Source organism: Nilaparvata lugens, chromosome 9 (assembly GCF_014356525.2).
Source record: "Nilaparvata lugens isolate BPH chromosome 9, ASM1435652v1, whole genome shotgun sequence".
NCBI classification, from domain to species: Eukaryota; Metazoa; Arthropoda; class Insecta; order Hemiptera; family Delphacidae; genus Nilaparvata; species Nilaparvata lugens.
The window spans coordinates 22683448-22971805 of NC_052512.1; the positions used below are offsets into that span (position 1 = coordinate 22683448).

Sequence of the window (288358 nt, forward strand, 5' to 3'; positions counted from 1 at the left end):
TCCTTTTCATCCTTCAACCCTGAAACTTATTTAGCTCTACTAGGGGCAAAATTCTAGCCGGTGTGCTCCCCCTGTTATCTCAGTTATTATTGAAGATATCGACTCAAATTTTTTTTTAATGAAAGAGGAGGAAAAAATGAAGCGCGCTAGCCTATTTTTATACGATATAGTTCGACTTTAATATTAGAAATAGCTGTTTCAAAGCTAACCATATTTTGAAGAAATGACGATTCTAAATATATTATTATCTCAACTATTTTTGAAGGTATCAACTCAGTTTTTTTCTGATGAAAGAAGAAGGAAAAATAGGTGTTGCTTCTATGAATTTTATTTTGAAAGACTAATTAAAACATTAAAAAAAAACAGTTTGAATTTCTGAAGTGAGACTCAACAATGAAGAATGAGGTTATGTAAACAATGAAGAATGAACTGTGATTAATGAAGCCAATAGCACAGCTGATTCATATATGGCCGAATTAAAGATTTCAAAACAAGCGATTGCTCGAATTGCGATTGTTTGCATCAATTTAACTTCTTCGAAAGTGATTGAAGAGGTAACTGCAGGCAAGCATGGACATTGGAATACAATATAATTGATTAATCGATGATTAAATAAAAATTAGATATTATTCTGGGGAGTTTTTCATTAAATTAACATTTAGTTTCTAAAGCTGACCCTGAAACAGAACAGAAATTGGTAATTTTTGGTTTATGTGACTAACAATTGTATCTCACAATATTGTATTGCACAATAAATTGTATCTCAACTATTTTTGAAGATATCAATCAATTTTTTTTAAATTGAAGAGGAAGAAAAAATAGGTGTCGGTAATATATATTTTATCCTAAAATACTAATTTAAACATTAAAAAAACAATTAGGTTCTGGTCAATTTATGTCAGGTTCAAGTCATTTACATTTGTAGTAATTAAGATGATTGAATAGAACAATTGAACATTGAGATAGGATTCAAGAGTTAAGATAAAGAGATTTTTCAAAAGTAGAGACTCTTGGATTATGGAAAGAACTATAATGTTAAGAACTAGGAGTTGAAGAAGTGGTGAACAATGTACAAACCTTTACTTTTGATCACATTTTCTTATGACAATGATAAATTTTAATTGAAAGAACTTGTTATATATATATATATTTGAACTACCGCCTATACAGAGTAGCCAACATAAAATATTGCACAGAAATGAAGAAAACACTGATTCAATTTATTACCAACAACATTTATTATACATGAATATGATATGATTATTACAAACATTTGCATTATAATCTAAATTATTATCTATTGTACACACTACAACATTCAAAAAGATCAGACAGGCATTGAATTTGAAACACAAAGACAGACACATTCATAAGGCGCTGTTCATCTGTTCTAGTATTTTCTATTCTGTATCGTATTCGATTTAACAATATAAAGTGTTCAATAAAGATCATTGAAATAACTCTACTGAGGGTTCTTATTCTTTCAAAAATACACAACAGAACTCTTGAATCAAGTCAAATAATTACTAACCTGAACAAGTATGACCAAAGCTTACTGAGCCTGGGCCAAGACCAAATCTCTCCTAAACTAAGCTTTTTCTAACCTGAGATTTTCCTAACCTAAGCTTTTCCTAAAATTAGCTTCACCTAACTTGAGTTTTTCCTAACCTAAAGCTTTTCCTAACCTAAGCTTTCACTAACCAAAGCTTTCCCTAACCAAAGCTTTTCCTAACATAATCTTTACCTAACCTTAGCTTCTCCTAACCTTAGCTTCTTCTAACCTAAGCTTTCCCTAACACTTGACTTTTTCCTAACCTAAGCTTATCCTAACCTAAGCTTCTCCTAACCTTTGCTTCTCCTAACCTAAGTTTCTCCTAACTCAAAGCTTTCCCTAACCTAAAGCTTTTCCTAACCTAAGCTTTCACTAACCAAAGCTTTACCTAACGTTAGCTTCTCCTAACCTAAGTTATACCTAACCCAGGCTTTACCTAACCTTAACTTTTCCCAAACTAAGCTTTTCCTAACCTGAGCTTTTTCCCAACCTAAGCTTTTCCTAACCTTAGCTTCTCCTAACCAAAGTTCCTCCTAACTCAATGGTTTTCCTCAACTAAGCCTTCACTAACCAAAGCTTTTCCCAACCCAAGCTTTTACAAACCAAAGCTTTCCCTAACTAAAGCTTTTCCTAACCTAAGCTTCCTCTGACCTAATCTTTTCCCAACCCAACAGTTTCCTAACCTAATTTTCTCCTAACCCAAGCTTCTCCTAACCTAAGTTTCTCCTAACTCAAAGCTTTCACTAACCAAAGCTTTCCCTAATCAAAGCTTTTCCTAACCTAAAGCTTCTCCTAACCTAAGCTTTCCCCAATTTTAACTTTTCCTAACCAAAGCTTTTCCCTACCCATGCTTTCCCCAACCCATGCTTTTCCCAACCTGAGCTTTCCCTAACCTAAGCTTCTCCTAACCTAAGCTTCTCCTAACCTTAGCTTCACCTAACCTAAGTTTCTCCTAACTCAAAGCTTTTCCTCACCTAAGCTTTCACCCAACCTAAGCTTTTCCTAACCTTAGCTTCTCCTAACCTAAGTTCCTCCTAACTCAAAGGTTTTCCTCAACTAAGCCTTCACTAACCAAAGCTTTCCCCAACCAAAGCTTTTCCCAACCTAAGCTTTTACAAACCAAAGCTTTCCCTAACTGAAGCTTTTCCTAACCTAAGCTTCCTCTAACCTAGTCTTTTCCCAACCCAACAGTTTCCTAACCTAAGTTTCTCCTAACCAAAGCTTCCCCTAACCAAAGCTTTTCCTAACCTAAGCTTTACCTAACCTTAGATTCTCATAACCTAAGCTTCTCCTAACCTAAGCTTTCCCCAATTTTAGCTTTTCCTAACAAAAGCTTTTCCCAACCCATGCTTTTCCCAACCTAAGCTTTTCCTAACCTAAGCTTTTCCTAACCTTAGCTTCACCTAACCTAAGTTTCTCCTAACTCAAAGCTTTTCCTCACCTAAGCTTTCACTAACCTAAGCTTTTCCTAACCTAAGCTTTACTCAACCTTAGATTCTCCCAACCTTAGCTTCTCCTAACCTAAGCTTTCCTAACCAAAGCTTTTCCCAACCTTAGCTTATTCCTCACCCAAGCTTTTCTCAACCTAATCTTTTCCTAACCAAAGCTTTTCCTAACTTCAGCTTCTCCTAACCTGAGCTTTTCCTAACCTTATCTTTTCCTTACATAGGCTTTCCCTAACCTTAGATTTTCCCAACCTTAGCTTTTCCTAACCAATTTTTCCCCAACCTAAGCTTTCCCTAACTTGTGCTTTTTTCAACCTAAGCATTTCCTAATCGAAGCTTTCCCCAACCAAAGCTTTTCCCAACCTGAGCTTTCACAAACCAAAGCCTTCCCTAACCAAAGCTTTTTCTAACCTAATTTTTTCTCAACCCAACAGTTTCCTAACCTAAGTTTCTCCTAACCTAAGCTTTTCCCAATCTAAGATTTTCTCAACCTAAGTGTTTCTAAGCTAAGACTTTCTAACCAAATCCTTTCTATGCAAAATCTCTCCAACCTAACCTCCCCTAACAAAAACTCTCCTAACCTAACCTTTTTCAACCCAAACCTTTGTAACCTGAGTTTTTTATTATCCCCAACCTAACAAAGCCCAACTCAAACTAACAAATGCAGTCCAGCCCATTGAGCTTCCCTCTAACCGAGCATTTTCCAACCTAATATAACAAAGCCTCACCAGATAAAGACTAAGCAACCCTCAGACTTGCTCAGTCTTCATCACTTAAGGTTTGATAGTCACATCAAACTTTGGTAGGTAGGGTTTCATCAATATCGTTAGATACAGGAGAAAATGTGGTCAGCAGTAATGGTTAGCTCCATTTAAAAATATTCTCAACATTTTTCAGGCAAACAACCGGCACATTTTTGATATTTTCCAGATTTCCTATCGACTTCATCAATAGCCTTAAATACAGGAGAGAATGTGGTCAGCAGTAATGGTTAGCTCTTTGATGGAATTAGAATATTTTTTTTCAGATTTGATACATTTGTAGTTCTAATTCAAAATGATTTCTTCCCAAAATTGGAATTTTTTTTGAAAAAATTGAAGATAGTGAAAATTATAACTGGACCCGTTTTAAGCATGAGTTAGCCTATGGTACTTTTCTGTAAGTTGTACAATTCTGAATGATTGAATAAATAAATAAACTTTAATCATTAATACCTAAATGAGACTTCACAAATTTAGTACCCATTGAGGTTACCAATTTTTTCAAAAAAAAAGTATTCCAATTATGGGAAAAAATGTAGATCAAATTATAATTTAAATATATCAAATTGAAGTTTGTAAAACAATAGCAATAAAAAAACAATAAAATAAATATTGAACTCTTGAATCATTAATCGAACAAGTTGAAATCGGAATCTTTCTCATCGAGCAATTTCAAAAACCGATGACAACTCTATTTAGCATGCTTCAAATTTGTTACCTTTGGAGAATAGAGCAGCAACTCTATAACTCTACAACTCTATGGTGCTAGTAAAAACATGATAGGATTATAGGTTGGACAAAATTCAAAATTTGCTGTTAATATTAATAACATTAAATTTCATTGATTAGAATTGTTATTCAGTTACCGACACGTATTTTCTCTTCTTCTTTCATTAAAAAAATTGAGTCCTATAATATCTTTAATAATAGTTGATACAAATCATTATAATTTAGTATCGTCCTTTCTTCAGAATAAGGTTAGTTTTAAAACAGCTATTTCTAATATTAAAATTAAATCAAATGGTATAAAAATATGCTAGCGCGCTTTATTTTGTCTTCCTCTTTCATTTAAAAAAAAATTGAGTCGATATCTTCAATAATAACTGAGATAACAGGGGGAGCACACCGGCTAGAGCTTAGCCCTACTAGGATATCAGGGATGATATCATACATCCAATTCTGTCGTTGAATTGGAAATTTGAGAAAGTTGCAATTTTACACGATTTGGCAACACTGTAATTTCTTCACACTCTTTGACAAAATAGTACACAGTTCAAAATTACCGCCTCACTAAGTATCCACCAACCCCCACCACAACCTATTCCTCCACCTTCATCCCTTACCACAAATAACCTTGTCATCTGAGTAAATTTCCATAGTCTGATGATGACCATCAACAGGTCGAAACGATCACTCACTTCACTTCACGTCACTACATTTTCACTTCAAAAGTGTTTTTTAAAATTCAAGTTTAATTTTAACAGTGAAAAAGTATGGATATGCAACAGAGTAGAAATTATTAGTTCACAGGAGCTTGCTTTCTTGTGTGCTCACACATAATCAGCTGTAAGTTACTGTTGGGAAGTAGAAAGTTTCCAAACTAACAAAAAGAAAAGCTAGAGCTACTTGATTATTAAAATTTTACTAGAATTAAAAATTCAATTCTAATAATAATTGTCATTGAAATAAAATGGATTACTGACAATGATTTTATGCACGATATTTAGATGAAAACGGTAGGGGACATGAAATGTGTGCGCAGTGGCCAGCCAGCTAGATTGCGTCATCGCCACCAACCGAGGTTTTTAACACCTATTGGCAATTTATGAAACTTATTTATTAAAAACAGATGATTGGATATTATGAAATGACGTCAGCTACACCGGAAATTTAGCACAAACATGCGCGTGACACCTACCGTCTTCTTCTATATACCGTGATTTTATGTTTCAATAATTTTCTGACGTCATCAAGGAAACAGCTGACCATAGAACTCTCACATTATAGCGAAAAGCTCGAAAATAATCTGATGGAAATTGTAACAGATGAGTTCAACGTTGCCTAATTGATCAATGTTGTCCACAGTTGACTATAAATGAGTATTAATTAATAACTTTATAATACACCTGATGATCTTCTTCAATTTCCATCCGACTATTTCCGTGCGGTTAACTATAATTACTTCAATAATATACTTACAAATCGTTAGTTTAGGTTTGTTACAACAAATTTGATGTGTTTGTTAGGCTTCTAGATAGTAGATTCGGTAGTTGCAATTAGTTCGGGCCAACTCTACACCCGCTTGCAAGTTTTTCTAAATTTTGTTGAAAGTTATACGGATCATTATACTCCATAGAAAATTACTTTTGACTTGGAGGAATATGCGGCGCAGAGAAATTAAGGGAGATCAGCTACTTACAGTGATGAATAGAGTCATAGGTAGAAGCGCAGTTGCCAATATGTTGATTAGAATCAGTCGACTGAATGTTTTCAGAGAGGAAACTCCGTTAGTTTAACATGGGCGCTTGAATACTCACTAGAAATTAGAGAATGCTAGCCAGTTCAGAACGGAAACTTCGCCGTAGTTGTATCCCTACCGCTGTATGCCTTCTCTGCTGCACAGGTCCCTCCCAAGTCAAAAGTAATTTTTTACGGAGTATAGTTACTATAGTGAGGTCCACGTTATAATGACAGTGGAGAAAGATAGAATCCTCTGTCATGTCAATGCCTTCAATGGAGGATAGCTGATACAGGTTTATTAATGCAATATTAACGATTCATTTTCTTTTAAAATACCTAATCAATTATATTTTTTTTAACCAAGAAATGATATTTTTCAATAATTTCATAATGAATTTTTATAATAAATCAATGTGGAATATTTTGTTAATTAATTATCAATTCTGCATTGTTTTATGCAAAAACGGCACTTGTATCGGTAGTGCAAATGCTCCAACTGAGTATCTGGTTTTCACCAATTCCAGCAAGAAAGGCATCAGTCCTGGACTGATGCCTTTTTTGTAGAAATCGGTTGATGAGCTTCGATATTACCCCGCTGCATCGCTAGTGGGTTCACTGCATTTCTGACCGTTTGGGAGGATTTTATAACCTAAAAACTTTACCATTGTTGTGTTTATGCTTTGATCGTGTTACATTAATAATTCCTCTGTGAATTATTGTTGTTTATTAAAATAGTAAACATGTCGGAAAGTACAACAAAAAATAAAAATCATCTAGTTTCGCGGATGTTATTGGATTAACAGATTCCAATAAGTTTGAATACATCAGACATTACTTTCCTATTCGCGGTCACTCTTTCCTTCCATGTGACCGCGATTTTGGCGTGATAAAGAAGTCACTGAATAAGCATGATCGTATATACTCATTACATCAGATCATGGAGATTATTTTACAAAGTAGTGTCAAACAAAATTTCATTGTGAAAGAGGTATCTGCAGATGAGATAAAAATACTCTTTCAGTTGAAACAAGCAGTAGAGATATCCCACGAAACCAAAAAGCTCAATTCTCGATTGCCAATTTTCACTCATTTGAATATAGTAGTTCAAAAAAAGGGAATATCGTAGCAAAGAAGTTCATCAATGGTGAACCAAATACATTTCGATTAAGTTTAGCTGGGGCTGCATGTACTGAAATTGCTCCGATTATGGCCTACCCTGAAGGAAAAGTAAATTTAAAAGCAGCTAAATTGAATGATATAAAAAATTTATGAACTACATTGATCACACTCACAAGGAGTTTTATGACGAAATTTTGATGTGGCCCACAACAGCTGGCATTGATGATGACATGAGTGTTGATGAAAACTAAAAATGAATAAAATTGCATTTTTTTTCTTTAATTTCATGTATTGTTTATTATAAGGTTCAATTAAAACAATTTTAACTGTATTTAAATAATTGTATTTATTACTCAGAGTGAACCTATCTCAAAAATTTACATCACAATTAAAAATTTATGCAAAAAGGGCATCAGTCCAAAATTTGAAATTCAATTTTATGAAACCCCAAATTATATATATATCTATGTTTCTCATTGGAAACCATTACAAGGATAATGATGAACAATTACATGCATAAATTGGAGGTTATGTTTCTTATTTGTCTTGGAAATCAGTTTTTTCAAGATTGCCAAAAATTTGATTTTTGGACTGATGCCCTTTTTGCATAAAGCGATTATTACTATATTTAATTATATTTTACAATATTAAATCTTTCAATAAGCCACTGCAATATTTCATCTCAAAGAATTTTTTGTTCAATTTTCACCCTAATAGCCATTTCTCTTTCATTTTTTTCAAAATAGATTTCCTTAAAATCATTAGAACTAAGTTACTATGACAATCAAATAATGTTGAAAGTTCATCTATTTCAAATTGTCTTCACTATCAATAGTATCCAATATCTAATCTAAACACCCTCTTTGCAATGAATCTCTCTCTTGCTGAGCAAGAAAATAGTTGAATATGTCCTAATAGGAATGAACATAACTGTACATTGTTATTTTGCCAATGTCTGCAAACTCCCATATAAGAGCCATTAGAATTCTATTTCTTCCCAGCAGAGCAGAAACTCATTGTCAGCAATGTGCTGCATAATTGAACGAGAGTTAGCGAGTTCTCACTTTTGACTTATTGAAGGCCAAAGTCGTTGTCCTTCGGTTTGTATGTTCTACATTAACTTTAGTAAGATTTGATCAAGTAGCTACAAATTTTGAACACGTATTCTTCGAACCATTTTACAGGTCAACTTCCTTGGACAACAAAATTGACTCACTTCTTCGTCCTTTTCAGGATATAAAAATAACATTGATGGTGTATAAGAAAAAATATATGAATTATTTTATCATTAAGTCAGCTGAAGAATTAATTCATTGCATGTTCTTACTAGGGTTTATCCATTCAATCATTCATAACATCAGCTGAAGCTATTTGGGAGCTATCACACGCGCTGACACATGATTTCAGCTGGTTAATATATATATATATATATAGCCTATATAACATAATTTACAACTTTTACATCAAAAAAAAATGATATAGGTTGATTATATTGATGTGCGGTTTTCGCCATTTATTTTCTTCGCAATTTGAGTATTTGAAAGTGATCATTAACAAGCAGTTCGTAATGAGAAAAAACATTGAATAGTATTTATTTTATCTTGGAACTTCGTATCGAAATAATGTATCACATCAAAACCTTCTCATTTAAAAAATGAATTTGGATTCATTTATGAGGGCCAGAGATGTTGTAGCGACAGAGTAATATTTTTTGAAGAGTAATTTTTCATTTCAAATAGGATCCCCAATGAAACCTACTGTCAAATTATTCTTGTAAGAGAAATATTTAGCTGTTTTCATAATTTTTCATCAACTCTGTATAAAATTAAAAGTTGCGAATTTCAAAGATTTCAATACAACAGTTCTTGAGCGAGTTCTCCAACCCAGGGGGTCACTAGTATACTATAGGCTACTCAGCTTACTCACTCCACTAAAGATTGATATAGCCGCCATTATCTAGTACCTCAAAACATCCATTGAATGAGTTATTGAACCGATTCCAAGTTGTTGTATTTGAACACTATAGGAGCCAAGCTATAGTCCAGACAAAATTACTTTTGACTTGGAGGGACTTGCGCAGCAGAGAAAGTTAGTGATACAGCGGCGCGATGTCGCCGTTCTAAATCGGCCAGCGTGCACTAATTTCTAGTGAGTGTTCAAGTGCTCATGATACACAAAACGAAGTTTCCTGTCAGAAAGCACTGAGTCTAATCGACAAATTGGCAATGGCAACACGCTTCTACCTATAGAAGCTTCTACCTATATAGCTTCTACCTATTCATCACCGTAATTGGCTGATTTCCCTCCATTTCTCTCCGCTGCATATTCCTCCGTCAAAATTTTTTATGGAGTATGTATAATGATCCATATCACTTTCAACAAAATTTAGCAAAACTTGCGAGTGTTGAGTTGGCCCGAACTAATCGTAACTACCGAATCTAGAAGCCTAACAAAAACGTTATATTTGTTGTAACAAACCTAAACTAACTATTTGTAACAATTTAATTGTAATCAAAAAGTAATTTTGTACGGACTATACATTATAAGACAATTCAGCAGGGCAGTACGCTCTCCTATTGAGTTGGCGTTCAGCAATCAGCTGACAATGAACCAACGGGAGAGCTTCCTGCCCTGAAGACCACCTTATGTGGCTTGGCCCTAATACTTCATTGTAACATACTTCACCTTCCGACAAATGCACATTTCACAAACTTCTGAGCGTCAGCACAACTCATTAGTGAGTTTCACTTGAAACATTCAGAATTGGTTCAATGGATAGGATTGATGTTATTTATTAGCAATATTGTAAGTGCAAGTAAATATCTCTTTAGTGAGAACTAACATTATCCCTTCAATGATGAAATTCAAACAATTAAAATTGTTTGAATTAAATTAAAACAATGCGGACAGGAAATATCAAGGAAGAAATAACAACAGTATGCATTTAATTTAACTGAACATCTATTTATTTAATCAATGTTTTATATATGTATTTGTAAAAATGACATCTCTATATAAAAAATTATCATTAATTATGATTATTTATCATCTATTTATCATACCTACAATAATAATCAATAACAAAAAGTAAAAATACAAACATTCACTTCAATATATAATAATTTAATCCATGAATTCTTCAACAGAGTTTATAGTATTTTCTATGTTTTTTTTATTAAATATATATAATATATTTCAATATAATATACCATAATAATAATAATATTAAGTTTCTTGGAGACCCAAAAAATTTCTTGAAACCAAAACAAGACTTAGAAATTGATAGATAACAGGTTATGATGATATAGGCGTGTATTCTCAATAGTTGAACTGACTTAATCCAGGGTTAAACAAAAGTAGGATTTTCATATGGTGTTACAATCTGAGTTTGAATCACCATTCACCAGGTTCAAACCTGCGTAAATCAGACGAACAATTCTGTTCAAATCGCTATTGAGCATACAAGCCATAGTATCAGAAAACAAAAGTATCCTCTTTTTACGGCACAAAAAATATATAGAATACAACCAACGTCAAACAAAAACAGGAATTCGTTTACAAGGTACAGCCAGAAAATAGTTTTACGCAAAATTTTCATAAAATTATGAAAATAGTTTAATGTGTAATGTGCGGTAATGGTTTCTTAACTTTGGCAATATTTTTCAGGAGGAATTTCTGTTCATTATTTGACAAAAATATACACTTTTGATTCTCAATATTAGAATTCTAAATTAAATATCAGTTCTAAATAAAATTGATGTGCACAATTTTCACTCACTTTTGAAATCCAAATATCTCAGCACAGAGATTGTGTTGGTTGGAAGAAAATTTGAAAGAGATTGAATTTTCAACTTTACTTGATTGTCAAAAATAGTAGTTTGATGATTTTGAGACCCATTTTGGAAAAAATGAAAAAAGAGATGGCTATTAATATATGAAAATTGAACAAATCATCCTTGAGAAGGAAAAAATAGATGAATTTTCCAAAAATTGGTAAATGGAACATGCTTTGGGAACGTTAACTGATAATAATAATTTATTCCACAATTTCATGGAAATTTGAAAGTTGTGGATTATGAGAAAAGTGTTTTAGTTTTATGAAGCAATGAGAATCATAAGGGAACTTTTCTCTTTATAACTTGGAGGTATAGAAAAATGTATGACTTTCATGTTGAACATTTATCTGAGAGATTATTAAAATCTCTAAAAATTGAAATGTCATTTTTTTATGGATAAGAAACAAAATGTATGGAGTTAAATAAGCTTTTCACAGAATTTGATGTTGGAAATACCACAAAAATTCTTAATAATAAGTATTATAGGTATTAAACCCCACTAACTATTACCTGGAAAATGATTTTTATAATATTCGTCATAACTACATAAATATGAATAAATGAATGAATGTATTTATTCACTACATTAAGATGAAGATTTATTATTTTTTGGAAGCCAACCATTTATTTTGAACAATTAATACAGAATATAATAAATTGGAGTATAATATATATATTGGAACAGCATTAGAAAATCATTTAATATAATATAAAAATAAGATCACTACATGGAATATACTATGTGTATTAATTATATATTGAATAACACTAATACATATTATTACTGACCCCTTTAGGAGATAGGTTTTGTGTTTCTATCATAATGTTTTGTTTGAAAAGATTATGTCAACCAAAATAACTATAAAAACAAAGAGTTTTGTCTTTTTTTGTTCATTATACATATTTTTGTTTCCATAAGTAGTATTGATTAAAGGAAATAAACATTTCTGAGCAAATGTTGAGAAAATTGTCCTCATTCACAAAAAACACAATCAAACTTATAGACAAGCAACCACACATTAATAATTTATAATACTAGTAAACATTTCAATTTTTATTTCCTTCTTTCTCATTTAAGACCTTTATTATTGCTTTGTAATATCTACTGTATAGTATTGGCTTGTTTGTCGTTAAAAATAGGATTTTGAAATAGAGATTTGAGACTACATATTATATTATGGTCTTCTGGCCACTCGTATATAATGTATATTATAAAAATTACTACAGATTTTGTTGACAATTTTAACATTTTACTTGTGGATTACACACTGTAGTGAATTATTTAAAAAACATATAGTTGCTCAATTTACTTTTAAGTTAGGTTTCTTGTGAAAAAATATATCATATATATGTATAAGAACATTCATACTTGTTGATTAAAATGTGTGAAAAAAATACATTTAGTTAGTAAATAGGTACGCAAAATTGAAAAAATATATGCTTCAGTACACCATCTATATTATAAATACACATTTAAAATGGGAATAATCAATGGTTTGTTTTCAAAAAACACAAGTCTAACAGTTTTAATTAATCACTAGGGAACTTAGAATAGTCTTAGGCCTGAACCAACCTACACATATATAACAGGTGGAGCAAATAAATTTATTCTTACAATAAAATTGTCCTGGAATCCAATTATATGCTACTAATTATTACCGATATGAGATACCATTCAAAGAAATTTTCCTGGGATCCACAATAATATTCTACTAATTATTACTGTATATATATGAGATAACTTTCAAAGGAATAAACTCTTGGCTCTAGTGATCTGTTAATAGATATACTGGTATTGCTTTTTATCAACAAGGTATAGATAAAATACTTTTTCTTGGAAACAAAATAGATTAATTTCTTCAATAGAAAATGTGTCAACAACTTAATACCAAACAAATACTGCTGCTTTCTGTAATTGTCACCATCATTTCCAAAAACCATGACAATAACCGATTATTTGCATAAACGTTTGTGATTTTACTTTATATAATATATCATATATGTAATAGAATACATTAATATCTATCAGTCAAAAAACACTATATACTTTTATCAGCCAAATCTTTCCAAGCATTTTACTCCATATGATTAGATCCATGTTGTGTTTCCATAAATAGATATTTTTGAAGGAAATTAGTATTTGAGTAGTAATAATTAATGAATAAACATAATTAAGAATCCTTCAAGAACAATACATCTACTGAAGAGTTATTAACTGAGATATTATGTTTATGTTTATATTATGTTCAAACCAGCCCAAAATTCTCTAATAGATACTTATATTATAAAAACTATGTTTTCTTTGAATTAATGTTCCAAACTCAACATTTGCTAGTGGAGTATAACTAAAACATATTTTCTTTCTCTGTCTTACACATGTTTATCAATGGTACCTAATAATAATTCAATTTACACTCAAGAAGTGTTTTGAGAGCATTGTGATAATAAATGAATAATAATACAACACAACAACTAAATAAATCTATATAAATAATTATAAGAAGTGATATCTACAGTACTATATAATTAGAATAACAAAACTATTGTTCTTAATAAATTGAATTTATAGGTATAAGCATCATTATTAGTGATATAATGATGAAAGTATTCCATGGAATACAAACTATTACTTAAATATTTGGACAAATAATCATTGTAGATGATTGAATTGTCATGAATAATTCATCTAATTAACATACAGAATTGTTCTATATAACTGATTATATAATATAAACACTTGAAGATACAACCATTAAGAATAGAATGTTTCACTAGTTATTGGAACACATAGATCTAAGATTTAAATATAAGTAACAATACTATAAAATAATAATATATTATAAACTCCGGTCAAACTTTCACAATATATTGAAGCAAATCAAACTTTTCATTCTATTTTTAAGGAAGTTTAATTTGAAGTTTAATGAAGGAGTCAATAGTGGTTCCACCACTATAATACCTCCACTGAATTTGAATAGAATTGGCTTCTACAAGTTGGAGAATTAGAAAACCAGAATTTGATGAAACAAAACGAAGTAGAAAGTAACAAAATGGAGACGTGACAAATTTTAGGGAGCTTAAACAATTTTGGTAACTTCTTCTTGGTAATAACATTATTATTTATTATTAATAGAAATATTAAATTAACAAGGTCCAAAAATAATAATCTAAAATGTCAATATCCCTGCCACCAAACAAATTGAAATTGGAAAATGAAATTGAATGGGAAAGTTTGATAAGCTTCAATATGTATCTATCTTATACACAAACGAAATTTGAAAACTATACACAACACTAAACTGAATAATACAAATTAATACATTCTTCACTAATAGAAACTAAAAAAGTAATTTACACACTGAAAAAAAAATTATAAAAAGAAAAAATATACATCTATCAATAACCGGGACATACCACCAGTAGGATTACTTACTAAAAATTATATACGTATTTTCAAGGAAACTGATAATATTATCACTAACCAAAAAAAACTATAAATTGAATAACAAATGGGAATTATCCAAGTGAATACAATGAATTAAACTTGGAAAGCTAGATGAAAGTATCAAATATATAAATATATATAGAGAATATATATAAACATTAGTTATGAATATATATATGAAACAGAACAGAATTTTTTTAGAAGAATTTAGATACCAGCATAATACACACCGCATGTTACATATTTACCTACATCAATACATATATATCCTTACAATACAATCCATCTATTACAAATACATAATATAAATTTGATAACTATAATTGATACAAATTTGATAAGTTGGTTTATGAAATATGTCTTCAATAATGTTTATTCTACAGGATTTCACACTTCTGAAGATTGCAGAATGCTCTGCAATGCTCTGTGGATCAACATTACAAGAAATTGAAGGTACAGTAGTTAATGAAATTGAGGTTTTCGAGTTTTCAGTGATCTGTCAATGGAACTAGAAATTTTATTGATATTAACTTCAAAATTTGATTATTTTATCCGTCAACCATAAATTCAATACTTCTCAAAACAATTTGTTAGCAAGAGATTGCAAACAGTATTTTTATGAATACATGATTATCTGGAATATTTTTATGAGTTTTTGTTTGGAATATTTAGGAAACACATGCCTCAATCCTGTTATTCAATTGTAGTCATTTATTATCTAGTACAAAATATGTACTTCTGTACCTCATTCTGTATACTTTTACCAGATTAGTACAGTTGTACTAGATTCATAACTCACAATGCCTGCCACATCTCATTACAACCATTCTCCTTCTTATTGAGCACTCATAACATATTGAAAATAACTCGCCTTGCCTATATATCATATATATTATACTTATATAACAGTACATTACATATCTGAATAGTGTTTTCATCTCCTTTTTTGCTAATAATAAAGATATAATATTCTTTTTTTTGAATAATAATTATTGTAGCTATCTGCTAGAGTTTCTCATAGTAGTTTATGTATGCGATTCACAGTAGCTACTAATTCTACCCAGATTTCCTTTTTGGTTTCACTCATACTGTTTGAAGCTTAATAAAATAGAAGATTGACACAATATTATTGACTTTTCATCTCATTTATGTATATTCAATATATGTTTTTCTTCCTTATTATTAACAAAGGATGCCTTTTCTGATACAGTATATGTTATTATACTAATAATTAAGAAAACATACTGTATTCTATATTGTGCATTATAATGTAGCGTAAATCTTTAGCAGGGAGAATTTGGCCTAATATTTTTAGTTTAAAACCGTTGTAAAAATAACGTTAATTGTTAATTTCATTACACAATAAGCATCTCACGTGGACTATTAAAATGTAGGTAGTACAAAATTATTCAAATATAACAATAACTACTATCAGCCCTACATAATATGACCTACAGTAAATGGAAAAGTTTCAACCAAGAAATATTGGAAGATAATATTTTATTACCGTACTTCAGTTGCCTAGATTTTAAATAGAATTATGAAAGATAAACTGGTTTTAATTATACTTGCAGACAGCATATAGATATATAAACACACATTTATAAACGAACTATTAATGAAAAATCATGTATTACTTTCATGCACATTGAATACCTATATTTACACACCTGATAGCTTTTGAATAAATTGAGGGAAGAATTATTCAAGCAAGAAATTCTCAGATAAAACATCTAGAAAATTCAGTGTTGCTTGAGTTAGCTTACTATCAATAAGTTCAGAAAATTATGAAGAAATTTGTCATGCATAAATATATTGCTTATTGAATTTTTTACAAATGTTGAGTAAGAATATTGTTTGAAACCCCAAATACATTCTGACTTATTTATTTTATGCAATAAATTGTATAGTACACAATTTTGTCAACATATTAGAGTATTTTTAATGTAAAATACACCTCAAATCTACAAACTTTAAACATTTCCTATTGCTTTAGATATTAACAGACAAACTTTAAATTGTTTTATTTTATATTCATTATAAAAAAGAATGCAAACTTAATAACAGTATAGTGATTTAGTACTAAATAGTTAGTGAAATACACAAATAAATGATAAATGAAGTGTTTAACTTTTTATCTCATATATCTTTTTATCAGCATCATTTAAATCTTAGGGAGACTTTTTGCATTACTTATTCAATAATGAAAAACCTGTGCATTAAACTATGGATTTCAAAAAAGTAAATTGTTTTGTGATTATGCACTCTAATGAATTTTTGTCATAAAATTTGAATTAATTTTGCACTGCAATATTGTATTTTGTAATTCAGAAACAGATGTTAATTTGGTGTATTTGGAGCTTTTATAAATTGTGCATCAATATTACACACTTATATAATTATTGCAGCAGTAACTACAAAAATTTACAAATGTACAAATTCTACATACCTTTGCGCACCAAACTGTGGTATTTGAGCAGTTGATACATTTTTTTCATATATTTTTTTTGTTTTAAGATATCCAATTGTAAAAAACTACAAACAACATAATAAATAGTATGATAGTAAAATACACACCAATTTGATAATAATAAAAATCAATGGAGTTATCTTTCTCAACAGATTTATTCATTGAAATATGATGATTCATTTATCTATTTAACTATATTTCTAGTAATAAAGTGCACGTATACTCTATAATCTACTTGTAATGATGATTCACACACAGCAAATTAACTAAATATTTCACAAAACATTTTACTTCAAATGTTGAAACACTAAAAATATTAGGTATTCTTCTTGAGTATTTTGTCTTTTATCGGCAATTATGTATATAAATATATATATATATATGTTTATTTATATGAGTGAATATGTATATATAGTATCATCAGAAAACATCTAAGTTTTATAATATATTTATATATAACTTGTATGTTGGATAGAACTATTTTCAACTATACTTAAATATTGCATTTTTGAGATGAAACATTGGAAATCATAGAGAGAAATTATAGATTTCTGGGAATCCATGTGGATGGATAGGGATTACAAAAATAGAAACAAAAAAATGAAATCAAGAAGAAATAATATTCTAAGAGTTCATGTAAAGTGGATTATTTATTTTAATGCCTGATTCATTTCATTAATTAGAATATTGAAATACAGACTTTTCAAATTGGAATACTTGGAAATGTTTCACTACATTTTTAAATGGTGTTTAGTTTCAATAGTAAGTCTTTTTCATATATTTGCTTTCAGTATTTTTTTTTTTGGTTTTTGACTGATTTATTAATACAATATTAACAACAACATTAAAGACGACACCTATATTGCAAAATGCATTCAACTGTCAATGCCAGAATACATTTATTCTGAGAGAAAAAAATAATTGGAAAACATGTTTAAATTACTTGAAAATATCTGGTAAACATGTCTCTGTTACTTAAAAAGGGGCATATCATTGGTGTTGTTGAATCGAGAATGTTGAGAATCATGTATAGTTACTTCCCAGAAATGCTTGCCACATTATTATGAACAAAGATTGATTAATAAAAGATGAATACTCTTCATCAGTCAATGAATTGTAGTCTTATATTGTTGTGATGTCATGGCATCCACAACTCATGAATTCAATGTCAACATAAAACTATAATCAGCTGATTTTTATTCAACCTCCTATAATCTAATCTTGATTCTATGGTACCTATTTTGAAGACTATCTGTATTTCTATTCAAATCCAATAATATTTGGAAATTGTTGAACATCTTATACATTCTCTTTCCCAAAGTAAAAAGTATTTATAACTAAACGTATCCTTCAAATTGGCTCCTTAGCAACAAATAAAAATGAGAAAAATTAACTTATTTCTATATCACAATATAAAAAATATTGTACACCAATAGTTCTTTGAAACACAATACATTCACTATATAACATTAGACACCTATGAGAGTTCCTTCCATCAATATAGATATACTTATTAACAATAAAAAATGGGATATGTATGAATATATTATTATAATTATTATGTTTTAATTAATTTACTGATTATTCAATTAATTAAGTCTCATCTACAGCCCTATCATAGCAGTCTAGGTTATTTATAGAAAACTGTCTAATTTCCATTGAATTCAAACGTCTATCAAGAAATTATTCTATAGCTAGCTGAGATTCTAACATGGTTCCATACAAAGTTCTGCTTTTCAATTGATGAATAGCATTGTTTCTTATAAGAGTGTTCACATATGTGTGAACACCTATATAAGAACCAATGCTATTCTTCTTCTGAACCCAGCAATCACTGGAAAGCAAGGATTGAATTTTAGATTTCAAAGATCTACACCTGTTGATCGTAATGGGAAAAAATGCAATATTTCATGAATAAACTACACACTTTTTATCTTATTATTAGAAAAATTGTGTGTGAATACCATAAATCGATACAAGGAGTTTTCAATTTTTCCTACTATAGAAATAATTCAAGACTACTGCATATTATAGCATACAAATTATTTTGTTATTTGAGTAGCCTAATATAAGAAAAAGATTGTATTTGTTCACATTAACCTTTCTTCATTGATTAATTAGTAAAGGACACATGCTGTCATGCCTATATATATATATATATATATACATCAATAACTGCACCCAAAGTGTATGAAAATTAAAATTTGCAGATTAATTAGGCTTGTTGTTGAATGGAGAGTTCTACAGCATGTGTCATGCTAGATAAATATTTATTTTGATGGCAGTTTTAGTAATCACAGCCTGTGATAAAAACAATAAAAATTAGAGGCCTTTGAAAAAAAAACTAAATAAAAAACTTCTTTAACTACTACCATTTTCAATAATTGCTTTAAAATTATTCAACTATCATTTGGAAGTGGATGGGAAGAGTATAAAAAACGGAAAATTAGCTGTAGAATAAACTAAACTTGCAGGAAAATTGGAAATTCTCTACTTATATTTTGTATCAACATAGATATAGAAAATAAAATTTTTCCTGAATACCCATATAATAACTCATATAGGTGGGATATGCTAAAAATAAGATGTACATCTACTGTAATAAACCAAACATAACTAGAATGGAAATTTGAAACAAACTATTTCCCCCTCAGAGATTTATTTCAATCAAATGCTGTTGTGATCATTATTCATATTATATTTATATCTACACAATATATATATATATACTATCAGTCAGCATAATTTTCATAATATAATTTATATCATATAGATTGGAAAAATAAGACTGTTGGGTAGATTATTTGTTATCATAAAGCCTTGACAGCATATTGTATTATTTGATAGTTCCTTGATCCTATATACTAGACGAAAACTATTATAATGATGAATTTGAAATTTGTGAGACAATATTGAAATTTTTCCAAAAGATGATAGTGAATTCTAAAATCAAGAATGCTAGAAATCGTTTTTAGAATCTGAATGGAATTTTGAGACTATAAATTATCCGAGTGTAGAAAAAAGTCTGAATCACTTAAGAAACTCAAAATCCATCACAAATGGTTGACTTTTGAGATAAAATTGGCAATTACTTCCAAATTGATCAAATAATAAAAAATAATAGATACATTCGATATTATCTTGATCTGTATCTTTTTGTTTCAAATTCATCAAATAAAAATAGTACAAACAAAATATGGTACTGAACCAACACATTTAATGAGCAAATAAACACAACTAAAAATGATAAAATATATATCCATAAATAAACAAAAAACTCTATTTTACCAAATATATTAATATACATGTAAACTTCACAAAAATATTGTTTTTGAAGAGAAGAACCTAAATCTATGAAAGTGAGTCTGAACACAATATTACTTCTCAATTCTTTCTCACTGCACTAATCATGAAAATAGTATACAAAAATAATTATTAATAATGTATCAACCAATATATAGTCCATTATAAATGAATTATAATAATAAAAACAACTAAAACATCAACATAATAAAAAATCAACATAAAAATATATTATGAATCATCCAGTCCAACCAGCTCAAATATGAGAAAAATAATCGGTGCGTACACTTGATATTTGTCAAAAATCAATAATAAAACTTGATTTTATCATCTACTTTTTGTCTTTTAAGATAGATTTGTCTCTAGATTAGTGTATAGTTTCCTAATGCAATAGAAGCCCAAAACAATTTAGCTCCTATCTTGAAACATCAAGATATTGAATCATTGACAACTTCAAGAGAAAATAATAATGAAACACGCACATCCACACCGGTATTGTAGTGTAGTAAAATAATCAATAGAATTCAAGTGAATCTTCGACTTGTTACAAATTCAGTTTGTCCCCTAAACTATAAAATATACGTGACAATATTTTTTGAAAGAATAGGACTTTTTGTCCAATTAAAAAAAATCGACTGTAGTCAAATCAAGACCCCTTCTAAGCAGTTACAACCCTCTTTTCACAGCTTCCATGCTATCTCACATATATGTAAATAAATAATTACCTACAAATTTAAGTATGGCCTAATTTTAAAGTAAGGTCAACAGTGTTGATGTATTGAGAGAACAATAGTCATGGGTAAAAGTAAAATCAAAGAACTGCAGCTAATTGCAATATGACTGCTATGATCAACAAAATTATGACTCTTCTGCTAAGTTTAAATGATTAAACTTCTTCTGCTAAGTTTAAATCATCAATTTACGCAACAAGAATAATTAATTAGTGTAATTAGAATAACATGAGATTTAAACATAGTTGTCATTCTGTTCAGCGTAATTTAAAACTTAACAGATTATTTATATTTTAATTGAAGCAGGAATAATAATTACTTTGAGGTTATGTTGGCAGTTACAGGTCATTGAGGTAGGAGGGGGGCCCTGACTTGAAATATATGTGCGAGGTTTTTGCTACATGGACTGCACTCTAGTGGCAAAAAATTGAAATAAGGAAAGATTTCAGTCCAAATATCAGTGTTTACTGAAAGTTTTGCTGAGTAGAGAGTGAGGGAGGAGAATAGCTGGAGGAATAGTATTAAAACAACACTTTTTTCAAGGTAAGCACTGTCCGAAGAAAAACTATTCACGGTATTCTACTACTTTTACTACCCATATGCAGTTCTATGGAAAAAACCAAAGACTACTGTGTAGAACTAGTGCTCAACTCTTGTAACAAGGTTAAAAAACACACAAATAGTGCTGAAATAAGATAATGAGTAGAAGAGCAAATAATGCTACATTAAATGTACAATAAATTTTTCAACCAAGTTGAATACAAATACTGGACTATAAAATAGTAAAGTGTCATTCCAAGGTGAAAATTTTAAAAACAGTAGATAGTGCTAAAAATGAATTTGTATCTTTAGTTCCTTGATAAACCAAGGTGACTAAGGTCATGTATTCAAACCAAGGTGATTATTCTCGAAGAAAGATGCTAGTAATTAATGTAGGATTCCTCTACTAATGGAAAACAGAGAGTATTCAAAAAAATTATATTCTAGAACTAGAAGAAGGTCTGGTGTCATACAGACCCATATTTTCGAAGTTCTTTACAGGGTTCAACAAAAGTTTAGAACCAGTATAACAACTATAGTATTCTAGAAATTAAGAACTCTAATGTTTTCAGATTTAGAAAGGGTTTGGTTTATAAATTTAATCCTAGAACCCGTAGAAAATCTCTGCCGAGATTATTAAAGTATCTTGGCAAACAAAACGATCCCCCTTCACTCTCCATACCACCAGCAAGATACTCTAGCAAACAATATGTATAATAATCTAGATATCTAGATGACAATAGAAAATAATCTAGCAAATAATGCGTACAGCCTGTAGTGCAGGCATATTGCAAACAGGGCAAGCCGAGTCTGTTGACTGCGAGATGCGCTCCCCGCAATCCATACAGAACAAGTTGTGTCCACAGGGAACGAGCACAGCCGTCACCTCCTTATCACCGCAAACAATGCAATCCCGTTTGCCGGTCACAGACTCCGTTGGCGAAGTGCTTTGAGGTGGAGAAGGTCTTGCAGTTTGAGGGAACGACCAGATACTGGATGGCGCGGTGGCTGTGTCGAAAGATGGTGATTCCCCAATACCTTCATCGCGTTCCATCGACGTTCCCCAGATGGAGCCAAGGTCACCCAAGTTTGTCGCAGTCCCACCTCCGCAAGCACTAGATGCCGACGAAGCAGAACTACATCCGGAACTGTTGGTGAACGCTGACGACACATCTGTTATGGCATTGGAGGTTGTATTGTTGTCATTGGTAGTGAGAAGGTTATCCATGTAGTTGAACAAGCTGCCAAGTCCTGTCTTGTAGAGGTCGTTGAGGACGTTGGGCGGTGTGTTGGACAGGAAGTTGTCGGAGCCGCCGAACAGTGGGTCGGTGGAGGTGGTCCCAGTTCGGGCAGCAATGTGCGACTCGATTTCTCGTTTTGCAGCTTCAACACTTTCTGGCAGACCGGTGACGTCAAATACGGGTTCCTTGTCACGTGACGGGGTCACGATGTAGGTGTGGGTGAGGTGTTGGATGCGCTTGATGGTTGCGCCTTTGGGTCCGACCACCAAGCCGACAACTCGGTACGGAACGCGGACCTGTATGGTGACATGACCTGGGACGTTGGCCGGGGGTCCCGGGGGCGACAAGCCGGTACCAGTTGGGTTGTTCTTGCGAGAAGCGCGGATCTGCGAGAAGTGTTCGGCTGCGCTGAGGATTTCGCGCTTTGCTTTGGCTACGTCCTCCTTGCGACCGGTGACTACGAAAACTGGCTCCTCGCCGCGCACGGGGGTCTTGATGTAGGTGTTGGTTTTGGCACGCAGGGCTTTGATTTTGCAGCCTGCAACACAGAAAACGAAAGACAATTGTTCAGATTGCAGTTGTAGAGATGAGTAGGAACCTACACCACTGAAGGGAATGAACCCTATTGATAAGGAACAAATAATATGGAAGAAACAGACACATATTTGCTGGGCTTGGAGCAATATATCAATAACCACTAATTATCACACGTATTCTACAAAAAAAAAATGAATAAACTGATAAAGAATAATACTAATTCAGCTATAGAATGCGTAAGAGGAGAAAAGGAGAAAGAGAGAGTGAGAGAGAGAGAGAGAAAGAGAGAGAGAGAGAGAGAGAGAGAGAGATTGATTTGCTGCCTTTATTAAAAAGAGAGAGAGATTTATTAAGTACTTTATTCATGTAGATTACAATATATACTGGCTTTTACACTTATATACAATAGCTTACAATACAGCAAAATTATAGATGAATTTACATAATATAGACTAAGAAAATGATTTTTGAACTGCATATGATATGAAAAAAGCAATTGGTAATTGCTATAGATAATATTGTTATGCATCTACATAAATTGGCGGAGCTTTGGACATATCAATGTCCATTCTTTTGGAAAGAATATTCAAAATATCCTTCCCACTAACTCTCTACCAAAAGAGAGAGATTTTATGCCTTTGTTAGGGCGGGGTTAGGACTACATGTCCTCTCTGGCTTTCTGAAGTGAGAGAGAGATTGATTGAGTACTTTATTTATATAGATTTCAATATATACTGACATATACAGCCAGCTTACTAAAATTGAACAATAATGATGGGATGATTATTATGGAAAAATATCTGGTGGATGGATGTGATAATATATCCTGCAAAATCGAGAACAAATGAAGAAGAAAAGAATGAGAAAAAGAGAATGAGGAGGAGGAGAAGGAGAAAGAAGAACAAGTAGTAAACGAAATAAAGTGGAATGATTGATGTGAATAGGAACAGAAACAAAGGCAAGAAAGCTGTGAGAGTTCTATTTTTGAAACCGCATTCAAGTTCCAGAAAATTCACATTTTAGGCGTACACTGTTCCAAGCACTGAGCTGATAACTAACTGGAGGTACACTGATTCAGACAGCAGCGGTTCCCTTCATTTCAGCGTAACCCATGCTCCGCAAGAATCCAATTAAAAACTTGACAAACTGAAAACTTGAATAATTTTTGAATAATAATTGACCTACAGCCATCCTCGGTAAATTAAGAATCTATATGCAAAATTTCAACTTGATCAGTTGAGTGGTTCAGAAGTGATGATGCGTCATTCGTGTTTTCCTATCCCGTACATGTATTAACTATTTCTTACCCCTAATATATTATAAATGGCATTTCCCAACTAATACAAAGTTCCACATCTTATTGACAAAGTCTACAGTCTCAAACAAGTGAGAAACATGTAGGAGGGTTCACTTCCATAATCACATTTATCATAAAAATAGAATCAGTGCAATAAAACCAATACTGATAAAGGAATCTCACAAGTTTGCACACATTTTTTTAGAGGGAAATTTCTTGCTGCGAATCTTAACAATTGGTACTACTGAGGGCGAATTCACCCCTCGTAACTAGATACGCCCCTACTTATAAACTGGAGAGTTTTGCTTCTTCTTCTTCGTCTTCTTCTTCTTCAGTTGTGAATTCTGAACTCAGTTTCATTTTCATCCCCTCTTGCAATATCTTTTATTTATTTAGAATGCAATATTCGGACGGACCAACGTCAAAACAAGGGGTGAGAATACGTTAAAAACGAGACGTAAGCACTTGAGGAAGGGGTTTATTAGAGGGTGAAGAAGAAAGCACTCACGAATGGGGTTTATGCTTGTAGAGCTGAGGTGTGGAAGGTGTGTAGTACTCTAAGAAAGGTTAGTAAGGTTGGAATTAACGGTTCAAGATACCTTAACATTATACAAGCATTGAATCTTTCAAGGTGCATAAGATTTTAATTGAAATTACTTGATACACCCTGCGAATCGAACAGTCTAACTCTTCATAGATATTCTGGGAAAGATTAGGTACTTAATCCATATTCCATAAGAAGCAGCAACTGAAGAATAGTTTGAATGAGGAGGAATAGGAATATGAGAGAAGAAGAATAAGGAGAGGAAAAACAAGAAGAAGAAGAGAAGAAGAAGAAGAAGAAGAAGAAGAAGAAGAAGAGAAGAAGAAGAAGAAGAAGAAGAAGAAGAAGAAGAAGAAGAAGAAGAAGACGAAGAAGAAGAAGAAGAAGAAGAAGAAGAAGAAGAAGAAGGAAGAAGAAGAAGAAGAAGAAGAAGAAGAGAAGAAGAAGAAGAAGAAGGAAGAAGAAGAAGAGAAGAAGAAGAAGAGAGAAGAAGAAGAAGGAAGAAGAAGAAGAAGAAGAAGAAGAAGAAGAAGAAGAAGAAGAAGAAGAAGAAGAAGAAGAAGAAGAAGGAGAAGAGTAAGCAAGTACAGATTAGTTTCAACTCATGAAAATTCTAATTTCTCACGTTTGCAATTATCTTGTCAATATAATTTTGCAAGAGAAGGGTGGAAAAAAGTGAGTTTATGAGAGGAGGAGGAGGAGGAGGAGGAGAATAAGAAAGAGAAAGGATTTTGGTGGAGTTTGAAACGAATAATTTAAAAGCTTGGAATACTGATGGAAAAATTGAATACTCGACTCATGGAAAATTCAAAATTAGAGTAAAAAACGAGGACACAAAGAGGAGGCTGCTGAAGAAGCAGACAATGAAGAAGAAGAAGAATAAGAGAAACTAAACGACTGACTGACATTGATTTCGGCAAGAAGCAGTGAAGTTCCAAGCGATTGAACAGTAAGTATTTCTTATGAATAGCATCAAAGCTTTTCATTCAATCAACACTGCCAGTATGAAGTGAATCCCACAATAATATTCCAAGCGATTGAACTGGAAATAATTGCAAATAGTTGGCGCATGCGCAAATAACAGGTTAGGCACATGATTTTTGGCGGTAAATGACACAAAGGTTAGCCAACCCCTGCTGGGGTTTTAGATTTTTTAATAGCTTACGAAATTAGATAGGAAGGAAGTAGCTAGGGATATTGTTTCATTCAGTTTTGTATTTCCCATCTACTGTTATTCTGTTTGTATCTTTCTCTCTGTTCTTGAAGAATGAAAATAAAAATAATGTATTCTTTCTTTATCACGCGGAGTTAGGAGAGGTTTCTTCTTCCTTCCAAGACTATTGATCAACTGATATTAGGGCTCTATAAATACCTTCAAAGCCTTTATAGTGCCTTAACTGACATAATGCACAGATCAGTGAGTAATTATTGATTGATTCTAATTACTCTGGAACGACCAGAGGAATTGAAAAAAAATTACAATATACATGTTCAAAAATGAAATAAATTATAACCTTTCACAAAAACATTATCACAATACGCAATTTCAAATAATTTATAATTCAACAAAATAGCATGATGAAAAAATATCTAAATAACAGATGTACACTGTAGAAAGTAAATAAAGAAAACAATAAAATTTATTGTTTATTGATTGATTCATACAATAAGTAAATCATCGAAATGATAGGGAGAGGAAAAATAAGGTAACCTTGTGTTATTCCTCTCCCAAATTTAGATAAGGTTATCTAAACTTAACTTTAGGTTATCTTTATTATTGAACTCTCCTGAAAGAATCAATTGTAATCTTTATCTGTGCACTAGAGCAGAAATAATTGGAACGCAAAGTTTGAGTGATTGAGTTTCATAATTTAATGCAAAGGATGATGATGATGATGAGAGATGAATGATAAAGATTCAGGTGGGTTCCAAAACAACGGGTAGTGATTTTGTAGCTTTTAGCTGTCTGTTTTAGAGTAGCAGACATCAAACAGTCAGTCAGCCTTCCAATTTGTATACGGAGTACAAATATAGCACCTCTCTCTGTCCGTTTCATCTTCTTCCTTCATTTATCTTCCTTCCATACTGCTTACTATGAATTACTTACTATCAATATTACTCTTACTAAAAACATTCCTTCAAATTATTACATCCTCTCCTCCTTTACCTTTTCCATATAATATCTATTCCTTCATAAACGTCTCTCCTACATCTTTTTCCTGCTTTCCTTCTACGTCATTCTTCTCCTTTTTATCTGCCTACCTTGTTGATCTTCTTCTTTTCTACTTCTTCTTGTTCTCGTTCTTGTTGTTGTAGCAGTTCTATCGAAACCACCGTCTATCATTATACTGTTTTTGGGACAGAAGTATTCATTAATGCCCCTCTGGTCATTCCTCAATTCTTTTGTAGTTTAGCGCTCTACAACAGCAAAAAATGGGACCGCAACGTGTATTTTCAGTTTTTTTCTTGTTCTTTGTTTTTCGATCCTTCTCTCCGAGAACCGTTCTCTTTTAGTTGTAGGACCTTCTGCAGTTTCTTCTTCATCTTATGCTACTGTTTCTTGTTTCTCTGTTATTTATTTCTACTCTGTTGCTATTTCTCCCACTTCTTATTCTGCTAATTCTTCTTCTTCATCCCCTCGTTTTCCCAATCCTGCTAATTCTTCTTCTTCATCCCCTCGTTTTCCCAATCTTGTTGATTTCACCTTCTTCTGCTAGTTCTCCTCCGGCTCCCCTCTTCCTTTCCAATGTTGTTTCCTATTCTTCATTTTCTTCATGTATCATCTTGTTTCTTTTTCCTTCCAACGCCTTCTCACACTGCTTCAATTTCCTCTTCTTCTTCACCTTCTCTTCCTTCACTTTCACATCTCTCACTCAAGTTTCCGCTCTATCTCTTTGTAATCTTTACTCATTTTCTAAATGTATCATCTTCTTCTGCTTCTTTTTCCTTCCATTTCCTTCAGATACTGCTTTTATTTCCTCTTCTCCCTCCTTTATCTTCTTCTTCACCTTCTCTTCCTTCACTTTCACATCTCTCACTCAAGTTTCCGCTCTATCTCTTCGTAATCTTTACTCATTTTCTAAATGTATCATCTTCTTCTGCTCCTTTTCCTTCCATTTCCTTCTGATACTGCTTCTATTTCCTCTTCTCCCTCCTTTATCTTCATCTTCACCTTCTCTTCCTTCACTTTCACATCTCTCACTGGGGTTTCTACTCTATCTCTATGTAATATTTTCCTACTTCTTCCCTTTCTTCTTCTTTTCCTTCTTCTTTTTCTCCTACTCTTATCTTCAAAGGACAGCGCAAAAGTATCTCCTGTTTCGGTGCTGTGGAGACCTCCCATATTATTTTTTACAGCATTTTGAAGGACTACAGCAATCAGTGAGTGGTCTAATGTTTTTCTTTTGGGCAGAATCTCTTCTGTGGATTTATTGTTTCCCATCTCCAGCATCACTATACTGAGATTTCAGCTTTGGTTGAACAGGGAGCTTTGATGTAGTTTATTAGTAACTAGCGGGATACCCGTGCTCCGTAAGGGTCTATTCTGAAACTTGACTAACTGAAAACTTGACGTAATGAAAGTTTGAAGAATTGAAAATTGGCCTATAGTCAAGAATCTATAGGAAAAATTACAAGCTAATCAGTCCAGTAGTTCAGACGTGATGATGCGTCAATAGTTATTTGTGCAACTAGTGCGCAAAGTGCCACTTTGCTGCACCGAAAGAAACGTTTACGCCCGAGCCGTAGGCGAGGGCGGAATGGTTTTTTGAGTGCAGCAGAGGAACTTTGCGCACGTATTTCACATTAAGTTTTTCCTACAGTTACCATTGAATATGAAAAGTGGGTAATTATGGGTAAAATTGCCTGAAATCCATCAAATGTTTTTCTGTGTAATTTTATTATTGATAAAAACCTTAATCCTAAAATCCTAAAGTCCTCGTTGTCCTTGGTTATAATATATAATGAATAATAATTAGCGCGTTGTGCTTGGTTGCACCTCTGCTCACTATAGCAGCCACAGCAGTCACTGTTACCAACTTCATTTTGATTTTGCTGCACTGTTGCTCCATATAACCTACTAAGTATTTTGCGTTGCCATGTTGCAAATCTGGAGTGCAGAAAAATTTTTCCCGCACTAGAGCGGAAAAGTGATTCTTTGCGTTCTGTAATCAGTGCAGCAATGGCCACTTTTCAACGTAACTGTAGGAAATAGTATATTTCGCACCTAGAGCAGAAATGAAATTTTTCCAGCTCGAAATCGGTTTTCAAGTCCGAGGCCGTAGGCCGAGGACTAGAAAAGATTGAGAGCTGGAAAAACATTTTTGCCCGTGGTGCGAACGATATTTTTCGCCACACTACAGGTATTGCTGACAAAATAAATAAAGAATACAAAATAAAGAATACTCGTTAAGCTATCGTACCTATCTCTTGATTTTAGTGGTAGAAGATTTGCAGTCAGGATTTCAGATTCTTTTAAAATTTCACTTGGAATACCACAGTCATCTTCAAGCATTTTTAAAAATTCGGAATGCACTAATCAACAATAAATAATTGAATAAAACTGGTTGCGAAGCGAATTAGTTTGATTCGAAACTGGAACTAAAATCATGGCGACTTCAGCTTATTATGAAAGTGGACACTCGCCCGATCTAGCGGATGACTTATTAATAATAATTAGCGCGTTGTTTCCAGCCATAAGCGGCTGGAAAGAGACAACTTTCTGGCCTAGACCGGAAAAGAAACCCTTTTCTGACGTCGTCTGCAAACAAGGTCTTTCAGATCTACGTAGGGACTGGAAAATAGCTGCTTTCTGTGCAGTGTGGCGAAAACATAATTTTCCTATCCCGTTCAATAAGCCAGTTCTTTACTTATTAAAGTATAGATGAAAAGTGGACCTCAATATACCATGTTTCATTTTCTTCAGGCTAAGATCTGAAAAATATCTAGGAGGAAACAATAATTATGTGGGAATAAATTGGAAATTGCATTTGTTCAAATGCTGATTAATAAATAATTATTATTAAACGAGAATTCCAATTACATCATTTAATTGGGATTTTCGTTTAATAAGAATTAATAGACTAATTATGTGTAATGAACAGAAATCGATTCTTTGATAACCGTTAGCAATTCGTTGGTTATAAAAGAATTGATTTCAGTTCATTATACATGATTATTGTTTCCTTCTTGATATTTTTTCAGATCTTAGCCTGAAGAAAATGAAACATGTTATGTTGAGGTCAACTTATACAGGATTTCATGTGGTTTAGACTAATGTGTTCAATCCAAATTAATGACTGGATGAACTCAATTTTAATTTTGCAAAATTTGCACTAAAACGTTTCATATTATATAAGAAACATTTTACAGCAAATTTAATTTTTATTTCTTCCGCCAACTTCTCATATTATCTAGCTTTGATTCTTCTGGGAGTATCCCAGTCATGTGTGGATGGCAAGGATATTATTTTATATCCTTTTCAGAGAATCAACAATTTGTTGAAACACCACCGATTTATGAAGTTACATCACAATATTATAAAATTATCGTTATTCTAAATTGTATTCAATCTTTATTGTCATTAATTAATTTTTTATACTTTGTAAAATTCGTTGAATAATTAGCAACACCGTCATTTGATATAAATTAGTGTATAATCCAGTAAATATTGTAACATACATAAAGAACTCTAATCTAATCTTTTTCTCTCTCTCTTAATTTAACTCTCGCTCTATCTCTCTGTTTCTTTCCTCCTCCTTCTTGTCCTGTCAGTCTTTATTGCTCTCTCACTCGTGATTCAACTCGTGTGTTATCTGTCTCTCTCACTCACTCTCTCTTTCTCTCTCTCTCTCTCTCGCTTGAAAATTAAAACTTTCAGTGTCCTTTGTCTCATGTCAAGGAATTTCATGAATATTCAATGACATCTGAACAGTGAGGGTATTCCATAGCATTCGAACTGGGGCTGGATGTATGGAGACTACACAAAGAACAAAGAAGAATAGGGGGCTGGAAGAATGGAGAAGAAAAAAGAAGGGAAGAGAGAGTAGAAAAAATTGAAGAGAAGAAAAAATGGAGGTCGTTTAGGTAAGTTTCAAGAACAAAGAGGTTCCTCAGGATTGGAGTTGAATTTCATCTACTGGTAGACGACGTCTTGCCTCCCAATAATTCAAGTGGAAGTTCTTTGGCCTTGGAATTTCATAATATCACACAATGAATCCTTTATTGAGCTGTATTCTATGTTTTCGAAATAAGTACCTAGTATTTCTATTTTCAACAAAACTAGGCTCATTAATGACTAACAGGTAACGCGCAAGGGTCTATTTTAAAACTTGACAAACTGAAAACTTGACGAAGTGAAATTTAGAAGAATTTAAAATAGGCCTATAACAATCTTCAGTCAATTAAGAATGTATATGTAAAATTTCAAGTAAATCAGTCCAGTATCCGCATGGGTCTATTTTAAAACTTGACGTAATGGAATCTTGAAGAATTGAAAATAAGCCTATAACAATCCTCGGTTAATTAAGAATCTATATGCAAAATGTCAAGTAAATCAGTCCAGTAGTTCAGGCGTGATGATGCGATAAACATAATTTTCCTATCCCGTACGTGTATAAGCCAGTTCTTTCCTTTATTATAGTATAGATTTTCGAAATGTGTAGTAATTGTATTTCAACAAAGCTGGGTTTATTAATGACGGAAAAATTCAATCAAGTATTTCAAGACTCAAGCTCAGTAGATACTCTACAGATTGAACTTTTAGGCTATGGAAAACTATTTTTCTTTCTATACTCATATCATTTTTTTAATCTGTATTTTACTCAAATTTAGTTTAATATAATATTAATTTTCATGATTTAGTTTATTGATTTAAAATTCAGCGAATTACGCCAGGCCCTCACAAACACAGGCTTAAGCCTACATGTGAGTCTCTCATAAGGTAAGGGTGTATGTAAATGTACTGTAACTGTACTGTATTATTTGTAAATTGTGAGAATAAATTGATTTGATTATAAGTTATAACAATAAATTAAGGCCCGGCTGCACAACAGTCGCTTAAATTTTAATTTCACGAGAACCAATCAGAGAAGGCTTTTTCGAAAAATAGCCTTCTATGATTGGTCCTCGTGGAATTAATAACGATTATAATTTAACCGGCTTTTGTGCAACCGGCACTAAGAATACTAACAACTTAGAGTTAGGTATGATTAATTAGATTGAGGATTTAAGATTTTTATGAACATTCCATTTCCAATGCATCACGAGAAAAACAAATTCATCTTAGAGAGATATGAAGTATTGAAAGTTTGTGATTTGAAATCAGGTCTTATCGCTGGGATAACTCACTGAAGGATATTAAAACGGTTAAATTTATCCTTAGAAACCTGCGTTGGGCGCCCAACTTGGGCGCTGCGCGAAAAACGCGCGTTTCTCGAACAAGTATTCGTCCAGTACGATGATCAAGAGGAGAACGCGATGTGTTCCATTATTGTGGGCAGGTGCTAGACTGCTAGGCCAATTTCTTGCGCGCAACCGGAATCGCGAACATCTTGCGTACTGCTCGCGTTCCGTTTGTGTGTCGCGCAGAACGTAAGTCTGTACGAATCTTAATAATTTTAATTAAGAGAGGTAGAATATGAGATATTCTAGATATTTGTACTGGTAAAACACAACTGAGACCAAAATATTGGTTTATTTTCTTTCTGCTGCCGTTTAGTCGTTCTTTTCCACCACTCACATCTCCTCCCCCCCACCTCCTCCCATACCTCTGTCATCTCTCTCCTCCACGATTCTTTGTTATTGAGTAGGTTGTGCTGTCAGAGCAGAAATAACAAAAGGGAACCCACAATGATAATGAGAGGTAAAAGAACGGGGAACCAGTAGAATCTTTTCTCTGATCTTTCGCTCAATTCTTCTTTTGCTTCTTTTTGTTTCCAGTTCCACGATTCTCAAGGTCACTGCGATCTGTCCTCTCAACAAAGGATCTTCAGACGACTATAAGAATTCAGGTGGATACTGGAATTATTGTGGTGAACGAGGAGGAGGAGGAGGAGGAGGAGTGAGAAAAGGAGGAAGAGCTGGAGAAAAGGGTGGAGGAGGCGGCGAAGGAGGAAGAGGTAGAGGAGGAGAAGGTCGAGAAGGAGAAGGAGGAGGCGGTGGAGAATGAGGTGGAAAAGGAGGTAGAGAAGAAGAAGGAGAAAGTGGAGGTGGAAGAGGAGGAGGAGGTCCAGGAGGAGAAGTAGGTGGAGAAGAAGAACAAGGAGGAGGAAGTTGAGGTGGAAGAGGAGGAGGAGGAGAAGAAGAAGAGGGAGAAGAAGAAGAAGGAGGAGGTCCAAGTGGAGGAGAAGGAGGAGGTCCAGGAGGAGGAGAGGGAGGAGGTCCAGGAGGAGGAGGAGAAGGAAGTGGAGCAAAAGAAGAAGAAGGAGGAAGAAGTGGAGGTGCAAGAGGAGGAGGAGAAGAAAAAGAAGAAGAAGAAGAAGTAGAAGAAGAAGAAGAAGAAGGTGGAGGTGAAGGAGGAGTAGGAGAAGGAGGAGGTGGGGGATGAAGAGGAGGAGGAGGAGGAGGAGGAGAAGGGAGAGGAGGAGGAGCAGGAGGAGGAGGAGGAGGAGGAACTGGAGAAGATGCAATTGTAGGGAGAGGAGAAGAAAGAATTGGATGGGTGGAAAGTGGCAAGGGGCAGGGAGGAAAATGTTTTCAGAATAAGTCATATATATATATATATATATATAATATATATATATATATAATATATATATATATATATATATATGTATGTATGTATGTAGATCCACAGTGTTTATTGGTCCTAATTTCTTTGATCTACGTAGATTACACTGTAATACCAATAATAAAGCAATACCGTAATCAATACAAGTATGAATATTATTGAATTATGTGAATGGAATTCGAATGGCGATAGTATGATATTGTTTGATTAACTACATGACTAAATAACTAACTATTAACTACACAACTACTTGTTTGACTAACTACATATTTTTTGATTAACTACATGACACATTTTAGTAACCTAAGAAAAATATCCTAAATACTTCACGTTTCTGAAGGCATAGACAGAAGATGAATGACGATGAACAAAAGGGAGGAAAGCAGAAAACTGGCAGACCAATATAAGATGAGGAATAAGGATAACAATAAAATAATAAGGACAAATCATAACAAAAAGGAACATTCTTGTATTAGGTTAAAATTGTGCAATTGTTTCTTTCAAATTTGTAAACATTGAAATGGAAAGAAGATTCAGGAGGAGGATAGTGTGGAGCAGGAGGGAAAAAAATTAAGAGATGATAATGAAGAAGAAGAAGAAGAAGAAGAAAGAAGAAGAAGAAGAAGAAGAAGAAGAAGAGAAGAAGAAGAAGAAGAAGAAGAAGAAGAAGAAGAAGAAGAAGAAGAAGAAGAAGAAGAAGAAGAAGAAGAAACCACTGGCCACAGTGAGTGAGAGATGTAAATATAGTAGTGAATTTGGGCAGTGGGCCAAAGCGGAGAGAGGTTCTTAACACCAAGGTGTGGGCAACGATAATAATACTCATAGACAAACCAGACAACAAGAAGACGTAGAAGAAGAAGATAAAGAGAAAAAGGAAGAAGAAACTACCACACAAAGAGACAAGTCCTTATGATTCATCTCTGTATAGCTAGCCATATCATTGAGAACTACTTTTCAGATTAGATCCTTCTTATCAATAACTTACTATCCTTTTGAATGAAAAAGACTAAGAAATTGTCAAAAAACCACTGATATATTGATACTTAGAAAAACCGGTTTCGGTTGTTACACCATTGTCAATCTCGGTTAAACTAAAACTAAATACAAGAGCAGCAGAATTTATACTAGAAGGCGAGTACTGCTATTAAAATTTTTTTATCATGGCGATTCTGTTGCTTAAGCCGCCATATTTTCACACCGTTGAGTGGGAGGAGACTGTCTAGCTAGGCCAATGGCAGGCGTTCATGCCCTCGACCAATAGCAGTACTCGCCTACTAGTATAAATTCTGCTGCTCTTGTATTTAGTTTTAGTTTAACAGAGATTGACAATGGTGTAATAACCGAAACCGGTCTTTCTAATTATCAATAAATCAGTGGTTTTTTGACAATTTCTTAGTCTTTTTCATTCAATATGAATAATTACCACAATATCAACTTCTCAACTACACAAAAAGTGTTACTATCCTTTTCTCCTACTAATAGTTTGGAGTACTACTTTTTCTTCCACATCGTCCTTTTCATGTTATTCTCCTTGCATTCTCTCTCATTGCCAAATTCTTAATCATAAGCATTACAAGAATAAATCCTATTAACTTTGCCCATAATTGTTGAAAATCACTTTCTCCTTCTTTTTCTCATTACCTCTTCCATCTTCTGCTTTTAGTTCTCCTTCTGCTGTTCTCTCATTTCTACGACCGTTTTCCTCCCTTTGTTTTCCCATCAGAAACCCTGTTGTGTGATGATGGGAAGGATATTACTTTATATCCTTTTTAGAGAATCGACAATTATTTGTTGAAAGAGTGCATGCCAATTGACGGAATCCCAAACGACCGAAACGCTATAAATTATTTTCCCAAACGGCCGAAAACTACTTTTTCCCCAAATGGCAGAATTGAAACTGGAACTTTCTCATTCAGCCGAATCCCAAATGACAGAAAACTTTTAAGAATTTTCCCAATCGACAGAAAACGTTGTTTGTTGCATTGAGCCAAAAGTGTTGAGAGTCCCCAACGACCGAAAGTGATAGGTTTCCCAAACGACAGAAAGTTTCTCTAGTTTGTCGCAAATGACAGAAAGCGTTCTGCCAATTGGGAAAAAAGTAGTTTTCGGCCGTTTGGGAGAATATAGCGTCTCGGTCGTTTGGGATTCTGTCAATTGGGACCCTACAGTTGAAACACCGCCGATTTATGAAATTAAAACAAAATTATATTATTGTTATTATAATTGCATTCTCTTCTAACTTCATTTCTCATTGATTAATTTTTCATACTTTGTGAAATTCGTTGAATAATATTAGCGATACCTTCGTCATTTTATGTAAATTAGTGTATAAGACAGTAACATACATAAATTAAGAACTCTAATGTAATCTAATTTTCCTTCTGCCTTCAGTAATGTCAATCTATTTAATATGATTTACCAATAAATGAAATTGATATCTTCAGACTGCGCCGATTTATGAAGATACAAAACAATATTACATTATAGTTTTTGAAATTACATTTCACATTTAATATCATTAAATAATTCTTCAGTTGATGCTTTGTGAAATTAATCGAATAGTAACCTTCGTCTAGAAAGTTAGTATGAACTAGTGTCAGGGATATACACCTTATATCGTCGAATATTATGAATAAACAAATCTTTTTGAATTATAATCTATACTATAATAAAGGAAAGAACTGCCTTATACACATATAAGATAGGAAAATTATGTTTGACGCATCAATCACGTTTGAACTACTGGACTGATTAACTTGAAATTTAACATATAAATTCTTAATTAACTGAGGATGGTTATAGGCCTATTTCAAACTCTTCAAGACTTCATTACGTCAAGTTTTAAAATATACCCTTACGGAGCACGGGTTACCTGCTGGTCTCTATTACTGACTGATCTCTCAACAATGCAAAACCTATTTATATCTTGGGAAAGCAGCCTTTTTTGGCTGCTTATGATGCCCTCGTAAGCTCTAGGCTTGTGCGAGGGTAATGAGAGAGATGATGCTGTCTAGTGGCGACCTTGATTCTGGAAATAAGTTCTCATCTGGAGTTAGTTGAAGAAGGAGAGAAAGAGAATGGAGGAGCAGAAGTCGAAGTCTATTTTTTAGTCTCTCGGTATCATCACTTATTTTTAACCGCCCCCTAAACTCAAAGTTTGTCAACTAAGATTCGTTGAAAGACAATTTCTGGACAAACTGATTTTATTTACAACCACAAGAATATAACTAGTGACCCCTGGGGTTCGAGAGCTCGCTCAAGAACTGTAATGTAATTTTTGGACCCCGCAACTTTTAATTGTACAGAGTTGAAATGAATAAATGGAAAAACCGTAGTAATCTCATGCAATGAGTTCTTCAGCTGACTAAATTATAAATCAAAACCTTTTTTTTTAAATGCACTTTCAATGTTATTTTTATATCCTGAAAAAAGACAAAGGAGTGAGTCAATTTTCAACGAACTTGACCTGTAGAAAGGTTCGAAGAATACGTGTTCAAAATTTGAACTGATTGATCAATTCTTTCTAAAGTTATTGTTGAACATACAAAAAATCGGACAACGACTTCAGTAAGTCAAAAGTGAGAACTGGCTTACGTTCTTTTAACTATCCAATCTCTTTTGGTAAGGTAACACCATTCAAAATATGTTTCACTTTGGAATTACCTTCATTTTATTGGATTCCTCTTCTGGGAGGTTGAATCTGTCCAATATTGGAATTTTCGGACTAATAAGCAAAGTCCTAAAACGAAACCGAAAATTTTATCAGTATAACGGGTTTCAAGGCAAAATAAGAAAGTTTCCAACAATTTCCTGCCTGTTCTATGATAACAAGTCTTGTAAGACTCGCTTCAAACTGTCAGGATTCCTTATGATTTATTCAGTGCTTCCAATATTCAACCAATGCTGTCACTGACAGCTGTTATCTTGTAAGTGGCAGGGAAGCATATAATCAGAGAAACGTTTCCAATACTCATTTTACATTTTGCAGTTGAGTAAATTATGTCATTTTAAACTTATTTTGCTTACAACTTACGTGTCTTGATAGAAGTTCACTCTGAATATTAACAAAAGTTTAAAGTCTAAAAAAGCGAAAACCTGGATTCAAAAAGCCAAATGTGATTCTGACAACATAAAACCATAGAGAAACAATAGCGTAAGTAGATATCCCATGGTATAGGGAATTTATGTCGCAGCTTTTACTGTTATATCAAGCCGATCACTGTCGATTATTGTCAATTATTACTGTTTTGTTGGGGTGAGAGTGTATGAACGGCACAATTTGAGAGACTACCAGCGTCACACAGCTTCATAGGAAAGAACTACGTGAACTATCGGCTTGGGATAACAGTAAAAGTTGCGACATAATTTCCCTATACCATGGGATATCTACTTATGCTATTGTTTCTCTATGATAAAACATATCTAAAGAAGAGAATTTTCCAAATAAATTTATGTTCATATCTGAATTCAGGAGAGAAAAAGTACAAGGAGTTTCCTTAGTTTTTCTCTCCGGATCAGTGCTTCCTTGTAGAAAATTATAAAGAAATAAATTTAAAAAAAGAATGCAATATATTCCAATTCAGAAGTTAAAAAAAACAGCTACCACTCCGTACATAGTATCAAGTTTTGTGTAAGTGTGTGTGTGTGTGTGTGTGTTGTGTGTGTGTGTGTATATGAATGTGTGCAAGAATAATTTTAAATTGACATATTGATTCATTTCAATATAATACCATATTCAATTATTATGTTCTTCATGATATAATATTTAAATTTGTATATGAATATTTTATAAAATATATTCAAGTGTCCCCACACAGGGTAGCCTATAGGGAAAACATATTAGAAATTAGAAAACAATATTGTATTTGCTTTTTGGAATGCATTTGATTGTTTAATTATTTAACACTTTTATCAGAGATATTGTGGAACTTCTCTAAAAATAAAAATGTTATAGTGGAATTCGACAACATCTTTTTTCTTTTTCCTTTGTTTAATTATTTTTTTTTTTTAATAAAGAATATTCTTATTTCTTATCCGTATTATTGACTTTTATCTGAATTGGGCAGAGGAATATTTAATATCTTAAATATTGATCTAAATTGGGAAGAGGAATAACAAAACCTTGTTCTACTCCTCCCTATCATTATTAATGTACTTAGAACTTGTAGTAATATTGTAATCTATACTAAAAGAAAGAACTGGCTTTTACACGTACGGGATAGGAAAATCGTGTTAGACGCATCATCACATCTGAACTACTGAACTGATAAACTTGAAATTTTGCATATAGATTCTTAATCAAACGAGGATAGTTATGGGCCTATTTTCAATTCTCCAAGATTTCATTACGTCATGTTTTCAGTTTGTCAAGTTTTAAAATGAACTCTTACGGAACACGGGTTTTACCGTAAGAATAGAAGAATGGAGAGTAACTATCAATTGTAATGAATTTTGCAAAATATGGACAAAGCAATACATAACTATTACATTTATGTTAAGAAAATAGATTCTCTTTTTCTACGGTAGGAACTAGAGAACTACCGAACGTATAAAGATGAGTAGCAATGCAATTCGAATTACGATAATTGAGTACTGTGTTGTTGTATCATGAATTGATGGAGTTTGAAAATAGATTCCATTTTCTAAGGTACAGACTGGAGAAATATTGAACGATAGGAAGATAAAATGCAATTTTAATTACGATAATAGAATATTGTGTTGTATCTACATGGAATATTGACGGAGTATGAAAATAAATTCTATTTTTCATTGTACAGAGTGGAGAACTATTGAACGATACGAAGATGAAATGCAACTACGATGATAGAATATTAGTTTTCCTAGAATCTTCTTCTACTTCTTTTTTTTTTCTTTTTCTTCTCCTTCTTCTTCTTAGCCTAGTTTTTCCTTCAAGGTGCAATAAATAAATAGATATTGTGTTGTATCATATCAACATAAATCGACGGAGTTTGATAACGTCCATTCTTTGGAAATGTAAACCAAAAATAACCTCACCATTAACAATACATTTATGATTATTATTAAACTGAAATCCAAATTGAATGCTGTAAATGATAAATTAGGATGCGGATAAAAATATAGGCAAAAAATATAGATTGAGATTCGAATATGCATTTGGAATTGGGTCCACTTCCAAACGCCATAATTCCTTATTAATTGAAATGATGTTTTATTCTAAACTAGCATGTAACCCGTGCTCCGCAAAGAAACATTTTAAAACTAGACTTAGTGGAATCTTGAAGAGTTTGAAATAGGCCTATAACCATCCTCGGTTAATTAAGAATCTATATGCAAAATTTCAAGTTAATCAGTCCAGTAGTTCAGACGTGATGATGCGTCAATCATAAGTTTCCCTACTTGTATGAGCCCGTTCTTTCCTTTATTATAGAATAGATAGGCACAAGGGAATGTAAAATACATCAATGATCACACATTAACCAATGATGTCATTACAGAATAACGTGTGTAGGCCTATATATGTAATCACCCAACGCGTTTATCATTGAAGAAAGATTTCTGTTGGTAGAAAAAATTTAAGGTCAGCTGCCCAAAGTCCAGACAACAAAGAGACGTGCTCAGCCTCCAGTGAAACTTCTCCAGAGCAAGAAGGAGAAGAAGAAAAGAGGAGAGAGAAGAAGAAGAAGGAGAAGCAGATCTTGTTCAGTATTGAATTCACTTTCCGGTTCTTTTGTCTCCTGAATGAGATTCTGGTTTGGCGCGAAAACTCAAATTTGTGAAAAAATAATGGTGTAGGCTAGAGATAGGAGAAGGAGAAGGAAAAGACGAGGAAGAAGAAGAAGAAGGTGAAAGAAAAGATAATGAGGGAGTAGGAGATTGATAGCTATTAATTTGTTGTTCACGAGATAGACCAGTAGAGGGAGAAGACTAGATATATTAAGGAACAAAGTAATGAGATTAATTATTCATGCATTATTTATTTTAGAGAATAAGCACATGATTGAAATTATTGGGAGAGGAAGAATAAGGATACTATAGTGAGGTCCACGTTATAATGACAGTATTTGATCAACTTTGGTTTTGCTATCCTTGTCTATCATTCGACAAAGCCGGTGATACTCTCCTTTTCTAGGTCCACAACGATGCCATTTATGTTTTTGACAGTGTAGAAATATAATTAATTAATGCAGAGAATCGGCATCGCTATTCTCCTATCTTTATCTACTGCCATTATAACTTGGACCTCACTATAGGGCCATTCACTGCCGAATTTAGGTAAAGCATATTTATTAAACGATAGCCTGATGTAATATCAGTACATTAGTGAGAATACGATTAATTAAATCAATACTGAATAATTATTTGCAGATTAAGATGTAAAAAAATAGATACTAGAGTAAAAATAGTACAAAAGGATAATATAGTATATATACAATAAATATTGTATAATATATTCAATTGTAGTGAAAACTGTTTTGAGCTTAATGCGTGTAATGTAGTCTTCCTTGTTTTTGTAATAATAGAAGAAATAATAAATATGTAGCACTATACTACTAAGAAGAGAAGGTGATGAAGGGAGAAGTAGAGGATAAAAAAGTAGTGGAGGGAAGTAAGCTAAGTTTTTATAAATAAAACAAAAAAGACGTTTTCAATATTGGCAAAATCTTTAGGGGTTCATTATCCCTTTCCTATTCTGGACACTTGTTCCAAAATTGATACACAATGTACCACCACTATACAACCCCTATTATCAGTTTACAAACTTTTCAATTAGATGAGGAACAAGAAAAAGAAGAAGATGGAAATGGAAAAGAAGAGGGTGAAAAAGAAGAAGAAAAAGAAGGTGGAGAAGAAGATGATGATGATGATGATGATGATGAAGAAGAAGAAGAAGAAGAAGAAGAAGGAGGAGGAGGAGGAGGAGGAGAAGAAGAAGAAGAAGAAGAAGAAGAAGAGGATGAGGTAAAAGAAAAAGAAGGAGGAGGAAAAAGGAGAAGAAGAAGGAGGAGGAGGAGGAGGAGAAGAAGAAGAAAAAGAAATACTGTAGTAGATTGAATGCGGGTAAGGCCTCTTTCACACGATAGGAGACGTGCACCTTGAACACTGAAGGAAGTGAGAAATACTTTGCTACTTGACGAGTACAATACTTAATACAATACAAGTAGCAAATACTTTGCTACTTTAAAATTTGACGTGATTCAATTTTCTTGTATCACGTATTTACTCACGACACATGCGTTCTTGTTTTTAAGTAACACCCTTGTAGAAAGTAGCACCCACCTGAAAACAACAGAAAACAAGTATATTAGTTACAAGAAAATAAGATCAAAAAGTATATAGAAAAAAATAAGCCGTACTAGTGATTGATAATGGTGTATCGACCAAAACTAGTTTCTCAATAAATGTATGATCTCAATTTCTCAAAAATGTGTGACTGCAAAAATTCCCTTCTCTGGAGGTGATGAGGTTACAAAAAAGAGAGAGAAATAAGAACACACAGGAATTGAGAGAAGAAGAAGAAGAAGAAGAAAAAAAAGAAGAAGATAAAAGGAAAAAGGGAAAGAAAGAAGAATATGATGAGGAAGAGGAGGTAAAGCAGCAGCAGCAGATGAAGAAGAGGACAACAGAAGTAGACGAAGAAAAAGATAGACGAGAGAAGATTAGGAGGAAAAAGCTGGGCAATAAAAAAATGAGAATAAGTAATAGACGAGAGAAGCAGATTAGAAAAGTAAAGGATTGTCTAAAAAGTAGAAAGAAAGAAGAACCTGGAGGCCTTAAATAATCAATTTTTCTTTTCCCACATTCATCTGTTTGCACGTGGAAATAAAAAAAAATACTTTGGGCTTGGTGAAATTTTCAACGATCACATATGGGAAAAATGCATTATAAAAAAAGCTCTATACATCTTTTGTGCCTGGAGGGGAAAGGATAAAGAGAATAAGAAGGAACAGTAAAAGAATAAGTGAAATGAAGTATGGAAGACCAGATATTTTGGAAAACAGATGAAACTATGACTGAGCTTTTCACAGGGATCTATCTGCAAAAGGGTACATGCTACTCTGATGATTGGGGGTGCAAAAAGGGTTGCCTCGCTTTCACTACGTTTGGGGGTGGTTTCAAAGGCCTCCTATTCCACTGTATCCCTCCCCCTCCACAGAAAAGGTCGATGACTGCCTTATTGATCTGCCTCTACTACTACGACTACTACAACTCTCTCTCACCCTGGTTTTCTCTCTTCTTTTCCGCTCTCCCTGAATTTCGCTCCTCCTACCCTTGATTTTCTCTCTTATTTCCATGAGGTGACGAAATTTCTGATTTCATTTCCGGACTCCCGAATAATCTACATCCAAAAGATGACCAATTCCTCTTAGTTATTATTGTCTTCTCTACACCATCTTCCTTCTCTTTCTCCCTCTCGTTCTGCTCTTCTACCCTCTCACTTTCACACATTCTTGCTCTGTTTCTTTCTTAGCCTCTCTTCTGTTAGTGTTGATTATCGGGATATTTTGGAAATCTTTACCGTCCTGTCTGTGGCAATTAATTATTGATTTGATTGATGTTTATCATGCATGTCCTAGTTAGTAACCAGCCTCTTGTCTCCTCTCGACTATCTTTATTTTTTTCTCTCTCTCTCTCCTTTCTGTAAAATTATTAAATTCTTCATTTCTTATAATAACTGAAAAATCATTTTAACAATATTGAGTTCCATACTACAGTGGAATTGATGTATCATGAGAATTATTGGAAGTGAGTTAGGCCTAGCGTATTGTATTCAGATTATTGATCTCCAGACTCACTAGAAATGACAGGACAAGCATATAATATTTTTAATAAAACACGTAGATAATATCAGATTTTGCAAACGTCAGCTTTCTTCAATCTTTTCTCAACTATAGGAAACAATGTATGGAAATATGGAACTATGAACAATCTCTGAAAGCTTCAACAAATTTTGCAGTCCATTGTTCAAGCAGAACTGAATGGAACAGTTATGAGAAATATAATAAATTATCACCCTATTGAAATATATACTTGAATAAATTTATATATGTACTAAAGTAGGTATATATGATATACTCAAGTGATTGAAATCTACTTGAAGGGTTTCTCTTTATAAGCTTTGTTAAAAATATCTATACTCGTATTCTTGTATGAGATTGTTTATTCTATGACTTTGTATTATATACAATACCATAGCCACCTCTAGTACAAGGCCCCGGCCTACGATATTGCAACGTCGCAGGGTAGGCCTAGAATCTAATAGATGATTGGTGAAAAAGATCAGCTGATATTTTTTAAAATCTTTTTCACCAATCATGTATTATATTCTAGGCCTACACTGCGACGTTGCCATATTGTAGGCCGGGGCCTTGTATTAGAGGTGGCTATGACAATACATAATAATATAGTATATTATCTATACTATAAAAAAGGAAAGAACTCGCTTATACACACGTAAGGGATAGGAAAATTATGTTTGACGAATCATCACGTCTAAACTACTGGACTGATTAACTTGAAATTTTGCATAAAGAATCTTAATTAACCGAGGCTGGTTATAGGCCTATTTTCAATTTACCAAGATTTCATTACGTCAAGATTTCAGTTTGTAAAGTTTCAAAATAGACCCTTGTGAAGCACGGGTTACCTGCTAGTTTTGTAGGAAAAAAATCACTGTAGGAAATAATTATTAGTTGTGTTAATTATTAGGAGATTATTGTTTAATTATTATCATTCAGTGTAGGAAATTACTAGTTGAATTTTCTATTTAGTTATAAATTATGTTATCAAGTAATAGATGAATATAGTTGATGAATTTTATCAGGAAAAGTTGATATAGTGTGATCCACTCAAGTCAACATTCCTTGTAAATAATATCAATGAATCAAATTCAATCAATGCTGACATTTTAAAGTGACTCTGACATTAGACTGTGCCCAGACTAGTCTATTATCATTCTATTTCTTTTTCTCTCTCACTTTCCCCTCTTCTTCGGTGTCCTCTCACTTCAATTGCAGACAATGTAACCTGTCGTTGAGTAATACTCAAACACTTCTTCACTGGTTTACTTTCGTCTTCTTCTTCTTCATCGTCTCCTCCTCTTCTTCTTCTTCTTTCTCTCTGAAGGAATCGTTGGCTCATTATTGTTACCTTGGCCTTCACTTTAAACTATATACTGTACTACACTAGTATAGAAGCAGGGCTTTTATAGTAGAATTAAAGCAATTCGACAGGTGCACGGTCACAAATCTAAATAGACCATTACTCCAAAACACTTTTTGCTGAATATAGAGATTAGATTTATCTATCTCTTTATTTCTACCCTATTAATAAACACTATTTGCTAGAGATAGAGATTAAGATTCCTCTATCTATTTATATCTTTCATCTTAACCAACATCCATATTTCTTTATTACATTTAATTGAAGAAACTTGGGTTATTATCAAAAAAATCCACTCTATTTCAATAAAAATAATTATTTCACAGGAGCATGCACAGTAGCTTACAGCCGATGATGTGTGAGCACACACGAAAGTAAAGTGAATTTTTCAATAATATCTCAAGTCTCTTCAATTATGGAAGAGTTCCACAACACCAATATTCATTCTACAAACTTAATCAAGATTGGATTTCATTATCTGGGTAGATGCTGGCTTATACAATAATTCATAATGAATGACAATATTCAATAAATTTTACAATATTACAAATACAATTTGAGGGATTGTTGTGACGTATGTGGATGAAATGCAATCGGTTAACGATAATAATGATATTTCACGAAAATCAAAATATCTCATCCACGGAATTCACAAGCTGACCTAAAGCCAAACTGCATCTTATAAACACGACCTAAAGGATGAAGAAACCTTGATTGATTGATTGATTGATTGATTGATTGAGTACTTTATTTATGTAGATTACAATATATACTGGCTTATACACTTGTATACAATAGCTTACAATACAGCAAAGTTATAGATGAATTTACATAATATTTGTAATATAATAACTATAGATAATAATCATATTGTTATGCATCTACATAAATTGGCGGAGCTTTGGACATATCAATGTCCATTCTTTGGGAAGAAAGGGTTTAAAAGGTGAAAGGGTAGGTTAGGGTTTTGCATTTTATGGCGCAATGCTTGTATTATCCAAATGTTTTGATAGTTATGAAGCAGAAAGCTTGCAACACTGATTTGTTATTTAAATGTGTTTGGCTATACATCACCGTATGATTCTCGGGAATGCGATATTTTTCCTACCTTATTTCCACGCATAATCATTGTAAATGATTTAATAAAAACAGACGAAAGCGGAAACTCAAATTACAATGACACAAAACTATTGTTTAATGTATTTGGCAAAATCATCTGATTCATATTTATTTATTTTGTTAGGAAGAAAATGGTTCAACAGCTAGATTGACTCAATAATGTTGTTATTTATTTATTTACGACAATATGGGAGTATACGCGAAAATCCCAAAAATTGCTCCCCAATAAAAAAAAATACAATAATCACTTTACAAAGAAATTGAATATCTGAGGTAGCCTATCTATCTATCAATCTTTCTGTGTTATTGTAAAGGTGACTGATCAATCACAAATGAATTATACTTTTTAACAAATGTATACAGTTAAAAAACGTCAGAAATAAATTAATACAATAACAGAAAATATCAGTCATAAAATCAATTCATCTTTGAAGTTATGTAATAATGTTTTTGTTCTAATTAACAAAATTTCTAACAAAAACACACACACACACACACACACACACACACACACACACACACATACATACATACATATATAGGCTCTGGGTCTTGGTAAAGCTTGTAATTTTTGTCCAATATAACAATAATTACAGTGAATGTTTTGCAAAATAGTTTTGAAAAATTCATAATTTCATAGGGATCAAAAATCATTTCGTTGCTATAGATACCTCGTTGTCCCCTCCTACTAATGTTAAATATAGTTACTTCCGAACAATTGGTGCCCCCCTCTCGTTTTAAATGTTAGGTTTCCTCCTCTCAGGTCCCCCCTCAAATAGGTTGGATTGTCAACCGCTTACATCCTTTATGGGTTATTCAACCTTTCTCACAAACACTCCTAACTCTTCACACTTTTCTCTCGCTCTTTCACTCTCAGTATACACTGTAATCTGCATTAATGAAGCACTCAATCAATTAATCTCTCTCTCTCTCATTTATATGAAATTTAATAATATACAGGTCTGGAATCTAGTATTTACAAAGAAAATCATCGTGCGTTATTAGTAATAGTTTGAATTATAGAATTAGAAGTTTAAAACTATCAAACCAAACAAAAAGGAGAAGGAGGAGGGAGAAAAGGAGGAAAGAGAGGGAGAAAGAGGTGGAGTAAAATGATGCGGAGAAAGTGGTGATGGAGAAGATGATGCAAGAGGACGAGGTGGAGAACGAGAAGAAAGAGGGGAAGGATGAGGAGAAGAAGTAGAAAAAAAGAGGTGGAATAGAAGTGAGAAGAGGTGTAAAGGAAAATGTTTCAAACGAAACATTTTCCAAGTTCAATAGATTAGCACATCATTCCCACGCACAGGCATATCATGCTCTTTCTATTTCGAAGTGGACTCTGCAACATTTAATGCTCCACCCAATATAAACACTCACTATTCAACTATCAACAACTATTTAGTCAGCAGACTCGCTTCACTCGCTTTAAAGCGATACAGGGAGTAAACGACTCAAATCACCAAACATTTATAAACAGGCAAGATTTTGAGTTATTCATTCCAGTCTAATCACTCAGTCCAATATAAACACTCACTAATTAACTACCAACACTAATTTAGTCAGCAGACTCGCTTCACTCGCTTTAAAGCAATACAGGCAGTAAACGACTCCAATCCCCAAAAATTGAAAAACATACAAGATTTTGAGTTAATCACTCAAGTCTAATCACTCAGTCCAATACAATATAAACACTCACTATTCAACTATCAACAACAATTTAGTCAGCAGACTCGCTTCAGTCGCTTTAAATCGATACAGCGAGTAAACGACTCAAATCACCAAAAATTTATAAACAGACATAAGATTTTGAGTTATTCACTCCAGTCTATTAGTAGTCCTTAAAAAATAACATCAATCATTCCGCTTCATTCAATGCACGATGTTTCAATTAAATCTCACCAAGGAAAATGGGCAGAAAAGGATGAGGAAAATTAAATGAAGGATAAGAAGAAGAGAAGGAAATTGATTGATTGAGTAGCTGACTTTATTTAAAACCTAGGAGGACGAATTTAGGGCGCAGCCGGCCCTCTCTTACACCTGACCCTGGAATGTCAAAAAAATAAAAATAAGGAGTGTCCTTTCTTTGTTGTAAGATAAAAGAGAATTACTCACTGTAACAGAGGAACTCAATTCAAACTTTATTACTTTTATTTTCACAAGAAAACACTGAATGGGAGAGGAAAACACCAAGGATAGTCCTTTTACTATTTCTCTCTCAAATTTAGATAATATTTTAAAAGTCCGAAATGAGGTTATGATTCCACTTCTCTGAAATTTAGTCCTTAACCTATCATCGTCTATATTGTAATAAAGGAAAGAACTGGCTTATACCATGGAGAAACAATAGCGTAAGTAGATATCCCTTGGTATAGGACATTTATGTCGCAACTTTTACTGTTATCTCAAGCCGATTACTGTCGATTATTGTCAATTTTACTGTTTTGTTGGGGTGAGAGTGTATGAACGGCTCAATTTGAGAGACTACTAGCGTCACACAGCTGCATAGGAAAGAACTACGTGAACTATCGGTTTGGGATAGCAGTAAAAGTTGCGACATAAACGCCCTATACCATGAAATATCTACTTATGCTATCGTTTCTGTATGCTTATACACACGTGGGGGATAGAAAATTCACGAATGACGCATCATCACGTCTGAACTGCTGGAATAATTAACTTGAAATGTTGCATAAAGATTCTTTATTTACCAAGGATGTTTATAGGCCTATTTTCAATTCCTCTAGATTTTACGTCAAGCATTCAGTTGAACCCTTGCGGAGCACGGGTTACCTGCTAGTATAGAATAAAATCTATTTCAATAATATTTACAATTAGCAATTTATTTAATAATCATCGACACTATTATAATAAGGAATGCTGACAGTGTATCTTCTAATAGATACACAAGAGCTATTGTGTATCACAAAACCACGTGGGCGTATCAAGGAATGCACCTTTAGTGTATCGACCGGAAGCAACGGGACGGTTCTATGTCTTAAGAATGATTTTACTTGGAAGATGAAACTTCTTCATCTTGTAGAGGAACACAAAGAAAATGGTCGGTCACACGGTAGGAAGAGAAAGAGAGAGAGTGAGAGAGAGGAAGATAGTTAGGATTGGTGGAGTGAGGGAAGAAGGAGAGAGGGTGAGAAATTAGAGTTCTTCATTTATGTGGAATCTACATTGTAGATCATTAGAATAAATGTTAATGAATAGCGCCAGTTCATGACTACTTATACAATAATTACACTCATATCCTATTATATTAAGCGAGCAATTTCTGTATAATATCTTTATATCTGGTTATTTATGTTCAACGGATCTCAAAAACGGCTCTAACGATTTACACGAAATTTGGAACATAGTAGGTTTATGATATAAAAATTCGATTGCACTAGGTCTCATCCTTGGGAAAACTGAACAACATTGAAAGGATAATTCATCCTTGGCTGAAACAGCTGTGGATAGTAAATAAGTGAGTGAGCGAGTGTGTATGTGAAAAATCAAAATATCGCATCCCCGAAATTCATAAGATGACATAAAATAGACAGCTGTGAAATATAAACACGATCATTTTAGAGAATAGTGTTCTGTTTATGAATAAATAAAAATAACGAGCGAAGATCGGTGTCCCGATATTATTCTACTATCAAGTATTGATATTAAATTGTTGATCTAATATCCTACTATCAATTGCTGATATTTAATATTTGTTCACAAAAGAATGGTAGATAATATTTCATTTGTATCATTCATGATTGAAAAATACCACATCAGTCATAATACATCTAATCTTTCACAATTACTCTGGTTGGTCAAAAGGCTCAAATCCCCAAAAGACAAAAGGGATATCTTCAAAATCCCTTAATACAAATATTTCAATGTTTTCAATGCATTTACTACTAGTACGAACTGGAGAATAAACGGATCGAATTATTAATATGAATGCAATTCAAATAAGATGACATAATATTGAATTGTATGAGCTTAATTTGAACTGATAAAAGTATGTATGATAAAACGTTTTCTTTTTCTGGAAAAGTCTGTCAAAGAATATCATATCTTATCATATCGAAAGAGCAAGAGATTAATAATAATTATTATTAAACGAAAATCAAAATTAAATGCTGTAGATAAAGTTTAGTTTAATAGATATTATTCATTGATTAGCATTTGAATAAATTGAATTTATCATCAATTTCCATCTGTAGCGAGAGATTAAATTTCATTATCTAAGTTTATTAATACTCGCTTCCATCGTAGTAATGAAATAATGATATAATGAAATATTATCATCTGTAGCGAGAGTTTTAATTTCATTATCTAAGTTTATTAATACGCCAGCTTGTATACTTAGATACAGTCGCTTAGAATAAAGAAAAGTACTGTATTGACAAATGATGAAATTAATTGTGATTGATTTAATTTCATTTAGAAGTTTTTTTTTAATTCAAAAATGACATTTGTGTGTTTTGAAATATAAATTGAGTGTTTAATTATTGATGAATGGTAAGTGACACATAACCTAGCTACATTATTTGGACTGTTGTATAAATTAAAATTGGAACCGTTTTGGGCTTATAAGCCTGTGGTACTTTCCTGTGAGTCGTGTAATTCTGAATGATTAAATAAATGAATGATTAAATGATGAAATACTTAACTAGCCTACTGAAGAACGAATAATTATGAATCAAACGGATAGCAATATGAATCAAAGTAACCTAAAATTGTGGTATCAACATAAAACAGTGTACTTTGAAGTGATAACGGTCCATTATTGGAAAACTTCTTCTATGAGAATCCTTATCACAGCACCCTATCAAAAGAGAGAGAAAGGTAGAGGGAGAGAAAATGGAAAGGGGAGGAAGGATGGGAAGAGCGAGAGAGAACAAAGGAGACCGCGTCCTGCATAACAATTATTATTGAAAAGGGAGATCATTGAATGAAAGTGTATAGTATACTACACTACATCATCCTAGAGTAGACTAATAGAGATGAAGAAGAAGAAGAAGAAGAGGAAGGAGAGGAGAGCGGAAATGACGTAATGCTGTAGGTTAGCCTCCAAAATCATGCGGCTGGCTCCTGTACGTGTGTATGTGTGTGTGTGAGGGAGAGAGAATGATTGAACATGAGAGTAAAAACCTTCACCGCAGTCTAGCTAGAGTGAAACGGAAACTTTTGGCGGGAAGCTCTGTGATTGGTGGTCGGCTGACATATATTGCGTTGTTGATAACATAGAATAACCACGTGGTGAAGGAGAGCTACAAAGAGAATGGAAAGTAGGAGGAGAAAAAAGAAGAAGAAGAAAAGGTGGAAGATGAAGGTGAAGGAGAATGATCAAGTAGTAAAAGTCTATTCAATATTATTAGACAACAGCTGTCTAGCGTATTACAGTATTTCGGAGACTAAGTACATAATATTATACTAGTACAAGTATATAAGGGGAATTAAGTACATACATATATCATCTGAGAGGAAAGTCCTTGAACTCATGAGATTCTTTGTTCAGTGTTATTGGTATATAAACTTCAAAATACTGTATTACAATCAGATTTACTTCAAACTGTCAGCATTGTTTAAATGGATAGGATTGATAGTATCTATGAGAGCTGCTGAAAGTATGTGAATCACCATACAAGTGATTCTGTTTGGAAGTTTAAGCTCACTCTAAATTAATACAGTGTACATCATCAATTGTATTTTCCTTTAATTTTTAAGCTCAATCAATTTTGATCTTTAATTTTCCTTCAATTTTTGAATTGAATTTTCCTTCGATTTTGAGCTCACTGTACATTAATAAATACAGTGTACATCATGAAAACTGTATTTTCTTATAATTTATCTAATATAATATGTATTTTTTCGTTTAGTTTTGCAGATGATGCCTACACATGCCCTTATTTTGAAGTGATGCTGTGTTATTTTTTTCCTTATTTCTTCTCTATTAGGCCCTATATTAAAATTTCTCAAATAAGTATGCTATGTGTCAATTACAGTACTTCTATGGTAACTTCCACACTAATTTACTGATAATAAAAGTTGACAATATTTATTGACGTTTTTTCAGTTCTCGCATGATATTGTGACACCTTAGCTCACTATTCAATGGATTTTGAAAAAAAAGATTATGTATTTGTAGTAAAAATAGGAATTACATGTGACTAATGGAGTAAATGAAAGGGCTTGAAAGCATGGACTTGGTCATGATAAAAAGAGAAGGTAAAGAAGGTGAGAGACAGAAAGGAGTAATCAAATCTAAAATTATCACCAATATTGAGAAGGAAACAATGGAGAAGATACTAAATGAGAGAAGGAAGCAGGTAGTAAATAAATTTATGTGAATGACAGAAAATTTAACATCTCAATAATGTCAGAGGAGGAAAGGGGAAACAGGAGGAGGATGAGGAGGAGGAGGAGGAGGAGGAGGAGGAGGAGGAGGAGGTGGAGGACTAAAAGGAGGAGAAAAACAAGAACAGGAATATGAGGAAAAACGAAGAGTTCAGTTCATTAAACTCATTATTGGTTCATACCAAAGTGGAATATTTCTATTCACTTTATTTTGCATCACCTGTCTAAACTCATAACTTACTTTTTGTTTGTGCAACTAATTTTCTCTCTATTTTTCTCTCTTTTTCCTTCTCACTCTTCTAATTCTACCTCCCATCTACTTATTTCGATCAGTGCTCCTCATCCCTGAATTATATTCCAAGGCATATTTATGTGAGGGCACGCGCCCTTATAAGCTCTCAAAGCTCAGTCCTTTTTTCCCCATCTCTAGCTTCTTCTTCTTCTTCTTCTTCTAATAATTCTCCTTTCTTCGCCTTCTTCACACTTTTCAGGGCCTAATCCCTTGTTCACACACCGAGGTGGTGTTGGGGATAATACTCTAATTTATTTTATTATGTGTGTTAGAGGTGACACTATCCTTTGTATAGTTATCAACCCAAACATTGACACCTCAGATACGTTCCATATTGTCACAACAGCATGATAAGATGAAAACAGCAGTCCAAAATAATTAGAAAACTTAATAGAAGAATCTTCCCCATCTACTTATGTGGACTTGCATGCTAATCTAGTTCATGGTTATACTTCAAAATATACTATCTTCTATACTATAATAAAGGAAAGAACTGGATTATACACGTATACAGGTGTAGAGTATAGGAAAATCATGTTTGACGCATCATCACATCTGAACTACTGGACTGATCAACTTAAAACCTTGCATATAGATTCTCAATTAACCGAGGATGGTTATAGGCCTATTTTCAATTCTTCAAGATTTCATCAAGTCAAGTTTTCAGTTTGTTAAGTTTTAAAATAGACCCTTGCGGAGCACGGGTTACCTGCTAGTACTGAATAAGGACTGCAGACAATTGAACAATAAAAAGTTAGAATGTGATTTCAAATAGCTATGATAAAATATTGCTTTGTTTCCACATAGAACTTTAAAACGTGTAAATATTCATTCATCGCGAACGAATATCGACAGAATAAGAGGATATTCATTCAAAGTCGTAATAAGAATGGGAGTGTGAGATAGACACTAATTCACAGAATTCACTAATAACAATATAGCCAACTACTCAATGAATTCAACAGAGTATGAAAAGATAAACAATTGAACCATCCGAAACTGAGGCATGCAGAAGCAGTCGGAGAGAGAGATAGAGAAATTGTGGAAATGACAGGTTGAAAATTACGTTACAACCTGCATATTGTTTTACGATCATTGACGTTGAGCGTAGTAACGTTGCACTCCCAAGTATATATATATTATGTATTCCACCCCGTATATGAATCCGACGTCTAGGGGTTGTTTCGGTTGCTATGGCAACCACAGGGGTGGGTGAACTACTGCAGTGCGTATACGACAGAAAGGGGTGGTAAAATTCCCTTCCCTGTTTAGTTACCCCCCATGCAAAGTTGTGTAGTGATGAGAGGGGCTGCAAGGTTAGGGGTTCTTCGAACCAGGAGTGGATTAGGTGGGGAGAGGGGTACTTCCACACCCTCACTGTGTAAGTGCATGCATATCAGAAGAGGATATTTCCGAAATTTCGTGGAAAGGTGTTCTGTTTTAGGGTCTGCTGCCTTAACAACCCTCTATAAAAGTATACAGTGTATCGTAAAAAGGTAGTGAGAGAGAGAGAGAGAGAGAGAGAGAGAGAGAGAGAGAGAGGAGAGAGAGAGAGAGAGAGAGAGAGAGAGAGAGAGAGAGAGAGAGTCAGAGAGATATTAGATTGGATATATCTATTCGTATAGATTACCAAAAGAATACACTCATCAACTTAGAAAGAATGTAATAATAATAATAATAAAGGAATCAAAATACCCTAAAATAATATATACTACAGTAATCACTCTAGATAACAATATCAATTAATTATAAATAGTTACTGAACAATTTGAAGATAAAGTGCAATTTAGAATAATATTGGGATGTTTTTAAATAAATATCGGTGTTTTAACTCTTTATAATATCTGCTACGTTAAATTATAGAATAAACGTTCACATGCATGGTTTCTTTATGAATTGGAGATTTTATTGTTCCAAATATAATAGAGTTAAATCCTATTTTCTTTGAGCTGTGTACCTCATGTATAATAATATTGTGTTGTGGTACTGAATCCAATCATGTACTTTGAACAGATAACATCCAATTCTTAGAAAAGTATCTATATATAAAAGCGAAATGGCACTCACTCACTGACTGACTGACTGACTGACTGACTGACTCACTCACTCACTCACTCGCATAACTAAAAATCTACCGGACCAAAAACGTTCAAATTTGGAAGGTATGTTAAGTTGGCCCTTTAGAGGCGCACTAAGAAATCTTTTGGCAATATTTCAACTCTAAGGGTTATTTTTAAGGGTTTAAAATTCGTCTTTTAGCATGTATATTCTTCTTCTCCCAATCTCTTAATTATAATTGAAATTTCCATATCATATATCATATGTTACTATAGAACTATAATCTAGATAGAGTACCTCTTCGAAACAGTTGTTAACTGGCAACTAAATTAATAATTTTGTCAGGTTGGAATTAAGTTGAGTTGACTTTGTTAGGTTGGCACCAAGTTGAAGATTTAAATGCATTTATCGCGGAAAAATTGATTGGGCACTGCTACTTCAATCCTGAGAATGTTATAATACTAGCAGTGAGGCTCGCTTCGCTCGCCATATCCGTTTGGCCAGCCGTTTAGTCTGGACCCCCGACTGGATTGTCCTAACATTATGATAAAAATGCCCAAATGAAAAATGCAGGCGAGCGAAGCGAGCCTGCTGATCTCATTCTTGGACGATCCAGTCGGGGGTCCAGGGGGCGGAGCCTGACGGCTAGTATTATATACTAGCAGGTAACCCATGCTCGGCAAGGGTATATTTTAAAACTTGACAAACTGAAAACTTGACGTGATGGAATCTTGGAGAATTGAAAACACAGCCTATAATCATCCCCGGTTAATTATGAATCTATATGCTAAATTTCAAGTTAATCAGTACAGTAGTTCAGACGTGATGATGCGTCAAACATAATATTTTCCTATCCTGTACGTGTATAAGCCAGTTCTTTTCTTTATTATAGTATAGATTATAAATAATAATATCCTTTCCATTCAACTCTTAACCATAATATGATAATGGGTGAAGTGATGATACAAAAATGAGCCTAGTTTTAGGTGGGCTCCGAATCAACGGGAAGTGAATTTGAAGCTCGTCAGTTTCGTAACTTTGTCAATTTGCCAATCCCGTTAATTAATCTGTTATTCAGTCAGTGACTGACGTACGGTCAGAGTAAAGCGCCTCAAACTGTGGTCACCCTTCCAACGGGAGTACTGATGTAACGTCGCTTGATTGATTCACAAGGAGCGATTAGAATCGATCAATCAAATTCCACTTGTCAAACTTATCAATAAAAATGAAATACGAGACCACTTTTCAACAGCTAAAAACATAACTGAACTAATTGATTGGTTGATTCTATAATGCGATCGACTTTGAACAGTCAGCATTTATTATACGTAACATAGATGCTTCCCATTTAGCCTATGCTGACATTTTTAAGGGGACCTCAATATGGATAACCTTCAGGTCATGTTGTGACTATTAATATGTTGAGTAGAAAAAATTACTAATAGGCCTACTTCGTGACCTCTTGTTAACCAGTGACCCATCTAATTGTTCTTTTACTATTTTGAAAGTCCAGATAAACTTCCAGGTTAGACTTCTTTATAATAATGTAGATTGCAATATACAGAGTGGCCTATAAGTCAGTTGACGCTAGCAATTTTTAAGGTCAGCTGTTGTTACAAACCAAGCCACATTTGTTTAAGTTTGTTTCCACAGTTTAGTTTGAAGTTATGTTTGTTGGTTGTTCCTGATAGTGTATTCACTGTTATTCGATAAACAATTAATATAACGTTAACAACAGAGAACAGTGTGTCAACTGAACTGACTTAAGGGCCACACTGTATAATGGTGGATTACATAAAAATCAGAAAACAAACTTATCGTTTCAAATTTTTTTCACAATATGTCCCGGAATTAACCGAAGTAAAGTGTATTTTTTATTAGAAAATGGCTTCAACACGCCTTAACGTGTTGTGAAAAAATATATATAACTGAAAAGGGTACTTTGATTTCTAATCTACATGAAATACAAGAAGTATATCTGAACAAGAAAGTTAATATGCGAGCTTTTACACTAATTCACAATAAATAACAATATTCAATATATTATATATGAACTTTCAATGAATTCCAAGTATGACAAGAGAACTATTGTACAATATGAAGATTATATGAAATTTCAATTACGATAATATTATACTGTAAAACCAGTTACACACACATCGATTTTTGTTCGTACGAATTTTCAACGTCCTTATACATTCTATAAGATAAAACAATTGATGTTTATAAAGTTCCGTTCAATCTGGGGCCCGTTTCACAAAGGTACAAGTAGGTTACAAGTCTTGTTGCCAACCATGGTTTTGGAGAACAGCTGATCACTAGCATTTCACAAAATCAGAATTGTAAACTTGTAGTTACAATGAATTTCTACAAGTTTACAAGTGATTTGCTTGTTACGAACAAGTGTTTCACAAAGATTTTTATTGTAGCCAACAATTTTTGTCGAAATTACTTGTTCGTAACTATGAAATTTCTACCGAAGTGGAAAGCTATGTAAAGGATTTACAAGTGATCATTAAAATGATTTTAAATATTCAATAAATATTTCTAATAATCAAAAATACCCTATATTCCTCTAAAATTCATTATTTTGGAAATATATGCATCAGGAAATTGAATTTAATAAATTTCCAAAATAGTTATTGATGTGTTACCTCATAGGTTATGTGTACTATAGTATATATACACAGTATATATAGTATACATTATATATAGTACATTTACTATATATATACAGAGTACATATACTGTGTAGGTTACAAATTCAGCAATAAATGAAGTAGACTGTATAAAAAACATTATATTGCTTTCAAATATTTTCAAAGTGATTATTGAAAAGTACAAGTAACCTTTATAAAGGATGAAAAAAGGAAATCAACATGAAAATAGGTTGTTTACTATTGAAGTACTTGTAGACTTGTAAAATTGTAAACTTGTAGATCATAAATTTTTGTGAAACGTGAGTACTTGTAAACTTGTAACTACAAGTACTTGTTCGTAACCATGGTTGGTAACAATACTTGTACCTTTGTGAAATGGGCCCCTGATAGAATTGAATATGTAGTATTCTTAAGTTTTGTTTTTTTTTCAAAGACTTGCAATTTTTGTAAATGAGTGTAATACTTTCTTCAACATCATCAAATTTGAATAGTATGAGTACTTGAAACAGAATAAGTGAACTGCACCTCACTGCCAACACACAAGGTTTCCAACATAAGGCAGTGCCAAATATTACATAGATAATACTGTAAAAATAGTTAATTCATAAGGACGGCAAAATATCGTACGAACAAAAATTGATGTGTATAAAATTCATAAGGAGGGCAAAATATCATATGAACAAAAATCGATGTGTGTGTAACTGGCTCAAGAATGTATACCACCTACATAAATCGGCGGACCTTCAACGGACAACAAAACTGTCCATTCTTGGAAAATATTTTAAAAGAATCAAAATCAAATATAATATAATAAATAATCAAACAATATCAAAACATAGTGGCCTATCCTTCAGATTAGCACACTGCCAAGAAGGAGAAAAAGATGGCGAATGAGAAGAAGGAGAAGAAGAAGCTGAAGAGCAGGTGGGGTGGAATAGCAGAGACAAAGAATTGAGCGAGATCACCGGACATGCCCAAAAGGGAAGAAGAAGAAGATAAGGATGAGGAGGAGAAGGAGTTATGTAGAGAAGAAGGAGCAGGTGGGGACAAAGGTAAAACACCGGACATACCATCATCATTATAAGCCGCATGGCCACAAAAATAGAACTGCTTCTTCTAACTTCTTCTCCTCCTTTGCGTTGGCCGACGCATGGCTAGAGGTGAGTGGAAGTGCTTCACAGAAACAGGTTTCGTGGTCTGCCACCACGGGGACTGACCTATGACAACGTTTTGCCCTAGTGTGTCGGCGACCGGCGAGAAAGAGTGATGGAGTGTGAGAGCGAGTGAGTGAGAAAGAGCGAAGATTGACTGAGAGTGATAGTGAAGTGAGTGTGCTAAGAAGTAGAGTGCAGTAGAGCACTGAAGAGTGAGAGTGACTTTGGCAAGAGAGAAAGAAAGAAGATGAGAACAGTTAGTGCTGATGTAGCAGAAAAGAGAGAGAATCAAGAGAAGAGGATGAGGAGGAGCAGGGGATGAATAGGTTGAGGAGGACAAGTAATATAAGTAGAAGGAGGAGGAGGAGGAGGAGGAGGAAGAGGATAAGAATGAGGAAGAGAAGGAATAGGATGGAAATGAGAAGTGGGAATAGGAAAGAAAAGATGAAAAAATATCGCTAAACAGGTCAAGGACAGGTTGAAACTAGAATATGACAGAATGTAGAAGATTAAATAATGATTAGAATAGAATATTTATTTCGCCTAAATTTACAATACATGAGACAAAATGTAAATTATAATAAATCCTAATGTTTTGGCGCAGCCAGCAAAGTTAGATTTGCGCGCTAGCTGTGAGTTCGTAGATTTCATTCAGATTAGATTTATTTATTCACGTAGATTTTACTTCACAATTTATGCTAGTAAAGTTGAATTTAATTTATTTTCTTATGTTGGTTACATACCAATAATAACTAACAATATTTGTATTCAATTCAATGAATTCCACAAGGTATAAACTGGATGATTATTGATCGGAATGAGAATGAAAATTTGAAATTAAGATGATACAATAGAAATTTGTGTTGCTTCTAAATAAATCGTCTGATTTTGAACGGATACCCAAATATTATCTTTCCAACTATAGAAGGAATTGATGAAGAAGAGAAAGAAATATAGATTAAATTAGATCAATTTAAGTGATGTAGATTACAACAAATTCTAATTCCTATGCCAGTTCCTGATGAGAACAATAAAAAAATAGTTATCTATTTAAGGAACGATACGAAGTATGTAAGTCTGAGAGAGAGAGAGAGATATGCTGAGATAAATTAATTTCCTCATTTATGATGGCTGGCTAATTCTGTAACATTGCTAAAACTATTCTACAAATTTTACCAAGTATGGTGAAAAGAAAGAGTGAATGAGTAGGAGATAGAAATAAAGAGAGAAATGTGTGAGAAAAGTAAACAGCAGAAAGCCATCGATATTGTTTGCTTTTCATCAAAGCCTGTCTTTGCAATAATCCATTTCATATCAACCAACCAATCAATTACAATATCCATAGATATCTGTCTAATGATACGTTGCCCTATTATCGTTCATTATGATATTCTTTTTCTCTCCTTATGAATTGATAAGCCAGAATAAATCCATGGGAAAAGATTTCACTGTACAAACAAAAGTTTTGTGCTCGACTATTAACAGTCCTAAAAACATCAATGCTTTCCTTACAGTTTACAGTGAATCTCACTTTAGTTTGGCAACAAACATTGATGTTTTATTATTTCGATATTTTCGACTACCATAGTAATTGAACAGTATTGAATTTAACAATATTGAATCAGAAGGGAGGACTGGAATTCGCTAATAAGTTCAAGCAATGCCGTGGATTCCTGGGTTTATTTACATTCCCACAGTAATAATTTCGCTCGAAATTCTATGTCTGTTTGATTCTCTTCATGGAACATATAACTTTATAACACTATTATTAGATTGACACAGAGCAGCGTAAAACATCATAATATCATGTGATTTTTAAAAACATAAAGTAGCCTTTTATAAAACCATTTCAAACTTTGAAATGTTTTGAATAAAAGATTTACTTCATGTTTTTATGTTGTTTTTAATAATTTTTAATAAAGTAGCCCATACAAGTTACGTGATTCTATGTGATTTTTATATAATATGTTGGTATTTTTTGACTGCAAGTGAGGAATTTCATATTCAACATGTTATGCTACTTGAGGTTTTTTTGCAGGGCTTACACCAAAGTTATTAACAAAATGTTAATAACTTAATCCTTATAGATTCTATTGGATTGAACGGAACTTTACAAACACATATGTTCATCACGTGTATGATAAGATATGTTCAATCAATAGAATCTATAAGGATCAATTATTAACATTTTGTTATTAACTTTGGTGTAAACGCAGCTTTACTGGTGATATTTTTTCATTTTGTTGTATACAAGTTTTTTGATTTGTATACTATCAAGTGAAAAGGTTTTCTCATGATTTTTTCCCGATCATCACTTTTTGGGATTTAAGGTGTTCATATTTTTAGAACAGATTAACTTTGAGTTTTTTGTCATTTTTTGAAAATGGGATAATTTAAAAATTGATATTTTGTTTATGTATTCAATCAACAATGCAATGAAGAATTTATCCTACAAATTTCATGAATTTATTTCTTATAGAGTTGAAACTGATATGCCCCGAAAATTTAAACTTTAGGGGTTTATATCTCAATAAGTAATGATCGGAAAAAAATACCCTGAGAAAACTTTTTTATTTTGAAAAATTGATTTGATAGTATCAAATCGAAAAACTTTGAAAAATATCACTTTGTCAAAACAGCAGCTGGGGAATACTGCGATTTTCGTATTTGAATAATTTTGAACAAGATTTTTTTACGGTATTGAAGAATTATATTTTCAATATGAATCAGCAGCTGTACATTTGAACGTAATCACCTTGGTGAACCATGATCACGGGGACCCTAGAGTCTCCTCCAATAAACGCATTTCGAACACGTGGTCCATGTCTTCAGAAGACAGGTGTGTTATCACCTGCTTGAACTACACCTGCCATCCTGCCATCCCGTATCATCGAGCACTACGCTGTATCATTTATCAGCCACTTGGGTATCATTCAGCACACCTCCGTATCAGGTTATTTACCTTGCTGGAGGAAAGAAGAACAAAGAACAGTCGCTTCTCACGACCTTCGATGATCAAGTTCTAGATGCAAGTTCACTACGCTCGGTGAAGGACGTTTGACTGGCAATTCAGACAAAGAACAGTCAAATTTTGATCTTGGAGCAGGTCAAGTCTAAATCTTACAATCGAATTTTTTATAGGAGGTTCAGAAGTTTCGAACACTTTTCCGATTCTTTCACTTTTCTGCGAGTATACCAGTATAACAGCGTAACAGTGAAGAAAAAACATAAAAAAAGGAGGAGGAAGAAGAAGAAGAAGAAGAAGAAGAGGAGGAGGAGGAGGAAAAACAAGAAGAGAAGGAGAGAAAGAAGAACAAGAAGAAGAATAGGAAGAAGTACAACAACAAGAGGAAGAAGAAGAATCAGAACAAGAAGAAGAGGAGGAATAAGAAGAAAAGCAGAAGAAGAAGTAGAAGAAGAAGAAGCAAGAGAGTAAAAGAAAAAGAAGAAGATGGAACATAATAAAAGGAGAAAGAAGAAGAAGAAGAGGAGGAGGAGGAGTGTAACAGCGAAGGAAGAGGCAGCGTAACAGTGAAGAAGGAACATAATAAAAGGATGAGGAAGAAGAAGAGGAGGAGGAGTGTAACAGCGAAGGAGGAGGCAGCGAAGCAGAAACATGATAAAAGGAGTAGGAAGGAGAAAAAGAAGAAGAGGAGGAGGAGGAGGAGGATAGGAGAACACAGAAGAACAATCTGTCCAATGAATATTGAGAACAAAGATGATCTCATGCTAGAGATCACTGTACTTGAACAATTGAATACTCAATATACTTCAAGTATTACAATTTCATTCTCAGTAAACTTATTGTATTATAAATACCGGTAAATCGAGTTAATTCTCATGCTGCGTTAAATATAAACAAGAAGCGAATTGTTTCGATTTTTATTTGAATTAACATGACTCTTGAAATCAATTCCAACATTCAGTTATGTTTCACAACATCATAATTATTAATTCTATCTAGTTTTGAATATTTCTGATTTATTAGCTCAAGCCATCTTAATTCAAAATGTATAGTTTATTTTGGACTAAAATCTTATAGAAATTGCACACATGAAACTCTAACCTCATCTTGGACTGTGTCATCACCTATAAATTTGGAAGGAAAATAGCTCAAGGACTACCTTATTATTTATTTTATCAACCCATGTTATTACATCAGTGACATTTGTATCGTAAATAAATAAATAGTTCCATCCCGATCATTCAAGTAGTTTTTGAATCCATATGAAACCTTCAAACACACACTCTTATGTATTCATATAGATGAAGCCCCAAGAGAGACACAATTATTTATTAGGTTGGCACAAACAATACAATGTACTTCTTCAATTTCCCAATTTAGTAATTTATTTTATAAATGTTATAACAGCCGATTACAGTGGTGGAATAGCTTCAATTTTCAAGAATCAGTAGCTCATTTCTGTCCAGCAAAGCAGAAATGCATTGAAAAGCCAGGCTTTATTCAACACGGATGCATAATGTGACCTATTGATTGCAAAACTGGCCTGGCAGTTGAATATAGAAGTGGATTTCATTTGGAGAGAGGGTTCAGAGGAAGAGTTCAACATTGGACCAGTCCATACATGAGTTCAGACCAAGTGAGATGCACATCAACAGTGAACATTGGTTGAATGACAATCGTTATGAGGGATGCTGCTGATGAGACAGTATTGAGAGGATGACAATAGGAGTTTCCATAGTGCAGCTATTTTGGGAGATGAATACATGACATCTAGAACATCAGAGCATGGGAAGCAGATATGAACCTTCTCTGAAACGAAGAGGTCTATCTGTTAGGGATGGGTATCGATACATCGATGTTTAGAAACATCGATGTTCCAACATCAATCATCGATGTTTACTATTCGATGTTTTTCACTTATCGATGGTTTTACCTAGACATCGGTCATTCGATGTTTTTCCCAACAAAAAGGAATTTTTCAATCAGGCTCTCTGTATTTTTATGTGAGACTGTTGGATACTCTTGAAGATTTACATAACTGTGGCCCTTGTCAAGGTTAGATACCTATTTATAATTGAATAAGAGGTCGGATTTTTCATTTCTTAGGAAGAAAGAGTTTTTCTTATTACAAGTGCTATCCTCAACATACGTTTAATACCAATTATTAATCTAGCTCTGGAATAGAGGTCCTCGTATTGTATGAAGTGTAGATAGCCATAAAAAACACCTCTATTCATTCTCATTTCCTTAATAAAACTATCAGGTATTGAATGAATACGATTATGAGTAACAATGATTGCTAAAATTAGCTTAGGATGAAATCCCAAGACAGAATCTTCGAGGATATCCCGAGAGGTTTCTGACTCAACTATTATTGGATTTTCTTTTTTATATTCGATTAAATATCAATCTCCGTTGATAACGTAGAGTCTGATTACCTACAACTACAAACAATTTATTAACTGACAGTTTCGTTGCTGCCAATCAATAATATTCCTTTATTGTTAACTACTTTTTAAAAGCTCTGTCCCTTTCTTTTACATGTACATAAAAAAGGAAATTGATTCCACTATCTGAGTTACTCTAAGGATATAATAGTCTTCCGTAAAATGTACGGCAACACGTCGATGTTTAAAAACATCGATGTTTACTGTCTACTATCTAATATCTGTATCTAATATCTACTATCTAATATCTACTATCTACTATCTGTAGATATTACCTGCTCTATGCCATTCCTCCGTCACACACTTCCAAAGCTAATCAATACGGTTCATTAGATTAGATAAGAGTTCTTCATTTATGTATGTTACAATAATTTACTGGCTTATACACTAATTTACATTGAATGACGGTATTGCTAATAATTCAACGAATTTTACAAAGTATAAAAAACTAATCAATGAGAATAAAGATTGAATGCAATAAGAAAAACGATAATATAATATTGTGATGTAACTTCATAAATCGGCGGTCAAATAATTGTCAATTCTCTGAAAAGGGTATAAAATAATATCATTCCCACCAACACACGACCGGGAGTCTTCATATAATTTATCTTGATAGCGAGACGATCTCTGACTAAACAATGATATCTTTGAATAAGATTTAAGAAGATTTCATCAAGTTTTAGAACGGTTCTCTCAGGCTTGACTTGAGTCAACACTTCCCAAGAATATATTCATAACTACTGACCAAGGTTGATTGGTAAGTGTTCCTGACTATATAATTTTGAGGAATTTAAGGATAAGTTATAGGAGAGCATTGAAGCTAAAAATTCATGAGTACAATGGTAGTTGAATTGAAATTAGTGCAGAAAGTAGAGAAAGAAAAACAAAAGGTAATGATAACTAAAATGGGCTAAGATAATTTTAAAGTGGTTTTTGTGTACTTGAGAAGTTGATGTTGCGGTAATTATTCGTTATTCTTATTCTTACTCATAAGACAATTTCTTAGTTGTTTCATTTTATTTTAAAGTTACCTGAAAAAGCAGAGAAAATAATCAATAAATGAAGATTGAATTACTAAAATCGTGGTAACAGTGTAAATTTCTGAGTGACAATAACAGCAAAACGCCAGGAAATAGAAGAATAAGAATCACTTAAACGGCATAAGAGATTTTCTAAATGCTACAGATGAAAATTACTGAGATATTGTATTCATTCAAATATGCTAATGAATTGATAATTATTATTAAACGAAAATCCAAATCAAATGCTGTAAACAACCCCGAAGACTTCTGCTACTGCAAATATTGACAACAGGGTAAACAGCTAGGTGAAAATTAGATGAGTGCTAATATTCAAAAATTATTTGCAAGCCCGGGAATCGAACTTGGTACCTCCTAATTGCCAGTCAGGCAATTCTTACATTTACCATTGAATTTTCTAAATGCAATGTAAAGTGTTTTCTAAACGCAAACAAGACCGGCCTCCTACAATTGAAACCAACCACATAACTTGTAGTAACAGAAACCCTTTATTTATGTGGACACCAATATGGAAAAGTGAGAAAAATCCAGAAAACTAAGAATTTAATAAGTAAGGACATTGATCAGTAAACTTGTACTCACAAAGTGGAAGAAGGAGGAGAAGAAAAAGAAGAAGAAGAAGAGGAAGAAGGTCACAATACCGAGACAAAGCAATGTCAAGGTCAACGGAAGAAAAGGAGAGAAGAACGGAACTGGAAGAGACTGAAAGAGGAGGCAGAGATGGAGGAGGAGGATGAAGAAGAAGAGGGGAGAAGAAGGGAAGTAGATAAGATGTGATCTCCTAGAAGTTGGCAAGCAGAGGAAATCGAACGGATATTGTGGGAAACTAGTGGAAGGATATTTGGTTTGATTTAGTTGTTTCTTCTCCTTCTTCATCCTCATCTTCATCTTCTTCCACTACTTTTTTCCCTTCCCATCATCGTCACCAACTCTTCAATCCTTCCAACTTTTTTCTTTGCAAAACAAAAATGATTGAACAATATTATTAGAATCTTCCACTTGACTGTCCCCCAAATTGAAAGTAAAATACAATTTCCTATCGTTCAATAATTCTTCACTTTAATACTAGATGTGATTCATTTAATAGTTAGAGGCCTATTGTTAGATATTATGGATTAGTGTATGAGACAGTATATTATATTGTAATTTATTGTAACCTACATGTATAATGAATAAATGAATTTTAATCTCAAGATTTTAAGTGTGTTATATGATTTATATGTGTTACTATTACTATAGTATTTGGATAAATAGATGGCTTCTATCATGCAAATGTCATCTCTTCATCAAACTATAATGAATAGCTGAAATAATAACTAAACAAATATTTGATTAATAAACTCAAATTATGATAATTATTTAGAATGTATTATAACACTCACCAGATAACCCTTTATCATATAAATGACTGCATTCAAAAAGGAGACTAACCTGCAAGCAGAAAAAAGAAAAATTTTAGTTAAAATGATTACTGTACTTGAAAAATAAACAACAGTGAATCGATGGTGACAAAAAATTCTAAATCGAAATTACAAATCACTATTAACCTGTGTCACCGATTAAAAGCAAGTTTGGTTAAAACATTTTTTGGAAATAATCTACAAACACATTAAAATGACACTCACTCACTCTCTCGAAAACAGGACTAAAAATTAACTGAGCCAGAACTGCCAAGCATTCTCAGTGGCCGTCTAGATGTGCATCAAGAACAAATTTGAAAAAATGCCCTAAAAGTAAGCCCGTTTTTACAGCTTTTTCAAGAATTTATTCACAGTAAATGTGGAAATTTGGAACACAGGTTCAACTAAGGTGAAGAGAAATTTTAAATGCTGTCCCATATCCTGCTACATCTATATCTATATCTTACCATATCTATCTGTTCCATCGGGAGTCCAATATAGACCGATAATGCAGGCAGGTATAATATCACATCTCCGAAAATCATACGGTGACGTATAGCCAAACTATATAACATAAACGTGCTTTGAGATGCAAGCTTTCTGCTTCTTAATTATCAAAACATTTGAACAATACAATCATTTTGCCATTTAAAAGCAAAAACCCCAACCTCCTAATCTACCCTTTTACCTTTCAAACCCTCAAGGTTTCTTCATCTTTTAGGTCGTGTTTATATTTTACAGTTTGGCTATAAGTCAGCTCGTGAATTTTGGGGATGAGATATTTTGATTTTTGATAATGCAAGTGAAGCAAGATAGTTGACCGAGCGAAGTGAGGTCTAAGATTCAAGTCGACGGTTTGGCATTAATTTGCCTTAATGTTTAAATGTTTGAATGTTTAAATTTTTATATGTTGCGCATTTACGGCGAAACGCGGTAATAGATGTTCCTTTTTTAATTGCGCGTCGACGTATATACACGGTTTTTGGAAATTCTGCATTTCAAGGATAATATAAAAGGAAAAAGGAGCCTCCTTCATACGCCAATATTAGAGTAAAAATCAGACTATAGAATTATTCATCATAAATCAGCTAACAAGTGATTACACAGATGTGTGGAGAAGCCAGTCTATTGCTGTATTTCCATAAGATCTGTAGTTTCAATCAGGTACTTGTGGATGAGAATACTGCGTGAGGTCTACTGTTCACAGAACTACTAGTTAGTACATAGTGTTTTTTGATAAGGCCCTGAGAAACAGTCCGTTCGTTTTTTAACTGGAAGTGAAGTTTTGGTTGATTTTCCACCAATATCACCTTATGTCGTTGGAAGTTTTAGAGAACAGATGTTCCAACACTGTAAAGTGCATCTGTCCTACGAATATAGTAACTGAAGTCGACATAGATATAGTGTTCTGATTATATTGCGTTTTAAAGTCCAGAACCGCCGGTTATGTATATGGATATCCATGGTAAGTATATATATGTCTATATATTTCAAGGGAATGTAGTAAGATTTATTTCAAGCTGTCAGCATTCCTGGCAAATAACAGCTATGCTTCCCATTTAAACAACGCTGACAGTTTGAAGCAAAATTCGTTGTAGAGGGTATGTATGTATATAATATACAGGTCATGTAAAAAAGTGCACATATGTCGGGGGAAACGGGGCTGGTAGCATTTTGGAACAGACCTCCAATTATTTTGAAAAGGAAGTGGTCCATATGGTGTAAATATAAACTCAAGGTGTACTTGAAAATACACCTTGATATTCAGTCGACCGCTCAACGATTATTATCAGTCACGTGCTATCACATAAAGACATAATTATATATTTCTAGCCGTCAGGCTCGCCTCGCTCGCCATATTCGTCTAGTTATATATTATTTATTGAAAATACAGTACTATTTTGAAAAGTAACAGTTCTATAGTTATTTTTGTACATCATGTTTTACGTTTTTCCGAGGATATGCTGATTCTAATTTATTATTTCCATTTTATTCAATAAATTGTCACATTACATCACATATTACATATTTAACTGGTGACTTTTCAATTACAAAATCCACTCTATCGAGTCTATTTCTATCTTGGAGATATCAACTCTAAGCTTATGCATGGGTAGTAAAGATTAGATTAGATGTTCTTGAATCTCCTTTCCCATGAAATGACTGTTATCTGTTCAAACTCCGCCAATTAATGTAGATACAACACAACTATCATGTCTAGAATTACATTTATTAATTAAATTCATCAATAATTTTTCAGTTCATACTTTGTGAAGTTCGTTGTTCATTAGTTGGCTGAAACGTAGATTAGATTAAAGCTTTTTATCTATGCAAGTTACAACATATTCTGGCTTGTACACTAATCTATACTATAATAAAGGAAAGCTACAGAATAGGAAAATGATGTTTAACGCATCATCACGTCTGAACTACTGGGCTTATTAACTTGAAATTCTGCATTTATAGATTCTCAATTAACCGAGGATGCTTATTGGCTTATTTTAAATTTTTCAAGATTTTATTGAGTCAAGTTTTCAGTTTGTCAAGTTTTAAAATAGACCCTTGTGGAGCACGGGTTACCTGCTAGTGCACAATAAATGACAGTAAAGCTAATTATTGAAATAAGTTTACAAAGTATGAAAACTATTAATAAGAATGAGGATTGAATATCGATAATATAATATTGTAATGTAACTACATAGATCAGTGGTGTTTCAACAAAAAATTCTGAAAAGGATATAAGATAATATCCTTCCCATCTACACACGACCAAATTGTTAGTTTATATGAATCAGTGTATAAAAGAGGATTCATATTCTAATGATACATGCATTTAATTAAATGCATAGATGAATAAATCTAATCTATTTCTGTACAAGGGTTTTAAGAATTTCATTGAAAGTTGTTCTAATAGTTCAATGAACTTACATATTCTAAAACCTTTATTTGAAGAAATTTCATTTATAGGTTTACGACTGGACCATGTCCCTATTAAATTGTAAACACTCCACTGAACTTGAACCTGGAGAAAAGCTATCCTCTATTATTGAAATTCCATTCATAGATTTCTGTACAAAAGTGCTGTATTCTATTCTGAAATTCTATTCATGGTCGGTTCCATTAAAATTTAGTCGAAACTGCTATTGAAAGGCTCCGTTTGTATGGATTTCCAGAAAAAGGACCTTTTTCAGGTAGAAAAACCTTCAATAACAGGCAGGTCAGAACCAGAATGAAGGGCTTTCTTCTCTACAATCTTCTTCTTCTTCCTTCTCTCTCATTGTTCTCCTTCTTCTTCTCTTTCTATGTCTTGCTTTCTATTATTGAGCAGCAAGGGTGACTGAAAGTTCTGTCGGTTTCTTGGAAAAATACGGACTGGAGATTTCGCAGGCCTTTGTTGGAGAAAACGTTGAAACGGAGGCGAATTGGGAACGAAAAGGGAACAGTGATGATTTGGAGGATGAAAGGGAGGAAAAAGCGCAGAAAGAAAGTGAAGAAGAGAAGAGATGAAGATAAGGACGGAAAATCAGGAATTGAAGGAGGTAGGCTAAAGAAAAATATTAGATTATTCATGTTTTATATAAGTTACAATATTTGCCATGCTAGATGACAATAATCTAGCTAGTTATTCGGAGAGTATTTTCCACAATATGAAGTGATCACATCAACAAAATTGGAATCAAGAAATAAGCAACATTTTATCAACTAAACATTTCAATCTTTTTTATGTGATTAACTAAAGTGGTTTTTTGACAACATCTCAAGTCTCTTCAATAAACTATGGAAAGGTCCATCAATTCACTCTACAAACTTAATTGAAGAATTATTTTTGATTAGAAGATGGAATGTTATGTTATGATACTATTATGTATAATGTAACTACATGAATTAGCAGTGTTTATTTGAATTTATCAACAAATATATTGATAAAGGGAATAATATAACATAATATTCTTCCCAAGGGTTAACACATGACCATGTGGTGAGAGGGGAAGGAGAAGATACCAGAGTGGAGGAGATAATAATTCTAGGATTGAAATTTGAGTGGAGAGAAAAATGTTGAAACTAGAGGTGAAGAGGGAAAAAGGATGAGAAGTAAAAGAAGACCATAGGAGGTGGATTAGGAGAAAAATAAGAAATAAAAAGAACAATAAGGGGTAGGAATACAAAGAAGAAAGAACAATAGTGGAGACTCGAAATCCAAATGTGTCCTGCCATTGTTTAGTTCCAATAATCAGTGAGGATAGAATATAATTCATTCTATACTCTCTGGCTATAATACAATACTACTGCTTTTAACAAAAAGTGTACTATTTTCAGATATACAAGTTGTCACATTATGACACAGTCAGTTAACACCTAAAGACTACCAATAATATTTCTGAAATAATTAAGTGAATTGTTACCAGAATTACTGAGAACTTCCAAAATAATTTAATCCACAGAGAAGAAATTCCTTCTACTTTGTGTTTAATCACAAAGAGTCCATAGGAATGAACTTGCCATTTAATCATGTTATGAATAAGGTTGTTATGTGTGAGTAATGAGAAAGAGAGAGTGAGCTATTATTGCGTAATGGTTCAGGAAGACTCCATTTTTGGATTCACATGAGAAGAAGAAGAAAGAGTTTAATTAAGCCTGAATTTATACAGTACTCATAACAACTAGTTTTCGCTAACTGACTGATGAATGAAAAGAACATAAAGGAGGTGTTGTTGGAGAAGGATTAGAAGAATAAAATGATGAAGAGGATTAAAAAGTAGAATAAAAGGAGTAAAAAAGTAGTAATAAATAAATTTAAATATATAAATTTAATTATAAATAATATAATTGAAAGAATAAGACTTTGATATTGTCAATATCACTTTTATTTATTCGAAAATTAATTTATAATTCAGAACCAGGTTTCATGGTAAAACCTACCACATCTTCAGCTGAAGATGTGGTAGGTTTTACCATGAAACCTGGTTCTGAATTATAAATTAATTTTCGAATAAATAAAAGTGATATTGACAATATCAAAGTCTTATTCTTTCAATTATGGAAAAATATCACAACATCTCATACCATACAATCAAATCATTATAAATAATATATTAGTAGTAAAAATTGGAATAGAAGAGCAATAAAGTTGAGAATAACTCCAATAAAACTTGGCACTAATGTAGCCTGGTTTTGTTTTAATAATATTTTTTTTATCTACAGATGGAAATATAATGGAAGTTGCATTTGTTCAAACGCTAATCAATGAATAATTATTATTAAACGAAAATCCCAATTAAATGCTGTAAATCAGCCCGAAGACTTCTGCTACTGCAAAAATTGACAACAGGGTAAACAGCTATAAAGAAATTCATCTATTGCTCGAATTTGATCATTTGTTAATTGGAATGGTAATTCATTTAAACCTTTCTTTTCTTATTTTATAACTTACTTCTTCTAAGTGTCAGATTAAGTCTTGTTTAATACATAAAATTTCGATTATTTTTGTATAGAAACCGCTCATCGAATTTCCATATAGCTGTTTACCCTGTGGTCAATATTTGCAGTAGCAGAAGTCTTCGGGGTGTTTCACAGCATTTAATTGGGATTTTCGTTTAATAGTAATTATAATATTTAATTTGCTTACCAATATTGATCAATGAGAAGAAGAAGATGGAGTAAGAGAAGAAGAGGAGTGCGGATATTAGAGGGGACAGAAGAGTACTTAAAAACAGAAAATCTATCGAGAGACGATGGATGATTTTAGTCAATCCAATGATGATTTTTCCCCGACCAGATTCCGTTATAGGGCTGCTAATGACGAATTGATAGAAGGAGATACGTATAGAGTGAGAAAGAGAATTTAGGAACGAAAAGGGAAGAAAGAAAAACCTTGAAAGCAAAAAACGGAGGAGCCTTCCGGCCATATGGGTAGCGTATGTTTTGAACACTGCAGCAGACAACAAAAACACCAAAGCGCTCCAATGCTACAAGATACAATTTAAAAGAAAAAAGTTTTTATACTCCACATTTCCAGTGTATGGAGACCGATTACACAAAGAACAGCACATTGGGATAGGATGCCAGCTATACAATCGTATATTTTCGATCTATAATGGTTTATAGTATTATTATAATAGTCCAAGTTGGGTGGTAGATGTAATTTTCGTTATTAATTTCGAGAGAAATTGTCATGTTCTTTCAGTAAAGTGCTCTAATGAAGAATAATAAACATCTATTTCATATTATTTTTGTGATTGTGTTTAGTCTGAGTGTCTGATAAAGTATACTAATAAATAAGGATTCCAAAATTACAGTTATATAGTGGTTAATTTAGATTCGAAATTATCTACGTATTGGCACAAATATGAGCCTGCATAGTACATTGAAATCAACTTATATATATAAGAATCTAATCTAACTTGTACCAAAAACACCACGGCTTAAATAAGAAGAAAAAATCTCAACTGGCAGAAATAGAATACCATTGTTTCTTATGTGAGTATTCACACATGGAGAGACTGCTCATCTGCCAACACTCCAGTAAAAACCAATAGTATGATTTTCTCTTCAGGAGAAACAGATACTGCTAATGAAATATTGGAAGGGAAAAACGTTTTAATGATGTTATCAACATAATTTTGCAAAGTCATTCCGTTCTAATTCAAGCTTCAACAAGATGAAAAAATAATTATTATTGATGCTAAAACCACAACTTATATACTGACATTCACTTTCAGCAGTCAGCATTCTCAATACATTACATCAATGCTTCCTACTCAAATAACGCTGACAGTTCTAAGGAAATCTCATTAGATTGGTGCTTGTATATCTTATCACTAACAGGAAACTCTGGGCTTACTGCTTCATATCATTATATTATGATATTTTGCTCAACTGGAATAAACTTCAAAGGAATCTGAATTATTACTTGTAGTTGATACTGTTAGAAGGAGAAGGATTGTAGAAAGAGGAAAAGGAGGAGGAGGAAATGGAGGAGGATGTGGTGGACAAAAGGAATGGTGAGTGAGAAGAAGAGAAAAGAAGAGGAGGGGGACTGGATGAAGGAGAAGGAAGAAGAGAAGCAAGGTGAAGAAGAAGAAGACGTAGAAGTAGAAGAAGTACAAGAAAATTATGATTATGAACAGTAAAACGTTGCGATCTATGTGGAAAATGTTAAAACAAGAGTAGGCTGTTCAATCACCTTGTATTTTATCATTCTATCTATTTATATTTTCCCTGAGAAGAATGGCCTCCGTTTCTCTCGGTACCGTATAGTCTAATACTAAATCAAACAGACATGAAATATCTTTGTTTTAATCTGAATTCCTCCATGATTCCATCCACAAATTATTCTATTCTATTTTCTATAATAATTAATGATATGGCATGTTCTTATTCATTAGATAAGAATTCATGATTCAAGTAGATTATAATATATTACATGTATGTATTGTATAAACTTTTCTTTTCTATTGTATTTCTGTTTCTTTCTCAATCATTCTTAGTTGAGGATGACATAGTATCCATCAATGTATAAATAAATAAATTACAATGTATTCCAATTCTGAAGTTAAATCAATAAAACTATAGTTCATCCGATAATCTGTCCTTCCTGGTGTTCCAGCTACGCCACCGAGGAAAGGATTATCGAGATTCTACTGTATAGGAAATATTCGATCAACCATCACTTTACTCTTCACTCATACAATAATTATATCATCAAAATGATAGGTAGAGAAAAATAAGGTAACCTTGTGATATTCATCTCCCAAATTTAGATAAGGTTGAAAACAAAGTCTGAAATTGGTCAAGTCTTGTAGTTCTTCACTTCACAACATTTTCAGTCCTAAATTATTTTCACGAATTAGATTTTTAGATTTAGGTGCTTTAAAACCAAGCATAAAACTTGAATAGAAATAAAAATCTCAGTACCCTTTTTTAATTAATTTATCACAACTTGTTTCAACATTGATGCCATTGTCAAATGATATGAAGTAAATCAATTATTAATACTGCTGGAAGATTCTTATTTTTGATCATGTTAAGCTGCGTTTACACCAAAGCTATTAACAAAATGTTAATAACTTAATCCCTATAGATTCTATTGGATTGAACATAACTTATCATACACATGATGATCATATGTGTTTGTCAAGTTTCGTTCAATCTAAAAGAATCTATAATTATGGATTAAGTTATTAACATTTTGTTAATAACTTTGGTGTAAACGCGGCTTAAGTGTATTCAAATTTAAATTCAAAATTTACAGTCCTAGTTCATAAAATCATATGAATACACTTAAGCCGCGTTTACACCAAAGCTATTAACAAAATGTTAATAACTTAATCCCTATAGATTCTATTGGATTGAACATAACTTATCATACACATGATGATCATATGTGTTTGTCAAGTTTCGTTCAATCTAAAAGAATCTATATGGATTAAGTTATTAACATTTTGTTAATAACTTTGGTGTAAACGCGGCTTAAGTGTATTCATATGATTTTATGAACTAGGACTGTAAATTTTGAATTTAAATTTGCATCATTCTATCAAAAAATGAGTTATTGGTGTCTAATTGAATTAAGTTTATTATTTTATCTCTGTTTAATTTTGCCGCCTCATAAATATGAAATTCTTCTTTAACATCAAGTTTTATGTTGAAACATTTTGTGATAAATTAATTCAAAAAAGGGTTCTGAGATTTTTATTTTTATTTCTATTTATATTACAAGTAGCCCTAAAAGAGACAATATAACTTAAACCTCACTTGTACGTAGATAAGGAATGAATAAAAGAAAGATGGATAATGAGAATGATAAAGATGATAGAGAAAGTACGACCTTGACTCTCATGGATTTGACCGTGTCTGTACACGAAGAACAATGAAATCTACAATAAGATCCAATTCAAACAGTCAGTAATCCTCATGAAATAAAATCAACGCTGCCTATTGAACTAATGCTGACAGATTATATGGCGAATCGCACCTTGGCATTGAACTGGAATAAAATCGAGAGATTGGTCAGTATTGCTTTAATGGGAAGCATGGATGTTATTCTATGAGGACTACTGACAGTTCTGAAGTGGATCTCATTGTGGAAGACATTGACATTGAACCAGTCTTTACTCGCCAAGAGATCCGCAGCCAATGATTGCATAATACTTGTAACTAACTACTGTTTACTTTCACTGTGAGATTGTTACTTCAATATAGAGAGTGAGAATACGAAGAAGAGGGAGGAGAAGGAGGATGGAGAAGGAGAAGAAGAGAAGGACAAGAAGTAGGAGTAGGATGGAAAAGGAGAAGAAGAGAAGGACAAGAAGGAGGATGGAAAAGGAGAAGAAGAGAAGGACAAGAAGTAGGAGGATGGAAAAGGAGAAGAAGAGGAGGACAAGAAGGAGGATGGAAAAGGAGAAGAAGAGAAGGACAAGAAGTAGGAGGATGGAAAAGGAGAAGAAGAGGAGGACAAGAAGGAGGATGGAAAAGGAGAGAAGAGGAGGACAAGAAGGAGGATGGAAAAGGAGAAGAAGAGAAGGACAAGAAGTAGGAGGATGGAAAAGGAGAAGAAGAAGAGGACAAGAAGGAGGATGGAAAAGGAGAAGAAGAGAAGGACAAGAAGTAGGAGGATGGAAAAGGAGAAGAAGAGGAGGACAAGAAGGAGGATGGAAAAGGAGAAGAAGAGAAGGACAAGAAGTAGGAGGATGGAAAAGGAGAAGAAGAGGAGGACAAGAAGGAGGATGGAAAAGGAGAAGAAGAGGAGGACAAGAAGGAGGATGGAAAAGGAGAAGAAGAGAAGGACAAGAAGTAGGAGGATGGAAAAGGAGAAGAAGAAGAGGACAAGAAGGAGGATGGAAAAGGAGAAGAAGAGAAGGACAAGAAGTAGGAGGATGGAAAAGGAGAAGAAGAGGAGGACAAGAAGGAGGATGGAAAAGGAGAAGAAGAGAAGGACAAGAAGTAGGAGGATGGAAAAGGAGAAGAAGAGGAGGACAAGAAAGAGGATGGAAAAGGAGAAGAAGAGGAGGGCAAGAAGAAGAATGAGAAGGTATAAAAAATGAAAGCACCTCTAGTCACGATTTTCCCGGACAGTTCACTTCTTCAAAGATTTTCTTTTTTCCCAGAAAACTTAATAATTCAAACAAATTCGTCAATCATTTATCTATCGGTATTCGTCTACAATGTGAATAAATATTGTAATGTGACAACATACTAATATTCTAGATTATACAAAAATACGAGGGTTTGTCGATTAGTAAATAATATTAAGCACCGTATTTTACTTTGAGGTTCTCCGAAACCTGTAAACACAGCGTGATAAATACCTTAGAACTCTGTCCTAGACCAACCACTTTATCAAGCGATTCGGTATTTTTTCAGAAAATTCTTTGTTATTTTTTGTAACCCAGGTTAACAAGTTAAAAAGCCTTCAAACTTTACACAAGATAAGATAAGGTTCTTTTACATGCTTCAGTTCATACCTTGTAGAACCCCCTAAGATGTTAGTTATATTGTCAGTTATTAACAGTGTGAGTATACATTGCCAGTATACATTGTGATCTCCATGAATAATTAAATAAATCTAATCCAATGTGTGTAAAGAGCGAAAAACAAATCAAACAATGAAACTGATAACATTTTTCGACAAGTAGAAAGAGATTCAAGCCACTAGCAATTACTGTCAATAGCTTTTAATCCTGATATAAATCCATTTTTTACAGTGGAAAGCAACATGTGTAAAATGTAGTGAATTTTCCAAGCTATATGAGTTGTATTCATATTCTGACTATTCTTTAGAAATCAAAATATTTATCTAAACCTGCAAATCAAAATGATTCAACTCACATTATTATCCTCCTACTTATGCACAAATTTCGACATTATGTGAACATCTCTCTTAGAAAAAAAGAAAATATTTCCTCAAATTCATATTGGTAACAACATTGGTAGCTATTAAGCATATATCTTCACATCAATAAACTGTGTGCAATATTCTCTTTCAGTATCTGTAAAGTAATCTTTTCGAAATGAGATTTCGAAATATATAATATTCGAATAATTATTCATTTATACTGGCTTATAAACTACTCAACCATAATAATTATGAATATTATACGATAAATTAATTAATATACTAATGATTATACAAACTATGAACTAAATAATATTATTGAACGATATGAGGATGAAATTTGATTTGAATCACAATTGTAATTTGTACCTAATAAATATTGTGTTGGCATCTACATAAATCGGCAGACTTAATTGTCCTTGAAAAGGAGATATCCAATAGATAATTGACGTACCCTCGGTACTCACTTTTGAAGGGTGGACTCAGCTTGAACCTAGTTCCACCAACTGCCAGTTATCAGCTTCACATCAACCTCAGCAAAACTGGAAACAACTTCCGAAATTGGGTCTCACTAAATACGGTTCTCCCTCTCAATCATTTATCTCTTTCTTATTCACTCCACCTTCCTCTCTCATACCCAGTCTTTCTCTCCTTATCATTCCCTTTTGCTCTCTTATTTTGGAGCACCTGGCGCTTCTTACAACAGCTGCCTGCCGTCTATGTTTATTATCTAAAATGAGATTCACTACCATCTGTCAGCATTGGTGAAATGAGAAGAGTCTGTTTTATCTATAAGGAATACTGACAGTTTCAAGTGAGACTCACTCTATAGAATTTTTGTCATGATCCTTGTTTTTTTTTAATCCAAAATTCCGCCCTGTTTTCATTTCCAGTCTCCAGTTGGATGAATTTTAGTCAATCTCAGTTTTGGATCCCTGCTTTACCATGTATATGTCGAATGCTGGGTGGAAATAGAACGACTTTGGTTCATGAAGGAGTTTTAACACATTGGCAAACTGCAATGTCCCAAAACAGCCACAGCCACATAGTGTTCTTCCCTGCCCAGCAGAGCAAGAGTAATGCTATAAGGAAGCAGGACTTCAAGAATCATAGATTTTTAGTTTTATGTGGACTTTGCCCCTTTCCCTCCACCATATTTTTTATTATCTTCCTTTTCCATATTCGTCTCCATTTCTTTCATTTCCTTTCTCCTCTCTTCCTCACCTTTTCCTGCCCATCAGAGCAAGAATTTAATGGGAAGCAGGACTTTATCAGATTTATAGTTTTATGTGGATTTTCCCTCCACCATCTTTTCTATTCTCTTCCTTTCCATCTCTTTCACTTTCTTCTCCTAAAGTTTCCTTCCAATATAATCTAATATTTTATTAAACCTTCAGCAATATAGCCTGGTATTATCAGTCGGATTACAAGCAATAAATATTATCAGAGATAAGAAAGCACTATAGTGAAATTCAAACTTTCAGATTTTATTGAACTGTGATATTTATAAGGAATGCTGACGATATAAAATGAATCGCACTATAGATAATAGATTCATTTTGAAATGATAACAAATTGGAAACAGCCTGGAAAATATCCAATTATTATAGAACGCTTTTTCAGGTGTGCTCGACAAACTTCTGTAGCCTATACTTTCAATATTGATATAGTAATATATCAATTATAAATATTGCGTAGTTTTATAATATTATTTCAGTTAATGTGGCAAGTTTGCTATTCAAATTTGATAGATTTTTAGAAATGAAACAGTTAAAATAATTGCGAAATATGAATAGGAGATAGGAGTATACACACATTTTTCAAGCAGCACTTGAGATGTAGGTAGATTTAATTTTTTTACATTCAGAAATTTAAGCCAAACGTTTTTTTGATCTTGAAGGGAATATCTATCTTATGTCTAAGAGGAGAAGATGGGCTAACAAATACTACTACCTTGATTCTTTTGAGAGATGGAAGTAATCAATCATTCTTATTGTGTATGTATGTACCCATGTGTTGTACATACATTGTACACATGTACACAGTGTGAACACTTCCATAAAAAGCAAATAATGTGTGAATAGCCCCATAATGCTATTTTCTGTCAAATACAGTTAGCCCCAGTGTGAACACCCCCATGAGAAACAATGCATCTTACCTTGTCTGCCAACAATTTCGGCCACATGTTCTGAGCTTGGTACAGGCACGCACTCCGTCATATTCTGGCTCTTCTTGCTCCTGGACTCTTCAGGCACCACGAAATTGCTCGGCATCATACTAGCTGACACGTCGTTCTCCACGAAATTGTTCGACATCATAGTTGACGAGACGTCGTTATCAACGACATTGTTAGAATTTGAAGCTGGATCGTTCAAACCGATCATAGAGAGTTCAAACGCGAGTTGCAAGGCGCGTTGTTCTTCAAAAGTGTTTGAATTTAACGCGTTTTGAACTACGTTGCGACTGGAAAGAGAACCGCTAGAAACCGTATCAGACATATCGCAAAAAATACTTCCTGGCATCTTAATATCGTTGGAACTTAGGATAGTGTCTAACATATTATTAGACAATAAATCGGTTCTAATTTGTTCTAGAATTCAAGAACGTCTAAACTGACAAAAGTTCGAAACTTCAAAAACTGGTGTACAAACACTAGCCTATGCCGTTTTGTTGACAATAGTAGGCTGCCTACCTACAACTCACAAACCTCCAAGCTTCAACTAAAGATAGTCTCTAATCGCAACTGATTGTAGATAGTCAAATCACTCCACCAACAAGATCAAACCTGGTCTGATCAAACTCAATGTTACACGTTTTGGTGAATACTATCACGATACTATAACTGTATCAACTTTGGTACAAAAATAGTGGCACTAACTTTTTGCTGAGTAGAAAACGAAGTACAGTAATTCACTAATTTTATGGCGAAATTGTTGTTTTTTGAACTAACAAATCGTAGAAAAATGAGTCAAATTTTGTCACAGTTTTACTAAGGGTGTCTTGTGGATTGTGTTGTGTGTCAGAACAACACACAACTAGGGGTGAGTTGGTAGAAAAATGGCTGTTTTTGCAAAAATTGTTTTGTCGTAAAGGTTAGTTGGGAAGAAGCGTCACAAAAACGAACCTAACTAGTCCTTTCTAACTATGTGTCTGTGTTTTATGATGTTTCGTAGTATGGATCACAATTTCTATCAGATATTTCACTCCATGAAACACATTCACTACTCACTCAAAGATGGTAACACTTTCGGTTCTTCCAAGCTTTTGTTCTTCACTCCACGGTGTCTAAAGAACAACTGAACAGAACACCAACATCTATTTCTGGGCTGTAGAACATGCGGTTAGCGCCACTTTTGAAGGTCGGCCTGTGATTGGTTGGCAGTTTCCCCCACCACTCGCCGGCCGGCAACGATCGTCCGCTGGTACAGTGATAGTGTCACATTGGCAGCATTGCTTGAGCGGGAAGCATTCAAATCATCAATGAGGAATGCTGATGGTTTTGAGTGAATCTTACAGCTGTGTAGACTAAATAGATATAAACAGTAAATGTTACCGTGACTGGAAGACAGTGTGGCTGCGATTGGAAAACTAAATTATTTTTTGTCCTAATACATGGATTCATATGAGAAAACTAAAGAAACTGATTTCCAAGATTTCTATTGATATTAAATTAAATTTAACGTAAATTAGATTTTAAAATAGATGAATAAATTGTCTTTTCCTTGCTTATATTTATACACCAATAAAGAATAATATGATTATTAATGATTTATTCAATACTTCAAAATTATCATTATTCATTTTTTATGACATAAAGAAACGTTATTTTCACTTGGAAAAGATATTAGGCCTCTAATATCACCCTGACAGTCGTTGAGCAAGTGTTTAATAATTGCAATATCCTTTTGTATAATATTATCTTGGAAATAATATCATGTTGTCCTGGAAAATGGGGAAATTTGGAACGGAAGGGAAAAATTTTCCTTGTTACGCTAAACTTATTCCCTCCGGATGCTTCCTGGGGGAGTGAATGATATGAAATTTACCTCCTATCAGGGGAAATTCCCTTCTGTGATTCTATTTTTCCTTCAAGATGCTGTAGATGAGGATGAATATTATGAAATTTTCCTTGGAGCAAGGCAGTATTTTCCATTATACACTATACACGAGACTAGGGTGCAAAGAATAATTTAGAGGTGTGCAGAAATTTACGTAAGGAAATTGTTTTTAAATAACGGAATTCAATTTATTTTCAAACCAATTAACTTAATGCATTTACAAAGGGCCCAAAGTCCCAAACCCAAACTATATAAGCGGAGTGGACGTGCAGAATTTTCTCTGCTCGTTTACAGAATGCATAGCACAGTGAAAAGATTTTCTATTTTTCCTTTGTAATGCATATCCTCTTGTGGGGAGCACTATACGAGCGGCATAGACGCGCACATAAGATGCCATGCCATCATAGATAAACGAATACTTTTTATATAGTAAAATATATTATATAAAATAGTAATTATATTTTATTGACCGAGCGAAGTGAGGTCTAAGATTCAAGTCGACATTGTTTAAATGTTTATATGTTGCGCATTAACGGCGAAACGCAGTAATAGATTTTCATGAAAATTGACATGTATATTCCTTTTTTAATTGCGCGTCGACGTATATACAAGGTTTTTGGAAATTTTGCATTTCAAGGATAATATTAAAGGAAAAAGTAGCCTCCTTAATACGCCAATATTAGAGTAAAAATCAGACTATAGAATTATTCATCATAAATTAGCTGACAAGTGATTACACAAATGTGTGGAGAAGCCAGTCTATTGCTGTATTTCCATAAGGTCTATAGTTTCAATCAGGTACTTGTGGATGAGAATACTGCGTGAGGTCTACTGTTCACAGAACTACTAGTTTGCTATTAGATATTCGATCAACTCTGATGCCATGCATTCTGTTGACGCGCGGAATAAATTTTTCTCGTATAGTTTGGACATTCAGATTCCTTTATTCAAGTGTTTAACAATACAAAATTCAACTTCCGTTCTAGTGTTAAAAATAACTACCAGTAAGAGTAAAAAAACATTATGTATAATATACAGACTGAAGAGTTTTACAATAAAATTGAGCAAAGAAATATGATGAAATATGCGAATATTGAGGTATTACTGTAATGTTTTCATATGAAACGGTGAAGTTTGGACCTTTAGATGTCCATTCTCAAAAAAGGGTAACGAGGATACTCTTCAGTCAGCACTTGTATCGTGAATAAAGAAGGTTGGAAATTCTAGTGAAATATGAAATATTATGCCTAAGCGTAGAAAATAAATCATGAAGTAAACGTAAAAACAATAAACCATTGAGAGTTAAGTTAATTGACAGAATAAAGTGAATAATGATAAAGATTGAAGATTCGTATATTTGAATCGCTAAAAATGTGAATAAGGATGTGAAAGTATTAAACAGAAGAGAGGGATGTAGGAAATAATTCTAAGATCCACTCCACGAAGATTTGGAACTGAGAACTAATTATTATTATTAAATGCTGTAATTCACCCCGAAGACTTCTGCTACTGCAAATATTGACAACAGGGTAAACAGCTTGATGGAAATTCGATGAGCGCTACTATTCAACAATTAATTTTTGTCTTCGGGTTGAATTACAGCATTTAATTTGGATTTTCGTTTAATAATAATAATTAATTCATTAGCATTTGAATAATTGCAATATCTCTGTAATTTCCATCTGTAGAACTAAGAACTATAATAACCAACTCAGAAAGTATAATAATTTAAAGGTCATGGATCTCATGTAGAAAAACCGTTTAGAGTTTAGGGAAAGCACCCCGTACCCCATCAGTTGGAGTGCACTATTGTATACAGAGCAGTAGAAATGCAAAAATCTCCAACCCTATTTAAAAAGAAGACTAATTCACGTGAATTTATTCAGAAAACAAGATTCTACTAAAACCTGGCTGAATAGGATGACACAGTAATTATAATATTCCCACACAGGTTTACTGTACATCATTATACAGAGTGAGTCATATGTATGGGAACCGTTCAATAAATTGGAGACTGTTTTGGATATAATACTGTAACTCTCAGGAAAAGTTATTGGTCAAATACTCCACCTTTTGACGTACAACTGAATTTCAACCCCTCATAAGGGGGTAACTTAGAGGTTGTAACTAGAATATTTTAAATTTAAGCACACATTGTGTGGCACATCACTTTAAAGGCCTTTTTAAAACAAGAAATATAACATCAATTAAAGTGTTCTATGATACTTGTACCAAAAATGGCGGCTGATTGAAGTTTAAGTTTTTAAGGAAATGAGGGGTTGTAACTCAAATATTTTAAATATTACCACCCATTGTGTTGTACATCATATTTAAGGCCTTTCTAAAAACAAGAAAGTTGATATCAATAAAAATGTTCTATGATTCTTTTATCCAAAATTGCGGCTGATTGAAGCTTTAGTTTTTAAAGAAATATTGATAAAGTTCAATCAGCCGCCATTTTGGATAAAAGTATCATAGCACATTTTTATTGATGTCATCTTTCTCGTTTTAAAAAGGCCTTTGAAATGATGTACTACACAATGAGTGTTTACATTTAAAATATTCGAGTTACAACCCCTAAGTCACCCCCTTATAAGGGGTTAAAATTCAGTTGTAGGTCAAAAGGTAGAGTATTTTACCAATAACTAATCCTCTAATTCTGAAAGTTACAGTATATCTACAACAGTCTCCAACTTATTGTAGGATTCCTATACATGTGACTCACTCTGTATAATATGTAGTACACATAATTATGTGTATGATAATATTTATGCAATAGATACAATAAATTTCTATTCGTATATGGAGTAGTTGTTACCCGAGTAGTATACACGTAGTTCATATGGTACAAAATACAGGCTAATATAGTCAGATTGACTAGTAACCTTAAAAATAGCATCAATGCTTCTCATTGAAATAATGTTAATCAGTTTGAAGTGAATATTACTCTATGATCACCACAGTTTTTTTTATTGGTAAAAATTAGTATTTCCCTTTAGATTGAAGAGATTTTCTGGGCCTTTATACAAAATGCACTATGTAAAATGACCTCAAATCAATTCGTTTTGCCGTGCTACCAATTTCTCCTAAATAGGTTGGATAGCATTTCACACCTATTAACCCACAGGAAGTTATCGGCTCCAAAATGGTAGATTCTTGATAAACTATGAATGGATCTATCGCCTATGAATGAGAAATCCAGTTTTCAGAGCAAACCAACTAATAATCTTCAGAAGAATTTTGGCAATATACAACACAAATCCACAAAAATAATACCTTACACACTTAAGCATCTAACATCATTACAGGCTAAATACTTATCCATTTATATAGTTGAAAAAACAATGGCTATAGGCTTGTAAACACACAAAACAATTTTAGACAAAATTAGAACACCATAAAACTGTTCAAAACTCAATTTAAAACATTAAAAATTCACTTAAACAGAAGAATATTCAGAGAACACAAAACCAGAACACATAGCCAGCCACCATTTTTTAGAGAGAGCCTAACAAGTACAAAGCAAAGCCCCACCTCAAAATCAGTGTCAACGTCATGAACACATCACCGATATTGAATTCCAAAAAAATTATAAATTACAAGTTTAGAATTTACATTTTACATTTGTTCTCAATAAAACTTTATTTCGAAACTGTTATTTTAAATTTATATATATCCTCTATATTTATAATGATCTATTTATCTGTTAAGTGTTAATTCTGTTACTCAGTTTCGGTGATACCATGGAATTATTTACGATAAATTCTCAGTTAAAAAGTTGTCCGCATATCGATTACTCTGATATTTACTATCAAGTTTTATAGATCTCGAATTGAAGATTCGATTTTAATCGAGAAAAAATGTAATATTACAGTTTTAACTACAATATTGTTTGCCAAACGTTGAAAACTATCAAAACCCATTAAAGGGATTTGCAATTAGCTATAGTAATGGCAATCTCAGCCATTATAATATTATATTGAAAGAAACCTCGTTGAATTTCAAAAAATATTGTGTTCAAATTCAAGTTATTCAAATCAATGTTTGAAAGAGTAATATCGATAAATTGCTTTTATAGTACAGCATTTGCTAGAATATAACAATGAGATGAAAGAAAACCAAATCAAAGAGCATTTGAATTACTGTAGACGTGTAGACACAACATCATGAACATAAAAAACCGTTGATATAGAGACTACAAAGCCGTGTGAAAGAGCTATTGTGTATAATTAGCACAGACTGCTAATTAATAAACAGAAAATTGATCACAACACCAGGTCAGGTGTACCTGGAAATCTATATGAGATAGAGCGCTCTACCTGATCTCAGATTGTAAAGCACAAAAATACGCCCGGAGGGATTTTCACTTAAACATTTCTATGATTAAATTGTGATAGAGAACATTATCGTATTGATCTTCTAAATCCAGTTACATGTACATCGATTTTCGTAAAATTGATTTTTATACCGTTCCTATGAATTCTAAGAATTCTATGAATTGTTTATACAGGTTCATCACAGGCCAGGTTGGTCTGAGCTATTCATGACTTTTTTCAGTATGCATTATCAACTCAGCAGTTCTAATACACAGACATCACTACTTGGAATGCCATAACATTTTCTATTCTTTCAATTCCTATTATTACCATGGATCGATTCAGATCAGCACAATGTTTATACTGTATGTTCATAATAGATTTTTCTGATTGTAAAAAGAAATAGTCAATAATTGCTGGGAATTTAAAGTGATATTCAACGATTTGAACCTGATAAATTGGATTGTTGAATGACAATTGAAATTCAGTGAATTTTACTGTACAACATTCCTTTTCCTCCTATTTTATTGGGTGATAAGTGGAGATGATTTATGATTTCATATTTGGATTCATCTTTTCATAGTTCAATATTTTTTTGGAAAACTAGAACTTTTAAAATTAAAAATGTTTTTGTATAAACTTCTCAGGTGTTCAAAAACTTCTTAAAACCTTTGCCTGCCCCTTTGTGAGGCACGAGTATTATTATCTTAGTACGTACTATATAATAATATGATAATGGAAATCTATATTAAAAACACCTATAACTCCCTTGTTTTCGGGTATTTTTGAAAATGGGACTTACGCTTTAAAGAATTTGGGTCGCTGAATCCAAATCCGAAATCAGAAATCTTCTATCTATATTTTTAAGGAAGTTAGACTTTGAGAAAAAGTGATGAGTCATATACTTTGAGCAAACGTCGGCGGAGTTGTTAGATCTGTCGGCTTATTCGTAAGATCCCCATGTGAAAGTACAGGAGAGCTGCAAAATATGAAATATGATCTTCCGTAATATGATATTCCAGGAGCGAGGTCTCTGCCGTGTGAAACTGGCCGGTCAGGCCAGCTCAAAAGAGCTATTGTGTTGGAGAACTGTATTGCTGACTGCTAATTAATAAACAGAAAATTGATCACAACACCAGGTCAGGTGTACCTGGAAATCTATATGAGATAGAGCGCTCTACCTGATCTCAGATTGTAAAGCACAAAAATACGCCCGGAGGGATTTTGAATTATACATCTCAATGGTAACAATCGGAAGATATTGTTGATCAAAAAATAAAATTCATCAAAATTGATTTTTTTCTTCAAATTTCACTCATTTTTGAAAAATCATAACTCAGTACTCATTAGAGATAGAGAGTTCTGAATGATCTCATTGTATTCAGAATTTCATCATCTAGAAAAAAGGCGAAGCAACTTTTTCTGTCCGATCACGAGATTTGGCAGAAATAGCTGAAAACTGGAAAATGAGCCGAAAATACGAGGTTTTTGGGCTATTCTGTATCTAGCACAAGGAAATTTTGCATGAAGAAATCGGTTCTGGACTTCTCTTATGTACCCAAATAATATATCAAAAAATCAGAACTACAATATAAGTTGCAAGCACACTCCCTTTTTTATGTCTATATTGACTGGACTATTTGGTAATGAGAGAGTTTGAATCCGGGATTTCTATGCTGCTACGCAAGCACTCTATCCACTATACCACGGGTCACTCCTCTATTAGACTAAAGTATGATTAAAAAACATGTTATTTTGTTGTTGTAATGATAATTTAACTTCACTTCCAACACTATCCTTTTATATCATCAAAAAGGACGAAGAAGTTGGTTAATTTCGTAGACAAATGAACTAGTTTCTGTAGAATGGTTCCAAGAATAAGTTAGTTAGTGTTCAAATTTGAAGTCATTCGAAATATATAGCCGAACATACACAAAAACCAAAAACGGATAAGACCCAAGCCTCAATTCAAAAGTATTATTTTGTAATGATAATTTATTACAATTTTTCTATATGCACTTGCAATGTATCCTCAAGGCTGTGCAAAGGCTAAAAATAAACTTTCACTTGTGATATTTTCCGAAGTTTTTCGATTTGTAAATCATCAAGCTATCAAAATGAAAAAGTTTTCTCAGGAGAACATTTTTTTCTGAGCATTACTTTTTGAGATATGAGCGCCTACAGTTTAAATTTTTGGGACAGAACATTTCAAATTTGGTAAGAGATAAATCCATGAGATTTAGAGGATGAATTCTTCATGGTATTGTTGATTTAGTAAAACAGAAATTGTTCAGAAAATATCAATTTTTAAGATTCAATATACTAGAAATAACCAAAAATAACTTCTAGTTGAGTTATTTTTGGTAAATAGAATAACTTTTCCAAAAATTGATATTTTCTGAAAATTTTTATTTCACTAGATCAACAATACCATGAAGAATCTATCCTATGAATATTGAATGAAAAAGACTAAGAAATTGTCAAATCTTATCCTATAAATCTCATGGATTTATATCGTACCGAATTTGAAATGTTCTGTCCCAAAAATTCAAACTTCAGTCGCTCATATCTTAAAAAGTAATGATCGGAAAGAAATGTTTTCCTGAGAAAACTCTTTCATTTTGATAGCTTGATGATATACAAATGATACAAATCGAAAAACTTCGAAAAATATCACGAGTAGAAATTTTATTTTTAGCCTTTGCACAACTAGAGCTGCCTAATGCTCCCAAGAATATATAAGTGTTCAAAATTTAAAGTGGATTACTCAAAACGTTCGTCAGTTACAGTAATAAGAAAATCAAGTCTGATCTGGAGCTTCTTTCCCCTCGTTCAATTTATTTTTCAATGGTTGATACAATTATAGTGGAATCCCCTTCAAATTGTAGGTATTTATTTATACATATTTTTAAGTTAATTTGGAAGCATTGACGTAATTAATGAAGCAAGCTCTCAGTATGAAGTGAATCACTTTAGCATGAAATTATGAGAATAGATCTCTACAGTTTCAAGTGGATTCCGAAGCACCGGGAAGTCATTTCAAAAGTCAGTGACTATTCCCTTCAATTTCTCAGACTGAAGCAGGAATTACACATATTAGTGGCAGTGAACAGTGAATATATAGTCTAATTCCCACGATTTCTAATTGGACTATAACCACCCAGTCCCGCCGAGTTAGTATGAATAATACCATTAAAACTTATGGAAATTAAATTGTCATTGTGTGCGAATCAAGCTTTAGTCGACTTACAATCTTCACTATATATAATAATAATAATAATAATAATAATAATAATAATTCAATATCCTATCATATTAAGCGAGCAATTTCTGTAAATGGTTCATCTGGTTATGTATGTCCAACGGATCTCGAAAACGGCTCTAACGATTTTCACGAAATTTGCAACATAGTGGGTTTATGATATAAAAATTCGATTGCACTAGGTCTCATCCCTGGGAAAACTCGCTGAAGGACATGAAAAGGATAATTCATCCTTGGAAAAACAAGGTATGTATGTCCAACGGATCTCGAAAACGGCTCTAATGATTTTCACGAAATTTGTAACATAGTGGTTTATGATATAAAAATTCGATTGCACTAGGTCTCATCCCTGGGAAAACTCGCTGAAGGACATGAAAAGGATAATTCATCCTTGGAAAAACAAGGTATGTATGTCCAACGGATCTCGAAAACGGCTCTAATGATTTTCACGAAATTTGTAACATAGTGGGTTTATGATATAAAACTTCGATTGCACTAGGTCTCATCCCTGGGAAAACTAGCTGAAGGACATGAAAAGGATAATTCATCCTTGGAAAAACAGATGATAATTTCGTCGTCTGTCGATTACAGAAGATGCGTGTGCCTGTGTGGGAGATCAGCTGTATAGTCAATCAGCTTACCGTATCTCACGAGAAATATGATCTAGAAATTTTCATAGACTTGATCAAAATAATCTGATTTGTTAACCCTTCCACTACCAAGCGGGGTAATTGGACTACCCCAACCCACATTTTCCCCATTTTTTTGTAGATAATGTTGTTGTATTTCATTGAAACCTTAGTACTTGTTAAAAACATATCACTTTAGTTGTTTTTTCTCATAAAATCATTTCATTCCTCTTATTTTTCAATTATTAGCAGATTTATCCTTGGGGTAACTCTATTACCCCGCTTGGTATTCCATGTCATGCAATTTTTGGTATATTCCATCCATTATCGGAATGCATAGATATAAATTTAATGTCCAATTATCATTTTTTCGCCAAACCTGATTCATAATGATCACTTGAAATCTAAATTTGAAAAAAATGCTTCTCTATAGCCATAATTTAATTATTTGACAACATTTCCCCTACATCTATTTGATAGAATGCTCAATTTTTTTGTCCTGTCAGTTTTTGATTGAAAACATATTTTTCAACAAAAGAAATTTTATTTTTAATTATATTAAAAGCTTTTGTAATGCATTTCATAGATGAATTAATGGAAAAAATATAGAATAAAGATATAAAACAGAAATCTTGTTGGGGTGACCCAGTTACCCCAGTTGGTATTCCGTGTATGTGAAGAAGGTTGGTAGTCCAAGGGTTAACATGACATGGTATATCATAATATTCAAAGTTGATTCATTACTTTACAGTTTAAGTGATTAGTGACTGTTATTTTGTTATTCAATTTGGTTTGTAAACAATATAAGTTAGAACTTTTCTGTTTTCAAATATTTGGACTGAAAGTTTGACCTGAATTCAAATGTATGGAACATAACCTTCTTCTTGGACCATTTATAGTGTATAAATCAAAATTCGGGGAAGAAACAGTTTTGGGCTGCGCCTGTTAGTCCTTCCCCAATCATTTTGAAGAATTGTGTTCTTTTTATCAATAAATAAATAACTAGCAAAGCTCGGTGCCTCGATATTATTTTTTAATTTGAAAATAAGTTACCGAAAACCAATTACAAATACATAATTTGAAAATAAGTTACCGAAAACCAATTACAAATACATTGACAAACTATTTGTCTCCTTTAACACTGGAACACGATCACCTTATGTAACTAACTATATTTCAGCAGAATATAATATTATGTACTATGTACAGTTTGTAAAGCTACATATTATTTAGTTCTATGACAGGGGTGCATATATTTCCGATTTTGAAAAAAGCAGTTATAGTTGAATTCACTTCAACAGTCAGCATTCCTTATGAATAACATAGATGCTCTAAATTCGAACAAAACTGACAATTTAAAGTGAATCTCACTACAGGAACATACTACAATACATATATGTATGTTCAACAAGTACATGTATAGTTACACGAGTAGAAAAAAATGGACCAGCTTTGTTAGTTGACGGGAAAAGGAAGGAAACCGAATATAAGAATAAAAGAACAAAAGAAGACGAACAAAAGGGACGACGGCCAGGTGAAGGAAGAAGGATGGAAGAAAGGGGACGGCAAAATAGTGTGAGAACGGGAATATATGGAAGAGATTTGTTTGGTACCTGAGAAATGGATTTCTACTACCTTTTCAGAAAAGATTTTGTAGGGCACAACCACCTTTCAGCTGTTCCAACATCTGCTGTTTGAGAGTAGAGAGCGAAGAACAAGTAGTTGAAGTCGAAGAAAAGGAAGAAGTAGAAGTCTAAGAAAAGGAAGAAGTAGAAGTCTAAGAAAAGGAAGAAGTAGAAGTCTAAGAAAAGGAAGAAGTAGAAGTCTAAGAAAAGGAAGAAGTAGAAGTCTAAGAAGAAAAAGAAGAATAATAAGTGAAATGGACGGTTATAATGATAAAACTTCGCCGACTATGTGATTAGAACATTAGATACAACACAATATTACAACATTGTATTTCAAGGTCAATTTGGGTCAATTTGACCCAACATTAATTTTATTAATGTTGAGACAGAAATAACAAGTTGATATTAAATAATGTATTTTCATATGATTATTTATTCCTTTTACATTATTTTTTGGTTGAAATAATTTGATTTTAATTATATTTTACTTTAGAAATAGGATTATTCAAGTCGAATTGAATTATATTTATTATTGTTTGAAATGTTTTAAGTAAAAGTGTACTTCAGGTTTTTATATTGTTTTTAATAAAATAGCCCATGCAAGTGAAGTAATTTTAAGAAAATATTGTAATGCATCTACATAAATTGACGGAGCTTTGAACATTTCAATGTCCATTCTTCGGAAAGAATATTCAAAATATCCTTCCCAGTAACTCTCTACCTTACTCACTTGCTGATACCATAGAAAAACAATAGCGTAAGTAGATATCCCATGGTATAGGGCGTTTATGTCGCAACTTTTACTGTTATCCCAAGCCGATTACTGTCGATTATTGTTGATTTTTACTGTTTTGACCGGGTAAGAGTGTATGAACGGCACAATATGAGAGACTACCAGCGTCATAAAACTTCACGGGAAAGAACTACGTGGGCTTTCGGCTTGAGATAACAGTAAAAGTTGCGACATAAACGCCCTATACCATGGGATATCTACTTATGCTATTGTTTCTCTATGCTGATACTCTGTAATCCCTTTAGATTATCCTTTTTAGTCCATACTACTTCTCGTACCTTTTTTAAATAAAAATCTCTAGGTCCTATGGTTTTTCTCATCCAATCATACCTCATATCATACAAACTTATCTTTTCACATATCCTGATTCCTTTTATACTCTCCAGAATTGTAGGAATTTTCCTACTATGAACAATGGTTAATCATAGTTGGAGAACCTGTCACTTCTCCTATTTTAGAACACGAACTCCCCACCATGTAGCCCGTTACTTTGTATTGTGTTTGTACGGTACTTTGCATGTATTTCGTGCGCTTTCTTTATTGAATAAATTTGAATTATTTCGAATTATTTTAACTATTTGAATTATTTATTTATTCAGATTCATAAATTTGAATTATCTATTTTATCTATCATCACTAAGATATTCTCGTTTTCAATAAAATAAATCTATAAAAAGGGAGTAATGGAATCTAAACAATACTGTATCAATATGAAACGAAATTTCAATAAGAGAACAATATCATGTTTTTAATTGGATAAGGATACTAAAGAGTTCCTTCCTCATTAAATGTCAAGAGTTTTAAGTTGATAAAGTTCAAGCCCACGTGTTCTAAGTTCAAAAGTTTTAGACCACGTGCTTTTAGATTTACTCAAGTACTAAAGGAAAAGTGACGAAGAAAATTCAATTTTAAGCTATTGATGTGTATAATATTAAGCAACATGATGTGTGTAATATCAACAGGAATTGAAACAAATACATCGACTTTTTTAGTAGATCAAGTATTTTGAACATAGAAAACAGAGTAAAATCTACAAAAAATTGAGAAAATAAAATTTTTATTGTTCCTTCTCAGCACCTGCTCAGCTCTAGAGGAACAGCTGACTCTCAGTATGCATCTGCCTCTGAAAAAACTTGTTCCAAACTTTTTCTTCTTCTTCTTCCTCTTCTTCTCGTTTTTCTTCTTTCTACTACTTCGTCTTATCACCTTTGTCCACCTTTTACCTTACAATCTTTCTTCTGTGAGTCACATTTCTTTTGTCAACCACCATCAGCTGGCCCAATTCACATTTTGAGGATGTAATCTCTACAAGATATAAATAAGATGATGAAAAAGCATTGGGACTTACCGAAAATCAGCAACTCCTTCTTTTCTTCTTCTTGTTCTGCTCCTTCAGCTTATCTCAGCTGCTAGCTTTATTCTTTGTGTGTATACCTGTTTTTTCTCCTACCTTATCTTATGTTTTCCCTTTTTTCTCTTTTCAATTTGATGGCTGACGCGTGCCCCCATTCGTTCTTCTTTTTTTCTTCTTTTTCTTCTTCTTCTCCTCCTCCTTCTTCTTCTTGACTCCTTCTTCTTCTTGTACTTTCAGGTCTTCTCCTTCTTCATTTGGCTTATCTTCTTCTTTTCCATTTTCACAAAAAATTCACAATTACAAGAAGTTTCTTACACGGTTATAGAGTTTGGAGTACCTACGGTATTTGCCGATAATCAGAAGAAATAAGAATATCTAATCAACCCAGCAACTGCTGCAGTCTAGTGGCTGAAGTCGCTTGCAACTGTCGACCAATCAGAAGAGAGAGTGGGCGGAGCCTGAAGGCATGTTGTAACGGGAGGATCTCAATTCCTCTCGTTTTCGGTTCATCTAGAGCCTATTTTGTTTATTCCGAGAGGAACCGAATTACAACAATTCGGACGTTTTCTTACAGTTTTTGGTAGCCTGGCGAGAAATACTTTAAAACATTAGACTACTTGATGTACACTATTCTATTGTAGGAATAAAATTTGGATCTTCTTCCTCTGAACCCTCCATTTTTTTAATAATTTTTGTCAACAATAAAAGATTGTAAATAAAGATATGATTTATATGAGTTGTGTGTATTTTTGGGTTCAAAGTTTTATAAAATAACTTGATTAATTCAGTATGAAGTGATAATTAAGTGTTATATTTAAATATAGTTTGGTGTTTTAATTTCTATAAATTCAAAATGTTTAGCTTGTATATATTTTTGGACGAAAATTGAACTTGAACGTTTTACAGTAGAAACATAACCTATTTTTCGACATTTTATTAATTTATCAAAATTTGGGAATGGAATAGATTTGGGCCAAGCCTGTTGTTCCTTCCTAATCATATTTATATGATTTGTGATTCTGTCCACGAATAAATAAATAAATTGTTGAAGGTATGATCACATTGTATGCACGTATGCACAAATGAACGTGTGTGAACACACGAACGCGTGCAGACGAGAAACGAAATCTGGAAATAGAAATACATTGTGACTTGTCTGTCGCTGACACTGAACTCGACTATAGTGCGGTCCACGTTATAATGACAGTATTCGATCAACTTTGGTTTTGCTATTCCTGTCTATCATTCGACAAAGCCGGTGGTACTATCCTTTTCTAGGTTCACAACAATGCCAATTATGTTTTTGAGAGTGTAGAAATATAATTAATGAATGCGGAGAAACGGCATCGCTATTCTTTTATCTTCATCCACTGACATTATAACGTGGACCTCACTATAGCAACGTTACGTTGGCCTACACGTGTTTCTGTGATTATTTTCAGATGTTGTTTGTATATGCAAGCGTGGTCACACTTGCGCAAACGTGCATACAATAGCCTTAGTGAAGTGGTAGAACTGTCTAAACTTAGCCACATCATCAAATAAATGAGTCTTTAAAAATAATGATAAAAGGTGATTGCTTCACTAATGTGAATGTAATACCAGCTACCAGCAATTCAATGAAATGAAGAAGTCATTCTTGAATTCGTTGTAATAGGTAGTCATGACAACCGCCAAATCGATGTTCAATCTTGAAATAAAAATCCTTGTGTCAGCTGACATGATGGGATCGGCCTACTTGTTATCGGCAATCCAATCATGACCTCCTCATCCAAACAGATCCACCGAGTATTGAATTGAATTGAAAAAAATATTTATTCATAACAATGTACATCAGGAACAGCGTCAATATAACTAGTAGTTCTGTGAACAGTAAACCTCGCGCAGTTATAACGACGTCCCAAACCACTGATACACTAACTATTTATTTGATCAGATCATGCTTACACAAGATTTAATCTACCTAGCGATATTATCATATAACGCTTACCGGAATTTAGCGCGAGAAAACCAGAAGACATCTAGGCGCCCAGACGAGCTGTTATAAATTCTTTGCATCCTATTCAATAGTGCATAAAAATTGCATTCAATGAGGCATGCAATTTATAGTCTACACAGCTGCTAATTTTTTACCAAGTTACACTGAGATTTTGAATTGCATGCGTCATAGCATGCAATTTATAGTCAACTCGACAGCTGATTTATGATGAATAATTCCAAAGTTAGTAGACAGAAGGTTGGTCACTCATCTATAGTATTTTCGTTGAAATGCTATTGGAGTGGGGGAACTGCAGCCGTGACGTAGGCTGTAGTAGGCAGAATATCGCATTCTTGAAAATCATATGGTGTCGTATAGTCAAATTATATAACACAAACATTTTCTGACATGCAAGCTTTCTGTTTCTGCTTTACAATAATTATTAAAACATATGAATAATACAAGCATTTTGCCATATAAAAGCAAAAACCCCACCTCCTAACCTTCCCTTTCAAACCCTTAAGGTTTCTTCATCTTCTAGGTCGTGTTTATATTTTGTAGTTTGGCTATACATCAGCTTGTGAATTTCGGGGATGAGATATTTTGATTCTCGTAGAACATGTGCTCGATACCAGCATGTGTTCAGTGCATTTACAATGAATGAAATTTATCGGATTTATCGGGATCGGTTTATCGGTTTATTGCGATGCATTGGTTTATCAAGATTTTTTAAGGGTTAATTTGAAATTATAATAGTATAACATTGTCTACTAACGCTTTTCCAGCTTATTAACTTTTTCGTATCACGTTTTTAGATTCATGAAAAACTTTCAACTTCATTTTATTCATAAAAGTTGAATGAACTTGAAATATTTAACATCATTAGAATCGGTGATTCATTCGCTATAAGTATGGAGAATTTTAAAGTTCTAGGTCAATCTTGAGGAGATTAAACGACGATATATTTGAGATACAGAGAATAAACTGTATGCTCAGTGTGGTTACTCTAGAACATTTTTACTACACGTGACGTCACGCTGGCGTTCCCCCCACCACTTTGAATCATACACCTGTGAGTGATCAACCTTTTGTCTACTAACGTTGGAATAATTCTATAGTCTGATTTTCAATCTAATATTGACGTATGAAGGAGGCTCCTTTTTCCTTTTATATTATCCTTGAAATGCAAAATTTCCAAAAAAACTTGTATATAGTCCACGTCGACGCGCAATTTAAAAAGGAACATACCTGTCAAATATCATGAAAATCTATTACCGCGTTTCGCCGTAAATGCGCAACATATAAACATTCAAACATTAAGAGAAATGCCAAACCGTCGACTTGAATCTTAGACCTCACTTCGCTCGGTCAATAAGAACAAACATAACATAAAAAGTGGTAGAAAACAGTCTTCTCCTATAATAGAAATAGCAAAAATCTGGCTGGGTACACTCATACAACTTTCCTTGCTCATTGAACTGTAGGCCTTATTCTTAAACGAGAGGAATTTAGGGGAATAACTTAATGACGATTGGCGGCTACTCATTTAAAACGAATTGATCAAACTATTGTATAATATTGTTTTCAGAGTACATTTTCCTTTGTGTAAATTGTGAAATTTGATGATTTTTAAAAAGTCGTCAAATAGCTGTTGTACAGGTAAAATATCTCGAATATGATTGTGTTCTTTTGAATAAACTGCTCTTCCTACCTACTGTACCTCATGCACGAGGAGGTTACATAGTCCATTTCTCAAGGATGGGGTGGGCCCCTATTAGTTACCTAAGAAGGAGACTCATGCCAGTTGATAGAGCTGATAAATAACTATACAGGGTATGAATTTGAAAAAAATCGGTCAAGTATCTTCGAGAAAATTGTGATAGAAATTTAACAAAATCCATTTTTCAAGAATATTACGGAGCTCCTGCAATTTTCCCAGAGATGAGACTTATGTCAGTTGATAGGGTTTATCAATGGCTATCCAGGGTATAAATTTGAAGAAATTCGTTGGAGCCGTTTTCGAGAAAACCGTGAAAAACATGTTTTTTTAGTCATTTTCCGCCATCTTGAATTTAATTTTTTTGAATTTATTATTGTCGGATCCTCATGGTAAAAGGACCTTAAGCTTAAAATTTCAAGTCATTCGGTTAATTAGGAATGGAGTTATCGTGTTCACAGACATACACACACACACCAACACCCAAAAATCATGTCTTTGGACTCAGGGGGCCTTGAAACGTATAGAAAACTTGAAATCAGGGTACCTACCTTAATTTCTTCGGAAAGCAATACTTTCCTTACCTATGGTAATACGGCAAGGAAAGTAAAATAGTTATTTGTGCAACTAGTGCGCAAAGTGACAGTTTGCCTCACCGAAAGAAACGTTACTATTGAATATGAGAAGAGGTTGATTATGGGTAAAATGGTGGCTGAAATCCATCAAATGTTTGTGTGTGTGATACTGCTATCAATAACAACTTAATTCATTTAAAAATTAATAATCCAATTAAAGTTGAAAATTCTCAGCCACATTTCTCATTTTTATTCATTCAAGAATCAGAAAAAATACAGATAGAACAAAAAATTCGCATTCAAAATATATGCCAACAGCTGATTGGGATGGCTGCAAGATGGCTGAACCGACAAGCACGCGACCTAGCGGGAAGAATCGTACCTAAGTTTGATTCATCCAGCTGAAAAGTACTAAAACAGGATTCAGAAATTTAGACTTTTGCTCAAATCACCGAGAAAAATGCTCAAAGTAAACTGAAAAATATTTATACAATAATATTTAATAACATAGACAACAGAGAATATTTATTGTAGTATTCTTATGTTTTTTATTATTTTTATTTATATGGATATTGTACGGTAATCATTTAACCTCAAAATTCGAATTTTGTAATGGATATTTGCTACTTTTCTCATTGCTTGCAGTTGAAATAATAATTATCAATAAAAAATAACTATTATTTATTATTAAATGATGATTATTTAATTATGATTAAGATGAACATTATTCTTGTTTTGGATTTCTAGATTGGGATTTTATCATAAATGTAGGGTAGCCATTGAAATGATTCTTATCTAAATCTAACCACAGTCACTGTTACCAACTTAATTTTTGTTTTCGTGCACTAATCCTCCATATAGCCCACCAACTATTTTGTGTTGCCATGTTGCAAATCTGGAGTACGCAAAGTAATAGTTTGCGCACTAGAGCGGAAAAGTGATTCTTTGCGTTCTGTAATCAGTGCAGGAATGGTCACTTTTCAAGGTAACTGTAGGAAAAGTAATGAACAACAGTCATAAACCTATAGTGTGATCTGTAAACTCTTGTGGGGAATATAAAGACAATAATATTAAATAAATACTCCTTGAGTTTTATACTCAATTTTTTGATTGCTTCCATTGACTGTGATATTCTAAAGGCAGCATTGTGAAGTATTTCCTTCCCATGTAGTGCGTCTTTTTCTCAAAAAATTCTAACCTGTGTCTTTCCGTATCTGACAACAGACAAGTGAGATTCAAGTTGTAAAGTCAACATCAGATTATACAGAGTGTTTACGAACTCCCTACAAATACTCTAGGGTAGAAAACATATCTAAATATCATATTTATATTGTCCGGAAGTCTTCAGTTACTCACACAGCGGCCATTTTGCTTTTTTCACTTATTATTTTTTTTTCTAAATAATGGTTAAACCTACAACGAAATTAGAACTTTGCACGATCATTTATAACAACTAGACAAAGCTAGAAAAGGATTATGATAATTTTTCAAATTCATGAAACAAAATGGCAGCCATTAAAAATTTTGTTTCTTAAATAACTCAAAAATAGTTGGTTTTACAAGAAAATACAAGAATAACTTTTTTTAGTAAATTTAATTGCCTATCGATTGGCACCAGATTTTTTTAAGATTGGACCAATATTAACTGAGATATGACAGTCTTAGTGATAGGTTACCACTGAAAGTTTGTTGCAGTGCAAACCAAGACATGAGTTGCCTCAATGATACAACAATCTCAATTTACATTGCAAGTTAATTGTAAGCGATTTTAGGTAATTTGAAACAATAAAATAACGTTACATAAACCTCTAAAGGTGGGTCACCAATCACTGAATCTGCCATATATTAGTTAATATTGGTCCAATTTTAAAAAAATCTGGTACCAATCGATAGGCAATTAAATTTACTAAAAAAGTTATTCCTGTATTTTTTTTGTAAAACCAACTGTTTTCGAGTTATTTAAGAAACAAAATTTCAAATGGCTGCCATTTTGTTTTATGAATTTGAAAAAATATCATAATTTCTTTCTAGCTTTGTCTAGTTGTTATAAATGATCGTGCAAAGTTTCAATTTCGTATGTTCAACCATTATTTAGAAAAAATAATAAGTGAAAAAAGCAAAATGGCCGCTGTGTGAATAACTGAAGACTTCCGGACAATTTAGATATGTTTTTCACCCAGGAACAATGCCCTAGAGTATTTGGTAAGCAGTTCGTATACACCCTGTATATATATATATATATATATATATATATAATATATATATATATATCAATGGTTTGCTAAGTGTCTGTCATATAGCAGATAGCACCATCCTTTTCCAACTTCGCAAATTCCTTGTAGACAATAATATAGTTTACATATATATCTACATATTATTATGTAGATAGTTGACCGAGCGAAGTGAGGTCTAAGATTCAAGTCGACGGTTTGGCATTTCTCTTAATGTTTAAATGTTGCGCATTTACGGCGAAACGCGGTGATAGATTTTCATGAAATTTGACAGGTATGTTCCTTTTTTAATTGCGCGTCGACGTATGTACAAGGTTTTTGAAAATTTTGGATTTCAAGGATAATATAAAAGGAAAAAGGAGCCTCCTTCATACGCAAATATTAGAGTAAAAATCAGACTGTAGAATTATTCATCATAAATCACCTGACAAGTGATTACACAGATGTGTGGAGAAGCCACACTGTATTTCCTGTATTGCTGTATTTCCAAGGTCTATAGTTTTAATCAGGTACTTGTGGATGAGAATACTGCGTGAGGTCTACTGTTCACAGAACTACTAGTTATTTGTGTAACTACACTAGTGTTCACCAAAAGAGGCTACTATAATGTATTGAATAAAAATAATTACTTTCTCTTAATGTGTTTATTTTCATGATAAAAAGTTTGAGCCTATTTAAGAATTAATAAAGTACATCATTATTAAATCAATTAAATATATATCTAATTTTAATAAAATAAAGTATTGCACTCAGTTAAATAACATAATATAACAATAGTTTAATGAAAACTGGCAAACAGTGATTTAAATAAATAATTTAATCTACTTTTTAAATTAATATTGAAATTAATAGCATTAAGTTAAATCACATTCATCTTTATTCATATTCAAGTTCTATGATCAATCAATCAGCAACTAAAATTGACATTCAAGGCCTTAGAAAACTACAACAATATTATAATAATTATCAAGTTTTCAACTTGCAAGTAAAATAACTTTATTCTTAATACTTTTCAAGTCCCAGTGAATTTCAACTATCCTGAGCAAACAAAATGAATATTGGTTTTTATGTGAGTGATAACGCGCAGGTCTAATAATCAAAACAACCAGAGTTCGAATTTCGACCGGGGCAAAAGTTTTTGACCACAGCACAATCACATGGATACGGCCACCCCGTTTCGATAAGCCGTCGGTCCCGACTACCTAAAAGTAGTCGTCATCTCTCATCATCCCTATCATGATCATACTAAAATCGGCTAAGAGTATAGCTTTTTATTGCATCGTTTATATAGTTTTTTGTTTATGGAGCATTCATACATTCGCAGTACGGTATGCTAATGTGAGAGCTAATTAATTGAATTAATGAAACTCTCTTCCATAAGATGCAATGATTTGATCGCAGCATAGCTGGAATTTGTTGGCAAGGGCCGAACGACAATAATATTCAATTTTTTTAATCAGTATTTTCAGTAGTATTAAAACTCAAAATATTCATCTAAATTTATACAGTACATACCTTAGAAGAACAATAGCATTCAATTCTCGTGTTTTTTAATCAGTATTTTCAGTAGTATTAAAACTCAAAATATTCATCTAAATTTATACAGTACTTAGCTTAGAAGATTGTGCTTGTATAGAGTTGTGCGAATCTAAATTTTGATACATTAGTATACATGATTATTATTTATTATGAGATTCACTCAATACATGGGGATCATTTATATTTTATAAGGAATTATTATATAGTGAGGTGCACGTTATAATGGCAATGGAGAAAGATAGGAGAACAACGTTGCCGATCCTCGGTCTTGTCAATGTCTTCTATAGACGGTAGCTGATATAGTTTTATTGATGTAATATTAACTGTTCATTCTCGTTTAAAATAATCAATTATATTTTATTAAGCAAGAAATTATATTTTTCAAAAATTTAATAATGAATTTCATTTATTTATTTATCACATTGTGTACAAATACTTAACATGAGGAAAGGCACAACAGGCACATGCCCAAAACTGTCCCATTTCCAATTTATACTATAATGTCCAAATCAAAATGTTGGTTATGTCACTTTCACTTTTCAAAATACAATTTACGCTCTTCATTACTCAGATAAACGAGCAAATTTTGAATCAAATAGATACTATTAGAGTCTAAAATCAAAAATCTAGAACAGTAACTTATTAATTATTCAAAAAGTCTAAATTTTTAATGAAACTGGAAATTTTTAGACTAAAAATTTTACACTGTATTTGTGATGTTTTTTCATAATTATTAAGATGAAATATTTTGTTAATTATTAATTCTACATTGTTAAAAGACGATCTGGCGACAGAGCAAAGCGAGAAAGAGGTAGCGCTATCCGCTTTTTTGAATGATAGACAAGGATAGCAATACCATTGCTAATCAACCACTGCCATTATAACGTGGACCTATAGTTCGATGAAGTGAGTCCAACTATAGAATTCCTCATAAGACCCAATGCTTCTCATTCAACTAATTCTCACAATTTGAGTGAATCCCACAACAGTATATATTATACAATAATAGACACATAATGTTCCCATTAAGTTGGATTTTAGTCTTCTAATAAAATTCATAACAATAGCTTATAGAATAGTCTTATGGCTTTTTAATGAGAAACTCATTCTACCCTGGTGATTCACTTCAAACCGTCAGCATTCAACCAGTGCTAACAGTTTGGAGTGAATATCACTGTAGGTGATGTAAGGTACATGCTTATTGAAAGTACTTCTTGAACAACTGATGAAATACATTCTTTAAAACATCAATATAAAAGTACTTTAACTAAGTTTATTAAACTAATTCATTTATCAAGAGACACCCAAGCAATTCTAAAGCTGGGTTTTCGTTTGTGCGTAAATGTCGACCACGACAGGGTGAGGATCTCAGATTGGGTAGATTTCAATTTGTCTAAATAGTTTATGTTTTAATCAGGGGGATTGAGTTTATACTTTTTATAGTTTTAAATGGTAATATATTGATACTATAAAGCTGCGTTTACACCGGAGTTGGTAACACAAGTTTTTAACATTTTTGTTATCAACTGATGTTAATTACAAAAGTTAATAACATCATGTTGAGTTGCGTTTACACCGGAGTTGATAACATGAGTTATTAATAAACAGTTGTCAACTTGACTGAATCGACAAAAAATTCTCTTGAAAAAAGTTGATAACTCGTGTTTTCAACAGAAAATTCCTTGTTATTAACAAGATTTATGTTATCCATCGAGAGTCGGTAACTTTTGTTAATAACAGGTTACTATCTTCCCCGCAACCCCCTCGCCCAGCATACCTACCCTACAACTACAGCTGTTCCCTAATAACTACAGCTGCAGACAAAACACTTGACAAAGTTATTAACTTTTGTTGATAAGAAAACTAGCAGCGAAAAGAAAATGTTATTATGTTGACAACTTTTGTTTTAAGCTCTGGTGTAAACGCATTATAATTCATTTACATTAGATCAGATGATGAAGATCATTATTTTAATGATCACAAACATGTTTCAATTCAAATTTGAAGACAATTTTTTGCTTTTTATTCCGGCTGTTATATTATCATATGAATAGTCTCGTTAAATGAAATCATATGGAAGTCAATTATATTGATAACAAGATCTTGTTAATAATAAGGAATTTTCTGTTAGAAACATGAGTTATTAACTTTTGTCACGAGAAATTTTTGACGATTCAGTCACGTTAATAACTTTTTGTTAATAACTCGTGTTATTAAAACTCCGGTGTAAACGCAGCTTTAGAAATGTTTTTATTCTTGAATAATAAACACAAATAATGAAAAGTTATTTGATCAGCTGTTTTAGCACACTTGAAATTTGGACAATATGAATGTCAACAATGTTTGTCGTCGTCGACTACGGAAGTTTACGTACAACCGAAAATGCATATTCAGTAGGCTACATTTAGGGCCGGTTTCCGAGCTCGGGGTCTTCAAACAGCTGGAGTCAGAAAACTGGCTTTCCGAAACGGGGCGTAGTCGTAGTTTTCATGATAACCTTTATTTTATCATTTCTGTAATTTGAAACGGGTTTCCTTGACGAAATGAAACATTTCTAAATAATTAAAAATGGCTGAAACTTTTCTCTTTATTTTGTGTTCGATTTTCTAGTTTTTAGAAATTTTTATTTAAACGTGTACTACGACTACGCCCCGTTTCGGAAAGCCAATTTTCTGACTCCAGCTGTTTAAAGTCTTGAACTTAGCTAAATCCAAAGCTCGGGCATAAAAAATAAATGTAGCTACAATGAAAAAGTTTATAATTCAAAGCTTACAGATGTAATATAAAGCTATAGAAAAACTTACAATATTAATATAAATTTAAATGCAAATTTGACTAAATTTTTGTTTCAAAACCGAAGTAAAAATATTTGTTGGTCCAAAGGTGTTTGTTTATATAAAGCCCTGCTTCACAATGAGATTTCTGAAAAAGATTTCTTATAGGGGTGATTATTTTTTAGCAAAGCCGACACTGCTCCTTACGAGCAGAGATCCCGGGTTCAAACCCTCTCATAACCAAAAGTTTTTTAACCAGGTCACTCCCGTGTTGTCGATGGGCACGTTACTGTCAATCCCCGGCTGAAGTATGGACAGTCGTAAGTCCCATTGACAGCTTAAATTATACAGAGTGAGTTATATGTATGGGTACCCCTAAATAAATTAAAGACTGTTGTAGATATAATTCTGTAACTTTCAGGATAAGTTATTGGTCAAATATGCTACCTTTTGACGAACAAATGAATTTCAACCTCTCATAAGGGGATGACTTAGGGGTTGTAACTCGAATATTTTAAATGTAAACACCCATTGTGTGGTACATCATTTAGAGGCCTTTTTAAAACTAGAAAGATAACATAGATAGAAATGTTCTATGATACTTGTATCCAAAATGGCGGCTGATTGAAGTTTTAGTTTTCAAAGAAATAATTGATAAAGTTCAATCAGCCGCCATTATGGATGAAAGTATCATAGAACATTTTTATTGATGTCATCTTTCTTGTTTGAAAGACCTTTAAAAATACCACACAATGGGTGTTTACATTCAAAATATTCGAGTTGCAACTCCTAAGTCACCCCCTGATGAGGGGATGAAATTCAGTTGTACGTCAAAAGGTGGAGTATTTGACCAATAAGTTATCCTGAAAGTTACAGTATTATATCTTCAACAGTCTCTAACTTATTGAAGGGTTCCCATACATATGACTCACTCTGTATATTCAGGCGAGGTAGGACCTTCCCGCAAGGGGCTCACCACCAACAAAAGCCATACGAATTTACTTTTTTCTACAACTGCGCGTAATACAAGAATTTACATACTCAATTCTCCTCGTAATAGTACTTTACGTAACAAGTCCGGTAACGATAATTTACCGCATACGTATGATTGTTTCTGCTCGAAACGTAGTTGAGGGCTGAATTATCATACGAATGCCGTAAATAGGTTACCGTACAATATTTTTTGTCATACTTATCTGAGAAAGAATAATATTGCTGAGAAACAGAAACCAAAACCTGCTGCTGCTCGAGCTACTGCATTCTATAAACATGACCTAGCCCATAGTTCATAACAGACAGACCCTTCGAGCTCAAATAAAATAATAAAGGCCTAAATTATAAAATTTCAGAAGAGTTCTCATAACTTGGAACTCCTTAAATGAGTTCTTCAATTATTTGAGTTGGTATATTAATTACTCAGATGTTATTAGGATTCAATAGAGTCCTAACATACTCGAGAACATATATGATCTCTTTACAGTATAGTCTGCTGTAAAGAAAATCACATGTTTTCTTGTTCTGCGAACAGCTGTTTACCGGCTTGATTTAATGCATGGAAAACAGCTGCAATTGAGTAAGTATGACAAAATACAACTTATTTCTGAGGAGAATCTACTTTTTCGCTCGCTAAACATCTGCGCATGCGCAGTAGATTTTCTTTACGCTCGCTAATCAGCTGATGATAAGCAGCTCGCCAAAATTCGGTGAAATCTTAACCTAAAAATTTGGTAATTGTACCGGACTACCGGTTCTGCAGCCATAATGGATATCAGTGTAGACGAATTATTATTAACTCCGCCAGATTTAAGTAATTTAACAGGTTTGTGCAGTTGAAGAAAAAAATTTGTATGTAATTCGCGCGTAATGCTTCTTTATCGCTCTTGCAAAATTATCACGCTCCGCTTCGCGTCGTGTGATAACAAACTGTTTTGCGCGAGCAATAAAGTCGCGCATTACGCACTTAATACATAAATAGCTATTTTAATGCTCTTTACTACCCTTAACAGGGATGAGGGTTCAATAATATTTTCTTCAACTCCCCCATCTATACACTTTTTTGAGCATTCATTGCCTGGTCTAATAGAATAATTCCAAGTAATAGTATGATTTCCAGTCCTATGAATAAATGGACGGGAATAGTTGAGCATGAGACCCAGTTGCACAAAAGCCAGGTGAATTTTAACCGTGATTAATATCACGACAACCAATAAAACAATGCCTTTTTGATAAGACGGCTTCTCTGATTGGTTCTCCTGGAATTAATCATGATTAAAATTCAACCGGTTTTTGTGCAACCGGCACAAGAGTTGAAAATTATTGGAAATCAACTCGATTACTGACAGTGAGATACACTTCAATTCCTTATGAATGCCAACAAATCAATTAAAAAAAAATCGCTGACATTTAGAAGTACATCTAACAATAGTAAGTTTACAGGAATAAATCTGCGTTTACACCAAAGTTAAACAAAAAGTTAATAACTTAATCCTTATAGATTCTATTAGACTGAACATAACTTATCAATATCGGGGGACCGAGCTTCGCTCTGGAGTACAAAAGCATAGAAATTTTATAGCAAAAGAGGAAATGATAATATATTCATCGTTTATAAAATGATATACTATGTTTGCTAAAATATTTGTTAATATACCATGTCCTATTCTACATAACGCTGCATTTAAACCAAAGTTATTAACAAAATATTTTTTTTCCATCCTTATAGATTCTATCAGATTGAACATAGTTTATCATGCACATGATGTGCATATTTTATGTGTTTGTCAAGCTCCGTTGAATCTAATAGAATCTATAAGGACGTAGAAATAAACATTTTGTTAATAACTTTGGTGTAAACGCAGCTTAATAGCATCTAGTTACTATTTTGGAGTAAACATGTAGCTCAACTGAATAATAATGAAGTTTTCACTTGACAATTACTCTACTATCCAAAAAAGGACTGTTATTCAAACAATATGAACACTGAAAATGGTCATTGCTAATACTATGTCTCATCATTATAAAAACAAAATAGACATGTGTCATCAGCGAAAGGCTTTCAACGAAAAGTTGTTGAGGTTAGGTTTTGTGTTTTAAATTTTTTCCACTATCTGAGGTTAAATTATTTTCAACTTTAATATTATTTAAATTTGTAATTCTCTAGTGGTTAAACCTTATATAAAATAATTTGTAATTTTTCAGTTGCTTATTTATTGTTATTGGTGGTTTATTTTATGTTAAACTTGCTTGAAGCATTTTCTGATGACACAAAACTCTGTATAGACATGTTCAACAGACATACAGAATCGTTAGAAGCCGGCCTTTGCATTAGTGTTCACATAACTTTCAACTTTCGACAGTAAAAACAGAAATTATTTTTTGAGAAATATGTTATGCATTATCAAAATTTGGGAATAAAATAGTTTTGGGCCATGCCTGTTGTTTTTCCGATCATATTCATATTAATTGTTATAATTATATCCAAAAATAAATAAATATACATAATTCATTGACAATTTCAGTTTACCAATGTGTGAACACTCCCATAAGAACTAATGATATTTATTCCATGAATTCATTGGAAATCAGGGCTTGAGTTGATGAACTCAAGCCACAACAATATTGTGCAAATTTAAATGATCTGATTGATAGAAACATTCTTAAATGCTTTGAGCAGTCATTACAGTGCATTGTGAGTATTACTTCAGACAGTCAGCATTTCTTGAATTGAAAGCGTTATAGCCATCTATAAAATATTATACTGAGGCCCGGTTGAACAAAAGTCGGTTAAATTTTAAACGTGACTAATTCTACGAGAGCCAATCAGAGAAGCCGTCTTTTCAAAAACGCCTTCTGATTGGTACTCGTGGAATTAATCACGATTGAAATTCAACCGGCTTTTGTGCAACCGACACTGACAGTTTGAAGCAAATTTCACTCGAGAACATCCTTTTAATTTTTTTAATACAGTTATTTTGATTATAATATTATAACAGATTTCATCTGCGAGAAATTCATAGCATCAAGTTGGTTGAAAGATTATCATAAAAAATTTAATATAATTTTTAGAAAATTGACAGGCAATAATAAATAAATATATATATATATATATATATATATATATATTATATATATATATATATATATATTGATATCCATTCTTAACAAATCCTATAATTTATTAATAACAAGATTTTCATACACACAATTTTTTTATTAATTGGGTACCATAGTGAAAATAACTTTAAATTATTGTGAGCATTTCTTGCTAATAACACTTAAGCTGCGTTTACACCGGAGTTAATAATACGAGTTATTAACTTGACTGAATCGTCAAAAATCTCTCTTAACATAAGTTAATAGCTCGTGTTTACAACAAAATTCTCGTAACAAAAAATTCCTGGTTAAAGAAAATGTTATCAACATATATGTTAATGAATTTTGTTATTTAATAACACAAATCAGTTGATAACGGAAATTTTGAAAACTTTTGTTATCAACTCCGGTGTAAACACAGCTTAAGGGCCGGTTTCCGAGGTCAAGATTTAGCTAAGTTCTAGACTTAACAGCTGGAGTCAGAAAATTGGCTCTCCGAAACGGGGCGTAGTGGTAGTACACGTTTAAATTGAATTTCGAAAAACTAGAGAATTGAACACAAAATAAAATAAAGAGAAAATAATGTAAAGTTTCAGCTACTTTGAATTATTTAGGAATGTATCATTTCGTCAAGGAAAAACGTTTCCAATATTATAGAAATGAGAAAATAAAGATTATCATAAAAAAACGACTATGCCCCGTTTCGGAAAGCCAATTTTTTGACTCCAGCTGTTCAAAGTCTAGAGCTTACCCAAATCCCGAGCTTGGAAACCGGCCCTGAAAGTTAGCATTTCTTGTTAAAAACACTAATACTCCATATACAACAAATGCTGACAATTTAAGAGAATCTCACTATAGTGGAATCACTATGCACAACTGAAAAATACCAGGCACCTCAATATTTTCAACATTCATATTTAAAGCATCCATATTAAACCAATAACATAATCAATTAGAATAGATTTGTTAGCATTTCTGAAAGCCACAGTTTCGAAACAAGTATCACTACAGATGGCTCAGTCAGGGGAAAAAGCATTAGGGTAGTTTCACACAGATTCGGTTCGTTTCGTTTTCGGCAAATTCCGATAAGTGTGAAAATAGAAACCGCATAGAACCGAAAACCATTTGACTCTAATAAATTCCATCAGGTTCAAATTCGTTTCTAGCGAAGGGCTACTTTTATACGCATTCGGTTCGGTTCGTTTTCGGCAAATTCCGATAAGTGTGAAACGGTGATTCAGTTTGAATTCGGTTCCGAATAGCAACCGCATAGCACCGAACGCCCCCTCGAAACGAATAGGTTTTATCATATTCATATTCGTTGCTAGGAAACCGGAAATAAAAGTCTATTGTACAAAAAAAGGTCTAGAAAGACTTAAATATAAGTCTTTTACACACGCTCGCTTTTTTTGTTTTTATTTTAACCTGATATCGTGATTATCTGTTCAAAAATCTTCCATGTCAAAATCATATGGCCAATTCATTTCTTAGTTAGTTCACTGGAGCATTTTTTCTCAATAAATAGTTTTCTAAAAAAATTATGAAGATAAATTAAAACTCTGGGGGAATTTTAATTTTTTTCCATGAAAATTACATGATTTTATTAATGGAGAGAAGAGATTATCGTTAAGTACCATGTGTCAAAATTGAAACAAATTTTTAATTCAAAAAATTATCACTCTGGACGTCCAAAATTAATATAATCAAAAATAAACTATTCAAATAGTTCATAATTTATAATTAAATTGAAAATTTTGTTGTTAAAGAAATCACATCTTACTATTATTTCAACACCAGCTTTTTTATATTTTATTACCAGCATGAATTATAAAAATCCAAACACAGCTGTGTTTGAGAAGAAAATACCTAATTAGAACCGTACGAATTGAAACCTGATAATGTATGAAAGCCTCATTCGTTTTCGGCAACGAACCGAACCGAACAGAATGAAACCGAATGTGTGTGAAGCTAGTCTTATGGGGAACGACCTCATCTGAACCATGCTCATTCTCTCCAAACTGTCAGAATTCCTCATAAATAGCATCAATGCATCCAATTGAATATATGCTGACAGTTAAAAGTGAATCTCATCATAGTTTAAAGCAGTCTCTTGAAATTATTATCAATATATTAAAAACGTGATTACAAACATACAATTTCATCAACGCCAAACCTTAGAAAACATTGATATCAATATTATGAACATCAATATTTGAGAAAAGTTACAAATACCTACTGTAGTTACTACAGATAAAATCTGTCACCAACAGTAATAGTGTCTTGAACGTAGATTAGTATGACATCAATATAATACACATTTATGCTATTTTTCAGAATCTATGTACTTACAAATATTGATACCTTGCAAGTCAGTATTTAAAATACAGATTTCCAATTGATCACTTCTATACAATATCAAAGATACAATATGGCACCAGTAGATATCCCATGATATAGGGAGGGCTTTTATGTTCCAATTTTCAATGCTAACTCAAGCCGATAATCCAAGTAGTTCTTTTTGGTGAAACTATGTGACGCTGGTAGTTTTTCATACTTTGCCGTTCTTACACTCCCACCCGGCAAAAAGGTAATAATAGACAGTAGTCGGCTTGAGTTAACAAAAATCGGCTTGAAATTTGGAGCATAAACGACCTATACCACGAGATATCTTCTTATGCTATCTTTTCTCTATGACAATATCCTAAACATTGATGTTTGAAATATAAAAATTCTACCAAAGATGGATCTCTTGAACAATGACTAAAATTCTATACAACATCTATCAATAACTGGCCAGTTGATACTTGTAACATAGATGCCCGGTTTCAACAAGCTCGGTCAACACATTTGAACATGGTTACGCATTACACGCATGCACTGCAAGTATATCAATAGTAGCTATTTCCATAGAAATCATGTTTTCCAATGCACTCGACACTGGTTAAAACGGACACAACCGAAGTTGTCTTATGCCGCATCTGCATGTTAGCCCAATGTCGACCAGCGCCAGTGCGTGGATGGGTGGTTTGCCAGCGCTGGCCTTCATTGTCCACTGGTGACATTGCAGGCTGGGCCAGCGACTGGGCCAACATGTATGTAGATGCGACATCAAGCAAATTACCTCCACACAAGACACATAAAACTTCGATATTTTAGGAAACATCGATATCTCACCAATCAATATCCTGCTCTCGTTAATTCTCTATGTGCCCGTTGCACAAAAGATGATTAAATTTTAATAGTGATTAATTACACGAGAACCAATCTGAGAAGACACTTTTGAAAATACGGCTTCTCTGATTGGTTCTCGTGTGTTATTAATCACGATAAAAATTTAATCAGATTTTGTACAACCGACACTAACTTTTATATTTCAATATCGATAATACACCAATTATCGATCTCCCCGTAGGCTACTTCACCCAGTATAGATGATACCTGTTTAGTCGATACTTGAAAAATCAACAGCAGTACATTTTCTCTTGTCCATCAATAAGAATAACCTTCACACAATATATGAAACTTCGATTTTTTTCAAACATCGATCTCACCAATAATATTATATTTATACTATCGATATATTATCAATATCAATAGTTCCCCAAGTATCGATATTTGACCAGTCGACACACGTCAATCATCTGGAGACGTTTCGTGATTCGCTGGCACAAGGCGATGTGTCTGATCCTCTTCTTCGTCCTTCTCCTCCACCTACTGCTTCACCTCTCCCTTCTCCTTCGATGTACAGTGCATCCTGACTGACCCTGTATAAAGGTGCCGAACTTAGTAGAACATTGGCTGCATCTTCTCTACCTAATTCCTCCAGTTTATTGATCAGATAGCCTGTGCAACAATAAAGCGATGATTATTTTTTTTCGGTCCTTATGTAATAAGTAATATTATGTGAATATTTCCTAATTTAGTTGGGAATACAGAGTGGTGCAGATGGAAAGCATGTTTTTTGAACCGTGAGTACTCGGCGACGGGAGGGGGTGTGTTGACCTGGAACAAATGTTGGCAGACGGTTCATACTATGCCATCTCAGTTCGTCAGTCGCTTGGAGCGTTGGAACGTACAAAATCTGTGTTTGCTGTCGAGAAACAATGGATCTGTAGTGACAGGGCAACAGTACACTTTTCCGTCAATATTCTGACTCGATCTACATTTTCCGAAGTACGAACTGAACGGGGAAGACCAGGTGGTTTCTTTTTCAGCACATAACCAGTACTTACTTCTAAGCGCTGCAACCTATCGGAGTACAGTAATTCGATCAGGCACTGCACCTCGACGTCCAACTCAATATTGACAGAAAAGATGTTGCACTGGGACTACAGATTCATTGTTTCCTAAAAACTGCTCGACAGCGAACACACGATGTTGTATGTTCCTATGCTCCATAGCAACTGAAATGGCATAGTATGAACCGTCTGCCAACATTTGTTCCAGGTAAATACCCCCTCCCATCGACGAGTACTAGCGATTCGAAAAACATACATTTCCTCTACACCACTCTGTGTTAATGTGTAATATTTCTTGTCTTTTCTTCCGTTAGGGTTACTCTTGAATATAAATCTGAGTTTCAAGTTTTTATTGGGCCAGTTAAACATAGAAGTTACATATAGCCAAGTCACAATTCACATCAAAGAAACTTACAATACACTGCACAGATACAATACATACAATAGACAATAATAAATAAAACAGATCAGTTAAAGCGAATTTACAATTAGATCAGATAATTTAGTCTCCTGTACTTGGGTATCAATTGACAAAAAAAGCATTATATTAAATTGACTAGGGTGTTGTGATCAGCAGTAATGAATTCCTCTACTGAGTAAAATAATTGATTCACAATGAACCAGGAACTACGTACTTGGAGAAAACGTTTATTTGGCAAGGATCTAACTTGAGTTGGTAGCAAGTTATGGAATTTGTAGCCTATCACAGGGTATCTCGACTTGGACTTTTCAAGTCTGCATCTTGGTATATATATATATATATATATATATATATATATATATATATATATACTAGCCGTCAGGCTCGCTTCGCTCGCCATATCCGTCTAGCCAGGGGGCTCCGCCCCCTGGACCCCCGACTGGATCATCCAAGAATGAGATCAGCAGGCTCGCTTCGCTCGCCTGCATTTTTCATTTGGGCATTTCTATCATATATTAGGATAATCCAGTCGGGGGTCCAGACTAAACGGCTGGCTAAACGGATATGGCGAGCGAAGCGAGCCTGACTGCTAGTAATATAATATTCCCAGGATTGAAGTAGCAGTGCTTAATCAATTTTTCCGCGATAAATGCATTTAAATCTTCAACTTGGTGCCAACCTAACAAAGTCAACTCAACTCAATGCCAACCTGACAAAATTATTAATTTAGTTGCCAGTTAACAACTGTTTCGAAGAGGTACTCTATCTAGATTATAGTTCTATAGTAACATATGATATGAAAATTTCAATTATAATTAAGAGATTGGGAGAAGAAGAATATACATGCTAAAAGACGAACTTTAAACCCTTAAAAACAACCCTTAGAGTTAAAATATTGCCAAAAGATTTCTTAGTGCACCTCTAAAGGGCTAACTGAACATACCTACCAAATTTGAACGTTTTTGGTCCGGTAGATTTTTAGTTATGCGAGTGAGTGAGTGAGTGAGTGAGTGAGTGCCATTTCGCTTTTATATATATAGATACTCTCACGGTTTCTTGTGAAGTGACTGTGAATGTCATTGCTCTTTGGTAGCCTATCCTGCATCTGATGTATATCCTTCAAACATTGATAGATGAACTCATTAATGGCGGATAGTACATTATATACTGAGTACACTTTTTAAAATGTTCTATTCAAGACTTGTTAATCAAATCAAATCAAATCAAATCAAAATTGTTTATTGTCATTACAAAACAAATTGTATAACAAGGTCAGGTACATTTACAATTCATAACATTCTTCATTCATCAATGCATGAATAAGTATGGTAACGTTTTGTAACACTAACAATAATAATAGTAATAACAAATCAACAATATAAAAACAGGACAACAACAATAATATTCTATATGTTTATAGATGTGTTATCAAGTGTCAAACATTCTACAAACTCATTAACACTATAGACACAAAGCTCACACAACATATCTTTCACACATTTTTTAAAACTGCTCATATTTAATTCTCTGACTTCCGTTGGCAACAAGTTATAAATTTTCTTACCAAATTAATAAAAACTGTTCAGATTTAGTTGTAAGTTACATTAACTTCTATGCAACAATGTCTTCTGGCGTGTTCCATAATTGTGAATGTAATTATTTGTCTGCATTTCATGCATGTAACTTTTTACATACAACAGACACTCAAGAATAAAAAGAGATGGAACCGTTAGTATTCTTAGCTCTCTGATCAAAGGTTTACAATGAGTTCTACAGTGGACATTAAAAATAGCTCTCACAGCTCTTTTTTTTAAAATCATGAGCTTTTTCATTTCAGACGAGTGTCCCCAAACCACTATGCCATATGACAAATGACTTTGAATGTGTGCATAGTAAATTGACAGCAATACATCAACATTGACAAAAGGTCTAAATTTCCTGATGAGAAATACACCCCTAGCAACTTTTTTACTTATATTTTCAATGTGTATGCCCCATTTCATGTTTGACTCTAACGTCACACCCAAAAACTTCACCTCCCCATTTTCTGAATAATTAGCCAAGGAAAAATTCATCGTTTGGGTTTTGTTGCTGTTCAGACTAAGTGAGTTGGCTGCTGTCCAGTCTTTTATAACAGTATTTGCATCATTTATAAAACGTTCAACTGAATTTAAACATTTATTATTTACCTGAATTGCCAAGTCATCAGCATACATGTATGTGTTCACTCTATCGTCTCCTATCGCTAATGGTAAGTCATTAACATATATTATAAACAATGTGGGTCCTAATATGGATCCCTGAGGTACCCCTGATTTGAGAGGCAGATATGCTGAAAAGGACCCATTAAAATAAACCGATTGGTACCTCCCTGACAAATATTCTTTAAAAAGTTGTAATGCAAACCGATCAAAGCCATAGTATTTCAATTTATATAACAATATATCATGGGATATTGTGTCGAATGCTCTACTCATATCATACCAGCTCCCCATGACCTTTTCTCTACTATCTAAAGCATCCACACAAGCTTTCACAAAATTACGAATTGCAGTATTGGTTCCTCTTTTGGATCTGAAACCATATTGTTTATCTGAAAAGAGCTGTTCACCCTCAAAATATTTAACTAATCGAGTATTCAGCAATATTTCAAAAACCTTAGCAATAATTGGTATGATTGACACTGGTCGATAGTTACTACAATCAGATTTAGTACCTCTCTTATACAGTGGAATAACTTTTGACAATTTCAAGCACACAGGAATTACACCCTCTTTCACACATTGATTGAATAAATATGACAATACCTCCACTATATAAGGTGCAGCAAGTTTTAAAAGAGCAGAATTCAAACAATACACATCCAAACTCATACTATTACTGAGAGAAAAATGGCGTTATAGACCTCTTCAACACTGAAATGGCCAACTGAGAAAACAGAGTTGATATTATTCTGTCTAGCATGAACAAATTTATTCAAATAATATGGCATATCATGTCTTGATTGTTGGATATTTTGTTTTGTTGACTCTACATTATCAAGGAAGCATTTATTAAATTTATCACTTGTGAGATCAGTTACCTGTGGTACCGATGTTCTATCGTTAACATTCAAATTCTCTTTTATAACTGACCAAATAGCATGTGATTTATTTTTAGTCTGCAATACTTTATTACAATAATACTCACGCTTAGCATGAAATACCATGTATTTATACCTGGATCTCAATATCTTATACAATTCACAATGGTAAGCCAGACCCGTGTACTTGTGAAGACTATACATATTCAAACATTCCTCTTTGAGAGCTGATAAATTATCAGTGTACAATCTAGACTTTGGGGTTTTCTTCAATTTGGAGGACTTGACCGTTTTTAGAGGAAAAACTGTATCAACTATACTTAGGAATTTGTTCAAAAAGTACTCAAATTTCTCACTAATATTGCCTGTTGCATATACATCCAACCAATTAACTTTGCTCAGTAGAAGAGTGAAATACTTTTTATTACAACTATTATTAATCGGACGAATGATTCGAGAAACATTATCACTTTGCTTCAAGTCATTTCCACCAGACAACGTGAATAAGCCAAGCAATGAGTGATGATCTGATACTAAGGTCGGTATAACAGACACAGACTTAATTCTATCTTTATGTATGGAAGTAGCCATATTGTCTATACATGTTCCTCTGTCAATACATATCCTGCTTGGTCTTGTCACATCAAATACAGTTAAATTAAGATTGAAGCTATTTAATAAGTTGACAAAAATAGATCTATGTACATCATTCACCAGTAAATCAACATTAAAATCTCCATTGAGAATAATGGATGCATTTGACTTATTTTTCTGTGATACTACATTCAAAACATCGTGAAGCGTCTCAATGAAATAATCAAAATTACACCTATCTGGTACTCTATACACCTCAAGACAAATCACATTCCATTTCGAAACAAGAACCCCAGAAACTTCACATTTACTGGCTATTGACATTTCCTTCAAGTAAGTAAGCTCACAGTATTCTAGATCATCTCTTACATAAATAGCCGTACCACCCCTCCGTTCTATAGGTCTACTGTATGCACTAGCTAAAAAAAAAAAAAAAAAAAAAAAAAAAAAAAAGAATAAAAGAATAATCTATAGTCAGTCAAACCAACCTCAATTATCTCACAAGCTTTCAACCAGTGTTCACAAATACCTAAAACGCTGACATTATGCTCTCTAATCAAATCACCCAACTCATCAGTTTTGTTCATGACACCCTGCACATTCCAATGAAACATTGCAAAATCAAACTGCAAAACCTGTGATTCCTGTTGTAAAATCTGACAAAGCATTTATTGGAACGGTTCCACTTGTTACTCGTTCCGCTACTACGTAGACATCATGTCTGTCTGTCTGCGCGCTGTGTCTTTTGTGCGTCTGCACTGACCAGTGACGTCACAGTCGGTTCTTCGACACTGCCTTAGTCAAGCTGGTTTTCTATACTTCTATTCGTACTTTTTCGTCGGATTATTTGCCGTTGCAATTTTAATATTTTTACTATTCGATTTTTTGGAATTTAATCTTGTCTTTAGGCATCTTACTTTCTAGTTATTTGCTACTTTTTCACCATACGTTTGTAAACGTGTTGTTCGTGGCTGTCATTTCCGCCTTCCCTTTTTGTTGCTAGCGCCTTTTGCTTTTTGCTGTTTGTCTTTCAATGGAGGTCGTCGGTGTGTGCATATCGCGCCCGGTCTAAACCTTTCATCTGAATTCATCGGACCCACGAAACGTTTTTAAAGTGTGAATTATTCTTAAAATTAATTCGTTTGTTCTATTCTTCAAGTGTGATTCAATTATTCATCGAGTTCTTCACTCAGTTACTCTGTTAAACTTTGATAAACCTTGTCAAAAATTGCAACCTCGTGTGAGCATTCATCGCTACTTATTTGATCTACAGAATGTTTTTAAAGTGTGAATTATTCTTCAAATTAATTCGTTTGTTCTACTCTTCAAGTGTGATTCAATTATTCATCGATTGCTTCGCATTTTTGCTCTGATAAACTTTGCTAAGTTCACGACCTCGTGTGAGTGTTCATCGCTAGTCATTGGATCTACAGAACATTTTTTAAAGTGTGAATTATTCTACAAATTAATTCATTTATTCTATTCTTCAATTGTGATTAAATTATTCATCGATTGCTTGCATATTGCTTTGATAAACTTTGTCAAAAATTACAACCTCGTGTAGGCTTCAATTGCCATTTTTCTACAATTGGCTTCACCTCGTGAAACTCAAACTTTCAAGTTCATCATCTCTACCGTTTGGAAATCAATCCAAAAATTCCACAACTTGAAGATCGGATTATTCGTTTGGAATTCTACTTACTCCTGCCTACATTTCCACTGGGGGATTCACCTGCTGTGGTAGACGGTTCCATGCTTGTCATCGCATGGCCAGATCACTTCATCGCTTGCTGATGTCCTGTTCCTGCGGGTATTGCGGAGTCATTGCCTGTCTGCCTGGCTGCATCTCCTCTTCAAAATTTTATTCAGTTATGTAAATCGTTCTATTCAATTTTTATTTACGTATGCATCATTATTGTTTGATTAATGTCTATCTTGACATTTGATTCTGAGGCCACTGACGCCTACTTATTGTTTGATTAATGTCTATCTTGACATTCAATTCACTGAGGCCACTGATGCCTACTTATTGTTTGGTTAATGTCTATCTTGACATTCAATTCACTAAGGCCATCGACGCCTATTAATTCATTGGATTTGACAGCTACCCTTGGCTTTACAAGTGATTCACTAAGGCCACTGACGCCTACTAATTCATTGTATTTAACAGCTACCCTTGGCTTTACAAGTGATTTTCTGAGGCCACTGACGCCTATATAATTGTATTCAATAGTAGCAATTATTCTTTGGATTTGACAGCTACCCTTAGCTTTACAAGTGATTTTCTGAGGCCACTGACGCCTATATAATTGTATTCAATAGTAGCAACTATTAATTTATTGGATTTGACAGCTACCCTTGGCTTTACAAGTGATTTTCTGAGGCCACTGTTGCCTATTAATCGTTCTAATTGATGTCTGTCCTGACATTCAATTCATTGAAGGCCCATGTCGCCTATATTCAACCTGGACAATCCTCACATTGTATTTATTAGCTACCCTTAGCTCTTAAGTGATATTTTAAGGCCAGTGACGCCTATTAATTGTTTGGTCGAAGTCTATCTTGACATTCAAATCACTGAAGGCCTATGCCGCATATATTTTTTATGTATGTTACTTGCTGAGCATTTTTTACAGCTTATTGTCATTTTTTAATCATTAATATTGTACCTTACAGCAATAACCTTCATTATAGCACTCAATTTATATTCATTTCAGGTATCATTAATACTATCTTTTCAATTATTGTCAGGCTTCAATGGTCATTAATGTCATTGACCTAATTTCATTTAAATTTTGTATTTCTCTACATTATTTCACATGTTGTAATTTTCCCAAGATATTTGACTCATTGTTTTTGTATGTGGCCATCTGCCTATCATTATTTAAAGATTCAAAGACTTAAAGACTTAAATATATTTAACTTAATCTACTCACAATTGTTCTTGTATGTGGCCATCTGCCTATTATTATTTTATTGATCCCAAGATATTTGACACAATTGTTTTTGTATGTGGCCATCTGCCTATTATTATTTTATTGATCCCAAAATATTTGACACAATTGTTTTTGTATGTGGCCATCTGCCTATTATTATCTTATTATTATTAAATCTTATCTTGTTGATTCATTTAGTCTTTTATTGGTGTACTTACCACACTTCAAGCTATCAGTATTTTTATGCACAGAATTCAAAGATTTATTTGTAGGTATTTATACCAACTATCATTCACAGTCCACTGCCCTGCCCTTGGATTCTGTCATAAAAATTGGTCCTCCGGCCCGTTCATTTTTTGATCTAGTGTTACCTAGGATAATTGTTAATTTTTATTACCCATTTCTTGGTCCATTGAACCTTAGGGTTTCAGTGACCGTGTGCCTAATAGTCTAGCTTGACGCCAATGATTAGGTCCCACTCTAGAGTATATTTTATTCCATTGTACCTTTGTATTATTAGAAAGTCCTACTCCACCCTCTAGGTTTTCTAATAATTGCGAAGTATTGCTACGACGCGGACTAGCTACAGCCGGGTATGGGTCGGGGTCGGTGACCGTATTGACTGGTGGAGATACTGGACCTACACTTCTCCCCCTGTCCTGATTCTTTACCCTCTGTCTTTGACGGGAGGTATTTAATTTGGAGGGAAGAGTGTGTGCCCGTGCCGTTGTTGGCCGATTCGGCCCTCGGCTCTTGGAATTCAGGTTGGGTGTTAGGGAGAATTGAGGTAACCTTAACCAAGGATACGGATCCGGATATCAGATCCCACAAATAATTATATTTGTAAAGGTAGTACGCAATCTGAACCAACTGCGAGTTGACGGCGAGCAAAGCTGTACCTGCAAGCCCGGAATAAAGGTTGTAGGTGGAGGAACTCGGGATGGAGTTTAACAAGGAATGATATAGAATTTTTGTTACGGTTTTCGCAATCTGAGACTGCGGGCTGTCGGTGTGCAGACTGAATCTGCGCACCCGGGATTAGATCAATATGATTGGAGGGGCGTAAGAGGTATAAGGTACAGGATATGGTATACCGAGTTTGAGGTATAGGGAATATTTTATCGGGCTTGGGAAATGGAGATTCGTTAATAGGATTGTTCCTTCCTGTAACTAATGGGGTTTTGTTCAATAACTCGCGATCTGTGAATCGCGATATAGTTCTCAGCAAGCTGAACCTGCTAGCTAAAGGTAGTATATCTATTTCAATTTTATGATAACTAAAGCTCAAAGGATGAGGTTTCGGGTGTCGGATTTCTGAATCGCGAGCCTGCAGCTGCGAAAGGATTTTCAGCAATTCTGAAACTGCTAAACAGGATTTCCGCGCTAGTCTGATGACAGCGCGCCGGTTATTAAGAGCCAATCTGTAACTGCCCTTAAGGGTATGGGAATCACTCTCAATCGTCCGAAACGCTTTTAAATTAATAGTCAGTATGTCGACTATTATGAGAGGATAGGGAAAGGTTTACAAGGATTCTCCTAAGCTTCTCGCTGGTCTGAGAACCGCGACAGGGTCGATCTCTAATCTGTGACTGAGATCCTGCTCTACATAAGGTTTCCTACACCTCTCGCTGGTCTGAGGACCGCGACGGGAACGATCTCGAGTCTGGAACTGAGATCTCGCACTATACAGGGTAGGAAAAATTAAGAGGAAGGAGGAGAGAGGATGCCGCAGTCTGGGAACTTCGGCAAGGACGTTCTCAAACTGTACCTGAGAGCTAGAAGGATTATAGAATAGGGAAGGTGAAGAGAAAGTAAGAGAAAGGATGCCGCAGTCTGGGGACTTCGGCGAGGACGTTCTCAAGCTGTACCTGAGAGCAGGAAGCGTCGCAGTCTGTGACTTCGACAAGGACGTTCTCAAGCTGTACCTGAGAGCAGGAAGCGTTGCAGTCTGTGACTTCAACAAGGACGTTCTCAAGCTGTACCTGAGAGCAGGAAGCGTCGCAGTCTGTGACTTCGACAAGGACGTTCTCAAGCTGCACCTGAGAGTGGGAAGCGTCGCAGTCTGTGACTTCGACAAGGACGTTCTCAAGCTGCACCTGAGAGCAGGAAGCGTCGCAGTCTGTGACTTCGACAAGGACGTTCTCAAGCTGTACCTGAGAGCAGGAAGCGTCGCAGTCTGTGACTTCGACAAGGACGTTCTCAAGCTGCACCTGAGAGTGGGAAGCGTCGCAGTCTGTGACTTCGACAAGGACGTTCTCAAGCTGCACCTGAGAGCAGGAAGCGTCGCAGTCTGTGACTTCGACAAGGACGTTCTCAAGCTGCACCTGAGAGCAGGAAGCGTCGCAGTCTGTGACTTCGACAAGGACGTTCTCAAGCTGCACCTGAGAGCAGGAGGCGTTGCAGTCTGTGACTTCAACAAGGACGTTCTCAAGCTGCACCTGAGAGCAGGAAGGATTTTAGAATAGGGAAAGTGAAGAGAAAGTAAGAGAAAGGATGCCGCAGTCTGGGGACTTCGGCGAGGACGTTCTCAAGCTGTACCTGAGAGCTAGAAGGATTATAGAATAGGAAAGTGAAGAGAAAGTAAGAGAAAGGATGCCGCAGTCTGGGGACTTCGGCGAGGACGTTCTCAAGCTGTACCTGAGAGCTAGAAGGATTATAGAATAGGAAAAGTGAAGAGAAAGTAAGAGAAAGGATGCCGCAGTCTGGGGACTTCGGCGAGGACGTTCTCAAGCTGTACCTGAGAGCTAGAAGGATTATAGAATAGGAAAAGTTAAGAGAGAGAAAGAGAAAGGATGTCGCAGTCTAGAAACTTCGACGAGGAAGTCCTCAAGCTGTACCTGAGAGCTAGAAGGATTATAGAATAGGAAAAGTTAAGAGAGAGAAAGAGAAAGGATGTCGCAGTCTAGAAACTTCGACGAGGAAGTCCTCAAGCTGTACCTGAGAGCTAGAAGGATTATAGAATAGGAAAAGTTAAGAGAGAGAAAGAGAAAGGATGTCGCAGTCTAGAAACTTCGACGAGGACGAGCTCAAGCTGCACCTGAGTTCTCTAGGAAAAGGATTGGGCTTTCCCTACTTGGAATTACAGCAAGTCAGAAACTGCTAAGCGAATTTAAAATACAGGGCCACTCTATAGTATGAAAATTAATAAGGGAAATACACCCCTAAAAACTGAGATTACCTTATTACAGAAGAGGAAATGCACACAAGTGACCAGTCCTAACATACAGTTACCTGAATCACTGCAGAATTAAATACGGAGAATAGCAAACAAATTCCCGCACTAAACTTAAACGTCGTGAAGCGACAGAGTCGAGACTTAAGAATTAAGCCCTCAAAAATAATTTGCATAAAAGCCTAGCTAAATTTCCCCACTCAACTGTTTGTAGCTCAAACTTGAGATCCCTTACAGGTTTCAAAACCAAGAATAATTCGTTCACCCCCAGTGATACGAATTCGGGAAAAAATAGCTGACAAGAAAGAAAAACCCACAAGGGAATTCTAACTCTGAGTGTTCGGAACTCGACCTACAATATTCTACGTTAACACAAGATAGAATAATAATTAGTGTCGGTAACGTCGTAAGGAGAGGAGATTCGCGACCCGATCTCACGCTCAACCACCGAACAACTGACTCTCTCCCAGGTCTCCTTGAAGCCACACCGGGTCGCTGAAAGTTAGGAGGCCGGGGGAAAAGGGGCTTGCTGACCAATGGGAGCCTGAAAAGACGATCACGCCACTAGTCATGTGACAGGGTTTGAATCCACTAGTGCTGATGATAAGGGTGCAGCTAATGACGACACTGATACTAATTACTACACTAATTCAGGCCGGTAAACAATATTTCTATTCCAGAAATTTCATGAAGAGCGATACTGGCCCGACTCGGTAGCCGCTTATCGTTTAGATGATACGAATGCTGCTAATGTAATACAAAATACGAGGACGCTCAGAGTGGTAAACAAAATCTGGAAATTTCTGGTTATTATGAACCTGTTGCTGCTGATTTAAAGGGGTTGACGGCGATAGTGATAATGTATACACAACTACAAATCTAACAAAATATATCTGGCAGACGAACCTATTCCTATTCTAAAATAGAATAATTTCGCTAATTTTATGGTGGACGACGGCTCTCTATCCGTCACAAAAATTCACTTTGTGACAGTATGTTTATATTGTTTAATATTAAGCATTCACACACTTGTTTCAAATTTTCAGTACTGGCTGCAACTCAAAGCACGCTGCGACGTGTATGCACCAGCTATCAACTATCTTGTACCCTGAGAGACTGAACCGCACTGAACTGGTCACAGACGGCTATTGCGCATTGAGAAAACAGCACACGGCAAAACTACACCGCCTTGCGAGCTCGCTACTTGACTCGCCGCACAGCAAGCTTGATACAACTTGCCTCAAACGCACAGGCGTGCCTCTCTGCGTACTGGACCAGCGCCCAAAGTTGCTTATTGGCGCAGCAATCGCATTGCTACAGTGCAGCATCATTTCATTCACTCAGGTTTTTCTGTTAGTTTTTAAGCATGTCTGATCATGAGGAAGATTCACTTCCTGAGCCTTCTGCTCTTTTCAATGCAAGAGACAATTTACACCAGGAAATAGATTGGTTCATAACCAGCTATAACGATTATGTTGTGGACACTGAAGCCACTTATTATCAATTATTGACTGTAAAAAACGAACTAGGTCACTTAGAATTAAGTATAATAAGATTCATGAACAACTATGGAATGCAGAGTTGCAAGCACAGGACACTTCAACTCATTTTGAGATACTCAATAAGTTTATCTCCATTACCTCTAAGGCAAACGCTGCATTAACTGCTTTTGAAAGCAGACAACGCATCAATGAGGCCACTGCTGGTGCTTCCCAGCGGCCAACATCTCAAAACGCACCTTTGGCAAATTTTCAGTTGCCTCAGATTCCGCTTCCACGCTTCAATGGGGAGCTTTCAAAATGGCAAGCATTCTCAAGTGCTTTTACTAATATTATTGGTAATCAAGATAATATTAATGATTCATTGAAATTTTTCTATCTTCGTCAATCACTCAGTGGTGAAGCTCTTGCTAGAGTGGAACACATTGAAGCTGACGAAAATGGTTTTCAGCTTGCATGGAACCTCTTAAGGGAGAGGTATGACAACAAGAGATTAATTGCTGCCAGGCACGTCACTGCAATTGAATCTCCACCTACCATAAAGCGTAACTGTCCGCAATCATTACGGGCATTCATTGACTTTTGCAAGTCCCACATTACCGCGCTCGAAGCGCTTCAACTTGGAGTCCAAATCAAGGACTTATTGTACATGCACAAAATGTTGTTGCAGTTGGATACTGCTACTGTTCGAGAATGGGAAAAGAGTGTTGGTATACACAACATTCCCACCATTGATAAATTTTGGAATTTTTTGGAATCTCAATGCAAAATCATGGAAGCTGTTGCTTCAAGCTCAGCTAACCATCATCAAGGAAATGTACAGCAAAGTACATCCAACTCGGTTGGTGCTCATAGCAAGCCGAAGTTCAATCAAAATCAATCGAATGTTCAAGCTAGGATGCAGGTTACTACCTCTTCTATGTCACCTTGTAGTTTTTGTAATTCTGTTGGTCATTTTCCAAATCGTTGTAATGAATTATTGAAGTTGCAGGTTACTGATCGTTGGAATGCTGTTCGTGACAAAAGGTTATGTTATAATTGCCTCAAGCCTTTCGCACCCAATCATGTTTGTTCGGACAAATCGTGTACACTTTGTGGCAAGAGTCACCACACTGTTCTTCATAGGTCGTATCCTCAATCACGAGACACTCAGCCTACTTCTAAGGATAAGGTAACTTCAAATGTTATTCATTCTCAATCCTTTGCTCCCTCCAAGGGTAAGAATGCTGTTTTGAATTCCATCATGGTTCAGAATGCGGAAACAACTAAGCAAGCTGTTTCTCATGCAGAACAGCCTCAGAAGAACTCTCAAGTCACAATGAGCTCCACCTCGTCACTGTGTTCGCAACAGCAATCAACTGTCGCCTTGTTACCTACTGCCGAAGTTTTGGTTCAATCTTCTAGTGGGGAATTTATTAAAGCAACTGCGCTTTTAGACACTTGCTCTGATTGTAATTTGATGTCAACTAGGTTGGCTGAAAAATTGTCAATTGTTACCTTGTATTCTGACACTTTGATTCATAGTGTAGGTGAGAATAAGACCAAATCATCTATTTCTCATTCAGTTTGCTTGTCTTCATCTGATCGTTTGTGGTCGGTTGAAGAAAATTGTATTGTAGTTGATAGCATATCATCTAATGTTCCTAGTGTGAACATTGATCTTTCTAAAATTTCAATTCCTGTTGAACTCAAATTAGCGGATCCATCGTTTGATCAATCTAAACCTGTAGATTTGTTACTTGGTGCTAGCATATTCGCATCTGTACTTCAACCTGGTAAATTGTATTTAGCACAAAACGCTCCCATTCTTCAGAAAACCAGTCTAGGTTGGGTCATATTTGGTTCTTGTAAAGCTATTCGTCCTATTGCTGCACCTCGTTCGTGCCTCCCTGCTTCGCCTGTGGCCGCTCCCCGTAGGGTCATGTCGAATTTTCTAACTTCAAATGATGTCTCTCATCAGTTAGAGAAATCAGTTCAGGAAATCAGTTCTCATTCAGTTCAGGTATTAGCTACTACTTCGTCTCGTAATGATGTTATTTCAGGTATAATCAATAGTTGCTCCACCTATCACAAAATCGTTCGTACAACAGCGTATGTTCTACGGTTCATTCATAATTGTAAAAGACAAAATTCAGTCACTCCGCGCTTTGGTCAATTAACTATCTCTGAAATTTCAGAAGCTGAAAATTGTATCTTCAAATCTATTCAAGAAGAAGCTTTCTCTGCTGAACTTAAAGCATTGCGTCAAAATCAGGAGCTATTGCCTAATAGTTCTATTAAAGCCTTGTCACCATTCATTCACTCAGATTCTCTGCTCAGAGTTGGTGGACGTTTGCAAAATGCAAATGCTTCCTTTGATTACAAACATCAAATATTGTTGCCTAGCAATCACAAATTCACTCGTGCATTGATTGTTGCTCACCATCATCGTCTAAGTCATGCCGGGGTGCAGGCCACCATGGCCAGTGTAAGACAACGATTTTGGTTTCCCTCCACCCGTCGCACCATCAAAAGTGTATTGCGGCATTGCATATTGTGTTTTCGCTTTTCGGCTCTTCGTTCTGAGCAAATCATGGGTAGTTTACCAGCAGCCCGCGTTCAGGCTAATTTTCCCTTTTATAATTGTGGTTTGGATTACGCCGGTCCTATTTCCATCCGTGTAGGCAGCCCCAAATCTCGTACTTTTTCTAAAGCATACTTGTCGCTGTTTGTGCTGGTAACTCGTGCCGTTCATATTGAAACTGTCTCGGAACTTACTTCCAAGGCATTTATTGCCGCTCTGATTCGTTTTTCTGCTCGTCGTGGCATTCCGCATTCCATTTTTTCGGACAACGCCACAACTTTCGTTGGTGCCAACAATGAGCTACGTGAGCTCCACGAATTTTTGTCTTCTGATCGTCTCAAATCAGATATTCATGACACTAAGTCTGTACTCAACATCCAATGGCACTTCATTCCCCCTCGGGCTCCGCACTTTGGTGGACTCTGGGAGAATGCGGTAAAAAACTTCAAACGCATATTCCGTGTAGTCACATTCAACAAGGTATTTAACTTTGAAGAAACCTGTACTCTTGCTGCTCAGGTCGAGGCCATCTTGAATTCGCGCCCTCTTGTTCCCTTGTCGGAAGATCCACATGATCTTGCTTACTTATCTCCAGGTCATTTCTTGATTGGACGTCCACTTACGTCATTACCCTTCTTGCCGCCTAACACCAAACACATTGATCATCATTCACGTTGGTATCAACTTGCTGTTTCTATCCAGGAGCTTTGGGATAGGTGGTCTCGTGAATATTTAACCACTCTTCAGAAAAAAGGCAAATGGTTAAACAGTTGTGAAAATTTGAAGGTCGGTACGGTTGTCATCTTGAAGGATCCTGGTTCCGCGCAGTCCACTTGGAAGCTGGCGCGCATTACTGAAGTTCATCCCGGTAAGGACGACAAGGTTCGTGTTGTCACTGTTCTCACTCCCTCTGGCACTTTTAAGAGAGCTATTTCGAGTTTAGCACCTCTTCCCATTGATGAGGATTCTAGTTAATCCCCTTGCTCTTATGGTTCATGTTGTATTTTCAGGTTTCATTGTTTTTTCCCCTGGTTCTCACATGGGGCCCAGTTTTCAATTTCCAATTGCCTTGCCAGATTTTACATATTTCTTACTTTTTCTTATTGTGCCATACCCCCGTATGACACAAGGGGCCCAGTTTATGTAAAATCTGACAAAGCATTTATTGGAACGGTTCCACTTGTTACTCGTTCCGCTACTACGTAGACATCATGTCTGTCTGTCTGCGCGCTGTGTCTTTTGAGCGTCTGCGCTGACCAGTGACGTCACAGTCAGTTCTTCGACACTGCCTTAGTCAAGCTGGTTTTCTATACTTCTATTCGTACTTTTTCGTCGGATTATTTGCCGTTGCAATTTTAATATTTTTACTATTCGATTTTTTGGAATTTAATCTTGTCTTTAAGCATCTTACTTTCTAGTTATTTGCTACTTTTTCACCATACGTTTGTAAACGTGTTGTTCGTGGCTGTCATTTCCGCCTTCCCTTTTTGTTGCTAGCGCCTTTTGCTTTTTGCTGTTTGTCTTTCAATGGAGGTCGTCGGTGTGTGCATATCGCGCCCGGTCTAAACCTTTCATCTGAATTCATCGGACCCACGAAACGTTTTTAAAGTGTGAATTATTCTTCAAATTAATTCGTTTGTTCTATTCTTCAAGTGTGATTCAATTATTCATCGAGTTCTTCACTCAGTTACTCTGTTAAACTTTGATAAACCTTGTCAAAAATTGCAACCTCGTGTGAGCATTCATCGCTACTTATTTGATCTACAGAATGTTTTTAAAGTGTGAATTATTCTTCAAATTAATTCGTTTGTTCTACTCTTCAAGTGTGATTCAATTATTCATCGATTGCTTCGCATTTTTGCTCTGATAAACTTTGCTAAGTTCACGACCTCATGTGAGCGTTCATCGCTAGTCATTGGATCTACAGAACGTTTTTTAAAGTGTGAATTATTCTACAAATTAATTCATTTATTCTATTCTTCAATTGTGATTAAATTATTCATCGATTGCTTGCATATTGCTTTGATAAACTTTGTCAAAAATTACAACCTCGTGTAGGCTTCAATTGCCATTTTTCTACAATTGGCTTCACCTCGTGAAACTCAAACTTTCAAGTTCATCATCTCTACCGTTTGGAAATCAATCCAAAAATTCCACAACTTGAAGATCGGATTATTCGTTTGGAATTCTACTTACTCCTGCCTACATTTCCACTGGGGGATTCACCTGCTGTGGTAGACGGTTCCATGCTTGTCATCGCATGGCCAGATCACTTCATCGCTTGCTGATGTCCTGTTCCTGCGGGTATTGCGGAGTCATTGCCTGTCTGCCTGGCTGCATCTCCTCTTCAAAATTTTATTCAGGTTATGTAAATCGTTCTATTCAATTTTTATTTACGTATGCATCATTATTGTTTGATTAATGTCTATCTTGACATTTGATTCTGAGGCCACTGACGCCTACTTATTGTTTGATTAATGTCTATCTTGACATTCAATTCACTGAGGCCACTGACGCCTACTTATTGTTTGGTTAATGTCTATCTTGACATTCAATTCACTAAGGCCATCGACGCCTATTAATTCATTGGATTTGACAGCTACCCTTGGCTTTACAAGTGATTCACTAAGGCCACCGACGCCTACTAATTCATTGTATTTAACAGCTACCCTTGGCTTTACAAGTGATTTTCTGAGGCCACTGACGCCTATATAATTGTATTCAATAGTAGCAATTATTCTTTGGATTTGACAGTTACCCTTGGCTTTACAAGTGATTTTCTGAGGCCACTGACGCCTATATAATTGTATTCAATAGTAGCAATTATTCTTTGGATTTGACAGCTACCCTTGGCTTTACAAGTGATTTTCTGAGGCCACTGACGCCTATATAATTGTATTCAATAGTAGCAACTATTAATTTATTGGATTTGACAGCTACCCTTGGCTTTACAAGTGATTTTCTGAGGCCACTGTCGCCTATTAATCGTTCTAATTGATGTCTGTCCTGACATTCAATTCATTGAAGGCCCATGTCGCCTATATTCAACCTGGACAATCCTCACATTGTATTTATTAGCTACCCTTAGCTCTTAAGTGATATTTTAAGGCCAGGGACGCCTATTAATTGTTTGGTCGAAGTCTATCTTGACATTCAAATCACTGAAGGCCTATGCCGCATATATTTTTTATGTATGTTACTTGCTGAGCATTTTTTACAGCTTATTGTCATTTTTTAATCATTAATATTGTACCTTACAGCAATAACCTTCATTATAGCACTCAATTTATATCCATTTCAGGTATCATTAATACTATCTTTTCAATTATTGTCAGGCTTCAATGGTCATTAATGTCATTGACCTAATTTCATTTAAATTTTGTATTTCTCTACATTATTTCACATGTTGTAATTTTCCCAAGATATTTGACTCATTGTTTTTGTATGTGGCCATCTGCCTATCATTATTTAAAGATTCAAAGACTTAAAGACTTAAAGATATTTAACTTAATCTACTCACAATTGTTCTTGTATGTGGCCATCTGCCTATTATTATTTTATTGATCCCAAGATATTTGACACAATTGTTTTTGTATGTGGCCATCTGCCTATTATTATTTTATTGATACCAAAATATTTGACACAATTGTTTTTGTATGTGGCCATCTGCCTATTATTATCTTATTATTATTAAATCTTATCTTGTTGATTCATTTAGTCTTTTATTGGCATACTTACCACACTTCAAGCTATCAGTATTTTTATGCACAGAATTCAAAGATTTATTTGTAGGTATTTATACCAACTATCATTCACAGTCCACTGCCCTGCCCTTGGATTCTGTCACCTGTGATTTGGTCTGCCTGTTCCGCATCACCAACAATGATTTGGGATTCAGAGCACGACAATCCTACAGAACTCGATCCACTCCTAAAAAAGAGTTAGTGTAATAGTTGAGGGGGATTGAGTCAGATGTTTTTTCTTCTTGAGCTAGCTCACACACCACGTCCATGATCCTGTCACTCACGTATCTTCTCCCCAAAGAATTCAAATGGAAGCCCTGCGATGTGTGGAATCTCCTACCCAAGTTGCTGATATCCACGAAAGTGACATTTCTAAAACGTTTACACAAGTTTGAGTTTTCCTTGTTTGCCCTCCGAATTTCCTTGTTGACTACAGACCATCGTGGAAGATCATGCCTGTGAGGCACAGAAAACACAATCACTTTGCCAGCTCTCCGGTCTTGCAGATCACGCAGTTTACTTCTCAGAGCAGAATGCAGCTCTTCTCTCTCATTGCAGGCTAAGTTATTTGAGCCAGCCAAGTAGACATTTACATCGTTGTCGTTCAGTTGACCAGACTCCTCCACAGCATCCCTGAAGCGAGCTCCTGGTTTGATCATGGCCGTGAAGTTATTATTGTCACCCTTGTAGCTCCTGTGAACATCCCTGCCTTGGCTGTCAGCATATAAACGAACATTACACGACATCTTTCTTCGTGATTGCTTTACAGCAGAAGGTGTTGAATTTTCTTTTTGAATACTAGTTTTCTTCCGAACATCTTCCCTGGCAGGTTGCATGTCATGCGAATCATTACTCTCGAATATGGAAAATCTGTTCTTAGTCGGTATTGTCAGGTTAGAGTCACACTTCTTTGGTTTGGCAGTGTGTCTGGATAAAACAAACTCGGTCCCGGAATTAAAGTTTGTCGATTTATTTGTGGAAGAAAGTTTCTCACAGTCAGTTCGGAGTAGATCGATTATTGTATCCTTGTCTTGTACTTCTTTTTTCAATACAAGCAGACTCATTTTAAACTCTTCAATTTCCATCTTCAAAGATTTGATTTCACCCTCCGCCACCTCTTCACATTGCAATGACTCCTCAAAATCAATTCGTCTCTTGTTCTTCTCTGACTCAATGGATTTTACTAATAATTTATTTTCTTCAAGTATATTAGCTACAGAAACCTGTAAGTCGTTGTTCACCTTAATAGCGGAATCATACTTATTGAGTAATGATGTGACTTCAGGCACCAAATCGATTATCACGTCACTCGAATATTTGCAACAAATCACAGAAAGGATACCGTGAATATTCACCGCAATCTCCGCTACTTCCTGGTGGATCAGGTCATTTTTAATATTATTTAGACTTTGCTGTGCTGAATAATTCGCTTTCTCAAACTCGCTTCGCGTTCTAGTCATTTTTATTTCTTATAAGTCTTAGTGAAAAATGAGAATGGGAATTTAGAAAGGGCGTGGAAATGCCTAGAGAGCTATCAAGGCAGGAAGTGATAGGGTAGCTCCTGTAAGAAGGAAAATGGATTAAGAATAGGAGTTTCACTAATATTAGAGCAGCCAATGATAATTATTATTATTCCGAAGTATTGCACTACGTTGTCACTAAACCAAAAGAAGAATGAAAGTGATGCACTTGAAGAGCTATGAAATTGAATTTGGCGCGGCTTATAGACTGCTCTTATGGTTTCACAGCTGTTTTCAAATAGCACAGTTAAACAATAATAACAAACAATGATAACAGCAGACTCTGTCAAACAATTCCAATCAAGCAGGCTATGCACACTTTGACAAGAAGTATCATAGCTAAGGACGCCTTTCAGTTGCTAAGGACGACCACTTTGACAAGTGAAAAATCGTCGAAGATTAGATAGAGACTTCTCTTTTTTCTCACATTCTCACATTCGCATTCGCAGGTTTCTCCAATGGCAAGGTAATGCTGAAGGAGACTGAGGGATCGAAAGCGGTACGTATTTACTTCATTGAGGACCTTGCTAGGTTTGTCGAAAAAGAATAAGTCCCAATTGAATTATCAGTGAAGTGACAAGAGAAACAAATCACTGTGAAGAAGTTAAATAGTTAACTTATGGATTACCTATTCCTAGATGGAGATAATATATATTTTTTTCTTTTTTGGTTTTATAACACTATATTATTGTATTTTATTTCAAACATCAAGAAGATTTTTTTTTACTGATCTTTGTAAATAATTTCATATTATAATTATTTTTAGAACTTAAGAGAAATTATGACTTTTCAGTAGGCTACGTATAATGAATATAATAATCATCATCTTGTTTGATTATTCACTGAATTCTTACAACCTATCGTAATTATATGGTGACAGTATAAGCTTATTTTTATTCACTATGTCAATATGAAATTGGGAATACTCCCAACAGTCTTTTTCCTTTCGCCTAGTGAAATATTCGGTAGTAGATAAAGCAATATACAGAAATAGGAATTATTCAGAAATAGAATTCCTGGTTTTCATTCTCAATTGAGGTGGTTCAACTTGCTTATCTTATCGAGTTCATATCTTTGGTGAGACAGAGGCGATAGTTCATCAAGAGGCGACTATCTAAGTGCTTTTCCTTGATCCGTTGTGTTGCCTCTTATCTCTAGATAAAGAGCCAATCGGCATTTTCAATTATTTTAGCGTATAATTTCTCATTTCAAAATTCTACCTAACTTTGAATAAAGATAACTTTATTATTAATCGAATTAGATACAATTGAGGCATTGTAAAATTTGCAATTTGTAAACAGAATATATTTTACTTTTTATTATTTATTTTTTATTTAGAACTGGCACTCTACTTTACAAAAGTTGTATGCTCCTCGTTCGTATGTTTGACTGTTCAATTTTAGGAAACTGCTTTTGCTTGTTACTCTTTATTCACTTAAAAAAGCATAAATTAAAGTATATGTCTCTGAGTTGTTTTTCACAAAAAAAGTTTAAAACTTTTATAGATGAAACTTCATGAATTTAATTCTATTTAATATATCTTACTCTTCAATTATTTTTTTTCTAGTTTACTCATTTAATTCGATCAAATTCCAAGTATTCAGGTTAATCAATCCTTTTTGTATAATTGTGTGCTATTGTTAATTTGTTGACCAGTTGGGTGGGTGGCCTGTGCGCAGTCGACGGAGTTTCAATCGGATGATTGATGACGATCATTTATCATGTTTTAACCACATATGTTTAGAGCTTGAATCAACACATGAATTTGTGAATTTCTTTTCTACGGAGGGAGGGGGGGAGAGGCTAAAGTTTTTTCAATGTAACATTCGTAGCTTTTCCAAAAATGTAGATGAACTTTTGGTCTATCTAGATAGTTTGCCAACTTTGGATTTCATAATACTAACAGAATGCTGGTTGAGAGAAGGTGAGGAGGGAATACCTTTAGAGGGATTTGACTATGTAATTACTGACAGACGACGAAACAGAGCCGACGGTGTTATAGTTTACTACAATGAAAGATTATCAGTGAGTGCCGTACAAACTTCTATTGCTGATGTGTATGGCTTAAAATTGGAATTTTCTTTCAAAAATCAAAATTATTGTCTTTTGGCTTTCTACCGGACTTTCGACTGCGATATTCAATTATTTTTAGACTCAATGGACGATTAACCAATTCAATAGACCCACAACAATTATTTGGAGTGGTGACTTCAACTTTGACTTATTAGGAAATACTTTGAACACTGACACTTACTTAAACACATTGATAGGAGCAGGACTTTTTCAGTGCATTGACAAACCAACAAGAGTAACTGAAAACACAAAATCTTGTATAGACCATTTTTTTATACGGTATAATGATATGGTAAATGTGCGATCAGCTGTTTTGCAATCGCACTTGACAGATCACTACAGCATAGGACTCACTATTGATTTTGACAATTTTACACAGACTGACATGACTGACACTATCACACACCACTACATTGATCGCGCTCTCTTAGCCGCCAACCTGAGTCGAATCAACTACAATAGCATCACACAAGCACATGACGTCAACCAATGTTCCGCTGATTTTTCCTATTTATTTTCTGAGGCAATCTCCAGTTCTAAAAAATCATTAAAAAATATTTCCACTAGATATAAGAAGCTCAAACCCTGGATCACTCGAGATCTAATTGTGTTGATTCGTGAAAGAGACAAGATGAGCAAAAAAGTAAAAAACCAACCATTTAACTTAGAGCTGAAGCGAAATTTTTGTGTCTTCAGACAACAAGTTACAAATAAACTTAAGAATTCAAAACGGATGTACTATCGTAATAAATTGAACCAGTGCCAAAATGATCCTAAATTGTTTTGGAAGCTGATAAACGAGTTAGGAGGAAGAAATGTGAAAAAGGATAGCTTTCCATTGGATAAATTTTTGTCCAATTCACCACATACACCTATCACTGTCTGCAGAGATGTAGCAAATGATTTCAACATTTTTTTTGCTGCAGTAGGAGAGAATCTAGCTCGTTCGATCGATTCAGGTGGTGCTCTGATAGTGAATGATACTGACTATGTTGTAGACACAGAATTTGCATTTCATCCTGTTTCTGAGCGGGACGTGTTAAGGTGTGTGACCGCACTAAGAGGTGGTTCGGCGCCTGGTTACGACCGGATCTCGGCCTGCCTTCTTAAAGATAATATCCATATAATCCTTGAACCTCTCCTTCATATAATAAATCTGAGTTTGACAAACGGAGTTTTTCCTGATATCTATAAGATTGCCAAAGTTTTTCCACTTTATAAAACAGGCTGTTTTTCAGATAAAAATAATTACAGACCGATTTCTCTACTGATAGTTTTCTCCAAAATTCTAGAGAAAATTGCCAAGGAGCAACTTGTTGCTTACTTAACATTGAATAACACTATTACAGACCGGCAATATGGCTTTAGGAGTGACAGATGTGTTTCTGATGTGATGTTTGATGTGAACAAAGCTTTGCATAGTGCTGTGTCAGGTGATATGAAGGCTTTGATGATATTTCTTGATCTCAAAAAAGCCTTCGATAGTGTTGACAGAGATAAGTTGATTGATAATTGAGAGCAATAGGAATTGTGGGTAAGGCAATTGACTGGTTTTCCAGCTACCTTACAAACAGACAGCAATATGTATCTATATGTGGGGCAGAGGGAGAGAAGCTACCAATCAATTTTGGGGTTGTTCAGGGAAGTACCCTGGGCCCAATACTTTTTTCAATTTATATTAATAATATCTCTCGGTTAACTTTGAATGGCGAAATTTTCCTTTTCGCTGATGATACTTTAATACTTGTTCAGGGAAGCACTTGGCTTGAAACCAAAAACAGAGCTTTATCTGATCTACTTATTGTTAAAAAATGGCTTGATCAAAATATATTATCACTAAATATATCTAAAACCAAGTTCATGCCAATTGCATTAACCCATACAACTGATTACAATCTAGAGGATCTTAAAATTCATAATTGTAATGACTTTTTAAATAATTCGTGCAGATGTCAAAGTATTGAACAAGTATTCTCATATAAGTATCTGGGCGTCATTTTTGATTCCAGACTTAAGTGAATACAACATATTGACTTCCAATTGAAAACCTTACGTAAATATATATTTGCATTCAGGCAGCTTGGAGAAATTCTCAATTTTAACGAACTTAAAGTAGCTTATTTTGCCTTTGTACAGTCTCGCCTCTCATATGGCATCTTAGCATGGGGAGCAGCCTACCGCACCCATCTAAGAAGACTAGAAATTATTCAAAAAGCAATCCTTAAAGCTGGCTTTCGTAAATGTCGAAGATACCCCTCATCTTTATTATTTCAGGAAATTAGAGTTCTACCCTTGAAAAAATTATACATAAAGGATTTATTCACTCATGTTTATAAACATTTTGGTTCAATTTTAATACCATCTCTACATTCTCACAACACGAGATATGCAGCCACAGTTGGGATCAGATCTATCCAGCTGACAAGATCCTTTTCAACAACAAATTGCTTCTTCCTATCTCAAGTAATATATCGTAACTATAAAAGATTATTTCCGCAAAATAACATTTTTTCAGCAGTAAGTCTTCCAATTTTCAAAAAAAGATTGAAATATTGGTTGTTTGAAATAAGTGAGGAGGAAACTGTGGCTCTGGTCTTGGCGGGCGGCGGACTCACCTGACTGCAAAATTAACATGACTTTTACTGACTCTATACCAATACTGACTGACTCTATACGATACAGACTGGCTATATACGATACAGACGGACTTTACAATACAGAATGACTTTCTGCGATACAAAAATTATGACATTCATTTGAATGAAATTACCCTCATAAATTGAATTAATTTTGCCCCTCTTTCTTCTCCCCCTTCATAAGGATTCACTATACCTACTTGAAATTTCAACTCGAGTCTACGCACAGGCCACAGTGCCCATGTAGACTCATTCCATAACCTATAATATGGAAACTTAATTTAAGTACATAATTATTCGTATTTTATATTTTATATTATTCATCATTTGTGTACTTACTGTATTTTTGGAATAAAGAATATTCTTGATTGATTGATTGATCACTTTAATCTACGGTTCTCTCACTCCAATACTTCGGTTTGATTACAAGTTCAAGCAATGGAACTGTCTAACCTCTAGCCCTTTCACGAAAAAGAAGAAACTAAAAATCAACCATAACTTCCTTATACTCACAGCTCCAGCAGAATTAGGTGATGTAAGTGACACTCACACATACAGGAACTCAACACACCTAATAAAATATTATTTGAACGTGAGTAAACACTGGTATTATTTGAAAATTTGAAGAGCTACAGAATCACGTCTAGTCACACCGAGCGCTCGGCTCAAAATGTTCTATGTTTCAAGACTTGCTAATGGCATCATATAGCCGAAACATGTTGTGAACAGACAATTTTAAAAAGGGTACTTAGATTTCTATTTTTATGTATATGTAATATTTCTTCTACGTTTAGAATCTTCTACGTTTCTTCTACGTTTAGTATCTAGATTTGAAAATCTGCTTTGTGAAAATATTTTAGGAGTGGAAGTTTTGTGAAGTGAAGAACTACTGGACTTGACCTATTTTGGACTATGTGTAACCTTATTATAAATTTAGGAGAAGAATAGCACAAGGTTTCCTTATTTTTCCTCTCCCTATCATTTTGATGATGTAATTGAATAAGAAAGAAAAAAGGTACAATACTACTCACCAATACTACATCCCTGAGCACCCATAACATCCAAGAGAGCAGCAGTGGGACTGAGTGTGGTGGCCTGCGCCTCTAGTTGCGGCAGATGGGAGCCCAGCCGCGAATTCAGAGCCAGCAGACACCAGTCTGCGCCCATCGGATTCGGCGGATCCAAGATGGCGGCCAGGGATTGACGAGACACCGAGCTGAGCACTGAGACAGGCAGTTTGTCGGCTAGCTGCAGAACACGTTCAACCTGCACAGTCGAGCAATTCACATTAGATCCCATTAGGTTGAATGGGAAACATTGGTAACAGTTTGTTATTATTTATAGGGACTTTGCATCTACAGTAGCATAACCAAAAGCAATCTTGATAGAATACTACTTCATCATCATCATCCATCATGGACTAGGCTTCTAAAGCCTGTTCCGGTGTCCACCGCTTCCTCGGTCGTCCGACGTCTCTTTTCCCATCCAACTGCAACTTCCAAGCTTGTAGTGGAAGACGAGTTGGTGGCATACGACGCAGGTGATTTGTCCACTTCAATCTGTATTTTTTATGATTTCTGTTAATGGTTGCACATTACAGTCACTTCGAATTGTTTCATTTCTTATGTGGTCTCGTCTTGAGTATCCTTGAATGCTGCGCAGAAACCTCATCTCTTATGCCTGAATTCGTGAGTCATCATTCTTGGATTTTGTCCATACCTCACTACCGTATGTCATTAAAGGGATGGCCATTGTCCTATAGAACTTAATATCTGTCTCTTTTCTGGCCTTAGCCTTTAATGTTCAGTGAATGACTCCACAAATTGAGTTAAACTTTGCTATTTTCTGAGGTGTATCACATTCTCTGTATAGGATACATCACAGCCGAGATATTTAAAGTTGCTCACCTGTTCCATCATTATATTATTCAGAACTATTTTGGAACGCAAGGGCCACTTGCCCCGAAATGCCATTACTTTTGATTTCTGAGCTGAGATAATCATATTGAAATATGGACTTACAGCTTGAAGTTCATGGCTTGACATCTGTAGCTTATCCTCATTTTCCTGAACTCTGTAGCTTATCCTAATTTTCCTGAACTCTGTAGCTTATCCTCATTTTCCTGAACTCTGTAGCTTATCCTCATTTTCCTGAACTCTGTAGCTTATCCTCATTTTCCTGAACTCTGTAGCTTATCCTCATTTTCCCGAACTCTGTAGCTTATCCTCATTTTCCTGAACTATCACTGTATCGTCAGCAAACATGAGAGAGTTGAGGAAGACTCCCTGCCCAATTTTAACATCTGAGTCTACTCTTTGTCGCCAATTGCTCATCAGCTCGTCAATATAGAATACTAATTATACAAGCGATAAGGTCTCTCACCAACAGAAAAAGAATATCAATATCTTATCATCTTATCAACAGAAAAATAATAATAATGAATCTGAAAATAATGAGCTTCGTAGAATTAGTTTTCTCTCAGCTTGATATTCTCACAATTTATGGCCAGTACATATTCCATGTTATTACACAAGTAAGGAATTTTTCTGTAAAATAATTAAGAAACGAGATTTATGGCTATATAAATAATACTAGATTAGTAAGAATTACTGTCTTACTACCTGTAAGAGAAACAGGTTGGAATTTTTCAAGAAATAGAGAAATTATAAATACTATAAAATACATTATTAGTAGAAAATACTTTACAAAACTGTCTTTAGAATAACAATTATTCTGATCTTGAATAGAATATTATGTTTCTTGAAGAATTGAGCCTAGAACTTGAGGAATATTTTGTAGCATTGCCCTGAACTCCCTACAAGAGTTTACTGTCTGAAGGTTTATGACTGTTCTTTAGTATTGTTTGATTTTTGTAATGTGCGAGTGACACAAAACCTAGCTACATCTGGACTGTTTCATAAATTAAATTTAGCACCGTTCTGGGCTTGAGCATAAAATACTTTTCTGAAAGTTGTGTAATTCTGAATCATTGCATACATTCGTAAATAAATGTATTGTTCATTTGTATGAATAATGGCAATTTTCTCACGTATCTGTACATTATTATTAAATACAAGCGAAATGTTTCAATTCATTAATACGGAATGGTGTAATATTGAAGTAAATATTAAAATTTATTTATCGATATTCTAATCAAGTCTCCTAATTTTTTTTTTTTTTTAATAACAAAAATGCATATTATTATTACGGCTTGTTTGACATAACTTCAAAATATTAAACAACTTATGAACATTTCATGAAATAGAAAGTTATATGTAGGCTAATATGCAATGCAAATTTATGTATGTTCAAATTCAAATTATTATATGTAATAGTAAAATAAATAAGTACGCCTTTTATTGGTGGGGAGTCCCTTGCGGGAAGTACCACCTCACCTGAATATACATAGTCTGTATAATAAGTAACCTGACTGACTTCAGGAAATTTTTCATGGCCAAAATATGTACAATTTTCAACAAAAAGAAGTCCGGTGGTGCCATATCCGGGCTGTAAGGAGGATGTGGCAACGTTACCCTCGACTGTTTGGACAACTGCTCGGTGACGAGCAGGCAGGTGTACGACGGAGCATTGTCGTGATGGAGGATCAACGAATCGGCAATCCCCGGATGGACTCGATGAACCCGGGCAGTTAGTCGACGGAGCACCTCTCAGTAGTACTGGCCGTTCACAAAGAGTTTGTGCCACCCGGCCAAACTGTAAACGTACTACAGAGAGGTTCTCCGTCGACTAACCGCCCGGGTTCATCGAGTCCATCCGGGGATTGCCGATTCGTTGATCCTCCATCACGACAATGCTCCGTCGTACACCTGCCTGCTCGTCACCGAGCAGTTGTCCAAACAGTCGAGGGTAACGTTGCCACATCCTCCTTACAGCCCGGATATGGCACCACCGGACTTCTTTTTGTTCCCCAAGATCAGGAGACAACTTAAGGGGACGCGGTTCGGGACTCTGGAAAACGTTCAACGTGCTACGACGAGGGCTCTAGACAGCATAGAGGTTGCCGACTTCCAGGGAGCGTTCAGGGATTTGAAAATCCGGTATCAGCGAGTTATCGACTCCAATAGGGACTACATTGAAGTTATCTAATGGAAAATTGTACATATTTTGCCCATGAAAAATTTCCTGAGGTCAGTCCGGTTACTTATTATACAGACCCTGTACAATTTAAACCGTCGATGGACCTTACAACTGTCATACTTCAACCAGGACCGATAAATTTAACGTGCCATATTATAGAACATGCAAATATTTGTGGAAATAGAAAGCAATATTGTCCCACCTCAGGGTCGTCAAAGGCGATGAGCTGCCTCAATGTCTCAGTTGTGTTGGGGAGCAGAGCGTTGTTCAGTTGACTGTTGATGCCCTGCGGCGACAGGAGGGCGCGCATCAGGGCGGTGGGGGGGTACACATAGTAGGGCATTGAATGAGTGCGCAAGTCCACACAGCTCAACACGTGCTTCTCCATGCACAGGCCCGGCGACATTTCTAGAAGCACCTGTCAAAATGATACAACATTATTGAAATACAATAGAATATTTCAAGTACCCTTTCATTTTATCCCAACACGATTAGTTTCAGCTCTTCAAGAGCTATTTAAAAAAAAATTTCTAGTAATTTATCATTATAAATCACAAATGCCAGCCATATTATCAATTGCATGCAATTTGCTTATCAGAGTATAAATAAGAATTGAAATCTAAGTACCCTTTTTAAATTATGTCGTGACTAAATAATTTAAAAAGGGTACTTAGATTTCAATTTTTATTTATATTCAAAAGTAGCCCTAAAGAAAAAAACACAGCTTATCAGAGCTATCGACCACAGAGCTAATTAAATAGCTTACTATTTACGAACATTGCTAAGATCTTACAATTATAACCATCAAATTTTGTCCTTATTACATTTTCACTGGCTACAATACATCAACCTACAATGTTGAAGATAAGGATATCTGTAGTTTATTTATTTATTTTACAATATCTCTTTGGAGACAACAGGTCGAAACCCACAAGTACCTCCTTAACTCAAATCATAATAATGTCAAATTACTATAAATTATAATATTATCATGAAAATTCTCATGCATAATTAATTATATAAATAAACTATAATAAAACTATAAGTTCCGATTATCTTTCGATTGTAATGGAAATTAGGATTCCAGGGTCGGGAAAAGGATGTGATGATCAATGTATTTTTGACTAGCAGGTAACCCGTGCTCCGCAAGGATCTATTTCAAAAATTGACAAACTGAAAACTTGACCCAGTGGAATCTTATAGCGTTTGAAATAGGCCTAGAACAATCCTCAATAATATAACCATTCCATAATTTTCCTATCCCGTATGTGTATAAGCCAGTTCTTTCCTTTATTATAGTATAGATGTGAGACAAGACAAGATAGTCAGCAAATTCACTATTCATTCTACAGGCGACTCCTAATAACTGATTCGACAGCGGTTGTAATTGGTTCTGGGTTATCAGTGGCATTTAATTTTCTAATAAAACACATGAGGAATAAACTTGAATATAATTGTGTTTTCTTAAACGAAATTTATGTATTTAAACATTGATAGATACAATTTCATTCTCAACTATAATAATAATAACTATAATATAAGGTGAAGAAACTTCGAAGAAAGATTATAATATGAAGAAGAAAGAGGAGAAGAAGGGGTTGGAGTATGGAGGCGTGCTAAATTTCCAAATTAATGAGAATAATGTGGCCTATTATTATTATTATTATTTTGTGTATTATTATTATTATTTTTATTATTATTCACAGAGAACTGTGAAGAGTGGTGGACGGTTAGACACGAGACGGGGCTGCCGAAAACAATGGATGGACTAGACAGTTACAAGTTCTAGTGACATTTCAGTTGTCGCCCATTGTTATAGAATTTCTACATTTTCGTGGTCTATTGTTAATGTTTTACTCCGAGGAATGAATTGCTGGGCCAGTCTGGTTACTTAAAGGCACTTTCAGCTGTAAACCAGAGGTAGCCTACAGTGATTGGATGAACACACACTTTACTATCGATGATAAGTACAAATTTAGTGTAATGTAAGTGTTGTGTAAAGCCCACATCGATTTTTTGACGTAAATTTTATTCATTCATTTCATTTATTGTATAAAATACTATAATCATAATACAATTATGACATTGGAGGAAAAACTAGGCTGAGCCTGTACTATTTGTCTCCAAAAATTTTGATAAAATGTTAAAGTTGTCCAAAAGATAAGGTTATGTAATCACACACTGCTTGTTACTTGATTTTCGGTCCAGGAATGATGATTAAGAATTTTGAATTTTGAAGGTTGATTTTAAACTCTAAATGAATCACAGAATGTATCACAATGAATTATAAACTTTAGAAATATTGCACTTATTTAAAAAAATTTAATACAAAACCAAAAACCTACTCACTTAATTTGTTTGCCGTCCTTATAAATTCTACGAGATTAAATGGAACTTGACAAACACATGATACATATGTTACTTATGATCATATGTTTGCCAAGTTGTGTCCAATCTAATAGAATTTGAAAGGACGCCAAAAAATCGTACGATCAAATTGTATGTAAATTAAGATAGTCTGTAAACAGCTTGTGAGCAAGTTGAGTTTCATCGAATGTTACATTGGGATTAATACAATTACAAGTACTTGATCACTGATTTAGATTCAATAATTGTTGAAAATACAAGTAACAGATGTCAGGTGCATAAGTTGGTGCTACCAGCTAGTAGAGCCTTCAAGAAGCCACACGGGACCAACACTAATGAGGGTAATGAGGCGGAATCAGGAGACAATAGAGTATGCTAGTCGAGAGTTAGAGGATGAACCTTTTCTGGAACAATACCCCAGAACAATAGCGCGGCCCCGTCTCTTTTTTTAACCCGTGGTTCACTAACTAACAAGAACAACGTGTTCTTTATTAGAGTCTCTTCAAAATAGCTAGTTTTCAGACCAACCTGATCGATGACAGTGAGCAACTCTTCCAAGAGAAAGAAACAGAGAGGCTGCGAGTTGGCAGGCCCTCTCACTTTCACCTCAATGCAGTCGACACCGCTGTCTTGCTCCAGCGTCACCATGGCTTCCAACAGACCTGACACCAGTTTGCTCCCTCTGAACCATTGGAACAGATCACTCTCCGCATCACAGCTGCGAAGTTCCACCTACAAAATTCAATTCAATTTTAACACTTTACAACTGGCCAAGACAACAGGTATTGAAAAAAAAAACAACATAGAATAACATGAGCTTTCAAAAATATAGCACATGTCACATAGATTATAACATTATTCTACACTTTCAAAAAATCTTCAACACTATATGCCTTGTTAACCAGAAATGCTTACAAATTTGTCTTGAAATTAGGCCTACTTGACTTTCACAAAGTTTTAGGCAGCTTGCTGAAAAGTTGCAAGCCATAAACCATCGGTCTCTTATCTGAAAATTATGTTCATCGAATCTACTGAATTTTTAGGCTATGTGCTTTAGCCACGGCGGCTCTAACCACACGGCTAGAGACGTGGCTAAGGAATTGCACTTTGAGATGACAATGAAAAGATGTTTTCCTATTCGGCGGTCACATACTGTTCTATCATTATTATTAGCATATGGCTTTGAATGGTGGGGAGACCCAAGGGTAGTTCCACCTCGCCGTATATAGTCCAAAGTTCCCTAATGGGAAACCGGACACTAAGGTTATAGTAGTGAGTACAATACTTTAAATTTACACTTTTCACCTCGGAATAAAGTTCATTTTGATGTTAAAAAGTCCAAACATATACAAAACCGAAACAAAACACAAAACCACTAAGCCAAATTTAGTGGTTTAAATTTAGAGCCGAAAATTTATAGCACGTTACAATTTTGCCATGACAACCTGAAATATTCAAATTTTCTTTATATGGCTAAAGGAATTATGCGATTATTGAAATGAAATAGAAATCTCGAGTACCTTTTTTATAGTATGTTATTTATTTACAAAATGTTTCGATTCATTAGAGGCATTTCAAATGACTAAGAAATGAATATTGCCGGCAGAAATCAAGTCATGAGAGTTTTAGGGCTTGTTCTATTAGATTTTATAATCAATTGCCACTTAACATTAGAAACGTATCTGTTAGATAGAGATTTCAAATTTAAAATGAGGAATTTTCTTATAACAAACTTATTTACAACAACAATTGATACTTTATCTTCAACATGAATAACTCTTCATAGAATGTGATTTTCCATATACCAAGTTTGATTGTGTTCTTTTATGAAGAGGCCTATACTAGTTGCAACATACTTGTCGATGGTAATAAATGGATTTTGGCTTTGCAATTGTTCTATTATGACTTTGAAATGGCAATATGAATGACATATTTACAGGTTGGCGCAAGATATGATCCACAATTTAGTTCGTCTTCATTAACTTTTCATGTTGGTAATAATTATTTTCATGTTTTAGGTTGGCAGACGTGACAGTGCTAGATGGAAAGTTGTTTTGTCGCGACCGAATGATTCCTTCCTTCAATCAGTCGTTCTAACATGGCTGACAAAGGAAGACTGTCTGTTCAACAACCAATAAAGACTGTGTTGTTTTTCAATGAAAAAAAAGGTGTGGTGCTTACACAAAGTGCTCATTTTCAATCTCGCTGGCCACCATCATTTGAAACTATTAGTAGAATTTATGAAAAATTTAATATGCGTATGGCGTGAGGGAAGAAAACAAACATAAATAACATATTTACACTGTATGAAGTGCTGTCATAACAAATTTAATAGTGATGGCTCAGTATTTGAGAGTAAACGTCAACGAGTCCAGGCAAGTCGACTTGAAAAGCAGCAGCAAACGTTCACATTTCTAGGCGATATGTGCAGCGAATTTTAAAAACTGATTTGCATTTGTTTTCGTATAAAATTGGATTTTTATCGGTTAACGAGATAACCGAGGATATGTGTCGCCGAGTCACCAATAACATAGGCGTACGTGTTGAAGCAGTTATCAGACAAGAAGGTGGCCACATTGAACATGTAATGGGTCACAATAGTAGGTTATTTGAACAAAAACCAGATTATATTGGTAGGAAATTTTATAACAAGCTACCTCAAATCTGAAAAGTAATGATGATTTGAAGATTTTCAAAAAACAAATTAAAAAATATTTAGTTGATAGAGCTTTTATAGTGTACAAGAATTCCTTTCAAACCTAAACTAGGTTGAACTACTTAGTGTTGGAATTATTATGTAATAACATGACTTGTCTTATACTCCATGACTGGAGTCTTAGGACGTAATCTTAGAAAAAAAAAAAAATAGTCCAAAGAAGCTCCCTAATGGGAAACCGGACACTAAGGTTATAGGTTATAGTAGTGAGCACAATACTTTAAATTTACACTTTTCACTTCGGAATAAAGTTCATTTTGATGTTAAAATTCAAAAAAAAAAAATACAAAACACGAAAACAGTAAGCCAAATTTAGTGGTTTAAATTTAGACAATAGATTAGAGCCGAAAATTTATAGCACGTTACAATTTTTCCATGGCAACCTGAAATATTCACATTTTCTTTATATGGCTAAAGGAATTATGCGATTATTGAAATGAAATAGAAATCATCGAGTACCTTTTTATAGTATGTTATTTATTTACAAAATGTTTCGATTCATTAGAGGCATTTCAAATGACTAAGAAATGAATATTGCCGGCAGAAATCAAATCATGAGAGTTTTAGGGCTTGTTCTATAAGATTTTATAATCAATTGCCACTTAACATTAGAAACGTATCTGTTAGATAGAGATTTCAAGTTTAAAATGAGGAATTTTCTTATAAAAAACTTATTTACAACAATTGATACTTTATCTTCAACATGAATAACTCTTCATAGAATGTGATTTTCCATATACCAAGTTAGATTGTGTTATTTTATGAAGAGGCCTATACTAGTTGCAACATACTTGTCGTTGGTAATAAATGGATTTTGGCATGCAATTGTTCTATCATGACTTTGAAATGACATATTTACAGGATGGCGCACGATATGATCCAACATTTGGTTCGTCTTCATTAACTTTTCATGTTGGTAATTATTTTCATGTTTTAGGTTGGCAGACGTGACAGTGCTAGATGGAAAGTTGTTTTGTCGCGACCAAATGATTCCTTCCTTCAATCAGCCGTTCTAACATGGCTGACAAAGGAAGACTGTCTGTTGAACCACCAATAAAGACTGTGTTGTTTTTCAATGAAAAAAAATCTGGTGTGGTACACTCACACAACTTCCTTGCTCATATTCGAAACTACGATCAGACTTTTGTATATGTGTATAATATAATTGTTTTCAGAGTACTTTTTCCTTTGTGTAAATTGTGAAATTCGATGATTTTTTTTAGTCTTCATTTTTTAAAGTCGTCAAAACAGCTGTTCTACAGATGAAATATCTCGACTATGTGTTCTTTTTATGAACTGCTCTACCTACCTACCTCATGCACGAGAAGGAGGTTACAAAGTCCATTTCTCAAGGATGGGGTGGACCCCCCATTAGTTTCCCAGAAAGGAGACTCATGCCAGTTAATAGAGCTGATAAATAACTATACAGAGTATGAATTTGAAAAAAATCGGTCAAGTTATTTTGAAAAAATCGTGAAAAGCATGGTTTTTTAGTAATTATCCGCCATTTTTCTCAAGAATATTACGGAGCTCCTGCAATTTTCCAAGGAAAAAACTCATGTCATTTGATAGGACTTATGAATAGCTACCCATGGCTTGAATTTGAAGAAAATCGTTAGAGACGTTTTCGAGAAAACCGTGAAAAAACCTGGTTTTTGGTCATTATCCGCCATTTTTCTCAAGAATATTACGGAGCTCATGGAATTTCCCAGAAATGAGACTCATGCCAGTTGATAGTGCTTATGAATATCTATCCATGGTATGAATTTGAAGTAAATCGTTAGAGCAGTTTTCGAGAAAACGGTGAAAAACATGGACTTTTAGTCATTATCCGCCATTTTTCTCAAGAATATTACGGAGCTCCTGAAATTTTCCCAGAAATGAAACTTATGCCAGTTGATAGGGCTTAAAAATAGCTATCCTTGGTATAAATTTGAAGAAAATCGTTGGAGCCGTTTTCGAGAAAACCGTGAAAAACATGGTTTTTTTAGTCATTTTCCGCCATTTTTCTCAAGAATATTACGGAGCTCCTGAAATTTTCCCAGAATTGAGACTCATGCTAGTTGATAGGGCTTATAAATAGCTATCCATGATATAAATTTGAAGAAAATCGTTAGAGCCATTTTCGAGAAAAACGTGAAAAACATGGTTTTTTAGTAATTATCCGCCATTTTTTCCGCCATCTTGAATTGAATTTTATTGAATTTCTTATTGTCGCGTCCTCATGGTATAGGGACCTTAAGTTTAAAATTTCAAGTCGATCGGTTAATTAGGAATGGAGTTATCGTGTTCACAGACATACACACACACACACAGACCAATACCCAAAAATCATGTTTTGGACTCAGGGGACCTTGAAACGTATAGAAAACTTGAAATTGGGGTACCTAATTTTTTTTGGAAAGCAATACTTTCCTTACCTATGGTAGTAGGGCAAGGAAAGTAAAAAAGGTGTGATGCTTACACAAAGACGGTTTCGTGCTCATTTTCAATCTCGCTGGCCACTATCATTAGAAACTATTAGTAGAATTTATGAAAAATTTAATACGCGCATGGCGTGAGGGAAGAAAACAAACATAAATAGCATATTTACATATTAACATCAATAACATATTTGTGAGTAAACGTCAACGAGTCCAGCCAAGTCGACTTGAAAAGCGGCAGCAGACGTTCACATCTCCAGGTATGCAGTTGACAAGTTATATCTCATTTTTACTTTCCTTGCCCTATTACTATAGGTAAGGAAAGTATTGCTTTCCGAAAAAAAATTAAGGTACCCCAATTTCTAAATTTCTATACGTTTCAAGGTCCGCTGAGTCCAAAAAGTTGTGTCTGTGTGTGTGTGTGTGTGTGTGTGTGTGTGTGTGTGTGTGTGTGTGTGTGTGTGTGTGTGTGTGTGTGTGTGTGTGTGTATGAGTGTACGTGCGTCTGTGTACACGATATCTCATCTCCCAATCAACGGAAAGACACTTTGGAGCTTAAGGTCCTTTCCCAATAAGGATCCGACACGAACAATTTCGATAAAATGCAATTCAAGATGGCGGCTAAAATGTTGTCAAAAACAGGGTTTTTCGCGGTTTTCTCGAAAATGGCTCCAACGATTTTGATTAAATTCATACCTAAAATAGTCATTGATAAGCTATATCAACTGTCACAAGTCCCATATCTGTAAAAATTTCAGGAGCTCCGCCCCATCTATGCAAAGTTTGAGTTTGGATTTCCAATTATCAGGTCTCAGATATGATTTAAACGGAAAATTTCGAGTGGAAAAGATTGAGCATGAAAATCTCTTCAATTAATGTCTAGTAACATTTTCACCTAAAATTGAAAATAAGCTTGAAATTTGAGAAAATGTGATTATCCAATTGCAAACTGTTGGCAACTGTTGATTCTATTAAATGATTCACTATGAAGAGATAGCAGACCTATGTCTCCAGCGTTATTGTCCTGTCACCAGCTGGCTCAGATCTTTGAATAGTAGACTTGAGATGCGCGGGAACACTAGCGTCAGGTGATCAATTTTCATACCGGCAAGGTAAGTTGTGTGAGTGCCCCACACCAGATTTTTCTACATTGCTTTCACAATAAACTTTCTATGACAAAACTAAATGTTGGATCATATCAAGCGCCACCCTGTATTACAACAAATGAGTGACAAATCTTGACAATGTTTGAAAACTTCCATAAGAGCCATTACTATGCATTGAAAAACACGTATCTGACAGTTTATAGCCAAATATTGTCAGTCTGTGAGATGAATGTAATTAAAAACGAATATTCAGAATAGTAAGATTAGTGAAATATTAATTCAATTTGAGGTAAATGAATATGTAGATGCGATCTACTGACCTGAACGCAAGTGAAGATGGATTGCAACAAATCCATGGTCCCCGAGTGCCGATAGCCGTGGTAGAGACGCACCCCTCCGTAGCAAGCACCCTCTCCGAGCACCCCTTCTTGCCACAGCATGTCATAATCCGTTTCGACCAGATTGTAACACGGAAACTCGAACTCTATTTCGCCGTCCACTTCACACTGTCACAAAAAAATAGAAATTAGTTTTATAATTGAACGAGCGTTAGCAAGTTCTTACTTTTGACTTACTCAAGGCTTAAGTCGTTGTCTGTCTGTTTGTATGTTCTACAATAACTTGAGGAAGAATTGATCAATCAGCTTCAAATTTTGAACACATATTTTCGAATTTTTTTACAGGCAAAGTTCGTTGGAAAACAAAATTGACTCACTCCTTCGTCCTTTTTCAGGATATAAAAATTGCATTGAAAGTGCATATGAAAAAAATTTGTTGTGATGTAGTCAGCTGAAGAATTCATTGGATGCGATTACTACAGTTTTTCCATTCATTCATAACATCAGCTGCGGCTATTTGGGAATTGAGAGCTATCACACAGTCAGTCCTTCATGCGCTGACACAGTCATGATTTCAGCTGGTTAATATACTACACTAGTAGTTCTGTGAACAGTAGACCTCGCGCTCAGTAAGTTAAATAATTGACCTGTTATGTTTTCTTAAAAATTAATAAATAATTTATCAATTTGAAATGTCTAGAAAAAATCCTAAATAAACATACAGCTTTCTGTCCTATCGTACCGTGACGTGTCGTCCCGGAATGTAAGTGTGAGCGCTGTTATCAGGTCTGGCTGCCGTCGATACGCCAATCCAATCAACCCATCAGAGAACATTCTGTGTTGTCGTGTTGGGCGAAAAATCGGTGTGTTGAAATTAACAAAATAAACTACCATAATGCTGATTTGCTACAAACTTCATTTCTCACTTCTCATGATTATAGAAATCAATTTCTTTTCAATAATATTTGTTGCAATTTTAATCATCAGATTAAAAAAGAAAAATGTAAAAAAATGTTTTCTATCAATAACTCCAAACTAACATCAGTAGACAACTGTCTACTAACGTTAATGGAAAGATACATTTTTTCAAGATGTTCGATGTTTTTGAACGGGTAGTGTTATAGTCCACTGGACAGCTGATTTATGATAATTCTATAGTCTGATTTTTACGGTAATATTGGCATATGGAGGAGGCTCCTTTTTCCTTTTATATTATCCTTGAAATGCAACATTTCCAAAATCCTTGTATATACATCGACGCGCAATTTAAAATTGAACATACATAACAAATTTCATGAAAATCTATTACCGCGTTTCGCCGTAAATGCGCAACATATAAACATTAAGAGAAATGCCAAACCGTCGACTTGAATCTTAGACCTCACTTCGCTCGGTCAATAATTTACAACTTTTACATCAACAAACTAATACAGATTGAGAAATAAATGTGTTGTTTTCGCCATTTATATTATCTTGGAACTCTGTATCGAAATCATTAATCACATAAGCACCTTTTCATTGAAAAATAAATGAATTTGAATTCATATGAGTCACGATGTCACCGATACTCACGTCACCGATGTTGAAGTGAGTAATTTTTCATTTAAAATTGGATCCCCAATAAACCTACTTTTAAATTATTCTTGTAAGAGAAATATTTAGCTGTTACCATGATTTTCTTCAACTCGATTGAAAGTTGCGGGTTTCAAAGATTACAATACAACAATTCATGAGCGAGTTCTCCAAACTACTACAATGCTATCTATCCAACAATAGTCTACTGATCTAGTCTCAGTATACCTGCACGCATAGATGCAGCGTTTCCAGCAATTGCAGCATAGCCAATGCATCGCAGTGCAACGGTGGGAATGCAGCCTGGAAGTCGTGTGTGGAGTAACAACCGGTGATACGCGCTTGCGCCACAAAGTCGATGGACAACAGCTGACCCAACACCTCACCACACAACCAGGACGGCTGCAGCACCACCAGATGCGGGTGCAGGCTCGAACGCACAAATACTATCTGCAAATTCATCAAATTCAATTATTTATCAAGTAATTACAGATTGATGAAATAAATATCTTGAAATGTATGTATACAGGGCTACTTATTTTTTATGAGTCTTTTGTTATAAATCTTCGAACATGAGAAGATTGTATAATTTTAAAACACAAAATTTTCCCTGATGCTAAGCACGGGTTATCGCTAGTTATTAATAAAGTTACAAAATCCAATATGAATCTTGTACTGGATTGGATTAAGAGAAATTTTCATTTTACATCAGATTTGATTCGACATAATATTCTATCTCCATTATTTAGTGTTTTAGTTTATGAGTCTTTTGTTATAAATCTTCAAAACTATTTGTCCCATCATCGAATTGCATTGTATTTATCATTATCATTTTAATGATTGAGATGTGATCTAGTTTTCCGTTGTTTTATTTAGTTTAGTTGTTTTTAATATGCTCTATTTTTATTTTTGTTATGATCTGTTCATAATAATTATTCGAACTCACTGCCGGTTCACAATTTGTCCCATATCTTAATTGATAATATTTATTTATAAAACAACATCATAGCTCTCTTTCTTTGAAAAAAAATTAAATATAAAATAACAGATTAAAATCACTAATTAGAACAAAATTATTCATACATTTTTAAAATTATTTATAATTTTTTAATTACATATTTTTTTTAAAACCTGAATATAGTTTTAGTAAAAACTATTAGTGAAATGTTTATTTTAAATTTATTTTTAAATCCTGAACGGGAATTTTTAATGCTCTGAAGTGTAACAGCATAGAAAATTTGTAACGAAAGATTGAATTTATAGTTTATATTTATTTATTCATTTTTTCAGTCGTACAATTATTTTTACAGTTATATGAGGAGGCACAACATGCTTATGCCCAAAACTGTTCCTTTTCAAATTTGTACAACAGACCAAGTCAAAATCTAGATTAAACTACTATCACTCATCAAAATAACAATTTATTCACACTTCAAAAAACAAACACATCATCAATTACAAATAGATATACAGTACTATGAATTCGATTTAGAATGATAAACTATGTTTGCTACATTTTTGTTAATATACCATGTATTATTCTACACTAATAGCATCTAGTTACTATTTTGGATTTTCTGAAGTAAACATGTTTTCTAAAAAAAAAGAGAAATAAACAAAAAAAGTTTTTCTTCCTGGATTATTCTTCTCGTGAGATCAGCTGAGGAATAACCCACACTCACTCACTTCCATTACGGTATCGACAGAAAACAACATTTTCAGCTGTTTTTCCAATGACGTATTTATCCTTTTAATGCCCTTCAGCGAGTTATCCCAGGGTTGAGACCTAGTGTAATCGAATTTTCATATCATAAACCTACTTCGTTCCAAATTTCGTGAGAATCGTTAGAGCCGTTTTCGAGATCCGGTCACATACAGATATATGAACATAAATGAACATCTAAACATATAAACAGATATTGCTCGTTTAATAGTATAGGATAGGATATTGGATTTTGTAACTTTTTTAATAACTAGCGATAACCTGTGCTTTGCTCCAGGGAAAATTTAGTGTTATAAAGTGATACAATCTTCTCGAGTCCAGGAAACATAATATTTTGTTCAAAATTACGTGCATATCTTCATCAATGAAAATGTACAGAACAGAAACTATACAATAAAACCTGATAATGTGATATAGGGGAATCTTGTACGAGGTTGTTAGTTGACCAACCTCTCCCATATGCATGAGTTGATTGATGAGCTGGCCAATATGGCCAGAGTGTGCCAATGGATTGACTTGCGAGCGCACCATATCTGCAAACGCAGCATAACTGACAACGGGAAAGTTGGCACTGGACCGGCGCAGTGACGTCATCCAAGTCAGGGTGGCTTCACATAGGCCCGTCATTGGTGGGGTCACCTGTTGTCAAATTCAAAATCAATATCAAATCAAATTTATTCATACAAAATATTCACAAAAGTATAAAATGACAAGATACAAGTGAACAAGAAACTACTCACAAAAAGTACGATATGTTACTGGACTTTGTTCGCGAATAAGAGTCACATACAAAGTGCTATAACTAAGATTATTTAATTCATCACTTGATATAGTTGAAGATTTAGTAGGATGAATTAGTAAGAAGGATTTAGATTTTATGTACGTTAAATATAGAATCAAACTCAAAGGTCCGGTTGCACAAAAGCCGGTTAAATTTCAACCGTGATTAATTTCAAGAGAACCAAACAGAGAAGGCCTTTTTGATAAGACGGTTTCTCTGATTGGTTCTCGTGGAATTAATCACTGTTAAAATTTAACCGGCTTTTGTGCAACCGGCTTAAAGTGTTATAAGTAAGATTATCCAATTCATCACTTGATATAGATAAAGATTAAGTTTTTAGGATTTATATTTTATGTCTAAATATAGAATCAAACTCTATCTATGAGATTCAGTTCAATTCATTCATTAATCTAGTCTACATGAAACGAATGAACAAATCTATAATGTAATGAATCACACAAGAATGGAATAAATAAGAACATTGAAAATATGAAAATTTGAACTATAACGAGGTCACGTTATAATGGCAGTGGAGAAAGATAGCATAACAGCCTTGCCGATTCTTTGCATTGCTCTGCCTTCTATAAAAGATAGCTGATACCGGTATATCTAATGTAATAAAGTTTTCATTCTTGTTTGAAAAATCATCAATTATATATTTTATACGTCAAGAAAATAATATATTTCTCAATGATAGAATAATAAATGATCACAATTGAAATTGAATATTTTAACAATAATTATATTTTTTCATTGTTAAAAAACAATCGGACAACGTAGCAGAGCTAGAAACGGATAGCACTCCCTGATTTGTCAAATGATAGACAAGGATAGCAACACCAAATTTAATAAAATACTGCCATTTTAACATGGACATCAAATTCAAATTTATTTCGTCAATCAAAACAATTACAATTTCAAGAAAAAAGTATAGCCTATATCACAGAAAATATAATCAGAAAACTTCTTAATAAACAAAAAATGAAATAGAATTAATCATATAACACATTTTAGTGTTCTAAGCCTCGTTTGCACAAAAGCATGTTGAATTTAAATCATGGTTAAATGCCACAAGAACCAACCAGAGAAGACTTCTTTTGTCACAATACCATACGAACAAATTGTATTCTTCTTCAGAAATTTTTAGTTAAGCAATTCACCCATATATAGAAATTTAAAACGAATTATAAGGTAATGGCATATACCTACCCCCAGTTTTTCGTACGTCGGTTAACGTTTAATCACGATTAAATGCTGTACTTTAATCGAGATTAGTGCTAACCGATGCATTTTGGTTTCACAAAACATAAATTTCAAGCAATAACGCCAATTAAACTAACCGGCGTAAACAATTTTCAATTCTGATTAGTTGGCACCATTTTATTAACCGCAATTAGTTGAAACAAAGGAAAATTGTTTTCACAAAGGTAAAAATCGAAAAATAACGCTGGTTAAACTAATCGACGTAAGAGATTTTTAACAGGCCATTCACGGGGAATTAAATCCAACTAACGCCGGTTAGGTACCTACTGATAGCTGTCTTCCAATTAGTTTTTGGTAAAAAAAAAACAAATAATGGACTAAATATATGAATGAATTTCATTCATTAATAAAATAGAGAAGTCTATTTACCTGATATTAGCATTCAAAATTAGATTCTGATTTTTGAGGTTAGTTCTGTCTATTAGCAGCATAGCACTTGACACTGGCGACAGACAGAGCATTCTCATATGGCGCATGCCTCAGTATTGAATGGTCAAATTCACCACTTCAATAACATAACCTCATTTTTACCGTGAAAAATATCTATCATTATCAGTTTTCTATGATGTAAATATTCTCTCTTATTAGAATTGAAATCAAACTCATTTTTTCTTTGTCTAATAATATTGGACCATGATCTCGTTTGTTAATATTTTTTCAGTTTCAAATTCACCGCTTCAATAACATAACCTTAATTATTTTGTGTCAGTTAAATTACAGTGTTGCCGGATTGTGAAACCGTTAAAATCTTGGTTAGTTGACCGGTAAACTTAATTGGGATTAAAAACTAACCGATCTTGTTAAAACTAACGCTGATTTGTTAATCGGTGTTAATGTCCATATTCAACAGACGGACGTGCAACTGGCCCCTAGTGTTTATAGAATACTTCACTCATATGGGCTACTTTCTAACAAATTAATAAAAACAATACAAAAATCTTGTAAAGTACCCTTTATATAAACTTTATTTTAAAGTTTTTAGAAAATAAAGGGTACTACACGATTTTTATATTGTTTTTATTAACCTAGTGTTTTTTATGAATAGCTGACGGAAATTCCTCATTAGTTTTATGATATAAAAACGTTATTGTAATATCCAAGATGTTGAAATGAAATTTTAATACATAGATTTACACGATTTATAGAACTACTCAATTGACATACATAGACATACAATTCAAGACTAGATATAAACAATACAACACAATCCAAACAGTGATTGAATTCTATCGTACACAAGTGAATCCATACATATCACATTCCACAGTGAATTGTAGTCTATTGAAAAACAGTGTATACTCTGAACAATCATTGCACATTTTACACAACAGTGATATTTCCAGGTGAGATCCGAACCATAAATACATTGAGTGACATATCACCTACTCATCTACCCAAACTTAAGGAACGTGGATGTTCAGAGCCTACAGAGTGGTTTTAATTGGAAACAAGGCATATAATAGAATTTGAGAAACACTCAGGCTTGTCAGCATTAGTTTAGAATTAGATTGGTGTTACTTATGAGTAGTACTTTCATTTTCAAACGAAACTCACTAAACTTATTCGAAACTATGTCAGCTATATACAGAGTGCGGCAGCGAAACTTCCTTTTTCTAAGTAAAACTATTTGTAAGGATCAGAAAGTTTGTATTTTTTTTTGTAATATAGACACCTATACAAAGTTTTGTTTCAATTAGTTTTGAATATCAAATCAGGTAGGTCCGTTCCCAATTCTCCACACACTGAGTAAACCGATTTGTGGCGTTTGTCATCACTGCTGCCAGCATAGCAGGCGTCATGTTAGCAATTTGTACCCTGATATTGGTCATCAAATCTTGTAGGGTCCTTGAACGGTCACATAGACAAGGGATTTCAAAAACCCTCATAGAAAAATCACAAGGGTTCAGATCGGGAGATCTCCAAATCGCTCCTATTTGAAATCAGGCGTCCTGGAAAGTCACGTTCCTACACAGTTGCCATCATGTATGGATGGAAATGAAAATCATCATGGAGAATTCGTCTGAGAGAACGATCGGAAAGTCAGAGAGTAGACGCAAGTTTGCGCGAAGAACGCTTTGGTGATCGCAACATTGAAACTCTCACTGCCTCAATGTTCTCAGATGACCTAATGGGCCGAGGGACTTCAGTTCCTCGTCTTGTCGCACTTGCAGTTTGTCTGAACGTAGTGACCCACGTAACAATTGATTCCTGGTCCGGGACAGTAGCCAAAGGGGCTAAATTAAAGCGATTTCGAAATGTGCGCTGGGTTGTGATCACAGAACATCCACTCGAACGGCATGTCTCAATGGCAAATGCACGCTTCTCGTTGTTCCAATGCATGATGACGACTGAATATGTCGGAAAGAAAACTTTATGGTTTGATATCTCTGAACAGACCAAATTTGCTCAACTACGACATCAGCTGACTGAATGGCGTTCACTTTGAAAAAGGAAGTTTTGCTGCCGCACCCGGTACAAGGAATGCTGAATTATCAAAGAGACTCTCACAATACAGATATAGGTAGACCAATAGTGCACAAGTAAAATGGAATGGAAAAAATATTTATTGGGCGGAGTTAGGACTTCCAAGTCCTCTCTACCACTCAACCTCGAGAACAACGTTTTCTATGGTGAAAGTCACTTTAAACTGCCAGAATTTCTCACAATAAATAACACCAATGCTTGCTGTTCTATCGATGCCAAAATTTTGAAGTGAATTGCATCACAGAAAACACGACGTGTTCACACGGGTGAACTAAAATAACTAAAAGTTCAAAACTTAAACTTCAACCACTCTGTATTCTATCATCTATTATCCAAAATGAAATTAAAAAATAATACATTGTTTTTTCTAATTACAGGAGGATTCACTTTAAACTGACAAATTATAGTAAGGTCCACGTTTAGCCTATAGTAAGGTATATGGGAGAACAGTATTGCCGATTCTCTGCCTTGCCACTGCCTTCTATAGCTGATACCGGTATATCTAATGTAATATTAACTGTAAATTTTTGTTAAAACAATTTCATTCAAGAAAACATAATATTCAATTATTAAATTATATATTTTCACTGTTTGCTATTAGAAAAAAAGACTAGCAGTCAGATATTTTACAATAAATGAATTAATAACTCACTGTGACAACGAGATCTTTCGGCAGGTCCGCCATCTTCTTGGTTGTACTCGTAGACAAGTAGAAGGATAGGATGGACATTTTTAGTGTGCTGTTGGTGTCTATTGGATTAGTGTGCTGTTGGTGTCTATTGGTGTCTATCGGGTTTGTTGTGGCTGAGAAGGTAATCAAAGAGGATGTGGGATTTAAAGTTGGTTTGTTCGTTTAATATACATTGTCTATTGCTTTTAAATTGGGTGTATCTTTCAAATTGTTCTATTGTGTGTAATTCTGGTCCTTTGTTTTTTATGTGTTATTTTTTTATATAGGACAGACAGGCCGTTCTTTCAATCAAAGATACAAGGAACATATCCAGGGACTAAAAACAAAAACAGAATCTGCATTCGCCGACCACCTAATTCAAGAAAATCACAAACACACAAACATAAATACTGATCTACAAATCATACACATGAAAAACAAAGGACCAGAATTAGACACAATAGAACAATTTGAAATAGACCTATACACCCAATTTAAAAGCAATAGACAATGTATATTAATCGAACAAACCAACTTCAAATTCCACATCTTCTTTGATTACCTTCTCAGCCACAACAAACCCAATAGACACTAATAGACCCTAATCCAATAGACACTAATCCAATAGACACCAACAGCACACTAAAAATTGCCATCCTATCCTTCTACTTGTCTAGTCCAAGTCCTAGTCCTATCTCGTTGTAACATTAGTGATTAATTCATTTATTGTAAAATATCTGACTGCTAGTCGTTTTTTCTAATAGCAAAAAGTGATTCAATAATAAGCAGTTCGTGATGGAAAACAACATTGAAGAATTCTATATATTTTCATGATTGATATTAAATGTTTTGTTAATTGATTATATTTATTCATTGTTAAAAAGAAGATCTGGCAACGTTGTGAAGCAAGAAAAGGTTAGCGCTATCTGCTTTGTCAAAAAGGACAAGTATTTAGCAACACAATTTCTAATCAAATACTGTACTGTCATTATAGAGTGGACTTCACTAAAGTAGTAGGGGTTAGGATTGCTGTCTGTTAGGATTCATCTGGAATGAAGATTGTTCAAAGTGGATATCAGTAGATAGTTTTATTAATATAAAAATTGAGTTTCAATGTCCATGACATCATCATCAGTTGTACCAACTCAAGTTTTGTGTCAATAAAGCTATTCATGGTGAGGTTCACTTCAAACTTTTAAAGCATTTCTTATCAATAGCATCAATTTATAGTTTCTATTAAGGCTGTGCAAAGGCTAAAAATAAACTTTCTACTGGTAATATTTTTCAAATTTTTCCGATTTGTATGTCATCAAGCTATCAGAATGAAAAACGTTCCCCAGGAAAACATTTTTTTTCCGATCATTACTTTCTAAGATATGAGCGCCTAAAGTTTAAATTTTTGGGACAGAACATTTCAAATTCGGTAAGAAAGAAATCTATGAGATTTAGAGGAATGATTTTTCATGGTATTGCTGATCTAGTAAAACAAAAAATTTCTGAAAATATCAATTTTTTAGAAAGTTATTCAATTTAATAAAAATGACCAAGAATAACTTTGTGTTGAGTTATTTTTGGTAAATTGGATAACTCTATCAAAAATTGATATTTTCAGAAAATTTTTGTTTCACTAGATCAACAATACCATGAAGAATTTATTCTCTAAATCTCATGGATTTATCTCTTACCGAATTTGAAATGTTCTGTCCCACAAATTTAAACTTAAGGCGCTCATATCTCAGAAAGTAATGATCGGAAAAAAATGTTTTCCTGAAAAAACTTTTTCATTTTGATTGCTTGATGATATACAAATCGAAAAACTTTGAAAAATATCACCAGTAGAAAGTTTAATTTTAGCCTTTTCACAGCCTTAAGTCAGTGCTGATAGTTCAACCAACTATACATAGTGTCTCATGAATGGTGTAACAGCCGAAGACCATAGATTCTAAATTAAATTTGCAACAAAGATGTCCATAAAAGTTCCTTATATCGACCTTAGTTTTCGAGATAATAGAATTTTCGATAAACATTTTTTGAAAACATCAATAATCAGAAAACTATCAGTCAGAATATAATTTTAAGGATATGGTTAGAAAGAGGAAGAAATTTCCAAAGTGATTCATAAAATTTGTTTGACGTTTTTGAACTTTGTATGAGCGTTTCAACTGTTTGAAATTTGGCTTTGAACTCGACGAATGCATTTTTTCAACTTTGAGCGTTCATAAAAAGTTCAAAAACATCAATGCTACAAATTATATGAATCTTTTTAAAAATTCTTCATCTTTCCAACCATATCCTCAGAAATAGATTCTGACTGAGAGTTTTCTAGCAATAACGTTTTTAAAAAATGTCGAAAAATCTATATAAAAACTAGATAAGAAACTATATAAGAAAATTTTACTGGGCATTTGTTGTTGCAAATTGAATATAGATTCTATAGTGAGGTCCACGTTATAATGGCAGTGTTTGATTAGCAATGGTATTGCTATCTTTGTCTATCATTCAACAAAGCGGATAGCACTATCTCTTCTCGCTTTGCTCTGTTGCCAGTGTTTTCTTTTTGCAATGTAGAATTTATAATTAATTTAAAAAGTATTTCATCTTAATTCTGAGAATTCATTATGAAATAATTGAAAAATATAATTTTCCTACAGGTACCTTGGAAAGTGGCCATTGCTGCACTGATTACAGAACGCAAAGAATCACTTTTCCGCTCTAGTGCGCAAAGTATTACTTTGCGCACTCTTAATACTAAGGCCCCGGTTGCACAGCAGCCGGTTACATTTTTACAAATTAAGATTTATTCAAATTTTCAAATTAATTGGATTAATTTAATTTTTAATTTGAATGAATTATCGATTATTAATTTTCAATTGGATTATCAAGTTTAAAATAAATTAAAGTTGTTATTAATTTATACAGACAAACATTTGATGGATTTCAGCCATCATTTTACCCATAATCAACCACTTCTCATATTCAATGGTAACTGTAGGATAAATTTAATGTGAAATACGTGCGCAAAGTTCGTTTGCTGCACTCAAGAAACAATTTCGCCCTCGCCTACGGCTCGGGCGTAAACGTTTTCTTTCGGTGCAGCAAACTGTCACTTTGCGCACTAGTTGCACAAATAACTATTCTTGCTTGATAAAATATAATTATTGATTATTTTAATCGAGAATGAACAGTTGATATTACATCAATAAACCTTATTAATAAAAACTTGTAGTACCCTTTCATTAAAACATTTTAAAACTTTAAAATAAACTTTTAATAAAAGTGTACTACAAGTTTTTATAAATTTGAATAAAGTAGCCCATATTATATGAAGTGATTTTATCAATAAACCTGTATCTGCTACAGTCTATAGAAGGCATTGACAAGGCAGAGGCAACGTCAAGATTGATCTCCTCCTATCTTTCTCCACTGCCATTATAACGTGGACCTCACTATATGGTATTTGTGAGTTACGGTGTAACGGTGGTTACACCGTTCGTGGGACACTCTGTATAGAGAGATACACGTTGACCTGATCTGAATGAAACCTATTCAACCAATGCTCACGTTCAAAGTGAATCTAACTGGAAACAGAAAAATCAACCATTTATTGTGTTTACATTTAATTATGCAACAATTCTACAACATATCTGATACCAGTGTTCTCCAACACATCAAATTATTCAGGTGACTTCCTATACACAGGTGCACAGTGATTTCAAAACCAGGATAAAACACTTAACTTTCGTCGAAAATTCAAATTTCTTTTGGGTGATTCAGATAGAAGTTGATAGCCGCGGTTACCGAAAAGTGAAATCTTTCCTTTTTTGTCTTTTATTTCCTCTAAGTTGTTGTCCTTTAGTTTCGATTTATAGGATAGGAATAGAAAATAGGAATAGATTAAGATGAAGCACGACACACATTTTAGAATAGAATTATAATAGAAACTAAAGTTAACTACAATGTACATGAAGAAAAACTCTAGTAAATATAATGTAAATGCTGATGTACATAATTATTGCACAAGAGGTAGGCTTAACGTAAGACTTGGTTTTCACCAACAATTGGCATTATATGTCTATAATGAACTTTGTTATGAACTTGTTTGAACTTGTTTATAATGAACTTTGTTATGAACTTGTTTGAACTTGTTTATAATGAACTTATAATGAACTTGTTTAATGAACTTTCTCTAGAGGTGAGACTCATGGACATCAAACGTTTCAAATCTTACATAAAAGAGGTTCTTGTGGAAAAATGCCTGTATTCGGTTACTGCATTTTTTGAATAGACTTCATGAGTGTGAATGTTATACTTTTTTGCCACTTGCCAGAAAAAACTCACTTGTTTATAATAGCATTTGTTGTGTGATACCATTGTTATTATTATTATTACTATTGTGTTGTAGTACTGTACTATAATAGTTGCTCATACATCCATTGTTATTCAAAGTATGTGTAAATTGTAGTGTGCAGTATAGGTTTGACTGTGATAGTTGAGTTCTTCAACTTTTATTTTCATTTTTTAATTAATAATGACGATTGTCTCAACATATTGTAGCCTATGTTTTATGACAATAAACGATGATTTGATTTGAAAGAGACATAATCAACAATTTTTGAAATTTATTTATAGATCCAACTTTTTAAATTTTAATGACTCTTCAAATAAAGTGATATCAACATTAAACACGCATAATGCAAACTAGAAATTGTAACAAATTATTATTTATTATCTTTTGATTTTGTCTTTTACTTCTCGTACAATGCCCTTAAGCTTTCATTTCAGAATATAGATGACAAATAGAACAAAATAGTGTAAAAAAACATTGGCACATTAAAATATTAAAAGAAATATAGTGAGATTCTCTTCAAATTGACAGCAATTTCTGAAGAGTAAGCATTGTTGCTACCTTATGATGAATGCTGCCAGTCTGAAGTAAATATCACTATAGAAGAATAATAATTATTCTGACAGATTATGATTTCAATTTATCCTTTTGTCTCCATCCTACTTGAACTGCACTTGAATTGTGTAAACACAATCTATTATAATTGATAATATGATTATTTTTGTCTTCACCTCTGTCTAACCTATCCTTTAGTTTTTATCTTAAGAATAGAAATAAATGAAGATAATGGATACAATCGCATGAGAATTCATACCGTACATTCAACTGCACTAAATACTAAAAGGTACTTTATACAAGGTGAACCAGAATATCGGGAACTTTTAAAAAAACGCCATAAAATATAAGTGGGAAGGGCAAAAATGATTTTATTCAAACTAATTTGAAGTTCAAGGCTTGCCATTTAAGAATTATTAATAACATTTATCACTTTTTAAAAATACTTCATTTGAGGCTGTTCGCTCCCCTTTTTATTATTTCAATGGGATAATATTTTTCAATACAATTGTTAAGATCATTCATTATAAGAGTGAGAAAAAGGGGCAACTGAAATTTTTAAGTGGTCTAATAAGCGAGTTATGGGTTGTTGAAGTTCTAACTTTCCAGATTATAAACGGTTTCGACTATATTATTAGAACTTCTCTTAAAAATTAAAAAAAAAATGTATCTTTCCAAACTAAAACATTTTATTCCCCATATCGTTCATGAATAAGAAAGTAACATTTTTTGTAAATTCGATAACTTGTTTATTTTGGAATTAATGGCGAAAAAACGCATATTAGAACAGTCAATGATATACTAAATGTATTGAAAAAAACTCAAATGGAAAATTCGAAACCGTTTACGATCTGGAAAGAAAACTGAGTTTGGCACTTCAACAACCCATAACTCGCTTATTAGACCACTTGAAACTTTCAATTGCCACCTTTTCTCACTCTTACAATGATCTTAACAATTATATTGAAAAAGATTATCCAATTTAAATAAAAATAAAAAGGTGTACCGAACAGTCTTAATGGCTTCTTCCTGACAGATAGTTCATACAATGATTTTTTAGGTTTCAATACTCCTCCTGGAGTAGCGGTATACAAGCTTCAGTAGTTGAGGATGCTGCTGAATCAAGTTTCCTGAGTTTTCAATCAAATGAAAGACACGGCAGAAACATGAATAATTTGATTTATGTACCATGTCAGCAGAAAGCAAGTAGAAGAGCATCTAAAAATTAATGAGATCAGTATAATGCATTACAACAATCGCTCGAAAGATAATGAACTCACCCATCAACTGGAAACAATGCAAAAGGAGGGTGCATTACCGAAATTGGATTTTCTTTGTTTGTCAGAAACTTGGCTCTGTGAGCAGGAAATTGTTTAACTGCATAATTTTCGACTCATATCTTTCTCAATTCGATCAGGTCAGCGTGGAGGGGGAGTGGCAATATTTGCTAGAAAAGGAATAGCATGGTCGGCTTCAGTCTTTGATTGCTCACTTGAACTGGAATTTGAGAGTACTGCAATAGTGTTTGAGAAAAAGTGTCTTATTTTATGTTTTATATAGACCACCCAGCAGTGATATTCTCCATTTCTTCTCTGATCTAGAGAGATACTTGGATCTGATTCAACAGAGATTCAAGGGAATCATTCTAGTTGGTGACTTCAATGTGAGTTTCCTAGTTAATTCATCACACAATCAAAATAGTTTATTTATCCTTAATAATAATAACAACAAAAGATAAAAACTTGGAAATTAGAAATACATTATAATAATAATACACAGTATTGAACTAAATAATATAATAAAAATAAGGAAGGTCCCCGCAAGGTTAAAAAACCTGTGCGCAGAGGCCGAGTGTTCTAGATATTTTAAATTTTCAGGAAAAAAAAGATGAAATAAATTAATTCAGTGAAAGGAAACAATAAAAAACTGAAAGAAAAATCACTAGATTTGAAAAGAAACTTACTAAACTTAAAAAGAAACTAAAAACCCAAGAAGAAAGAGTAAGAAGGAAAAGGGGAGTAAGAAAGGATAGGGGAGAAGGCAGAGGGAGACCTAATAGAATTAAGTTTTGTTTCTCAAGATAAATATTGCAGAGAATAAGAGAAAATTTGCTTGGCTTTGACAGCCACTATTTAAATTATTATGTCATTCGAAGCCAACCACTCATTTATATCTCTAACCAGCTTTTTACTCAACTTATTGGTGATGAAATGACGAGGGATTTTGTTTATGAGTTTTGATACAATGTATGAGAACTGTCTTCTGCAGATAGATAAATTAGTGTCAGCAACCTGAAAAGTGATGGATGAGGGACGAAGATTATATGTAGATTCACGCAAATTGAATAGATCTTTATGTTTGTTCTATAGGTTATGATAATTTTAATATACAACTGCCTTACAGTTAGAACCTGGAATTCAAAAAAGAGATTTTCACTCTGATAGCGTCCAGGCTTTCCTAGTATGGCTTTGATTAGGGTTTTTTGAATTACAAAAATTTAGAAGTTTAGAATGTGGGACAGTGTCAAAAGCTTTGGCAAGGTCCAAGAATTGTGTGCACTTCTCTCTGCTTTTGGATTCACCGGTGTTATTGACACTCCTACAACAGTTACATCACACTCTGCGACCATGCTCGATAACTGCTTTCTCTCTTCAACAATTAAATGCGTCTCTTCAGGTGTACATCCTTAGGCTCTGTCTGATCATTATGCGCAACTAGTTACTGTGAAATTACCGCACGGCCTAATGAACGACAACAGAGTTTCTTGTAAAGCGAGTTTTCTCGGCAGAAAATAGGACAAAGTTTGAACAGAGTTTGCAAACCTGTGATTGGAACTGTATACAACTTGTAACAGGGACCATCAATGATAAGATGGCTGTATTCATGGAAATGTACTCTGCGGCTTTCAATGAAGCATTTCCTCTCAAGAAACTCAACGTAAGGAAGAAATCAGAAACTGTAAAATGGTCTTGCCCATATCTGAATTATTTATTTATGTTCCTGTTAGAGAGATATTCAGCTGTTTACAAAAATATATCCTAATGATATTGTGTTAAAGGATAGATATAAGCAAATATCTACTGAAATAAAGTCACAGATACGTTTATTAAGAACAGAATATGCCAGCAGACTGATTAGTTCATCAGAAAATAAGCCAAAAACAATCTGGGATGTGATTAAAAAAGAGATAAAGGATAATAATAGAGTGAACAGCTATAAATTACAATTGAATGAATCCTACACTGAGTCACCAAGTGAAATAGCCAATCTATTCAATACGTTTTTCGCTAAGGACAGACCACATATCATCGGAAAACATGATGCTAATTATATGGACTTGTTAGAAAGGGTGGATTCAGGAAACTGTCAAGTGAATGATGTGACAATTAAATCTGTGGAGGATGTGAAGAAAAAGGTAAGATCTCTAAGGGGGAAGATGCCCAGTGGTTTGGATTGTGTTACATCACGAATAATGGAAGATTTCTTTCACTATGTGGCAGATACTGTGACTTACCTTTCAAATTTGTCTATATTTCCATCCTGATTCAAGACTGCCAAAGTCAGGCCACTCCATAAAAAAGGATCAAAGGAGCTTATTGAAAATTTCAGGCCAGTTTCAATGCTATCATCATTTTCTAACGTCTTTGAAAGGTCCGTTTATGATGAGCTTCACAGACACCTCCAAATGGGAAATGTACTGCATAAAAATCAATCCGGATTTAGAAGGAATAAGGCAACTGTTGATGCCATAAATATGCTTTTGAATGAGGTCTATCTTTCATCATTGGATGGTGGCGTGAAGGTTGCTGGATTCTTTGTGGATTTAAAAATGGCATTTGACATGCTCAGTCATGATATAATCTTCAATTAGCTGAGTTATTATGGGTGTCCGGGGGAACTTCCTGCAGCTGATACAGTCTTATCTGAGAGACAGGTTCCAAGTTGTGGAGTTGGAGGTTCAGCAGGATCGAATTCAGAACTATCCTCATCACTCACAACCCCAGGCTGTAAAGAGAGGAGTGCCACAAGGTTCTTGTTTTCATCAATGACTTGCCCGCGAATGTCCCTTTGGCACAAACTATACTCTTTGCAGATGATGCAAATTTCATCATAACATCTGAGGAACCAGAGAGCTTGAAGACTAGTGCGGAAAATGTCTTGAGGGATGTTGAAATGTGGTGCAGCTAATGAACTTCTAGTTAATGTCTCAAAGACTAGCTCCATTAACTTTTCGATCAGAGAGCAAGAAGAACACGCATCACTTCAATTTAGAATGTGTGATGCTGCTGTTGAACGGGTGGGGAACACTAAGTATTCATTGATCAGTGCCTGACCTGGAGACCACATGTAGAGATCCTTATAGAGAATTTAATTCAGATATTTACACTCTTCACAAATTAGTTAGGATGTCTGATGAGAAAGTTGTTACCATTGCTTAGTTGCATGGGGAGCTTCAATCCATGGACGTAGTGTCCTCCTTACCCAAAAGAGAGCCATCAGAGTGATGTTTCGAAAACCGCCACGCCATCCTTGCAGGGACTTATTTGTGACAGAGGGCATTCTTCCGGTTCCCTGCCTGTACATTTATTTTTTGGCGAGTATGGCACTGAAATGGAGAAGTGGCTGGACGACTGGTGCAGACATTCACTCTCACAACACACGCAACAGGGAGAGATCGTGGGACTGGATGCCCACAGAACCACGTTTTTCGAGGCGAGTCCACAGCATATGGCCAAAAAAGTGTGTAATGCTATTCCAATTGAAATTCGAGAACTGAATTCTGAAATAGTCATCAAGAGAAAATTAAAATTTTGGATAAGTGAGAGATGTTTTTATGACATTGGTGAACTTTTGATTCAGTAATTTATTATTTATAATAATGGGGTTAAGTAAAAACTTGAAATTTGAATTAACTGTATGATCTTTACCTTTCAAGTAATGGAGATTTTTGATCCCACTGTTTTAAGTCTATTCAACTTCAATTCCATCTGTGATATTAACTTTCTTTTTTAATTATTTAGACTATATTACATGTATATTGAGGTGACATTTGTAATGTATTTATAATGTGTATTGTTTGATGAAATGTTTATGACCTGTGTTAATACTATTGTATTATATACGATGCATAGCATGAAAAATAAAATTGAATTGAATTGAAATACATTGTTCAAGTCTGTGTTGACGATTCCCCATTGATCGCTGCAATATCTCATCGGGGATATTTATTTATTTATTCGTGGATAAATTATAATATATAAATTAATATTATTATAATATTGTGGATTTCATTTTGAATTTGTTTTCATTTTTAAATAATTCAAAATTATTGATCAAATTGTGAGCGAAATCCACACTGCACGGCAACTGTGCGAGTGAGTATTATTTGGTAACCGTGTAATCTCACGATTAGGTTGCGTTTCCAGGTCCCATGAATCGCCAGATCTGTCCACCTGCGATTTTCTGTTTGTGGAGATATCTCAAATCAAACGTTTTCACAACTTAACCAATTACAGTGGTTGAATTATAACAGACAATTCAGAATGAAATTAACAATATTCCAGTTGAAATGTTGCAGCAATCGTTCAGGAGTCTCAACACAGATTTAAAGAGTGTATTCATGCAGGAGGAAGCCATCTTAATCAAATAATTGTCAAAAAGTGATAGATGTTATTAATAATTCTCAAATAAGACAAGTCTTGAACTCTAGATTAGTTTAAATAAAATCATTTTTGCCCTTCCCATTGATAAGGCGTTTTCAAATGTTCGCGTTATTCTGGGTCACCCGGTATAAATACAAAATAAAATACAAATACCATTTTAAAATTATTTAGTCATGTCATGTTTCGGCTATATAATTATAAATATTTTAAAAAGCGTACTTCGATTTTAATTTTTATTTATATTCAAAAGTAGCCCTAAAGAAGAAAAGATGATTTATATAATATACATGGTTGGTGAAAATTATGGAAACAGCTCAATAATTCTTTTGCAAGAATAATTCAACAGTAGGTTTCATTGAGGGTACTATTCAAATGAAAAAAATAGAACAAACTACTTTTCTGTCGCTTCAAAATGTTGGTCCGCCGAATCTTGGAATCGCCGTTTTTAATCCAAATTTATTTTTTTTTTTGAATGGGGAGGCAGTAATATTTTTGCTGATACTTTTGATGATACCGCACATTGTAATCACAAGCCGTTTCAAAGTTATTCAGATATAAAGATAGGTACTAATCTTATTATATGAAAATTGAATGAATGATACACTAAAAATCTGACATAAAACTTTTCGATGCAGAGTTAAAAATGTGAGATGTTACTGAAATTGTTTACAATCACTCAACAAATATAATTAGATATTCGACTTTTCTTGGATTTTTTATGTACTAATTTATTTCATTTTTGTATGGTTTATTAGTATCTTTAAAGAATAACTTTGAAACGGTTTGAGGTATCGATGTGCGGTTTTCACCATTCATTTTGTCTTGAAGTTCTGTATTGAAATCATGTGTCACCTTCCCATTTGAAAAATGAAGCTGGATTCAAAATGGCAGTTCGAAGATGAAGGATGAAAATTTTGAGGCGACAGAAATGTAGTTTTTTATTCAAATTGGATCCCCAATCAATCTAACTGTCATATTATCCTTGTAAAAGAATTATTGAGCTGTGTCCATAATTTTCACCAACTCTGTATATTATAAAATAATATGATTATTTTAATAGACAATATAATTGTTTCTTTTCGTACCTGTGTAAGTTTTGCTCGTATAGAACCAATAGAGGATTTTAGTTGTTTTATGCCGGGAGAATTAGCCGCGCAAGCATCTAGTACCACAGGATGAGGATGTATGTCAAAAGTTGGTCGAAACTTCTCAGAAAGATACTTCACTAGGTTATCTGCCTATGAAAAAACAAATTCATTTATGCATTAATTTGTACAGCAAGCTCTAAATAATATTGGGAGAGGAAACATGCGCTTCCTTCACAATTCCTCTCCCAAATTTAGACTAATAGCAGTAGAAAATTAGGTCAAGTCATTTTTTATCACAATTTTATCTATATGAATAAAAATCGAGCCTCAAATTTTGACATTCAATAACTTTTTTATGTGTGCACCAAATTTGATGATTTTTTAGTTGTGTTTGTTATGTTAAGGACCAGGTTTATGGCCTATCAAATTTATAATCCGACTTCACGACTCTTTCCCAGGGACCTTCAAAGTTTACATGTAATACTTATGGTAGAAGATTTGTGAGCTGGCCACACACAGAAATGAAAATCAGCTGTTATAATCATTGCGTCATCTAACAGCCGTCGGTAGATCTGTTTTTCTATTTTCGTTCTACTGATTGACAAAATTTTGATTCTAATAATAATACCGCGATACGAACGACGTCCAAACTTGGGTCGTAGAACACGAAATGCTGTAAATTTAGAATATGCACGAAAAAATCAGCAGCAAGGAAAAACATTCAATTTCCCAGCAAGTTGCATTCAACTATATCTAAAAATACAAACTGCTGCACAACTAACTAAGCACATAGGAAGTCCATATTGAGATATAAATGTAAATACTGATTGTTGGATCATTTTCATAAAAATGTAGTGCATCAGATTAAGCATCAGATCTTATGGAGATTGCCTTATCACACCGTTCCACGCCATGCCCGATTCAGTGTGTGTGTGAGTGCTTCCATTGAAACCAATAAGCAAGAAGCACCTGGATGCAGAATGCCGCATCGCGCCTCCTCAGGTGTGCATCCAGCTAAAGTTTGTCATGAGATGCATTAACTATTTGGCGGTACGAAGTTCGTCGGGCCAGCTAGTGTTAATAATAATAATAGTACTGCAAATTTATAATTGATAACAGATGAACAAAGAACAAAAATGGAGTATCACACTTCATAAAACAATAAAATACATCAAATTAAATGAGAGAATCAAGTAAAAGAAAAACATACTACCGGGTGATTTTTTAGTCCTGTTACCCTATTTTTAATACATGGTAATTTTTCCCTAATAAGGGAAATTTTGTTTTGTTGCACGAAGTTGGTAGCCCTACTCACTCAGTATACACAAGGCAATGCGAGTTTATTATCCTTAAGCTGTGTAACATTTTGTGATGATTCCGGTCGTGTTATGAACAGAATGTCTTTTACCATATTTCTAGGTTAGCAATCCGATTTCGAGAGACAGGTAGTGTTTGTGACAGAAAACGTAGTGGTCGACCAACTGTCTTGACAGATGACGTTTTAGAGGATGTGAAAACAAGATTGGTCAATTCTCCACGGAAAAGTTTACGAAAACTTTCCTCACAAGTTGGTCTATCATATTCGAGTGTTCAGAAAACTGCTAAAAAATTAAATATGTATCCGTATCGCGTACGATTAGTCCAAGAGCTTCAACCTCCGGATTTAAACAAGCGATTGCAATATTGCCGTTGGTTTAGGTCATTCGTAAATCATAACTGAATCGAATCTTTGAGCACAGTGTTCTTTAGTGACGAAGCTTGGGTTCATCTAGACGGTTATGTGAACAGTCAAAAATGTCGAATTTGGGCAACTGAAAATCCTAACGCTGTTCAGGTAAAATCTTTACATCCTGCAAAAATTGGTGTGTGGTGTGCGATATCTCGTCAGCGTATAGTCGGACCCATATTCTTTGAACAGACTGTAAATGGTGAAACGTACAGGAATATTGTGCGTCAATTTGTGGTTCTACTGGAACCTCAAGAAAGATATTGCTGGTTTCAACAAGACGGCGCTACCTGTCACACGTCTCGAGAAACCATGGATTTTCTGCAAGAGTTCTTTGGTGATCGAATAATAAGCAAGGGTTTATGGCCTCCAAGGTCTCCAGACCTCACATCCCCTGATTACTTTTTGTGGGGCTACATTAAGTCTGAGGCCTTCAAAAACAATCCTCACAATATTGATGAACTGTAAATATTACAGACTTAATCACGAATATTTCCAATATAACTCTGAAAAAGGTTTCTGCTAATATGGTGAAAAGAGTCCGAGCGTGTATAACCTCAATGGGTGGACATTTTGAGCATATGGTGAAATAATTTTAAGTAACTAAGAAATGTGAGTAATAAAATATCAATTATTTTCTTTTGTAAATAACAAATATTATTTTTTTATTAATACTCAAATTTCCGTTTATAAATTACATCAAAAATTGGGTAACAGGACTAAAAAATCACCCTGTAGAACGAGCAAAGCTGGTATTTTGGACACTATTGGGAAGAAGGGCTTTGAGCTAGCATGCGAAATGCAAATTTGACAAAATCTGACAACTAAAATATGTGGTCTGTTCAAATTATTCATTGAATTATTACCTTGTGAGTCTCAAATTATTTAATTCTCAGTGAGATTCACTGATAAAATGTCAGCATTCCTTATTAATAAAATCAATGATTCTCGTTTCAAGTTTCAAGTAAATCGGTCTTTATCTGTATTGATGTTGGGTAAGGCGCACATTTGGCTGGCTGCTGGCACAAACCTCAAAACATTCTTATCTAAGTATAACTTTTTCAGAGCTGCCACAGATATTTTGAGACCCTTTTCCCTGACTATTCCTAATCAATCTGAGTCATCTAGACACCAATAAAAGAGAGACATTCTCCCAGTTATTAAGATTATATAAGTCTTACTTATTACGCCATCCCATAATACTGAGAGAAGTGATATTCGAATGAAAAACATATTTTCGCGATGTTTGCAATTTCAAAAAGAAAAAAATAATTTAATTTCAACCCTCCAACCCTGAAACTTTTTCAGCACCACTGGAATATCGGGGAAGATATTCTACATACAATTCTGTGGTTAGATTGAAAATGTAAAAAGTTGCAATTCTAAACAAATTTGACAACGCTTATATTTATTGGGATGAAGGGCTAAGTCTCAACTTATTTTATACAAACTACTAGCCGTCAGGCTCGCTTCGCTCGCCATATCCGTCTAGCCAGGGGGCTCCGCCCCCTGGACCCCGACTGGATCGTAATGAGATTAGCAGGCGAGCGAAGCGAGCCTGCATTTTTATCTTGTTAGGACAATCCAGTCGGGGGTCCAGACTAAACGTCTGGCTAAACGGATATGGCGAGCGAAGCGAGCCTGACGGCTAGTAATATAATATTCCCAGGATTGAAGTAGTAGTGCCCAATCAATTTTTCCGCGATAAATGCATTTAAATCTTCAACTTGGTGCCAACCTAACAAAGTCAACTCAACTTAATGCCAACCTGACTAAATTATTAATTTAGTTGCCAGTTAACAACTGTTTCGAAGAGGTACTCTATCTAGATTATAGTTCTATAGTAACATATGATATGGAAATATCAATTATAATTAAGAGATTGGGAGAAGAAGAATATACATGCTAAAAGACGAACTTTAAACCCTTAAAAACAACCCTTAGAGTTAAAATATTGCCAAAAGATTTCTTAGTGCGCCTCTAAAGGGCCAACTGAACATACCTACCAAATTTGAACGTTTTTGGTCCGGTAGATTTTTAGTTATGCGAGTGAGTGAGTGAGTGAGTGAGTGAGTCAGTCAGTCAGTGAGTGAGTGCCATTTCGCTTTTATATATATAGATAACAGCTGCAGCTCTATTAAAATGTAAATTATTTGCACTTCTGATTTGTGCCACAATAAAAAATTGAGGAGATCGGATTGTGCCACTGAAAATATTTTGAATTGCGTCTCTTCTTACAATTTATTCCCTGACTTTGGGTATTTTTTTCTGGAATGCTCCTGACCAAAACTAAACAAAAATCCTGACTTTTCCAGTATTCGAATGTCTATGGCAACCCCGTATGATTATTTTGAAAATACATTACTTTACTTTATTTACTTGCTCGTCATATGGAACTGCATCAAGGAAGGAAAGCTCCCGCAGTATATGACACGTCAAAGTGTAATAATCTAATTAATGTTAATGTATCAAACATAAAACCGACAACACATAAGATACATTAAGCAAAAATTAACTAACAAGGAAATCTGCTAATCTGTAAGGACACAATACAATAAGGAAGTGGTTTATTATACATGTCATGGATAGAATAGAACAACTCTCATCATAACACAAATAATTTATATCTAAGACCTAGACAACATTTATAACTAATGCAACATATTCAATTCGTTGAGTGTTTTTGAACTCCTTTAATCTCTCAATTTCTCTGATGTGAAATGGGAGTTAATTGGATATTTTAATTCCCATATAAGACGGGCCACTCTCCAGCAAAGTCTATGAGGTGGTTGAACAAAACCTCTAAATCTTGTATTATGGGAATGATTCACCTGGTTCTCCTCATAAACCCGTCTAATTTTGAAGACATTGCTAAATCAAATATATAAATAGCAGGAGCCGTCAACAATTTATTTTCTTTAAAATAAGACCTGCAAGAACACCTTGTATTAATCTTATAAATTTTCCTCACGGCTTTCTTCTGCAGTATGAATATTCCATTATTCTCGATACCTTTCCCCCCAAAAATACTTGATAAAACTACGACTCAAAGTTTGTGGTTAGTAGTCCATATTACCTGCAGACTGTGATACTCTCCATGAGCATTCCGTGAGGTTCCCGCCAAATCAGCATGCGTGCAGACCACTATCACATATGCTGTGTTGGCCGTTTTACCACAAGGCCCTGAAACCAGTTCAATGAAACAATTCAATATGTGTTTATTTCACACATCACATCATCTACACATTTGGAAGGAAATAGACAGGATAAGGATAGACAGATAAGTTTTATAGATTATTGAGATATTTGGAAAAAATACAAGAAAATGTAGTATTTTAGCTTTAGAAGAGTTCAATATGTTTGCATAGGCATAGTGCAGACCGATATTTGGGATCACATTTTATTCAGCTACCAATGCAATTCAGAAGCTTTAAAAGATTGTAAAAATAATTGATTCAAATCAAGCTTTTCCTAACCTAAGCTTTTTTCCCAATGTAAGCTTTTCCTAACCCATACTTTACCTAACCTAAGCTTTTCCCGATCTTACCTTTTTTCCTAACCTAAGCTCTTCCTCACCTTAGATTTTTCCTAATCTAAGCTTTTCCCAACCTAAGCTTCCCCTAACCTAAGCTTTTCTCAAACGTAGCTTCCCCTAACCTAAGCTTTTCCCAATCTTAGTTTTTTTCCTAACCTTAGAGATATTTCCTAATCTAAGCTTTTCCTAACCTACTTACTTTTCTTACTTTCATTGGTGCTACAGTCCGATGTGGACCTTGGCCTCCTGCACAATTCGCCTCCAATCGTCTCTCCTCTCCGCCACATTCTCCCATCCTCTGATGCCCAAAACACGCAAATCCGCACTCACATCCTCCAGCCATCTCCTCCTGGGCCTTCCTCTTCTACGCGTACCAATCATTTTACTTTTTAACAACTTATGCGGTAGTCTGCAGTGCTCCATTCTCTGGACATGCCCCAACCATCTCAAACGTTGCGCCTTTATAACTCGAACAATATCTTCTGGTCCCATGAAATTGGCAATCTCTTCATTATTTCTGATACGCCACCCATATTCTGTCCTGACTGGTCCCATGATACGCCTTACAATTTTTCTCTCAAAAACACGCAATGCTTGCTCTTCTCTACTAGTCAGCGTCCACGTCTCAGCACCATAGGTGGCCACTGGTCTGATCAGTGTTTTGTAGAGCCGCAGCTTAGACATGCGTGATAAGAGCTTTGACTTCATTAGTTTCATGTGGACAAAGTACGCCTTGTTTGCAGCTAAAATCCTGCTTTCCACGTCCGCTCGTACCTTGTTCTCACTATTGAGAAGCGAACCCAAGTACTTGAACTGCCTCACATTTTGAAGCCAAACTCCTCCCCCACATTCCAGATCACCAACATGTCTTCTTCTCTCGTTTGCTGACATCATAAGATATTTAGATTTTTCTATATTAATCTCAAGACCCAACTTCTTACCTTCATTTTTTAGAGTTTGGAGCATGTCAACCACACCAGCTTTGCTTCTTGATATAAGCACCACATCATCTGCGTACGCATATGCTTGCTTGGACTTAGTTACAATACTGCCGCTTGTCTGCAATGCTTTAAGAATAACATCAAGTGCCAGGTTAAAGATAACTGCCGAGAGTGCATCACCCTGCCTTACGCCTCTATTCACTCTAAATTCTTTACTTAACTTGTTATCTATTCTGACACAAGCTCTTGCACCTTCCATTGTGAGTAAGGCCATTTTTACCAACTTTCTTGGTAAACCACACCTGGTAAGTACTGTAGGTAACTGCTTCCTGTCTACACTGTCGAACGCCTGCCGGAAGTCAACAAATACAATGTGCAAGTCTACATCAAACTCATAGCACTTCTCCATTGTCTGCCTCATTACAAATATTTGGTCCGTTGTCCCTCTGTTGTTTCTGAACCCACACTGAACTTCGCTGAGTTCTTCATCTGCATATAACGTCACTCGCTTAAAAATAATTGTGGAGAAGATTTTATAGGCTATGTTGAGCAGTGTTATTCCCCTATAATTATTGCCCAAGCAAAGTCGTACTCGTTAGAATATCGTATGAGATGGAGAACGGAGTAAAAAAACCTTGCTGGCTCACAAACATCGGTCTTCTTAGCACTACTCTCACTCAATTGACGCGCTCACTGGCACATCAGCCTTCTTTTTCTAGAGAATTTCATTATTACAGTAGCAACACTCTCACAATTGACTCGCTGACTCACACATCGGCCTTCTCTTTCTAGAGAAGTTATTATTATACACTCCATTGTCTACTCATTCTACAGCTGTTCTAAGCTTCTAACATGACTGATCTGCTTTTGAGTAGTCAGGCTATAGATTATATAACAGTTTTATCAAAGAACACTTCATTTTACTAAACACTATTTTTCTAAATCAACATACAAGTTAATCAATATACGAGTGCACCATATTGTATATAGATACATGCAGTAAGTGCTGAAGGGTTATAATAAGCAGTTGTGACTGTATTAGTGTGATTTGGAAAACATTAAGAATCATTCTAAAAATCCAAGGACAAGAAGAACTAGACTATCATACTGTACATTGGTTTTTAGATTTTTAGCTTTCCTTCCGATTGAAAACTACTTGTACCCTTCAATCACTTCATAAAAAGAAGCCTAACAGTAATTATTTGTTCAGATGGCGTTAAGATTTGCAAGGTGACCGGATTTTTGGAACCAGGAATTTTAGAACCAACTATGAAAAAGAGGGATTTTGGGACCATATCTGGGGTGTCTACCTGCAAGGTGATTAGCAAACAATAGCCGGCCCTTTCGACAGGTTCACAGGCTTCTGTCAATGAATGAAAACCATTCATCAATTCATTTTTGGAAATAGTTATGTTAGGCCAACTGAGTAGATAAACAATCTATTTTCATTAAAGACAACTCCAAGAGCAGAAGGCTTCTTTTCCTACAAGTTATTAGATCTAAGTTTCTTGATCTAATGAATACTGGAAATTTATATTTTCCTGATCATGTAGCGGAAATAACAATTCAAATTAAAAATGTGAATAAAGATATATATGGAGTATATTTATATGTGAGTATAAGTATATTTATATTGTATTTATGAAGCTGCCCCTGAACTTGGTAGAAAAAGTTGTGATTTCTGTTGATCGTAAATGGTTTTCAACCAAGTTCAGGAAGGGAAACGTTTCGGCCCTGATTGCATCTTCTGGATACAATCCTTTACATGATTCTTTACATGAACCAAATAAGCATAGCTACCGAGAATATAGTCCAGTCACTAAATACATTGATGCTTGCAATTTATATTGTAGTTCTGATTTTAAATAATACATTATTTGGATACATGAGAGAAGTCCAGAACCAATGTCATCATGCAAAATTTCCTTGTGCTAACTACAGAGTAGCACAAAAACCTCGTATTTTTTATTAATTTTACAGTATTCAGCTATTTCTGCCAAATCCAAGAATCGGACAGAGAAATTTTCTCTCGCCTTTCTTCAGATTATATAATTCTGAATAAAATGAGATCATTCGGAACTCTCTATCGCCAATGAGAACTGAGTTATGATTTTTCGAAAATGAGTAAAACTTTAAGAAAAAATCAATTCTGATGATTTTTAGTTTTTGATCAACAATATCTTCCGATAGTTAGCATTTAGATGTATGATTCAAAATTCCTCTAGGCGTATTCTTGTGTTCTACAATCTGAGATCAGGTAGAACGCTCTATATCATATAGATTTCCGGGTACACCTGACAACAATGCTCCGTGTATAGAACGGTCTATCACGAATATATCCAATCTATTGGGTTGTACCAATTTATAAGAAGGGTTCTCGCCTGGATCCTAACAACTATAGGCCAGTCTCAATTTTGCCAGTTCTGTCAAAAATATTTGAGATCATAATAGCTGGCCACTTGTGAGTTTTGTGAGCTGAATGGTCTGTTTGCTGACACTCAGTTTGGGTTCAGGGCTGGACGGTCGACAGTGGGCGCTGTTGAATGTATAATTAAAGGGATATGTGATAGTTTTGAAGGGGGGAGCCTTGCTGGGCTGACGCTCTGTGATCTCAGCAAGGCTTTTGATACCCTGGATCATGAAATCTTGCTAAGTTGATTTTCTATGGTGTGGTTGGTGGCCCTCTCCGGCTTCTGCGCTCATACTTGGGTGGACGCAGGCAGGCTGTTCAGGCAGGTGGTGGGCTCTCACGGGTTGGAGCCCTGAGCTATGGGGTGCCCCAGGGATCTGTACTGGGACCCCTTCTGTTTCTGATTATGATAAATGATGTTGCCCTTTCAGATCATAGGATTGTTGTATGCTACGCCGATGACACCTCTATCATGGATGTTGGCAAGAATATGCATGAGGTCCAGGACTTGATGAATGCATCCAGAGGGGCAGCTGCCGAATGGTTTGCTGCTAACCGGTTTGCCTTAAACAGTGAAAAGACACAGACCATTGTCTTCAGCCTTAGGAATGGGATGCAGTATGAGTTCCCTCCTGTAAAGCTCTTGGGCTTCTATCTTGATAGGAAACTTTCTTGGAGGTAGCATATACAGAGTGTCTGCTGCAGGTTGAACAGAGTCCTGTTTCTGCTGAGGAGCCTGAAGAGCTGTGTTCCCGAGGCATATCTCCGTATGAGCTACCATGCGTTCTTCCACAGTGTGATGTCATATGGCATCACACTCTGGGGTGGAGCTGCTGAGGTGGGGGCTGTCTTGCTGCTACAAAAAAGGCTGTGAGAATTCTGTGTGGTGCTGGATACCTAGCCCCTTGTAGGCCACTCTTTGTTAAGCAGCGTATTTTGACTGTGGTTGGTCTCTTCATTTTCAGGTCTGTGATTGGGGCAGTTGGGGAGGTGGGTGTCCTGCCTACGAGGGGTGATGTCCATGGGTATAATACCCGTAATAGGAATAGGCTCGACCTCCCGTATTGCAGGCTTGGGAGAACGCAGGTTAGTTCGGCTTACATGGTGGGAAAGATCATCAACAAGCTACCCATTACAGCGGGGACTCTGCCACTGGCAAGCCTGGGGAGAAAGTTGAGACTGTTCCTTGAGGATCACCCGTTTTATGCGCTGAATGAGTTTTTCAGTTGTGAAAGTGCTGCTTTGGAGCGGTATTTTACTTGATGCATGCCCTTGCCTTGATTGCATGCTTTTTCCTTCATTGTTAATGACTTGTCAATCTGTGACCATCCAATGTGGTTCACATTATGGACACAAAAAACATAATAATAATAATAATAACATTGCTGTACGGAATTATTGCTCGGGGTAGTGCATATAAGACTATACTTTCCCCTTTATCAGTCATGCAAAGAATTATCATAAAAACTGCAATTCGTCAGCCTCAACAATATCCCACAGAAGCACTATTTAACCAATTTCAAGTTCTCAACATTACTCAACTCTATGTCAAAACCCTGATTTGGTATAATTATATTTAAGCGCAAATTTTCTTTATTGACTAATAACCACCACAATTACCAAACAAGAACTGCCCGGACACAGGTATCATCACTCCTAGACTGCTTGAAATATTTACTGCTTGAAATGTTTGTGCTTATTATTGGTTGAAATTGTATTGTATCATTGTCATATCTATAATTGTATATTAAGTGTATGGAATTGTAGAGAACTCGTTCCTAGCACACAGGCTTTGTCCATGTGAGGAACCTTCTTCAATTTTTGTATATGCATGTTGTATATTGTTTATACGTTTCTAAGAAGAAGAATAAAGATAATTTCAATTTCAATAGTGAAAAACACCTCATTTTCAGCTTCAACCATCATCAGCAGCTAACCAGCTACATTGTCTTCACATTGATATTTCGCAGAGTTATATAAGTTCTTGAGATTATGTTCTATAAGAATTACACGTTAGATGCACTTCATTTCAGTATTTCCTAGTCGAGAGACGTGCATAAGGACCCATGAAGGATCAACATTTCAAACACATAACTTTTGACACAATGCTCGGATTCCATTTTTTGTGAATTGGAATATGGGCTAAAGTATACTGAACAATTAATTTTCCCTTTTTCGACCGAATTTGACTCTTGATGCAATCTGAGCATTGTGTCAAAAGTTATAAGTGTTTGAAATTGTGATCCTTCAGGGGTCCTTATGCACGTCTCTCGACTAGGAAATACTGAAATGAAGTGCAACTAACAGGTAATTCTTATAGAACATAATCTCAAGAGCTTATATAATTCTGTGAAATATCAATGTGAAGGCAATGTAGCTGGTGATGATGGTTGAAGCTGAAAATCAGGTGTTTTTCACAATACAAGGAGCATTGTTGTCAGGTGTACCTGGCAATCTACATGATAAAGAGCGCTCTACCTGATCTCAGATTGCAGAGCACAAAAATACGCCCAGAGGAATTTTGAATCATACATCTAAATGGTAACAATCGGAAGATATTGTTGATCAAAAACTAAAAATCATCAGAATTAATTTTTTCTTAAAGTTTTACTCATTTTCGAAAAATCATAACTCAGTACTCATTGGCGATAGAGAGTTCCGAATGATCTCATTTTATTCAGAATTCTATAATCTGAAAAAAGGCGGGAGGAGATTTTTCAGTCCGATTCTTGGATTTGGCAGAAATAGCTGAATACTGTAAAATGAACAAAAAATAGGAGGTTTTTGTGCCACTCTGTATCTAGCACAAGGAAATTTTGCATGAAGAAATAAGCTCTGGACTTCTCTCATGTATCCAAATAATATATTAAAAATCAGAACTACAATATAAATTGCAAGCACACCCCCTCTCATATGTCTATATTGACTGGACTTATACACGATAGCAAATATTACGAGAAGTACCTAATTCCTGATTCACCAAAACAAGTGCAGATCACCATGTACAACGGCCTGTAAACAACTGATCAATGGTCAGTTGATAACTGTCTATTTTTCTATTTTATAAACAATCGAATTTATGTCTGGAGTTATGAAAGAAATACGCGCAGGCGCCCAAACCGAAAACAAGTTATGATTCATAAGCATAGTTTTATTCAGAAGCAAAGTATTTGTGACTGTATTGGCACGATTCAGAAAACATTCCAAACAAAAAGATCGTCAGTCGTTACAATATTGGCCCTATTGGAAACCAACCCTCACTACAATGACAAGGACGCAGTCTACGCAAACCCCCCCCCCCCGCGTTAGCACTCCTGGACAATAACAATGTACAGTGTCATACTGTACATTAGTTTTTGCATTTCACCAGTATACTAAACGTATTTTTTATTGCAGAAATTTTAGTTGAAACATGAACTACACTATTCATTCATATTATCCAATAACTTACTTTTTCTCGAGAATTTACAAATGATTGGTGGTTTTCTAATTACAGTATAAGAAAAAAACGTGTAAAACTTGATCTCTCCAAAACTAAATTTTTCCGGGCGTTATCATGTAAAGTTCTTGGGGTGAATTTGAATTGCCATGCATGGCTGAACGTGGATAATAAAAAATTCGATGAGAGAAGAATGAACCATGTATTCTAAATCGCTGTACAAATAGAATATAGTACAGATTTCATGTGATATTGAAATGAAATGGGAATAAATAATAATATGGATGTCAAACTACTGTATAAGCATATAGAACAATAGAGCATATATAAATATAGTATATAACATAAAACACAATAGCGCAGACAAGAAGATGGGCTTGTATCTGTGGCAATATCTCATTGAACAAAAACGATCAATTGTTTTGATGACCGAAAACCAGTTTTCCGGTTGTGTGAGATTGTGTGTACTCACAATCATAGCAGTTTGGGACTGTGTTAGTGAGTTCGACAACACTTTTTCGAAAGGCTAGTACGGAATTGAAGCTTTCTCGATTGAGAGTACTTTGCAGGTACTTCGTTCTTGCGTGTTTCAGACGGTATTTTCCAACCGATAATCATGAAAATGGTATCAAGTTGTTCAGAAAGATTTGGACATCTCGCGCCTTACCTCCAAATTCCAATTTTCCAACTATAAAATGACTTTAAAATTCGATGAACTTGGAGAAAATTTGGCAAAGTTTGTCGTTCAATAGAAAAAAATTGGTAAGTGATATCAAAATTTGGCGGTAAGGCGCGAGATGTCCAAATCTTTCTGAACAATTTGGTACCATTTTCATGATTATCGGTTGGAAAATACCATCCGAAACACGCAAGAACGAAGTGCCTGTTTAGATGAAATTAGATATTATTTATATAGTGATATCAGAGTATGGAGGAATTCCTTTTCTTTTCATATTATCCTTAAAATGCAAAATTTCAAAAAAACCTTGTGTATACATCGACGCGCAGTTGAAAAAGGAATATTCCTGCCAAATCTCATCGAATTCTATCAACGCGTTTGGCCGTAATCGCGTTACATACAGACAGACAAAAGCAAATCGAGTTGAAACATAGACCCCACTACGTTCGGTCAATAATGTGCAGGAAGCTCTTCCACACTCGTTCCAGTGATCAACATCACCCCATCGCCGCTTTCAAGTCATCTAAAGAACGGGGTTTATGTCGATAAACCTGCTCTTTCAAATGTCACCACAAATAAAAATCACTTTGGATAACTTGAAAACGACGATACTTGCTGAGGTGGCATGGATCACTGGAGCGAGTGTGGAAGAGCCTTCTGAACAGAATAGAAAATTGCCTCAGGGAAGAAGGACGGCTCCATCCTGACATAATTTTCTCTACGAAACATAAATGGCATAAACTCACAACTATTTTACTCAAGTTAAATGAATAGTAGTACCTTGAAAAATTAATATTGTTTTTTATTCCCAAAATGTAAATGTTTCTCGTAGTCATTCTATATTATATAGTGAGGTACACGTTATAATACCAGTGGCAAAGATAGGAGAACAGCGTTGTTGATTCTCTGCCTTGCCACTTTACTGATACCCGTAATACTAAATGTTAAAATATCACCAAAAGAATTTCTTAGTGAGTAAGGAAGCTATACTCCAAGTTTTGTTGCAATCCATCCAGTAGTTTTTTTTCAGAAATCGTGATCAGTGAGTGAGTCAGTCAGTCAGTCAGATGGGAATTTTTAGTCAGAAAATGGGAAAATCAGTCAGATGGGTATAGAAGATCAAGATATATTATTTTTTCTACAACCACTCGTAAAGTTCTTCTTTACGAACCGAAAACTCATCATAAAACAACTGTTTTCTGAGGAGCGAGCGATAATCTACTTTACGCTTGCCAGCTGTTTACTTTATGCTCGCTAAACCGCAGACATACAGACGCAGGCTACATTTAGAAAATGCAATTCCAATACTGTAAGTTCATCTTCCTACTTTTTCGCATTTAGATTCACCAGCCATTGTGGCAGCCAAGACGGCTGGAGTGTTGACTCTCACGTTGAGGAACCCAGGTTCAAATCACGTTCCTACAAATTTTTCTTTGCAGATAGTACTAATTGTTTTATCTTATAATAGTAATATATCATTATAAATAGATAGAATAATTATTGAATTGAATCATATTATTATTACATTGATTTATCAAAATAATTTGATAACTTATTAAAAAAAAAATTGTTTATTGTATTGGAATTCAATACTGCAGTTATAGAAAAATGTTTGTATGTAATTCGAGCGAAAAGCTTCTTTATCGCTCTCGTCAAAATTATAACGCTCCGCTACACGTCGCTTGGTAACTGTTTTGACTCGAGCGATAAAGTCGCATATTACATTCTTAATACATAAATGACTAATTATTATTGCAATATGCAACATATTTGCTTGAAAATAACTTGGAATTAGCAATTACTGGCTTTTCTTCAATCGATTATTAAATAACAGTGATAGAATGAAAAACAGGTGCTAGGCCTACAATTTTTATGAATAAAGAATTTTAGAACCCATCTTTACTGGGACTTTTTTTATTATTTTAAAGTCAGAAATCCACTCACGGAGTTTGTCGAAACAGCCTGTACATTAAGCCATTTTGTAATAGATGCAGTGAGTGACTCACCGAAAGGCTCGTGTGGCGGTATCCTAGCCTGCAGGAAAGTGAGCCAGAAGTGGGCGTGGCTGAGCTGAGTAGGCGTCGGCTGCAGCAGGCTGACAACCAATAGCAGCAGAGCAGGAGGAGGAGCCACCAAATGGTGGTATACGCCCAGATAGGTGTCCTGTCCTGAGAAGTCCCATAGAGTCACGTCTCCCACTGTGCCACCTAGGCTTACCTGAATCAGAAGCAGCAATACATTTGGTTCAGTTGACTCATAGATATGGATACTTTTATTTATAGTATATAATCCTTTTTGAGCGTAGGTTTACATTAACTAATTTTCAAGTGAGCCACGTGTTAATGTTGAATGTACGGTTTTAATGTATTATACAAGTTGGTGCAGAAGAAACGCATGTTTTTCGAACCGTTATTACTCGGCGTCGGGAGGGGGTATCAACCTGAATGGATATTGGCAGACGGCTCATACTATGCCGTTTCAGTTGCTATGGAGCGTTGGAACATACAACATCGTGTGTTCGCTGTCGAGCAGATTTTTTAGAAAGAGACAATGAATCTGTAGTCACAGTGCAACATCTTTTCTTTTCGTATTATTTTTATCTTTATTTTTATTTTTTCATTTGTATCTGTACAATTTTTATTTTTATTTTTTTGGTAATTTCTCAGTATTTTTATTTAACAATTTTTATTGTTAAGCAAACATATTTGGGGAAACCCGTTGTCTCCATTGTGAATAAATAAATATTGGGTTGGACGTCGAGGTGCAGAGCCTGATCGAAGTTATAGATCTGCAGCTTTGTTGAGTAAGATAGTTTGCATTTTTGAGAGCATTTTGATTGTGTGCTAGTAATCAAAATATAAAAATAGCTTTTATGAATCTGCATTTTAAAGTAAAAATAGTTTTGCATCTACTGAAAGCATTTTGAAGTAAGACAAGTTTTGCATCCTTGAAAACGTTTGTTTCTGACAATTTAGGTTATCTTATGTTTCTGCTCTAGGTGCGAAATATACTATTACAGAGAATTGCTTGAAAATATATGAAATCAATCAAGTAAGGATTCCAGATTATTCATTGAAATCAGTATTTTGTAGAGTGGTGGTTTATGTAAATTCACTAAGCAATGCTAAACCTATCTATACTCATGAGCTGGATTTTGTTCAGAGATTTTCTGTTGAAATGGATTAAGAAGTAACTGGGTTAAAGTTAAAAATTTATGATTGATTTGAAGAAGCGGTGTTGGGTGTAGGTCTATTGGTCACCAAAAGGAGACTGGCACATTTTCTGTGAGCTGTTCCATTCACTTTTAGAAATTACAACCACTCGCTTCCCAAATGCTATTGTAGTATGGGATTTCAATACGGGATAAAATGACAGAGGATATAGAGATATTATAAATATGAATAATTTAGAAATTAAGGTCCACGAATATAGAAGAGTAACACAAACGTCACAGACAATAAATTGATTATATCCTTACAAATATACAAGGTTGTAGTGTTAGATTAGGTAGCTCAGATCTGTCGGATGCTAACTATCAAACTCTAGATGTTAAGTAGCAGGGACAAAACCAATTAAAATAAATGTCGTTTTGAAATAAATTCAGTAATGTGAACAGGGAAATTTGAATTGTTTGAAGCAGATACTGCTTCAAGAAAATTGGAGTAGTGTTTATAACAGTTGAAGCCTAAATTAAAAATATAAGCAATTCATTGATATTCTAAGATTTCATATTAGTGAATGTTGCCCGATAAAAAGTCAATTAGACAAATTAGATGAATGGATAGCAAAAGATATTCTCACTCAGAGAAAAATCGTTGGGGAAGCATTAAAGAAATTTCAATTAGGGATGTTCCAAGTGAAAACAATTATAAATTTCTCAGGAAAATCTACACATAAGAGGTGAATAAAGCTAAATAATGTTAGAAAACAGGTGAAATACTAACAACTAGTACCAATTTTCGAATATTCAGTACGAGAGGTTATCAATAAAATAGGAGAACAGCTCAAAAGATAAATTTAGAATAAATAATAATAATAATAATATAATAATAACTTTTATTCACTTCATTGTACAATTTTACAAAGCATAAAACATAAAAAATATCAAGTGCACTCCTCATTAGGCTAGGCCTGCGTCGAGGAGTGGTTCGTCTTATGAATTACAGAAAATATATAAGAAAAACGATTCAGCTGCTTCAAGTACTATATAGAGCTACTTACATAAATAGTATTATCTTATGCCATTAAAGCAATCTAAACAAAAATACACATCTTCCACAAAAATAAACAAATTGATTACAATGCTTAGTTTATATAGCCTAGTTTACAGAATAAAGTTAAACATATTTCAATGAAAAAAAAATGAAACGAAACAATTTATGAAGCCGATAAATACAATCTTAACCTTCTACAGAAAATCGATAAGGAGGACTCTCTAGAAATATCGAAAGGTAAAACATTAAATAAACGAGGACCCTGAAAGGCTGCATGACCAGCCGCAGATGCAGTTACACATCTCGGCTCATACAGTTTCTCTCTGGCTGACCACGAGTTGTATATCCATGTTCAGGAGTCACTGGAAAATCTAATGGTCGTTCAAATACATATTTTAATAAGTTAAATTTATATAAATCCTCAGGGCTTAGAACTTTGAATTCTTTATAGATTAGGTTAGTGGGATATCTAACTGGTCTATTCAGACATATTTTTACAATTTTCTTATATTGCAAAATAAGGGGTTGTAAGATGGAAGATCCACAACCTCCCCATCCAACAATGCCGTATTCAATTACAGAAGAGATTAGGCAAGGAATACCATCCTCAACTGGTACAATGGAAGAATATTTCTCAATTGAACAAACTTATAAAATGTTTTCCTTAATCTATTACAAACATAAGAAATATGTGGCTCCCACCTTAGTCGAGAATCTATCATGATGCCTAGGTATTTTACAGAATCATGAACAAAGAGAGGAACACACTGGCAATAAGACTGATTACAGTCAGGTTTATGAATAATTATTTTAAGTTGGTACTCCTCAGAGGGCTTACCAGCCATTGTGAGGTAAAAGGGTAGAACCACAGTTTTATCTTTATTTATACATAATTTATTGTGGTCACACCAATTTTTTATCTTTGCTATACCACTATTTGCTTTCTTAAATGTTTCCATCCATGATTAATGAATAATTGATAAACATTGGAATTATAATGGATAATGGTGTGGACATTTGTATATATTTGAATGAATATTATCAACATGTAGCAAATAATCTGCAAAAGTCGCAACAACTATTGATTGAATAGGCCTAGGTACCTGTTGTACGTCGACTCCCCTGGTGTAGTGATAGTTGAATGTCTCAATGTTGGGCGAACTCTGACCTGACGTGTAGTACATTTCCATGTGCATCTTGTTGGGCGAATTTGGAGTGGCTGTCAACAAACAACACATCCATCAATAATAACATAGAAATTAATTAGTTACTGTAATAGTAATATTATAATTATTATAATATGACAAAGTAAGTAATCTGAACTACTGAACTGATTGACTTGAAATTTTGTACACAGATTCTTTATTACCGAGGAGGATTATAGGCCTATTTCCAGTTTTTCAAGATTCCAGTACGTTGGTTTGTCAAGTTTACAATTCTTCAGGTTGTCAGTACGTCAAGTGTTCAGTTCAAGTTTTCAGTCCATGTTTTCAATTCGTCAAGTTTGTTCATTATGTTTTCAATTCGTCAAGTTTACAGTTTGTTGTAACTTACTTAGTTTGAGTGGTGATCTATCTACGTGGGTTGTCTCAAAAGTAAGTTACACTATTAAAAAGAAAAAAAATAACGCACAGAATTTGTTTAACCTTCCGGTAGTCGCGCCCTACTCAATCACACAAGCAGTTGCGTGTTGTATTTTGTACAACATCCAATTTTTCAAGTGTTATGTACTCTGTTTATTGTCAAAACATATTAATTAATTGTATAATTACTTTTCCATCTTCTTGGATTATTTTACGCCTATGAACATTTGGATGATTACCATTTCATAGCCCAATAAGGTACATCAAGCAAAGCCACCAATTCTGTGTTATTGGTTCGTTTACAATCCCCGTATACAGTCTTTCCCTATCTTATGCACAGTGCGACTTATGCACTGTCGCGACTAAATGGCACCTAGAGTCTGAACCATTGCTCGGTTGATACTGCAACTCAGTGGAGTGATGGGGAGAAAGTTTTGAAATGCATAGGTGACTCATTCACTGACACCACCCCATTCAATAGTTTTGTGCAGCAAAAAAACTGACACTGTTGTACGTTTTACAACAGCGCGACTGCCGGAAGGTTGAGAGGTTATATTTGATAAACTACTTATATCAGGTTGATATGCCATCTTATTTATCTCTTTTCTGTATAGGGCTACTTGTAATATAAATAGAAATGAAAAAAATAAAATAAAATAATTCAAAAAGGGTACTGAGATTTTTATTTTTCGATCTATTTATACTTATATCAGTTATTCTTCATAATCTCCTTCAATTTCAATACATTTTTGGTATCATGGTATAAGTTTATTTAATCAAGTGTCATACCATTCTGCCGCCAAACTGGTTAGCCATGTCGGAACTTCTTTTTTGGGATTTTTTGTTTGCATCTTCCCCCAAGGTGTTGTTTCAGCTGTTGAATCAGATGAGAGTCGCTTGAAACGAGATCAGGGGAGTGTGGTGGGTGTCCGAAAAAGTGACATCCAAACTCTTCGGCAATGTTCGGGATGCGTAAAGTGAATGGGCGGCCGCTTCGTTGTTCGTCGTGTGTTGTTGTCCTGCTTCAATAAATGATTGGCGCCAATGTGAAACCATTGGCCTCGACATAACGTTTTCACCGTACACACTGTACAACTCACGATTAATTTCAGTTGCATTTTTATTGTTTGCCGTTAAAAACCGAATCACACTGCGTGATTTGCAATGGGCGGTAGGAGTAAGTGGTACTCCATAGTGGTTTGATCGCAACTGACAAATAAGTCACGGCGGCCTCTTAGGAATTTTACAGTGCTACAAAAACACCCAGATGAAAATTCCCTGCGAATTCCAGACGTCTCTTGCCAACTACGCGGATATAAAAAAAATAGTGTAACTTACTTTTCAGACGACCAGAGTAGCTATAATGTCTGATATAATAAAGGAAAGAATCGGTTTACACATGTAGGGGATAGGAAATTCACTAATGACGCATCATCACGTCTGAATTACTGGACTGATCAACTTGAAATTTTGCATACTGATTCTTAATTTACCGAGGATGGTTATAGGTCAATTTTAAAATCTTCACGATTTCAGTAGGTCAAGTTTTTATTACACCCATGTGGAGCATGGGTTACCCTCTAGTAGTAATAATATTATTTATGTAGTAAGAATCATGTTATAATCAGTAGGAATAATTTTAAGGTCAACTGTTGTTAGAAACCAAACCACAGCTGTTTACTACAGTTCAGTTTAAGGTTATGTTGATGGTTGTTCCTGGTAGTGGATAAAATATAATTGATTATTTTCAACAAGAAGGAACAGATGATATTAGATCAGATATACCAGTGTCAGCTAGTTTTTACTTTCCTTGCCCTACTACCATAGGTAAGGAAAGTATTGCTTTCCGAAAAAAATTAAGGTACCCAAATTTATAACTTTCTATACGTTTCAAGGTCCCCTGAGTCCAAAAAGTGGTTTTTGGGTATTGGTCTGTATGTGTGTGTGTGTGTGGTGTGTGTGTGTGTGTGTGTGTGTGTGTGTGTGTGTGTGTGTGTGTGTGTATGAGTGTATGTCCGTCTCTGTACACGATATCTCATCTCCCAATTAACGGAATGACTTGAAATTTGGAACTTAAGGTCCTTACACTATAAGGATCCGACACGAACATTTTCGATCGAATGCAATCCAAGATGGCGGCTAAAATGGCGAAAATGTTGTAAAAAAACAGGGTTTTTCGCGATTTTCTCGAAAACGGCTCCAACGATTTTGATCAAATTCATACCTAGGAAAGTCATTGATAAGCTCTGTCAACTGCCACAAGTCTCATATCTGTAAAAATTTCAGGAGCACTGCACCATCTATGCAAAGTTTGACTTTAAATTATCAGGCTTCAGATTCAATTTAAACAAAACATTTCAAGTGGAAAAGATTGAACATAAAAATCTCTACAATCAATGTTCAGTAGCATTTTCACCTAAAATTGAAAATAAGCTCGAAATTCGAGAAAATAAGATTATTCAATTGCAAACTGTTGATTCTATTAATCATTCACTATGAAGAGATAGCAGACTTCGTGTGCTGCAGCGCTATTGTCCTGTCACCAGATGGCTCAGATCTTAGAAAAGTAGACTTGAGATGCGCGGGAACACGAGCGTCAGTTGATCAATTTTTATAACGGCAAGGAAAGTTGTGTGAGTGCACCACACCAGATTTTTATAGAAAGCAGTGGCAAGGCAGAACATCGACAAAGCTGTTCTCCTATCTTTCTCTACTGCCATTAGAAAGTAAAGCTCACTATACGTTAAATTTATTAAGTTTGTTCAGTTGTATAACTAAGTTTGTTTCTCGGTACTTCTTCAAAATTATTTCTTATTTCTTAAAAAAGGTTAGCTTAGATCTAGAAGAAGATGATGAAGAAGAGGGAGTAATTTTAGTGGGAAATAGAAAAAGAAGTTGACCCAAACCGTTTCCAAAAAAACTGATGTGGTACACTCACACAACTTTCCTTGCTCGTTGATCTATAAGCCTCATTCTTTAACGAGAATAATTTTATTTGAGGGAATAACATAATGACGATTAGCGGCTACGATAATACTACGATCATACTATTGTATATATTGTTTTCAGAGTACATTTTCCTTCGTGTAAATTGTGAAATAACAATTATATAGAAAAAGAAGTTGACCCAAACCGTTTCCAAAATATGGTGTGGTACACCCACACAACTTTCCTTGGTCGTTGATCTATAAGCCTCATTCTTAAACGAGAATAATTTATTTAAGGGAATAACATAACGATTAGCGGCTAAATATTTAAAACTACGATCATACTATTGTGTATATATATATTGTTTTCAGAGTACATTTTCCTTTGTGTAGATTGTGAAGTTTGATGATTTTTAAACGTCGTCAAAACAACTGTTCTACGAATAAAATATCGACTATAATGATGTAATATCGGGGGACCGAGCTTCGCTCTGGAGTGTAAAAGCATAGAAAATTTGTAACGAAAGATTGAATTTTGAGTTTATATTTATTTATTCATTTTCTCAATCGTTCAATTATTTTTACAGTTATATGAGGAGGCACAACAGGCTTATGTCCAAAACTGTCCCTTTTCAATTATAATAGCCTACAGTCCAAATCGAAATCTAGGTTAAGCGACTATCGCTCATAAAAATAACAATATTTATTCACACTTCAAAAAACAAACATCATCAATTACAAAAAGATATACTATGAATTCGATTTACTATGACTTACTATATTTGCTACAATATTCATATACTATATTCATATACTATGAATTCGATTTACTATGACTTACTATATTTGCTACATTATTTATTAATTACTGTGTACTATTCTACACTAATAGCATCTAGTTACTATTTTGGACTTTCTGAAGTAAACATGTTTTCTAAAAAAAGAAATAAACGAAAATAAGTTTTTCTTGCTGAATAATATTATTCTTCTCGTGATATCAGCTGAGGAATATCCCACACTTGCACTCGCTCACTCACTTCCATTACGGTATAGACAGACGACAACATTTGCAGCTGTTTTTCCAAGGACGTATTTATCCCTTTAATTTAGCGAGTTATCCCAGGGTTGAGACCTAGTGCAATCGAATTTTCATATCATAAACCTACTTTGTTCCAAATTTCGTGTGAATCGTTAGAGTCGCTTTCGAGATCCGGTCACATACAGATATATATATATATATTATATATATATATATATATATATTATATATATATATAAACATAAATTGCTTGTTTAATAGTATAGGATTCTCTTGAATAAACTGCTCTACCTACCCACCTCATGCACGAGAAGGAGGTTACAAAGTCAATTTCTCAAGGATGGGGTGGACCCCATCCTTAGTTTCTCAGGAAGAAGACTCATACCAGTTCAAGTGCTGATACAGGGTATGAATTTGAAAAAAATCGGACAAGTCATTTTTGAGAAAATCATGATGGAAATTAATCAAAGTTAATTTTTCTCAAGAATATTACGGAGCTCCTACAGTTTTTACAGAAATGAGACTCATGTTAGTTGATAGGGCTTATAAATAGCTATCTAGGGTATAAATTTGAAGAAAATCGTTAGAGCCGTTTTCGAGAAAACCGTGAAAAACATGGTTTTTTAGTAATTATCCGCCATTTTTTTCAATAATATTATGGAGCTCCTGCAATTTTCCAATAAATGAGACTCATGTCATTTATTTAGCCATATTCCGCCATTTTAAATTGAATTCTATTGAATTTCTTATTGTCGGATCCTCATGGTATAGGACCTTTAGTTTAAAATTTCAAGTCAATCGGTTAATTAGGAATGGATTTATCATGTTCACAGACATACACATACACACACACATACAGACCAACGCCCAAAAATCATGTTTTTGGACTCAGGGGACCTTGAAACGTATAGAAGACATGAAATTAGGGTACCTCAATTTTTTTGGAAAGCAATTAAAGTAAAAAGACAAGGAAAGTAAAAAGCATTAATGAATGTTAAAAAAGTCAGACTGCAAAAAACATTCAAAAGCTATAATTATCAACAATACTTATTATTCAATAACTTACCGACAACAATAAAAAATTTACCACAAAAAAGTTCATATCTACAGAAGCACAATGGCTCAAAAAACAGGCTTTTTATACAATTGACGAATACCTAAGTCATAACGTGAGCATCTGACTGTTTTATATTATATTTGTACATGTATATGTATATATGTATTAACGTTATTTGTTAGCGATACGATATATTGTTAGTATATGCAATGCTATGTTTCATCTTCACATGACGTTTGTTTATAACATTTGTAATGTTCGATGACAAGAAAAAAGATTATTGATTATTGACAAAGAACAAGGAATAAAAGAATAAGAAGAGGGAGGAAAAGGGAAAGAACAAGGACAGTAGAAGTGGAAGAAGAAGAAGACAATAAAGTAAACACTACTTATTATAGGGCATTGATTAATATAGGCATTATTACTTACTTCTAGATCTATATGGAACCACAGAGAAACAATATAGCGTAAACTTATGCTATGGTTTCTCTATGATGGAACGGTATGATGTTGCCTATAGAAACATGTGAAATACCCGACTTCCAATGAATCAAACAGAGAAGAGTGAGAAGAAGGAAAACAAGATAAAAAGAAGAAGAAGACTTATGGCTAGAGTGCAGTATTCACTACTCACATCTAGATAGAACGGTGGGGTGTCTCCTGAAGAAACTGGTGAAATAGCCGGCTTTGAGTGAATCAACCAGAGTCGATTTTCCTACTCTGGAATGACCAAACAGCTGGATATTGATCCTAGGTAAGGGCTCCTTCTGACGGCCTCCTGTTAATTGCTTGATATAGGCATCCCTTGTACTAGCCTGTAATAGATAACACAATATAAAAAGTGAACAAAATAATTATTACTGTAATGTAAAATAAAGAGAAATAAATAAATAAGTAAATACATCAGTACGGTACATTGAATTGTTTTCTTACCGTTTTTTCCATAACTACTTCACCATATCCCCGTTTGGGTTCATGGATATTCTTTTTTATATTCTTCTAAAAAAAGACAATTAGGGCTAAGTCACATGAAGCGGTGTTTCAGGCGTTCTCAGACTAGTCAGCGGGGCAGAAAGCTCTCTGATTGACTGATTATCTGCTGATTTCCGAACACCAACCCTATCAGTCAATCGGAGAACTTCCTACCCTGTCGACTCCGCCTGATAAACGCTTTATTTGGATGGCCCTTTGGGCGAGACGACGCAAGCGTTTTTTGAGGCGTTTTTCAAACAAGTCGGCTGGGCAGAAAGCTCTCCGATTGGCTGATTCCCGAACACCAACCTAATCCGCGAATCGGAGAGCTTCCTGCCTTGCCGACTTGTCTAAAAAACGCAGTAAAAAAGACTCGTCTGGCCTTACTCTTATTAGTTCAAACTCCTCCTCAAAATTGTCCAAAAGTATTCCAACAGAATTAGAATCAGGTTCCTCTGAGATAAGGTAATTCAAATTAGATTGGATTCTTAAACGCATCCCACGTTTTTGGGCTCAATATTGCCACTCCAAAATTAACATTGGTGTAAGATTATAACATTGAAGAGTTCTATGAGCATACAGACACTGACTTTTAGTGTTATCGGATGGGCACGTTAAACTGTCGGTCCCGGCTGAAGTATGACAGTCGTAGGGTCAATTGATTAAATGATACATTCAGGCGAGGTGGACTCCCCACCAATACAAGACATACGAATAATATTATTGTTATTAGAATTCCTAAATGCAAATTGATTGTGAATATGCTATTTTATGATTCCAGAATACAAAATGAATTTTCAAACTAATTATATTTAATTTTGGGAAGGGACAGTTTTGGACAGTGCCTGTTGACCCTTTCCCAAAAATTCATATAATTGTGTATATTTTCAATGTAAATGAACACATAAATTGATTGTGAATAATTAATTGAAGAGACTCAAGATATTGTCAAAATTAAATTTATTTCAAGGTCTCTTCAATTATGGAAAAGTTCCACAACATCAATATTCACTCTAAAAACTCTATCAATGATTGTGAATTGCTATTTATGATATTTTCTTGTAAAAGTATGTTTTTGAGTACGTTTAATGTTATCCTGACATGACTATAACATGCATGTTACTGTTGTATATAACATGTAATATCGGGCTTCACTCTGGAGTATAAAAGCATAGAAAATTTGTAACGAAAGATTGAATTTATAGTTTATATTTATTTATTCATTTTCTCAGTCTTACAATTATTTTTACAGTTATATGAGGAGGCACAACAGGCTTATGTCCAAAACTGTCCCTTTTCAAATTCATACTAAAGTCCAAATCAAAATCTAGGTTAAGCGACTATCACTCATAAAAATAACAATATTTATTCACACTTCAAAAAGCAAACATCATCAATTACAAAAATATATACTGTACTATGAATTCGATTTACTATGTTTGCTACAATATTTGTTAATAATACTATGTACTATTCTACACTAACAGCATCTAGTTACTATTTTGGACTTTCTGAAGTAAAGATGTTTTCTAAAAAAAGAAATAAACGAAAATAATTTTTTCTTGCTGAATTTTTCTTCTCGTGAGACCATCTCGTAAACACATGCAATAATCAACCAGCACACACATGCACTAGTTCACTCAATTCCAATACGGTATCAAAAAAATAACGGACACAATTTCCAGCTGTTTTTCCAAGGATGTATTTATCCTTTCAATGTCCTTAAGCGAGTTATCCAAGGGTTGAGACCTAGTGCAATCGAATTTCCATATCAAAGACCTACTTTGTTCCAAATTTCGTGAGAATCGTTAGAGCCGTTTTCGAATTCCGGTCACATACAAATATATGAACATCTAAGCATATAAACAGAAATTGATCGTTTAATAGTATAGGATTTTTATGGCAATAAAAACATGTCGAATTTGATTTATTTTCTACCCACATTTTTAACCTTGGTTAAGAGTTGACTAATGTCATTGTGGCCATGCTTGATGGCGGTTATCTCAGCTTTGATTCCATCAGCATTCTTCTGTTCTGTATTACAGCCGGCCAAACACAATATCCTGAAAATAAAGTACAAATAATTTAATAAACGTTTCATTGTTAATCATTCATGACACCCTTTTGTTTGTTAAGTGGGCTTGGTCGATTTTTGAAAAATGAGATTCAATTCAAACTGAGAGCAGTTGTTGCATGGGAAACACAGATGCATTTTACAAGGAATGCCACTGACAGTGAATTTCACTCACTTTAGAAAGATTTTATTTATTTATTCACAATGAAGACAAAGGGTTTCCCCAAATTACCGTTTTGATTATTGAGATTTGATTTTCTTCCTGGAGACTCTTGAAAGAGTATAGGAAATTGTCAAGAAGGACTATTTGTACAAAAAAAAAAGAATACAAAATAAACATATATACATCACATTATACAATGTACATTACTATTTAACCCTCCCAAAAATCTCATTCTCCATCCATAAATTCTTGGATACTGTAGTATACCCCGTATGCTAGATATTTTTTTCAATAGCTTTTTGAAAATATCCTTATTCCCATTTTCTCTCAAAGCTGACGGCAGTTTACTTATAAATTTGATACCCATAAAAGAAGGCTTTTTCTCATACTGAGCTGTCCTGTGATATTGTGCAGAAAAATTATTCTTATTTCTTGTGTCATAATTATGAATGTCACAGTTTCTTATAAATTCTTTATCTCTTATATACATTATCACTTCGAAAATGTACAGTGCAGGCACAGTTAGTAGTCCTAGATCTTAAAAATACTCTCTGCAGGACTCGAATGGCTTAAGACCTTTTATTGCTCTCACAGCTCTCTTTTGCATTCTAAAAACTTTACCTAAGTCTTTGAGACTGGAGCCTCCCCATACCAATATTGCATACCGAATATGCGACATTATGAGGGCATGATAAACTGTATAGTGTTCCCAGTACTTAATCTTGAAATCTGCCTGAGTGCAAACACTCCAGATGATATTTTTCAGCACAATTGATCAATATAGTTATCCCAAGACAAATTCTGGCCCAGCAAGACACCTAGAAATTTCACAGACAGAGGTTGTTCAACATTCACTCCATTTATTTGAACGTTTATTTCTTTAAGTTCTCTGTAATTATTTCTATGTTTGAACTGCAAGAACTGCGTTTTAGTTTCGTTTACTTTGAGGTTATGTTGTCTGACAAGACTTTGGCCCACAACTCGATCTTGCCGATCTCCTTGTGTTGCTCCAGGCCGGTTTGACTCAGAAGGGAAACGGGGTGAGCAAGCAAGTAAGTTTGAGGTGACCGCGCGCCGCTGAAACACCCTAGCCAATGGCTGAAAGAGTTGCCTGTGGGCACGGCAATTCCGCCGCTGTGGTAACGTGTTGTTTAAGGAAGTGAGTGGCCGAAGAGTTCGACCCTGCTTCGACTCCTGCCGCTCTAGGATGGGAAAAAGGATAAGAAGCTGAGAAGGATGACCCAGCTCTGGGAGGGGTGTGCCCGATAACAGAGAGTAGGAATGGGCCTGCAGTCACGCTGCATATAACGCGGCCGTGGGCGCAGTCCCGGGGAAAGGTTATTTGGAGGGGATAGAGAGCGGGCGCAAATAGCCAAGTCTTGCCGAATCTCAGCTAAGCTAGCCGATCTTAAGCTAGCTCCGCAGTGCAGGCTGGATGCTTGTCTGACTCGGACTAGGCGCTGAGACAGCAAATAATAGCAGCGTTGGTGGTAATGCGAGCGGCCGCAGTAACATCTTCCACCCAGTAATGAATGGTCGGCGTAGTTCCGTCTAGCGGACAGACGAAAGATCAATCCAGTCGGTTATTTTATCCCTCCAGCCAGGCTCAGCCAAGCAGCCGAGACAATAGAACAATGGAGTGGCGGTCTTATTCGCGTTCATCAGCAGTTTTCTTTCTCACGATTATTTCGATTTTTGTGTTACCTATAATCAATAATAACTCCAGTCACCAGTAAAAAGTTTCCAGAAACGTGGTGTACTACCATATTAATGACTTTTCATAATGATTTTTAATTATTTAAAGACATTGTTGACATTCTGAGCCTTCAGGCTAAACTTGGGGTCGCTAAGAAGGAATCTGCAATCAGAATTTCTCTATCACGAAAAATAACGAAAATAACCCAGCTGTTGATCCGGCAACCGTTAACAGTCATCCTGCAATGCGGCCGAAACACTTCCAAGCCAGACACCCATCTCAAATGACAACAACGCCAAGCTGTGAGAAACCATCCTGCACTACTGCGCTAGGTTTAGGCTATGCTCTAGGTGTGAAAAGAAAGGATATAGACCAATTAGCAAGGGTTCAGAGGTCACGTAGGACCCCGAAGGAGTTCCCAACGTTCAGGTGTTTACAGAAGCGGGGAATGAAGTCGAGCTTAAGAGGTCGCAACGCTTCCCCGCTTCGTGAAGGATAGAGTCGGTCTATGACCATTTTATTCATTATTTATTTATTCCTTGAAAAAGCATTACAATAATTTACAATTTAGAAATATAACAACAAAATGAATCAATAGGAACCATCGACTGTCTGAGCTTTTTATTTTATTGTTTCTTCCAAAACCAATACATTCAATCATTGCGCTCTGCCGCGGAACGGCGGTCGACAGATAGGAAGGTGGAGGTTTCGACTTTAGCTGTCCCGCGCCTGAAAGGCAAGGACCTGCTGAAGCCGCCGACGTGTGCGGTAAATAGATTAGTGTGGTAAGGATGAAGAGTGGATACACAAAGTAGTATATCGGGCAATTCAGAGGGGGAAGGGTAAGAGAGGATGGAAAATGGTGTAGGAAGGGGGTGTACTTACTTGCTTTAATAGCCGCGGTACCCGCCGGCCCTGCGCGTGCCTACCGCGCGGCTATACAGTGTGTCCCGCACCCCGGCGTACGTGGTAACTGGAATTCGTCCAGTTGCCCACGAGAAAGTCGGCCGTCCCCGCCTGAGCAGTAGACCAGGGTTACCGTATCACGATACAGCCTCACGCACGCCTAATAGCTGTGCATATGATCGCGGCCTTGCAGCGCGTTAGCCTAAGTTGCGGACATGCCGCAACTAGTTCCAACTGGTTGAGCCCACGTCTTTCGGACCTTACAAGGCAAATCTCCTTCCAAGACGAATCGCGTTCCACTACTCCAGTAGTTCCAGGACCCACGACTTCCACGCCTAAGAGATTCCGCACAAGCCAGAGATTCAGGCAACTATTAACCCGACGCGTTATTACCCGGCCTATCTACCTGCACCGACGCGACTATGACCACTATCTACAAGTAAAGTAAAGGTGACTCCACTCACCTATCTCGTTCAACTGCCCGCGATAGACTAGGCACGTTCAACCGCCCCGGGATAGACTAGACTACTCTACCTTCAGCAGAGAGTCAAGTAGGGGTGTAAGTGTCTACTGCACTGACTCGAGACCTAGGATCTCCCATTGGCAAGAGATCGTTCAGGCGAATCTCTGATAAGAGAGCGCCTAAAGCCCTAATCGCCATCTCAATACAAAATAGGCATTTTGTGTTGTGACAGTTGACTGAGGAATTGGGCTATGGCATGTATATTGACAAAAATATCTAATTCTAAATTTTCTGCATCCTTTGCACTACAAATGTAGGATGTGTCGTCAGCATACATTGAATGTTTTGTTAATTATATAATTTCTACATTGTAAAACCAATCTGGCAACTTTGCGGAGTTAGAAAAGGATAGCGCTATCGACTTCATCAAATGATGAACAAAGATAGCAACACCAATTATAATCAAATACTGCCATTCTAACGTGAACCTCACTGTAGTACCAATGTTCTCTCATGTCTAAACACTAAGCTATAGTGAGGTCCACGTTATAATGGCAGTGGATAAAGATAGGAGAACAGCATTACCGATTGTCTGCCTTAATTAACTATATTTCTCAATTGTTTAAACCTGATTTGGCAACGTTGTGGAGCTAGAGAAGAATAGCGCTATCTGCTTTGTCGAATTATTTATTTAATACAATTACAAATCATATTAATATGATCAGGATAGAACAACAGGCATAGCCCAAAACTATTCTGTTCCCAAATTTTGATATAAATATAATAACATGTCCATTAAAATAGGTTATATTCTTACTGTGGAAAGTTCAAGTTCAATTTCTGTCCAAAAATATATATGAGATGAAAATTTGAATTTAGAATGATTAAAACACTAAATTATAGTCAAATATTGCACTTGATATCACCGCACATTGAATGAATCAAGTTATTTCAAAAATTATGAACAAGGATAGCAACACCAATTATAATTATAATCAAATACTGCCATTATAACGTGGACCTCACTATAGAAATAAGTCGTCAATATGCTGAGATTGGCGAGCTATTAAACCCAGGGGGCTTACTAGCTTATTTATATATTTACCTGACAATATCAGTATGACCATGTCTGGCTGCTATATGCAGTGGATATAGTCCTTGCCGATTAGGAATGTCGGTCGAACACATCAGAGAGAGACAGAGTATCTCCACCACCTCTTGAAGACCCTCTCTGCAGGCAAGGTGTAGAGCTCTTTCCCCCATCTGGAAATTAGAATAGATCATCAATGAAGAATCGTTACATTGATACGAAAATAGTTGAAGATATTGGACTTTGATGGCACATAGAAATTTCTCAGGAGTGTCTTTCCTCAGTAAATTTAGAAATTATATCTAGAATATAGTTGAAAGTACATAATTAATTATATAAATTTCGCACAAGCTATATTTTTGTTTGTACTTTTGTTTACTGAGAAATAACATTTATTATTATTACTAGTAGTTCTCTGAACAGTAGACCTCGCGCTCAGTAAGTTACATTGACCTGTTGCTATGTTTTCTCAAAACTTAATAAATAATTTATCAATTTAAAATGTCTAGAAAAATCCTAAATAAACAAAGAGCTTTATGTCCTATCGTACCGTGACGTGTCGTCCCGGAATGTGAGTGTGAGCGCTGTTATCAGGTCTGGCTGCCGTCGATACGCCAATCCAATCAACCCATCAGAGAACATTCTGTGTTGTCGTGTTGGCGAAGAATCGGTGTGTTGAAATAAACAAAATAAACTACCATAATGCTGATATCCTACAAACTTCATTTCTCACTTTTCATGATTTTAGAAATCAATTTCTTTTCAATAATATTTGATGCAATCTTGAATAGAATAGAATAGAATAGAATAAGTTTTAATGTAACCGCTTCTGAGGTCTTCAGAAGCATTACCTCCGTCACAATGTACAGCAAATCACAATGTTCTGATCATCAGATTAAAAAAGAAAAATGTAAAGAAATTTTTTCTCTCAATAACTCCAAACTCTAAACGGGTAGTATTATAGTCCACTAGACAGCTGATTTATGATGAATAATTCTATAGCCTGATTTTACGGTGAAATTGGCGTATGAAGGCGTATATATTTTTACTTTCCTTGTCCTATTACCATAGGTAAGGGAAGTATTGCTTTCCGAAAAAAATTAAGGTACCCCAATTTCTACATTTCTATACGTTTCAAGGTCCCCTGAATCCGAAAAAGTGGTTTTTGGGTATTGGTCTTTATGTGTGTGTGTGTGTGTGTGTGTGTGTGTGTGTGTGTGTGTATGTGCGTCTGTGTGGGATATCTCATCTCCCAATTAACGGAATGACTTGAAATTTGGAACTTAAGGTTCTTACACTATAAGGATCCGACACGAACAATTTCGAACAAATGCAATTTAAGATGGCGGCTAAAATGGAGAAAATGTTGTCAAAAACAGGGTTTTTCGCGATTTTCTCGAAAACGGCTCCAACGATTTTGATTAAATTCATACCTGGAATAGTCATTGATAATCTCTATCAATTGCCACAAGTCCCATATCTGTAAAAATTTCAGTAGCTCCGCCCCATCTATGGAAAGTTGGATTTCAGATTCCCAATTATCAGGCTTCAGATACAGTTTGAACAAAAAAATTCGAGTGGAGAAGATTGAGCATAAAAATCTCTACAATTAATGTTGAGTAATATTTTCACCTACAATTGAAATTAAGCTCGAAATTCGAGAAAATGTGATTATCCAATTGCAAACTGTTGGTTCTATTAAATCATTCACTATGAAGAGATATCAGACCTCGTATGTCTCCAGCGTTATTATCCTGTCACCAGCTGGCTTAGATCTTTGTTTATAAGTAGACTTGTGATGCGCGTAAATACTCAGGTGATCAATTCTAATAACGGCAAGGAAAGTTGTGTGAGTGCGCCACACCAGATTTTTTCCTTTTATATTATTCTTGAAATACATAATTTCCAAAAACCTTGTATCTACGTCGACGCGCAATTTAAAAAGGAACATACATGTCAAATTTCATGAAATCTATTACCGCGTTTCGCCGTAAATGCGCAACATATAAACATTTAAACCTTTAAACATAAAGAGAAATGCCAAACCGTCGACTTGAATCTTAGACCTCACTTCGCTCGGTCAATTATATTCAATCATCTACATAATGCTGATATCAGATATCACGTCATTCCCTAGTCCATAGAGGATATTCATCTACATAATATTAATATGTGATAGGTCTACTATCTTACAGAATATTATATCACTCACGCCATCCTCTAGTTCGTAGTCAGCCGCAGCCCTATTGAGGAGGTAGCAGGCAACATCCGAGTGCCTATTGGCCAGAGCCAGGTGAAGGGGCGTGGCTAGTGTGGCTCCGTTCAGCCAATCAGGAGAGGCCGAGCCCTGTTCGACTAGAGCGCATGCGCAATCCACCCAACCATAGGCTGAGGCTAGATGGAGGGCTGTGTCTCCGTCCTATAAAAAAAAAAACGAGGAAAGAATAATATTACTGATTAGCAAATATAAAATTATTTATATGATTACTTGCTCAAGAACAAATATATAAGACTTTATTTACAAACCTTATTTTAAAGAAAAGAGATTGCTGACGGCTCCTGCTATTTATATATTGGATTTAGCAATCTTTGTTTTTAAGAATAGACGAATGTATGAGGAGAACCAGGTGAGTCATCCCCACAGTACAAGATTTAGAGGTTTTGTTTACCCACACCACAGACTTAGCCTGCTGGAGACTGGCCCGTTTTATATGGGAATGAAAATATTTAATTCAATCCTATCTCACATACGAGAAATTGATGGCTTGAAGGTCAGAAAAAAACACTCAGGGAATTCCTTATTGTATTGTGTCCGTACAGGTTAGCAGACTTCCTTGTTGAATAATGTTTGATTGATGTATGTTATGTGGGATCTGTTGTGTTGAAATATGAGGGATGGTAGATATTAGATTAAACTATTTGATTTTAAAATCATAAAAATATAAAATTATATAATAATTAATTTATAATATTAATTATATAAAATAATATTTATTACTGATTATCAAATATAAAATATACAAATAATATCAAATGAATGAATAATTATTATGAATAATATCAAAATTCTATATTTTTATTTTCTCTGTGTATCACAAAAGGTGTAACAGCTGAAACATTACTCTGTTTTTGAAACTTATTATTTTCAATATTATTATTATGAATTGAATTCACGAACATCAAAGATAGAATGAAGCGTTTTTCATCAAATTTAAAAATAAACAAATTAATTATCACAAATGATTTCATAAAGTTTAACCAAACCAGCTGTTTACTTGGTGAACCAATATCAAACTGTAAAGGTGCGTACAGATATACGCGCCGCGAACATGAGCAATCCACTTTTAATCAGCTGACTATATCTGTATTTTTACAGAAACGGTAAGATAGATATAAAAAGCTTGGCATCAGCTGATTAAAAGTGAATTGCTCATGTTCGCGGTGCGTAAATCTGTACGCACCTTAACATTAAACAGCCGAAGATGTAACACGGATTCTAAATGAAATTTGCAACAAAATGAATTTGCCTTTCTGGTTCATGCTTTTTTTTTCATTCTCTCTTCTGAGAATTTCTGGAATCCCTGCCACTGCGGTGTTCAAAAAAATATTGTTTTTTCTTCTTTATTTATTCTTTTAATCAATCAAGGTATTAAGTATACTTATTCCTACATACTCATTCTTAAATATACATCAGCACAATATATTATCTATTTTATAATCAGAATATTAATAATACATCCATAATATAAGTGTATTCTCTATTATTTACTTCTATGAGCAGATTAAGCTTATTATGTATAAAGTGGAACTCCCCCCCTACACACAGATGGATAGTCTAGTAGGGGGATTCCAAAATATGTTGTATATTGTATTTTTCTTATTCGTGTATTATGTTTTTTTTGGAAATAAACTGAATTGAATTGAATTGAAATAATGTATGCCTACAGTAGAATTTATTTATATCGACCTTCGTTTGACGTTTCACAAAAATATCGAAAAATCGCTCTCTCTAAAACCAAGGTCAAGAAGATTTTACAGAATATTTTTTGTTGCATATTTTGTGAAGAATTTAGAATCTATAGTATTCGACTGTTACACCTTTCGTGGGACACTCTGTATAAGGGTATTTCAAATCAAATCAAATCTTTTATTTGTCCCAAAAACATAATTACAATGACAAAAATGGTTATAAATGAAAAAAGTAGAATACAATATAAAATGAAAAAGAAAAATACCATTAAGAGGATTATACATAACTATATTAAAAACGGGAAGTCCCTGCAAGGTTCGAGGAACCTGAGCGCAGAGGCCGAGTGTTCAATGCTTAACAGTACATGAAAATAATAATGGGATATTATTAAGAAATAGGGAAAAGAAAAAGTGAGTGAGGAAGGGAAGAGAAAGAGCAGAGTGAAGGCATAGGGGAAAGTAAAGAATAGTTGAAGATTACATAAAAAACATGAGAAGTCTTTATACTAAGCTATGAGGAAATTACATTGCCAAAATTACATTGTTCGAGATTATCCATGTATGAATTTCAATTCAATTTACTAGTAATAAAATGGTTAGGAATAACATTGATGAGCTTTGATACCTGATATAAGAATTGTTTTCTACAAATTGATAAAATAGTATCTGTAATTTGAAAGGTAATAGATGAGGGACGGAGGTTATATGGTGAAACACGCAGGTTGAAAAGATTCATATGTTTATTTATGTAGATGATTAATTTTTTTATGTAAAGCTGCCTGACAGTTAAAACATCTAGCTCACTAAACAGGTACTCACTTGGATAGAGTCTGGGTTTTCCCAATATAGCTCTTATAATGTGTTTTTGAATTACAAAAAGTTTCTCCAAGTGGTTTGAGTATGTTCCACCCCAAATTTTTATTCCATATTGCAGAAATGATTGAATGTAGGCAAAATATATGAGTCTTGAGATTTTTTATTACTAACTTGGCTGATATTACGGAATTTACTTATCCAATGTCTGAGTTTGTTACATGTACTATTGATGTGAACATCCCAACGCAAATGTTGATCAATCATTACACCCAAATATTTAACACGATGTTCTCTATTAAGCTTTGAGCATGTACAATTTATCCAATCAGATTCTTTATTTCTATAGAGTTCCTATATTTCGATATAACTAGTTACCACAAACAGCTACAGTGTACACTATCAAACAACATAATATTATTTTGAAGCATGGACAGGCAAAACCAGGATAATTAATAACAACTTACACATCATACATTTAGTGTATGAATTTCACCGATTTCATTCATTTTGAACTCAATTAGGCTACTTACTTTATTATTTTTTTCAGTCATTTACTCAATCAAGATATTTATTCCCTTAAGGTATACGTTAGTGGAATGATTAGATGATCCCTAATTGTTTGGTGTGGGGGCGGGCGGGCGGAGGTAGAAGGAAGCAGGATCATGTACCTGACTGCTGTATTCCTGATTTTAAAATTACGGCAGGTTGGCTGGTTGACTCAAATCGCCAGTTACAAATAAAAGCTTGTTCAAATGACAGTGATTTACGCTCGGTTGTCGCGCATTTGTCAGCCTCGTACACATGACAACGATTCATGAGCGATTTGCTTGGTTAAGACTGTGCAAAGGCTGAAATTGAACTTTCTACTGATGATATTTTTCAAAGTTTTTCGATTTGTATATCATCAAGCTATCAAAATGGAAAAGTTTTCTTAGAAAAACATTTTTTCCGATCATACTTTTTGAGATATGAGCGCCTAAAGTTTAAATTATTGAAACAGAACATTTGAAATACGGTAAGAGATAATGCCCACTAATCCATGATATTTGGAAGGTAAATTCTTCATGGTTTTGTTGATTGAATAAAACAGAAATTTTCTGAAAATATCAATTTTTGAAAAAACTATTCAATTTACTAAAAATGACAAAAAATAACTCATTATGTACCTAAATAACCTAAAAGATTATGTTCAATTATGCTTTAATGGGGAAGATTGGACTTTATAGTTTGGTTTATACTTTCAAGTGTCAATATGTTTATATTATTAAAATTGTTTTTGCAATAAAAAATCAATTAACAATCAATGCAGTTGCCATGAAAGTGTAAGCAAATACAATGAATTATATAAAATTAAAAATTTTTTATTTCTGTCCAAGTTATAGCTGTTTGACTTTTGGTGTCCCAACGTGGGCTAGTTTACCCTACTATGAAATATGATTCTTTACAAACTAACAAAACCTTCAATAGATCTGCAATTGAGGAAAGAACAGGCTGGATTTAGAGAAACCCGAAGCTGCATTGATCTCATCAACACCTTACGAATCATCATTGAACAAAGTTTGGAATGGCAGAGCCCCCTGTACTTGACCTTCATAGACTTTGAAAATGCCTTCGATTCAATTGACAGAGAATGCATGTGGAAAATCTTAGAAGTATACGGCATTCCACAAAAGATCTTGAACCTGATTAAGGGCTTGTATGAGGGGTACAAATGTCAGATAATTCATGATGGAGTATTGTCAAACTCAATCAGCATAACATCTGGTGTAAAGCAGGGATGCATTCTGTCACCTATCCTCTTTGTTACTGTGTTGGACATGGTCATGAAAATGTCACTGAGTGGGAGGAGAAGAGGCATTCAGTGGGGGATGCAGAACAGACTCGAAGACCTGGATTTTGCAGATGACCTTTGTCTTCTAGCACAGAGACACAGTGACATGAGGGAGAAACTGAGGGCATTAAATGAGATTGCTAGGAAAATAGGCCTGAAGATAAATGAGGCAAAAACAAAAGAGATGGTGCTCAATGTCCATGGTGGGGAGAGCTTTGAAATAAATGGGAAGAGAATAGAGAGGGTGGACTCATTTGCTTATTTGGGCAGCATTGTAAATCTGGAAGGGGGTGCCGAGGATGATGTCAAAACTCGCATTAGAAAAGCAAATGGAGCCTTTTCACAGCTGTATACAGTATGGAGGAACAATAACATTTCAAAACAGACCAAGATACGAATTTTCAATTCAAATGTAAAGTCTGTCCTCCTTTACGGGTGCGAGACGTGGAAGGTTACAGCTGAAATCAGTAAAAGATTCCAGGTCTTCATCAACCGGTGCTTGCGAAAGATTGAACGTGTTTGGTGGCCAAATACAATTTCAAATGAGGAGCTCTGGCACAATACAGGACAGACGCCCATAGACATTGAGATCAGAAAGAGGAAATGGAGGTGGATAGGCCATACTTTGAGGAAAAGAGAGGGAGCAATTGAAAAGGATGCCTTGCAGTGGAATCCCCAGGGAAAGAGATAAAGAGGAAGGCCAAGGATTTCATGGAGGCGAACAATAGACAGCGAGCTTGGGAAGGTGAAGAAGACATGGCGAGAGGTGAAAAGAATGGCGGAGGATAGAGATGGATGACGGTTATTCGTGGATGCCCTATGCTCCAACCGGAGTTACAGGAATTAAGTCAAAGTAAGTCACAAACTAACAAACTGAAATTACTAACTAACTGAACAGAAAATTGTAATGGAATAAATTTTAATTCAACTGAAATTTTAATAGAATGCGTACTATGTGAACTGCTCTGCTCGAAACTGCTCGGTTGACTGAAGACATGTGTACGCACTCATACCTGCTCTAGTATATTGAACCGCCCGGCAACCGAACGGTTGGACTGGAAACTTCAACCGCCGCGATTCGCCGGCGACTGCTCAAACCGAGCGTTGCATGTGTACGACACCATGTCTTTCCCTATACCTGGCAACCGCTAGGTTGGTAAACCGCGCGACAACCGAGCATAAATCGCTGTCATGTGAAAAGGCTCTAAGCTGGATGATCAAATGTTATTGCTACGCATAGTAGCGTCTTTACACACCGTTATACTTGAACTCAGAGAAACTGGCAATTTACTTCTATAAAACTGTTCAATAAACTTCCTCTAAAGACTAGGCATCTGTAAATCAAAGAATTTAAAAGATCTATCAAAGCTATTCTTCTACAAAAATGCCTCTATTCAGTTGAGGAATTCTTAGTATAGCCTTAATACAATATTTGTTAAGTAGCACGCCTTCAATACTTACCTATATTTAAAAGTGTTTTATGACTTTAGACATATTGACTGGTGTAAATGTTTGTTTGACGATTGTTTTAGCATGTGAAAGTGTTTCTGACAATAAAAGTGATTTGATTTGATTTATCTTGTGGAAAGGGTAAATGGAACCCAGGATTTTCTTTCCAGTCCGCGACTATAGAACTTTCCTACTTCTAAAGCAGTTCTATGCCTACACTTCTAAGCAGTTCCTTATTTTGGAAAAACTTCTGATTTTTTAGATAATTTATTTGATAAATCAATTTGTTGGTAATTTGTAGGATTATAGTAGTCTTATGGTGGATTTTACCAAAGCCCATGTGACTGAATAGTCTATATTCATTTGGCAGCACAGTTGATGCAGCATTGCCAGATTCACCATATTCAGGCTTGCATGTGAAAGTTGCAATTTGACACAATCTGGCAACGCCGATGATTAACAGGTTATTAACAGGTTTTCAACCTAAGTTTAGTATTAAAAATTCATTGGAGTTGGTCAACAATATAAAGCATATTCCTGTTCTATCATCTTATAAACTTGTGTCATTTGATGTTACTAATTTATTCACTAACATTCCGGTGGAAGAAAGTCTTGAAAGAGCTGAGGAAATAATGAAAGCCTCTATAAATGATCATACACTCAGAGAAGAACTGATAGGATTGATGAAGTTATGCACTCAGCATAATTATTTCAAATTTAACAATAGATTTTTTGAACAAAGAGAGGGGTTGGCAATGGGGTCACCTCTCTCACCACTCCTCCGGAATTATAGCTGAATTATTTATGGATAAGTTAGAAAGTAGAATAATTGAAAATAATAATTTCAAAGATAAAATTGTTTACTGGTTTCAATATGTTGATGATATTATTTTCTTATGGAAAGGAAGTAACAGACAACTAGACAATTTTCTCTCCTATCTGAATGGATTACATCAGAGTATAAAATTCACTGTAGAGGTAGAACAGGATTGTGTATTGAATTTTCTAGATTTAAGAATAGATCATAGCACTGGTTTTCACAAATTTTCTATTTTCAGAAAACCAACCCATACTAATGTTATCATTCCTCTTCATTCTTGTCATCCTATTTCTCACAAACTTGCTGCTTTCAATAGCATGGTCTATAGAGCACTAACAATACCTATGAGCCATCATGATTTTGATATTGAGATCACTAAAATTAAACAGATAGCTGTCACAAATGGGTATGAAGAATAAGAAAGTATGGTGGACAGATTATTAAGTAAAATTAATAGACAAATTTCAATCAATTCTAGCTTTGTAGGCTCAAACTGTGAGGAGAAGACTTGGATAACAATCCCATATTTAGGCCTTGTATCTGATAAGATAGGTAGGGAATTGAAGAGGAATGGATTTCATGTTGCTTTCAAGACCAAACCGATTTTAAATAGTCTATTTAGCTGGAGTAAAGACAAAATTGATATTTGGGATAGAAGCGGGGTGTACAAACTCAAATGTGATGATTGTAATGCTTGTTATGTGGGTCAGACTGGTAGAAGTTTCAAAAGTAGAATTAAAGAACACATCAGAGATTGGAATAAACAAAATGGGGAATCTAACTTTGCAGAACATTTGATAACAAATAATCACAAGTTACAGTTAAGGAGAATGTTGAGTTTCTGCATGTTAATAACAAAGGCAGATCTTTGAATATTCTAGAGGCTTTAGAAATAACAAGAGTAATTAAGGAAAATTCCCAGTATAGTTTAAATGACCAGATTCATTTCAACCAATACAACACTACGAATTTAGTTTTATCATAAAATTGTAAGCATACATTAGTCAATAGTTTTTCCATTTACATATCTGTTTTATTATCTTTCACACTTGTTTTCTTGGTTCTTATTTTGTACTGAAAGTAAATTTTATTATCATGGCGATTCTGTTGCTTAAGCCGCCATTTTGTCACACCGTTGAGTGGGAGGAGACTGTCTGGCTAGGCCAATGGCAGGCGTTCATGCCCTCGACCAATAGCAGTACTCGCCTACTAGTATAAATTCTGCTGCTCTTGTATATAGTTTTAGTTTATCAGAGATTGACAATGGTGTAATAACCGAAACCGGTATTTCTAATTATCAATAAATCAGTGGTTTTTTGACAATTTCTTAGTCTTTTTCATTCAAAATGAAATATTTCATCTTAATTATATAAATTGATCATGAAATTATTGAAAAATATAATTTATTTCTTAATAAAATAAAATTGATTATTTTAATCGAGAATGATGAATTAATATTACATCAATAAACCTGTATCAGCTACCGTCTATAGAAGGCATTGACAGAGGTTCGGTAACGTTTTTCTCCTATCTTTCTCCACTGCCGTTATAACGTGGACCTCACTATAGTAAACCAGTAGTATCTCAATTTGTTTTGATAAATCAGTGATTTCAACAATAACTACACCTGGTTGCACAAAAGTCTGTTAGCTTTTAATCTCGATTAAATTAATCGAAAACCAATCAGAGAAGCCTTCTTTTCAAAAAACCTTCTCTGATTGGTTCTCTTGGCATTTAATCGCGATTAGAGGGCTTTAAAAGGCTTTTATGTAACCGGGTCCTAGTGGTTTTCATAGTGCTTGAGAATGAACCGCCTGTGAATGAACACTCCCCTAACAACAAATGTTATTTATTTTCCTGCCGTATAGTGAGGTCCACGTTATAATGGCAGTGGAAAACATAGCACCACAGCCTTGTGTAGTAGATAGCTGTTTCCAGTAGATCTGATGTAATATTGTTTATTGTTTTTGAAGGGACGGATTCAGGGATACAAAGGTTCAAAGAACCCCACACGTCAACCGAAGCTTATTGTGTTCCCAAGTAGAATGTTAGTTATGCAAACCAATACCTGTGTCCTTTACAAGAACCAGCAGTTTTTCCCTATACTAACATCCCATTCATCACCTGGTTGCTTGTCGCAATCCAGTGTGATATGCTTGGCAGTCTCTTCAGACTGATTAGTCATCGTGACCTGGGTGAGTTCCACTCCTGGCCTTCTTTGAAGGTCCTTCCGCTGAGGAAGGGGCGGCCAAGTTGCCTCTAGGGCGCCCGACGCCCGGCCACCCTCGACTCAGCCTCTTGACAGACATTTGTGCCTGGAGTTTCACCCATCTCTGGTCTCTTGGGTTTTTCTTTTTGCCCCTCCGAAACTCTGCAGGGTCAAGAGCCTCACCTCTCCCAAGAAGTTTTGCCTGAATGGCCGCCCTTCTTTGAGCAGTAGTGAGTTTTGGCCTCTCCACCCACAAACTCGTGACCCAAGTGAGTTCCACTCCTCGTCTTTTTGTAGGTCCTTCCGCTGAGAGAGGGAACGCCAAACTGCCTCTAGGGCGCCCGGCCACCCTCGACTTAGCCTCTTGACCCACATTTGTGACTGGAGTTTCACCCATCTCTGGTCTCTTGGGGTTTTCCTTTTTGCCCCTCGGAAACTCTGCAGGGTCTAAAGCCTCACCTCTCCCAAGAAGTTTTGCCTGAATGTCCGTCTTTGAGAAGTGGTGAGTTTTGGCTGTGGGTAAATTCTGGTTTTCAACACATTCTTGAGTACGATGTTCGACTCAAAGCTCCCCCAACCCACATGGGGCTCTGTTGTACTAACTTTTGTCCATTCTCCTTAATAATATTGATTTTATTCGTCAATAAAAATATGATTTAATATTACACTTTCATAATGGATTTTATATTTTGATAATTAAATTTCTACGTCGTTCAAAAACAATGTGGCAACACTACGGAACTAGAAAATGATGATAATGCTTTGTCCAATGACCGAGAAGGATAGCAGCATCATGTTAATAAGGTGCTGACTTTATAACTCCATATACCTTATTATTTATTCATTTTGCCTAGAGTGACGTCCACGTTATAATGGCTGTATTTGATTGACACTAGTGTTGCTATCCTTGTCTATAATTCAACAAAGCAGAAAGCGGAATCCCTTTCTAGCTCCAGAACGTTGCCTGATCGTTTAGAAATATAATTAACAGAATATCTAATCTTAATTATAGAGATTTATCATTTAATTAATTGAGAACATATTTTCTTAACGAATTAAATAGTATGATTGATTTTTTAAACAAGAATGAATAATTGATATTACATCAGATATAGCCTACTGGTATCAGCTATCCTCTGTGGCAAGGCAGAGAATAGACAACCCTGTTCTCCTTCCTATCTTTCTCCACTACCATTATAACGTAGACCTCACTATACCAATGTTATTACATCAGTATCATTTGTAACATGAATGAATGAATGTATATTATTGCTCCCAACCTTATTCTGAGTAGACAAGCAGGCTCCGGCCTCTATCAGTATCTTGACCACTTCAGCATATCCAGCCCTCGACGCACACATGAGTGGCGTTTCGCCTTCCATCTGCGTGTCGTCCGAACCACCCAAACAGGCGCCGGCACTGATGAGCAGGCGCACTATATCGGTCAGGCCCGCTTCGCTCGCCAGTGCCAGAGCTGCAGCAAGCCGATGCGGTTGGTCGCAGTCGTCTGCGGTTGCGGCCAGAAGTGTTTCGACAGTTGAGAGGTCTGCGGCTGCAACCGCTTCCAAAAGTGAAGACTGCTTCATTGGTGGTGGCTACCAAAATAAGTAATCAATCAAAACCATGAAATTGATCAGGTGCCAACTGAAATCTCTTGACACCAGACCTGAGCCAACCATGTTTTATTACCCGTGCTCCGCAAGGTTCTACTTTAAAACTTGAAAAACTGAAAACTTGACGTAATGAAATCTTGAAGAATTGGAAATATACCTATAACGGTATATTTAATAAAATAACCTACCGGTTAATTAAAAATTCATATGCAAAATTTCAAGTTAATTATTAGTCCAGTAGTTCAGGTGATGATGCGACAAACATAATTTTTCTATCCCGTTTAAGCCAGTTCTTTCCTTTATTAAAGTATAGATCTATCAATCAATCAATCATATTTATTTATTCATCAAATGTACAAGTACATTGAATATTGTCACATACACATGTTGTCACATAAAACAGAGAAAATCAAAAGAACAAAACATCACACAAATACAGTCAATGTCAAAATAGAATAAAATTACTCCTGAACAAATTCCTGAAAGGAGTACAAAGACATTCCCACCAAATAGTCCTTCAGATGAGCTTTGAAACATCTTATATTTTCTATGGTCTTCAAATTATTAGGCAGCATGCTAAAGTATCTATCACCCATATAAGTTGTCCTCTTTTTAAAGATTTCCAAGTTATGTCTTTGAACAATTCTTCCTGATCGTGTGTTATGACAATGTGATTTACTATTTCTCAGTTCAAAATCAGTAGATTTTCTATAGTACATTATAACATCATTAATATATTGCCCATAAATTGTTAATATGCCTAGCTGGGGGAAAATATGTTTAACAGAGTCATTCCTTTTGATTTTCATAATAATTCTTAGTGCTCGTTTTTGTTGAATTAGTATTCTATCGAGATTTCTCTTGGATGTGCTGCCGTAGATACATAGACCGTAAGCTATATTCGAATGTATCAATGCATGGTAAATGGCTACTAAAGCGTTGAGACCGCACACATTGGACATTCGCCTAAGAGCATACAGGCCTGGGGATATTTTTTTTAACCACATCACAGACGTGATTGTTCCATGACAGGTGTTCATCTATCACTAATCCCAGGAATTTTGTGGTAGTCTTTTGCCTAAACTTTTACCTTCAAATTTTATATCTGGACATGAAACATTTCTGCTCTGGTTTGTTGAGAACGGGACCACTGCCGATTTTTTGGGATTCAGGAGAAGATTTCGGCCATTAAGAAAATTATTGATGGCTGCTAGACCATTGGCTGATGTTTGCTCCACCTCCTGTACTGACTTACCCGAAAAAATAATATTAGCGTCATCCGCATACAGGCAAACAGTTGCCTGTTCATGAATAACCTTAGGTAAACCCTTAATGTGGCAGAGAAATAATAAAGGGCCTAAAATTGAGCCTTGCGGAACGCCGTATTGAAGACTTTTGAGATCAGATCGATATCTTATTTTATAGTTTACTGATGGAGTCTCATCTATACTCTCTATTTCAACATATTGTTGTCTCCCCTTCAAGTAAGATGCTAACCACGATAGCTCTTTCCCCAGCACTCCCATGCCCTTGAGTGACTCTAGCAAAGCATCATGATTAACACTATCAAAAGCACGTGTGAGATCCAGGAATGTACCCATCACCTTATCTCCCTTATCTATCCCATTTATAAGTGAGCCAATGAAATCCACACCCGCCGTGATTGTCGATTTATTTGACCGAGACCCATGCTGTTCTCTGTCCAGCATGTTGTTGGTTTCTGAATACCTCACAAGCTGATCATACACCACCCGTTCCAATATTTTTGAAAATACTGATAGTACTGAAATTGGTCTAAAGCACTCAGGATCTTTGGCATTGCCTTTTTTAAATATTGGAATGGCTCTGGCTATTTTTAGAGAATTGGGGAAGTGACCTGATAAAAGTAAAAAAATAAGAGAAGAATTTATTATATGAGTCAATGGCTCAATTATTGTTGGTAAAACATTTCTTATAACTGCCATTGGAATATCATCTGGCCCAGAAGAGAATTTACTTTCAAATGTCATAATAACTTTTGTCAATTCATATGGCAAAACTTGTGTGAACTTGAATCTCAAGGGGAAATAGCTATTATTTTTCAAATCATGATTATTAAACAGAGGTCTAGAGCAGTTTGGAATATTAGGAACTACAAGGTTTTCAACTGCCTCTGTAAAAAAATTATTGAAAAGATTACAGATTTTGTAAGGATCTGTAACAAGATCTCCGTCATCCATAATGCTGCCAATATTAGAAAATTTAGATGTGTTTTTACCAATCTCAGCATTTATCATACTCCAAGTTACTTTGGTTTTATTACTGGCTTCTGTGATTCTATCATCAAAAAACCGCTGCTTATCCGCCTCAATAAGGTGTTTCAAAGCATTTTTCTTATTTTTAATTTGAACTTTTAAATCCTCTCCCTTAGTATTTCAAACAATCTCCTTATTCAAGACATACAATGTGTCTCATTTGTATTGAAAACAATTATAATTTGGAAAACAAGTAACAAAAAAAGAAAAACAAAGAAGAAACAATAACACCTTAGGTATTCTCAGTTTCCCAGACAAAATTCTTCAGACCTATACGTTTCAAACAAGATCTTTGAGGTTAGGTTTTTGTATCTTCAATTTTTTATTGTTTAAAATTTTCATTTCCTGCTCTATTAGAGGTTAAATTTGTTTCCTTTTCTCTTGGAACTCTGTATCGAAATCATGTATGACCAACCTCTTAAAAAAAATGAATTTGGATTCATATGAGGGAAGATGTTGAAGCGACAGAGTAACATTTGAAGAGTAATTTTTTCATTTCAAACAGATGCCTAATAATGAAACCTACTGTCAAATTATTCTTGTAAGATAAATATTCAGCTTTTGTATTATTATAATTTGTAATTTTCCAGTGGTTTATTACTTCTTGTTATTAGTTTATAATAAGCTCTATATTTCTTTTTCTATTGACATGTTTACTGTACCTAGTTGTCCGAACTCACTGCCGGCGCACAATATGTTCTTTGCCGGTAGTGTCATTTATTGTAATTGAGAATAATTATTTATTCTATTAATTTGTATATAATAATTTTTATGGCGAATTGAATGAATAAAAATAAAAATTTTATGATAGAAGCTGCTGTCAAACATCTGTTATTTGTTGGAAGCCTCTCGCTGATGACGAGCAACATGCACAACATGCATGACGAGCTTGGAGGTACACACATGTTCATCACACTTGGCCACCCTGAGATTCGACTAGTTTCGTTTACTTCTATCATCACATAGATTAAAACTAATATTATACAATAGATGGAGAAGAACAAAAATTAAGAAGCAAAAAGAAGAACATTAACTTACTCACCGTAGACGGAGTGATGGAAAGAGGAGGAGAAGGCGAATATGTGTGGGGAGGAGGAGGAGAAGGTGGTGCAAAAGAAGAAGGAGGAGGAAAGGATTTAGGAAGAGGAAAAGTTATTGCAGGAGGAGAATGAGATTGAGGAGGAGGAGAAGAAGAAGATTGAGGATGAGGAGCAGGAGGAGTCGATGTGAGAAGAGGAGAACTAGATTTTGGAGAAGATGATGTAGGAGGAGGGATAGGTGAAGGAGGAGGAATGGTTAAAGGAGGGAGAGGAGAAGAACTGCCAATTCCAAAGTCTTCTGAGTTTAGTGTATTTGTAGGTATCTGAAACACATGGAAAGAAATGCTATTTATTATTGAAATCAGCAACAAATTTTGAATTTTGTTAATTCAATAATTTTCCTAGATTTTCATTAGTGTGGTACACTGTTTCCACAATAGTGTCTGATTGGAAATTATGCCGCTTCCACACTATGCCGAATGGGGTCGATCGACACTGTTGAACAAGTGTGGACATGTCGCCCGGCTTTGTCGAATCATGCCGGCCCGAACCGAATTTAACCCGAATCAAGTCGGTTCGGATCGAGGAAGTCGAATCGAAATCAGTAGTGTGGACGTGTTGAACAAGGTTGCGCAACATTTCACACTGTTCAATATTTATTTAATTGAAAATTATTTTAAGTTTATATTATTATATTGATATTGCTTGCTTTGGAATTTTGAAGAGGTGGCCCCCAATGATACGTTAAGCTGCGTACACATATACGCTCTTCCAACCCGCACCGAGCACGCTCCTCCCTCGTACCGCCCTCGTTCCTCCATCGAACTACAGTCGCGCCGCCCACGCACCCATCATGAACGTTACGGAAGATGTTAGATCTTCTCGCGTTCCCCGGTCGAACCATTGTTGCTCCCCGGTCGATCATCAATCGCTCTGCTGGAGTGACGTTCGGTTGCGGAGCAGAGCGAAAGTCTGTACGCACCTTAAGAATCTCCTGTTGCCAAAAAACGCAGAGTTACTGCAAGGCGCCGGCTCACTGGAATAGCTGAGCTGAATTTTGTGTCTTGTTTGATGATTACTGGTGCAATTTTACTTGATATATTTTCAAAATCGGAATTATTCATTCTAAAAAGTTCAGAAAGCCTACGTCACATTTGTATTCTAAGTTCAAATCATCAACATCATTATGCAATAAATCCTTCATAAATTCTTCAGTACTATACTTTTTTCTGCCTCGGACAAGGCTGGGTCTGACCCAAAACCTCCTTTGGCGGCGACGAAGGCGATCAAGCTGACTTCCTGCAACTGCAATGATAATTGCAGCAGCCGCCACTGCAGCGTCTTCCGAGTCACTCGTTTATTCATCAACTTTAATTTAAATTCACTCTACACCAGCGTGTGCCGCTCGACTAGTCCACATTTACGGAGGTATGTGGACAAGTCAAAGTCAAATATCGAACGTGTTGATCGACACATGTGGATCGACTTTGTCGATCGACATAGTCTGGACGAGGCTTTCGCCGTTATCCATTATCAACAATGAGAAAACATAATAAACTCAACAACTGATTTTACCTCCTTTCCACTGAAACACTTTCACATGATTACACAATACCACTTATTCAATAATATCACAAACATTTCAATTCAAAAATGAAACATTCAATCCCATTATTTTCTTTCAAATTTCAATTTCTGTGTATTTTTAATTTAAAGAGAAGCACAGTTCTTCAAATATTTCATTTCTTTCCTTCGAGTTATATCGATATACTCCAACAACAGAACACTCATATTGATCAACCTGAACAAAAAGACATCTTCTATTATCAATCTGCTTACATTGCATCATTATGTAAACCAAATGACTTCGTCCACTCAACACAATTTTGAAAATGTTTGTAAATTGAGAATAATTCTTCATAAAAAACCAAACCAATTGTAAAGCTCTTATTACCAATGAATTTCTGCTCTGCTGGACAGAAAAAGGATAAATAGAAATTCAATTTTTTTATTCAACAAGACAAACATATTGTTTACAAACATTTTTTGTTGATCGCCCATGTGGACCTCAAGAGACTGTATTTGGGTCGACGAGCTAGGAGTCGACCAGAGACATTTTAACCAATAGATCAATAAGGAACTGTTTTGGGCTTTAGGCCTGTTGTTCCTTTCCCAATCATTCATAGTTGAGAATGATATCGTATCTATCAATGAATAATATAGTATACTTATACTAGACTAGCCGGCAGGCTTGCTACGCTTGCCTTTTTTTCTTTGCCGTAATTATAAATTCTATCAAAACAATCAACTCAATTCAACTATCAACATCAACTCAACTCCAACTACTCTGTCTCCTTCACCTGAAATATTTCTGAATCCTCCATCAACTTCCTAGATGTCAATGTAATCCTTTCCAACTCCAATACCTTATCCACCAATACTTTCACCAAATCCACCCACACTCAACAGTTCCTACACTTTGAGAGTTGCCATCCCTACCACATCAAAAGATCCCTCCCACGTTCCCTCTCAATCCGAGGCCAAAAAATTTGCAGTGATCCCCACCATCTTGAACAGTACCTCAAAAAACTCCACCAATCCCTCTTGAAATATAACTTTCCTGAACGGTTGTTACAGAAACAAATCTCCTCCAAAACTGACACTAATCCAACCACAAAAAATTCCCAAATCCCACAAACTCCAAAGCTCTGTACCACCTACTTCCCTGGAATTGAAAACCTCAAACCTGTCCTTAAAGATCTGTTCCATGTCGACTCCTCCAATCCCTCTACCAAACACCTTTTCCAGTAGCCACCCACCCTCATTTATAAGCAACCTCCCAACCTCAAGAAAATTTTCAGTAAAAACAAATCACTCACCTCTGATGAAATCCCAAATCCACCTGGTACCCTACCTTGCAAACGCCCCCGCTGTAAAACCTGTCCTATCACTGATTCTTCCATCTCCTTTACCAGTCCTATCACCAACTACACCCACCAAATCCAGTAATTGCATCTACCTCCTTTCCTGCAACTTCTGTCCTGCCTTCTACATAGGTGAAACCACCACTGCCCTAAACCTCCGGATCAACAATCACAGGGCTTCCTTTAAAAATAATACTTCCCTACCCATCCCCACCCATGGCTCTGAGCACAACAAGAACTTTGACCAATGCTTCAAAGTCAAAGTCCTTCCACCCTCCCTCCCACAGCCCCCTCCATAGATGTCAAGACGAAAGAATTGGCTTTTATTTGGGTGCTTGGTGCTGCTTCCAGTCCTCGTCTCAACAGACAGCAATATTACCATAGCTATCAACTCTAAAAAAACTGTTTAATTAAATTGGAATAAATTTCATATCATAATAAATTTCACAGCTATCAAATATATATTAAATGTTCAATAAAAATGAAAAATAAATTTCATTCAAGTTCAATTCTACAATTCCTTTCTCCAATTTTAGTCTAATTGTTTTTTGATTGCTAATTTTAAATCTCCTCCTTTCTATCAATTCATAAGCTACACCTTTCCTTATTCATAACCCACTCAAATCTTAAATATCCCGTTTGTAACCGCCCCCTAAATACCCCATAATGTCCCCTGAATCTGTACCCTTTTATTGTTGAATTAAATCGGGTCTATCGGGTCTAATGACCCCATCCGTCTGCACCGCGTAATCTGTGGTCTCTGCTGCTACAATTGACTCTCCGTGCGTACTCTGTGGTCACGACCGTTTGATTTCAAACTGTAGGCTACCCACTCACTGCTCGGTTGAGGAAGGAGACTCAGTTTCCGAAAATTTCCGTTTCTAATGTAAGTTTCTAAGTGTTTTCAATCTATGTATATCTTGTGTCTCCTGTTTTAATTTATATTACAAACTTAATCCTCTGATGGAGCTCCAGCACACTTCAGTGTTGCTGTTCGTGAACACCTGAATCACAGCTTTCCAAATCAATGGATAGGCCGAGGTGGGCCAGTACCATGGCCAGCTAGGTCACCAGACTTAAATCCTTTGGATTTTTATCTTTGGGGACACTTGAAACCCTTAGTATACAATACTCCGATTGATACCATTGAAGAAATCCGATTAAGGATTTTGAACGGAATAGAAATGATAAAGCAGACTCCTGGAATATTTGAACGGGTCTGACAATCGATGAGAAGACGTCTGAACATATGCATTCAGAACAACGGAGGTCACTTTGAACATCATCTCTAGTCTTTTGGTATAGGTTTAATGTCATTTAGATATATTACTTCCAGATAAAAATAAGACTTTTCATAAAAACCGAATATTTTATTTGCAATCAGCTACAACTTATGAGTTATTAGTTCTCTCCTCATAAAACAGCAAATTTTTGTGGTGTAATATACTACATAAAAATACATTTTATTCAACTTTTATTTAAATTTTGTTTACACAGCTTACATCATTCTTTTCAGAATTAAATTCTCTACAATTTTAATTGTAAAAATTATTTGTTTACTGGTCATTAAAGAAAGTTATTGGGCATCAAACGTAGAAGTCTGTGTTTTTTACTTAGATTTTCTGCATATTTCAACTTTTTTCTCAAATACTACTCACACTACAGTTTCCAGACTAGTTTTATTCAATTTTTCAGATATTTTTCCATATGAATCCAGCATAAGTTTCTCAAAACTAGTCCCCAAGCAATTCAGCGTCGGTGTATTTCACCAGAGGAACTGAATTCCGGACGAAAACTTTCACCCTGTATAGCTCGCTAATGAAGCGTTTATGGATATATGTTTATAAGAATTTTTTTTCTCATTTTTACCTCTACTATCACGTATTAAATTATTCTACCATAATTATGAATCACCCTATATATAATATACAAATGATATAGATCGAGAAAAATATTGAGCACTACAAGAGTTCAGTAATATGAATAATTGAATAATTCCATAAACTTGAAATAATACAAAGTAAATAATTAAGCAATCATGCTACGAGAAGCATAATTGAATAGCTTTAAGCATTTTAACAACTGATGGAAAAAAATAAGATTTGAGTAATTGAAGTGAACATTTAGGGCCGGTTTCCGAGCTCGGGTTTCAGCTAAGTTCTAGACTTAAAACAGCTTGAGTCAGAAAATTCACTTTTCGAAACGGGGCGTAGTCATAGTCCAAGTTTATACTAAATTTCGAAAAACTAGAGAATTGAACACAAAATAAAATAAAGAGAAAATAGTGTAAAGCTTCAGCTAATTCGAATTAAGCTTACTTAGGAATTTTTCATTTCATCAAGGAAAAACGTTTCCAATTGAAGAAATGAGAAAATAAAGATTATCATAAAAACTGCGACTACGACCGGTTTTGGAAAGCCAATTTTCTGACTCCAGCTGTTAAAATCTAGAACTTAGCTAAATCCCGAGCTCGGAAACCGGCTTTTAATTTGTATTTTTTGTGATGAGAGATCCAAGAAATCGATTAACATTGAATCTTATGGCAGTGTTCACACATTTTCATTGTGTCAACGTAGGCACACTCCCATAAGATCCAATGGTAATCTATTTCCTTTCTACAGAGCATAAGTTCACTGATGAGCTTGAATAATTCAATGTCTACATATTTATAATGTTTGCTTACCTTAAACAAAAGAAACCTGCATATTGACAAACATGGCAGTTATATTCCCCAGTATTTACTCAACTGAAGTATCTACTCTACATATTGAATGTACTTTAGTACCATCATAAAGCGGCTGATCAATATTGAAAAGAAATAATTGAGATATGGATACACTATATACACTATATCACCACCACTACAACACAGGCAATAATTAATCTAGACAATTTATTTCAGTTGCACAACTAACAAGAAACGTTACGACTGATAGAAAAGCAACAAGGTCTACAAAAACACTACCACTACTCAATCGATACATTATTATCTTCTAACAACAAACGACGTTATAAACCGTCACACCACATTTTGGTTGAATACTGGGAACATTAAAAATTGATTGTTCCCCATCGGAGAGAGAAATATTAAAGAGAGAAGGAGAGGAAGGCCACAAAGAAGAAGGATAAGAAAAAGGAGGAGAGAGAATTTAATGAGACAGAAGAAAACAGATGAAGGATAAGAATAGGGAGAAGATGAATGAAAAGTAAGGCGAATGAAAGAGAGTAGAATGTGACTGGAGAAGGAATAATAATAGACAGGAGAAGGAGAACAAGAGAGAAGAGAAACAAAGAGACAACTTGAGGGAATAAATGCCAGAGAGGAGGAAAATTATAATAGGAAAAAATAGATAGGCAACTGGATGCAATATGTCGAAAAACAGTAAAAAGAACGAGGGGGTAGAAGAGGGAGAGGAAGAAGAAGAAGAAATAGAAGAATGTTGAGCAAGAGTCGAATTGTAGAGTGGAGTAGGAAACCAATACAATCGTTAATATCCATTATAGATGATTATATTGTCACGAAGCATTCTAAAAAAAGCTCAGTTCATTGGTTGTGGGGTTTTAGATAGAGCTATGACGTCAGGGTGGCTTCAAGAATTGATCGACCTGTCAATTGACCGTTTGTACGTTATAGTACATTCATTCACCTTAAACTGCCAGCATTGGTTGAATGAAAAGCGTTCATGTTATTCATGAGGAATTTCTTAGGTAATTTTATTCCTTATGAATAAGAACAGCACTTTTCATTTAAAAAATGTTTACAGTTGAAAATTGAACTCGTTATAATATATAATAAACTAGCAGGTAACCCGTGTTCCGCAACGATCTATTTTAAAACTTGACAGACTGAAAACTTGACGTAATGAAATTTTGTAGAATTGAAAATAGGCCTACAACCATCTTTGGTTAATTAAGAATATATATGCAAAATTTCAAGTTAATTAGTCCAGTAGTTCAGATGTGATGATATTAACATATGGTATAGACATTTTTCAATTATAATTAAGAGATTGGAATAAGAAGAATATACATGCTAAAAGACTAACTTTAAACCCTTAAAAACCACCCTTAGAGTTAAAATATTGCCAAAAGATTTCTTAGTGCGCCTCTAAAGGGCCAACTAAACATACCTACCAAATTTGAACGTTTTTGGTCCGGTAGATTTTTAGTTCTGCGAGTGAGTGAGTGAGTGAGTGCCATTTCGCTTTATATAGATATAGTTAACGATTGCAGGAGATAGGACTGTGGAACAGAATAGTGGTGAAACTATGATAGCGCCAGAAGTGTCTCAAACACAATAGTACGTACTACATGAACTTTTTGAAAGTGATTTGAAAACAAAAATGTTAAAACAACAGAACTGAAAGTTGTCAACCTTATCATTCTACCTCCATTTAGAGAGGCTTTTGTTTGAGCCGAATGTAAATCTATATATATCAAAATGAATGTTTGTTTGTTTGTTCCCTATAGACTTGAAAACTACTTGACATAACGGCATGAAACTTTGGGATTATGTTGTGTGAATATTGGGGATGGTTTCTGAACAGAAATTTTAATAGGGGGGATAATAATAATTATTTATTAATCCATTTTACAGACCCATTTTTTCGAAATTGTCGGCCGAGCGGCTACAGAAAAACGGAAAGATGATCATGATTCAAGATCATATTGTGATAATATGATTTAGCATCTAAAGTTACCAGCTGTAATAAACACGTCACCCTGTGATACATTGTGTACTGGTATTAAAACGGTAGTTTGGAGTTGAAGTGTAGTTGATTGGTACCAGCTGTAGATAATCGTTCCTTAGAAGACCTAAACAAATAATATTATCACTCCCCTATCATTGAGAAACTGGAAAATGTTGAAAAAAACTATCCACCTCATGAAAGAGAGTTGTTCATATTACATTCATTAATTACTGAAGAATGACAGAATAATTTAATTTTTTTTTTTTGAATTTAGCTTGGCTTATATTCATCCTGAAATGGAAGATGGAAAGAATATGGAATTCTGTGTGATTCATCGTACATAGCATATTTCCTGGACCATCTATTGACAATCAACAACTATGAAAACATTGAATTCATCTTTGAAACACTGATTTTTTTCAATTCAACACTTTACTGATAGATATTACTACCCAAGTGATTGAGAAATATTCAGTTTTCAGCTGTGAATAACAAATAGTGATTAGGTTTTTGATTTTGTATTAAATTTTTTCAAATAAGTGCAATATTTCTAAAGTTTTTAATTTATTGTGATTCATTTAGAGTATAAAATCAACCTTCAACATTTTAAATTATCATTCCTGGACCGAAAATCAAGTAACGAAGCAGTGTGTGATTACATAACCTTATTATTTGCTCTATTGACCGTTTGCTCTATTGTCAATTATCCTATGCTAAAGCAAATATGTAGAAAAATTTTCAATAATCAGTTTTTATTCGATCTTAGCAATAAATGGAAAGAAAGTGCATATTATCTTTAGTTTTATGACCAGCGACCCATATCAGATGTTTTCCACACATTGGTTGCGTTCAAAGCCACTGATCGGCGATTGAACGATGAGACCGGTGAGTGAACGTGGGTCTGAACGAAACACTGTTTGATCTAACTCAAAGACCTTATAGATGTATAGACTCACATGCAGCGCTGCAAGTACACTAGCGCTAGTGTACTTGGAATTGAAATCGGCCATTGAGGGGACAACCTGGAAGATTATTACATACTAAAGAGCTTGAAGATTTTTGTAATCTATAATATGACAAAAAATATTATACCTGGTGTCTATAAATAAATATCGGGGTTTTAACGCTTTATAAGATTTATTACATTATACTTACAGTTATAAATGATATGTCAAATGAAAGAGCAACTCAAACAGTTTTTGTTCGTTGGCACCAGTGCGCATGTGCGTGAAATGTTTCCGCGGCGATCCGCTAGAATGCGGTATAGCAAACATAGCGACTGTAACTGGTACTTCTTACCTTGATACACTAGAGCAATGGCTCATTCCTCAGTTGGAACAATATGAACTAGAGAACTACATTTTCCAGCAAGATGGTGCGCCACCTCACTGGCATAACGAAGTACGCGATTGGTTGAACGTAACTGTACCCGACCGCTGGATTGGCCGCAAGGGGCCCAATGACAGAGCTTGCTATGCGTGGCCTCCACGGTCACCCGACCTAACGCCATGCGATTTTTACCTTTGGGGTTTCATCAAGGATCGTGTGTATGTGTCTCCGTTATCAGCTGACCTCCTTGAATTACGAAAGAGGATTGAAGCAGCTGTTGCAACAATTACAGAAGACACACTACTCAACGTTTGGGAAGAACTCGGCTATAGACTTGATGTGTGCCGTGTGTCAAATGGTGCTCACATAGAACACTTGTAAGCTTGTATATAAAACTGTTTGAGTTGCTCTTTCATTTGACATATCATTAATAACTGTAAGTATAATGTAATAAATCTTATAAAGCGTTAAAACCCCGATATTCATTTATAGACACCCGGTATAATATCTCGCGCTACAATACCTCAAAGGCAGCCTTTAATTTCAAGTAAGAGCTAGCATTGGGAAGGCATAGGCATTGTAAGTTTAAACCTCTTCAAGGTCTTTGGTCTAACTCATAAGAAAAAATACTTCATATCCGGTTCGTTCACTGATCAGCTCATCATACTTTTCTTCCGATGCAAAAGAACATAAACAGAGTAGCTGAACGTAAACAGACATGGCTGAATACGAGGTTGTTTACAATTATAATGGACTCAATTATAATGTATTTGGGAGCACAGAAATGCATGATTACATAGATTCAATAACATTTAAAATATCATCCAAAGCATTTTAAACAACACCAATCACTTGATAGTTTTCTATTTTAATTGATTATACAATTGAATAAGTTAGGTTCTAGTTTTGTTTACAATATAACATCAGAGGAAACATCCGTCAGTCATGACTCATTTGCAACCGTTCAGCCACAGAATACATACAGAATGGAAGGTATCAATCTAACCAAGACTTGAGTGCACCAAGACCACGACACGTGACTGCATCATCTTGTTAGAAATTAAAATTACCGCTATAGACTATTACAATGCTACATTTTTTCAAGATGGCGGATTTTGGTGTCAGGATACTAGCCGACTTTCCATTCTGTGGTTCATCTGTGATCAGGTTTTTTACTGATCAGTGGATTTGAAAGCAAACATTGAAATGAGAAAAAAATTATGAAATAATAATAAGAATGTTACACTCACATCAGATGTATTTTTTGTGATCCACGCATGCTTCAAGCTACCTTCAACAGAGTCCCGTCCTCTGAAAAGCAAACGAACACACTGTAACAACTACCATTAAATTAAATACAAGTTTTATTAACAAAACACAGTACACTTAAGACTCATTTACTCATTCACTTAATTTGTTGCGTTTACTTATCTCTTGAATTCTTGCTTTTTATTTATTAAATTGTGATCAAGAATTCACTTGCCATACTGGTGTGAACAGTAACAACACAACAAAATATAATCTATTGTTATATCATGAAAGACAATGAGAACCCATGAGTTTCTTTACTAACCTTGGATCCTTAACGAGCAGTCGACAAATGAAATCTTTGGCATCTTCGCTGATTGAATCAAAATACTCCCTGTCAAATGAAAACGTGCCGTTCACCACATTTGAATAAGTCTCCTGTTTTGTTTCACCCAAGAAAGGCGATGCTCCACTTAACCTGCCAATAAAAACGCACAGGTAATGCTAATTTATCTGGAAAACATCAAGGTACAATGATACAAGTTTCGACTGGATTTACGACGTCTGAAAAAGATGCATTTTTCTGAATCTCGGAAACGTTTGACACTGGAAAAATGATCCAAATAAAAAAAAAATGATCAAATTTCCTACAACTTTAATGCTTTCCATTTTTGAGGCAAGGTTGACAGCTTCAGAAAATTACGCTGCTGGAAATAGTTAATTCTCCAAAATTTCCCTTAATAATCGAATCGATTTTTGCAACATGTATTTGGTAAGAAAAACAAATAAAATTTCAAACATCAGGTGATTTGATTAAATTCTCTGCATCCTGCCATCCAACATGCATCAACCATTCAGAAATTCTGCGCTTCAACACAACAGTGACTCGGCCCGCCGCAGCCACTACTATTTCTGGAGAAAGGTTTCTATATAGCCATTGGGAAATTTGAAATGAATTGTGCAAAACTGATACTAATAGTAGGTTTATATAAACGTGACATTGTTTGGTTTCTGGTTAGATGACTGTGTTGAATTTCTTTGAAAAAAGTGTCCTTATTATTGAAAATGTGAATTAAAGTTTTTATGAAAATCTGCTCAACATTCATTACTGGAAATATATTGAATAGTAGATTGGTAGGAAAACTCTGGTTTTTTTGTATTATGGTTTTAATTATCAACCTCTGGGCGACCGACAGAGGCTCCAAGACCGCCAATGACGTACCTCCCAACGCCAGTACTACCTACTGTAACCTACTGATTTAGATGACTTGGGGCCAATAAATAAATAAATATGCAACGTCTACGTTTCACACTAATCTACGATTACGTGTATAGGTATGGTCACATTCATTGTAATGTGTTTCATTCGGAGCAAACAGCAAATCTATCTCCGTTTGACCCAAGATTTAGGATACGGGCCTTACTGAGTCTACAGTCTAGTGTGTCAACATTGAACTTGATGTTGATAAGTGTAAATTCAAGATTTTCACCCGTAAACTAAGATATATAACATTTTCGAGTAACGAATTGATTGATGATATTCTCCTCTCCTGAGTGGATAGTTAAAAGGATCTGGGAGAAATATTTGACACATGTTCTATTTATTTACACATCTCTGTCCTCTACACCTCATGTTAGCAATTTGGTATGCAGAGCCAATAGAATGCTTGGGTTTATTATGAGATTAGAAGTGAGGAAACCCTGACTGCTCTTTTCATCAGTTTGGTTTGAAGCTTGTTAGAGTATTGTGCAATCGTATGGAATCCCTATCAGGCCTCACTCTTGAAATTAAAAAAGTCCAAATCCTGCGACTGATTATTATCAGGAGATACAATCAATCCTATGGGGCAATTTCCTACAGGGAGATTGAGATGCATGATCAATCATGCTACATTGGAGTCCAGGCGAAGGGTCTTGTCATGCTTGCTCTTGTATAACCTCGTAGCTGGAAGAGTAAATTGCCCCAATCTGTTGGCTAAACTGAATTTCAGGGTTCCAGCATTCAATAACAGAAACAGGCAGGAATTTTTTATAAACAGGTGCCTTATAGTTGGTCATTATTATTCACCAATGAACCGTATACCAAGGGAATTCCTCCGGCTCTATGGACGAGTTGATCTTTCCACCATTGCAAAACCTACTTTGAAGAGGAGATTGAATTATATTTTTGATAATTGAAAGTCTCCCGCATCGAGTTTGAATGATCATTCCACAATAATTTGTTAGTGAGTAGTCGTTCGGACTTCGCGTGGGTTTTATTCGGGTGAAATGTGATACCACAGTATACATACAGTACGGAAACTTGGCTAGTACCCTGACGCTAAAATCCGCCATCTTGTTAGGAAGCGCCCCATTGTAATAGTATCGATGGTAGGTTCGGATCACTTCAATGATCCGGATCAATTGATCTCGTTCACTGCTACGAGCCAATCAGAAGACCAGGATTGGAGCTTCCCAAGGTCACGTGACGTGTTTAGTATTGGGGTCATGTAAAAAGCATTGGTTAGATGGGCGATTTATTACAAGTTTCCATTCTGTACTTATTCTGTGGTGATACTGTGCATGTCATCTCTTGTATTTCTGATTCAGTAATTACTATGTAGCATCTTTCACTTGTATTATTTTTGAGTACTTTATTTCTAATGAGCTCTCTATCCTCTCTTTCTTATAATTATTATTATTTCCTATAAATTATTTTCACTTAATTCTTCCTCTACTATTATTAATTTATAACTTTCTTTCATTTTTTCGTACACAGCTTTTTAAAATTGTATTCTAATGATAATATTTTATGTTAATTGTATTGTTCATCTCACATTCCAACTGATGGAATTTTATTCATGAGTGCATTTGGGCTATGCCTGTAGCACTCATTTATATGTATAAATAAATAAATAGAGCTACTAATAAATACTCAAAAAATATAAGTAATCTATCAGGTAATTTATCTTCGATTAAACCAGTATGGTGCATGGTAGTGATTGTAGAGTAATATAGAGCTACTACATAATATAGATACTCACAAAATATAAGTGATAACACCGATGGACCACATGTCAGTAGCTAGCGATAAGCTGTCATAATTGACGACCTCGGGCGCCACAAACTCAGGGGTGCCAAACACAGTCTTCACATCCGCCCCTGTCTCATCCAGCCATTGGCTCAGACCAAAGTCAATCACTTTGATGTGCGGCAGCCATTCCAGTCGTGATACCACCAGCACGTTCTCAGGCTGTCAAAACAATAAACCAAGATTGAAATTGACAGGAATCGGACTTAATAATGAACAAAGAATAACATTATATCTTATTGAGATTTTCAGGCATAGGCCGACTGCAAACGTGTGACAACTCCCATAAGAAACAATGATAAACTTCTCCTTCAAGAATGGCCAAGACTGTTTTTTAAGTGGTCGTCCATCCAACGGGAGTGACAGTTGCACGTTTCTCAAGATTCACTTTATACTGCAATTATAAATATAGAGGAAGAGGAAGAGGAAGAGGAGGAGGAGGAGGTGGTGGTGGTGGTGGAGGAGGAAGAGATGGAGAAGGTGGAGGAGGAGGAAGACTTGAAGGAGAAGGAGGAAGACTAGAAGGAAGAAGAGAAAGACTATAAGGGGAGGAGGAAGACTAGAAGGAGGAGGAGGAAGACTAGAAGGAGAAGGATTGATTGATTGATTGAGTACTTTATTTATGTAGATTACAATATATACTGGCTTATACACTTATTTATTTATTTATAAGGTTAGCAAAAAATACAAGAATCGGAAAAGAAAAAACAGGCTATTGCCTAAAACTTCTTCAATTTCCTAATTTATATACAAATTATATACAATAGCTTACAATACAGCAAAATTATAGATGAATTTACATAATATAGACTAAGAAAATAATTATTATTGAACTGTATATGATATGAAAAAGTAATTTGTAATATAATAACTATAGATAATTATATTGTTATGCATCTACATAAATTGGCGGAGCTTTGGACATATCAATGTCCATTCTTCGGAAAGAATATTAAAAATATCCTCCCCACTAACTCTCTACCAAAACGTTAATTTCGTTATTTAAACTAAGGATTTATTTATTAATGGAAATATTGTAAAAGTTTTAATCAATATGAATATTAAAGAGAAAAAACAGAAAATTGATAGAGTAAAATGATTATATAGGTAGATAAGATCAAATAATTGATTAATAAAATGAAGTAGGCTGAAAGTAGATCAGGGTTATCAACTTTCAGTAATATACAGCAGTATGCAGTGGATAATTGAAATAACATGAGTTTATATAATATATATATATATATATATATATATAATATATATATATATATATATATATATATATATATATATATATATATATATATAATTCGTTCTATAACATGGTTTAAAGGTTTGTATTTGTGGGATGGGTGGGGGATGGATGTCATGTGATCGTTCTAGGGCCGGACAGTTTCAGTCATTTGTTCCAAAAGATGTTTTTTTAAAGTTAGGATGAAGCTCGCTCGGCTCTCGATGGACCTGATAGAAACAGGAAGTGCATTCCATGCACGACAGGCACTGACTAAGAAGGATTTTGTGAAAATAGTAGTTCGATGATTGGGTATCCTTAAAGTACTTTCTCCGGTTCTAGTATGTGAAGCATCTATCCTCCTACCTTCAGAGACAAATTTGAAATCATCTTTAAAATAGTTCGGATTACCGTATTTCAAGATATCTCTAACAAGCTTGACTATTCGAAAAAACCTCTGATCGGGAAGCTTTAATGTTGAACTAGCAATGTGGGCTGGGGTGATATGATCATGGCGTTGGAGAGAGTAGACGAAACGTAAACAATAATTTTGGCAACGCTGTAGTTTATCATTCAGAGTGACTTGCATATCGTTAAGAACAGAATTACAATACATTAAATGTGGGAAGATGAGAGATTGAACCAATAATAATAATAATAGAGGAGGAGGAAGACTAGAAGGAGGAGGAAGACTAGAAGGAGAAGGAGGAAGACTAGAAGGAGGAGGAGAAAGACTAGAAGGAGGAGGAGGAAGACTTGAAGGAGAAGGAGGAAGACTAGAAGGAGAAGGAGGAAGACTAGAAGGAGGAGGAGAAAGACTATAAGGGGAGGAGGAAGACTGGAAGGAGGAGGAGGAAGACTAGAAGGAGAAGGAGGGAGACTAGAAGGAGGAGGAGAAAGACTATAAGGGGAGGAGGAAGACTAGAAGGAGAAGGAGGAAGACTTGACTCCAGTAAGCATTTATTATTGATAGCATCACAGCTCCCATTCAACGAATGCAGACAGTTTTAATTGAATCTTACCATGACAGAGAGTTGATATCTTACCTTTAGATCAAGATGTGCCAAATGTATGTTGTGCATATGTTGTACTGCCTCCAATATCTGACGCACTATGTGAACAGACCTTTTCTCCTCTAAACGGCCTTCATCTCCTAAATAATCGAAAAGTTCTCCTCCTGTCACCCTAAACAGGAGAACAAATCATTTAGTGTCGTTTGCTTAGTGTCAGTTTTATTTATATATACAGTCATGTACAACTGGTGACCCCTGGGTTGGAGAACTCGCTCAAGAACTGTTGTAATGTAATCTTTGGAGCCCGCAACTTTTAATTATACAGAGTTAGTGAAAATTATGGAAACAGCTGAATATTTCTTTTAAAAGAATAATTTGATAGCAGGTTTCATTGAGGATCCTATTTGAATTGAAAAATTACACTGTACAATTACAACATCTTCATCCCTCATCTGAATCCAAAATAAACTTTATAGTCCAGACAAATGGTCATTTTTTAGGAAACAGCCACGAAAGAATTTTTCTAGACTGTTCTATATGTATTTTGGGGTGCTGAATTCGAATCTGAAATTTGCTGATACGCCAGAGGGCGGCCTCACCCCCAAAACCTCCAAAATTTCGGATTTTATCGAATTTTTCCATTTTATCTCGTGAACCTTGAGTTTCTGAAGAAAAATCATTCTCGACAAAATTAAAGAGAATAAGATTTCCAATGAATTGAGTGGTCGCGCAGGATTCTTCCATTTGTTCCGGAGCTACGAATTTTCAAAAAAGGGGTATTTTTTAAAGGGTTTTCAAAATTATGCAAACCTACCACTTCTACCCTATACAACATTGACATTTTTCTAGTATAGATAAAAAACCACACATCAAGTGAAAGAACAATTCATCATGAACAGGATCCCTTAGGAATTTACGAATTTAGTAGGGGGGGAGGGGGATATACCCAAAAAAAGAAAATCATGTCCTACAGCAAAACCCCCCACTAGGTAATACTGAAATTGTTTCTAACGGGTGATTCTCGTAGAAAATAACCCGCGTGAGATGATTTCTGCCGAAATATGTATTTTTTTGTTAGGAAGGCCTTGAAAAGGTATTACAGTAGCCTCTCTCTTACCCGGACTCATCGGGACTGAGGCCAGTCCGGATAACGTTTTTTCCGGTTGAACCGACGTTCCCTAAAAGTCGTTAAATTGGTACGCATATTTTGTAGTTTATAAGCCAATAATGACTTTTACGTAAAAATAATAAAACTAGACGCTTTATTATGATATCTGTGAACACAAAACACAAGAAAATAGTTAGTTGCTAAGCCTTTTTACATTTGAAATATTTAAAACCAAACAGCCATTATGATTCGTGGCAGGTGCAGAAGTACTGTACAGTCCGGTTGAACCGATGTGCTGATGATTATTTTCCGGTTAAAGAGATGTCACTTCCGTGGAATGTAGTCCGGTTAAACCGATGTCCGGTTAAAAGGTGTCCGGTTAAGAGAGAGGCTACTGTATAATGAAAAATTTGTATTTTTGCTGTGAAAAATGATTGTGAGGGCTCTCAGGTTCTTTCTAAATGGCAGCTGGTTAAGCGAGGGGTTCCTCAGGGCTCCATACTTGGGCCTACATTGTTTAATATATTTATCAACGACTTGCCCTACAATGTTGATGGTAAATTGGTGTTGTATGCTGACGACACAATTTTACTTGAAGGAAACAACTATCAAGATGTCATGGAAAAGGCTAATATTGCCATGCATCAGCTCAATGGATGGTTTTATGATAATTCATTGAAGCTTAATCTAAGCAAGACAAATTTTATTAAGTTCTCTATGAGAGGTAATGAGAATGATCCAGCTACTGTGGGATGGGGGTGTCCTGCTACTGATATGACAAAGTTTCTGGGGATTGAATTGCAGGCAAACTTGAAATGGGATAGTCACATAGAGAAACTTCAGAAAAGGCTTTACCATGCTCTTTTAGCTCGGAGGACTGTTAAGTCGAATTCAAATCTCAAGACAGCTCTAAAGGTTTACCATAGGTATTTTCTCTCATTCATTAGATATAGTATTTTGTTTTGGGGGACTGGAAGAATTCATTTGAACGCAAACTTAAAAATGCAGAAAAAAGCACTTCGGATTTCGGGGGGAGTGGGTCCATCTTTCTCCTGTAAGACCATATTCAAGGCACTCCGACTACTTACAGTTCCAACGATATACTTCCTTGAAGTTGTTTCGTTTGTGTTCAAAAACAAAAATATTTTCAATGCTAACAGAATTTGTGATACTTATGAAACACGAGGTAAAAATACAGGGTTATTCAAGTTCCCTATCCATAGACTGACTCTTCTCGAAAAGGGACCGCATTATTCAGGACTCAAGTGTTTCAATTGCATTCCTTAGGATATAAGTCTGTGTAGCAGCTATAAGTTGTATCAGAAGTATCAAAGATAATTAGGACACTGTTAGAGGCTTGTCCTTATACCATTGAGGAGTGTTTTAGAGCATTCATGTGACTCCATTCTAAAAATGACATGTAGTATGCCACTTGAGCACTGCTCAGAATTTGTGGCTTCACACAACAAAAAAAAATCTGGTGTGGCGCACTCACACAACTTTCCTTGCCGTTATGAAAATTGTTCACTTGACGCTAGTGTTCTCGCGCATCTCAAGTCTACTATTTCAAGATCTGAGTCAGCTGGTGACAGGACAATAACGATGGAGACACATGAGGTTTGCTATCTCTTCGTAGTGAATGATTCTATTAAAATCAACAGTTGCCAACAGTTTGCAATTGAATAATCACTTTTTCTCGAATTCCGAGCTTATTTTCAATTTTAGGTGAAAATGTTACTGAACATAAACTGTAGAAATTTACGTGCTGAATCTTTTCCACTTAATTTTTTTTTTGTTTAAATTGTATCTGAAGCCTGATAATTGGGAATCTAAGATGGAACTTTGCATAGATGGGGCGGAGCTCCTGAAATTTTCACAGATATGGGACTTGCGGCAGTTTATAGAGCTTATTAATGACTATATTAGGTATAAATTTGATTAAAATCGTTGGAGCAGTTTTTGAGAAAATCGCTAAAAACGTTGTTTTTGACAACATTTTTGCAATTTTAGCCGCCATCTTGTATTGCATTTGATCGAAATTGTTCGTGTCGGATCCCTATAGTGTAAGGACCTTAAGTTCCGAATTTCAAGTTATTCCGTTAATTGGGAGATGAGATATCGTGTTCACAGACGCACATACACTCATACACATACACACACACACATACAGATCAATACCCAAAAACCACTTTTTTGGACTCAGGGGACCTTGAAACGTATAGAAATTTGGAAATTGGGGTACCTTAATTTTTTTCGGAAAGCAATACTTTCCTTACCTATGGTAATAGGGCAAGGAAAGTGATATAATAATAATAATATAATAATAATAATAATAATAATAATAATCTCATCCTTGAGAAAACTTGCTGAACGACATTAAAAGGATAATTCATCCTTGGCTGAAACAGCTGAGACTTTCATCGTCTGCGGATAGTGAAAAAGTGAGTGATTGAGTGAGTATGTGAAAAATCAAAATATCGCATCCACGAAATACATAAGATGGACGTATAGCCAGCTGTGAAATATAAACACGATCATTTTAGAGAATAAATTGTGTTCTGTATATCATCAATGAATAAAAATAACGTGCTAGGCTCGGTGCCCCGATAATATCTGGTTATTTATGTTCAACGGATCTCGAAAACATCTTTAACGATTTTCACGAAATTTGGAACATAGTAGGTTTATGATATAAAAATTCGATTGCACTAGGTCTCATCCTTGGGAAAACTCGCTGAACGACATTAAAAGGATAATTCATCATTGACTGAAACAGCTGAGACTTTCGTCGTCTGTGGATAGTAAAAAGTGAGCGAGTGATTCTGTGGAAAATCAAAATATCGCATCCCCGAAATTCATGAGCTGACATATAGCCAGCTGTAAAATATAAACACGATCATTTTAGAGAATTGTGTTCTGTTTATCAATAAATAAAAATAACGAGCGAAGCTCGGTGTCCCCAATGTACCTAGAATACAAAGTAGTGGCCACGAAAAGATGCGCAGTATCAAATCCAAACCTGCTGGTCGGTGTGACGTCATTGGTGCTCTAAAAGTATATTCTTCCTATCTTTTCAATGTTAAATTAAGCAGCTTTGTAAGTCTTTTTCTCAAAGAGTGAATAACTTTCAAGTCCCATCGACATCTCCTACGATTCATACAATATTTATCTTCAATTTTTCTAGGAATTTTATACTTTTGGACGGCTGGATCTTTCAGAATGATCGATTTTGTAAGAGCCTGCACATCGAATAACTGTTGCTCTCTTATTGAAAATTAACATGCTTTCCCTGGCTCTTTTGTAATTCAATTACTCAATGCTAATGAATTTGATGAATCGATCATTGAATAAGGAATTAAAAACGTGAAAACATTGCTTGCACTATAATATTATTTCTCTCACAATAATCCTCTATTTTGTCTGTGTACTGTATATTATATGTAGAATCAATAGAACATCTTGCTTAATCCCTAAGGAGGGTCTCTTTTTTCAAGAAAATTATGGCTTTCACATATTTGATCAGGAAAGAGTTTTGTAGTTGAATCTCTCTAATTGGAAACTACAACAGCATATAAGGGTGAATATCTATTAAAGCACATGTATCATGGGGAATTCTCAATAATTGAGAATTGTACTGAATACTTGCTCTCGTATTGTGAAACACATATTTCTTATTTATTATTTGTAATTCTCAATTGATATTACATGTTCTCTTATTGTAAAACTCTCATTCTTTATTTATTTGTGAAAGGGAAACCCAATTCTTCATGATCCAATAAGTATGTAAGTATACGTATGAATATGAATTCATACTATAAGTATCATACAATATATTCTCTGCGATCGCTCTTGATTTCACTTTCATCAAATTAATTTTAGCTTTTCCTTGATATGTCTTCTGCATTGAGATTGATATTAGAATCAATTTTGAAAGGATAGATATTGGTTGAGTTTACAGAAGAATATCACAATGGAAAACGGAAACAGCTCGAATGTTTACAACGTCATAAATAACGAGAAAGCTCAAAATAACTAATTAAAGTATTCAAGCCAAGCCTAATATATATACATTATATAAAGAGATGTCTATACATTGTATAAAGAGATGTCGATGGGACTTGAAATTTATGTACTTTTTAAGAAAAAGACTTACAAAGTTGCTCGAAGAAAATAGAGATAAATATTGTATTGACCGTAACAAACAACTATCACCTGGTTAAAGTATGTGGATATGTGTTTATAATTTTTTTCCTGAATTGAGAATGCACTCCTAAAGGATTAAAGATGTTGAACCGGCAAGATGTTCTACTGATTTTATGTAATATACAGTAAGCAACACAAACAAGATATCAAGGATTTTGAGAGAAATAATATTATTACACAAATCAATGTTTTCACGTATTTAATTCCTTATTCAATGATCGATTTATCAAATTCATTAGCAATGAGTAATTGAATTACAAAAGAGCCAGAGAAAGCATGTTAATTTTCAATAAGAGAGCAAGAGGTATTCGATGTGCAGGCTCTTACAAAATCGATCATTCTGGAAGATCCAGCCGTCCAAAAGTATTAAATTTCTAGAAAAATTAAAGATGAATATTGTATGAATCGTAGATGTCACAGTGACTTGAGTCATTTACGTTTTGAGAAAAAGACTTACGAAGTTGCTCAATTTAACATTTAAAAGATAGGAAGAATAGACTTTCAGAGTACCAATGACGTCACACCGATCATCTGACTCTGATCATTAAAAGATCGAGATGCGCGTGGCCAGTACCTTGTATTCTAGGTACCTTGGGTGTCATGATACTATACAACATAATTCACAAATTTTACATCACCAAACTGGTACGGGTTGAGATGTGAATAAATTCTGTATAGAAATCATGTATCACATGACCACCTTCTCATTTAAAGAATAAATTTGGATTCATATGAGGGACAAAGATGTTGAAGCAACAAAGAAATTTTTCATTTCAAATAGGATCTCCAATGAAACCTACGGTCTAATTATTCTTGTAACTTCCATAGCTTTCAACAATTCTGTAGGCTATGATTGAAAGTTGGAGGTTACAAAGATTACAATACATTAGTTCTTGAGCAATTTCTCCAACCCAGGGGGTCACTAGTTGAATACCGTATTTGAGTTGAAACTCACAGTTCGAGCAAGAGCACAACCGACTGGCCAGTGTCGTATACAGCATGTAGTGTGATTATGTTGACATGACTGAGCTTAGCGAGCGCATGCGCCTCGCGACGTATGTCTTCGGCGGCCACTCCGCGACACACGCGCCGCTTCTTCAGCGTTTTGGCGGCGAAAGCGGCTCCATCGCTGCGACGTACACATCGCTTCACCGTCGCAAAATGCCCTCTGCAACGCAACAAACCGTTCCATCGATAAAATATCATTCAACTCTATAACCTAAATTGAATTTTCAATTTTATTTTCTTCAATTCAATTTATTTATTCACACACACAAAACAAACAATAACAATCACAATAAAACAAAAAATAAGAGAATAGTGGTGCAAAAACGGGGGGGGGGAAGATTGAAGGGTTTTCCAACTATGACTATCCATGTAGGTACTAGGAAAACCTTCAATCCCTGAGAAGGTGAAAGAGGTATATCAGGTTAAGTAAATAGACAGTGGGTATAAAAGTATGTGATGGAGAAAGAAAAAGAATGGAAAAACGATATGGTTTAGTTAACAGAGGGTTAAGGGTTAACAGTTTTTGTTTTTATGAAATAGTTACGAAATAAGGTTATTATTTCTACCACATAACAAAACTAAAAATATGATTACGGTAACAAATTGGAAACGTAAGTAAAGGTATACTAATCTAAATATAAATAATTTGATCAATCATCAATTAAATTACAGTACCTATTATTTATTAAATTACAGTACATATTATATTTTAAAACAACTTTGTAAATATACAGGTCAATTTATCATGTTGAACTTGATTAAAACTAAAAGTTAGAATATAATGTGTACAAATTGAGGTAATAATTTTTGTTATTCTATGATTGGAGTATGTAAAACAAGAATTTAAACCAATAAAAAATATCAGATTATTCAGCTAAAGAGAAGTGAATTGAAAAATTTGGTTACTGATATCTTTTTGATACTTACTTTCCCAATTCTTCAAAAACTTCAAATAGATTATCAAAAGGTTCTTCACTGAACTCCATGATTTATTAAAAGATTATTTTATCATAACATAGTTAATTAAAAGTCGGTATTTTATAAAGTTAGAGATAAATAGACCACTTGTCAGAACGTAGCAACAACAGAATTCTACAAAGATGTCCTCCAATCAAAAGCGCATGATTTCAGGTTATGTTGACAGCTGTTGAACAAATAAAAATACAACAATTATTATTAAATTGTATTAATCAATTGATAATCTATTTAAGATGAAAAAGTGAGACATTCTATCACAAATCCATGAATAGACCTTTTACAATATTGACAGCTTTGGGCAGAACTAGTATGGAAACATCCTTTTTTGATCGTTGCGATTGCTCGAACTCTAAGTAGACTTTGCAAGAGTTAATCGATAGGTGCGAATCTATAAATGGTAGATCCACGGTGGCAAAATTTTGATGTATAATATAATGGCACAATACAACTATATGGTATTGTTATCCGTGTTTACCATCCGATAAAGCAGATAGTGCTATAGTGAGGTCCACGGTATTTAGATAATCTTCTTCTATATACCGTGGTGAGGTCCACATTATAATGGCAGTGTTTGATTTAGTATTTAATATTTTAGTTGGCCTATCTAATATTTTTTATGGGTGTTGCTATCACTTTGGTGTTGCTATCCCTGTTTATAATTCGACAAAGCAGGTGGCACTATCCTTTTCTAGCTCTGCAACATTGCCAAATATGTTTTTAATGATACAGAAATATAATTATTAATTAAGGCAGAGAATCGGCAACGCTGTTCTCCTATTTTCATTGTCTTCCATTATAACGTGGACCTTACTATAGGTATTTTTTGTGACTAATCACGGCACAATTGTATCTCAACTATTTTCAAAGATATCAACTTAATTTTTTGTTAAAATGAAGAGAAAGAAAAAATAGGTGTCGATACTATCAATTTTATCCTAATGGCAAATTTGAGATTAAAAAATTCTGGTGTGGCACACTCACACAGCTTTCCTACCGTTTTGAAAATTGATCACCTGACGCTAGTGTTCACGCGCATCTCAAGTCTACTAATCGAAAATCTGAGCCAACTGGTGACAGGACACGAGGTCTGCTATCTCTTCATAGTGAATGATTTAATAGAATCAACAGTTGCCAACAGTTTGCAATTATTGAATAATCAAATATTCTTGTATTCCGAGCTTATTTTCGATTTTAGGTGAAAATGTTACAAAACATTAATTGTAGATATTTTCATGCTCAATCTTTTCCACTTGAATTTTTGTGTTTGAATTGTATCTGAAGCCTGATAATTGGGAATCTAAAATCAAACTTTGCATAGATGGAGCGGAGCTCCTGAAATTTTTACAAATATGGGACTTGTGGCAGTTGATAGAACTTATCAATGACTATTTTAGGTAATAATTTGATCAAAATCGTTGGAGCCGTTTACGAGAAAATCGCGAAAAACCCTGTTTTTGACCCAATTCCATGCAGTGGCTACAGTTAAGCCTTGTACACACGTACCGTACGTACAGATTCGCGCAAACAATCGTATGGACACATGCCTAGGCATTCACTGTAATGTCCTTGTGAACGCGTTCCACGTATGCCTCGGCATTCAAAAAGCTATCTGATTTGTAGACGACACGGAGACATGGTAGATGTAAATTTTCGACATCATGACAACAATGTCGTCATTCCATCATCTTCTATCCATATATATAAAAGCAAAATGGCACTCACTCACTCGCAGAACTAAAAATCTAAAGGTGCATACAGATATACGCACCGCAAACATGAGCTCACTTTTAATCAGCTGACTATATCTGTATTTTTACAGAAACGGTAAGATATAGTTATAAAAAGCTTGACATCAGCTGATTAAAATTGAATTGCTCATGTTCGCGGCGCGTAAATCTGTACGCACCTTAACGGACCACACATTCAAATTTGGTAGGTATGCTCAGTTGGACCTTTAGAGGCATGCTAAGAACGGATTTGAAAAATTTCCAAAGATACGCCCAAAATCTGCGTTTTTTGGCATTTTCTCAGCTTTATCGAGAACAAATGAACAGAAAATGTTAAAATTCAGTACAGAAGCTCAGCTAGGGTGTGAATATGTTGTGTTAGAAGGAATTTGCAATAACGTCAAAGATACACCCAAAATTAGCATTTTTCCAGAATTTTTTTGCTTTTTCCCAGATTTATCGAGAACAAATTAACAGAATTTGTTCAAATTTAGTACAGGAGTTCAGCTGGGGTGTAATAATGTTGTGTTGGAAGGAATTTGAAATAATGCCAATGATATGCCCAAAATTAGCCTTTCTTTGCTTTTTCTCAGATTTATCGAGAACAAATTAATAGACATTGATAAACCCTGTTTTTTGACCCCATTCCAAGCAGTGGCTACAGTTAAGCCCTGTACACACGTACGTACAGATTCGCGCAAACAATCGTATGGACACATGCCTCGGCATTCACTGTATGTCCTTGTGGACGTGTTCCACGTATGCCTCGGCATTCAAAAAGCTATCTGATTTGCAGCGACACGAAGACATGGTAGACGTAAATTTTCCACATCATGACAACAATGCCGTCATTCCATCATCTTCTATCTATCCATCTATCTATATATATAAAAGCGAAATGGCACTCACTCACTGACTGACTGACTTACTCACTCGCAGAACTAAAAATCTACCGGACCAAAAACGTTCAAATTTGGTAGGTATGAGGTGCACTAAGAACGGATTTGGAAAAATTTCCAAAGATACGCCCAAAATCTGCGTTTTCTAGCGTTTTTTCAGCTTTATCGAGAACAAATGAACAGAAAATGTTAAAATTCAGTACAGAAGCTCAGCTAGGATGTAAAAATGTTGTGTTAGAAGGAATTTGCAATAACGTCAAGGATACGCCCAAAATTAGTGTTTTTTTTGCTTTTTCTCAGATTTATCAAGAACAAATTAACAGAAATTGTTCAAATTTAGTACAGAATGTAAGCTGGGGTGTAATAATGGTGTGTTAGAAGGAATTTGAAATAATACCAAAGATAGCCTATGCCCAAAATCTGCGTTTTTTGCGCTTTCTCGAGAACAAATGAACAGAAAGTGTTCAAATTCACTACAGAAGCTCAGCTGGGCTGTAATAATGTTGTTTTACAATGAATTTGAAATAACGCTAAAGATACGCCCATAATTAGCGTTTTTTGCGTTTTCTCAGTTCAAGTAATAGACAGAAAATGTTGTACAGAGGTTTAGATAGGGTCCAAAAATATTGTGATTTTGACTTTAATATTTCATCAAAAATACGCCCAAAATCAGCGTTTTTCCAACGATTTTCTCAGCTTTTCTGCGTTTTCTCAGTACTTTGACTTTCTGATGGAATGAAGCATGCTCAAATGAAAAATGTAGGCAAGCGAAGCGAGCCCGCTGATCTCATTTTTGGACGATTCAGTCAGGGGTCCAGGGGGCGGAGCCCCATGGCTAGGCAGATATGGCAAGCGAAACGAGCCTGATGGCTAGTTGAAGATAATTACAAAATGCAGTTGTATAATTTATTTTAATGACTAGTATGTTGAAATCGAAAATAAAACTTAACAAACGATGTTGGTGGGTTGAACGATTGTAGGTTAATAGATTGAAGGAAGGAAATAAATTGCTACATGACATAATATATGAGATTGACAATTCAAACTTTATTAGTATGTCAAAGCATTATTTTTCTAATAATATACTGAATCTAATCTAACTAGTTATCCAAACAAATGATACAATTATGAGGGGAGCAATAACTTCACAAGAACGATTGACCCTGACTTTGAGATTCTTGGTATTAGGCGGTTCATTTGTTGGTTCACAATATCTATTCTGAATCTCAAAACAGAAAATTTCTACAACATATTCCAAAAGTTTTGATGACCTAATCAAAGCACCAAACACTGTCCCACAAAATTGAGTCTTCTTTAACCAAATTAGACATAAATGGAATAATATTTTGTTGGATCAAGTTGATTAAAAACTATAATAAAATGACAAACTAATATTTTTGTTACAGTAGTACTTACAATTTCATACTTTTAATTATAATAAAAAACAAAATAATATTTTTGGTACAATATTTACAATTTTATACTCCATATGTTAAGCTTCTCCTCCTATACATCTCCTTCTTCTCTCTCCTCACTTCCATCACATTATGTGATGATGTACAGAGCCTAGAAAAAAAGGAAATCATTACAGCAAATTAAAAATTTGATAAAAGTTTATTTTCAAGCAAGTTTCTTGTCTAAATATGCAAACGTTCTAAATAATAGTAATATTGGGGAAGAGAAACCTCCAACGAGATGTGAAGATTATAGATAGGATAAGTGAAAATTATGAAAACAGCTCAATATTTCTTTAACAAGGATAGTTTGACAGTAAGTTTCATTGGGGGATCTTTATGGAATTAAAAAAGTTACTTTATATTTTTAAATTAGATTTTTGAATCAAGTATTTTTATTTAAATATGATCCCCAATGAGATCTACTTTCAAATTATCCTTGCTAATAGTATATCAAACTATTTCCATAATTTTCACCACACCTTGCTATGTATGATTCTATTGTTGATGATTGATTTTTTCATGTTCATTTAGTTCTTTCATGTTACTTTATGTTATTTTCAAATGAACCGAGCAATGATTTAAAGGAGTAGCATGTATATAAGATGGCCCAAAAAAGTCAGGAGTGCCCATTCCGAGAGGGGTACACCGACTGCATTATTGAAATTGGCTTTGTTACAAATCAAATCTTGAGGTGGTTGCAAAAATATGAGAATAATAATAATTGATCAAGCGAAGTGAGGTCTAAGATTCAAGTCGATGGTTTGGCATTTCTCTTAATGTTTATATGTTGCACATTCACGGAAAAACGCGGTGATAGATTTTCATGAAATCTGACAGGTATGTTCCTTTTTAAATTGCATGTCGACGTATATACAAGGTTTTTGAAAATTTTGCATTTCAAGGATAATATAAAAGGAAAAAGGAGCCTCCTTCATACGCCAATATTAGAGTGAAAATCAGACTATAGAATTATTCATCATAAATCAGCTGTCCAGTGGACTATAAGGCTACTTTCACACGATAGGAGACGTGCAACTTGAACACTGAACAGTGTTCACGTTTTTTTGTCGAAGTACATTGAGTCAAATCGTGTCTTTCACATGGTGACTCCTAGCCAGGAACCTCCTTTTGTCACGTCTTTTCCCCTCGAGGCAAGGAGAAACCGGCTTGGATCGAGATACTAGCAGACAAATCGTCGCTTTCACATGGTGATTCTACGTCTCTCCGGTCACCACTTTTTCTCAAAAACTATCTTTCTTGAAAATGAAGATAGAAAGATTCTGATTTCGGATTTGGATTCAGCGACCCCAAATTCTTTTCAGCGTAAGTCCCGTTTTCGAAAATGTCCGAAAACAAGGAAGTTATGGCTGTTTTTAATAAAGCTTTCTATTATCATATAATTATACGGTAAAAACGAACAGGTACTGTACTATACAGTACGTAAGTACTGTAGCTATTATAATACAACTTACACTGTAATCGTGTAGGAAATTTGGTAGGATATTTATCTTGATTTCTGAAAATACCCCAAAATAAGGGAGTAAGATAACTTTGAAAAACCAAAGTTTTCCGATTGAAGAAACATTAAAAATTAGTCTAAGACATATTATGTCTTAGACTAAAAACGTGTAACAAATATCAGATCACTATTCAAGATATCAAGCTTTTCATAAATTTATTTGTCTCCTCATGACAGAAGGTTTGCGCCCAACATTTTCACTTAAACATTTCTGGTGATTAAATTGTGATAGAACACATTATCGTATTGATACTCTAAATCCAGTTACATGTACATCGATTTTCGTAAAATTGATTTTTTACCGTTCCTATGAATTCTTTATACAGGTTCAGCACAACTTCTTAAATAACATTATGTTTGATTCAACAGAATTCATAAGGACGACAAAACATCGAACAACAAAAAAATGCTTTCTGAGTAACTGGCTTTAACAAAGCATGGCTTCATGAAATACAGTACGATAATTTAGAATAGTTTGTACAATGGTTATATGCTTTTCGCATTATGGCAGCACTGTGCTTGCTCACTCACTTCTCCAGTTGACACTTGTTGACTTGTCAGTTGTTTACTTGACTTGACTTTGACACCTGTCATCACGCGATGTGCGTAAGATCAGCACAATGTTTATACTGTATGTTCATAATAGATTTTTCTGATTGTTAAAAATAAATAGTCAATAATTGCTTGGAATTTAAAGTGATATTCAACGATTTGAACCTGATAAATTGGATTGTTGAATGACAATTGAAATTTAGTGAATTCTACTGTACAACATTCCTTTTCCTCCTATTTTATTGGGTGATGAGTGGAGATGATTTGATTTCATATTTGGATTCATCTTTTCATAGTTCAATATTTTTTTGGAAAACTAGAACGTTTAAAAATTAAAAATGTTTATGTTTAAACTTTTTAGGTGTTTGAAAACTTCTTAAAACCTTTGCCTGTCCCTTTGTGAGGCAGGAGTATTATTATCTTAGTATGTACTATATAATCATATGATAATGGAAAGCTATATTAAAAACAGCTATAACTCCCTTGTTTTCGGGTATTTTTGAAAATGGGACTTACGATTTAAAGAATTTGGGGTCGCTGAATCCAAATCCGAAATAAGAAATCTTCTATCTATATTTTTAAGGAAGTTAGACTTTGAGAAAAAGTGATGAGTCATACTTTGAGCAAACGTCGGCATAGTTGTTACAGGTAATTCATAGGTAATTATGAATTTGTAAGATTGCCATTTGGTTTGAAAAGTGCTCCTAGCAATTTTCAAAAAGCTATGAACTTGATTTTTTGTGACCTTCCAAATGTGCTAGTATTCTTGTATGATATTATAATACTTTCTGATTTTTTAGTAGAACATATGAAACACTTGAAAGTCGTATTTGAAAAACTAAAACAATATCAACTGAAAATACAATTGGACAAAACTGAATTTTTAAAAAAAAAAAACTCCTGTATTTAGGACACATCGTTTCAGAAAAAGGTATTCAGCCTAACCCAGAAAAAGTGAAAGCAATCAAAGAATTTCCAATTCCACAGACTACAAAAAAGATAAGAAAATTTCTTGGTTTAGCAGGATATTATCGAAAAATGATTCAAGGAATTGCAAAAATCGCTCAGCCCTTGACAAACTCATTACAAAAAACATCAATCATTAATCCAAAAGATCCAAAATTGAATCAGTAAATCTATTGAAATACACCATCATTAATGCCCCAATTTTTCAACTTCCTAAATTGAATGAAAACTTTATTTTGGCTACAGACACATCAAATCATGCCCTTGGCTCTGTACTTTCTCAGATAACAGATGCAGAAATGAACTATCAGTTCCATTTGCATCACGTGCACTAAATCCAGCTGAACAGAATCTTTCGACAATAGAAAAAGAGATGCTTGCAATTACTTGGGCAGTTAAACACTTTTGACCTTATTTGTACGGAGATCATTTCATATTAAGAACCAATCATAAGCCACTCCAATGGCTTCATTCACTTGGAGAGCCAAATGCAAAACTGATGCATTGGAAACTTTTAATGGAAGAATATGACTATAGGGTGCAATATATCAAAGGACGATCAAATCATGTAGCTGACTGTAGCTCTTTGTAGACCGTTCAATGTAAATATGATGGCAAATGAGGACAATCACTTCCTACAATTCCAAGATGAACTGTTGCTAGGCTTTCCCGCCGAAAATAATGCAAACAATGCCAACAACAATGCCAATGATAATGATAAGTATGATGACATTTAATAGAAAAAAAAAATCTGCAACCGGCAATGAAGAGTGTGAAGAAAAAGAAGGGTGAATTACCATCTGTATGGATGAGGGGAAGTAGTGACATGTTAGCTTGTTTCTGGCAAGATACTGGAAGGGTTAATATGCTCTCTGCAGTTGGGGACACAGGAGTGACAAATGTTGAGGTCCGCAGAAAGAAAGGTAGAAGACCTGTCACAAAGCCCAATGTACAGGTGTTGTATGATAAGAATATGGGTGTTGTGGACCTCTTCGACAAGTTTTGTTCGACTTATCCATATGCCCGAAAATCAATCAAGTGGTATCAGCCTGTATGGCATTTTCTTGTCGAAACTGCGCTTGTCAATGGCTGTATTGCATATAACATGCAAGAGGGCATTCAACAGCTCACTCATATACAGTTTTGGCAAAATGTAATAGATGGACTTCTGGTAAACTGGGAAAGGTCAACCAATATTCGCCGAGGAAGAAAATCTAGTGATCTCATTGATGACAGAATCTCTGGAAAAATTCACTTCATCAGTATTGCTGATAAAAACCATGAGCCAAACTGTGCTGTGTGCAGCATTCTTCGTTCAAACTGCCAAAAAAAGGTAAAGGAGGATGCAAACGAAAACAAACAACCTACTTTTGTGAAACGTGTACTGATGAACCCCCACTGTGTGTGGTACCCTGCTTTGAAATTTACCACTCAGTTAAAAAATTGCATGGCTGCCTGTAAAGTCGGTATATGGGCGAAAGTTTTACGTGATTACTACAACATAACCTATTCACTTATTCACCTAAGCAGGCACAGTCGCAGGAGATTGCTTGCGGCGCCTGCGCAGGTTGACTGCTCCGTTTCACTCTCTCTCCAGGTGAATGCCTTTGTGTTGCTGGGCTTGCTGCTGCGTTGCTCGCCACTGCTCCTATTCGTGCTCTTTCTAGATGACCGTGAACCGAAACGAACGCTCTCACTCGCTCTCATTGTGAGCGCATAACATGGGAACGTAACGCAGTTTCTTGAAGTGTCACCTGGCAAACCAATTTATAAGACGTTGTCACGTCAAAAATTAAAAAAAAAAAAACATGTGAATGTGCATAAAAAGTCCTGAGATAGCAGACAAAAACTTTGAATTAGATAGCAAGACTTGTAAGATTAATAGGTTATTAATTTTTAGAATAGGTAGCCTAGTAAGAAATTTACATTTTAAAAACTAAGTGTTATAGTATATTTCGCACCTAGAGCAGAAAATGAGATTTTTTCACCGGAAAAATATTTTTGCCTGTGGTGCAAACAATATTTTTGGCCACACTACAGGATTTGCTGACAAAATAAAGAATACTCATTAAGTTATCGTACCTATCTCTTGATTTTAGTGGTAGAAGATTTGCAGTCAGGATTTCAGATTCTTTTAAAATTTCACTTGGAATATCATGGGTGTCGTCATCTTCAAGCATTTTTGAAAATTTGGAATGCACTAATCAACAATAAATAATTGAATAAAAATGGTTGCGAAGCAAATGCTGAATTAGTTTGATTCAAAACTCGAACTGAAATAATTGCAACTTCAGATGAATAATGTTGACACTCGCCCGATATAGCAGATGACTTATTAACTATGGACTTCCATGTTAGCGGCTAGAAAGAGTACGTTTTCCGGTCTAGGCTGGAAAGAAACCCTTTTCTGACGTCAGACGAGAGTCATCTGCAAACAAGGTCTTTCAGATCTGTAGGGACTGGAAAACAGCTGCTTTCTGTGCAGTGTGGCGAAAATAGTTTATTGAAACTCTCAACTTGAATAATAATCAGCCCAACTCCAGTGCAGTGTGTGTTGAAATAAAAAACAATAATAATCTCTGATCTAATATAGGCCTACCTACTGTAGTGTGTGTTGTGATGACCCAGGATTCCTACATTCCAGAAAAAAAATAATCAACTTGGTGAGTTTTCAATGTTTTATATGCATGGTTTTCTCTAAATTCACTAATTGCATGATACTATTCACACTTATCAAATACCCTTGTATGAAAAAGTAGTATGTTCCTTTATTCATTTCGAGTAGAACATAGAGATTTTTGTGGAAACTGAATACAAAAAATACAATAAAAATCAAGTGCAGAAGCCAAAAAACGTGATAAAACCCTTCAAAAATATTTCTAGAATGTGATTTAGCCATAAGCTAGTGTAAAACATAACCGAGTAACGGTATACACCATTGAAAAAATCCTTTATTGAAAATTTTTTTTTGGCTGATAAAGCCAAAAAATGTGATAAAACCCTCATAAAAATATTTAAAAAAATTAATTTAGCCATAATCTAGTGTGAAACATGCTAAAATAACAGTATAAACCATTAAAAAAAATTTATATAAAAAAAACTTTTTGGCTGCTAATTTATTGTAAAAGTTGAGCAACCGGGCGAATTTCAAATGATGCTTGGAACGGAACAAAGGCCAGATCGACTAAAGCCGACTTACGCTGCGAAAAGGTTTTATTGATGAGCTTCTCAGGTTCAATAACAATGAAGCTCCTCCATCTATAAACGAGAGTATACTTGATGACTTAGAAGTGCAGTTAGGTGACAGTTTGATTGGTGATGTAAATATTGAACATAACGAAAATGATTCAGAAACTGTAAATGAAAACATTGTAATTAATACAGATAGGGACAATGATAACGATTCATTATTGACTCAGCATTTGCAAGAAAGTTCAGATGATAGAATAGGCATAATGGACGATAATTGTATTATAAATACAGAAACCAATCAAATAGTGGTTTCAAGAGGTAAAGGAAAACCCCAATTTGAAAAGATCTTCAACAAAAAAAAAATCACTTCCAAGTATAGACTCCCGAGATATTGAAAACTATGTAGAAGAGATTAAGGAATATTTGAAACCTGATACTGTATAATATGGTATAGTATTTTTGAACAAGAGTCCATTTTTCGAAACTTTAAAAACAGAACTCCTAAGTGCAATGACAGTGGAAATAGTAAAACTGATTCCTTCAGTTAAATTTTGAATCTATAAAAGAATGAACGCTGACATAATTGATAAGGAGGAACAAAAAATGATAATAGCCCGATATCATGAAGACAAGAGCTTCCATAGAGAAATCAATGAAAACTATAAACAGATACGTAAAAACTATTATTGGCCAGCAATGCACAAAGATGTAACAGAATTTGTAAATAAATGTGAAACTTGTTTGAAAACCAAGTATGAAAGAAATCCACAAATCAGAACAAGGCATAAGAGAAAGCAAGGCATTTTCGAAATCTGTAAAATGACCTATTTTTGGTGGGCGATAACAGATACCAACGAGTATCATCAGTTACTCAACGAGAATTCATCGGTACTAGATAAGGATAATTCAAGTACCATAAACTCTGGTCTGGAACAATACTCTTGTTTAGATGTGATTAGAACTTTTGTTTTGATACCATCTTTCACATAAAATGCTACACCCCCACATGCTTCATTCAATCTATCATTCTGGAAGAGATTATATCCAGGTAATGCAACAAAATTTGATGGAATACTAGGCTTCAAAAATGATTCGGAAATTCCAATCATATTGAAGTCCTGAGAACGAAAGATTGCTCTGAGTTCATCAATGTGGCAGCTGAGGGATTGGGCGACATCAGAAAGACACATGACGGGGAAAATGGGGATGAAACTAATAAAACTTAACCGAAATGAAATAGTCTCTTGATTCGAGTGCATTCTGTATGCCTTGACAGTTCGGCTCCCTTCACTATTCAATAACACTAGTTCTAAAATTCACTAAACACAATAAGATGTACTGTAGATGTTGTGATCTATCTAGTTCCAGTGGTGGATAATCCAAATAGTAAATAAGATGAAAATTGTAGAGGAACAGATCTAGGTAGTGGAAGATCGAGACCAAGTGGAGATAGAGCGAGATGGAATCCAGTAGTGAAAGATTGAGTCAGGTGGAGATAGGGCGAGATGTCCTGTAGTGGAAGATCGAGTCCAAGTGAAGATACAGCGAGATGTAATCCAGTAAAAACTGCAAAAGAGAAGAAAAAGCTAGCGGAAAAACGAAAAATCTTTGGAGAGAGTTATCACATGAGAAAAGATACATTATACAACTGATAATAAATAATATTTTCATATAACGGAATAAGAATAGTATGATTTTTAATGTGAGAAAGTAGTAACAAAGTTTTTTTTTCTATTGGTCAATACTATAGCCATCTAGTCTAAAGACTAATGAGCTAATTTTTTCTATCCTAAATTACTACTTGAAAAATTAAACAGTGAATTTCTCATTAGGAACTCTCACTGCTATTGTTTAATTAATATGTACACTTATTGACTGCACTATAGAAGCTAGATTCACTCAATCACTGCTCTGCTCTTTCACTGGACACTAATTGAACAAGCACTATACTAGTTCAAACGGTTTCCTCCTTTTGAGCCTCCGCACCAACCCTCCATTGTCTAGCAGCTGGATCGCCTCGACATTGTCATGTTGGTGCAGTCGCCCCTCGTGCCTCTCCGCATGCCTCTGGATCTCGGTGGACACCAGATCGACATGCAGGTCTCTATGAAGATCGCTGTTCCTGACATACCAAGGAGCATCCACAATGTTCCTTAGCACTTTGTTTTGAAAACGTTGAATGACATTGATGTTGCTGTCTTTGGTACACCCCCAAAGTTGTATACCATAAATAACAAAGTAAATAGACATTTGGACATGCTAGATAGCTAGTGAAAGAATCACAATAACAAAGAAGAAGAGAAGAGAAAGGAGGAATGTGCACAATTGGGAAGAACTTTTGAAACTAAACTAAAGAATAAGAGATTTCATATAATATTGTGATGGAATTAATCAAGGAAAGAAAGAAGAAGAAGAAAAGGAGAAGAAGAAGAAGAAGAAGAAAAAAAAGAAGAAGAAAAAGAAGAAGAAGAAGAAGAAGAAGATTGTGATAATAATATAAAAATCACAACACTATTCTAGTAATAACTATAGAAGTGAGGAAGATGAGAAATGAGAAAGAAAAATAAGAAGTAGGGGAGACGATTGAGAAAAATCTAGAGATTGTCTTAGATGAGTTTCAAATAGGATTTGATGGTGAAGTATGAGAACAAGGATGAATAATTATTGGGAGTTGCAATAACAATTAAAGCAGCAAATTGAGTACTGTAATATTTTAGTGATGAATGTCTGAGATGATGTTAAATGAAACACTGTCCCTATATAAACATATGAACAGACTACCTATCCTTCTGTTCTATCAATAATTCTTCACAGATTGGCTTTTATTGTTCCAGCTGTGACAATAGATGTTATCATTTATGTTCACCTAATATGGAAGAGATTACTTCTATACCCATAATGTATGTTAATCATCCAATTCATTTGAAATTCAGAATTCTCAAAATTTTGAATTAAAATGGAACTGATTTTGGGGAGTGATGTAATCAGTAAGCAATTCTTCTAGTACCATCTGGAGTAGGCTAAAGCAGTTGAATCATAGAATGATGATTTGAGAATTTATTATAGAGAAAAATTATTATTAATTATTATCAAATGTGGATTTCCTTAATGAAATAATTACTGAATATAGCAGTGGAAAGATTCATTATAGAACAGAAAGTCTGCTCATAAATAATGCCAAGGTATATCTACTGTGGAATTTATAAATACAATTTTCCTATGATTGAAGTGAAGGGCACCTTAGTCAATGAATGCTGAAATGATTCAGTTTACCTTTAGTTTTAGGAGGTCAGTCATCCTCTCGACAGTGTGGACCCTCTTGGATCCTCCCTTGCCGATAGAGATCTTGATCCTCCCATCAGATGACCAGACATTTCTGTGCCCATGTTGGTCGGCCGCAGCGTTGAGGATCTTGAGACGCTCCTTAGTCAGATCCTTGCAAATGGTGATGCCAGAACCCTTCAGCTTTCTCTTCCCGTTGAAGATCATCTTCCTGGTCCAGTAGCTGCACAGATGGACAACGATGGGGCTTTGCTTGCCCTTGTTGAGGTGGTTGACACCTTCCAACTCGATGAGAGCGGTTGACATCTGCCAGAGTCATGGGCACTTGTGAGCAAGAGAGGTATTAAGTTGAAGAGAGAAAGTTAAAGATAGTGTGGTAAAGAGTGATAGGTGAAGGAGAAGGGGAATTCACTGCAGAGAGTGATAAAGAGTGATAGGGGAAGGGGAGGGAGAGAGAGAGAGTGACAGCCAGAGATAGAGAGGTAATGAGTGATAGTGGAAGGGGAATTTAAAGGGAACTTCTCACTCCTGCAGGGAAATTTCATGGAAAAATTTATACTTGTGGGAATTTCTCACTCATGCAGGGAAGTTTCCTTGTACAACTTGTCAATGGACGCCATTTTCAACATTAACCAAGTGAGCGGTGCCACACTCTCATTGGTTGTTCCCCCTCCATCGGGGGCGTGGCCCAAGCTCCCATTGGTCCACGTTAGGGGACCCCATTCCCCCCTCCACTTTCTCCCAAAATAGATTGGGTACCTCCCCTGAAGCGTTGGTGGGCTGGGGCTGAGGGGGAAACAGTGCTCCAACATGAGAAAAGGGGAAAAAAATTCCCTCACAGGGAAAAGGGAAAAACGCCTTTGAAGTGTCACTATCCCTCTACTAATAGTAGATCAGAACGACTTTCTATACTTATGTCCTTCATATTATTATTCTGGGTTTATTCTTTAAGGTCTAAAAACGCTGAATATTTTCCATTCTTATAGAAAATTTCTCACAATGTTGTGAAAGATAGAGACAATATACAATGCAAGCAGCAAGAAACAACTAGAAGTTCATTAATATTGTAGGTAAGTTTAATGGAGAGCCAACTTAATGTTGGTGATATTGACAACAGGGTAAACAGATGGATATAAATTCAATGAGCGCTACTATTAAAAAGTTATTTGTCAGCCGGGGAATCGAACCCGGTACCTCCTAACTGCCGATCAAGAATGCTTACACTTACACAAAACTGACAATCTCTGGATAGGAGCGCTCATTTTATATGAAGCCAAAGAGGCCAGCCAGTCTACAGATGGAAAATACTGAGATACTGTATTGCAATTATTCAAATGCTAATATATTAATAATTATTATTGAACGGAAATCCGAATTAAATGCTGTAAATCAGATTCATTAACATGAATCTCACTACAGTAAAGAATACTTCACTGATATAAGAGTTGAAGAATATCCAGTTGACCAATGAGAAAAAAATCAACATACTAGAAAAATGTGAAATACAAACACAACTATAACAACCAAGTATATTGAGGTATCAATAGTTTACATCTACAAAACTGATTTAAATCTCATTATAGTATGATAGATGTTTCAAAGAATTACTGTGTAAAAATTCTATTGTGGATAATTCGACCAATTTCAAATTCAAATAATCTTTATTCACAAAAAAAAGTAATGAATACAGCAGCAGAGACAATATGCATAGTGAATATTCTCCACAAAGACAACAAGTCTGGGTGTGGGGAATGAGTTCTGTGAACTACATTGTAGCTAATTATAGTATAACAATAACAGTTGAAGATTTACAATAAATAATAAAACAAAAGAATGAGTAGTATAGGGTTAACAATTGCTATGAATGATTATAATGGGAAAGATAACCAACTTTTAGAAAGAAATCTTTTATAATCAAAGGAATGGATTTTCAACATCTGTTTCTTATTCTCCAAACATAAAAATTGTCGGCTCTTATAAAGCTGAATGCTGCCACCTTCTTGAGTTCATTTTTAAAATTAATAGAAAAACTCATCAACAATCATGGAAGTTCGTGCCGTTCTTTTCATTTCACTGGCTCTTTGCTCTCTACTGGTATGTTAAACTTTAGTAAATTGTAATATTGTTATTATTATTGATTCTAATTTCAATGAGTAAAATTTAGCCTGGGTCTACACTGTTCATCACACATGTGAGGTTGATATTTTATCCAATTCGTTTGTTGAAACTATCCCTTGAATGGTAAGTTAAAAATTCTCTTTAGAAATCTGGTTTCATTAGTTTTTGAGTACTTCATGTTATTATTCCTGACGTTACTTTTTATTTATAGTAATTTTCAATTCTCTTGGCAGCAATCAGGTCTAAATGTTGTCTGTTATTTCAAACGTACAACAACATTCTTGTTGTTTAAGATTTAATAATATGTTAATAAGAATGTTTCCAAAGCTATATTTCTGAGCAAGCAAACATATGAAAGAAAATATTGTTTTATGACAATATAATATTTCTCCTCTCTACTATCTTAAGTTGAATTCCATTCTCTGGTACATAATACTAATGTAGTTGTTTTCTCTCCTTTGAGAGTAAAATGATAAGGCCACATTCTTCCCTTATTAACTTATTCCTAAAGCGGTCTCATCTAATGCATCCCTTTACGTGTCTAATATACTGCATGTCCGCTGATTGGAGTCTAGAATCTTGTTTCTTTTTGAACAGCAACCATGCTTCACAACTCTGTAAGTCAGAGTTTATACAGTCAACTTCACTTTGTAGAACTTCCTCAGTGAATATTTTCTGGTGTTGTTTCTGGCAGGCCTGCTTATTCCACATACTGGGCTGAATTTTTATATTTCAGTTGAACATCGGGGTGGCTCGTTGGAGTAAGTGATAACGCGCTGGTCTAATAATCGAGAGAACCCGAGCTCGAATCTCGACCTGGGCAAAAGTTTTTGACCACAGCACAATCACATAGATACGGCCACCCCGTCTTTTGGAGGAAACGATAAGTCGTCGGTCCGGACTACCTAAAAAGTAGCCTATATAGTCGTCATCTCTCATCATCATCCCTCTTACTCATTACCTACGCACAAGCCTAAGAGCTTATCTGGGCATCACCCTCAGTATTATTAATATTATTATTATTATATTTGTCTTGGTCATAAAATACCGGTATGTGACATGTCGGATATTTGAAATATTACACCTGAGCATACTATGCTCCTATTTTCTATCATAGTTTTATCTTGCTGGCTTGAAATGCCTAATTTTTGTTTTCTCTCTGTTGTGTTCATCACGGTATGAAAGTACTTTTCACCCTTGGGAGTTATCAGGGAGAAAAATAAACTTTTTTTCTAGAAGGTTCAAATAAATTGTTCAATCTCTTGAAAGACACGGCTTGGTCTAGTAGCAGAATTGGCCTCAAAGCAATATCATCGGAAGTTCAGGATAAATGTAAGGAAATCATGAATAGATAAATTTGTCATCGATGTATTGGCGTTTGACTAGCAAAGGAGTATATTATGTCGAGGTATATGCCTGTGACGTTTCAATTTTAAAGCGACATGAAAAACCAATTAAGAACTTCACTTGTTTAAATCACAAATATTTAAAATTGAAATTGATCCATTATAATTAACTAGCTTACCCGGCGAACATCGTACCACCAATAAGTCAATTTATCTCATGTCACACTTGACTTTATTATTTGGTGAATCATGAATTTTATCTGACAATCAATATTTTCATTTACATTGCAATACGGACTTCATATGTGCTTAGTAATGCAGCATTTATTATCCTGAAAACATATTCTTCTCAATCAATTGATAGTAATATCTATCAGTAAAGTGTTGAATTAGAAGAAATAAAAGATATGTCAAACCAGTGTTTCAAAGATGAATTTAATGTTTTCATAGTTGTTGACTGTCAATAGATGGTCCAGGAAATATGCGATGTAAGATGAATTACACATTCTTTCCATCTTCCATTTTAGGATGAATATAAGCTAAGCTAAATTAAAAAAAAGTGAATTAGTCTGTCATTCTCCAGAAATATTAGAAAATGCAATATGACGAACAACTCTCATGAGATGAGTAATTTTTTCCAAGATTTTCCAGTTTCTCAATGATAGGGGAGTGATAATTATTACTTTCCTTGCCCTATTACCATAGGTAAGGAAAGTATTGCTTTCCAAAAAAAATTAAGGTACCCTAATTTCAAGTTTTCTATACGTTTCAAGGTCCCCTGAGCCCAAAAACATGATTTTTGGGTGTTGGTCTGTGTGTGTGTGTGGTGTGTGTGTGTGTGTGTGTGTGTGTGTGTGTGGTGTGTGTGTGTGTGTGTTGTGTGTGTGGTGTGTGTGGTGTGTGTGTGTGTGTGTTGTGTGTGTGTGTGTGTGTGTGTTGTGTGTGTGTGGTGTGTGTGTGTGTTGTGTGTGTGTGTGTGTGTGTGTGTGTGTGTGTGTGTGTGTGTGTGTATGTGCGTCTGTGTACACGATATCATAATTATCTCCCAATTAATAGAATGACTTAAAATTTGGAACTAAAGGTCCTTACAATATAAGGATCCGACACGTACAATTTCGATCAAATTCAATTAAAGATGGCGGCTAAAATGGCGAAAATATAGTTAAAAACAGGGTTTTACGTAATTTTCTCGTAAACGGCTCCAACGACTTCGATCAAATTCATACAAATAATAGTCATTGATAAGCTCTATCAACTGCCACAATTCCCATATCTGTAAAAATTTCAGGAGCTCCTCCCCATCCATGCAAAGTTTGAATTTAGATTCCCAATTATCAGGCTTCAGATACAATTTGAACAAAAAATTCTAAGTGGAAAAGATCGAGCATGAAAATCTCTACAATTGATATTCAGTAACATTTTCACCTAAACACGATAACTCCATTCCAAATTAACCGATTGACTTGAAATTTTGAACTTAAGGTCCTTATACCATGAGGATCCGACATTAAGGAATTCAATAAAATTCAATTCAAGATGGCGGAAAAAATGGCGGATGATTACTAAAAAACCATGTTTTTCACGGTTTTCTCGAAAACGGCTCTAACGATTTTCTTCAAATTTATACCATGGATAGCTATTCATAAGCCCTATCGACTGACATGAGTCTCATTTCTTGGAGAATTGCCGGAGCTCCGTAATATTCTTGAGAAAAATGGCTGATAATCACTAAAAAACCATCTTTTTCACGAATTTCTCGAAAACGGCTCCAACGATTTTCTTCAAATTTATACCATGAATAGTCATTTATAAGCCCTATCGACTGACATGAGTCTCATTTATAAGCCCTATCGACTGACATGAGTCTCATTTCTGGGAGAAGTGCAGGAGCTCCGTAATATTCTTGAGAAAAATGGCTGATAATTACTAAAAAACCATGTTTTTCATGATTTTCTCGAAAATGGCTCTGACAATTTTCTTCAAATTCATACCATGGATAGCTATTCATAAACCCTATCGACTGACATTAATCTCATTCATGGGAAAATTGCAGGAGCTCCATAATATTCTGGAGAAAAATGGCGGATAATCACTAAAAGAACCATGATTGTTTTTTACGATTTTCTCGAAAATTGCTCTAACGATTTTCTTCGAATTTATACCATGGATAGCTAGCTATTCATAAGCCCTATCGACTGACATTAGTCTCATTTCTGGGAAAATTGCAGGAGCTCCGTAATACTCTTGAGAAAAATGGCGTATATTTACTAAAAAACCATGTTTTTCACAATTTTCTCAAGAATGACCTGACTGATTTTTTTTCAAATTCATACCCTATATGGTTATATCTCATCTCTATCAACTGGCATGAGTCTCCTTTCTGGGAAACTGATGGGGGGTCCACCCCATCCTTGAGAATTGGACTTTGTAGCCTCTTTCTCGTGCATGAGGTAGGTAGGTAGAGCAGTTCATAAAAAGAACACATAGTCAAGATATTTCATTTGTAGAACAGCTGTTTTGACGACTTTTGGAAAATAAAATCGAATTTCACAATTAACACACAGGAAAAAGTACTCTGAAAACAATTCTATATACACATATATAGTAGTGTGATTGTAGTTTCAAATATGTTGCTGCCAATCATCATTATGTTATTCCCCTCAATTATTCTCCTTTAAGAATGGGGCTTACAGCTCAATGAGCAAGGAAAGTTGTGTGAGTGTACCACACCAGATTTTTTTGTATAGGTCCTCTAAGGAACAATTATCCACAGCTGGTACCAATCAACTACACTTACTTCAATTCCAAACTACCGTTTTTATACCAGTACACAATTTATCACAGAGTGACGTGTTTATTATACAGCTGGTAACTTTAGATGCAAAATCATATTATCACAATATGATCTTGAATCATGATCATCTTTCCGTTCTTCGATAGCCGCTCAGCTGAAAATTTCGAAAACATAGGTCTGTAAAATAGAATTATAAAAAATTATTATTAGCCCCCTATTAAAATTTCTGGTCAGAAACCTATTCACAATATTCACAAAGTTTCGTGCAGTTCTGTTAAGTAGTTTCCGAGTATATATATAGGGAACAAACAATCAAACAGACATTCATATTCATATATATATATATATATATATAATATATATATATATATATATATATATATATATATATATAAACAAGATACACACGACACGGATAGATTAAAAACACTTAAAAACTTACATTTAAACGAGAACTTTCGGGAGCTGGGCCCCCTTTGTCAATCAAACATTCACACAACATATTCACAAAGTTTCGTGCAGTTCTGTCAAGTAGTTTCCGAGTATATAAGGAACAAAGAATCAAACAGACACTCATATATATTATATATATATACCACTTCACTTCCTGGTTGATTGACAAAGGGGGCCCAGCTCTCGAAAATTCTCGTTTAAATGTAAGCTTTTAAGTGTTTTTAATCTATCTGTGTCATGTGTATCCTGTTTATATTTATAGGTTATATATAACCTAGTGGTAGGCATATATATATATATCTAAATCAAATCAAATCATTCAAAATTTATTAGAGGATTCCAAACTTTGGAAAACTATAGAATTTTGAGACCGAAAAGACAAACACACTATTTAGTAGGCCTACTTATTACAGCTATGATATTGACTATTATGTACCGGTACCGTATATGTTTGTCATGTACTGTTATGTGAACGCTCATTAAAAAATACTTTCCCGTATATTGTATGTAACTTATTGATTATATTCAAGTTGAAGTTAATCATTTTCTAGCATTTGTGTTTTCTTTGCAGAACCCAAGTGCATCGAGATCGGTTGAGGAACATGACCTATCGGCACGCCAAGTGCGGAACCCACCTAGGCCTGTTATTGCAGAAAAGATTGAAGAGCATCTTACTCCAGAAAATAGATGTTTTGGTAGAAGAAGATATTAATTACTAGTAACGCCCCAACACTCCTAACAGCCTAACCTAGAGTAACATCCCAACTTAGGGTGGTAACACTCTTTTCTTTGTTCTTCTACTGTTGGTTTCTGATGAGAAAGCTGAGTCGTAAATTCAGCTTTAAATATGTGGACTGTAGGATGTAATAAATAAAGATGTTAAGAGCTACAATGTGTAACACTTCATTCATTACCACACCAGAATTCCAACATAGATAAATTGAATATGAACTACTTGATGGCGGTCAATGGCTCTGAAGGCGGAAGAGGATCAATGCCCAACGGCTGAAGAGGCGGAGGAGCCTAGGAGTTGGGATCTCCGAATGAAAGCCCAGAGTGTGTTCAGATGCTCTAAGGTGGCGGCCCCACCATTGGACTACTCTACTAGACGCGGGTAACGTCTTTAGGGGAGTCTCACAATCACTCACAAGTTTCAAAAAGGATATAAACCGGACCGGAATTTAGGAAATAAAAACGGAAATAGCAAACATAAACGATTTGGGATAACAGGTTTGTTAAATTTAGCAACTTGGAATATAAGAGGAGGTTTACATTTGAAAGAAATTGAGTTAGTTAAAATTTTTAAGGAAAAAGGAATCAATATCACTGTCTTAACTGAAACTAAGAAGAAATTACAAGGAACAAAAGATATAGGAGGATATATGATGGCATACAGAATAGAATAGAATAGAATAGAATAGAATAGAATAGCTGCCTTTATTTTTACCTAGGAGGGCGGAGTTAGGGCGCAGCCGGCCCTCTCTTACACTCAACCCTCCAATACAACACTAAATAATTACTAGATTAAACAAATCAAATTCAGAAAAATATATATACAATATTACAAACAAGGTGAATAAATATTATTAAAATACAAAAATAATAATCAATGGAGAAAAAAAAATAACGAAACCTAAATTATAATTGAGATATGAATAGAAATTGAAGAATAAAAACTGAAAAATAATACAATGTAACAAAAGAAGAAGTAGAAGTAGAAAAAAAAGAAGAAGAAGAAGAAGAAAGAAGAAGAAGAAGAGAAGAAGAAGAAAAAGAAGAAGGAGGAGGAGAAGAAGAAGAAGAAGAAGAAGAAGAAAAAGAAGAAGAAGGAGGAGAAGAAGAAGAAGAAGAAGAAGAAGAAGAAGAAGAAGAAGAAGAAGAAGAAGAAGAAGAAGAAAGAGAAATAATAAATATCGAATTGTTTTGGGAAAAAGAAGAAAGAAAGAAAAACTGACCAATAAACCATTTGCTAGGTCCAGCCACCCACACCTGATCCACCTGAAAACAGCCGCGCCAAACCGACGAGGTTCCTGAATTAGCCTCAGCTCAACAGGCAATGTGTTCCACAATCCACAAGCCGTCACAAGAAAGGACTTGTTGAACATGACTGTCCTATGAATTGGGACAGCCAGTAAATGGGAACCATGCCGGGTACCACCCCGACCAATGTCACACAAGAAGTGAAAGTCTTCAGCTATGTACTTGGGTGTCTGAGTTTTTAACACTTTATGCAGAAAGAGAACCGCATGAAATGACCTACATTCATGTAGCTTCATGAGTCCAAGTCGGTCAAAGTATTCAGTCACATGGTCGTCACGTCTGAGGTTGAAGATGAAGCGGACACAGTAGTTATGCGCACGCTGCATCCTCTGTTGTAGTTGAACAGTCATGTCAGTAGTTACAATGTCGCAATAGTTGAAAACCGGGAAAATCAAGGTCTTCACCAACATAACCTTTGTTGAAAAAGGAATAATGTCAGAAATCTTCTTCAACGTCTTGATCCCAGCAATCACCCTATTGCATGTCAACGTCACATGGTTTGTCCAGTCCAAGGTCTTAGTCATAGTGAGTCCCAAGTTTTTCACGTCTGAGCTGTACTCTAATTGTACACCATTGATTGTAATATACGGTCCATCTGTCAAGTCAAGTGTGTTCAGTAGTCTCGAATAACCAACCACGATTGCCTTTGACTTTGTCTCATTTACCTTTAGCCCATTATTACCTGCCCAATCAAGTAAACGTACTAATTCATCATTGATTTCCTCTACTGTCTTGTTGAAATCCTTTTTACTACAGTGTTTATAGATTTGCAGGTCATCTGCATATAGATGATATTTGGTGGTTAGTAGAGAACTAGTCACGTCGTTTATGTATATGCTGAACAGCAGAGGAACCAAGACCGACCCCTGAGGCACCCCTCTATCCACAGTGCGCCACTGTGAAGAGACACCCTCCACTTTCACACTCTGACACCGACCATGCAAGTAAGACCTTACCCATGCTACAGTGGTGTTTGAAAATCCCAATTTACGAAGTTTATACAAGAGGGTGGGGTGAAAAATGGAATCAAAGGCCTTACTAAAATCAATTAATACTAGAACAGTTAACTGTCTACCATCCATAGCCCCGCGGATATCATCAGCAACTCTCAGCAGAGCCGAGGTGGTACTGTGACCACTACGGAACCCCGACTGGAAATCGCTAATCAAACCAGAGTCATGAATGTACAGACTCATTTGGGAGTGAGCAATAATCTCCAGTACCTTTGACAGGACAGGCAATAAGCTGATAGGCCTATAATCTGAGGGAGTGAGAGGGTTAGGAATTTTGTTGAGAGGAATAACAATAGAGCGTTTCCAGTCTTCAGGAAAAACTGAAGTCATTAGTGAGGTGTTAATTAGATGGGTTAGGAAAGGAAGAATCATGGGAAGAAGGATTTTCAAAAACTTGATAGGGATACTATCAGCTCCAACCGCATTACTTTTTATTCTTCTAATAGCTAGAAGAACCTCCTGCTCAGTAACTCCAGAAAAGTAGAAATCTTCATTTGATTGGATTCCTGGTAAGGAATTATAGTAAGCACGGGCTTGGTCCAAACCTACAGGGATATCAGTGAAAAAGTCATTGAGAGCGTCAAGTGAGTGAACAACGGTCGGTGGCTGCCTCTCTTTGCTGGCTCCAATCCCTCTCAGAACTCGCCATAATGATGATGTTGATGATCTCTTAGATGATATCAAATTTTGATAGAAGCCAGCCTTTGCGTTCCTGATCATTTGCTTACATGAGTTTCGTAAGCGCTTGTAATGATTAAAATCATCAGGAATCTTAGACTGCCTAGCCTTCTTACACCAATAATCACGATCACGCATCAAATGACGTATTTCCTCAGTGAGCCATGGAGCTGGGTCTCTGGTTACTCTGCGGGTCTTAAGAGGGACGTGTTTTTCATAAAGGAAGAGGATATTGTCATTTATTATGTTCGACATTTGATTTACATCATTAGTATTGAAAATGCTCAGCCAATCAAGATCAAATGTATCATTAAATAGATTAGGAAGGTTAATATTGTTGTAATCTCTGTAGGTAATAATTTTCGGTTTAGGTTTAGGACGCTTAATGTTGTAAACAAGGTAGATCAAGTCATGTGCTGAAAGTCCTGGGAAAGGGATCTGCCCATGGCTCACAGCGGATTTTTTATCAGTGACGGCTACGAGATCTAGAAGCGTGTCCGAGGTGGATGTATGGTGAGTAGCTTGGAGAGGCAGCAGGGTCATACCATTCGCAAAGAACATAGTAGTCAGTTGCACCTTGTCATAAGTGTCAGGTCCAAGTAAGTCAGTATTAAAGTCACCCATGATAGCCACATGTTCATAGGGCACCATCAGCTCTAAAAGTGCCTCCTCAAACTCAGACATGAAGCCAATGTGAGGCGGCCTGTAGCATACCGCGATCAACATTTTGACGCCATTGCTCTTAATTTCAAAAAACATATATTCAGGCCTTGATGCACGATAATTATCGGACGAAAGTTTATGTACAGGGAGCAGAGCACGTTTAATGTACGCGGCAACCCCGCCGCCATTTTTGTGCAAGCGGTCATTACGAATGAGCATGTAGTCATCAAGTGCAACAAGTCGATTCGGAATGGCAGGCTTAAGCCAAGACTCAGAAACAAGTATAATGTCGGAAACACAATCACCAAAAGTGCATCTGAACTCATCTATGTGACAAAGGAGTGATTGGGCGTTGACGTGAGTGATTTTGAGCTGATCGGGGAATGGGGAGACCGCCTGCTTGAGGACATCGCCGACATTCAGCGCGGCCGCGCCATCATCCGGCCGAGCAGCGGTGTAGGACAAAATCAGCGAGCTTGTGTGGTGGAGTGTGGCCATATTAGTAGATGACAAGTGGAAAAATAAAATAGAGTCTTACTCTTACATCAATGAAAGGATTATTGTCATGGGTGGTACAAATCCGCCATTGAGATTTCAAACAAACTTTATAGTCCAATCTTATTGCGTTGGAAATTTGGTACTTATCTCTTCTTTCACCGATTGAAAACAAATTTTGAACTTCCGATGAGTTTGGTATAACATTTTCGAAGGGAAGTTGGTTAGGCCTATACTTAAAAAAAGACTGATAAAGTTTATTCAAATAACACTAATAGCGTAAACATCAATTTTTCTTTCCTTGGGCTCCTTGCGGACCACTCTCTGGTAGCCACTGATCTTGATGAATATGCAGATAGATTTCAATTTTATTGTATTTACTCATCCAATTTATTGGATCGAACTTCTAATGATCTAATTTCAAAATACTTTTGCAGCTCAATTGGATATAACATTTCAAGAAATTAATATATAAATCACGGTTGAATATTTTAAAGTTTTTTCCCGCCTATGAAGATTCGAAATATAATGCAGCATATTCTTATAATGCAGCATATAGTGCATTATAAGTAGGATCGCTCGCCTTCACTTATTAAAGTATATAAGATTTCCGTGATTACTTCGATATAATCTCTCTGGAGTTTTTTATATATTCTCAATAGAGTTTTAGAACTTTAATTAGTAAATGGTAGATAATGGCAAGTGAAAATGGAAGGTTCCTAGTAACGCAACCTGAAAGCTGAATCTCAGAACTTTAATTAGTAAATGGTAGATAATGGCAAGTGAAAATGGAAGGTTCCTAGTAACGCAACCTGAAAGCTGAATCTCCAAAAAATGACTGATAATCTTTTGAAATATGTCATGATATTGTTATGTTATATATTGTTCCATTGACAAAAAATAATCATTTCATAAGTGATACTTTGAAACCACTGCTAGTGGTATTGCAAGTCGAAACTCATATATCAACAGCTATTGAACAATTGAACATGCTATGGGTAGGCTTTTCAGGACTGAAGAAAATCAATCATAGAAGAAAAGATGGAGTGCGGTACGGCAAACAGTTAAAACAGAGGCGAGCGATTACCAATAATGTCATTTCAGATTATCATTACTCTTTAACCCTACACAATCATTCTTCACTGTCATTACTTTCCTTCAATAAAGGTGTGGTTAAGCTTGTGTTACCACAACGTAAAAATGGATCAAGCAAAAAAGCTTGTGTTGCTATAATTGACCGAGCGAAGTGAAGTCTCAAAGTTAGTAGACAGAAGGTTGGTCACTCATCTATAGTATTTTCGTTGAAATGCAATTGGAGTGGGGGAACTGCAGCCGTGACGTAGGCTGTAGTACAGAGTACAGTAGGCAGAATATCGCATTCTTGAAAATCATATGGTGTCATATAGTCAAATTATATAACACAAACATTTTCTGACATGCAAGCTTTCTGTTTCTGCTTTACAATAATTATTAAAACATTTGAATAATACAATCATTTTGCCATATAAAAGCAAAAACCCCACCTCCTAACCTTCCCTTTCAAACCCTTAAGGTTTCTTCATCTTCTAGGTCGTGTTTATATTTTGTAGTTTGGCTTTACATCAGCTTGTGAATTTCGGGGATGAGATATTTTGATTCTCGTAGAACATGTGCTCGATACCAGCATGTGTTCAGTGCATTTACAATGAATGAAATTCATCGGATTTATCGGGATCGGTTTATCGGTTTATTGCGATGCATTGGTTTATCAAGATTTTTTAAGGGTTAATCTGAAATTATAATAGTATAACATTGTCTACTAATGCTTTTCCAGCTTATTAACTTTTTCGTGTCACGTTTTTAGATTCATGGAAAACTTTCAACTTCATTCTATTCATAAAAGTTGAATGAACTTGAAATATTTAACAACATCATTAGAATCGGTGATTCATCTGCTATAAGTATGGAGAATTTTAAAGTTCTAGGTCAATCTTGAGGAGATTATATGACGATATATTTGAAGATACAGTGAATAAACTGTATGCTCAGTGTGGTTACTCTAGAACATTTTTACTACACGTGACGTCACGCTGGCGCTCCCCCCACCACTTTGAATCATACACCTGTGAGTGATCAACCTTTTGTCTACTAACGTTGGTGAAGTCTAAGATTCAAGTCGACGGTTTGACATTTCTCTTAATGTTTGAATGTTTAAATGTTTATATGTTGCGCATTTACGGCGAAACTCGGTAATAGATTTTCATGAAATTTGACAGGTATGTTCCTTTTTCAATTGCGTAAAAATCAGACTATAGAATTATTCATCATAAATCAGCTGACAAGCTATTACAGATGTGTGGAGAAGCCAGTCTATTGCTGTATTTTCATAAGGTCTTTAGTTTCAATCAGGTACTTGTGGATGAGAATACTGCGTGGAGTCTACTGTTCACATAACTACTAGTTATAGTATTAGCTACAAAAAGGCGGGTAAAACGTAAACGCTGGTTGAAGGATTGGTTGAAAAAACGTGAACAGTACTCTCATGTTGTGTTGTTAAATGAAATTCAACTCACCTAGCCAGGACTACAAAAACTATTTCCGCATGAATGACATTATGTTTGAGATATTGCTGAAACTATTTACACCTTTTTTACTCCGAGAAGATACAAACATGAGACAATGTTTGCCAGTTAAAGGAAGACTAGCAGTAACATTAAGGTACCTTGCCACTGGGTGAAACTTTGAAGACCTAAAATTTTCAGCAGTCATGTCACCTGCATCAATAAGCAATGCCATTGTTGAGACTTGTGAAGTACTTGCATACATCTTGCAAGACTACATTCAATTCAATTCAATTCAATTCAATTTATTTCACCAAAACACAAAAACTTTACAAAGATGTGACAATCAGAAAAAAAAACAATAATTATTATTCTAAATATCTATATCATCTAACTGTAAAATACGGCTGGAGGTGAAGAACTACTGGCATAAGTGAAACACTTGTTCGCCAGTAGGAGTAGAGACTTACCGTAACTGTTTCTAAATCTTAAGCTAATAATTTAAAATGGAATATTTTTATTCAAACAATGGTAAGTATATTTAAAATAAATGCTATTAATTGTGAATTAATCTAGACAAGAATGAATAGTTTTAAAAGCTGAAAAAATTTTTGAACTCATAAAATATTAAGATGGAAATAATAGTTGTGAAGTATCCAGTTTTTAATATTTATTGGTACAAACTTAATAGGTACACCGATGAGCTCGTTCGGGATGCAGTTTACAATCTTTGGAGCGATGTATACCAGCTGCTTACGAATAACCGTTAAATTCGAATCATAAGTAACATATCTATGTAGATTGTATCTTGTTCTATGAGTTACATTGATTCTTGAAAATGAGCTTCTATGTTTATTGAAATATTTAAATATGCTAAGCACATAGAGTTGACGGATTGACATGACTCTCAATTCACTGAATGCAATTTTTGAGGGGAACAATATGGGTTTATTTAATATGGTTTTTATGATCATTTTCTGTATAATGAATAGTGGTAACAAAAGAGTGTCATAAGTACCACCCCAAACCGCCAAGCCATAATTTAATAGAGATTGTACAATTGCAAAATAAAGCATTCTCAACTTTGATAAATCAAGTATTGACCTCAACTTATAAAAATTATAGGAGACAAACCTTAATTTATGGCATAGGTATTCAATATGCCTTCTCCACTTGAATCCCTCCTCGATTATCAAACCCAAATATTTTATTTGACTAGTCCTTTCAATCTCAGGACATCTACAGGGAGCATCGTCTGATAAATTACAATTTAAATGCAATTTAAGTGTACAATTTGTCTCTTCATGTCCAGAGATATTTCTTGAAAAGGCGATATATTTTGTTTTTTTAATATTTAAGCTTAGGGAGTTAACATCTAACCATTTCTTCAGAGTGGAGATGCCTCTGGAGGCGGCTCCATATACTCTCTGCCAGGTGCTCTCTCCAAACAACATGAATGTACATTTAATTTACTTCATACTTGCATTTATTTATATTCAGCATTAGTATGTTATTGTTAAAAAACATACACAGATCAATTAAGTTTCCCTTTCCATATGTAGAATATAGGCTACTACATGCATATAGTGAGGTCCACGTTGTAATGACAGTGTTTGATTAGCAATGGTATTGCTATCCTTGTCTATCATTCAACAAAGCGGATAGCGCTATCTCTTTCTCGCTTTGCTCTGTTGCCAGATCGTTTTTTAACAATGCAAAATGGATAATTGATTAACAAAATAGGTTCCACAGTTCTGGAAGGAAGTGTTTCGAATGTTTTGATGAACTGTCGCAGATGTTCTTCTCCAAATGCATTTCCTTCACAAGGTGCAATCACTTTACTATCGCTGTCCATGATGATTGTACAATCTTGCAGTGCGAACTGAAAAATTACGATATACTGATGCACGACACTACACGATCATTACTAATGATAATTATTATCCCCACCAAAAGCGAGTAATGATGACTGAAAATCAGAAAATCCGGATTTTTGTCATTACTATCCATCATTACTATCTATGTCTCACTACACGATCATTATTAATGACATTAGTCTCCAGTAATGACATCAATAATGACCGTCTAAGGTTTGCTCAACAGCTGATTTTTAACATTATGAAACATATATATGCTCATGTTCGCTCAATTCGCGATGCTCGGCGGAATGCACGGTTTGCTACGCGGTTCGAGGTTCGGTTCGGCATGTGTAGACGCACCTTTGGTTGTTACAGGACATTTATACAGATCAGAGGCCAAAGCGACATAATAATCTATACTATAATAAAGGAAAAGAACTGGCTTATACACGTGCGGAATAGGAAAATTATGTTTAACACAATAATCACGTCTCAAGTACTGGACTGATTAACTTGGAATTCTGCATATAGATTCTTTATTAATTAACCGAGGATGGTTATAGACCTATTTTCGATTCTTCAAGATTTGATTACATCAAGTTTTCAGTTTGTCAAGTTGTAAATAGACCCTTGCGGAGCACGGGTTACCTGCTAGTTAACAATAACAATCGTTTACCAAAGTTGTTGGCGTCCGCTATATCTGTGTTGACATTCTCGAAACTCAAACCAAAACAATGTTTGTTTAGTGACGTTCACAAATACATGTATTGAAAACGTTTTCAAAACACATTAGGAACAATAGAAACCAATAGAGAGCCTCTGCGCGCAATGATCACCCAATCGCTTTAAAGCACGCCTAAGACTATGAAAGCCGGGAGATTCAAAACTGGTCTGAAGGGATCAAATCGCCCGAAAAGTTTTTCGGATCTGGAGGGGAAAGGAGTCATGGAAAAATTCTACAAAAAAACAGGAACATTTATCTTAGCATTAGTGTCCTTCCCATGAATTTTCAAGTCTATCTGTCAACAAATAAAAAAGTTATTGCGATCTCTCGAATTTTATATCTTCAAACGATCAAAGTACAATAAATTCCGTGTAACCTACCTAAACGTTGAACACAATTCCGACTACTCATTCTATTTTTGTCAAAAATTGATAAATCAATTATATTTTTGAATTTCTGAACGCAAGATTGTGTTTCTAAAGAGTTGCTTCAGACATATATGATATCAGATAGATTAAAAAGAATTCAGTTCTTCCGTAATTAACACTTATATTTTATACACGCGTATATTATTGACAATGATATACGCTTTCAAGATGTATAATTTGAATACTTTTAATTAAATTTTTTCTCTATTTTTGATAAACTTCCATCCTCAAATCTCGCAGTATGACCAATGCACTCACTCATTCCAGCAATATTTCATTCTTATTATTCTTATTTTTACACTTTCTGAAACAGTTTTACTTTGAATCAATTAGTTCCTGATTTTCTTTAGTCTATATATTGATAAGCTGTTATGTACAAAAATAGGGAGGGATTTCGAAGCGGAACACATTTAATATATTTTCTACAACATCATTAATCATAAATATTCTTATGAATTTTCCTTCTCGAGTCCGGGCGCAAATGTCATGAATAAGGCACTCCGTGGTCATTTTTGCGTAACAGCCGTGGAAGATGTCTCAATTTCTTCGTTAGGTCTAGCATAATAAGGATCGTGATGATGATAAGTCGAAATCACGGGCAAACACCTCGAAAACAAGATGGCCGCCAAAATTTCCAGGGTTTTGCTATATCGCTTGTATTTCAATAACCGTTCAAGATAATCAACCTTTGTTTTGGACGAAAATATTTTAAAAACCCTCCAATACAATTTTTGTTCTATAAAATCTTCCTCTAAAGCGCATATTGTTTTAGTTATAACCTTCAAAAGCCCAAAAAAACGTTTTTTCTAATTTTTTACAAATTTAATTCCTTTATAACTTTTTTCGTGCAAGAGATACAGAGAAATTTTGAATCTATGAAGCTTAAAGCGTTATTTCAGCTTTGGAACGATATACCTTCATGCGCTGTACGTCAGGAAATGAGTTCTCAAGCGCCCTCAAAAAAAACCCTGCACGGTTTCTGGTGCGTTTTGCCATACACATGAGGTGACAAGTTAGAACTATAAAATCGATTTTTTCATGACTACTTCAAGATAGAGACTTGAAAATGGTCTCAATCTCTTCGTTACAACAAGCCGAATAAGAATATTGATGATGGAAACAACAAAAATATTCAACATCATTGAAAAATTCAAGATGGCGGTCATTATTGACAGAAATTTTTATATCGCTTGCTATTTAGTTATTGTGAGAGATATCGGATTGGTTTTACCACCAAAGTGTTCAGAATTGAACAAACTATGATGTTCGAGAGAAGAGAACCGACTCATTTCAACCACTCTTCTCATGATTCATTCAACTTCAAAAACTTGAAACATACATTTTTCGGCGACAATATTTCACTTTCCACCCTGTAGATGTATTCGCAGTAGACATACACCAGTGTTATTGGTACAGTGTTCTAGTATATTTCTAAAGCTTCAAAATGACATCTGGTTGGAGGCAGTCAGTTCATATTCCACGGCTGGAGCGTCATCGGAAAAAGAGAGAAAAGTACTGTTTACAGCTGAAAACACGCTTTTTCCACCAAATGCCAATCCCAACAATTAGAAAATCTTTTAACTCATGACTCCTTGAAGGTACAGACTTGGGAATGGTATCAATCTCTTTATAGAAAGAGATTTCTTTTTATGTGTAGAAAGAGATTATCCATGATGGTAATCTCAAAAATGTTTGTCATCATAAAAAAACAAGATGGCTGCAAAAATATGCCGATTTTCAAGAAATTGTCCGTAATTCTAATAATGTCGATATCGGATCAGTTCAGCCATGTGGGAGCTCCAAAATAATCATACTACAATATCCGAAAGATTTATCTAATTCCAACAACTTCTACTATGGTTAATATAGATGTCAACCAGATGTCATTTTGAAGCTTGGAAATATACTAAAATATAAACTTTGAATTCTTTGTTGCCTAGAGGACTGGTACATAGAAATTTCAGTCTGTTTCCACTGTTCCGATGAAGTTAAATTCTCTTTCTGCCTGGCATTCATTTGTATCACCTTTTAACTTATAGCTCAGCAAGCACAAGTGAGCAGCTTATTTTATAATTCTCGTATTTCGACAGTAGGCTTATAACTGTAGTGCTCTCAATAATGAAGAATTTGAAAATGATTAGAGCTTACACAAGACAATCGTCCCGTTGTTCTCAAGATTATTGTTTGTGCTTAGGCCTAATGATTTTTAGAAATTATTGCTGAGGAAATCGAATTTCTTCAATATTTAGCATTTTCTCAATTGATTGACAATCGGGAGTATTGAGTATCGGATTGACATTGAATTATGATCAAGCTAGACTATATAGCAAGATTTGTGAAAATTGATCAGCTATCAACAACTTTCAAAACGTTTGAGGCTTGCAAGATTGTCAGAAATCATAATCTAATTTGTTAGGCAACAAAGAATTCAAAGTTTCTATCTACTGCAGAAGGAAAATTCATAAGATTTTTGATGATTAATGATGTGTTAGAAAATTTATTAAATTTGTTCCGCTTCGAACTATATTATTTTATTTTATTTTATCTGATATTATCAGATTAGCTCATTTACTTTAGATTACCAGTTTACCAGAGATTTATAATGGTGTAACAACCGAAACCGGTATCTTGATTTTTTATTAATTTGTGGTTTGACAATATCTTTTCTTTTCATTTAATATAAATTACAAAATACGTTCGCTTGAATTCTAGGTTATGATAGTTGAAAATGATGCTAATTCAGTATTCAATTGATTGACCAAAGCATAAATACTGGAAGGACTTATTTGAAGAAAGAGGGAAATAAAGAGAAAGAGGGTGCGAGAGTCAGGATCTCTTCATCAGACAAACCCATGAGTTTGTGAGCGGGTAGCAGAAGCGCAGTGTTGAATTTTGTAATATTAAAACAATACTATAACTTAATAAGAAAAATATGAGCTAAGTGGAAATATGAATCACAAAGTACAAAAAGTTTGGAAATTTATGGAGTATAAATACATGGCATTGTACCGGTAGCTGAAACAGTGTATGATTTTCAGGATAGAATTGAAAAAAAGTTTTCTATATCTTGATATTGGAATAGCCAGTCTTTAATTATTGTTGAGAATTCTTTCCAAGTTCTAGTTCTTGTACAAGCATGTGGTATAGCGTTGAAGAGTTTTGGGCCTAGGTATACAAAAGATTTAGAAAAGAAGCTAAAATTTATTCTTGGTAGTCTTGATACCAGGTCAAGTCTTCTTCTTTCAGAAAAGCTGGGCCTGAAAAATCCATCGTTTCCACTTCGCATAAAGAAAATTCTTAAGACTTTGAAAACAAAAAGATGGCGAATTGGGAGAATACGTAATCTCTTGTATAAAGGAAACGAATTCTCTCTTCGATTTTTGAATGGTATTAGTCTGATGAAATGTTTTTGCAATTTGTGTAGTGGACTAAAGTGCACTTTTGCAGCTCCACCCCAACATACAATGCCGTATTCTAATTTTGAATTTATTAAGGCATAATGTACTGTGCGTAGTGTTTGTATCACACAGCTCTCTCAAGTGATAGAATTTACAAAGATAGGTATTGATACTTTTCTTGAGATTAGATATATGTGTTTTCCAATTTAAGGCTGAATCAATAAGAATACCAAGGTATTTAATCTCTTCGACCTGCTCTATAGGAGGACATTGGCATAATAAGTCATATGTACAGCTATTTAGATGGAAGATAATAGGTTGATTGTGAATTTTTGGTGCGCGCAAAGAGAAATTAATAAATTTGGTTTTTTCGACATTGATTGCTAATCTATTTCTAAGATACCATTGTTGAAAAAATTTACAGTCATGGTTTACTCTATTGTACAGTTCCTCCCATGATTTCCCTGAACTAACTAATACCGTGTCATCTGCATAACAAAATATTTTTCCATTTAAATTGGCATCACATAGGTCGTTTACAAAAATTATAAAGCAAATAGCTGAAAGAACTGATCCCTGTGGAAGTCCTGGAGTTACTGTTGAAAAAGAACTACAGGTATTATTAATTTTTGTACATTGAACTCTATCATTTAAAAAAGATTTAAACCATTGTAGGGCCACGCCCCTTACCCCTGTAGATTCTAACTTATTTAATAGAAGACCATGCTCAACCGTATCAAAAGCTTTTTTTACATCTAAAAATAAAGCATTTACATTCAACCCATCGTTTACATTATTATATATAATTCTCATAAAGTCGACTAGTGCACGCTCAGTATCAAAACCTTCACGGAAGCCGTATTGGTTTTTACTAAAAAATTCATATCTATTCAGAAATTTCAATGATCTTGTTTTCATCAGTTTCTCTAATATTTTAGAAAAGATAGAGAGCAGCGCTATGGGTCTATAATTATTCAATAGTAATTTATCTCCACCTTTGAAAACTGGTACCACCACTGCTCTTTTCAAGACTTGTGGGAATACTCCTTGCGACAAACTAGCATTACACAGGTAACATAAAATAGGCAGTATAATAGGAATAATGTGTTTCAAAATATCGCTTGTGAGTGAGTCATATCCTGTTGATCTTTTTGAGGGCATTAATCTAATCAGTTGGAGAATTTCTTCTTCCGTAGCAGGGTGTAAGAAGATAGAATTTTCAGAGATATTGTATTTAAAAACCCTATTGTAATCTTCTGGTGAGAATTGATGATTCGGGTTTATATTCCTAAGTAGGTCATCCCTGACATTATTGGGAACACTTATAAAATATTCATTAAACTCCTTGGCAATAGTCGGTGAATCAGTAACAACAGTATTGTTATTCATTGTATAGATACTTTCAAACTCGGCAGTAATGGTCAAAGGAATTTCAGAATTTCATGGGACCCTCAAAAAGTGCTATACAAACTCGGTAATTTTTGTAAAGATTGAGCAGGGACTACATAATACACCTATTGTATTTCGTGCTTGCTTGTAGAAACCCTTTCCACTTATCACCACGATCCTTCCCATGAAACGCACATGACACCACTCAATCAAGTGATCTAACAAATAATTATTAATCTCGAATCGTCCTTTCCAGTTTTCAAGTAGATTTCAACAACTCTTATACTGACAGATAACAATTTCTATGAGATTTACAAGATTCTGTTGAAATTCAAAACTACAATAGAACATTACTCCATCATTTACAATGTATAATCCTATATTGTTAGTTATAAGATTGTTATTCTTAGTCTATCATTCATTAATTTTATAATATGGAAAACTGATATTTTTTCATATGATCTTGTTAAAGAAATATTTATATCTTTTAGGAAATAATTACATGAATGTGGCATATGAAGTAGGAAATTAAATACGAAGACCTCGATCAACAAGTCACAGATAGGGCAAGAAATATTTCAAAATCAATTAGTTTGATGCAAGAAATACATTGTTTCTACATGGGAGATGGGAGTAGTAATTTTAATTGAACGCCAACTAAAATTCATCGCATACTGATTCTCGATCATGACTCTTACTGAATGATTGATGTAAATGTGACGGAGACACTGTTGAAATTAAATGGGATCATTCTATATTCTTCACCATGCATTCATTAAACGTATGAAATATATATTCGATTGGTCATTCTTCATAATATTTAATGTTTGAATACCGTGGCTGGTCACCCGTAGCCATTAAATGCTATGAGATAAATGAATGTTTTAATCTTCTGATAATAATAAGTCCTATTACGAAAATAGCGTAAATTTTATACATTTACATCTATTGAGAGTCGAATACATCTTAAATCGAAAGTTCGATTGTCGAGTTTGTAGGGCCCTGACAAGGATAGCCGAGTTTTCATACCTGAGAAAAATAGCCGAGTTTATATAACACTCAAGAGGGATCTTTTTCTTAAAACTGCCGAATTTGTATACTAAATTTGTGAATTTCTGACCGCACTGCCGAATTTGTATACACCTGTATAGGGTTAAGAGACCATGTGGAAAGTAAGAGAAAAATAGAATTGAAGATTATCTACCAGTTATACTTTTTGACTTAGATAATATTATAATGGAATCATTAACATTATATGGTACCATTTCATTTCCGTGAAACTCTTATGTCAATTGGGATAGTAATGAGGGTAAAATATAGATATGTGTAGTTTTCATCTACATTATTATTCAATCTGTAAGATTAACTATTCACTCCATCCATAAGAAATCAAGTTATATTGACTGGAATCATTGATTATAATGGTTGAAAATACTATTGATTTTATAGACATAGATCACTATAGAGTTATATCCGTTCATGGAATTATGATGTTTAATGTTGTTTACTGATGATATGATCATCTCCACTGCATCAAAATGAAACATAAACACAAACTCAAGGAAGGAAGAAAGAAAGAGAGACATAGTGAGAGAGAGAAACAGCGAGTGAGGAAGCCTGTGAAGGAGTACTGGGCGGAGAATTAAGTTTAGAGAATTGCAAATGAAAGGGAAGGTATCAGTAGTCAATAGTCAGACGCACCCGCTCCCGCGAGAACTACTCACGGTCATTCGCTCATACACAGTTGCCAAATCTCCGGTTGCCATTTGTACGGTAGAACCGTTTTTGTATATTTCTGGAAAAATAAACATGGGTGATGACAGCCCTATCTGACGGTAGAACGCTGAACTAAAATTTTTACATTTCATACATCTTCCCAACTTATGGCAACCAGAAAATTTTTTTTTATCATTTTTTATTGACGTCCATTTACTTTGAATACCCTTATAATCGATTTTATCGGGTTCTTTGAACCTTGAAGATTACTGAATAATTTTGTTTAGGCGTTTTTGAAATTCGGGAAATGAGTTATAATGGAAAAACAAGTGGCAACCGTATATGGCTGCAATAAGTAGGGGCTGCCACTTGTAATGGCGAAATTAGCATTATCTGATGCCACTTGTTGAGGAAGATGTACATATATATATATATATATATATATAATATATATATATATATATATATATATATATATATATATATATTATTTTGCTTATAACTATTTCAAACTTAATTTACTCTTTGTTATTAGCTTGCTCATAGGAACTCTTCCCCATTCACAGATGTATAGTCTTCCACTTTTCAATAATGTTACAATTTTGAACAAAATAGTAAAGTAATTTATCTTTATATTTATTGTTTCATTGTAACTTAACTATATTGGACAAATTTGTAATTCCATGTGGAAATAAATTGAATTGAATTGAATCAACTGATGGAAGTAAAATGCGCGTGTTCATGGCGCTCAAATCTGTATGCAGCTTGAAAATTCCAGTATTGGTCACACTATTCATCCATGAAGCCCTCAGAATCCTTATAAATATACAGTTCCATCTCATAGGCCTTCAAACGCTTCGTTGCAGCATAGACCAAGTAAACAGGTTAGATAATTATGTGGTTGCAGCCAGTCACGGCCCTGGGGACTTTGCCGACCTGGGCGAGATCGGCATCCGCCGCCTCCCACAAGTATTCCGTCTAATTTTTAATCCCGGGCTCCACCCCTTCCTTGAACGATCGCCTAACTATTGTGTCTCCGCTGTGATGCGATCGCTCCATTCACACAACAGAGTCTCAGTAAAGTCTAAATAATTATGTTTAACAATATTTATAGACATTTAAACAAATATTTGACAAAAATATAAATATTGGGGAACAGTAAAGTCCAGTCAATATAGACATAAAAAGGGGTTGTGCTTGCAATTTATATTGTAGTTCTGATTTTTTAATATCTTATCGGATACATGAGAGAAGTTCAGAACCAAATTCTTCATGCAAAATTCCCTTGTGCTATACAGGATGTCCCACCAAGGTTTGTAACAGCCGTTGACCAACTACTTTCTACTCGACATTTCTGACAAAAAATGTTCAATAGACTTTTTCCTTATCGACCTCAGTCTTCGAGATATATCGATTTTTCAATATTTTCAGAATATGCCTACTTCCTTTCATTAAATACTCGATAACTCGAAAACTACTGGTCGAATTTCAATTTCAAGGATATTGTTGGAAAGAGGAAAACATTTCAAACAATATTAATATAATTTTATTTGTTTTTAGATATTTTGTAGTTTTCTATTAAAAGGGCTTGAACTTGAAAAAATGCTATTTTTCAAATTTTAAACCGTTTTTTCTCGATTTTTCTCCGAGTAATTATAGTGGTTTCAATATTTCAAAAACTTTTCATTTCATAAGCTTTTGAATGAGTAAGATAAATTCGGAAGAGGGAGTTCATGATAAAGTGTTCAAAACTGCTAATATCTGGAATGAGCACCATCAAAATGAGGAAATTCACAAACAGCATGCATCAAGTGGTGATGCTAGGGTGGAATCACCTGATTTCTCTCTTGACAATATCCACAAGTTTTAATAAACATTTCAACATTCTACAATGATACGACTTTTTCAATAACTTGCATTATTTCCTGTACCATAAATCCTGAATAGAATAACAAGAAGTGTATGTTTCAGCCAATTTTCAGTATAGTTTTCTTTCCAGTTAATTGGTATGATATATCAAGGTATGGTATATCAAGTTTAGCTAGAAGAGAAGTGTTCGCGTTCCTTATCATTAAATTTACCTTGATTGAGTACTTGAACATGTTATTGGTGTATGGAGAGTGTGGATGCAATTCAAGAGAGGCAGAGAGAGTATACAGGAGACGTTTTCCTGATAGAAAACACTCCTCTAAAAAAATGTTTTTAAGATTGACAGATGTCAAGATAGTAAAGGTCTAGGATCAGGTTCAAGGTACGAGAGGCCCGTCTTAATTTCTGAAGCTTTTGCGAATCTTATTTTAAAGTATTTCGAGCAGAATCCTCGATCCAGCATCGGGCAGCTGGGAAGTTGGATGTTTCAAGAATGATAGTTCAAAGAACATTGAAGAAGAATAACGTTCGACCATTTCATGATACCGCAGTTCAAGAGTCTAATGAACCTGATACTTTTTCAAAGATGCAGTTTTGCCGTTGGATCTTAGCACAAGATTATGTTTCAAACATTTTATGGACAGATCACATATAAAGGTACGTTCACAAGAACTGGTGCTGTGAATTTCCACAATACACATACATGCACCTTTCATTTTCCCTGCAAGAATAAATGGTGAAGTTCATGGACTTTCTGGTCAATCAGCTTCACAAATTGATGGAAGACGTGCCTCTCAATTTGAGGCAGAATATGTAGCTCCAGTTGGATGGCTGCCTCCCTCATTATGCTAGAAACGACCGTGGCTAGAAACGACGGCTTGATAACAATTATTCTGGGTGGTGTATTGGCCGAGGTGGACCCGTAAGTTGGCCACCACGCTCACCCGATCTTACTCCAATAGACTTCTACTTTTGTGGGGTTGTGAAAAGTAAAGTTTACAGAGAACCTGTAGGGACCAGGGAGCAACTGATTCACAGAATTCGATTGACGTTTAAAGTAATGAAGACACGGCCCAACGAAGTGAGACGGGCAACTCGAAGCTCGATGAACGGCAGCAGAAGTTGCATAAACAGAAATGGAGGCTATTTTGAATTCCTGTGAGCAGTGAGCATGATATGTAACTTGATTACCATCTGAATGATTGCCATCAGTTTTTTCAATTCTGTTTATTCATCTACTTTGATAAAATTATTATTCTATGAATAAATTTTGTTGGATCTTGTAGAAGTGTATGTTCAATATTTTATATAGGATTTAGGCTATATGGTACAGAAAATAATGCAATAATCAGGTGATTTCACCCTTAGGATCACCCCTTGATTCATGCTGTTTGTGAGTTTCTCCATTTTGAAGGTGTTCATTCCAGATAATGAGCAGTTTTTAACACTTTATCATGGAACTTACCTTTTCGAATTTATACTCATTTGAAAGCTTATGAAATGGAGAAGTTTTTGAAATATTGAAACCACTATAATTACCCGGAGAAAAGTCGAGAAAAAACGGTTTGAAATTTCACTTAAAATTTGAAAAATAGCATTATTTCAAGTTTAAGCCCTAATATAAAACTACAAAATATTTAAGAACAAATAAAATAACATTACTCTTGTTTTAAATGTTTTCCTCTTTCCAACAATATCCTTGAAATTGAAATTCGACAAGTAGTTTTCGAGTTATTGAGTATTTAATGAAAGGAAGTAGGCATATTCTGAAAATATTGAAAAATCAATATACCTCGAAAAATAAGGTCGATAAGAGAAACGTTTACTGGAAATCTTTTGTCAGAAAAGTCGAGTAGAAGCTATGGTCAATGGCTGTTACAACCTTGGTGGGACATCCTGTATACAGAGTGGCCCAAAAAACTCGTATTTTCGGTTTATTTTCCAGTTTTCAGCTATTTCCGGCAAAATCAGTGATCGCACAGAATAATTTGCTCCTCCTTTTTTAAGATTATAAAATTCTGAATGGAATGAGAACATCAATTGAAAAATCAATTTTGATCATATTTCGTATTTGATCAACAATATATCCCGACTGTTACAATCTAGATTCAAAATTAAAAATGCCTCTGGCGTAATTTTGTGCTCTACAATCTCAGACTACAATCTCAGACTCTATCTCATATAGATTTCCAAGTACACCTGACAACAAAGCTCATTGTATTGTGAAAACACCTCATTTTTAGCTTCAACCATCATCACCATCTATATTGTCCTCACAGTGATATTTTGCACAATGATATAAGTTCATGAGATTTTGTTCAATGAGAATCACCCGTTAGATGCCCTTCATTTCAGTATTTCCTAGTGGAGAGGCGATCAAGGATCGATTAAGGATCATGCTATCAAAATGAAAAAGTTTTCTTAAGAAAACATTTTTTTCCAATCATTACTTTTTGAGACATGAGCGCTCAAATTTCAAATTTTTGGGACAGAAAATTTCAAATTCGGTACGAGATAAATCCATGAAATTCAAAGGATAAATTCTTCATGGTATTGTTGATTTAATAAAACAAAAAATTTTCTGAAAATATCAATTTTCGAGAAAGTTATTCAATTTACTAAAAATAACGTTTAGTTGAGTTTTTTGTAAGTTGAATAACTTTCTCAAAAATTGATATTTTCAGAAAATGTATTAAAATTTTCTTGTTTTATTCAATCAACAATACCATGAGGAATTTATCCTTTGAATTTCATGGATTTATCTCGTACCGAATTTGAAATGTTCTGTCCCAAAAATTTAAACTTTAGGCGTTCATATCTCAAAAAGGATCGGAAAAAGTAATTTCCTAAAGGTGCGTACAGATATACGCGCCTCCAACACGCTCCACAGGAGATGTTAGCTCTTCTCGCGTTCCACTCTTTCTCCCCCCGGTCGATCATCAATCGATCTGCTCGAGTGACGTTCGATTGCGGAGCAGAGCGAAAGTCTGTACGCACCTTTAGAAAACTTCTTTTTTGCGATATTAAACAAATCGAAAAACTTTGAAAAATATCACCAGTAAAAGAAAGTTTATCTTTAGTCTTTGCACAGCCTTAAGGCCTAAGCCTGTTAGGCCTACTTAATTTGCTAAGTAATTAAAACTACAATTTCTACAAGTTTGTTTAATACACCTGTTTAATTAAGTAGAACTCGTCTGACCTTTGCATGGGGAAATTCCTTCACCAATTCTTCAAAATCTGGGGACTGAACTATTTTATGTTCGCTAAACAACTCAGACGTTCCTGGGACATTGTTGATCTTAGAAGAGTCTTCATTAGCTCGAGGTTGGAAAAGCTTCTTATATAATTTTACCATTCACATTTGATATTATAAATTTATTTATTTTGTTATTTTTTGTTCCTTTAAATCTGCCATTCACATTTGATATTATAAATTTATTTATTTGTATTTATTTTGTTATTTTTTGTTCCTTAAAATTTGCCGCCCCCAAAACCTGCCGCCCTGGGCGGCCGCCCGGTCCGCCCACCTCTGGGGCCGGGCCTGGTTGCAGCTTCTGTCAGTGTCCATGACTCCACCCCATAAAGCTAATTCCCAATTTGAAACTTTCATAACAAGACAAAATAAATCGAGGAAAATTATTTTTCTGATAATTCTTTTTCGAACATACGCGTGCATCAACAATGCTATGCAGTCGCTAAAAGAATTCCAGTAAAAGGGCTAGGTGAAATGAAAGAAATCAGTTTAGGGAGCTTCCTTTAACCATAGGGAGCTTTTGTCATCCATGGACTGTTGAGTCTGATATTTTTGTAAAGGCACTCCGCGAATCATACCTTGGCTTTACGTCATTTCAAAGCCTTGCAGGCAAAGCTAGCGGATGAAAACCTGTACTTGGGCCTGGACTGAAAAGTATTTGAAAACAGTTCGGAGTTGGAAAAGGGTAGTTTTCTGCTTTTTCCAGTGATATACAAGGATAGCAAACTAATGTTGATCAGATGAATACTTTATAACCTGAGTCTCATTACACCTATTCTCCATTTCAATATATTGATAGAATATTGGAATAATATGTGAAGTATATGAACATGTTGTGACTTGCATCGTTACATTGTTGGAAAATGGAACTGAATATCTGATACTGGCCTATTGTGTGTATTGTGTTGATGGAAAAACTTTTTCAAGAATTCAAACCACAAACTATTTTTTATTTTTTCAGTTTACATCATTCTTACAATAAGTGATTAAAATATTTTTAAGACTCACACACTATAACCATTACTTGGTGTGGGAGATGACTAACTAATAATATGGCAAAAAATGTTAAAAAAACAAGTTATGGATTTGAAATATTGAATAATATCATAATTGAAATTAAATTTCATTTTTGATAGTTGCTTCACTAATTAGGAACCTCACTTAATATGCTTATGGTTGATGAAAGCGAACAGTGTTAATTCTGAAAAAACAAACATTTTTTATATTATAAGTTTGATGCATTGATTGATTGATTGATTGATTGAGTACTTTATTTATGTAGATTACAATATATACTGGCTTATACACTTATATACAATAGCTTACAATACAGCAAAATTATAGATGAATTTACATAATATAGACTAAGAAAATAATTATTGAACTGTATATGATATGAAAAAGCAGTTTGTAATATAATAACTATAGATAATAATAATATTGTTATGCATCTACATAAATTGGCGGAGCTTTGGACATATCAATGTCCATTCTTCGGAAAGAATATTAAAAATATCCTCCCCACTAACTCTCTACCAAAACGTTAATTTCGTTATTTAAACTAAGGATTTATTTATTAATGGAAATATTGTAAAAGTTTTAATCAATATGAATATTAAAGAGAAAAAAAAACAGAAAATTGATAGAGTAAAATAATTATATAGGTAGATAAGATCAAATAATTGATTAATAAAATGAAGTAGGCTGAAAGTAGATCAGGGTTATCAACTTTCAGTAATATACAGCATTATGCAGTGGATAATTGAAATAACATGAGTTTATATAATATATATATATATATACAATTCGTTCTATAACATGGTTTAAAGGTTTGTATTTGTGGGATGGGTGGGGGATGGATGTCATGTGATCGTTCTAGGGCCGGACAGTTTCAGTCATTTGTTCCAAAAGATGTTTTTTTAAAGTTAGGATGAAGCTCGCTCGGCTCTCGATGGACCTGATAGAAACAGGAAGTGCATTCCATGCACGACAGGCACTGACTAAGAAGGATTTTGTGAAAATAGTAGTTCGATGATTGGGTATCCTTAAAGTACTTTCTCCGGTTCTAGTATGTGAAGCATCTATCCTCCTACCTTCAGAGACAAATTTGAAATCATCTTTAAAATAGTTCGGATTACCGTATATCAAGATATCTCTAACAAGCTTGACTATTCGAAAAAGCCTCTGATCGGGAAGCTTTAATGTTGAACTAGCAATGTGGGCTGGGGTGATATGATCATGGCGTTGGAGAGAGTAGACGAAACGTAGACAATAATTTTGGCAACGCTGTAGTTTATCATTCAGAGTGACTTGCATATCGTTAAGAACAGAATTACAATACATTAATGTGGGAAGATGAGAGATTGAACCAATAATAATTTAATGTTTCTAGGGAGGATATCGTGCATTTTCTTCAATGCATGCATGGCTGAGAATACCTTTTTACAAGTTTTGTTCACTTGTTCTGACCAGTCAAGAGTATTATTCATAATAATGCCTAAATTTTTAACTGAGCTACAGTAAGGAATGTCATTACCGTCTACACTAATTTTGTGAATCGATTCAAGGTCAATATTGTTTATAAGACGAGAATATCCAATTATAATGGGTTGTGTTTTGATGGGATTAAGCTTAAGGCCATTTTTCTTTGTCCATTCCACTATCGAATTGATATCCTGATTCATTATTCCAACTGTTTCATTAATTTTTGTTATGGGACAGCTTAAATAGATTTGAAGGTCGTCTGCATAAGTATGGAAACTGGAGAATTTGATAATGGAAGAAAGGTCATTAGCATACAAAGTGAAGAGGAGAGGGCCTAAAATTGAACCTTGTGGTACTCCATGCATAACGTTTTTCCAAGTTGACTTTTTGTCACCGACAGATACACATTGTTTCCTACCTAATAGATAGGATTTAAACCAAACTAACGAGTTGTGACTGAAACCAAGAATAGCCAACTTATTCAGAAGGACTGTATGATCAACAGTATCGAATGCTTTAGAAAAATCAAATAGGGTGAGGATGGTGCATTTTCTTTGGTCCATAGCTAACCTTATATCATCAGTGACACGAAGCAGAGCTGTCTCAGTTGAATGGAATTTTCTAAAGCCTGATTGAAAGTTATGAAGCTTACTATTGTTGTCTAGAAATTTTACAACTTGAGCATGAATGAGTCTTTCTAGCACTTTGGACAATGCAGGTAAAATACTGATTGGTCTAAAATCCTCAACTTTATTGGGTGATGGAACTTTATTTAGAGGGCGAACCAGAGCAAACTTCCAGTTTTCAGGGAAAATGCCTTCTTCAAGTGACTTGTTGAAAATGTATGTAATGGTTGGTAAAACAGCAAATAACATCTTCTTGATAAATTTAATAGGAATTTTGTCTACACCCATAGCATTACTATGAATACGTTGAATTGCTCTGAAAGTGTCTTCTTCTGAGATTGGATGGAAATGAAATTGATCAGTGATTGGTAAATCTAAGTTTGTAACCTGCTCTTCAAGATCATCAATGTGATTAGCAATGACAACTTCGTCGCGTTGGTTAGAGTGTGAAACGAAATGGTCATTTATATTATTCAATGGTAAGTCAATTTGTGGATTCGATTTCTCTTTGCCAAGCCCGAATTCTTTTATTCCCTGCCAAAGTGATTTAGAGTCTTGTCTATTGTTTGTCATAAACGAATTCAAGTACCTAATCTTTGAGTTCCGTAATTCCTGTTTAACCCTATTTCTAAGGCTCCTATACTCTATCAAACTGTCCAAGTCAAATGTCTTTTTAAATTTTCTATGTGCTTTGTCTCTACGTCCCATCATCTTAAGTATGTCTTCAGTCATCCACGGTACTCGTCGTTTTCTATTAATCCTCCTTGTCACATAAGGTGCATGTTTGTCATACAAAGTCAAAGTCCAATTCTCGAAAGTCTTGACCATGTCATCAACTGAGGGTAATGCTTCAATTTGATGCCATGGAGTCTGAGCCACATCAGTCAGGAAGGCGGCTTCATAAAAGTTTTTGAAGTCTCTATAAGTGATAATTTTCTGTTCTGGCTTGGGTATCTTATGGGAAAGTACACAGTAGATCAAATCATGTCTAGAAATAGCTGGGACTGAGATTTGGCCTGCTTGAACAACCTCATTGGGATCACTAACAATGAGAAGGTCAATGAGTGTGTCTGATTCATTAGTATGATGAGTTGGATCGAGAGGTAAAATAGTCATGTTTAGGCATTGGAAAATTGTAGTCAGTTGAAAGTAGTCAAAGTTACGATTTGTCATGTTCAAGTCGGTGTTCATATCCCCCATAACTAGTATACGGTTATAACAAGGCATAAGAGAAAGCAAGGCACTTTCGAAATCTGTGAAATGACCTATTTTTGGTGGGCGATAACAGATACCAACGAGTAATTTATCAGTACTAGATAAGGATAATTCAAGTAGCATAAACTCTGGTCTGGAACAATACTCTTGTTTAGATGTGATTAAAACTTTTGTTTTGATACCTTCTTTCACATAAATTGCTACACCCCCACAAGCTTTATTTAATCTATCATTCCGGAAAAGATTATATCCAGGCAATGCAACAAAATTTGATGAAATACTAGGCTTCAAAAATGATTCGGAAATTCCGATTATATTGAAGTCCTGAAAACGGAAGATTGCTCTGAGTTCATCAATGTGGCAACTGAGGGATTGTACGTTAAGGTGAGTAGCCTTGAAAAGTTTTTTGAAAGGGTGGAGCTTATTTGCTAGAAACATACCTGCGTCATTATTACTATTATTGAAATAATCATACCTACTTGAGGGCGAGCGAGCTGACGTGTCAGTGAGAGGCATCATGGAAGCAGCAGACCAATCGTGAACCGACCTCAGAACAACACATGACGGGGAAAATGGGGATGAAACTGATAAAACTTAACCTAAATGAAAAAGTCTCTTGATTCGAGTGCATTCAGCATGCCTTGACAGTTCGGCTCCCTTCACTATTTAAAGCACTAGTTTAAAACAAAATTCACTAAACACAATAAGATGTAGATGTGTGGAGTTCCGGTGATGAATAATCCTAATGGTGAATAAGACGAAGATTGAGGAAGAACTGGTAGTGGGAGATCTGGTCCAAGTGGAGATAGAGCGAGTAGGTATCCAGTAGTGGAAGAATCGGGTCCAAGTGGAGGTAAGCGAGAAGGAATCCAGTAGTGGAAGATCGAGTCCAAGTGGAGACAGAGAGAGATGGAATCCAGTGGTGGAAAATCGAGTCCAAGTGGAGATAGAGAGAGATGGAATCCAGTAGTGGAAGATCGTGTTCATGGTGGAGATAGAGCGAAATGGGATCCAGTAAAAACTGAAAAAGAGAAGAAAAAGCCAGCAGAAAAACGAAAAATCTTTGAAGAAAGTTATCAGTTGAGAAAAGATACATAATACAACTGATAATGAATAATATCCCCATAAAATTGAAGAGGAATAGTATGATTCAATGTGGGAAAGAATCGAATATTATATGGATAAATATATGGATATTATAATATAATATATGGATACTAGTAGAAGGTAATCAGATAGAAAGAGAAAAGGTAGGAAGATAAATAGATATAGAAAGAGAAATAAACATTTGAACATGCTGGATAGCTAGTGAAAAAATCACAGGGAAAATAATGATAACAATGGGGAAGAAAAGAAGAGAAAGAAGGAATGTGCACAAATTGAGAAGAACTTATGAAACTGAACTATAGAATAAGAAATAGAACATCGTATTGTGATCTTGAATTAATCAAGGAGAGAAGAAGAGGAAGAAAAGAAGAAGAAAAGAAAAAGAAAGAGAAGAAGAAGAAGAAGAATAGAAAAGAATAATAATCATCATCGCAAACAACAATATCCAAGTAATCATTATAAATATAAGATCAAGAAGAGAAATTAGAAAGAAAAATAAGAAGTAGAGGAGACGATGGAGAAAGTGCTAGATTATTTTAGATGAGTTTTAAATAGGATTGAACGGTGAAGTGTGAAAAATATTATATAGTATTAGAAGTATAATTAACTATTGGGAGTTGCAATAACAATAAAAGTAGTAAATTGAGAACTGTAATATTTTAGTGATGAATGTCTAAGATAACATTAAATGAAACACAGCCCCTATAAAAGCATA

At 34.7% G+C, this 288358-nt stretch overlaps 3 protein-coding genes across 3 annotated transcripts; all 3 read right to left on the minus strand.

Moving 5' to 3' along the window:
- Positions 1-15880: 15880 nt before the first annotated feature.
- Positions 15881-80777, minus strand: LOC111060753 (RNA-binding protein MEX3B-like). Its single transcript, XM_039435639.1, has 2 exons — positions 79630-80777; positions 15881-23441 (listed from the first exon to the last, which is right to left on the minus strand). Exons 1-2 carry the CDS (start codon positions 80027-80029, stop codon positions 22414-22416), a joined length of 1428 nt encoding a protein of 475 aa, XP_039291573.1. The 5' UTR covers positions 80030-80777; the 3' UTR covers positions 15881-22413.
- A 28952-nt stretch (positions 80778-109729) lies between these two features.
- Positions 109730-239978, minus strand: LOC111051931 (death-associated protein kinase 1). The gene is made up of 23 exons (XM_039435640.1): positions 239791-239978; positions 238811-239023; positions 232578-232716; positions 230254-230462; positions 227556-227708; positions 227233-227293; positions 217041-217361; positions 213372-213686; positions 203210-203416; positions 201013-201170; positions 196548-196668; positions 194268-194448; positions 188131-188246; positions 184820-185030; positions 174886-174992; positions 170081-170233; positions 153685-153873; positions 151740-151961; positions 149922-150107; positions 143885-144088; positions 141192-141407; positions 137923-138157; positions 109730-112257 (listed from the first exon to the last, which is right to left on the minus strand). The coding sequence occupies exons 1-23, from the start codon at positions 239847-239849 to the stop codon at positions 112052-112054; spliced, it is 4182 nt and encodes a 1393-aa protein (XP_039291574.1). The 5' UTR covers positions 239850-239978; the 3' UTR covers positions 109730-112051.
- A 3843-nt stretch (positions 239979-243821) lies between these two features.
- LOC120353081 lies at positions 243822-253741 on the minus strand. The gene is made up of 2 exons (XM_039435642.1): positions 253427-253741; positions 243822-244033 (listed from the first exon to the last, which is right to left on the minus strand). The coding sequence occupies exons 1-2, from the start codon at positions 253739-253741 to the stop codon at positions 244013-244015; spliced, it is 336 nt and encodes a 111-aa protein (XP_039291576.1). The 3' UTR covers positions 243822-244012.
- Positions 253742-288358: the final 34617 nt, after the last annotated feature.

Coding starts and splice junctions, on each gene's coding strand:
- LOC111060753 (XM_039435639.1), bottom strand. CDS start 80,029: ATGTTAGACACTATCCTAAGTTCCAACGATATTAAGATGCCAGGAAGT. Junction 23,442..79,629: donor CGAAATTGTTGGCAGACAAG/GTAAGATGCATT, acceptor TCTGTGTTGCAG/GCTGCAAAATCAAAGCCCTG.
- LOC111051931 (XM_039435640.1), bottom strand. CDS start 239,849: ATGGAGTTCAGTGAAGAACCTTTTGATAATCTATTTGAAGTTTTTGAA. Junction 194,449..196,547: donor TCTTAACCAAGGTTAAAAAT/GTGGGTAGAAAA, acceptor TATCTATTACAG/GCTAGTACAAGGGATGCCTA. Junction 138,158..141,191: donor TCGCCTTTGACGACCCTGAG/GTGGGACAATAT, acceptor TCGACTGTGCAG/GTTGAACGTGTTCTGCAGCT.
- LOC120353081 (XM_039435642.1), bottom strand. CDS start 253,741: ATGTCAACCGCTCTCATCGAGTTGGAAGGTGTCAACCACCTCAACAAG. Junction 244,034..253,426: donor CTGACCTCCTAAAACTAAAG/GTAAACTGAATC, acceptor CTTTTTTTCTAG/GCTCTGTACATCATCACATA.